Here is a 288358-nt window from a genome sequence, read left to right on the forward strand (position 1 = left end):
CCCTGCTTCCCTACTCTGTTTCCAATTTACAGTCAGAAGGTAAAAAGTGCACTAATTACATCCATATTAGGAACGGCGGGGGGGCGGGACGAGGCGAGGAGGAGAGGAGGGAGGCCCCGGGGCTGCCAGTTGCCAGGCAACAACCGCGCTCTGCTCAATCGGGGCGGGGCGCTGCAGGCCTCAGGGCTGGGGGCGGGACCAGCAGGCGGCGGCGGCGGGCGCAGGCGGCTTGGGGAGGTGCGGACAGGAACCCCAACAGAGGCCCAAGAAACGCTCTTTTCCACCGTGGGGAACTACGTAAGGCTCTTTTTGATACTGATCCTCGAGATCAACACCCCCAGCCTCCCCCTCCCCACTCCTCATTAGCCAACGACTTTCGAACAAAGGCCTAGTGGCAAAGGAAAGGGAGCCAACCTTCCCATAACTGGCGGGCCAGGATTTCTTTCCGACAGACACAAATGCTTAGCCCCAGTCTTCAGGTCCAACAGGGACACTGCTCAGGACAAGGCAACGTCCCTGTGGCTAGCCCAGAGGGCCTGGTAGCTGGGGAGGCGGCGGGTGGTAAAGCGTGGCTAGCAGCTTTCATCATGAGGAAAACAGTGCCCTCTGCTGGCAGTGTCCAGGAGGATGGAATTCACCGGACTTCTGGTACTGGCCCCCACCCCACCCCTAGTCTTAGTCTGTGCTGCCAATATAGAACACCTATGCTGAGCTCATTCTTGCCCTCTGAAGGAATAACGGGGTGTGGAAGGGAGATAAACTGGGGCAGGAAGGAGACGGAGGCAAAATGGAAGGACAGGCGCAGGAGTTGTGGCCCTACTTTTGTGGGCTCTCTCGATCTGGTAGAGACAAGCACAGAAGCCTCATATTTCCCCATGGCAAAAACCAGCAAAGAACCAAAGTGCAGTTTAACCAGACAATGGCAGACGCTGCTTCTCATGCCCATCCCGGGCTGGGAGTGTTTTGTCTGATATACACAATTTCCACTGGCCTAATGGACGACGTTAAGTGTGTTTCTAAGTATATCACAATGGGAGAATGCAATGGGGACTGTACAGGGCAAAAGCCAGAAATAAGTAGATTCCATCCAGAACGCGTCTCGAAGAGAGCTGCCCTGCTAGGCAGAGGATCTTAGAGCGGAGGCCCCGCCCACAGCGTTCAAAGGAGAAAAGCAAAACATAATGTTAGAATCAGCAAGAGCCCCATATGTTTTTTATAAAAAGGCACAATGTGAGCATTGTTCTGTGCTCAATAGCGCAACTGTTATAACTAATGCTTTTGGTATGAATACGACCATTTAAAATTCCCAACCAGTTGCACTTAGTGACAATATGCATCAGAAAACGAGCCCAGAAGCAGAGATTTCTCACTTTGAGGTCTGTTGGCTTTAGATACACATACACATGCCTATTAATGTGCCCAGCTTCCAAAAATACACTGCACATTTACATGAACAATGTTCTTGTCCCTGGCCTTAGCAGCTACAAATATTAAGGCAGATTTTCAATGTATATTTGAGAACTGAACATTGATTCTATGTACACAGGACTGACACACAGAGGGGAATGTGTGTCCTGTTTCATACCACTCTAGCCCTTAACTCCCAACCTTAGCCCATACCCAAACTGGCATCTCCAGAACATAAGAAAAGCTGCCTCTGCAGCTCCTCAGCACTACCCCCACAATAATAGGTCTCCAGGTCCCCCATGACTCACCTTCAGCTCCCATCCCCCCAACTGCCCTCCTTAAGCCTGGGTGACCTAGTGGGGACTCCAAAGGAAAGGCGGATAAATTCAGTTTATCCAATTATCCAACATAATTGGAAGAGGAAGAAAGTTCTTTCTGGGTCTTGGAATGAATGTCCCCAAATGTCCAAGTGTACTCGACATTCATCAGGGTTTTAAGGCAGCAAAGTATCTGAATCCATTTTCCATTTGGGGAAGTTCCCTATCCCTTGAGTCTTGAAGGGAGGCAGTCCCCCACTTCCACTATACTACTCATGTCGGGGGCTTGGGTAAAAACCAGCAAAAGAGACCTGGCCTCAGCCAATCAGGCCTAGGCCTCCGTGGTAATAATGCAGTCACCAGAATAGTTAGGGACTACTGGTGACAGCATCTGCTTGGCCCCTCCAGTTTTCAAGCCTGTTTCCTCAGTCTTTCTAGGGATCCCCAGGCCCGAGTGATGTCCTCCAACAAATCTCTTTTCTGCTCTAGTCTGGCAGGTGTCTGTAGTTTGCAAACAAGATCCCTCCTCCAAGCCAGGCTCCAGGTGATACGCACACTTCTCACATCAATTTTTTATTGAGGGAAAAAAATGGCCATTTTGCATCTTAAGTTGAAGTGCTCCTCTGACTTGTCTCCTCTCCCTCCAACCAACCCTGACCGAAAAGGGGGAATACTGCAGACTTTAAAATTCATAAGTTAATTACCAACTAATCCACAAGACTTGGGTAAGGCCACATGAGAACACTTGGAAAAAGTACCCCAGGAAGGCCGGGCCTGGGTCTTCCCCACCCCAAGGGAAAAGCACCGAATAAACCAGCGTCATCCCAATCACGTGGGTGAGAGGCAGGGGCAGTGCTCCTCACCCCCACACCCCTGTAACTAGATGAGGGGAGGGGGGAAGGGCGGTTTATCCGGAGGACGGGTGCCTGGGGGCCAGGCCGGCCTGGGAGTCGCAGGACGACGGCCAAGGTCGGCCCTGACTGTGTCCAGTTGGTCCTGAAGGAGGCGGACCCGCTCGTCCAGGCTGCGCTGCTGGGCCAGGACAGCGGCCTTGCCGACCAACAGGGAGCGATAGGCCCGCAGCTCGTCGGCGGGCAGTGCGCGCGCCAGCACCTCGCGCAGGGCCCGCTCGCGCCGTGCCACATGCTGCTTCAACTCCTTGGCGTCTTCCTGCTGCCGCTGCAGGAGCCCCAGTCGCTGCAGCAGAGAGGCCTGGAGACGCGGGGCGAGGGCGCCGTGAGCGGGGCGAGGGTGCCGCCGCTCCCGGGAGGCTTCCAGCCGGAGCCCGCAGGCCCCTCACCGCCCCGCCCTCCCCCAGCCCAAACCCGTTACCTGCTCGTCAGGGTCGCCGTCTGCGCCCGCCCGGGCCAGGGCGCGGTGCACGCGGTCCAGGCGACTGCCCAGCAGCACCAGGAGGCCAAGCACGCGCTCTAGGTCGGCCATGAACCGGCTGAACCGCTCGAGTTCGTGGGGTGCACAGGCCTGGCCGACAGAGGCCTCCAGGGCAGCCCCGCGCCTGGCCCAAGCCTGGGCCGCTCCCTGCAGCTGCTCCTGCTCGGCCTGAAGCTCCCTTAGCGTCTTTTGGAGGAGGTCCGCCAGCTCCACCTGCAGGGAGGGCGTGGGTACTTAAGTCTGGAGGCAGGGCCCTGACTTAGCCCAGCCTCTAATAGCCCCTCCACACTCACTTTCTTGGCTTGGATGCTGTTATTTGGCTCGGGGAGACCCGGGCCGCATGGCTTGTCAGGCACAGCGTGGGTGGTAAGGTTTTCAGGCCTTGTCTCCTCCTGAGAAGCTGGCAGGTGCTGGGTGGAGTTAAGTAGGTAAGAGCTGGGGACAAAACCAGAGTTCCTTGGGTCGTCCTGCCCCAGGCTGCAGGGGCTTAGAATCCCCTGAGTCCCTGGTACCCCTCACTCACCCTGACGCAGAAGTACCAGCTGCTTCCTCTCCAGCCTCTCCACAGGCTGGCCTCATTGCAGCCCAGACCTCGGCTAAAGGAATCAGCCCATCCAGCAGGCCCAGGGATGGCTCTGGGCTGGGATAGGAGGTGAGAGTGTCACTCAGAGAGGGATCCAATCTGGCCAGCTCCTGAACCAGCTCCTCGAGGCGTGGACTGGGCCATGTTGACCTTGAACCAGTCTGGCCAGTGCCCCAAGCCAGGGCAGTGTGGTCAGAAGGCCCCAGAGTATCACTGCCTGGGGGTCTCAGGGCATCACTTGGGAGAGGTTTGAGGGGGTCAGTCTCTGCAGCTGTGGGGGGATCAGTGGTCAGCAGTCCAGTGGGGTCAAAGGTTGCAATGTCACCATTTGCAGTCCCAGGGGGACTACAGCATGTAGGCCTGGAGACACTCACAGAACCGTTTACCCCCTGCCAACAGTCATCCGCCCTTGCAGTCTCTGGGTGCTCATGGAGGGGCTGCTCTGAGGGGATTATAGCCTGGTCAGCCCTCTGACCCAAGCCAGCTCCATATTGCTGGTCAGAGGCATGGACACTGGAAGTGGAAGAGACACTAAATCAGAAGAAGCTCTGGCCAAAGATAAATGGTGGCCTCCAACGGCCATCCACCTCCCCCACCTCACCCCCCTAGCTCCCAGCCACCAGCCAGGAGAGGGTTCCCTGCCCCTCCAGCATTTTGTAGATGTGTGTAGGAAGGGGGTATCTCACTCTGCTTGAAAGCCTGAGGGAATTCACCTGTTTGGGAGCCCCAGAGGAGCATGGGAGTCTGCAGGTGATCTCATTCTGACCAGCGGGGCTTCTTCCAGGAAAACTTCATCATCAGGAAGGGATGGGAGCCGGGCAGACACAATGCAGTTCTCTGAGGCCCTCTGCTCCCAGTCAGAGGGACTGCTCTGGTGGCCCTCTGCAGAACACACCACTGCAACTTCCTTCTGAGTCAGGAACCTGGAAGCAGGGACCCTACACTGACCACAGGGACCAGGCAGGAAGATTCTGGTTCTGCACCAGACAGACAGTAGGGTGTTGGGGGTGGGATTAGGGGATGTGGTTTGCAAAAGACAGAAGGCTCCAACTGAGGGTGAGTGGGAGGCCCTCTTCTTTCTTGAGCAAGAGCTATGAAAGCTGCCTTCCCCCAGCTTTCAGTCCCCAGAGTGGTCCATGTCTCTCACCTGGAAAGTTTGGTCTGAAACAGTGGTCTGGGGGTTTCTGCTCCTTGGGGAACAGCCTGGAAAGGCAAGCAGTTGGATGAAATGTTGCTCAAGTTTTCAATCTTCTGGATGCCCCCAAGCCAAGCTTGCAGCCCCTATCTTCCATACCTGGGCAATGGGCATGACCCCTCCTGGACTCCCCCAGGGGGACAAGACTTCCCCCGAAGCGCTCCGACTCCGACCGGCAGGCCTATAGGCATTGCTGAGCCTCAAGGACTGGGGTTTCGGGTCCTCTATGCTTCGGGGCTGGGTCGCAGGCAGCCATCTGATCTGGTGACCTTCGAACTCTGCCAGCGTCCGCTGCTGCCATTCCCGGGGCTCCGGCCTGGCGAGGCCAGAGCTGGAGCAGGCCTCCCCCGAGCATTCCCCCGCCAACCCACCGCCCCGACCCACGCGATCCAGCTTTCCCGGCTCTGAGAAGCACCACTTCCGCTGCTGGCTGGCGAGGCGTCCCCTGCCGGCGGTTCCCGGCGCGGGAGCCCCGGGGCGCGCCGGCTCCGCTTCCCCGCCGGGGTGGCTGAGCAAGGCAGAGCGAGGGTGCGCGGCGGAGGGCCGCGCGGGGGCCGCGGGCCGCAGGCGGGCGGGCAGGCTCATGCGGAGCTCCTTGCGCTGGAAGGACGTCTCCCGGAGCACTCGCCGCTGCGCGCCCTGAAGCCGCTGGCGGTAGGCGGCCCGCGACGCAGGCGGACTGGGCGGCTCGGCTGCCCGCGCCGCGGCCTCCGCCTCGGCCGCCAGCGCGTACAGCAGCGGGGTGGTCTGGCGGCTGAGCGGCCCCGGGGTCCCCCGGATCTCGGGGGGACGAGGCCCACTGCGTGCGGCGGCCGCGGGCCGGGGCTGCGGGGAGGCGCGAAGCCCGGCGGTGGGGGCCGGGCCGCCCCACACCACGCGCACGTAGTCCCAGTCCAGGTAGGGAAGTTGGTGGGTCCCCGGCGACGGTGTGCGCGGCTCAGGACCGCCGGAGGCGGCGGAGAAAGAGCTGTAGGCTGAGTCGGCGCGCGCGGACAGCCGCCGCAGGTCCAGGCTGCGAGTGGACGAGGCCGGCGAGGCGCAGTCGCCTCCAGGACCCAGAGCCTCCATGGCTGCGCGGACGCGGGCGGAGGCTGGCCAGCTCTGTGGGGCCTGGAAAAGCATAGACGGGGTGGTGGGTGAGGCGCTCCGGGTTAGGGTTAGGACAACCTTCTGGCACCTCCAACACGGACATGCTTACACATCCCCTCCCTAGTCTCACGACCCTTATTAGCGCTGGCCCCCCCCCCGCCACCTCCCTAGTCTGGAATGGCAAGGGCAGTAGGACCAGGGGATCAACTCTGGAGATTGAGGGCCTTAGCTCAGGGGAAGGAACTGGCGACTAGCGCATCCCCCGCTGGGGCTCTTCTGGCCCGCAGCCCCGGCTTCTACCCTGGCACCTCCTGGAGCTCTGAGAATGTACCCATGCTCCTGCCCTCCCCAGCCCTGTCCCACCCTGGCTGCTTCCTGGCTGCTTTGTTAGCTTCTCCATGTGATCTTTCCCTGATAAACAATGGTCAAGAACGGTCTGAGATCACAGGGGAGACAAGAAAGGAGGGGGAAAGACCCAGGTCAGGTGGCAGGGGCAGCTTCACAGCCTTCCTCCCTCCCTCTGGGCCAGTTATGTTCCAGGTGCTTTGAATAAATATTTGTCTTTAACACACTGCTTTAACGCACAACTGCACAACTGTGTCTTTAACGCACAACTGCTGTCTGCATTTTACAGATGAGGACACTGAAGTTCTGAAGGGGGAATGATTTGCCCAGAGGCACACAGCTGGTAAGAGGCAGAGAGCCCTGCCTGGAATCTGGGCCCGCCTCCAAGCTTACTGCAGCCAGAATCAATTTCCTAGAAGCAAACCCTGCTGAAAGCCAGTTCACCCCCAGCCGCCAGGGGCCTGAGCCTCCAACAAAGCCCAGCCTCCACTATGGGAAACAATCGCCCCCATCCCTTCAAAATACTGGCAGATTCCAGGATAATATGGCCCCTGCTTGGGAGACTCTCTGCCTTTTGTCTAGGAATCACAGGCTCACCCCCTCTTTGTCCTGCCACTCTTGCTCCTCCTACAGGGCTCAGCTTAGAGGTCTTCTGACCCTTTGGGATCCCTACAGTGTCCTGAGCTTCCTGCATCACCGCACTCATCGCCCTGCATTGTGATTGTTGGCTTGCTTTGATTCCCTCTCCCCATTCCCACCCCTGAGCTTCCTGAGGACAGGCCCTGCACTTACTCATCTCTGTACCCTCGGTGCCAGGCACGTAGTGGATGTTAAGTATTTGTTGAATGACAAGGAAAGGAGCAGCCTTTCAGGGAGTAGATGGGGGTGGCTTTGGTGGAGAAGGTTGAGGGCTTCTTTGCTTCCACCCACTTTTCTCTCCCTATTAGTCTTTTTGAGAAAGGGGACAGAATGGGTGAGGCAGCTGCCACCCATGGACACTGACCAGGTTACTCAGGTTATTAGGAACCAAAAGCGCAGGCAAGCACAGCTTGGAACAGGAATGGCCAGAAATCAATACTTCCCCAGTGGCAGGAGGGGGAGCAAGGGGAGGAGCTAGGTGTGTGCCTGGGTCAGGGGTGAAAGCAGCTTTCAGTCTTGGGAACTGAGGGCTCCCTATGAGCTATAGGGACTTTGGGGGTGGGGTGGGGGGTGGGCTTGCCTTTCCTGAGCTGCTTGGTTGGGACTGCAGAGGAGGGTGGCCCACAGTTGGGTGGAAACTGAAAAACAGACTTATGTGAGCCTCTAGACACTTTTTGGAGCTCAGGATCACCCTCTACCCCATTCCCTGAGACCCCAGATGCTACAGATTGCTGGATAGGGCAGGTAGGGAGGTTAGTGGTGGGAGGATATGATGTTTCCTAAAAGGGCGAAGCGGTACCTCCAACATTCCCAGGAGGGGATCTCAGCTGACCTGGTACCAGAACATCTTGACATCACCCACCTGGAGGCATCTTTGTGCCCACTAAGGCCAGCCCTGCAGGTTGGTCTTCACTCAGGCTTGGGGACCATTTTTGCAAAGTAGTTTATACTCCCTGAACTTCAGAAAGACAAGAAGCTACTCTGAGTAGCAGCCCCTGGGAGGACAGTCACCTCCTCTTGGTAACCACCCCCCCCCCCCGCAGCCACCCAGACAATAGCTCTCTCTCTTCCTATCCTTCTGAGCCCAGCTTGGGAGCACTGTTTACCCTGGCTCATGCCACCCATTCTTGACTTTCGCTGCATCTATAGGCATGGGTAACTGTTCTAATACAAAGATGTTTCCTCAAAAAAGGCCTTGACAATTCTATCTTATTTGTGAGTTACTGACTGATAAAGGATTCTGAGTTCACCAAATAAAAACAGCTCAAATGGATAACTAAAATGTGTGTACATTTTCTTATTGACCTTAACTTGTCTCGAGGATGCTTTTGCAGTTGTAATGCAAGCACCTGATACCCATGCAGGATGCTCACACTGTGCCCTTTGTAGAACCTGTTATGCCAGGAGGGTCCAGCTCCTTTAGTGTGTTTTGGGGCCTCAGCCCAAAGAGCAAAGAGTTTTCACACTTGTCTGGCTGCAGGGAGCCTCTTGCAGTTCAGCCAGTCCTTGTGGCTGGGGGTAGCCACACCCCAGGAGCCCTAGCATCAGCATTACTGTCAGCTGTGGGCTGGGCTGCAGAGCCAGTGCCTGCATTGAATGTAAGTCCAGAAGCTAGAACTCAAAGAACCTTTTGCCAAGCCCCGTCAGAGCAGGGGGAGCAGAGTGGAATCCCTGCTAGAAAACCACCAGATTGGGGTCATTTGCAATAAACTTATCACCTGAATCAAAGAGCAAGAGAGGAAAAGGTTCCGTGTTCAGAGCTAGGGGCTGGGGAGGTGGAGGTGCCGGTCCCAGGAATGAGGAAGCTGAGACGGGGACTAGCCAAGGGATCCAGTGCTCAGTCTGGGGCCTGTGGGCTTTGCAGTGTTTGTGGCAAGTCTGGCAAGCAGGTGGTAAGTTGAGATGTGTGTCTGGACCTCAGGAGAGAGGTTGGACCAGGCAAGAAAGCAGACCCAGGTTTTTAATTAGAGGTTCGTGGGGAAATCCACAAAGACAGCTTCCAGTGGGTAAAATCACACAAAGGCAACGGAAGCAGATCCAGGTAAGGTGACCAGAAAGGCAGACAACCTCAAATTATCAACAGTGATCAGGAATTAAATCATATCTTTCCCAAAGGCCACCTCACGTCTGACCTCTCTTATGGAGAGGTTGTCCAGGCCACCCCACCTGGATGGTCTGGCAGGGAGACTGCCGCCCTGCCTGCATGGCAGTCTCCCTGCCGGACTGAGTTTCTAGGTCCTGGGCCGTGTCTTGAATTCCACCACTCCAGACCAGGTCTAGAAGGGCAGGCATTTTGGTAAGTTCCGTGGCTCTCCCAGTTCCCTCCGGCACCCCATTCTCCCGGCCTGTCAGCACCACAGCTCACGTCGCGAAGCGTCTGCTCTCAGCTCGCTCCCGCGCACACGTAGAGTCTCCGTAGACTCTAGCTCTGTGCCACGGTCAGGAAACCCGGGATGCTGGCGGCACTTGGGGAGAGGAAGCCGCGGTCGAGATCGTACCACATACCTGGGGCTTCAAGCTGAGTCGAGGCGCTCCAGGGAGGAAAGAGGCGCAGGCCTGGCGGCCACAGGGGGCGACAAAGTCACGCGGTGCGGCTGGAGAGCGAGGCCTCGGGGACGCTGGGAGAGCGGATGGCCCCTGGCCGGCGCATTTCTCGGCCTTTCCTGTTGGTTGGGTTCACCGTCGGGGGAGGAGGGCTCAGAACGCGAGGAGGGGACCGCGCGATCGTGAACCGGAGAGGCCAGGATTCCCCAGTGGCTGCGCGGTCGAAAGGCGGGAGCCGGAGGTTGCAGGGTGAGACCCCACTGCGTGCTCGGGTTCCCCGGGCGCGCTCCCCAGCAGCTCCCGCTGTTGCCGGCTCTGCGCCCCCCACCCCTCTGCGAAGGGGCCAAGCGCGCAGGGCCTTGACTCGCGCAGACCAGACTCCGCGCGGAGCCCAACCCCTCCAGACCCAACGAGGCGCGGGCTGCTCCGCGGCGCCCCAGCCACCCCACCCGCTCCTAGCGGCGGGGCTCGCCCTGCCGCCCCCGGGAAGGGCGATTCCGCCGCCCACTCCCGGCCGTCCGGCCCCCCCGGCCTCACCGAGTACCTGAGCTCCAACCCGAGACGCGCTCCCGGGCGCCCGCGGCCGCGCGGTGACATCAGAGTCCCGGCCTCGGGCTCCCGACCCCACCTCCAGGCTCCCGCTGCCGCGGGGGAGGCGCCACGTCCGGCTCCCGGGGGCGGGAGCGCGGAACGGCGGCGCTGCCCCGGGAGCCGCCCGCCCCTTCGTAGTGTCCGCTTGCGGGCCTAGACCTGGGTCCAGGGGTTGGACGCTCGTTCCCCCGCCGGGCACAGACCTCTTGCTCCAGCTGAAGAAGCTGGAAAGTAGGGGAAGGGCCACCAAGGCGCTCGCCCGCCCGCCTCCGCCCAGCGCGTTCTTACCGCCGGTAGCGCGCGGGCCCGAGCACCGAGGGTCCAGGCCACCCCTTCTGTGGGAAAGCCCAGGCCGGGTGCCCACACGAGCACCCCATTCCTTTCAGAAAGTTTGGCCAAGTAAGCAGACCCGCCACTGTCCTTGTCCCTCTGAGTACAGTACAGTTCGGATGCTAATCCATCATCCCTTGACCAACTGTCCCTCCAGATACTCCATTTCCAGAACTCTTCCAGCTCTTTGATTCCCAGTGTGGGCTCTTCTTCTCCCATGTTTGCCCGTTTTCTTTTCATTTCTCCCACTAGCCCACATAGTCTGGGCCCTTCTGGCCAGCCACCTGAAAGGGGAGGGAGAGGAAGGGAAGGAGAGGGGAGGCTCTGCTGACGTCTGTATTCACTCCTGCTACCCTCAGTGGGTCCTTTAGGTGCTGGACTATGCGTATCCCCTGTGGCCTCGATAGGATTTACGCCAGCCATAGAGTCTGGCTCTTGAGATTTTCACCTTTGGGGATCTCCAGGCTCCAAAGAATGCTCTGAATTCATCTGCCACTGTGCATTCCTCACTGCTCTGTCCTCAGCCTTCCTTGCCCCTGCTTTCCAAACATTTATCCTGTGGATACTGGCTCTGCCAAGAAATGCTCCCTCCCTGGAAGGGGCTGGGGGCCTTTTGCTGGGCCTTCAGTGCTCGTCTGTCTTGAGCCCCAGCTATTGCTGTGGCTGCCCTCACTCTCCCACAGAATCAGCATGCCTGGGGGCAGGAACCATATCCCCCTATATTTGCATCCTCGGCTGACAAGGTTTGTTATGGTAAAAACCAGGACCCAGAAACCCAGACCAGAGGTCAAGGCTGCCACTTTCTGGGGGCACTAAGAGCCTGGGGAGCTCTGAATGCTTGGGTCTTCTAGGGGATGGAGGCCGCAGGCACCTGAGCCTGGCTTCTGATTGGCACCCTCCTGGCTCTGGTTCTTCTTCAAACACCATCCTGACCCAGGCATCAGCTTCAGCTTGAGCTGGAGCTCTGGACTCTTAAGACAATGGCTCAGAACTTCTTGGCTTTGAATACCTGCCCTTTTTAAGATCCTGATCCGCATGGTTGGTCTCAGAGCAGTATTACAATAGAGGGAATACAATCCAGCAACCAAAAGCCAATTCAAAATTGTTCAAGATTTTAATTTATATTTTTTAGAAGTTTTTTGTTTTTTGTTTTTTTTTTTTGGCGGTACGCGGGCCTCTCAGTGTTGTGGCCTCTCCTGTTTCAGAGCACAGGCTCCGGACGCGCAGGCTCAGCGGCCATGGCTCACAGGCCTAGCTGCTCCGCGGCATGCGGGATTTTTCTGGACCGGGGCATGAACCCGTGTCCCCTGCATCGGCAGGCGGACTCTCACCCACTGCGCCACCAGGGAAGTCCCTAAAAAGTATATTTCTTGACAACCATGAAGTGGACACAGTGTCCACAGCAATTCTTGTTAACCCGCTCCTCCTCCCGCCCCCTTATTTCTGTCGCACACGCTGCAGAAACTCTCTGCCTAACTCCTCCAAAACTGAAATCCCGCCCACCCACTTCTCTGCTTGCCTCTTCTTCTCGTCTGAGAAAGAGAAAGCAGTCCCTGACATCTGGATGTTGGCCTGGGACTATCAGTTAGACCTTGGTGTTGTAGAAGTTGATCTGACATTCACAGCCAAGGCCTTGGAGTTCTCCTGTTGCACATAAACTATTTCACAGGACATCAACATCGGACAAGGCCATCTGTAACCATGATGGGTCAAGACAAAAACAAGACCATTCTGTAATCATATCCAAACACAGACAAACCATGAACGTTGTCCAAGTCCCCAAAATGACCAAATGTCTTTCTATCCTGGATAATATGCGAGTGCTGTTTCCTTGCCAATTGCAGCTTTAACTTTGCTTTAGTTATTCCTTTTTCTAGATAAGATTTAAGGTACCTAATCATAGAATTACTCTTGCTTCCCGACAGCATCAAACACTGAGAAAAGTCCTGCTTCTTTAATTCTCTCCACAATCACTAATACAAGCCCAAATCCTGTAAGTCCTCTCTAATGCCCTCTTACCAAAATGCTCCATGGTTCCCCATCCTGTGTGTTCCCCTCACTGTAACAAGTAATACACTCCATTTTTTTCAACTATAGGTGTGTTCCTCAGGGTCTTTGACTGGAGGGCATTTCATTATTGCAAAAGCCCAAAGAATCTTAGAGGGGAGGAAGGGGACGAAACTGCTGCGAAGTTGGAGTCTCCTTTAGTGGTGGCAGTAGTTGGGGAGCAGGGGCCATGGAGAAGATGGACACGTGCACGTATTAATCATGTTTTTCTACTACATAAAAAGACATGCCTGTGCCCCTCAGTATCTCAGTACTTTCCCAGGCCTGGGAGAGTTCAGCTGACATTATACGGGTCAGAGAACCACCACCCAACCTAGCCCTTCCTCAATTTCACAAGTAAAATAATTGTAAATGGGAAAGCCACTAAGTTTTGGGGTTGTTTGTTAAACAGTAATAGATAACTGTAACAGGGTATGTAAATTTTCAAATTTGGTTAATCTCAAATTTCTTACAATGAGTGTGTACCAATTTGTATCCCATTAATATATATGAGAGTGCCCATTTTCCTACATCCTCACTAACACAGTACATTATCAGACTTTTGACCTCTGAAATATGAAAGGTGAAAATAATATGTTTTAATTTACATTTCTTTTTTATATATAAAATTGCATATCATTTTGTACATTTAAAGCCATTTGTATTAACTTCTGTGATCTGTTAACTTTCTTTGCCCATTTTTCTATCAAATTATTGGTCTTTTTTATTGACTTGTAAGATCTCTTTATATATTAAGGCAATTAACTTTTTTTTTTAATATGTGGCAAATATTTTCCCAAGTTTGTATCTTTTGACTTTGTTTGTGGTAGCAGTGAATTTATAACCTGTGGTTGAGGCAAAAGATGTTTCTTTCTTGTAGACAGTAACTACATAGCTGTCTTGATAATTCAGAGACTGTCATGTATAGGTTAAAATACACTAAAGGCCAGAAATCATTCAACAAATCATGTTGTCTATTTTTGGAAATCCAATAAAGCACGAAGCATTGTTTTTACACAAGTGTCTACTTAAATGGTAAGTGTTCCCTTAGAGCAAGTTTGTTTGCTTTTTAATTATGCACTGAATTCACCACACTTGTTCCTATAAATAGGAAGGCAGCCACAAGAAAAAGTACAGGGAGAATGGAGCACCCCCTCTTCTATGGGGGCATCTGGCAGGAAGGCCTCTGGGCGAGCCTGGGTAGGGACTGGATGTCCCAGCGATTGAACCGAAGTTCCCTTTGAGATCAGCAGTTCCCGGGAAGGAATGCTGGGCTGTCACATTCCTACTGAGTACACATATATCACCTTTTCCCTACAGACACTGGGTGACTCCTCAGCCTCTGTTTGATTTGGCCATAAGAATTCAGCTTTTCTTCTCTAGCCTGGCCCCAAGCTCCAGGCCTGGGACCATTCCATCCTCCTGGTCTTCCCTCATTCAGATGTTACCGACACGTCCCTGGCCAAGAGACATTCAAGGAGATAGCTGGATGCAGGCCTCTCTCCTCTTCTACCTACTCCAGTGGACTCAAGACACGTAAGTGGTAACCAAGTGAGCTTTTCCACTTTGCTTTGCTGGCCTCCCAGGACCCAGATGGAAAATGTCTCTTATGCTTCATTTTGGTCCCCAAGAATAGAAATAAACTCAAGACTATGAACAAGACCCCCAGTGGCATCCCCAGGGAGGGCAACAGCTGGCTCAAGCCTGGGAATGGCCAAACTGCCCCTTCTGTGTTCAGGCACTAACAAAGGGATGAGATGGTCTCCAAAGGCCCCTCTCCTAAAACTGCCTTCTGTTTGAGCTAAATCCACCAGGTCTCTGCTCACCAAGGAGTCATCTGATCAGCATTTGCAACGGGAGGCCACTCTAACTCTAGAGCTCTGGGCCTCGGGCTGCACACGGAAGCGTTAGTGCAGGATTGGGTCACAGCATGCCACATGTACGTGGGATGGATTTTGGTCATTGGCTATGGAAGCAGATAATGCATGTTCTTAACATTCACTGAGAAAATCTTGCTGATTTTAACTGATGTGTCTGGTCAGTTACTCACATGGAAGAGACTTTGTTCTAAAACCTGAGGGTGCGTATGTCTGTCATCCATCATGGTTCATGAGTTTTTGGGACCCTGCCAGGAGTGAATGTGACAACACACACACACATACACACACACACACAATCTAGTTGGCAGCTTTTTGTGCTTCAAGGGAAGCATTGAGAGAAGCTTAAGAAAGGAGGACAGGGAGCTGTTCTCCAGTTCACTGTATCCCAGGTATAAGAAAACCAGCAGTGAGAAAGCAAGCATGAGTCCACAGCCTGGCAGACCTAAGTATGAATGCCAGTATGACCCTGGAGATATCCCAACCTTCCTGAACCTTCATTTCCTCATCTGTAAAATGGATACTACTATATGTTTGGCAGGTAAAGATTAAATGAGATTTCATCAGATATACTCAGCAGTGGGCTCACAGGAGACCATCAATAAGTGGTGTTAGTTATAATTCCTCACTTCAGCTTCTCTTGTAGGGAAGACAATCTTGACTAAATTCCAGCCTCAGTTTTATCTCTAAGGATTGGTTTATACACCAGAGGTCTCCAATGAGTGTTGGTCCTCTCCTAAGCTTTGCTTACTGCTCCCCCAGACAAGGCCGTAGTGGGCATCTGAACTCTTCCTTCCTGGGGGAACCCACGTTGTGTAGGTCTTGGGGAGACAGAGCCCCTCCTCCCACTTGAAAGCCAGCTTGCCACAGTGCAAGCCTTCAGACCTGGCTTGACCAATGTGATGCTCCTGCCAGGGACTGGGACTCTCATGTGAGTGACATAGTGATGTAGGGACAGGTGAGAAACCATCAGTAGTTGGGGGTGTGTATGGTGGTGGTCCTAACCTGTCTCCTGATCTTGCTATACAGCCTCCTTTGGAGGTGGAGGAGGAGGACCATAGGCTGGTCCTCCTGCCTTTTAGTTAGTTCTGTGGGCCACCAGACCTCCTTCCAGTGCATCCCTTTTTTGAGTTGCAAGAGCTGGTTGCTGCTGCCTGAACCTAAGAAGTTTCTGATATAGAGCCAAGACACCTTTTAATACTGGGATGCCAATGTTAGACTGGAGGAAAATCTGGGCAGACTTGGGTGTTCAGAGGTACTCTTTCCTTGGAAGAAGCAACCGCTAGGCAAGAGGGCAAGAGAGATCTCCCATAGCTGCTCTGGGGCTAAGGGGATGCAGTCCCTGCCCTTTGATGTGTCTGGAGATCCTCTAACAAGGCTTACACAAGCTCAAAACTAGCAACTCAGGAAACAGGATAAAGCAGCACAGGAGAAATACAAGGCAGGCAAGTTCCTGCTTCAAAGTCATACATTTGCTATGAAAATGAAAACAAGATTTCCCTTGATAAACATAAAATCAAAGACAAGAAAATTTGGAGATCGGTTGGTTGCTTTTTCCTATTCCTACACTAAAGAGAGTTGACCTGGATTCTACCTGTTTTTTTTTGTTTTTTTTTTAAACACCAGCATGAACCAAAAGACTAAGCTGATGTCAGGCCAAGGTGGGCCTGGCTGGAGACCCTGAAGCATAGGCTCCCGTCCCATAGCCACCCCCCCATAGAGGGTTAGGCATATGCTGAAGCTTCTTCTTTTCTTCCCTTTCCTACTAGCAAACGCCCGTGGGAAGGACCCATCGTGACGCTGAGTTATACAACCCTTGAACCAAGTGCTGCCTCCTCGGTGAAACATCCTTGTTATCCCTAGGCAGAGTTCATTGTTCTCTCCTGCACCTAACATTATATTGTAGAATATATACTCATTTACTTGTGTGTCTGCCCCATAAAACAGATTGTGAACTCTTGAAGGAAATTACCATGCCTGGCAGTACCAGGCTCAGAACTACTATCAGTGATTGTTGAATGAATGCAAGTGGGAGACCTGACCCCACGTGAACATCTGAGTCACTCCTCTTTTCTGTGAATTCACAGCTGGTAGCAACATCCTAAGGATAGCCTTGGTCCCCAGGACTCAGTGATTAGAGTGTGTGTGCACGCTTTAAAGTTTACCTACAATTCTTGTTTCACTTTCTCCTGTTGGCGGTTTTAACTAAACGATGTCACTTACCATATTAGAAGGGGCTACTTTCTTTTCAGAGTAGACTGCTTCCTTCAGTCACTCACTTGAGCACAGCAAACAGAGGTCTGGGAGCTGCTGCCATGGATGGAAGCAAGGATTTCTAAGAGTTCATCTGGGTTTTCAAATCCTTTGCACTGGTTCTTAGAAGTAGATTAATAATCTTTACTAGTGATGGCAATAAGTCCTAGTTCACAGTCTGTGAACAGAGGTTCTTTTGGGAAATGTAGTAAGTGCCTGAAAAGAATTAAAAATGAAGCCAGGGCTTCCCTGGTGGTGCAGTGGTTGAGAGTCCACCTGCCGATGCAGGGGACACGGGTTCGTGCCCCGGTCCGGGAAGATCCCACATGCCGCGGAGTGTCTGGGCCCGTGAGCCATGGCCGCTGAGCCTGCGCGTCCAGAGCCTGTACTCCGCAACGGGAGAGGCCACAACAGTGAGAGGCCCGCGTACCACCAAAAAAAAAAAAAAAATGAAGCCAAACTGCCACCCTCTGGTCTTCCTGGAGCAGTGAGGGCTTTATCTAAACTAGATTCACCTTAGCATGCTAAACAGCTTACAATTCAACAATAAAAAGGCAATCCAGTTTTTTTAATGGGTAAAGGGTTTGAAAAGACATCTCCCCCAAGAAGATATACAAATGGCCAATAAGCACATGAAAATATACTCAACATCAAATACAAATCAAACCATGAGGCACCACTTCACATCCACTAGAATGGCTATAATCAAAAAGACAGACATTAAGTGTTGGCAAGGATGTAGAGAAATTGGAATCTTCATGCGCTGCTGCTGGGAATGTAAAATGGTGCAGCTGCTTTGGAAACATTTTGTCAGTTCATCAAACAATTAAACATAGTTACCATATGAGCCATCAAGTCCACTCTTAGGTATATAACCAAGAGAATTGAAAACATGTTTCATGCAAAAAACGTGTACATGAATGTTTATAGCTGCATTATTCATAATAGCCAGAAAGTGGTAACAACCCAAATGGCCATCAACAGATGAATGGATAAACAAAATGTTGCATATCCATACTATGGCATATTCTTTAGCCATAAAAAGAAATTAAGTACTGATACATGCTACAACAAGCATGGACCTTGAAAACATTATGCTAAGGGGAAGAAACCAGACAAAAAGACCATGTATTGGGATTTCCCTGGTGGTTCAGTGGCTAAGACTCCGTGCTCCCAATGCAGGGGGCCTGGGTTCTATCCCTGGTCAGGGAACTAGATCCCACATGCCACAACTAAGAGTTCACATGCAGCAACTAAAGATCTCACGTGCCACAACTAAGAGTTCACATGCAGCAACTAAAGATCTCACGTGCCACAACTAAGACCTGGGGCAACCAGATTAAAAAAAAAACAAAAAACCACAAAATGTCTAGAAGAGGCAAATCCATAGAGACAGAAAACAGATTGGTGGCTGCTAGAGGAGTGGGTGTGGGGAGTGTGTATTAATTGGTATGAAGTTCTGTTTGGGGACCATGAAAATATTCTGGAATTATTATAGATATTGGTGATAGTTGTGCCACCTTGTGAGTGTACTAAAAATCACTAAAGTGTACGCTTTGAAGTGATGAATTTTAGGATATGTGAATTTTTCTGTATGTGTATGTAGTACGGCTGCACAATGTACGCATAGAGTTAACAGTTGTTGCTGACATTGGCCTATTCTTGCTCAAGATCTTCATATATAAGCAAGAAATGGTCTTTACTAAGGGCTGTAACCTCTCTGACATTTTAAGTGTGTGTCCCTAAATGCAGAAAGAAAGCTCATGTATTCTTGCACTAATTTACCCACTAGCTCAGAGCACCATCTGCTCACAGACCTAAAACCATCTTGCATGCCAGGAGATCTCAAGTTTATCTGTGGGCCACAAGTCTCAATATTCACATGCATGGATGTCACATGACTTAAATTACTATTGAGGATGAATTAAAGTCTACTAGTTTTTTTTTTTAAAGAGTCTTTAGCAGCAATACAAAAGGAGTCTGATCAAAAGTATATAGCCTAGGGACTTCCCTGGTGGTCCAGTGGGTAAGACTCCATGCTCCCAATGCAGGGGGCCCAGGTTCAATCCCTGGTCGGGGAACTAGACCCCACATACCTCAACTAAGAGTTTGCGTGCTGCAGCTAAGAAGTCCACATGTCGAAGCTAAAGATCCTGCATGCTGCAACTAAGACCCGGGGCAACCTAAATAAATAAATAAATATATTTTTTAAAAGTATATAGCCTAGTGCTACCTGTTAACAAATTTTGATCTGACTTGAAAATATAATCAGAATACCTAAATTATTGTCAGGACCTATTAAGTGAAGGCATATTCCAATCCTGACACCATATGTGTATCTACATGGTAGTTCTCAGCTTCACACGTGTGGTTTCTTCAAAGAAAGAGAACATCAGCAGAACTAGGTCCAGAGTCTTTCTGGTGGACAGAGTTTATCAGTTCTTCTGACTTGGATGGGGCAGATAATCAGACAGACCCTGAGAACTATACTCCAAAGGTAGCTACAAAAAATTAATGCAAGCTTCTGTACATTTCAATCTGTGCCTCTCTCCTCAAGTTGTTGTCACTGTTCTCATCAGTGGGAGCTGTGACTCATCTTTTACCAACAGTGATTCTACCAGGATTGGGCAGTTCCATAGTAGGAAAGAAGTACATTCAAGTATCATTATTCGAAAGACAGCTAGGAGGAGTAACTGTATCAGATTAAGTGATAAATATATAGTCGTCCCTTGGTATCGAGGGGATTGGTTCCAGGACCCCCTGCGGATACCAAACTCCATGATGTTCAAGTCCCTTATATAAAGCAGTGTAGTACAGTCAGCCCTCCCTATCCACAGTTTGCTCGTCCCGAGGTGGGTTGAATCCAGGTGCAGAACGCCATCCATACTGAGGGTTGACTGAATAATGTGTGTACTTTATGAGTGTCAGGAACTCTACCTTGGGGTGGGGGCAATATCAGGGTGGAGTTTAGAGTGAAATCACATGAGGAAGAGGCTGTTGTGCAGTCCAAGAGACATAGAATGAGCCACAAATGTAGTCTTAAGTTATCTAATAGCCACATTAAAAAGTAAAAGAGAAACAGGTGAAATAAATGTTAATATATATTAAATATATATACATATTTAATATATCCAAATATATTCAACATGTAACTAATATAACAAAATTAGGTGTTTTACATTTTTTCATACTAAGTCTTTGAGATCTGGTGTGTATTTTACCTTCACAGCTCACCTCAGTTTTGATAAGCCACATTTTAAATGCTCAATAGCCACGCGTAGCAAGTGACTACTGTATTGGACAGCACAGCTTCGGAGCATCTTAGTTATGGTGGTATTAATAAAAGCAGCACTTAGTGAGAGTCTATTTGCATGACATTGTTCTAAGCTCTTTAGATGTATTAATTTAGTTAATCCACACGACAACCCTATGAAATAGGTACTCTTTTTTCCCCATTTTACAGATGAGGAAACTGGGTTCACAGAGGTTAACTCACTTGCCTGAAGTTACAGCCAGGGTGGTTCCAGAACTCATGCTCTGTTCCCTGGGGCGTGCCTACTGTCCTCTCTGGAATATGATCTGATGAGTAGTAATAAACCAAGTACTGCTCTCTTGGGGATTCTTTTTACCTCATCTGCCTATAGTTTTGATGGAGAAGGAGCTGGATAAGATGAAGCTATGAATTCCAGGAAGTGCTCAATGTGTGACATCAACTCAGAAAATCCCCGAGATTCCTTAATCTCCACAACCCTGCCTTAGCCCTTTACAAATATTTCACAAACTGGTAATGGTCAAGGGTATGAACACAATGAAAACTTATGATCCTGATTACTTTCTTCTCCAATCATGCAATGATTTGCAAGGTTTGAAGTACAAATTTTCCTAGCAAATGATGCAATGGAAGCTAGGCACATTCACCTTTATTTCGACTTTAATAAACTCTTAAGCTTGTTTTTCCCTTTTCTACAGGTACAGTTGAACTCAGTTTTCCTACATTTAGACAAAACTTCAGATTATTTATTGGCAGGTAGTTAATACTAGTCCTGCTAGTCAATAGTATCTAATGAAGTACTTTTTTATGTTAAATATGGTATGCATCCCAAATATTGGATGTTCTCCTGTTTTAGACATACTTCCACTTCCCTTAACCAAAACTGACTAGACCAGGATTAGATGGTGAAGTTTATGGAAGCCATCAAATAGAGACATGTGGAAAGTTCTTTTCAGGTCACAAAGGGATTACAGTTTGCAATAGACTTTTTCTTACCCACTTGCTCTGAGCAGAGGTTTGAACAAGGACTTTACATGCTGCTTAAAGATGTACCCATTTTTCATTTGGGGAGCTGAGCACATACACTGGTCTCTAGTCCCTCCCACTAACATTAGAAGTGATTATCAAATATACCCATAGGGCAAAGAACAGGTAAGGACAGCACAGCAGGTGTGTGAACAAAGTTTTGGAATGAAAACTGTCTGGAAGAGTGAGCAGAGCTAATTAAAAAAGAAACCTAGACCTGCAGGGGGTGGGGATGTCATTGAGAAGCTAGGTGAGTCACAGCAGAGAATGCTGGGAAGCTCAGGAAATGAAGATGCCATGTGCTATGGAAGGCAGCCGTGCCAGCTACAACTAAGTGGGTATTGACTGAGTCTGTAGATGGAACAGTTGGACCCACCCCCACCCCAAGCAGCTAGGGGATCACCCGCCACCCAGCAGGAGACTAGGGGTTGACTTTGTGGAAGAGTTGAATCAAAGATGCTCCATACAGAAGAGTTGAAGCAAAGAGGCATGGTGGAGGTTGGGGGAAGAGATGCAATATTGGGATAAAAAGGGATTAGGTAAAATCTTATAGCCCTTTGTACTGCTGGGCTCTAAGAACACCAGCAGCTAAGTGTACATCTTTGCCCCATCTTCCTCCCACAAGAAGACTGGATAATTCTTTTGTGGAAAAACTTAAAGAAACAGAGGAGCCTCAAACTAAAGAGCCATTAATTAACACATCCTACCCTCTCATACAGAGCTTCCAACAGCTTTCTAAAGCCTTACACTTATAAATGGACAACAAAAAACATTTGAGAAAAGCCTCCAACATGAAAGGCAAAGACTGAAACAGGGATTCCCTGGTGGCGCAGTGGTTGAGAGTCTGCCTGCCGATGCAGGGGACACGGGTTCGTGCCCCGGTCTGGGAAGATCCCACATGCCGCAGAGTGGCTGGGCCCGTGAGCCATGGCCGCTGAGCCTGCGCGTCCGGAGCCTGTGCTCCGCAACGGGAGAGGCCACAACAGTGAGAGGCCCACATCCAGCAAAAAAAAAAAAAAAAGAAAGAAAAAGACTGAAACAAACAGAAACAAAACAAAACTCAAGAAATAATGCAAGAACAAATGGAACAAAGAAAAACTATAATTAAGAGGCAGCTCATGTGGATGGGAATATGAAGCCAGGGAATGGGATAAGTTTTATCCTCTCATTTCACCATAAGAACCTAAGTGTCTTCTCTTAGTAGAAGGTTGCCATCCTACAACCTTAGAGAAATAGGCTAAGTAACAAACGGAGAAGCCACAAAAATAAATTCCAAGTTTTTTCACATCTCTGCATCCCCATCTCCACTGCCATACTCCAAGGCAGCATAATCTCTCCCCTGGACTATGACAATAGCCCCCTAAAACTCAGAAGTTCTCTCTGCTTCAGACTCATCTCTGCCAAAGAACACTACATAGAACACTGAGATGATATTTAAAGAAATGAATCTAACCATTTCAGGCCCCCAATTAAACACTCTTAAGAGCTTCCTATTGAACCTAGCATAAAAATCCAATCCCCTTGTGCTGGCCAACAAGGTCTTGTATCATCTGGTCTGTCTGCTTCTTCAGCCTCATCTCCTCCCACTCCACTTGCCCTTCCACCCATTCTTTCTCCTTTCCCACTTGCAATCACACGCAGTTCTTCCTGTTCTTTGAACACAAGTTTCTTCTCACATCCATTTGCTCTGCCTAGAAGTTCCTGTATGTGGCTACTTGTGTTAATTGTTTTCGTCTGTCTCTTCCCCACTGTAATAGATGCTCCATGAGATCAAGTGCCACGACTATATTGTTTACCACTCTCATATCAGCATCTAGAAGAGTCCCTTACATGTAGTATATGCCCAATAAATATTGAATAAAATTGTAGTTTAAAAGTCTCCAAGTTTCTAATGAATATAGATACAAAAATCTTCAACAAAGTATTAGCAAACCAAATCCAACTATATGTTAAAAGGATCATACATCATGATCAAGTGGGATCTACAGATCTAAAAATCAAAACTACAATGAGGTATCACCTCACACCAGTCAGAATGGCCATCATCAAAAAATCTACAAACAAAAAATGCTGGAGAGAGTGTGGAGAAAAGGGAACCCTCTTGCGCTGTTGGTGGAAATGTAAATTGATACAGCCACTATGGAGAACAGTATGGAGATTCCTTAAAAAAATAAAATTGAACTACCATACGACCCAGCAATCCTACTACTGGGCATGTACCCTGAGAAAACTATAATTCAAAAAGAGTCATGTACCACAATGTTCATTGCAGCTCTATTTACAATAGCCAGGATATGGAAGGAACCTAAGTCCATCTACAGATGAATGGATAAAGATGTGGCACATATATACAATGGAATATTACTCAGCCATAAAAAGAAACGAAATTGAGTTATTTGTAGTGAGGTGGATGGACCTAGAATCCGTCATACAGAGTGAAGTAAGTCAGAAAGAGAGAAACAAATACCATATGCTAACACATATATATGGAATCTAAAAAAAAAAAGGTTCTGAAGAACCTAGGAGCCAGACAGGAATAAAGATGCAGATGTAGACGAGGGACTTGAGGACACAGGGAGTGGGAAGGGTAAGCTGAGATGAAGTGAGAGAGTGGCATTGACATATATACGCTACCAAATGTAAAATAGATAGCTAGTAGGAAGCAGCTGCATAGCACAGGGAGATCAGCTTGGTGCTTTGTGACTACCTAGAAGGGTGGGATAGGGAGGATGGGAGGGAGATGCAAGAGGGAGGGGATATGGGGATATATGTATGCATATAGCTGATTCACTTTGTTATACAGCAGAAACTAACACAACAATGTAAAGCAATTATACCTCAATAAAGCTGTTAAAAAAACCCATATGATCATCTCATTAAATGCAGGAAAAGCTTTTGACAAAACTCAATATCCATTTATGATAAAAAAAAACTCTCTAGAAAGTAGGTATAGAGAAACATACCTCAAAATATAATAAAGGCCATATATGACAAACCCAAAGCTACCATCATTCTCAACAGCGAAAAGCTGAAAGCATTTCCACTAAGATCAGGAACAAGACAAGGATGTCCAATCTTGCCACTCTTATTGAACATAGTTTTGGAAGTCCTAGCCACAGCAATCAGAGAAGAAAAAGAAATAAAAAGAATCCAAATTGGGATGGAAGAAGTAAAACTGTCACTGTTTGCAGATAACATACATAGAAAATATACATACTATACATGGAAAGTAAACATACAATACACATAAAATCCTAAAGATGCCACCAGAAAACTACTAGAGCTCATCCAAGAATTCAGTAAAGTTGCAGGACACAAAATTAATGCACAGAAATCCCTTGCATTCCTATACACTAGCAATGAAAGATCAGAAAAGGAAATTAAGGGAACAATCCCATTTACCATTGCATCAAAAAAAGTAAAATATCTAGGAATAAACTTACCTAAGGAGGTAAAACACCTGCACTCAGAAAACCGTAAGACACAGATGAAAGAAACTGAAGACAACATAAACAGATGGAAATATGTATCATGTCCTTGGATTGGAAGAATTAATATTGTTAAGATGACCATACTACCCAAGGCAATCTACAGATTTACTGCAATCCCTATTAAACTACCAATGGCATTTTTCACAGAACTAGAACAAATAACTTTAAAATTTGTGTGGAAACACAAAAGACCATGAATAGCCAATACAACCTTGATAAAGAAGAACAGAGCTGGAGCAATCACACTTCTTGACTTCAAACTATACTACAAAGCTAGAGTAATCAAAGCTTTGGAACAGAACAGAGAGTCCATAAATGAACCCACACATGTGTAGTCAATTAACCTATGACAAAGGAGGTAAGCATATACAATGGAGAAAAAACAGTCTCCTCAAAAAGCGGTGCTGGGAAAACTGGACAGCTACATGTAAAAGAATGAAATTAGAACATTCTCTAACACCATATACAAAAATAAACTCAAAATGGATTAAAGACCTAAATGTAAGACCAGATACCATAAAATTCTGAGAGGCAAACATAGGCAGAAGACTCTTTGCCATAAATCTTTGCAATATCTTTTTGGATCTGTCTCCTAAAGCAAAGGAAATAAAAGCAAAAATAAACAAATGGGACCTAATTAAACTTAAAAGCTTCTGCAGAGCAAAGGAAATCATTGAGAAAATAAAAAGACAACCTATAGAATGGGAAAAAATAATTGCAAATGATACGGCCAATAAGGGGTTAATATCCAAAACATATAAACAGCTCATACAACTCAAAGAAACAAACTCAATTAAAAAATGGGCAGAAGACTTGACTAGACATTTTTCAAAAGAGGACATGCAGATGGCCAACTGGTACATGAAAAGATGCTCAACATCGCTAATCATCAGGGAAATGCAAATTAAAACCACAATGAGGTATCACCTCACACCTGTCAGAATGGCTATCATCAAAAAGAACACAAATAATAAATGTTGAGGATGTGGAGAAAAGAGAACCCTCATACACTGTTGGTGGGAATGCAAACTGGTGCAGCCACTGCGGAAAACAGTATGGAGGTTTTAAAAAAAACTAAACATAGAATTACCATATGACCCAATGATTCTGCTCCTGGGTATATATCCACAAGAAACAAAAACACTAATTTGAAAAGACAAATGCACCCCAGTGTTCATAGCAGCATTATTTACAATTGCCGAGAAAGTAAAGTAAGCGCGCATCAACAGATGAGTGGATAAAGAAAATGTGGCATATATATATATATATATATATATATATATACACACACGCATATATATATACACACACAATGGAATACTGCTCAGTCATAAAAAAGAATGAAATTTTGCCATTTGCCATAACATGGATGAACTTGGAGGGTATTATGCTAAGTGAAATAAGTCAGACAAAGACAAATACTGTATATCATTCACATGTGGAATCAAAAAATGCAACAAACTAGTGAATAAAAAAAAAAGAAACAGACTCACAGTTATAGAGAATAAACTAGTGGTTACCAGTGGGGAGAGGGAAGTGGGGAGGGGCAAGATAGGGGTAGGGGATTAAGAGGTACAAACAATTATGTATAAAATAAGCTACAAGGATGTACTGTACAACACAGAATATAGCCAATATTTTATAGTAACTGGAAATGGAGTATAACTTAAAAACTGTAACCTATATTGTACACCTGTAACTTACATAATACTGTACATCAACTATACTTCAATTTAAAAAACCTCAAATTTCAAAGGTAGAGATGAAATGGTGTAAGACAAAAAAATATTGAACCATTATTTCCACCCAGAGATATCAAAACTTTATTGATGATAGGGTCAACATTTCCCTTGACCCAAGTAGGTTTCAACGTGTGAAAAATTCTAACCTAGTGTATCAATGTCAAATCCTAGTTGTGACAGTATGCTATAGTTTTGTAAGATGTTATTGAGGGAACTGGATAAAGGATACATGTGATCTCTCTATTATTTCTTACAATAACATGTGAATCTATAATTATCTTTAAAAAGTTTAATTAAAAAATTCTAGGAGCTTCCCTGGTGGCGCAATGGTTGAGAGTCCGCCTGCTGATGCAGGGGACACGGGTTCGTGCCCCGGTCTGGGAAGATCCCACATGCCGCGGAGCGGCTGGGCCCGTGAGCCATGGCCGCTGAGCCTGCGCGTCACGCGCTCCGCAGCGGGAGAGGCCACAACAGTGAGAGGCCCGCGTACTGCAAAAAAAAAATTCTAGGGCTTCCCTAGTGGCGCAGTGGTTGAGAGTCTGCCTGCCCATGCAGGGGACATGGGTTCGTGTCCCGGTCCGGGAGGATCCCACATGCCATGGAGCGGCTGGGCCCGTGAGCCATGGCCGCGGGGCCTGCGCCTCTGGAGCCTGTGTTCTGCAATGGGAGAGGCCACAAAAGTGAGAGGCCCGCGTACCGTTAAAAAAAAAAAAAATTCTGGGGCTTCCCTGGTGGCGCAGTGGTTGAGAGTCCGCCTGCCGATGCAGGGGACACGGGTTCGTGCCCCGGTCTGGGAAGATCCCACATGCCGCAGGGCGGCTAGGCCCGTGAGCCATGGCTGCTGAGCCTGCGCATCCGGAGCCTGTGCTCTGCAAGGGGAGAGGCCACAACAGTGAGAGGCCCGCCTACCGCAAAAAAAAAAAAAAAAAAAAAAAATTCTAAAGGTAAGACAATTTAGTATTCATTCAGCCTGCTTATGTAGTACCACCCCAAAATGTATTCCTCCACAGAACGTTCTGTGGTGCTGAACGCTCACTGATGGAACTTAGGGTAGTAAAGGAAGTCTCCATTTCTGGTAGGTGATATATTTTTCCCTGAGCTGAGGACATCAGACTCTGTTCTTAAGCACACACAGCACCTGCCCATAGTCAGTGTTCAATAAATATTTATTCAATGAGCTAATTATTTCTGAGAATGCCAAAATGACATCCAGGCACAGGCTATGAACTCCCAACACTGCCTGTCACAGCACTTCAATGTGGAAAGACACCAGCACCACAGACAGGTCTGTAAATGACTCTGAACTGTTCACAAAGCACTTATTCTTAATAAGATGTCCAAAATGTACAGCTGACTCTTATCCACATTTATCTAGTTACTTAATTCTTCCATACAAGTTGTATTACGTAGTAAGGTAGAACGAAGAAATTACTGTCAGGCCATCTATAAAATCCTGTTCTTTAAATGGATATTGAAATAGTCCTAGTCTTACTGACAAATCAAGCCACTTTCCAAAAATTGACTAGTATAAATGGGGTTTGGGAAGGACATCCCCATCAGGAAGTAATTAAGCACATGAAGAGAACCTACTTGGCTTGTCAATTCTGGTAAAGGATGAAGTGTCTAAATCTCCAGGTTGTGTTTATTATTCCATCTATTTAGAGAACAGTTAATGTATAAAACAGCATACTTTTCTACTCTATCATAATCCATTCAGCCAATCTCTATACTTAAGGAATGTTTTGGGGACTTACCATCCTCTAAATATTCTAAAGAGTATTTTAAGTGTTTTAATTTCATTTCAATTATCATTTTATAAGTTACAATCTCTCCAAAGTTGCAAATTGAAATCAACTACTTAATTTTAATATAAACCAAGTTCTTCTGTCTGAGCATTTTTCTTTTATCACTTATATAGTCAGGAATACTTCCTCCTTTACCTCGTGAAAGAGCAACTTAATTTTTCCCACAGGCTGTCTAAATTGAGTTCTAAACCAACTCGAGCAGCTGCTGCTTCTGAAGCTGATTAGTAAAACAAAGTATTCAGCGTAACACAGGAGTTGATTTAAACCGATAAAGAGCAGGAAACTCAGAGCTGAAGGAGAACCCAGCTCCTGACATGGCCCATTGTTCCTTGGTACACTAAGGCACTCATCAAGTTAGGTGACCTCGTATCTCATCTGGACTAAATACCAAAGCTGAATGCACCTATTTAAGGCAGATGAAGCCTCATCCTTGAATTTCCAGATCTAAATCATTATGGTCCTTTCTCATTTATTTTCTAAATTGGCAGCTTTTATAAGAGTAACTGAAGAAACACAGGTTTCATACGGAGGAGGCAGTTGGGAGACTAGTGTATCCTCCTCGATTGTGTAGAAGAGAATCTTTGAAGTTTAAATTCAGCAGATATAGAAGCCCTGCATATTAACGCTGTCCTCTGAATGAAAGAGACTAGATTTACAAATAAAGCCTAAAGGGATGGGGGAAGTAAAGCTTACGGTTTTCAAGCTATCATTATTCAGCTATAGCATCAAAACACTGTGCAAAAGTGTTTTAAGTCAGTCAATTTTAGAACTTACCTATACGGATGAACTATATATTTAACTACTCCTAATTTTGGTATTGACCCTAATACTTAACTTCCACCAAAACTACCCCACCATTTTCTTCTTTTCAAAGCCTCTGATTGCAGACCATATTCCATACTCAGCCACAAAACTAGGCCATGAAAAAAAAAAACACCCCAAAACAACAGTAAAGCAAAACAAATTCCCCTGTTTAAGGGAAAAAAAAGTCAGTTTAGGGCATTTGGGGAACTATGAGGAATCCTTAAAGTTGATGTAGATTTCATGTGGTCCATTTGAAAACAGCCATATTTAAGGGAGATTTACCTTTAAATAAGCTCAGTTGTACCTTGTCACCATCACTCGTGCCCTGGCCATTCCAAATATTTTTTTACTCCTAAGAATGACAGAATGATACAAAACCCTGAAACACCATTTATCTCTTATACTTGCAGATTCATTTACCCAAGAGTAATGACTCCTTCAAGTTATACAACAAGATGGCAAAGTTATTTGGAAACTAGGCCACCTAAAACTTTTCAGTCCCGTTTTTTGGAAAAAACGTTTTTCTGGAGGGAAAAAAATCATGAGCAGATAAATAGAGCATTTAGGACAGTGTGTGCAGGTTTGTAAGGTGTATGCAAAAGAGCACCAGGAAACAATTCAAAAATAAAGCTAAGAAAACAATTTCATTGCCAACAGCATCAAAAGAGAATACTTAGAAATAAATTTAATAATGTAAAGTGCAAAACATACTTGAAAACTACAAAATATTCTCTAAAGAAATGAAAGATCTAAATAAATGGAAAAACTTCTCACACCTGTGGATTGGAAGACAACGTTAAGATGGCAGTACACCCCAAACTAATCTATAGATTCAACACAATCCCTATCAAAATCCCAGCTGACTTCTTTAGACACTAAGCACCAAGCAAAAATCATTTACAAGAATGAGAAGTACTTGCATCTTGGAGTTACTTTTGGTTTGTAGATGAGGGTTTTACAAACTCTGAAACAAAAAAAAATCACTGCATCGGCCAGGACTCTGCGCCTCCAGGGCTTTCTCAAGGTAGGTTTACTGAAAACCCACATAAAAGCCCTCATATCCAAACAAGGCCCACTCTGTAATATAACCTAGTCACTGCCAGCTTAATTTAGTGCTAACAGTGCTATATCCACCTGGAAAAAAAAACTTGTCGGGGTGGAGTGATAGGAGCTGAGGGAAAGCAGCAAAAACAAACCAAGCAGCCAAGAAAAATCGCTTCTTGACCTCCTTGCAACGGGTCAGAGTTTTAAAATATATAAAGGAGAAAATACGTTTTAAAAACCTTGAACTCTGCATTTTCTTGGGAAAATTTGCAAGGCTATTTCCTTTAAATAAATGGGACAAATGTTATTGTTTGACATGAGTCAAGCAATTTATACAAGCCATCTAAGGAGCAGAGTTAGTACCAATCACTAATACAACAGAAATGGGTTATATTGCATACTCTCTAGTCTAATGACTCTCACTTCGTCAGGAATATAGAGAAGTTAGTCTCTCTCACTCTGAAAAAGGGATAGTAAGTGGAGCTGAGACTATCTTTTAGACACATTTCCTCTCCCTCTCAAATGACCATTTAAAAGCAAATCTTTAATTAAAACCACATACACAGAAAATTTATGCCACTCACAGGAATTTATTGTTCCATTAAATAAGACTATAGCAATCTGAATTGTCTATTTAGAGCTGCAGTTCCATCCAAGATTTATGCTAATTCAGCCTTTTTTCTTACATCAAAAACAAGACTCCTACAAAAGAAAAAAAATAATCACTCAGGGGAAAAAATTTTAAAGCTTTCCAAAAGAAGTACATTTCATTTACATTTGGAAATGAGAAAGGCAGCTGTTATCCCTTTACAGTGATAGATGCCACAGAATGTGCTAATCTACACAGGCTCCTCCTTACACAACACACTGCATTACATTTAGAGATTTGATACATGAAACTTTCTCCCAAAGGCACAGACAGGCGCACGGCATTTACTTTGGCCGGGAGACTCACGGTTTTACTTGAGAGGAGCCTATGTTAACGACAGGTGCACTTAGTGGCTATCATATCTTCATATTCCTTATAAGCGATTGAGCCATCAGGCTCAATTGCCAAAACACTCAAAGGGCTGTACTTGGCAGGTACACAGGATGGTCTCGGCACTGCGGAATCGAGCTTCTCATGGATGATGTTCTGCACCATGGTGTGAACCGGAGAGCCATATCGATGTCCGACCGCCCTGGGACAGTCCCCTTTACAGTATCGAGGGTTGTATTTGTGTGGAGCCACAATCCAGTTGTCCCACTTCAGCTGACTAAAGCTGAGTCTAAAGTCATGGAGCTCACACTCATTTTGGGGAAAAAGAAACTGTTTGAAGTATTCACTCGGATTGAATGAAGCTGGAACCGGAGGCTTCTTCAATTCAGAGCCGACAGTTTCCTGATCTCTCCGGTGACGGGACGATCTTACACCCTCAGCAGCCTCTTCTCCCATGGGATAGGCAGACAGCTCTCTCTTCTGGTCAGGACCCTGTGAAGGCCTCTTTTTATAGTGGAGGGAATACCACCTGTGATAAGCCTGAGCACTTGTGTCATTCAGATATAAAAGCAGTGAGGGGGCTACCAGAAGAGTCAGGTTAAGTGGACTGTCCTGCGCTGAAGGATGCTGCAGCTGGTCTTTCACACACGTAACGTTTACAGACATGCGAATACTCCTCTTGTTGGAGGCCACTAGAGGCTGAAGGAGAGCCGTCACATCAATCTCAATCCATCTGTCTTTCTTTCTAAGTTCAAACTGTGAGTGAAAGGTAAATGAGTATGGAACTCTTGGGAGAGTCTTGCTAGAAAACTCTGGCTCTTTTATCACCAGGTTGCACACACATTTAACAGGAGAGGGAAAAGAAACGGAGTTGTTGAAAGTGTATAGCAAGACTGACTTGAGTAAATGTTCAACAGCGGTAACACGATCCAGGTTAAACAGCAGGTCCACTGATGATGGAAGGGTACCTGAGGAGAAAAACAAGCCACCAGTAATGCTCAATACAAATCGAAAGCAACGCAAAGTCAGATCAAGGGATTAGCACCTCAGAATGTGCTTCCACCTTTCTTTTCCCACTTTCTCAAGTCTCAAAAAAAAAGTTGGGGTGGGGTGGGGGTTATAAAAAAAAAAAAAAAGCAGGTAACCAGTACCATAACTAAGTCCCAGCACTTACAGCTGGATACTTAATCACCAGCAATTCAGAACAGCTCTGGTGAATTAAAACGGGGAATCATTACATTCTGAAGTTTCAGAATCTTAATAATTTGCTTCAAACATAGAGGAAGCTAAGAAAGCAGTATTTTTCTCTTGAAGAGTCTCTAAGGGGAAAAATATAATAAAGACACTTGCCAGGCTTGTTAAGAAAACATTCAAGTCCTTATGGACAGAATCAATAAAGAAAATATAATTGCCCAAGTTAATTTGGAACACCTGAGACCGATAACAAATGGAGGCTCTAAACCCACTATAACAAAACAGGACATCAAGGAAGGAGGAAAGGTTTTAAATAGCCACAAAGGACCTGCTGAGTTAGAAGGGTTTTCTGTAAGTTATGAGCTAGTGAATATAGATTCTGTTTTTTAATAGTGCTGCTCCCTTCTCTCACACACACAAGATTGTTGACTAATGCTTTGTTCTTATAAGGATCTACTGTTCCACATAGGTACTTAAGCTTTCCTCTCACAGAAAGCAACAAACATGGGGAAATATCCTGTTTCATAAAATACACCAACAGCTGAAAGAGATTCTTTAGGCACATATACAGGCCAGAATTGGTAGAATGAGAAGAATATGCAACTTGGAAGTCAAAATACCTCTTTTCCAGTCTTGATTTTGTGACCTTGGACAAGACGCTAACCCCCAGCAGCACTTTCCCAGCCTTTAGGGCCATTAAGTCTCTTCTATCATATTAGCCCAGCTTAACCCATGAGGGCATTAGGAAGAAACAATAAGATCAAGTACCAGATTTGTCTGGAATTTGATATTGAGTATCGTGCAAAGTAAAATGTGAGTCAAGGAGCAAGGGCCAGATCCTTTCTGTAACTGAAATGCAAAAGGTCTATCTTCTTCCCTCCACCCATTAACCAGTCTGCTCCTACACACCTGTCACCTGGTCCCCAGGAGCCTGCTTGTGCTGGGCACAGGGGGTGAAGAGCCGAACAGTGTTGTAGAGGTGACTTCTGTTGGACTTCGGGATCCCCTCCTTGGTAGCACATGCTTTATAGAGCCTCTTCATGTAGTGCAAAGCTCTGTCATCTGGCTGCAGCCTGGGGGCCTCCGTTTGCCCATCGTACAGAACCTTAAAGAGAGGGGAAAGGAGGCCAGGTCTGTGTCTCCCATCTAGAGGCTGCAGAGAGGACCGAGGCTCAGCCTCAGTTTCCAATGGAGCACTAGCTGCAGTCTGAGCTTCTCCCCTAGAAGCCTGAGAACCAAGGCTAAGAGGAAAACAGAGCCAGGCAAAGCAGCAAAAACAAAGGAAGAATTTGCTGGGAAGTGCCATGGCTTGGAAGAATTAGCAAGAAACACGTTTCCCCATACCAGTCTTCTTCCTAAAAGCCAGGAAGAGCCTCTGTTGGTCTCTTAAATAAATTTTAGGTGTGTGCGTGGGCTAGGTTCACTTCTGTAATCAGACATCAAGGATGCCTAGCTGAAGGTAATTTTATCAGCTGTATGTCAAACAGCTGATAACACTCTATTTATCCAATTTCTCCTAATTAGATACAGATTTACTTGGTTATGTAGCTTTCCTTTTCCCTTTCCCTGGCATTTATTTAAAAGCGCTTAAGTTAATGGACTAGTTATGTAGCTGAAGGGCTAAGAGGGATTGAGGAATGATCTTAAAACAAAACCACCCATTTTCTGAGAGAGATTAGTATTCTTAAAGTGTTCCTTAGGTGCTTGCTGAAACTTCCAAGGGACATGGAAAGGCTAACTAATTATTCATGATGATACACAGATCTGTTGGTATGCAACTTATGGTATTCGGTTTACTCTCCCTCTCTATTCTCATCACCTCTCCCACTTCCAGGTGCTTAGAATAATTTACTGCATGTTGATTTGGAGGGTGAGAGAAAGTCACAATTGGCAATGAAATTCCAGAGAGCACAGAACTATTAAGTTGCCTAGTTCTCTCAGGTAACTGAGTAAGGATATGTACTTGGAATACTGCAATATGCTTTTAAAAAGGAGGACATCGCCTTTAATCCTGACTCATTTTTAAATATAATTATCTTGATGCCTTTACTTTGGTCTGCACATTCATCTATACATACTTTAGTTGAAAGGTTTAGAGATGTTTTCAGGTGCTAGAAAATAAATGAAAGTTTTATTAATCACTCAAATGGTGGTAGAATTTGCTAGGATATTTTTGTTCTTAACTGTTATAAGTATTTATGTTCCTGCCTCTGAGCTAAAATCAGGTTAGAGATTATGTTTTAGAAAAAATGAGATGGGTGCACAATGAAGAGCTGAATATACTCATGGTATAAGATACAGACCAGTCTATGCAGTACCCAGGCTGATAAAACCGAGGTATATTCGTAAATATTTTTTAAATAAATTTATTTATTGTTTGTTTTGGGCTGCACTGGGTCTTCATCACTGCACGCGAGCTTTCTCTAGTTGCTACGAGCAGGGGCTGCTTTTCCTTGTGGTGCACTGGCTTCTCATTGCGGTGGCTTCTCTTGTTGCGGAGCACGGGCTCTAGGCGTGCCGGCTTCAGTAGTTGTGGCACGTGGGGTCAGTAGTTGTGGCTCGCTGGCTCTAGAGCTCAGGCTCAGTAGTTGTGGCGCATGGGCTTAGTTGCTCCACGGCATGTGGGATCTTCCTGGACCAGGGCTCGAACCCGTGTCCCCTGCATGGGCAGGTGGATTCTTAGCCACTGCGCCACCAGGGAAGTCCCTATTTGTAAATTTTAAGTCATTGCCGGCCAAGCCTCCCTGGCCTGTGGCTGGTAAGCAGGGTTATAAAACACAGCCAAACTGCTGAATGAGAACTTAGTCCTAGATTACACATGGCCAGCAATTCCATGAACATTTACAGACATGCTGCATCAAGTGGAAAAGTCAGTCAGCTGCACAGGACAGCGGCATCCTTAAGGAGACAGCACTTTTCCGAAAATGGAATCGCCTCCCTCCTGGGAAGTGGAGTGAACTGTGGGCAACGTGACATCCCGCCCGCGGCAGAACCCTGTCCGAGAGAAGCCGGCTGCTGTGGAGGTCGCCTCTTTCTTCCCTCCTACCACCACTAACAGCTGTTCAGCAGTTGCTGGACTATTACTTGAGGACTCCTGTGGCTAAATTTGAGGAAACATTTTTATTCTCTCTTGGGAAAGTCTACACCCTGCCAGTGGATTCTAACCCGGTGGGTGCCAAGAGAAGTCCCAGATCCGTGTCCCTGGGGTCGCTGAGAGCTTGAACATAACCGATTCCTGTTCCAGCTACTGGACAAGACCCTACAAAACCTCGCGTCGGCTGCGGGCGGCGGCCTCAGGGGCGTTCTCCACCGCGGGAGAACACCCGACCCTAAGCGCGCGGCCAGCGAGGCCCTCGAGGTCGGCGGGCCCCTGGCTCTTCAATTCTTAGTCCGTGCGGCTCCCGGGAAAGGCGGGAACCGAGGAGAAGCTTGAGAGGGTCGAGAGGGCGCCGCCGGGCCCCAGCGCCCACTCAGTCGCGCTGGCCCCACCCCCAAGCAGGCACCGCCCACCTCACGTCACTCGGCCGGGGCGCTTCTCTCCCACCCGGGGAGGATGGCGCCTTCCTCCGGAGACAGCCGGGAACTGGTCCTCCCGGAAGTGACCTCATTGCCTCCTAGAGCGGCGTCGATCCTACCGGAAGTGGCGGACGGAGGCTGGTGGATTTCGCTCTGAGGAGGGCGAGGTGACCTCGGTGCGGGTGTGGGGTCCGGTAGTGCGGTCTCGGTGGCCCTGGGGGGGAGTGGGGGCGCCGTCTAGGCTGGGAGGGATGAGGTGCGCTGGGGAGAGCCTCGGGTTGGGGGCGGCATGTCCGGGGCCTGAGCCCAGCGCCTTTCCACCCTCCGTCCTGCAGGCGCCGCCGCGACCATGGGCCGCGAGTTTGGGCATCTGATGCGGATGCGGCATGTGATCACCTACAGCTTGTCGCCCTTCGAACAGCGCGCCTTCCCGCACTACTTCAGCAAGGGCATCCCCAACATGCTGCGCCGCACTCGGGCGCGCATCCTTCGCGTCGCGCCGCGTGAGTGCTCTGGCCGGGCGGGGGGCTGGACTCCCATCCACAGTGGGCACTGCGGGTCCCTCACTGAGCACTCTACAGCTCGCCATACACACGTTTTCTCATTGAATAGTCCTGAATGACGTTGAACTGGTCATATCGTCCCCATCTTATAGATGAGGGAGGTGAGTCACAGAGAACTTAAATGACTGGCCCAAGGTCACTTGTGTGACTCCAGCGTCTCCCTCTGAGATCATCTTTACCCACTTCTTAGCGATGAACTGTTTTGTGTTAAAGGTGCAGCAGATAGTGATGATAGTTGCACAACATTGTGACTTTGCTAAAACCCACAGAAGTGTACGTTTCAAAATGGTTAAATGATGACGTTTATGTAAATTTGATCTCAGTTATCTCATTAAAATATTTTAAAATGTGCAACGGGAGCGATAGGGAAGAGTTGGTCACAGATTTTCCTGGGTAAACCCCTTTCTTTTACACACCTGTAAAAATGGGTTTGTAATGTAACCTTTCTTGATCGTCTCATTTAAGAGTAGTTTCTTAAAAACTAGAGACAGGAAGGCAGAATATGTTGTGAGTCAGAAAACGACTGAGATCCATGTGTCTTGTAAGTGCTCACTGCTTATTTTCATTTATTATTTTTATAGCATTCGTAGTGTTTTATCTTGTCTACACATGGGGAACACAGGAGTTTGAGAAATCCAAGAGGAAGAATCCAGCTGCCTATGAAAATGACAAATGAGCAACTCATCTGGATAATAGTTCCTTGTCTCTGAAAGACCCTTCTCTGGGAGACGAGTCTACATTGTAGTGTCTTGAAGACACAATAAACTTATTATAGGCTGCACTGTTGTGATTTTGCATTTTGTGTGAGCAGAGTCCTTGGATGTGATTGCTACTTTTCAAGTTCATGAATTCCCCTCCCCAGCATGAGTCCTGAACCGTTTTGGCTAGTCTGAGTTTGCTGAAGGATTGTAGCTCGCTCCTTGTTCTATAACCTACAAGAATGTAGCTGCAGCTACTCCTGTAGCTGAACAGTTGTGGATGGCATCGACTGTGGGTAATGTTGGCTCCCTGCCCACTATTTCCATGCTGACAATAAAATCTAGTAATTACAGTGTGTCAGGTACTCTTCTTAGCCCTTTACACAAATAAGTTCTTTTAAACCTCACAACTACCTTGGATTTTTCAGGGTTTTTTCCTTCAAAACTACCTTCGAAGTATCACTATTACACTCATTTTGCAGATGAGGACACAGGCACAGAGAGGTTAAGTAATTTGCCTCAAATTATACAGCTAGTGAATTATACAGCTAGAGCACTAAAGTTTGTGCTCTTAAGGCTGTGCTGTACCACATGATAGGAAGTCAGCTATGAAAGGAAAGGGTGAGGTGACCCCTTTGCCTCTAGAGCTGGGGTCAGCAAGCTGGCTGTGTTTGTACCAGGTTGCTAACAGTGCTTTTTAGCCGTGTATGGCCCACCCATAAAGCCTAAAATATTTACTCTCTGACCCTTTATAGAAAATGTTTACCCCTTAGAGCCTCTGAATTATCTTTCTAGTGGAAAAGACCCTTTTCCCTTCACCAGGACATGGTGCAGGTAGGTGTTGGCAGTTTTATGCTTCTGGTTCCCCTGCTCCATTTCTAGAAACTTCCTCTCTTCTAAGGAGATTTCCTGCTGGTCCAGAGCAGCAGCTTTCACAGGGCAGCCAGCATCTGGCCCAGGCTGTGTCTTTCCTTCTTCTAATGATTGTTCCTGCCTTTCAGGAACCAAAACTACCTCAAAACAAAACAAAAGTCAGTAAGATGGCACTGATTGTGAGGCAGCAGAAGGAGGTACAGCTGAGGCCGACAGACTTGGGCCCATATCCTTTAACTGTTGCTTCCTCAATGTGTGATAGAGGCAAGAAACCCGCATTCCTTAGCTGTGAGCTTCGCATCCATGAAATAGATGTATTAAGACAAAGCCATAGGTCTGAGGTAACAGTGAAATGAGTGGTATGTAAGAGTCTGGCAGGGTGGTACAGGCTTAACAAAGGACAGCAGTGTGATGAAAACTCTTGTCTCACCACACATAGTCTAATTTTCCTGTTTGGCTTTTTGTCCAAGTTTATTTCCAGGGCTTGCTGCCTGATCTGCAATGTATATGGGTTATAGACTCCTTTGAGAATCTGGTGAAAGCTGTGGACCTGAAGAAGGTGTAAATGCATCCTTAACCTGGCATAGTTTGAACAGGTTCACCGCCCAGGGGACGATCGATCACTGCCTTGACAGGCCATTGATCTCTTTTTTTTTTTCCCTCCAGTTTTAGCCCCAAGCTTCCTAGGGACTATGGCCACCCTTCCTTGTCCCATATCTTGGCTTCATTTTACCCTTAGACTTTTTTTTTTTTTTTTTTTTTTTTTTTTGTGGTACGCGGGCCTCTCACTGTTGTGGCCTCTCCCACTGCGGAGCACAGGCTCCGGACGCGCAGGCTCAGTGGCCATGGCTCACAGGCCCAGCCGCTCCGCGGCATGTGGGATCCTCCCGGACCGGGGCACGAACCCGTGTCCCCTGCATCGGCAGGCGGACTCTCAACCACTGCGCCACCAGGGAAGCCCCTACCCTTAGACTTTTATTCTGGTTCTTTTGAGTCCTTTGGCGATATCAGCCCGAAATCAAACTTACCCTTTCTTAACCCAGACCAGGCACTGAGCCTCTTGGTCTGAAACCTTTTATCCCAGGAGTGCTCTACTGAGAAGACTGTTCTATAAGCCCGTGCACGTGCTAAGCTTCTGCTTTTGGATAAAATTGCTAAAGGCTGCTTTAAGCCTGTCTCTCACCAAGGGGCTTCCCTCTCTACGCTTGGAGACCGAGAGCTCTGTGTAGCAGGGTCCTGCAGGGGGTGGTGTGGGGCTGGTGGATGGTGTGGAATGTGAGTTATAGCTCAGTGTTCCTATACATGATATGTATGGGATCTGGGATCATATTATGGTTTATTCTATCTGTAGAAATCCATAAAGAAAAATGGGTGAGGTCTCTTAAGAGGGATCACTGTTGTGGGCCTCTGTGCCTATAACCCACCCACCTGGAGCCTCCAGCCAGGGTGTGGCTCCTTCACCTGCTGCTGGGGCACAATCACGTGTTCATTTAGCCCTTCTTTTCCCCAGCAGTGCACCTGGTCCCACAAGGGCTTTTATCTCTGCAGAATGCGGCAAAGGGCTCTTCCGTCGGCCAACACAGTCCCAGAGATGCAGGCCCAGAAGTCCATGCCAGTTCTAGCCAGCAATTGAGCAAATACACTTTGACCCTTTGTTGAAGTTTTACCTGGAATAGTCTTTCCATTTCAGAGGCTTTCATTTTTCATTAGGCATCTCCTGCTCAGGGGCAGCAAAAAAGTTTCCAATTACTGTCAAGCCCTTCATGATCTCCCCTCTACCTGGAATGTGTTTCAAATAGCTGCTCATGTAGCTACACACTCTGTCTCCCGTTTCACCCTAGGCACTTAACCTCAGAAACAGAAAATCCCTCAGAGTTGTATTCAGAGTTTCCAAGCTGTAAGCTATCAAACATGCTTCAGTCTCACTTTGTTCTTCTAAATTAATCATTTGAACCCCCAAATGTCAGTGCCTGAGGGGCCTCAGAGATATGCTCCCATCTCATTGACAGAACAAGAAACTAAAGCCCAAAGAGGGGCAGGGCTGGCATCTGGTCAGCTACCCTACCTGGGCCCCTGGCTCCTGCCTCCCAGCCAAGCATTTCTCCTTATGGCCGCCTAGACCTTTCTACTGGAGGAAAGCACATGTACTTTGGGTTGATTCATTCAGCAAAGTACTTGTAGAGAGCCCCTAGACTTTTACAATTTTTATTTTTTAATGTCAGGAATAGGCCACAGCTACTCAAGGGATGTGGGATGGCTGTGGACAACTTCTGTCACTTCGGTTTAATGCTGTTTGGATGCTGCTTTGCTTTTAAAAGTTTGATTTTGCTCCATATTTAAATAAAACAACTACAGAGTTTGTAGACACATGAAATACTCTCCCTCACAGTGATTCCTTCCACAGGCAGTAACTAATGCATCTTTTCTTTTGGGAGGAGGGATGGCATACAAAATAGAGGCTTAGGGCTTCCCTGGTGGCGCAGTGGTTGAGAGTCCGCCTGCCGATGCAGGGGACACGGGTTCGTGCCCCGGTCCGGGAAGATCCCACATGCCACGGAGCGGCTGGGCCCGTGAGCCATGGCCGCTGAGCCTGCACATCTGGAGCCTGTGCTCTGCAACGGGAGAGGCCACAGCAGTGAGAGGACCGCGTACCACAAAAAAAAAAAAAAAAAAGATAGAGGCTTAAGGGACTTCCCGGGCGGTCCAGTCGTTGAGACTCTGCGCTTCCACCGCTTCCACCGCAGGGGGCGCGAGTTCCATCCCTGGTCGAGGAAATAAGATCCTGCATGCCTTGCGGTGAGGCCAAAAAAAAAAAAAGAGAGAGAGGCTTGAGCTACAAAGTCTTCTGCAGTGTCGTCACACCCATGACGATGAATAGTCCTTCTTCCCGTGCACAGAGGGGGCCCACAGCCTCAGGCCCTTATTCTTGGCTGTCGTATTGGCTTTATAAGTTAATACAAAAGGCTACTTTGATTTTCCTTGAAGTACAGGAAGGCAGAAATGGAGGATTAGGAGAAAGTATCCGTCTTTGGAATCAGCACTTTCCAAATCCCATTTGGCACATCAGTCTATGCTCGTTAACGGGAGGCTGGCACTCAGTCCACAGACCCAACTGGCTCTAGGATATCACGCTGTTCAGTCTTTCACTTACTTAATCAGATTTGTGTTCTTACCCAGTGTTCACTAGGTCACCACACAGCCTCTTCCCCACCCCACAAAAGTTCTAGTTAAGCCCCTACTTGGGGTCATTCTGTATCAAAGCTCAGGAGTAAAGGGAAGGAACAGCTAACTAGTCTCAAAATTGCAGGACTGCTTAGGTGAGTTTGGCATAGTTCTGCTTCTCAATGTTCCTTAAGTGCAAGCAGTGGTATCTCCCTCCAGGCCTTGCCTGGTCCTGAGAGGACTGGAACCAGGCAGACAGATCTGTGGAGTCACACCCCGCCCAATCCCAGCTCTGAGGCCCACCATACCACCCTCTTCTCCCTTGGCAAGAGGATTCGTGACTATCCTGTTCCACCTTCAGCTGTGCCACATCTCCTCCACTTTTCCTTGGGGAACAGGCAGGCCCTCACCACATATCCAACCTGTGAAGATGAGAAGGGCTTTGGGAAGAGGTAACAGCCAGGTGTTCAGGGAGACACAAGGCAGAAAAAAAATCTTGTTGCATTTGTCTTCTTGGCTTTTCCTTCCAGGTTATAGGAAAATCTGAAGTCCTATTTATCTCCTTACTCAGAATTCACATCTTTCCCTACAAATTTATTAAAATGTCTATGTCATTTAAGGAGTACCCATAACTACTCATGGTTTAGGTACATGCTTTTTCTTGGTCTAGAAACTTGTGTTGCTTCCTACTTAAGGTGACAATGCTTTGGGCTTTGGAGAGATCTCAGCCCTATGCCTGCTTCCCTGAGGCTGCTGGAAGGATGTGCTCTGTAAAAGGCCCAGTCAGCTACTGGCAAGAAAGCTAGTAATTCAAGGTTGACAATGTTTATCACCACCATCAAGCTCTCTCACTGATTTAGGGGCCCCTGCTATCTCCTCATTCACATTTTAAAAAAGGAAACAAAGTCAACCTATACTTCTTCATTCAATTCACCCATGATTGAAACACCACCAGTCAGTCCTGATTGCCCTTCCCCTGGGAGATGGCAGGTAGGCCAGACTTTGAACTTTCTGAAGCTGGGTTTCCATTCTTTACAGAGATGATGTGGAACAAATAATTAGGGTGATAGTCCATCTATACAAATGGGGATCCGGGGCACTTGTAGACCATGCTTGCTGAAGTATCCTCCCACAGAAGGGAGATAAGGGCCTTATCCAATTGCCTGTAACAAAATAGGTCAGTGCTTCTTTCCTAGACAAGGCTGAAAGGGGTCAACACTATTTCTGAAGACCTCATTATTATTCTGTTTTGACTGAAGTGATCTCACTAAGCTATTTTGGAATCAAAACGTGGCCAGGTGTCTGGTCTCCCTCAATGGCTTCACGTGGCTTTTCAAAGGGGAGGAGGTAGTGCTGACTTTTGGCAAAATGGGTGAAAAGGTCCATGCCAGCAACACGATCACTCAAAGTCCAGATGAGGGATCAGTAAATACTACATGCATGAAAGGCAGGCCTTGAGCACATTCCTCTCTGGTAGACATTAACTTATTAAATTGACCCTGATTGCAAACATAAACTTTGCCCCCATCTCACTTGGCAACCATACAAGAGGCAGAGCTATCTATAAAAGGAAGTGGGAACTGTCCCCAGCCTTCAGGATCCAATATCCCATCTATTGAGATGTGGCACCTCAAACCCTTTGCAGTACTCCTGGTCTGCCTGCTGCTGTTACGCCAGGTAAGAAGAGAAGGATACATACGTGGGTGGGTGGGGATGGTAGTGGTGGTGGAAGAACTGTAAGCAGACCTTGAGCGCCAGACTCAGTCCTGAGGAATGGACCCTCTGCTCTGAGTCTACAGCATCTGTGGGGGGGATCATTATTCCAAGTTGTACAGCAAGGCTTCAACTCTTCCATACCTGAGGTGAATCTGTCTTTGTCCTACAGGTATATGGCTCCCCAATACCAGAACTGAGTTCAGCAAAGAGAAGGCTGAGGAGAATGACCCCATTTTGGAGAGGGGTTTCCCTCAGGCCCATTGGAGCCTCCTGTTGGGATGATTCTGAATGTATCACAAGGCTATGCAGGTACTCCACAAACCTGGGCCCAAGAGGCCTGGGAAGCTGCGCAAAGGAGCAATCAGCACATACACAGACCCAAAAATAAAATTGGGGTGGAAAAGTGCCTGGGTTGAGGTGGGAGCTCCACGGGGGAGAATCCCTCAAGAGTTAAAAGCCAAGAATGGCTCCACACAGGTGCCATGAAAGAGTAGTTCCTTTCCTTTCTTCGCTCTACCCTGAGATTGGATATCAAGCAGAGGAAGGAAATGCAGTAGAGGTGGCTCTGGGCACTGCCAGACCTCTGTCTTAAAAATCACCTTTTCTTTTCCCTTAGAAAAAGACGCTGTTCCCTAAGTGTGGCCCAGGAATGATGTATATACACCAGGGGAAAAGAGGACAGCACTTACCTACAACAATGCTCCGTTCTATGGAATATTGATTAACTGTATTTGGTTGGAGGCACTTAAGTGAAGCAATGTTATGTTTTTAGATGTTTAAAGACAGGTGTATGCTTTAAATTGGTCTCCGTTTCTTCTTACAATGTTGATATGCAGATAAGCATAACTAAACTTGTCAACTTAAGAGTTTATTTTTCTATTTATACTATTAAATGTCTCAAACTGAAATTCTGGCAGCATGGAATTCATGCTTTTGAGGGGAAGAAGGATTTATTTTGTATATTATAGAAAACCCAGCATTGCCTAATAATGTGTTAACTTCTCAATCTGGAAAGTGCAGTGAGAGTTAACATTTCTTGAAGAAATAAAGAACACAATGGCAGGCTAAAGGCAAAAGTTTACTAATAGCTAGTGATTAACCTCGGCAAGTTCATAAACTATGGCCCTGGATCCTAACCCTTCACTCCATGTAAAGAACATTTCAGTGAGATGTCAAAAGACAGGCGATAATGGCACTCAGTACCTGACGATGTGCCCTAGTTTGTCTATGAACAGAGAACTGGAAGAAAATGAAACAATAAAAGCCACCAAGAATAACAAAAAGGATGTGTATGAGATTTCTGTTGGAGCAGGGTGAATTCTGATCTATGCAGAAGGACCCATGGCCAGCCAGTTCAGAATTTCTATAATCAGAAATTAAGACCTGGACTGATGGGACCAGACTTTTAAAGAAGAGTAGCACTGGACCCTAAAATACAAAACAGAAATTACACGAAAAGGGCAAAGTAGGAGTTGAAGAAGTGTAGAGAGCAGTGTTTATAAACTTTAATACAGAAAATCTATTTGATATTTATTAAACTTCGTTTCTCCAGCTATGGTTTGGCATTATACAAAGCATCTTAATGACACAGTAGAGTTAAAAAGATCTTTACAAATTGAAATGTGATACCCTTGTCTCCAAATATTTTAATTGCCATAAATTTGTTTAAAAATACACATTAAACGCATGTTTGACACTCTAAACTTTCTATAATCTCAATACCACAAAATACATATAATATACTATACAGATGTGGAAAAATCTAGTTAGTATATAATACTTTGCTCACCATTAACAGCTTTGTTATGTGAAATGCACATACTGACTTAGAAATCCTAGCTTTTGAGCCCCAAAGTACCTCTGAAATTTTAATGTATTACAACAAATAAAAATCACAGTATATAATTGGAATTTTGGTTGAAAATGTCAGATGCCTAAATATTTTGGATAAAAGAAATGTAAAACAAAGATCTGGATCATGTACAAAACAAAGGCATTCTATCAGACACTAACAGTACCTTTCTGCAGAATCAACAAGGCTTTTATCAGCGGCATTACCTCCCCTCCAAAACCCTCCCCAAATATCAAACCATTACTCACCAAATAATTTTAATTTCAAATAAAAGGATTTTCAATAAATATATAAGTATTTCCATCCTCCATATACAAAATTTCTTAAAACCATTCAAAACGGAGGCTAGATAGAAATTTTCATAACTGTGCTTACCAACCCTACATCTGGTCCTCAAGGGTGATGCCTTTTCAGGCTCTACCACCTGGGCCAGCTCTTTTGGTGAGCCCCGTCCCGCCCCGCCCCGACCCCAGTACTGCTGAATGCTCATGTCAATGACTTGCCAGGTGTGTGCATAAAGTTGTAAAATGGGGACACTTCTTGAACAGCAACAACAAACTCAACAGTATGGATAATCATGGCATTGATTTGAAAGGCAGCATTTCCAAATAGATATTTTCCAGAGAGGAACACAGCAGGTAGAAAATTCCAATGGATAAAAGCTGCTTCCTATGTGGAAGCAGTAAGAGGTCAAAACTGAATATTACTAGAATTTCTGGGTGGGAGCTTTTTTCCCCATGCTCATTTAGAGAGCTTTTTAGCTGTTTCTTTTTAAAAATGGGAATTTATGCTTAGCTGAGCAATGGTGGCAAGGAGAGGTCCAAGCTGACATTCCTGAAAGTCAACTTCATTATATGATGATTACTTAGGTCGCTATTTTAGGTTGCTTAAAGATTGTAAGACTTGGTTTAGACTTAACTCTAATGCCTTATTCTGTGACCAAATTCTATCAAACAGAAGAGACTGAGATATTCTTTCCATTCGCTTTTCTGGAGACTGTAAGTTCTTTTTAATTAACCATATGGTTCAAGTAAATAGAATCTGTATCTGCTTTACCAACTGTTAATAACTTACTTCCTATCACTTGTCGGCTTAGTTACAGGGTCTAGGGGTCTAAAATGAATTTCTCTATTAGTGAATATGTGAAAGATATGCTCACAAACATGAACAATTTGGCCTCTTGTCACTACATATTCTAAGTCATTCAATACTTATCTCTTCTATTTATTTTACTGAATAGCAACCTTAGATGTGCAATATTATTTATTATTGGAAAAAAGTCTGCCTCTCCAACACATAGGTAGATACATGAAATTGAAATGAAATCTGTGTTCCACGTAATTAGGGAATATGAGTTATAGGAATCTATATGGAATTGAAATGTTTTGCTTCCCATTTAGGAAAAATAAAAAATCATCACAATCTGCCTAAAGCATCATTCCCAGTAGATGTTCGTGGGACCCAGAGGCAAACTTCTATAATTCAAAATACATTATGAGGCCCTTTTGTTCAATTAGCAACTGGAAAATTAAAATCCTTCCCACCCTGTAAGAGCCCTATTATACTACGGAAGGACTCAAATATATTTTAAAAGTTAATTTACTACAAATCATAGTAATTAAGCTTTAACAATCTAAAAGGAATATACATTGCACCCTTGAACATTAATATTCAAGGTGTCAACAAGAAAGTGTCTTAGATCAATTTAATAAATAATGTGGAAATAGTTGCACTAAGCTAAAATACTAAACACACACATTTTTGACAAACTAACTTCATGTTTTCATACATACATACATACATATATATAAAGTGTGTATGTGTACATAATTTTAAAATCCAAAGTCGCATACCCTCACACTTAGAAGAGTGCACAGCGTACCTCTCCTCTACACAGCTAGGCATCACTGACTGGAGCGATCACGGGCTGTGCTGAAACTCCGCAGAGTGCTGCTGGCCTCCAGAGCCAGAAATTTCACTTAGAACAGGTGTGTTTTGTAAGCTCTTGCTTCACAATGCAAGCTTATTCAATAAGGTAATTTCTCGAAGTTACTGTCATTAAATATAAAAATGATGCTGTCTGATCTAGCTGATTAAAACTTTCTTTAATGAAAAGAAACAAACAACAATTAAAAAACAACAGCAGCAAACCTAATAAAGCCGTAAGTGTGTCGCTCAAAGTGCAACCCAGATGCCTGTGGATCCACCAGCGTGAGAGCCCCACAGAGCACAGGCATGTGTGGGCACGTGCACACGTTACTCTAGACAGCTTTTACGCTGGAGAGTTAAACTAGTGATGCTCAACCTTCTCTACTCTTCAGCAACTACAGCTGTAAATTTATCTGAAGTACTCGTTGCTTATAAAGTCAGTTCTTAACTACTTGCCCAGAAAAAGGTGGCACTGAGGCAAGAAATGGGCTGAATGCTCCCCAGCCAGACTGGACCTGGGCTGAACTCAGGAAGCTTGAATCACCTGGAGGGGAGTGCTCCCCACAGCCCAGCCTAGGCCGGGCAAGACTATACCATGTGACAACTTCATCCACCGTAATATGTTCGTTGGTTGCCTGTAAAGAGTCCAGTGGGGTAGGCTACTGTCTCCTGGCATACAAGTGTGGTCTTAGAGCAGTCAACAGAGTAATTTTTTAAATAGCTGCTATTTTTATAATTAACTATATTAAATACAAGTCTCAGACTAAGTAAGTTTTTAGCTATTTTTCAAAATCAGTTGTAAATAGAGAACACTGAAGACACCTACTGAGGAAGAAGGAATGGTCGCCTGTGAAGGAGTGCAAAGTATGTGCTGGAACAGATGAAGACAGACAGAACTTCTGAGGAGATGGACACAGAGGAGAGGGAGTGGTGTTTCCAGAGACTATTACACTGAAAATTCAATTATTTAGAAAAGGATTTTGATCCATTGCCCATTACCACCTGGTGGGAAAAACCCTCAACAATGAAAAGCTTGTAAAAATTCATTTTCCAAGAATTAACACAGTTTTAGAGAGAGAGTACTTTAGCACAGCACCAAAAAACATGCAGGAAATTCTGCTTTAACAAATTATCACTGTGATCTGGGAAATGCTCCTGCTACCTCTCAGGACCCACAAGAGACTAGAACACACTGGAACTCAGAAGTGCCCCACTGGCTGCTGTTGCTGGAAGTCTAAAAGCTCAGAGGATACTTTTTCCATTTCTAAGATATCACGGAAAATTAAGGAATCAGAGTCAGAGAAATCAGAAAAGAACACGACAAACATCTACTTGATTAACTGTGGCAAGTTTCTTACTGAATAACAATCACTGAGAAGCTGTCCTCTTAAGGAAAACTGTTCCTAAAACACACTAAGATTAAGTTAGCAAGGTATCAGAGGCAATTTCTCCAAGGGAAAATTGTTAAATTCTGCATAATTTGGAGATCTGAATCTTCAGTTATATGCAAAAACAACTTGAGGTACAAAACCATTAAGAAGCTCTCTATGAGGCCACAGGACAATGAAAGTTCACTAGCTTCATAAGTAAGTGTAGACTCAGACACAGAGGAGTCATTATACCACTGGGCTTGGAGATTTTCTATCCCTTCTTTCCCATTTCAAGCCTTAGCAATCATCTATAAATAGCAGGGCAATCCTTTTTTCTGATTGGATGGATTCATTTTTGAAATTGGGAGAAGGACAAACTATTTTTTGAAGCAGCATTACCCAATAGGTTAGACTAAGTCATGTACCAAAGCATTAGCTTTTCTGAAAGAATTGATCTTTATGTGACCCTAAAGGATGATTGAAAAGGAAAGAGAATTTAACATTATTACTACAGAATACCAACCATATGGGTGATCTGCAACTAGTGTAAAACTTCATCTGTAAACAACCCATAGACTCTTCATTTAAAGGTAAGATTTAAGGCACACCAGATATGATAGGGGCACTAAAAACAAAAGATAGAAGGTATATTTCTCACTTTTGACTCCTATATGCACCTTATAGGGAAAGGTACTTTGATATACAACTCTTACAGAGCTGGCTTCTCAAGCTCTACCCGTTTCCCTTCCCTTCCCAAGAGAATTCATACTGAACCAAGTTAGGTACTTTTCTAGTGTGAATTTTCTGATCCCATCAGAAACATACATCATTGATGAGGGCCTTCATAATACAAAGGTAGTAAACACAAGACAGGTTTAAAAGGAGAAACTGATCATCTCTACATCAGGCATTAGAGCTCTAAGTTGTATAGCAAAAGCACACACACCAAAGCTCCAGCCCATTCCTACACCAGTCACTGAATGCTCCTATCAGAGCATCACAACCTAGTGTGGGAAAAAAGTTTTAAGTTAGAATTCTGAAGAGAGATTTTACCCTACAAACATCATCAATGCAAGAGATATAGGCAGCAACGTTCAGGAGTTAGATCATCCTTTGTTCAACAGTAACTTATTCTGTTTCAGTTAAGTGTCAAATTATTAGTAACAAAAACCCCCAAAAAACAAAAAACATGGTTTTAATAAAATCCATAAGGTTCAAGATTGTCCTTTTATGAAACCCTTCACATGCTATGCTTCTCCTAGAAAGTTTGCCTGCCCTCTTTTGTAATGCATTAAATGCAAGTTATAGTCACCTTGTGATTGCTATAGTGTTATTAACACATGTTCACAGTTCTTGAAATAATGCATACCAAATCAGAAACATTTCATTTTACATCCACGTAGAACGCCATCTTCTCATATTTAAGTGATTTTTCATGTGTAGAAGAATATCCTTAATACTAAGTATAAATTCTGCAATAATAAAATTGTACTTAAGATCTGAAGTAATATCAGGTAGTAGGTGTAGAAAGAACATGTCCACATTCTAGATGAACCGACTCTTACTCTTAGAAGAGTTACCACAAAAAGACATTATTTTTAGGTAACAAAGCTCCCAAAGTATATAAATAAAAATGCCTACATTAAATTTACACAAAATATTCAACAGAGTAAATTTATAGGCAGAAATAACTAAGTTTTAAACTAGCCCCAATCTGGGCACTTAAAAAAATTAAAATAAATAGAATTTCAACTGGTTAGTTATGAATTGCAACCGAAATGTCAATCTTATTACAGATCATTGTAACCAGCTTATCAACGTGCTGCAGATTTAAAAGCATTTAAATAATTTTTCATATTGGGAATATTGAAGGGGTCAAACTACATGATGGCTTTGGGTTATGAAAAACAACACATGAACCAGGGAGGAGAAAACCATTCCTCATTCTTAGTGTCGACTAGGTGGTATGCTATGGCAGTTTTCCTTCGTGATGTGACACAGTGTTGTGGAGAAAATCAGAGGCAACAAGAATGTGTTCAGTTCAGGATATCAACTTGGCATCCTGGCGAAGCCAGTGCAGTCCCTGCCGGGTATAACGAACTAGGTCTGTCATGATGCTTGCGTTAAAGATGAGAGGACCCATTACTTTATCCAGTTCAGCAAAGAATTCTAGAAAACCAAAAACACTTATTAAATGATGCACACTCTTTTGAATCAGTGCTTTATAAAGTTTTTAGTCTAGACTGTAAAATACTATTCATATAAGGTAAAAAGCACTCCCTCCTGCACTAAAATAACTCTTCGTGTTTTAAAACAAATCATCCCATAGTCTCTCAAGTTATATTTTTTCCCTAAGTCACGAAACATTTTTAAAAGACTATATGGTCAGGAATTAAGAGTTATACATATAGACAAAATGTCACTGATGGAAATTGCTAGTATGCAGCAAACATTATTAAAATGGAGACCTAATTCTACAATGTACTATTACTCAAAACATTCTCTGTGTACTGTTTTTCTATAAGAAGCAAGTGGTACAAAAAAGGAGGATGTTATCTGCATTTTTCCCGATAAGAGCCACTGTGAGGTTAGACAACCTTTCTGCTATAATCATATGTCATGCAACTTTGATACATTAAATCTCATGTTTTAGACAGTAGTTTAAAAATGTAAGAGACAGAAATGAAAGGATTCTTCCTAAGTGAACAAATACAGACTGATGTGCATGTAAGGCAGGGTACAGAGAGGAGGAAGGAATGATAATATCCTGACATTTGATCCCAATGCAATTTTGGAAGAAGACGGATGTAGGTAGGACTCAGTAAGGAGAGTTTTTACATGTGCAGTGATGACAAAGACCTCAGTATACTTAAACAAGATAAGAAGTAATCAAACAGTTGAGGAGAAAAGAATCTTCTTTATAGAATTCCAGCTAATAAATTCCTGATGAATTTTCTGTTTCCTAATGGAATAGCACATGTAGGTGATGACCATCAATGGATGCTAAAAGCCTAAGTTAAAGTTTAACAGGGAATCTTAACATCAAACTGAGCCAGGCCGACACCATCTGAATGAATCAATGGTCAAATCTTACTGACACTAAAAAAGGGATAACCATTACATGCCTCATAATATGATGTAATAGGAAATATGGAATAACACCTATGAAAAGTTCTTACCTAAAATAATGAACTTGAATCTAATCAAGTCTCAAGATATAACTATCAGCATGAACGAAATGAGGGGGACAGAAGAGCAAGCTAAATGTACCATGAAGAAGTAATCAGCCACATCTAGACTATGACACATGCTATGCTGCAGCTTCTCCTTGACATCAATGGCATGCCCGCACCCCCACCCCCCCAAAAAAAGTGGAGGAGAGGGAGATACTTAAGAGACTGATGAATGAATGTTTGGATCCTGTTTGAAACAAACCCAACTGTTTAAAAAAAAAAAAGGCATATTTGAGAAAATAGGGAAATCTGATGGGAGACTATGTCTTAGATGACATAAAGGAGTTGTTAATTTCGGTGGCTGTGATAAAGGCATGGCGGTCATGTTTTTGAAAACTCCTTATCACCTAAGGATGCATACCAAAGTATGTTCAGGTGAAATGTCGTATCTGATACATGCTTTAAAATACACAGGGTAAAGAAAGGTAGGACGGGGGGCGGTGGGGGGCAGTCGGGGGTGGGAGATAAAACAAGATTAGCAAAATATGTTGTTGAAGCTGAACTTGAGTAAAAGGGACATGGGGTTCATTATACCATTCTCTTTCCTTTAGTCAGTGTTTGCAAACTGCCATACAATAGGTAGGTGGGTAGGTAGGTAGGCAGGCAGGCAGGCAGGCAAGTAAGTGTTACTGTAAGCAAGGAGCCGGGGAGAGAAGCAAGAAAGTGAGGGGGGAAGGGATGGAGGGAGGGAGGGAAAGGAAAGGAAGAATGATGCTAGAAAACTGGCATCAGGGAGAAGAATGTAAAGTAGGGATGACTTAAGAAGAATTTCAGCTTTGTAGCCTTTCCTGAGTAGCACTGATAATATTTAAAATTTTAGAAACAAATTAGGTTTTCAAAAACACAACTTTTTATTGCATGTTGTGGTTCCCCTTCTACCCTTCTCCCACCATTATCCCTCTTTAGGGATAGGAATTTTTCATTTTCATCTGATCACCTGTTCATGCTATAAGTATTTAAATATACTCTGTGACAAAAGGACACTTGATTGATTGGCTACTTCAAGTGTTTCTCTACAAAGGAACTGCCTGAATAGATGCTACACACACATATTTACTAAAAATATCTACTAAAATAAGATGGTGTTTATCTTGTACTTTTCCAAAGATCTTTAATACTCCCTAATTCTCAGTGTTCTTAGTTTTAGAGATAACAAACAGGGTGCAAGGCCTCAAATGACCTAATATTAAAGAATGCTGTAAGTCTATTCATTTTGTAGTCTCTTTTATCATATAAGTTTCTTCCAATATACCTAAAAATCCAATATGAACATGCTTTCTTATATATTAAACATCTCATATGTACAAGATGTCTGGATGTAATCCTATGCCCATAGCCAAATTTACTGTTAACCATCCCAGAGTAGAATCTACATTTTATTACTTTTACAGTATAAGCTGTAATTAAATTTGCCTGAACAAAGGCGTATTTGTCTTAGACCAAAAACTATTTTTTGTTTAGTTTGTGTCACCACTATAGTGCAAGGTATTTTTTGACTGAATTCAGTATATTCACGATTGATAAGCAATGGCAATCAGCAAACTGATTGTCATTAACTCTAGACTAGATAATAAACTAAATGCATACCAGAGACTTACTTAACTATATCATAAAAGCTCTTTTTAACAATTCCATCATTCAGATTCTCTCCAGAGACCTCCCTACCTTTCTGCTCTTTGGAAAGCTGTTCAGCTTGGTCCCAAATTTCGGTGGCATAGAGGAAGTTGGATGTAACCTGAACATAGCTGGCTGCCATGTGGTGGATCCTCTGTGGAATGGTCACTGAAGAACCACTTGCTGAAGCACTACTGGCCCCAGAAGAATAATTTCCCGAATTGCCTGGTGACAGCTTTGGAGAAACAGGGGAAGGCATCCCAGCAGCTTTGCTACACACAGAGAAATAGGAAGTTTATTCATATGAATATGGTGAATGTGAGGAAATCAGTGTACTACTGGCTCTTCCTACATGAAGACTTTTAAAATTTAAAGATTCTTTTAAACTAGAAGAGTTTCGAGAGAAGTACAATTTCTTTTAAATAAATACTTAGCTCACTGAAGACCACTGCAAATTATCATTTTATCTAGACTCTTTCCTCAACACACTTTGCACCTATTCGGGCAAATAATTAGGTACTTTCCAACTGTTTCATAGAAAGCTGGGTGGATTAACAATTAACACACACAAAAATGTGGTAGTAGATGGAAACATCTTACTTTGAACTCCATAATTTCTGGTACTTTCCTAGCTTAACCAACTTATTCAGAGATGACAAAGAAGAACAGCTTTCTCAATCAACTGCAATCATCTCAAGCTTCCTGTCAATTAAGCATTTCCTAGAAAACACATGTTGAAATCTGGCCGGTTCATTTCAGCAGTACTAAAATTTCTGAAAAGGCCCAAGACCATAAAAAAAGGAAAATCAAACAGTAGTTGAGGGGAGAAAAGCTATTTGTTAAGAATATTTTTATCTGCACATTTCGCACTTTAAATGTGGTTAAGAAAATACATTAAGGCAAAAGACAGACTGTCGATTAGCATAAACAAAATAATTGAACAAATAAACTTAGAAAAAAAAGATTTCATGGTGTTTTTCCTCCTTTTTGTGGGTGGGTGGGCAGGGAGTGATGTGGGAATGGAGGAGAAACTGTAATCATGCCACTGTTATTAAATTCGTGTCAAAACATGAGTAAAGATAAGCTCAAGGTGATGAAAACCAGGCTAGCCATAGAAATCAAACTGTGAGAAGGGTTGAGGTACTGTAAAAAACTTAGACTTCTGCAGGTGAAATGTCCCCTTTTTAATCTTTCTAAGATCATGTTCATGATATTTTCAACTTAAAAAAAAAAAAGAAAAAAATACTTTAAAAAATACATTATTAGACATGGCCTTAATTTTTTTTTAAAGTTGTCATCTTTCCATTTTTGGAAAGTGGCCAAACCCATTCCACTTTTACATAAAAATAAACTTGTCATATAATATTTTATAGAATAAAATTTACCCACCTTCCCAAGCCTGGTGATGGTGCTTGAGAATTATTATAAGAATTCTGTGGAGAAAAGAGAATGTACTTAATAAAAAACAAAAACAAAAACAAAAAAAACACTACTTATGAAGTATTAAATATATTCAAAAGCATTGGGCCAGTACTGATCTTAAGAAAGTTTACAAACTTAAGAAACCAAAATGTGTGTGTGTGTGTGTGTAAATGTGCAACAGAAGGAAGTTATTTAGATGGGAGCCGGGGTGTTCTGGAAGACTGAAAGGGAGAGACAAAGAATGAGTAACATTCAGATGGATAAAGAACAGGGGGGAAGGCAAAGAGAGGTAAGTCATACTATGTACAAAGGCTGCAGAAAAGAGAATGTATATGACCCATATAGTTTATCTACAGCAAAGGTTTAGAAAAGGAACGGGAGAATGACAGAGAGAGAGAGAGAGAGAGAAATCTTGAGGGCCTTGCAGGTCGGGGTAAGAATCTTTGACTTAACTTGACCCTGCAGGGAATGATAAGCTACGAAAGGGTTCCAAGTCATAATCAGGGCAGAATTTTAGGAAGACTTATGTAGTGCTATCATGAAAAAACGTATGAAGGTATTTTAGGAAACTAAGAGAATAGTTTAAGGAAGGATGGTAGTGAAAACAAAAGACCATTTAAAAAGTATAAATTAGGTTTTGTGATAAAAATAGGCTACATCTACTGAAATATTATTAAGAGCTACTGAATATGGCTACATAGGTTCTACAATCAGATACGTGTGCAGTTTAAACATCAAACTATTTGAAAGTTGCCAAATAGTAGCTTCTCCCCTGCTCTGGTAGGGAAAACATGAGGGCACTTCTGGGGTGGAGATAGGAGACTTTATAAATTTTGTCCCCTGGGAAACAGATACTCCTCTTTTGCACACTTACCTTCAGGTGCTCTGTTAGTGTCTTTGAATACTTCAGAGCAGTTTCTTTCTTCAGTTTGAATAGCCTCAGGTACAGCAAAGACTGGCATCGCAGGCTAGCCAATGGAAAAGGGCAGCTTATTTACCAGGACAACAGACTCTGGCCACATCTGTATAGACAACCTTTGCATAGTGCCAGACTACATGATTGGCTCATGTGAGCAGACCATGGCATAAGAACAACAACACTAACTCTTAGGCAAAGCCAAAAGATGTGATCTTCTTATGGTACATACCCTAGGGAGAAGAAGGAAGGGGAAGAGACCTAGGACTAGCCTCCTGTTTCTTGACATTCAAAAATCAAAACCTTACCCACAGGACACCAACATGTTATTATAACATATGGACTCAAAAAAATCCCTGCGGGAAAATTCCCTGGCAGCCCAGTGGTTAGGACTCAGTGCTTTCACAGCCACGGTCTGGGTTCAATCCCTGGTCAGGAAACTAAGATCACGCAGGCCACGTGGCACGGCAAAAAAAAAAATCACTTTGGGGCAGAATCTCTACATCAAATTACAATATAAATAATGTAAAATAGTAAAACTAGGAACTCAACTATGAATATCACAATTCTATACATCTTTATTGGAGTATAGTTGCTTCATAATGCTGTGTTAGCTTCTGTCGTACAAAAAGTGAATCAGCCATATGCATACATATATTCTCCATATCCCCTCCCTCTTGAGCCTCCCTCCTACCCTCCCTATCCCACCCCTCTAGGTCATCGCAAAGCATCGAGCTGATCTCCCTGTGCTATGCTGCTGCTTCCCACTAGCTAAATATTTTATTCGGTAGTATATATATGCCAATGTTACTCTCACTTTGCCTCAGCTTCCCCTCTCCCCCGCCCCATGTCCTCAAGTCCATTCTCTATGTCTGTCTCTTTAATTCCTGCCCTCCCACTAGGCTCATCAGTACCATTTTTTTTTTTAGATTCCATATATATGCATTAGCATACAGTATTTGTTTTTCTCTTTCTTACTTCACTCTGTATGACAGACTCTAGGTCCATCCACCTCACTACAAATAATTCAATTTCATTTATTTTTATGGTGGAGTAATATGCCATTGTATATATGTGCCACATCTTTTTTATCCATTCACTGTTGATGGACATTTAGGTTCCTTCCATGTCCTGGCTATTGTAAATAGTGCTGCAATGAACATTGGGATACATGTCTCTTTTTGAATTATGCTTTCCTCAGGGTACATGCCTAGTGGTTGGATTGCTGGGTCATATGGTAGTACTATTTTTAGTTTTTAAAGGAACCTCCATACTGTTCTCCATAGTGGCTGTATCAATTTACATTCCCACCACCAGTGCAGGGTTCCCTCTTCACCACACCCTCTCCAGCATTTACTGCTTCTAGATTTTTTGACAATGGCCATTCTGACTCGTGAGAGGTGATACATCATTGTAGTTTTGATTTGCATTTCTCTAATAATTAGTGATGTTGAGCATCTTCTTATGTGCCTCTTGGCCATCCATCTTCTTTGGTAAAATGTCTGTTTAGGTCTTCCGCCCATTTTTTAATTGTTGTTTGTTCTTTTGATATTGGGCTGCATGAGCTGTTTCTACATTTTGAAGATTAATCCTTTGTCCGTTGTTTCATTTGCAAACATTTTCTCCCATTCTGAGGGTTGTCTTTTCGTCTTGTTTATGGTTTCCTTTGCTGTGCAAAAGCTTTTAAGTTTAATTAGGTCCCATTTTTATTTTCATTACTATATGAGGTGGGTCAAAAAAGATCTTGCTGTGGTTTATGTCAAAGAGTGTTTTTTCCTATGTTTTCCTATAAGAGTTTTATAGTGTCTGGTCTTACATTTTGGTCTTTAATCCATCTGGAGTTTATTTTTGTGTATGGTGTTAGGGAGTGTTCTAGTTTCATCCTTTTACATGTAGCTGTCCAGTTTTCCCAGCACCACTTATTGAAGAGGCTGTCTTTTCTCCATTATATGTTCTTGCCTCCTTTGTTGTAAATTAGGTGACCATATGCGCGTGGGTTTATCTCTGGGCTTTCTATCCTGTACCATTAATCTATACTTCTGTTTTTGTGCCAGTATCATACTGTCTTGGTTACTGTAGCTTTATGGTATAGTTTAAAGTCGGGGAGCCTGATTCCTCCAACTCTGTTTTTCTTTCTCAAGATTGCTTTGGCTATTCAGGGTCTTTTGTGTTTCCATACGAATTGTAAGATTTTTTGTTTTAATTCTGTGAAGAATGCCATTGGTAGTTTGATAGGGATTGCACAGAATCTGTAGATTGCTTTGGGTAGTATAATCATTTTCATAATATTGATTCTTCCAATCCAAGAACATGGTATATTCCTGCATCTGTTTATGTCATCTTTGATTTCTTCCATCAGTGTTTTACAGTTTTCAGAGTACAAATCTTTTGCCTCCTTAGCCAGGTTTATTCCTAGTTATTTTATTCTTTTTGTTGCAATGGTAAATGGGAGTGTTTCCTTAATTTCTCTGAGTTTTCGTTGTTGGTGTATACGAATGCCAGAGATTTCTGTGCATTAATTTTGTATCCTGCACCCTTACCAAATTCATTGATTAGTTCTAGTAGTTTTCTGGTGGCATGGCATCTTTAGGATTTTCTATGTATAGTATCATGTATAGTATCTGCAAACAGAGACAGTTCTACTTCTTTTCCAATTTGTATTCCTTTTATTTTTCTTCTCTGATTGCTGTGGCTAGGACTTCCAAAACTATGTTGAGTAAGAGTGGCGAGAGTGGACATCCTTGTCTTCTTTCTGATCTTAGTGGAAATGCTTTCAGTTTTTCACCATTGAGTATGATGTTTGCTGTGCGTTTGTCGTATATAGCCTTTATTATGTTGAGGTAGGTTCCCTCTATGCCCACTTTCAGGGGAGTTTTTATCATAAATGGGTGTTGAATTTTGTTGAAAGCTTTTTCTGCATCTATTGAGATGATCATATGGTTTTTATTCTTCAGTTTGTTAATATGGTGTATCACATTGATTGAGAATATTGAAGAATCCTTGCATTCCTGGGATACATCCCACTTGATCGTGGTGTATGATCCTTTTAATATGTTGTTGGATTCTGTTTGCTAGTATTTTGTTCAGGGTTTTGTATCTATGTTCATCAGTGATATTGGTCTATAATTTTCTTTTCTTGTGATATCTTTTTCTGGTATTGTTATCAGGGTGATGGTGGCTTCACAGAACGAATTGGGGAGTGTTTCTCCCTCTGCAATTTTTTGGAAGAGTTTGAGAAGGATCGATGTTAGCTCTTCTCTAAATGTATGATAGAATTCACCTGTGAAGCCATCTGGTCCTGGACTTTTGTTTGTTGGAAGATTTTTAATTACAGTTTCAATTTCACTACTTGTGATAGGTCTGTTTATATTTTCGAATTCTTCCTAGTTCAGTCTTGGAAAATTGTACCTTTCCAAGAATTTGTCCATTTCTTTGTGGTTGTCCATTTTATTGGCATATTGTTTTCAGTAGTCTCTTATAATCCTTTGTATTTCTGCAGTGTCAGTTGTGACTTCTTTCTCATTTCTAATTTTTTTTTTTTTTTTTTTTTTTTTTTTTTGCTGTATGCGGGCCTCTCACTGTTGTGGCCTCTTCCGTTGCGGAGCACAGGCTCCGGACGCGCAGGCCCAACGGCCATGGCTCACGGGCCCAACCGCTCCGCGGCATGTGGGATCTTCCCAGACCGGGGCACGAACCCGTGTCCCCTGCATCGGCAGGCGGACTCTCAACCACTGCGCCACCAGGGAAGCCCTCATTTCTAATTTTATTGATTTGCATCCTCTCCCTTTTTTTCTTGATGAGTCTGGCTAAGGGTTTATCAATTTTGTTTATCTTCTCAAAGAACCAACTTTTAGTTTCTATTTGTTTGTTTGTTTATTTATGGGCTTCATTGGGTCTTTGTTGCTGTGTACAGGCTTTCTTTAGTTGTGGCGAGCGGGGGCTACTCTTTGTTGTGGTGTGTAGGCTTCTCATCATGGTGGCTTCTCCTGTTGCGGACCACGGGCTCTAGGTGCGCGGGCTCTGTAGTTGTAGCTCACAGGCTCTAGAGCATAGGCTCAGTGGCTCACAGGGCTTAGCTGCTCCGCGGCACGTGGGATCTTCCTGGACCAGGGATCGAACCCACGTCTCCTGCATTGGCAGGCAGATTCTCAACCACTGCGCCACCAGGGAAGTCCCAACTTTTAGTTTTATTGATCTTTGCTACTGTTTTCTTCGTTTCTATTTCATTTATTTCTGCTCTGATCTTGATTTCTTTCCTTCTACTGACTTGGGGTTTTCTTTGTTGTTCTTTCTCCAGTTGCTTTAGATATAGAGTTAGATTGTTTATTTGAAATTCTTCTTGTTACTTGAGGTGAGACAGAATTGCTATAAACTTCCCTCTTAGAACTGCTTTTGCTGAGTCCCATAGGTTTTGGGTTGTCACGTTTTCATTGTTATTTGTTCCCATGTATTGTTTTATTTCTTATTTGATTTCTTCAGTGATCTCTTGGTTACTGAGTAGCACACTGTTAACCCTCCAGCTATTAGTGTTTTTTACAGTTTTTTCCTGTAACTGATTTCCAATCTCATAGCGTTTGTGGTCAGAAAAATGCTTGATATGATTTCAATTTTCTTAAATTTTCCAAGATGTGACCCAAGATGTGATCTATCCTGGAGAATGTACCGTATCCACTTGAGAAGAAAGTGTATTCTGCCACTTTAGGGTGGGATGTTCTATAAACATCAACTAAACCTATCTGGGCTATTGTGTCATTTAAAGCTTGTGTTTCCTTATTTATTTTCTGTTTGGATGAGCTGTCCATTGGTGTTAAGTGAGGTGTTAAAGTCCCCTACAATTATTGTGTTCCTGTTGATTTCCCCTTTCATAGTTGTTAGCATTTGCCTTATGTATTGAGGTGCTCCTATGTTGGGTACATAAACATTTTTAATTGTTATATCTTCTTCTTGGATTGATCCCTTGATCTTCATGTAGTGTCCTTCCTTATCTCTTGTAACAATCTTTATTTTAAAGTCTATTTTATCTGATATGAGTATTGCTACTCCAGCTTTCTTTTGATTTCCATTTGCGTGGATTATCTTTTTCCATCCCTTCACTTTGCCTGTATGTGTCCCTAGGTCTGAAGTGGGTCTCTTGTAGACAGCATACATATGGGTCTTGTTTTTGTATCCATTCAGCCAGTCTGTGTCTTTTGGTTGGGGCATTTAATCCAATTACATTCAAGATTATTATTGATATGTATGTTCCTATTAACATTTTCTTAATTGTTTTGGGTTTGTTTTTGTGGGTTTTTTTCTTCTCTGTGTTTTCCATTTAGAGAAGTTCCTTTAGCATTTGTTGTAAAGCTGGTTTGGTGGTGCTGAATTCTCTTAGCTTTTGCTTGTCTGAAAAGCTTTTGATTTCTCTGTTAAATCTGAATGAGACCCTTGGTGGGTACAGTAATCTTGGTTGTAAGTTATTCTCTTTCATCACTTAAGTATATCCTGCCACTCCCTTCTCCTCTGCAAAGTTTCTGCTGAAAACTCAGCTGATAACCTTATGGGGATTCCTTTGTATGTTATTTTTTGCTTTTCCCTTGCTGCTTCTAATATTTTTTCTTTGAATTTAATTTTTGTTAGTTTGATTAATACATGTCTTGGTGTGTTTCTCCTAGGGTTTATCCTGTATGGGACTCTCTGCGCTCCCTGGACTTGGGTGACTATTTCCTTTCCCATGTTAGGGAAGTTTTCCACTATAATCTCTTCAAATATTTTCTCAGATCCTTTCTTTTTCTCTTCTGCTTCTGGGATCCCTATAATTCAAATGTTGGTGCATTTAGTGTTGTCCCAGAGGTCTCTGAGATTGTCTTCAATTCTTTTCGTTCTTTTTTCTTTATTCTGCTCCTTGGCAGTTACTTTCACCACTCTCTTCCAGCTCACTTATTTGTTCTTCTGCCTCAATTATTGTTACTGAATCGGTATTTTTCATTTCAGTTATTGTGTTGTTCATCTCTGTCTGTTTGTTCTTTAGGTCTTCTAGATCTTTGTTAAACATTTCTTGTATTTTCTCAATCTGTGCCTCCATTCTATTTCCGAGATTCTGGATCATCTTTACTATCATTACTCTGAATTCTTTTTCAGGTAGATTGCCTATTTCCTCTTCATTTATTTGGTCTTGTAGGTTTTTACCTTGCTCCTTCATCTATGACATATTTTTTTTGCTGTCTCTTTTTTTTTTCTTTTGATGGTTGGGACTGTTTTCCTGTCTACTGGTTGTTTGGCCTGAGGCTTCCAGCACTGGAGTTTGTAGGCTGTTGGGTAGAGCTGGGTCTTGGTGCCGAGATGAGGACCTTTGGGAGACCTCCCTCTGATGAATATTCCCTGGGGTCTGAGGTTCTCTGTTAGTCCAGTGGTTTGGACTCAGAGCTCCCACAGTAGGAGCTTTGGCCAAATCCCCAGCTCATGAACCAAGATCCCGCAAGCCATGCAGGGTGGCAAAAAAAAAAAAAAAAAAAAAGAAAAAGAAAAAAAGAGCAGAGCAATAACAAAGAGTGAAAAATAAAATTAGACCAGGAAACTAACAGATATGTTAGAAAGAATATAAAAATAAAAATACAGATGAGGGCTTCCCTGGTGGTGCAGTGGTTGAGAATCCGCCTGCTGATGCAGGGGACACGGGTTCGTGCCCCGGTCCAGGAAGATCCCACATGCCGCGGAGCGGCTAGGCCCGTGAGCCATGGCCGCTGAGCCTGCGCGTCCGGAGCCTGTGCTCCGCAACGGGAGAGGCCACAACAGTGAGAGGCCCACGTACCGCGAAGAAAAAAAAAATACAGATGAAACAACAATCGGAAGGTAAAACAGAACCACAATAGTAAAAAAGGGGGAAAAGAAAAAGAGAAAAGGCCTTGGCTGTGTGGGTGGGGCTTAGGCAGGGGTGGGGTTTTTAGGCTGTGGGCAGGGCCTATGTTTAGGACCCACAGGGCTGGAAAAGTGTGTGTGGGCAGGGGTCGGACCTAGGCTCAACAAAACAGAAGGGGTCCAGGCGTGCCTCTGGTTTGCCCCGAGTGGGCGGGGCAAATGCCCTCCTCACCTCTCCTGCTCCTCAGGTCCTGGAGGATCCCTCCCACTTGCCTCTCCTGTTCTCCCCCGCCTCCCTCCTATGCTCCCAGGACCCACAGGGCCCGGGAGGGGGCTTTGGAGAGTTGGGGACCCAGCCTGGGAGCCCAGCAGGTTTCCTACGCTGAGTGGGCAGGGCAAAGCCCTCTGCACCTCTCCTGCTCCTCTGGTCCTGGAGGGTCCCCCCAACTGCCTCTCCTGTTCTCCCCCACCCTCCCTCCTATGCCCCCAGGACCAACACAGCCCAGAGCAGGCCTCTTAGGGCACAGGATCTGGCCTGAGAGCTGGGCAGGCTTCCCAGGCCAACAGGGCAGGGGAAATGCTAGGTGCACTCCCCACTGATCCGAGCCCCCGAGGGTCCCTCCAGGCGTGGGAACCCCTCCCCCATCCCAGCCACCCCTCAGCGGTGTGGTCCTGTCCCGCCTCCACTTCTCCTCTCCCCTCAGTCCCCCCACGTCCTACCCGGTCGCTTGGGGGTTCCTCCCGTCTCCTTGGGCGTCAGTCTCCCGCCAGCGTCCGGCAGGCGCCCTAGTTGTGGGGAGACGCTAACTCTGCATCTTCCCATGCTGCCATCTTGACTCCTGGCTCTGAATATTACAATTCTGATGTAACATATATAAACCCAACGCGGCTCAAAGGCCCTGCATGATCATCACTGCCTACCTCTCCAGTTACTTTCACTTACTTCTCCCTGTCTTTTAGTTCCTTAACAGAAAGTTTCCAGTTTCTTTCCACTATCCAGCTGTGTACATGTTTTCTCTACCTAAGGATTAAGTATCCCTACATTTTACTGTTATAGTTACATAAACTTTTGCTTCAAAGTACTTAATTCATATACTTGTGTGGTTATTTGATTAATTTCTGTTTTTTCACACTAGACACTAGACTCCATGACAAATAGGACCAGTCAGTTTTTCCCAAGGCTGCACTCCCAGTTGTTAAACATGTGCCAGGTAAAGTATATACCCACAACAAATAAACTATCTCTCTGGGAACAAGCAAACAAACCATATTCTTTATCCTGAGCAAGCTAGATGTTTGCTCCCTAATGTAAGGTATATGAATATGTAAACGGAGAGAGAGGCTACCAAAAGAAGAGCCTGGATTTTTTATAGTGTCCACCTTTACTTCAATACACAACAGAAGTCTGAGAGTAATAAAAATAAACTATAGTTAAAAAAAAAAAAAAAAACCCAGAGCCTGAAAAAGTGACCACTTAAGACAACAGAAAGTTCTAACATCAGTCCCCCTCTACCATGGCTTTTCCCAAGAGGGCAATGGATCAGAGACTCACAGCAACTAAAATATTTCTGAAGGAATTCTGAGTTATTTTCTACTTTACCCATCAAGAACAGATTTATGACTGAGTTATGGAAGGAAGATTCAAGGATAACTTTCAGAAGAACATAGCACAATTCATTATGAAACTGCTTTGTCATCTAGCAGAGGCTAAAACACACGACACTTACCAAAGTACTGTGAGTCTTTTATCTGCAGCTGTAGCATCTGGTGCCAAGTAATTCTTTAGCTTCATGGTGTATCTGTGAGAAAATATAAGAAACAAATGACACAAAATATAATACTTCATCTGTCTTATGACCTCCTTAGTCCTCTAAACATTAGAATCAAACCTAAATAAAGGCAAAAATACCCACTAAAGCAGAGGTCCTCAACCCCTGGGCCACAGACCGGTACTGATCTGTGGCCTGTTAGGAACTGGGCAGCACAGCAGGAGGTGAGCAGTGGGCGAGCGAGCGAAGCTTCAACTGTATTTACAGCTGCTCCCCATAATTCGCATTACCTCTTGAGCTCCTCCTCCTGTCAGATCAGCAGCGGCATTAGATTCTCATAGGAGCATGAACCCTACTGTGAACTATGCATATGCGGGATCTAGGTTGCGTGCTCCTTATGAGAATCTAATGCCTGACGATCTGAGGTGGAGCTGAGGCGGTGATGCTAGCACTGGGGAGTGGCTGCAAATACAGATTATCATTAGCAGAGTGGTTTGACTGCACAGAGACCATAATAAATCAGTTGCTTGCAGACTCATATCAAAACCCTACCAGTGAGTGGCAAGTGACAATTAAGCTGCATCTTACAGAGTAGACGGGACATAAGCAACACACTTTGGGTGTCACTGTCTCCCATCACCCCCAGATGGGACCATCTAGTTGCAGGAAAACAAGCTCAGGGCTCCCACTGATTCTGCATTATGATGAGTTCCATAATTATATCATTAAATATTACAATGTAATAATAATAGAAATAAAGTGCACAATAATGTAATGCGCTTGAATCGTCCCCAAACCATCTCCCACCGCCAGTCCGTGGAAAAATTGTCTTCCACGAAACCAGTCCTTGGTGCCAAAAAGGTTGGAGACTGATGCACTGAAGTGTCTAGTTTTCCTTATCCAAGGACAATAAAGGACTAAGGATCCTCTTTAGCTTTACTGTATATAACTATATTAGTCTTTTCCTAGAAGGACCAGAGAAATATTATTGCCAGTGATGTGGCAAGTCTTCCCACTTACTTGATGAGCTCCACTGTCTCTGAATACATAAGGAATGGGGATTTAGATTCCTGAGCATTTTTCTCTAATGCATTCCCACATTCAATGAAAGATACCACAGCATCAAGATAGTATACAGCTTTCTCAAACCTGTCAGACTGAAGAAAGGAGAATAAAGGTAAATGAGAGCCACACTGATGTACTATGAGAACAAATGAAGATTTAAGTTAATCTGATTAAATATATAAATGTGAGGAGAATATTTACATACCAATGCATCTGCATTGTGTTTTAGCTTTTTTGCTTCTTGTAAATAATGGTCTGCTGAATAATTTCTGCAATGTAAATTTTTATTATAAGTAAAACGGTAAATATTTTCATGATACTAGTTCACTTTAGTCTCTAATATTCCTCAGTTTTCATGTCCTCAAGTAAAGAAAATGAACTATTACTAAACATTCAATTCAGTTTTTTCTGATGAACATTTAAATTGGGTTAAGAGCATAAATCATTTTGGCCAACTTGGCAAATTTTCTACTAGGAAAACAGAAATCAAACTCCCTAGTATTAACTGCTAACTTACCCAAGTTGTTTGAAAGATTGAGAGTAAATAAAATGTGGGTAGGAAAAATAACCTTTTATCAAAATGGAGGGAAAAAAAGCAACATTGCTCTTACTTATTAAAGAAAGCCCTTATTTTAAACAGTAAAGTCAGCAGCAGTAAGATTCTACTGGAAGGTACATTATTCACATTCCCCATGAGAATCATGGAGTTAATAAGTTAAAGGAGCAATACTTGGACTAGTAGGTGCCTTTCAAATTAAAATCTGAATATTCTGTGATCACAACACAATCAATTCTTCTGGTCACTGACAGAAATTAAAATGAGTTTTTTATATGCTGACTGGAATGATTTCTTTTATGCATAAAGAATCATATTTATCTCACCTGTCGTCAAAGGCAAGCTTCGTTCTCCGGGGCTTAGAAGCATCAGGAGTTGGTGTAGATGGAGGACAGTTAGAAGAGCTATTTGGAGCCTTTTCCTGACCAAAAAAATATATGTAATTTTGTTGAAAATTGTGAGATTAAAATTAAAAGTATTTGAGTCAGTGGTTAAAAAGCAAAGACAATTCCATTGCCTTTGGTAATTAATTTCCTTGTTATAAAATATTACAATTTCAGAAGGTAAATGTCCTTTTTATGGAATGAGCCCATTTTACATAACCAAAAATATTATTTATAATATCAGGGGTCTACTATGTGCCAGGCACTGACCCTGGCACTTGTAAAAACATAAGGAAGACACAAACCTATTATCAATATAGCAGTACTACTTAAGACAAAATTTACTGGTAATAAATGGTCGATGAAAACAACAATAATATCTAACATCTACTATGTGCCTACTACTTACTAGGCATTCAGTTAACCAAGTACTTAGCACAATGATTAATCCTTCAACAACCCTATGAAATAGGTACTGCTATTAGGATAGAATAAAAAGTAGTCTCAAGGAGGCTGAGTAACTTGTCCAAGTTCAAACAGCTTTTAAGCAGTATTCCTGGAAACTCGGCTTCCAGTTTCTCAGATTTCAACCAGATCTCTCAGATTTCAAAAGCCTGGACAGGGACTCCCCTGGTGGTCCAGTGGCTAAGACTCCATGCTCCCAATGCAGGGGGCCCGGGTTTAATACCTGGTCAGGGAACTAAGATCCCACATACTGCAACTACTGACCCCGAGTGTTGCAACGAAGACCCAGCGCAGCCAAAAAAGGAGCCTGGACACTTTCTTAAATTTTATTCTGCCTCCTATCAACATGTCCATCCTGTCTCCTATCAACACAGACCTCTATGCAATGGCTATGACCCTGTCCTCCCAACTGCTTCCCCATCCAGCCCTATGACACAATAATATATATTTTATTACTTCTGCTTAAAATCTATTTTTAAAAAAACATGTAACCATTTTTTTTTCTTTTCTTGTAAGAGTCCTTCAGTTCCACCCATTACAGCTTCCTTCAAGAATGAAAATAAAAGCCCTGAGATTTGAGAAAATGCAGTCTGCATGTTTATGAAATGGCTTCCTAAATACTGTTGCAATCTAACATTACTTGGACAGCTTTCCCTCTGTGTTTTATAAACAGATCTACAAATGCCTAAGTTTATTGATGGAAAACTGAAGTTTCTGAAAATAAAAAAAGAAATTACTATGTGTGGTAAGAGATGCTAACTAGACTTACTGTGGTGATTGTTTTGCAATATATACATATACGTAATCACTATGTTGTACACCTGAAACTAATATAATGTTATATATCAACTATATCTCAATTTAAAAAAAACTGGAAGAACTTCTCTCAGTGAACAATAGGACAAACTGACAAAATATCAGTCAGCGTATAGAAGGTGTGAAAACATGATTAATCTAATTGAATTATATAGCTCCCTGTCCCCAATTCATGTGGAAGACACAGTCTTTTCAAACAAATATAGAACATTACAAAAATCTACTGTATACTATGCTCTTTTATAAAGCAACTCTTAACAAATATCAAAAGACTGCTACACGCAGATCACTTTCCAGCCCCACTGCAACTAAGGTAGAAGTACTAACCAAAAGACAACAAGAAAATCTCTACATTTGGAAAGTGAGTAACACACGTTTAAAAACTCTTGGATCAAAGATGAAATCAGAAAGGAAATTAAAAAACATTTTAAACTGAGTTATAAAAATATTGTATACCAAATCTTGAAGATGCAGGTAAAGTAGTATTCAGAGGAAAATATATAGTCTAACTGCTTATATTAGAATGTTAGAGAAAAAGGACTGAAAATTAATTTTAAAAAACTTGAGCTAGGTATCCATCTTTAAAAGTTATTAAACAGAACAGCAAAACAAAAAGAAATTAAAAGGAAATTATAAAGCATGTAAGTTAATGAAACAGAAAAACAAAAATAAACTACAGAGAATACAGACAAAGAAAGGTTGTTTTTTTGAAAAGACAAGTAAAAGTGATAAGCCTCTCATGAGACTGATCAAGGAAAAGAGAAAGATGGCTCAGAAAACTAATACTAAAAGTAAAAGAGGATCATAAGTAGCAATATTATAGATATTAAAAACATAAGAGACTATAATTAACAAAATTTATGCCAGCATATTTCAAAAATTTGATATCATCAAATATCTAGAAAAACAAAATTAAAATTATATGTAATTTTGGTTTTTCACGTTATCTAATTTTTCTTTAGTTGATATGAGAAAGAGCATATTTTCTAAGTTAATTATAGAATTTTCTTTAATAAACTCATATATAATTGCCTAAACTGGAAACTGCCAAGACTAACATTAACAATTTTAACAACTGTTAAGTGCCATAAGATCTTGAAATCAAAGGGGTCAGGGCCAATACATTTTATATTTTGTTGATAACAGCAAAGAACCAAATAACTACATTTGATCCAAATGTTTCCTCATTATCCAGAAAGTTAAACACTGGATAAAACACAAAACAAGTAAGATACAAATCCCTGCTTTCAAGAACCTGACAAACCAATATGGAAGAGACACAGAGAGTGTTACCTATGAGCTAACAGAAGCCAAATGAGCAGGTGAGCTCACTTAATGAGTGCATTTAAAGTGAGAGGGAGAGAGAGACAGAAAGACAGAGAGAGACAGAGAGAGGGAGAAGAGATTTAAAGAAAGAAGCACACAGGCCTGAAATCCTACAGTTCCAGGATGGGAAATGGAGAAAGAGCCAGTCAGGAGGTAGACAGAGAACTGGGACAGTGAAAGAGGCCAAGAGGACAGGTTCCTCGAGGGCACTAGGACTAACTCTCTAAACTACTATGGAAGGGGGTCCAGCAGGAGAAAAAGTCTTCTGTATATCTTAACAGAGATGTTCACCATTTAAATTACCTCAAAATTTGAAAAATTTAATTACCACATTTAATAAGCACAACTAACTGCCTTTAACAGTCAATTTTTTTCAACCCCCTTAGTCTCTGTTTATTTAAGTCACAAATAATTCAGTAAATTATATACTTAAAAATCTAGGTATTTTCTTAATTTTGTCAGGTAGTTTGCTCCTGATCAGAACACTTTAGAAAGCAATACAAATAACCTGGTAAACAAATTCAGGGTGAGAGCCTCAAGTATAGCCTTGAAAAAGCTTCTTTGATCTAATTACATACCCACAAACATTAACAGTATTCCCCTACATTATGATCATGCTCTAGAAATAATTCCAGTGGTAGCTCAGCTAAAGAAATTTTTTCTTCATGAAACCAAATGGTTGCTTTATCACTTTATAAATAGTATAACTTGCTTGTAAAATCTAATTCTAAAAAATCCAAAGTCCATTTAAAACCATAGGTAAGAACTCAATCAGAACAACTGGAGCTATTTACAAATTTGATCATAATCAACTGTTTTTCCATAACCAACTTTTCCAATTATGGGTTTCTATGCTAACTAATATGCATATGGCCAGATGACTTCATTCCTTTCATGGTCTCAGATCACTGCACAAGTTTATTAACAAGATTATGACATTTTGAGTAAAAATGCACAGGTCTATAAAATAAAGACGTTTACAAAATTTTCAAAGCACAGTGTCACCTTGGAGAAGTCACATGGCAAGGAGATTTTTCTTCAAAAGGCTCAAGCCCCCAATGCCTTACCTTGACCTCCTTAGAGCTACTGGAAGTCTTCCCTTCAGTCCTCTTCTGCTTTGATGTGGAGGAACTGTTTTTGCTGCTGCTGCTGTTTTCCTTGTTGCTGTTATTACTTGACTTTAAGGAAGAAGACTGACTAATAGTCCTCTTCCGAGAGCCATGCTCTGTTTTTGGATCTTTTGAAGGAACAGGCCCAGCAGGAGAAGGCAACAAATCTTTTTCTTTAGCAGCACTCTGTTTAGATGACCTGCCAAACCAAACAAATGCCCTCATTTCTCCACACGGTCACACAGGAGTGATGGATTTTTTCCACTTGACTTTGCCTGCTTTCAAGACAAATTTGTTTTTCCCTATTTGATTACTAGAACACATGATTTCTGCAAAACAAAATAAAACTGTAAATTTCATGAGGGCAGACATCTTGTCTGGTGTTTCCCCCCATCATGGTTGTATACCCAGTGCCTAAACCTTGGCCTGCCACACAAGTATTCAATAAATAGTGGTTGAATAAATTAACAAAAAGATGAATGGTGAATGATGATATTAATGCTCGTAAGTCTCCTGCAAGTTATACCTAAGCTTGTCACTGAGCCTGAAAGTGGTAAAGCTTTACTTTAATTCTTATCCTATAAATACCTCCTATTCCACTAAAAAAAGGAGAGAGGAAGATGTGACCGAATCTTAATTGCTTTTCATCCCAATTAGCTAAAAGCAAAACCTCCCACTACTTGGTATATGACTGTGTATAGATGTGTATGGCATATATTTACTAAAAGGAACATTCTAAGAGCATGTTAGAAAGTACCCAATAGCAAATAACAGATTGACACACATGTAACATGTTTTGCAAACGTACTCTTTGTTGCTGGATGGCTTGTGGCCTGCCGAATTCTTGTCTTCCGTTTTGGGTTTCTTGCTCTCATTGGCTCTGTTATCATCTTCATTCTGCATGAAAAAAAAAGCAGCTAGGTTTGACTTCTATTCATCAAATTTCAGTTTCCAGTACTAGTTACCCTCAAACAGTTTACCTCTGATAAACTTCAGAAAGAAGATAAATGTGAAGTAAAAGAATTCATTTAAACGATGTTCAATAAATTAGGTTTTAAGTCTGAGAAAGAGCCTCCTATTTTAGATAAGAAGAGCTGAAATGCTGCAACAGTCTTTTAGTGGCACCTTTTCAGCCTAATGATTTGGGGAGGGCTGGGGATGAGATTATAATTCGGATATAATTCACATACCATAAAATTCCCTTTAAAAGTACACAATTCAATGGCTTTTAGCATATCCACAAAGTTGTACAACCATCACCACAATCAATTTTAGAATATTTTCATTATCTCAAAAAGCACCCTGTTCTCCACTGGCAGTCACTCCCCATTCCCTCCACCCTCAGATCCGGCAATCACTAATTTACACATTTTGTCTTTATGGATTTGCCTATTCTACACATTTCATAAAGTGTAATCATACAATATGTGTGGCCTTTGTGTCTGGCTCCCTTCACTTAGCATATTTTTAAGGTTCATCTATGTTGTAAGATTTGTCAATACTTTATTTCTTTTTATGGCTGAATATATGGTGGTATGGATATACCACATTTTATTTATCCATTCATCAACTGAGTTGTTTCTACTTTTCAAGTACAGGTTGTTTTTTTTTGTTTTTTTTGCGGTACGCGGGCCTCTTACTGTCGTGGCCTCTCCCGTTGCGGAGCACAGGCTCCGGATGCGCAGGCTCAGCGGCCATGGCGCACGGGCCCAGCTGCTCCACGGCATGTGGGATCTTCCCGGACCGGGGCACGAACCCGCGTCCCCTGCATCGGCAGGCGGACCCTCAACCACTGCGCCACCAGGGAAGCCCTCAAGTACAGGTTTTTGTATGGACATGTTTTCACTGTTCTTGGGTATATACCTATGAGTGCAATTGCTGGGTCATAAGGTAATACTACATATTTACTTTGTGAGGAACTGCTAAACTATGTTCCAAAGTGGCTACATCATTTTACATTCCCACCAGCACTGCAGTTCTCCATATCTTCACCAATACTTGTTACTGTCCATCTTTTTGCTTATAGACAAGCCTAAAGATTTTTGAAAAACTTTTTTGCTGGGGCTTCCCTGGTGGTGCAGTGGTTGAGAGTCCGCCTGCTGATGCAGGGGACACGGGTTCGTGCCCCGGTCCGGGAAGATCCCATATGCCGCAGAGTGGCTGGGCCCGTGAGCCATGGCCGCTGGGTCTGCGTGTCCGGAGCCTGTGCTCTGCAACGGGAGAGGCTGCAACAGTGAGAGGCCCGCATACCGCCAAAAAAAAAAAAATTTTTTTTTGCTGAAACAAAAGCTATGGGCATGTCTATAATCCCCAAGCTACTTGCTTGATGAATTTAAGATTTCCTATTGACTTAAATATCAGGGCACGAATATTGCAAACTTTCTGCCATAACAAAAGAATTTGTTCCCATACACAAATGATTAAAGTTGGACATGTGAAAACATGAGAAAAAGGAATCCACATTCTTCATTATCCTTGGCTGGGTCTCTTCTCAGTACTATCTGCTGTATCCTCAGGAACTGCCCCTGACACTTAATTTTACCAAAGCAGCAAATCTCAAAAAACATCACTGGGAATTCCCTGGTGGTCTAGTGATTAGGACTTGGCACTTTTACTGCGGGGGCCGGGTTTGATCCCTGGTCAGGGAACTAAGATCCCGCAAGATGCGGGATCATCACCCAGTTTCCTGGTGATATACATACATTTTATAAAATCAAAATTTGACTCATAGGTATTGATATAAAAAACCTGTGAGGGGGCTTCCCTGGTGGCACAGTGGTTGAGAGTCCACCTGCCAATGCAGGGGATGCGGGTTCATGCCCCGGTCAGGGAAGATCCCACATGCTGCGGAGCGGCTGGGCCCGTGAGCCATGGCTGCTGAGCCTGTGCATCCGGAGCCTGTGCTCCGCAACGGGAGAGGCCACAACAGTGAGAGGCCCGCATACCGCCAAAAAAAAAAAACAAAAAAACCTGTGAGGAATATATGCCAGTGAGATGTGGGGGAGGGAAGGAGATATGGGCCACTTTTTAGACGAAGGGGATTTTTTATTGTAAGTTATATATATTGTAAAATTTTAAACAAAAGAGTAAAAAAGACTCACTTTCTATATTATATTTTTAAATGTTTAAAAATTTTACAAAGGGCTTCCCTGGTGGCGCAGTGGTTGAGAGTCCGCCTGCCGATGCAGGGGACACGGGTTCGTGCCCCGGTCTGGGAAGATCCCACATGCCGCAGAGCGGCTAGGCCCGTGAGCCATGGCTGCTGAGCCTGCGCGTCCGGAGCCTGTGCTCTGCAAGGGGAGAGGCCACAACAGTGAGAGGCCCGCCTACCGCAAAAAAAAAAAAAAAAAAAAAAAAAAAAAAATTTTACAAAGAACATGTAATATCTTTTAAAGACAAAAGGACCATTTTTTTTATTCCATAAGAAACACCTTAGTTTTTTAAAGAGCAGAACCTATCATATACAAGCTCTTATTTCATGTAATTCTATTAATTAAATCCCATAACCAAGTCCAGCAATCTGAGGCTGCGGGCTCTAGAGTCTAGCAGCTCTAAACAGCTTACTAGTTGAATAAAGTATCCCTTTACTAAAACAATGGAAGCGCATTAGCTATAGCACTGAAAGTAGTAAGCTTCAGTTTTCTAGAAATTCAAATTTTAAAAAATCTTCAACTTCTAGGGCTTCCCTGGTGGCGCAGTGGTTGAGAGTCTGCCTGCCGATGCAGGGGACGTGGGTTCATGCCCCGGTCCGGGAGGATCCCACATGCCGCGGAGTGGCTGGGCCAGTGAGCCATGGCCACTGAGCCTGCACGTCTGGAGCCTGTGCTCCTCAACGGGAGAGGCCACAACAGTGACAGGCCCGCGTACCACAAAAAAGAAAAAAAAAAAAAAAAAAAAGTGTGACTTGGTCTGGGTGTAAGAGAGAAAAAAGTGTTAGGGACTGTGACAACCTGAAGAGTAAATAATCCCAACTAAAGACAATGAGAACCAAAATTTTAAGAATGTTGTGAAGGCCAGTTTGCAATCTCTGCTTCACTCTCACCTCTATACTGGCCAGCACACATCATGAACAGAAGCACTGGCTCATTTCTTATTTGATTAGAAACTATAATTCTTTGCTAAAGGAGATAGGCAGAGGCAGAGTGGTCTTCAAGAGACTCTTGTGTCTGTAGCTTCACTGGGGCTTTAGGCTCATCTCTATTTTCCCTCATAGCTGACTCAACTAGCTATTTTTTGGCTTACTGAGATTTCCATTGCATTTTAGATGCTGATGTTCAAAAAACAACAACAAAACCCTTTACAAACCTTATGTTTCCTTTTGCCTTTGTTGGAAACTTTTTCTGAGGCTTGTTTCTGAGCCTCTCTTGTGTGCTTTTCTGGAACATTTTTCTTTTCCCCCTTGGGTGTCTCTGTTTCTTTGTAAGGCTTTCCTGGTATTCTAGTCAAGAGATTCAGGTCAATCTTCACAATAAGTGGATACCTGTCATCAGGCTCACTGAGGGGTGAAAGAAGTTCCTTCTCTTCCATAGGAGAGAACATTCGTTGCCGAAAAAAGCTATCTTCTTCCTCCACTGAGGAGGGCTTAACAGGAGTCCTATTACTCTCAGGGTACTTAGGAGTTTGTGAGGAAGGAGGAAGGCTCTCGCTTTCATCCGAATCTGAGGATGAGGTATCTGTTTCTATGATTTCCCTTGATTTCTGGGAAGATTTACTTGTTGACTTGTATTTCTTTTTCTCTGCTGAAGGTCGAGGGGAAGATTTGGACTCCTTTTTTATATTGGGTTTCCTTGAGCCTTTGGTAGCTGCTTTGTGTCTGCTGGAGGGCATGCTGGTAGCCATGTCTACAGGGGTTTCACTCTCTATCTTCAGGCCTCCGCGGGGCTCTTCAGCAGCTGCCTTCTCAGTCTTTTTGGGTTGTTTTTTGCCTACAGTTCTCCTCTGTGCTGTGCTGTCACTCTGTGCAGGAGACTTCTGCCTCCCACGCCCACTCTCTGATCCCTTTTGGACAGTTTTGGAGTCTCGTCCAGGAGTAGCAGAACTTGTTTCTTTAGGACCACCTGGATCAGTATAGCTATTCCCTGTGCCCTGTTCTCGGCCTTCCTTTTTATAGCCTTGAGATGATGGGATATTACTGTCCACAGAAGAAGCTGGTGACACTTTATGTGGGTTCACTTTATTCAGCCAATTATCAAGTTGCCATTTGTTTGTGGGTGGTGGTTCAGGCTGAAAAACAGAGAAAGAAGTATGCTTTTTCAGTACTGAAACTTTCTCCTTCCTTTAAAATTTCGAGGAAGAGGGAAAAACATAATGCCTAATGCCACAAACGCATTTGTTTTTCATTGTTCTGAATGAACCAAAGCAAAAGGCTAAAAATACTAATTGCTTTAATCACTTGAATGAGAAGATAGGCTTAATGTTACATATAGCCTTTAATTACTGAATATCCCTGTCAGGAATCCAAATGACCATACAGTACATTTAATTCCAGAAAGTAAACAAATGATGTAAGTACCATAGGGATTTTTAACAACATTTTATCAACCTACAGTGCAATTATACTATTTAAGACTTTTTTCACCATAACTAAGTAACATTACCGGGTTGAAACAAAAATAAAACCCAAAGTAAATAAATCCAATATTTTAGTGACCTGAAATATGACTGCAAATAGTCCCTAATCTAGACCAAATATGTTCACATAACAAGGACACTGAAGTATTTAAATTTCCCCCAAGATACACGTTTCAGTTTCTTTTTGTCAGAATATGTAATCTTCTTTTCTTCATTTTTATATTTGAAACTAGTCTTAACTGGCCATCACCAGGGGCCTTCAGAGGGCCTATGGAAGGCACCCCCCTGCCCCCCTCTCACCTCAGGAGATGCACTCTGGGATGGCTCATTTGCCTCACTGTCACTGGAACTACTTTCGCTCTCTGAGTCAGATCCAGAGCTGCTTTCAGACCCACTGTGGCTGCTGGAATCATCCCTGGAGTTATCTGCCCCTTCACTATTATGGTGTGAAGGTTCAGAGTTACTAAAAGAGATAAAACATATAAATGACCCCAAAAATTTTTTTTAGAGGGACAACAGGTAAGCATTCAAATCTGACAATGAACTTTATTTAAAATGTTTACTATTTGTTAAGCTCTTATAATTCTATGAATCTAGAACTTCATTATGAATCTAGAACTTCATTATAAATGAAATAAATACTTCCTTAAAAAATATCTGAAATGCGGCTCAGCCATTAGTACTTACCTTTAAAAAAGTTTTGCTGTGGTATAAATTACACACCATAAAATTCACCCATTTGAAGTATACAATCCAATGATTTTTAGTTAATTTACAGAGTTGTAAAACTGCCATCACAATCGATAATATTTACTTCATAAGGTCAATTACTCTATCACTACACTGTTATCAGATTGACCATTCCACTCTAAATAAAACAAGAAATAAAAGGATGCCTACCTTCCAGGTGTACTCCTTGGCATTGTCTTATCACAATCCTAAAATTAAAACATGAGAGGAAATCTGTGAATGAATAAATAGTACTCTATCTGCTTGATGTGAACAATATCTGAAATCTTAATAGAAAAACTGGTTTCTCTAATGTATGCATCAATGGTCACTTAACACTTACAAAAATACTGTTTTTACCTGAAGAATAATTTCCAGGGTAAGATTAAAAGCTGTGTTAATAGTTCTTCTTGTAAACAATCTCATGCTTCACGAGTATATTCTGATATATGCTAAGTATTAAGAAAAAGCCAGTTTTTTTAAAATAAGAAAAAAATGGAGGTTTAAAGACAAAGTGGAAAACTGTAACATTTAGTGTCAGACAGCAGGAAGGAACTTATTTTAAATAAGTGAATCATATGTATTATTCAATTATAATTCTTTTAAAATACAATGAAAACACTGTATGAAACCGGCAAAATTATATAGTAGTAGACACACCTGTTCCCCATCACTGTCTTCACTGCTGCTTAGTTTTAAGTCATCTTTTAACATACTAAAAGGAAAAGGCAGAAAGGATTATTATTTTTGGAACTTCATCATGGCATACCAGAGTATTAAATATCTACCAATAATTCTAGGAATAATCACTGTGGTAGCCAAAGATTTACTTGAAAAATAAAGAAAACAAGTCTTACTCTATCTGGTTTGGTGTACATCTAGAGTAAAAAATTAAGAAAGGTGGAATTTAACAGTTTTGGAAGCTCACTTTTCCATATGTACAATATTCATCTTTCTTTTCTAATTAAACAAAAGCTACCTTCCACAAACTCTTATACTCACTTCTGTTATCTCTAGCTTTTCTCTAATTGCATACACACAAACTCTTCCATTATTAAAACAAATGACCATACGCATACCCAACAGTCCACTAGAGAAATATAACTCCTAAAAGGAAGGAAGATAAAATGAAAGCATCAGCAATTCTCTTTCACTGTCCCCAATGTTTCATGAAGAGATATGTACACTTGGGTGACTGTGAAAACCAGAACACACAGTCAAAATTCTAGTTCATAAATGCCTTGCTATGAAAGACGACCGATCCTTGCAGATGTAACAATTCTGGGTAAGAACCTTGGTTATACAAGAGAAATAACAATGTATAAATTAAAAATAAACTCCAGTCTCCAAATCTTCCTTGATCAAAAACACAAATAAATACTGTAAGTTGATAGTTTCTGGAATTAGTTTTTGAAAGTAAAATTACGGATTTAAATTTTCCTTAAGGCCATAAAATCAAAATTAAAAACTGAGTAATGAACCACAAAACACTCCTTGCCTTTTTACAAGAAAGGAAAAATTAATACAAAGCTTAGGGAGATAAAGCAAAAACGAAAACAAACAAACAAAAAAAGGGCTTCCCTGGTGGCGCAGTGGTTGGGAGTCCGCCTGCCGATGCAGGGGACGCGGGTTCGTGTCCCAGTCCACGAGGATCCCACGTGCTGTGGAGCGGCTGGGCCCGTGTGCCGTGGCCACTGGGCCTGTGCGTCCGGAGCCTGTGCTCCGCAACGGGAGAGGCCACAACAGTGAGAGGCCCGCGTATCGCAAAACCAAACCAAATCAAAACAAAAAAAAGCTTAGGGAGAACTACAACTAGAAAATGTTTAATTTCTCATTACCACTAGCTCCATTTACCTTTCTTCTTAAAATTTCACGACAGTCTCCAATCAGCAGAAAGGAAATATTTCACTCCAACAACTACTTACACTCTCCCCTCAAAGCTTAACCTGAGTTTCTAAATCTGATCCCAAATTCAGAGTATCACATAAAAGATCACCTTGAAACAAAGTAACCACATGATTACAGAATTATGAAAAGTGTTCTAAGGATGACCAATTAAGTGGAACAGAGAAAAAGAGTTTTAGGGCTTAGTGCATCTTTATGACTGATTTCGTGTAAAGAAATGTACTTAGTCTGAATTCTCTCAGTCCTTATGCTTTAATAATGGCAGCTCAATGAACCTGTTTACACATGTGAATATGTCAAAGCTTTTACCAGACCGCTCAAGGTCCTTCATGCTTTTGTTCTGTCAGCAACCAAAGTGATATGCACATACATGGTAAGCTCCCATCAGTTTTCTGCCCATGAATAAATATGATAAATAGGAATTTACATAATTTGAATTCTTCAGCAGTGAGGCTAAACTCCTTGCATTCATATACTTTCATTCTCAGCTCGCACTATGTTTAGCTGAAGAGGCTGAGGTTATCAGTATAGAGTGTGGTTATGGTATAAAGCTAGCACTGTGGTCAGTTTCTTTAGAATTTTGTTTTAATCACTGGGTTAACTTGTGGTCTCAGGAATTCAGTAGTTAGTTCATTCTTTTTTTTTTTTTTTGCGGTATGTGGGCCTCTCACTGTTGTGGCCTCTCCCGTTGCGGAGCACAGGCTCCGGACGCGCAGGCTCAGTGGCCATGGCTCACGGGCCTAGCCGCTCCGCGGCATGTGGGATCTTCCTGGACCGGGGCATGAACCCGCATCCCCTGCATCGGCAGGTGGACTCTCAACCACTGCACCACCAGGGAAGCCCTGTTAGTTCACTCTTTAAGCTCGGAATTTATTATCATCCAATATACAACCCTATCATATTTTGATTTATTGGGATGGCCAAAAAGTTCATTCAGGTTTTTTTCATAAGATGTTATGGAAAAACCCAAATGAACTTTTTGGCCAACCCAATATATTCCTGGGTCTACCTACAAAATAAAAGTAGGAAAACTCAGACAGTATGAACTATGTTGCTTTAATATTCTACACTTAGTGGTCAAATGGAGGGCTTACTAAGAAGAATCCTATATTTTTTCATGTGTTTTTTTTTATTAAAAACAAACTATCAACACACACAAACACACACACATTTCTGAAAGATGAGAAAAAAGTGTAATTGCAATCGCAGAGCAGGGGTAGGCAAACTATGGTCCACAAGCGAAATCTACACGTATTTTGTAAAGAAAGTTTTATTGGAACATACCCACACCCATAGTCTATGGCTGCTTTCAAGCTACAACTGCAGAACTGAGTAGCTGAGACAGGAACCATTTGGCCCCTATTTCACTATCTGGCCCTTTACATAAAAGTTTGCCTACCCCTGCCTTAAAAGATTAAGTACATATTTCTAAGTGTTGTTCTAAATATCGATACTACAGTTAGACTTTTAGCAAAAAAAGACAAACATTAAACTTACTAAGCCATAAACTTACGATTTAGACTGGTGTCCATTGGAAGTTTTAGAAGAAGGATTATATCTTTCTGGAACAAAAAGGAATGCAGAAATCAGCAACTATAGTATGGCTATTTATATTTTAAAGTATCTATCAATATAACCTTAAAGAAATATAAATCAAAAAATTGGGATAAAATTCTTCATCCATCAAGTTGGTAACACCTTAAAATGCGATAATATGAAACACTGGTGGAAATAGGCATGTTCATATGTTATTGGTAGGGCTATAAACTCATACAATCTTTCTGGAGAGCAATGTGATAATATTATCTTACCAATACTGTAAATACACATATCCACTGACCTAGCAATTATAAGGAAAGGAGTTTACCTTACAGGTATATCTAGAGGAATACATAAACGCACAGACACACAGACACACACATACAGTTTATTATAGTATGGTTTGCAACAGCAAAAACTGGAAACCAGTGTTCATCTACAGGGGACTAGATAAACAAATTACAATACTTTCAACAATATAACACAATTTTGTTTTTAAAAATAATGAACTAGAGCTTTATACTGATACAAAAACAGTTCTAAAATAAATTAAGTGAAAAATACAGGTAATAAAGAGTAGGTGCAGCTTATGAGCCCGGTTGCCAATAGGGAGCTTTGGGGAGAGAGAATGGGGGAAGGGGAGAAGTAAGGATGAGACATTCTTAAAAGATTTTAAGAGAAAATGTAAACTTTCTGGCCTACAGCTAGCTATTTACTGTATATCAACAACGTTGGGTCCTTTTTTTCCTGTAACTGCAGCTTTAAGGCAGAACGAAGAAACAGATACATAAAAAGTTTGTTAACCTTAAAATGGATATTCTTCTAGTTTTGTCCCTGCTTTAAGATCATTAAAGACAACTTTAAGGATTAAAATGCTCCACATATTAATCTCCCCAAATAGCTTATGACCAGAGTAAATCTATCTGAAAAGTTATTGCTCTTGGCAAAAGAACATTTGTTTTGTTAGAGAGCTATATGGTGAAGCCCAGACATTTGCAAGGTTCCTGACCTTACCACTACCAGTTCACACAGCCATCAACTCTTTGAATCACACTTGAATTCCCCAAGGCTATCTTCCCCTCAAGTTCTTTGAGAGGCCAAGAGAGTGGAGGTGGAGGGGGGTTGTGTAGCAGACAGCAAACTTTCTTCCCAGCCAAAAACACCCAGGAAGAACAGATAAATATAGATACAGGAAGAGAAGAGCCATGGTAAGCTAAAATGACCCCTTCTTGCCTGGAGTTTTACCATAATAGAACCCAGTATCTTCATGAAGGAGATGGAAAGACAGAAGTATGGCTCTTGGGGTTATGAGGTGCCCATCAAATTGAATTCATGAACTCTGAACTATTAGTTCAAATACTTAGTAAAAACAGTTAATTTTGATCTTCAATGATCTTTAATTCATCTTTCAAGCCAAGATTCAGTTCAACCCATTACTGATCATCAGGTCATAAATACTGGGATAAGGGACTTCCCTAGTGGTCCAGTGATTAAGACTCCACGCTCCCACTTCAGGGGATGCAGGTTCAATCCCTGGTCAGGGAGCTAAGATCCTACATGCCATGTGGTGTGGCCAAAAAAATTTTTAAAACTGGGATAAGACACACAAAAGAATTATTAAAGAAATACATGATGTGACCATGAGAAATGAATGTGCAACAAACAGCTTAATTTGAAAACCAAAAGGAAAAGAAATACTCACTTTGTTCTCCAGGGCCAAAATTGGACTGCTGAGACTCCTAAGAAAAAGGGACATAAAATTATATAGTGACATTAAGAGAAAAAGGTTCATTAGAGAAAAATGCTTCAAATTAAACTATTCAATTCCAGCTAATTCAATGAAAGATCCCGTTGAGTTCCTAAGAATGCATAAAAGAAAAAAACACCAAAAGAATTTAATGATTACATCTGATCAGCTTCAGCAATTTTGTGGTCAATAACAGAGTTTCCCAGAGCTTAATACAAAAAGCATCAAGCTATGTAAGTCTTTCTTTATCATTCATTTCTATTCAGCAGCATCCATGGTACTCATATCCCAATTTAATTCTTGGTCTTAAGAAAATGCTATTTTTTAAAAAGTAATACTAATAACCATATACTAGAGTGAAAATAGCTGTACAAACTATATAGACTCAAAATATACCACTTTTATGAACTAGCAACTCCTACTATGTTATTCCCATGTCATTTTACTTCCTCTCCCTGCTCCCAAGATCTTACAATTAGCAAACTGAGGAAGAGATTTTCCATACTCGTTTTATATACTTCTTTGTAAGCCCTATACTAGCACAGTGCCTGGCATTCAGGAAGCATCCGTAAAAAGAAAGCCAAAAAGAAAAGAAAAGAAAACCAAAATGTCAGTGTCCATGAAAGAAACATGACTTTCCAAAGTCAACTTTCAAGATCAGAACAGCTGTTTCACAAGTGCAAATTGTGCATTTTTCTAGGTTAAGTCTGTGGTACACAATGTAGTACTAAGATTACACAAACATCCCTAACATCTGTAACAGCTTACTTAAAAATAAGCACAATCTTCCTTTAATGACAGAATTATCTATGAAAGAGAAATCCAAACAGTATCTAAGCTAAAATATAGTTTTGGTGTTAAAAAAAACTGTAAACCTACATCAATTGTCAACTGATTTTCAACAAGGGTGTGAAGACCATCCAACAGGGAAAGAATTCTCTTTTCAACAAAACGTTCTGGGACAAGTGAACAGCCATATGCAAAAGAATGAAGTCAGATGCTTACCACAGACAATATTAAAAAATTAACCTGAAATGGATCAAAGACCTAAATGTAAGAGATAAGAGATAAAACTACAAAACTCTTAGAAGAAAATGTAGTGCCCAAATCTTAATGACCTTGGATTTGGCAAAGACTTCTTACATGACACTAAAAGCACAAGACACAAAAGAAACAAACAGGTAAATTGGATTTCATCAATATTAAGAACTTTTGTGCTTCAAAGGACACCATCAAGAAAGTGAAAAGACACTACCATAAAATAATAATGCCAATAAAAACAAAAATATTCTAAGAAAAAAAAGTGAAAAGACAACATACAAATTGGGAGAAAATATTTGCAGATCATATATCTGATAAGAGACTGGTATCTACAATATATAAAGAGCTCTTACAACTCAATGATAAAAGTCAAGTAAACCAATGAAAAAGTGGGCAAAGGATCTAACTATATATTTCTCCAAGAAAGATATACAAATGGCCAGAAAGCACATGAAAAGATGTTCAACATCATTTGTCACTGGGAGAAATACAAATCAAACCCACAATGAGATAACCACTTCACACTTACTAGGATGACTAGAATCAAAAAGACAGATAATCACAAGTGTTGACAAGAATGTGGAGGAATTGAAAGCCTAATGGGAAATACAAAATGGTGTGGCTAGCTGCTTTGGAAAACATTCTGGCCGTTCCTCATATGATTAAACACAGAGTTACCATATGACCCAGCAATTCTGCCCCCAGGTGTATAACCAAGTGAAACAAAAACGTATGTCCACACAAAAACTTGCATACAAAGGTTTACAGAAGTATTATTCATAGTAGCCAAAAGCTCAAAACAGAAAAAAAAAAAAAGCTCAAAACAACCCAAATGTCCATCAGCTGATGAATTCAGAAACAAAATGATATACACCTATACAATGGAATATTATTTGGCCATAAAAAAGAATGAAGGAACTGATACATGCTACAACTTGGAAGAACCTTGAACATTATGCCAAGTGAAAGAATCCAGTTGCAAAAGACCATATATGATATGATTCCATTTACATGAAATGTCCAGAAAAGGGAAATCTATAGAGAGAACAGATTAGTGGTTGGGTAGCACTGGAAGGGGAACAGAGGGGAAAAGGTTGATAGCTAAACAGTAGGGAGTTTCCTTTTGAGGTGATAATGTTCTAAAAAATTATTTATTTGTTTGTTTGTTTAGTTTTGGCTGTGCCATGTGGCTTGTGGGATCTTAGTTCCCCGACCAGGGATTGAACCCAGGCCCTCGGCAGTGAAAGCGCAGAGTCCTAACCACTGGACCACCATGGATTTTCCAAAATGTTCTAAAATTGACTGTTGTAATGGTTGCATATGTCTATAAATATACTCAAAACCATTTAATTGTATACTCTGAATGGATAATTTGCATGGTATGTGAATTATATCTCAGTAAAGCTACTCTAAAACACTCTTTAAATACAGCAGTGGCCAAGAGGTCACTCCTGTGAATCTTATTAAAAACGAAAAGAATTCTCCACCCCCCTTGAAAGGCTAATTGTCTTATACTCATTTACCTAGTAAATGGCCTAAACGTTTAATAGCCCGAGCTTTTAAGTAATCTCTGACTCCGTCCCCTCACCTCTGACAACAGTCAGTCAGCTAGTTACCAATGCGACTGGATTCTGTGTCTCCAGACCATCTACTACAAGCAACACCTTCTCCTCTCCATCTACACTGCGAAGACTTTAGGTCCTCACCTTTCTTCATCTACAATGGCCATCTAATGGATTTTCCTGGCTCTAGTCTCTCTCTCCTTCACTCAGCTATAGCCTCTAGTTGACCTTTCTAAAGCCCAAATCTTAGTATTTGTCATCATTACTCCTATTCTTCACAGAGCCTCCAATGGCTCTTTGTTTTTCCTAGGGATGAAACCCAAACTCCTTGATATAACATTCACTCACATATCTAAGTACTGGAAAAACAGAATTAAGCAAAAACTAACATGGGCCTTGTCCTCATGGAGCTTAATGTCAATGAATATCTTTGCAACTACTCATGCAAATCAAGGTAAAATAGCAATTGTGTTAGGTACAATGAAGGGCAAATGCTTACACAGCATTATAAAAGAGCTTACAATTGTGTGTGTGTGTGCACGCAAAACAGACACATACAGATACATACATACACGCACAAACACAAACACACACACACACACACCTGATCGGGAAAATGAACAAAGGCTTCCCTGAGTAGGTACTGTTCAGTATGAAATTTGACGGTTATGTAGGAAGTAAACTGGGAAACGAAGGGAAAGGTAAGTGTTTAGGGTAGAGAGAAAAGCACGTGTAAAGGCAAGAAAGAACAGGAGCACAGCTAGTATAAAGAACTTAAAGGCAGCCCATGGGAGGAAAAAGTACAGAAGGAAGAGGGTTAAGAAATTAGACTCAGGACCAGAGAGGCTAGATCACATCGTTTATAGACTTTATAGACCATATTAAAGATTTGTGTGTGTGTGCAATTTACTAAGCAGAAGAATTATACAAGCACATCTGCATATTGTGATGATTACCTTGGCTATTAAGTAGAGAACAGCTTTGAGAAATCTAGAATGGAAGTAAAGATATTTGTTAGGAGATAACCGCAGTGGTACAAATAGGAGATGACAACAGCTTAAACAAACTGGTCTCCACGCTTTTTTGATCATGTACCCCCCACCACTAAGAAATTTTTGCATTTGTATCTCCCAAATATGTATACTGTATGCATTGTTATTTAACTAGTATATCTTATGTAAAACCAAAATATTGACATTTTAAAGGGCTCAGATAATATTCTAGAGTAATTTAAAAATTATATTTATCAATGACAACAACACTTTTCTTACACACACAAAAAATATATAGTGCCTCAAAGGTCTGACACCAAAACTGGCTTGATATTTGGTTTCACTGGACATCACAAAGACACAGCTATACAAACGGAAGTGCTATACTTACTAAATCATGATACCAAAATTTCAATTTATACCTTAATTATGCAAAGGTTTCTGTTGAAATTGAGCTAATAGATTTCCAATGTTCAATGATACAAAACAGGTTTTCAGGAAAATAAATTAAAAGGTTGTGATTTAATATTTTTAGGAAATAGGTTCAAAACCCACTGAAGTTAGAAAATTCTAAGTCTTTAAAGGTTGCACATATGACAATCATCATAGTTTTTGTCAACAATAAAAAATACATAGTAATGACATTATTTTTAAAATCTTGTTTTCCTAGCTTAATGACATTATTTTTAAAATCTTGTTTTCCTAGCTTGAGGCAGTTACTTTTTCATTCATTAAGATATCACTTTTATTCTAAGAAGAGGGTTTAATTTATTATTATTATTTTAAATATGTTATGAAAAGATCTAATGTATTTGGGACTTGTGTGTGAAAGAGTGAGAGGGGAGAGGGAGAAAGGAGTGAGGGAGGGAGAAAGGAGAGAAGAGGGAGGGAGAGAAAGGAAGGGAAGGAGATGTCTAATTCATTTTTCTTAGCTTGAATTATGCATTTATATAATTCAAGATAGAGAGGTACAGATACTACATTTATTTTTGATGTGATTATTTTAAAATACTAACATTGTAGTGGTTTGGGGGACTAGGTCAGAGCCAGATATTCTTCAGAATCATTATGGATTAAGCACTGCCTTTTGATGAATTATTTTCTTTTTTTTTTTATAAGTGAGCTAACTTCTTATGTCACTAAACAAATAATCAGTGAACTTCTGCGTTAGTATAAAAGGTATCTGGGAGTGCCACACAGGTTCTCCATGAAGGAAGGAGGAAGAAAAATTATTTATACATTAGGATTTAACTTCTGTTATATCTTTCTTTGAGTGGTGGTACACACACAAAAAAATTGCTTTTCAAGTATTTTATAACTAAAAAAGAATCTAACAATATCTTAAACTGATACTACCAGAAGCACCTGCACTTTCATCAATCTATATATAGCTAACTTTGTACACTGCATGATTTATTCTAATATTTGTTCTTGAATCTTTAGCTTTGCTTTCTAAGCCTGTTTCAATAGTGTTTCCTGACAAAGGAATGCATTTTAGTATGTTTTCTCTGTGTTCTCCCTGTACTGGATTTCAGTCATTTTCATTGGAGTAAAAAGACTGAGTTTTTAAACAAAGGTTATAGAACACTGGGAGAAACATCAAAGAAGTTTTTAATAAAATTTTATTAGGCCTGATTTATGTTTAAGGACTGAACTGAATACCACATAATTCAAAATATCACTAAGTACAAATTATGATGCTTTCAGTTTCATCAGTTACTATCTCAAGGCACTTGCTATATACACTAAAAGCAAGGTTAATGATAAACATGCATGCTCAAACTACTGTTGATAATCTGGACTTTTTTGTTTCTTTTTTCTGCTTATGGGCATCTTTGTTTCTACTTTGTAGTGGCAGATGAAGGAGAAGGACAATCTCAACTCTGCCATTTTCTTGTTTGGTCAGAAATGCATTTTAGTGTTACTTTCATTCAGTAGTTTCACTGCAGGTATGTCTTTTAAGCCATTTGTGCATTAGTGAAGATTAGTTGAATTAAAACCAGTTAATACAATCTGTAAATCATCTTAACCAAGCGCACTTAAAACTGCAATATGACACAGCTAGGAAGAACAAATGAATGAAAACAACTCTGTCAATTTTCCATATTGAAAAGACCTAAACTTCTCTTGGGATACCTCACATACCAGACATAAAATGTGACCATCTGCCATTCGGATCAAGAGACAGCAGAATGTACGTATTTGATTTTTCTTTCAAAATTAAAAAGCAAATAAATTGGCATTTTTAGAACTAAAAAATAAGAATAAACTTTTCATCCCCCATCCCCCATTCTCCAATGCACACAACACTGGGGTATATGTTTTCCACTCTGGAGACCACTGACTTACCACAGCGGTAACAACAAAGATGGAGAAAAATGAATGAAATTGAAATGCATTAAAGGAATTAAAATCATTAGGACTTGGTGACAGTCTATGAGGTGTGATGAAGAGGAAAATGCCAAACATAACTCCTATAAGGTTTTCTAGCTTCACTAAGATATGGAACAGTAGAAGAGAACCATGCTTGTTCTTCTCTTTGCTTTTTGGTTGGGAGAATAATGACTTCTCCTCATGTTTAGCTGTGCATCCAATTAAACACTAACATGTAATTCTTTTTTCTTTCTTTTGTATTATTTCATTTCCACAACCAAATGTTTGACACACTGGCAGAACACATTTCTTCTTTCGTATTCTCTTATAGTACTCAACACAATGCCCAGAAAACTTACTTTTAATGGTAGAGGGAGAGACAGAAGAGAAAAATGAGCAACCGAAGAAACAAAGTAAATCTGGATGAGCAGTGTATAGTGGGAGACAAGGAAGAAATAGGTTAAACAACATTCAATGCTCATGAGAAGCTCAATGAAGATAAAAAAATGAAAAACATTAACTGGAGTTGCCAAAATGGGCCCCTGGTGATCTTAATGGTTTTGGTGAGACACTGAGAGTGAAAGCAAGATCAGCTTGGACTGAGGATTAAATGGAGGAAAGTATATAGACAGCAAATATGAACCACTCTTTAATAAGATTAACTCTAAAGTGGAGGAGTAGCTGGAGAACAACATGGAACAGACTGGATTTTTTTGTTGTTGTGTTGTTGTTTTTAAATGGGACAGATAAAGAATGGTTAAGCAAATGATAGTGATTCACTAATAAACTAGCTCTCCAAATATGTTCTTAAACTCAACTTCTCACCCATGACTATGAACTGCTCTTTCAGATCTGTTAATGGGTAGGAAATCCTCTCTGTTGTGCTCCTCATCTTCCCATGTGCTTCTGGCACTCCTATACTTCCTGTTCTAATCCCGGTTGTTGTCATCTTCTCTAGGATGCCATCTCCAAATTCCCTGAGTATCAAAACTTTGTCCCTTCTCTGTCTGCTCATTAGACTTAGTCCATATAGTTAGTGCACAAGGAGAATAAATACCTATTAAAGCTTCATATAAAGCTTTAAGCTATATTATACGTGAAGCTGTATTCACTGAAAATTCAGAGCATGAGACAAGCTATAAAAGAGCAAAACCCTGTAAAAGCAACCAAACCAAAGCAATAATCATTAAGCAGCTAACTGAGCTGTTTCATAAATATCAAAAATCTAAACATAATTACCTGAGTATATATACCCAAATTCACTCAATAAACATTTACTGAATATTATGTGCCAGGAACTATTCTACACATTGACACCATCTAAATGGTTCAGTGCTGTATGTATAGCACCTAGAACACTGCCAGGGATTGTTCAGAACATAGAGTGAATATGAGTAAAGGCAGTCAAAAGCTTTAGTTTGCTTGAAACTATCACTGGAAAATCTACCAACCTATCTCTAACTACACCCATTCACTCTGCTTTCCCTCCTGTGGAAAAGAATGACCTAATTGTGCTCTATTCTAAGGCCAGTCTTTTCTACTTGGGCATGAATGTCAATCCCTCTTGTGGAGATTTCCTAAGGTTACCTTCTCTCTTTCCCATATATCACTTGTTTTTCCTTTTTTACAAAATCATTTTCATCAGCATATAAATATGATAAAATGTCCTCATCTTATAAAAAATACCTCCCTGATAATATCACCATACCCTTTTGGCACCCCCACATTTCTCTGCTCCCTTTTACAGACAATGCCTCAAAAGAAAATCTCCATTTATATAATCATTGTCTCCAATACTTTTTGAGCCCACTGCAATCATTCTTTTGCCCTCACCTTTCTAACTAAAAGTGTCACCAATAAAGAATACATTGTCAGGGACTTGCTGGTGGTCCAGTGGTTAAAAATCTGCCTTCCACTGCAGGGGACGCAGGTTCGATTCCAGGTTGGGGAACTAAGATCCCACATGCCGCAGAGCAACTAAGCCTGCATGCCACAACTACTGAGCCCTTGTGCTCTAGGGCCCGTGCGCCACAACTAGAGAGAAGCCTGCGTGCCACAACGAAGAGCCCACACACCACAATCAAAGATTCCACATGCCGCTACGAAGATCCCATGTGCCACAGCTTAGACCCAATGGAGCCAAATAAATAAATAAATAAATTTTTAAAAAAGAATACACTGTCAAATACCGTATGATATCACTTGTATATGGAATCTAAAATATGACAAAAATTAACTTACCTATGAAACAGAAACAGACTCACAGACATAAAGAACAGCCTTGTTGTTGCCAAGGAGGAGGGGGTGGGAGAGGGACAGATTGGGAGTTTGGGATTAGCAGATGCAAACTATTATATACAGAATGGATAAACAGCAAGGTCCTACTGTACAGCACAGGGAACTATATTCAATATCCCATGATAAACCATAATGGAAAAGAATATGAAAAAGAATGTATATGTATGTATAACTGAATCACTGCTATAAAGCAGAAATTAACACAACATTGTAAATCAATTATACTTCAATAAAATTAAAAAAAATTTTTTTAAGCTGGAAAGAAAGAAAAAGCATTGCAATAAAAAGTACATTCTCAGGAACTCCCTGGTCATCCAAGTGGTTAGGACTCCACGCTCTCACTGCAGAGGGCTCAGGTTCAGTCCCTGGTCTGGGAAATAAGATCCCACTAGCCCTACGGCATGACCAAAAAGACTGTAAATAAATAAAATTTTAAAAAAATACATTGTCAAATTTAGTATCTGAAACATAGTAAGAACTTAGTATCTGTTTGATAAAACACATAAACATATCAGGTTTACAGAGATGAAAACTAAAATATCTGAGATTAAAAATATGTCAAATGGGATTAATAGCAAACTAGACAATGCAGAACAAAAGTTTACTGAACCTGAAGATACAGCAATAGAAACAACTCAAAATGAAACAACAAAAGATAAAAGATTGGGAAAAATGAAGAGCACATTACTACACTGTTGAACAACTTCAAGAGGCCCACTATACATGTAATTGGGGTCTCTAAAGAAGAGGAAAAAAGGAAAGAAGTGAGTACAGAAACATATTTTGAGGTAGTAATAGCAAAATTTTTCCAAATATGATGAAAACTATGAACCCAAAGTTCCAAGAAGCTAAAAACAAACAAACCCAAGCACAAGAAAGATGAAGAGAATCACACCAAGGCACATCATAAATGAACAACTTAAAATCAGTTGCAACCAGAATACTCTTAAAAGCAGCCAGGAAAAAAAAGACACATTATACACAGATGAAGAAAGAACAATAAATTACTTTTCAGAAACAATGCAAGCCAAAAGACAATGGATCAACATCTTCAACCTAGAAATCTATATTTAGTGAAAGTATCTTAAAAACAAAAAAGAAAAGGTGAAATAAAATTTTATTTCAGACATACACAAGCTAAAAGCATTTATCACCAGCAAATAAGCACTATAAAGAAAAGTTAAAGAAGTCCTCCAGGTAGGAGGAAAATGATACCAGAGAGGAATCTGGATTAACACAAAGGAAGAAAGAGCAAATGAAATGGTAACTATATGGGGAAATACAAAAGCCTTTTTTTCCTATTATTTAAATCTCTTTAAAAAATAATAGACTTTCAGGGCTTCCCTGGTGGCGCAGTGGTTGAGAATCTGCCTGCTAATGCAGGGGACACGGGTTCGAGCCCTGGTCTGGGAAGATCCCACGTGCCGCAGAGCAACTAGGCCCATGAGCCACAACTACTGAGCCTGTGCATCTGGAGCCTGTGCTCCACAACAAGAGAGGCCGCGATAGTGAGAGGCCCGTGCACCGCGATGAAGAGTGGCCCTTTCACAACTAGAGAAAGCCCTCGCACAGAAACGAAGACCCAACACAGCAAAAATAAATAAATAAATTAATAAACTCCTACCCCCAACATCTTCTTTAAAAAAAATAAAATAAAATAATAGACTTTTTAAATGATTAACAATTTTGTGGGGTTTATAACTTACATGAAAGTAAATGTATGCAACAACAGATGCGGAGAAGTGAAAAACGCAAGCATAATGTTGAGAAATTTTTATATGATAGAAAAGAATGGCTTAGTATTACTTGAGATAGATTTCAGCAAGTTAAAGATACATTCTACAAACCCTGAAGTAAACATTCAATAACACAAGAATTACAGCTAATAAGCCAAAAATGATATATAATAATAAAAACTACTCAATCCAAAAAGAAGGCAAAAAAGACCAGATGGGGCAGGTAGATATCAAAAAGCAAGATGGCAGAGATAAATCCACCCATATCAATAATCACATTAAATATAAATGGACTAAATACCCCCAAAAAAGAGGAGAGTGTCAGACTGAATACAAAAAAGCCCTAGACAAAATTATGTTACCTATAAGAAATGCATTTTAAATGTAAGAACACAGGTTAAAAGTAAAGGATGGAAAAAGGTATATAACTTAACATTAATCAAAAGAAAGCTAAGTGGTTATATTAATATCAGGCAAAGTAAATTTTATAGCAAAGAATAATATCAGGATTAAAGGGAGGTCCTTTCATAATGATAAGGGGCCAATTCATCTAGAGCTAATAACAATCCCAAATGTTTAAGCACCTAAAAGCAGAACTTGAAAAAGTAGGAATGAATAAGTAAGGACAAAGAGACAAACTCAAAGTAATAGTTGGAGATTAACTATAAGTTAATAATTGGCAGAACGAGAATTAAAAAGAATAAAAACACAGAAAACTTGAATAACACCATAACTAACTTGATCTAACCGACATTTACAGGACACTCCACTTGACAACGGTACACTCTTTTCAAACATTTCCCAGAAGAGACAATATTCTGGGCCATAAAATAGTCTTAACAAATGTAAAGGGATTCAAGTCACACGGAGTATGTTCTCTGACCACAACGGAATTAAACCACAAATCAATAACAGAAGATATATGAAAAAAATCTCCAAATATTTGGAAACTAAATGACACTTCAGAATAACCCACAGAACAAAGAAGAAATCAAAGAAATCAGAAGTTTATGTTGACAGAATTCCCTGGCAGTCCAGTGGTTAGGACTCCGTGCTTCCACTGCAGGGGGCACAAGTTGGATTCCTGGTCAGGGAACTAAGATCCTGCATGCCATGCATGATGTGGACAAAACAAAACAAAACAAACACAACAACAACAACAAAAAGTTATGTTGAACTGAATAAAAATGAAAACATAACATATCAAAATCTCTGGGATGTAAACAAAACATTACTTAGAAGGTAGTTTATAGCATTAAAATCTTATATTAGAAAGTGAGAAAGATCTCAAATCAACAACCGTAGCTTCCAATTTAAGAATTTTTTTTAAAGAGCAAAATAAAGCAAAACAAAGCAAAACAAAAAAGTAATAAAGATCAGTGTAGAAATCAATGCAACAAAATTGAAAAACAATGGAGAGAGGGAAAAAAAGCAGTTTTTTAAAAAATAAGATCAATAAAACTTACAAACCTCTAGACAGATGAAAAAGAGAAGAAACACATTACCAATAACAGGAATAAGAGAAGAGGCATCACAACAGATTTTTAAAAGTATAATAAAAGAAAATTATCAAAAACTTTACATCAATAAATTTGACAACATTTGACAATGAGTGGATAAAATGGACAAATCCCTTGAAAGACACAACTGCCAAAGCAGATGCAAGGAGAAATAGATAACATGATTATAAATTCAGTTTTTACAAAACTGTCCTACAAAGGAAACTCAATACTCACAGGGCTTCACTGGTTAATTCTAGCAAACATTTAGGAAGAAATAACACCAATTCTACACAAACTATTCCAGAAAATGGAGAAGAGAGAATTAGGTGCCAACTCATTCCATGAGGTCAGCATTACTCTGATACCAAAGCCAGACTAAGACAACAAGAAAAGAAAATTACAGACCAGTATCCCTCAGGAACATAGGTGCAAAAATTCTGAAAAAAAAATTTTTTTGAAAATCAAATTCAACACTACATAAAGCAGATAATACATAATCACTAAGTGGAGTTTTTACCAGGAAATGTAATGTTGATTTAAAAATTTAAAATTAACCAATGTAGTCACCATTTCACAGACAAAAAAAAGGAAAATCCTCTGACTATATCAATAAATTCAAAGAACACATTCAAAAAATCCAAAATTCATTCCTGATAAGAACTCTCAGGTAAATAAAAATAGAAGGGAACTTCCTCAACTTATTAAATGACAGCAGGCTTCCCTGGTGGCGCAGTGGTTAATGCAGGGGACATGGGTTCGATCCCTGGAATCTGCCTGCCAATGCAGGGGACACGGGTTCAATCCCTGGTCTGGGAAGATCCCACATGCTGCTGAGCAACAAAGCCCGTACGCCACAACTACCGAGCCTGCGCTCTAGAGCCCGCAAGCCACAACTACTGAGCTTGCAGGCCACAACGACCAGAGCCCACGTGTGTAGAGCCCATGCTCCGCAACAAGAGAAGCCACCGCAGTGAGAAGCCTGCACATCACAACGAAGAGCAGCCCCCGCTCGCCGCAACCAGAGAAAGCCTGTGCGCAGGAACGAAGACCCAATGTAGCCAAAAAACAAAAAACAAGAAGATCCAGTCACAAAAGATCACATGTTGCATGACTCTATTTATATGAAATGTCCAGAATAGGCAAATCTACAGAGATATAATGTAAGACTAGTGGTTGCCTAAAGGCTGGGGGGTGGGGAGTGGGGTTGGAGGAAACAGGAGGGTGACTCTAAAGTGTACAAGGTTTCTTTCTGGGGTGATGAAAATGTTCTAAAATAATTGTGGTGATGGTTACACAACTCTAAATATACTAAAACCCAGTGAATTGTACATTGTAAATGGATGAACTGTATGGTATGTATATTACATCTCAATGAAATAGTTACCGAAGAAAAGGAAAAGTAGCTATTAGCCAGAATTACAAACATATATCCAAAGTCTTCTGATAAACTCAAGCTTTAACTTACAATTACAAAAGAGGTATAGCTATTAAATAATATGAGACAGAATATTAAAAAATAATTATTTAACCCAAAAGGATCTCAAGAAAGGGAACAAAGAAAGAAAAAGCTGATGGGACAAATAGAAAACAAGTAGCAAATGGAATATTTAAAGCCTACAACACTAATGATTACATTAAAGGGAAATCTTTTGAATGTGCCAAGATTACACACTACATGGGCAGAGTAAATAAAAAATCAAGACCCAATTATATGCCACCTATAAGAAATTCACTTTAAATATAAAGGCACAAAAAGATTAAAAATAAAAGAATAGAAAATGTTAAACTATGTTAACCATAAATTCTTAAAAAGCTGGAGTGGCTTTTATATGAATATCAGACAAAGGAGAGTTGATTGTCAAACTAAATAGCACAGCAAAAGGAACCATAAACAAAATGAAAAGACAACCTACAGAATGGGAGAAAATATTGCAACCAATGCGACCAACAAGGGCTTAAGTTCCAAAATATACAAACAACTCATATAACTCAACAACAACAAAAAAAACAACCCAATCAAAACATGGACAGAAGACCTAAATAGGCATTTCTCCGAAGAAGACATACAGATGGCCAACAAGCACATGAAAAGATGCTCAACATTGCTAATTATTAGAGAAATGCAAATCAAAACTACAATGAAGTACCACCACACCCTGGTCAGAATGGCCATCGTTAAAAAGTCTACAAATAGGGACTTCCCTGGTGGCACAGTGGTTAAGAATCTGCCTGCCAATGCAGGGGACACGGGGCTGAGTCCTGGTGTTGGGAAGATCCCACATGACGCGGAGCAACTAAGCCCGTGTGCCACAACTACTGAGCCTGTGCTCTAGAGCCCGTGAGCCACATCTACTGAGCCCGCATGCCACAACTACTGCAGCCCGCGTGCCTAGAGCCTGTGCTCTGCAACAAAGAGAAGTCACCACAGTGAGAAGCCCGCACACCGCAACAAAGAGTAGCCTCGCTCGCCGCAACCAGAGAAAGCCCGCACACAGCAACGAAGATGCAACACAGCCACAAAAAAAAAAATTTAATTAATTAATTAATTAATTTTTTAGAAGTCTACAAATAACAAATGCTGGAGAGGGTGGGGAGAAAAGGGAACCCTCCTATACTGTTGGTGGGACTATAAGTTGGTACAGCCACTATGAAAAACTGTGTGGAGGTTACTCAGAAAACTAAAAATAGAATTATCATATGATCAAACAAAATAAACTTCAGAACAAGCATTAATACCAGATACATAGAGGGAAATCTTATAATGAAAAAAAGAGATCAATTCATCAGAAAGACACAGAAATCCTAAATGTATATGTACCTAAGGACAAAGCTCCAAAATACATGAGCCCAAAATGGACAAAATTGAAAGGAAACATACAAAACCACGAATACAGATGCAGATGTCAACACTCTCCTTTCAGTAACTGAGAGGACAAGTTGATAGAAAGTCAGTAAAAATATAGATGACTTAACCACTCTCAACCAACCATATCTAATTGACACATATAGAACATATTGTGTCTGTTGCTCATGGAAGAGTCACCAAGAGAGATCATTTACTAGGCCTTAAAACATTTGAATAAATTTAAAAGGACTGAAATTCTACAGCGTATATTCTCTGACAAGAATATAAATAAATTAGAAATCAGTAAAAGAATAATATCTGTAAAATCCTCAAATACTTGAAAATAGAACTACATACTTCTAAATAAAACAAAGAAGAAGCCACATAGGGAATTAGGAAATATTCTGCACTGAATGATAATAAAAACAGAATATATCACCATCTGTGAGGTACATTTAAAACAGGGTGTAGAGAGAAATTGATAGTTTTATATACTTAAAACAAGAAATATTTACAATCTGTGATCTAAGCTTTCAACTTAAGAAATCAGGAGAAAAGCAAATGAAACCCAAAATAAGTAGAAAGGGACTTCCCTGGTGGCACAGTGGTTAAGAATCTGCCTGCCAATGCAGGGGACACGGGTTTGATCCCTGATCCGGGAAGATCCCACATGCCGTGGAGCAACTAAGCCCGTGCGCCACAACTACTGAGCCTGCGGTCTAGAGCCCGCAAGCCACAACTACTGAGCCCGCGTGCCACAACTACTGGAGCCCATGCACGTAGAGCCTGTGCTCTGCAACAAGAGAAGCCACTGCAATGAGAAGCCCACGTACTACAACGAAGAGTAGCCCCTGCTCACTACAACTAGAGAAAGCCCACGTGCAGCAACGAAGACCCAATGCAGCCAAAAATAAATAAATAAATAAAAATTAAAAAATAAAAGAAACTTCAAAATAAGTAGAAAGAAGAAGATAATCACAGTAAAAGCAAAAATCAAAGAAACAGAAAACTGAAAAAAACTAAAAGATGGTTCTTGGAAATGACCAACAAAACTGAAAAAGGTGTAGCTAGACAAATCAAGGAAAACAGAAAGAAAGAGAAACTACACATCACCAATAGCAGGGAAAAAAGGACTTCACTATAGATCTTACAGACATTAAAGAGTAAGTATAGATTATAAATAACTGTGCCAATAAATTTGACTGAAATGAACAAAATTACCAAAACTGACATAAGAAGAAATCGAAAATCTGAATAGCTCTATATTTAATAAAGAAATTTAATTTGTAATTCAAAACCTTCCAATATAGAATACTAGGGGTACAGATTGCTTCACTGATGAATTATATTAAACATACAGGGAAGAATTAATACTAATTAAACTATTTCAGAAAATAGAGATGAAGGGAACATTTCTTTGCTCCTTTTAAGAAGCCAGCACTATCCTCATATCAAACCAAAGACATTATTAGAAAAAACAAAACAAAATTACAATCATCACCCACCCAACTCTGGCATCACCATGACCACCACCACCACACCCACACCCACACACACACCCACCCACCCACACACACACACACACACACACACACGGCAAAGGCCAAAGTTTGAACTGACATTTCAAAGAGAAGGCAAAGGCAAAAATTTGAACTGATATTTCAAAGAGAAGAATGGCCAATAAGCTCATAAAGAGGTTCAACATCATTAGTCATAAGGGAAATACAAATTAAAATCAATATGAGATACCTCTACATGCCCACTAAAATGGCTAAAACTACACAGAATGACAATAGAAAATGTAGGCAAGGATGTAGAACAAATGAAACTATCATACACTGCTGGGAAATGGGAGTGAGATAAAGTAGGAGTGTGATACAATCAATTTAACACACACTTAATACATGACCCAGCAATTCTACTTTCTTCCACATGACTCAGTATTTACCCATAAGAAAATATAAACACAGAAATGACTGTTAGTGAATGTTTATAAATACTTAATTCTTAATAGCCCAAATCTAGAAACAACCCAAATGTTCATCAACAGGTGAATGGATAAATAAATTTTGGTATTTTCATACAACAGAAATAAAAATGAACTATGAATAAAAAGGAAAAAATTACTGATATATTCAAGAACATGGAAGAATTCCAAAAGTATATACTAAGCAAAAGAATGCAAATATATATGCCAAAAAAGTATACACTGTATGGAGTACATTTATATGAAATTCTAGAAAAAGCAAAACTTACCTATAGTAACATAAAACAGGTCAGCCATTGTGTGTGGCCAGTGGTGGGGGTGAGGGGGACTGGAAAGGAACTTGAGGGAACTTTGTGGGGTGACAGAAATGTTCTAATTCTTGATTAACGTGGTGGTTACACAGGTGCATATGTCTATCAAAACTGGGGCTGTACATTAAATATATGTGCATTTTTTATGACTTAAAAAAGTAAAAGAGTGGTATGGCACACATATAGGCAGATGTGAGTGATATACCTCACATCACTTACAAAAATAAACTGGGCTAAATATAAACAAAGAAAATAAAACTGCAATCGCATTAAAGGAAAAATAAGAAGATATGTTTATGATCCTGGAGAAGGAAAAGCTTTCTTTAACAAGACATTAAAAAGCAAAAGCTTTGGGCTTCCCTGGTGGAGCAGTGGTTGAGAGTCCGCCTGCCGATGCAGGGGACACAGGTTCGTGCCCCAGTCCGGGAAGATACCACATGCTGCGGAGCGGCTAGACCCGTAAGCCATGGCTGCTGGGGCTGCGCGTCCGGAGCCTGTGCTCCACAACGGGAGGGGCCACAATAGTGAGAGGCCCGCGTACCACACACACACACACAAAAAAAAAGGTAGCATAGCAAGGGGGTTGGTCATGGTGATGAGACAGTTCTCCCTGGATTTAGGCAATAAAGAATAAAGGTGTGCATTTAAAAAAAAAAAAAAAAAAGCAAAAGCTTTATAGAAGAAAAAGAAATTTATTCATCAAAATTAAAATCTTCTAGACCATAAAACTTAAATGGGCTCTAACTGAGAGAAACATTTGCAGTATGTGGAACAAATTATTTGAATCCAGAATTCAAACAACACAAAACAAAAAAAGAAATTCTGCTGAAACTTACTCAGTGAAAGATGTAGCCCAAAAGGCAGAGGAAATAGGCCAATTCATCCACGTAGAAGTTAAATGGACTAAAGATGATGAACCTCACTAGCAATCTAGGAAATGGAATGCCATTTCCCACTCAAAAGACTGGTACTTAAAATAACAAATAGTGGTGTGCATGTAAGGAATAATAGAGAATACAAGTGGGAGTACTGACTAGTACCATCACTATGGAGGGGATTTGAGAGAATATATTAACTATATACTCTCAATATCCAACAATTATACTTCTTGCTCTTTACACAAAAGAAACTCATATGCACACAAGAAGGCATGAACGAAGTTATCCATTATAGCAATGTTTACAATTTAACTTGGCAACAAGTTAAATACCAATGGGAAATGGCTAAATAAAGTAAGATATACTTATAAAATGGATGCAGTTAAAAGAACTGAAATACCTCTATATGTAATATATTATCTATATATAATCTCTCTATATATATATATAAAATAACATGAAAAAGTCTCTAAGACCTATTGCTGACTGATGAAAAATACAGTAGAATGTATCTGTACAGAAATTAAATGAGAAAATGCATGTATGTAACAATTACATTACATGTGTATGTAAATGCATATGAAAAGACTTGTAAACGTATGTATGAAGTAGCTCTGGTGAGAGATGTAGGAGACAGAATATGGGGAAGACTATTATTAGGGGTCCTGCCCAAACTTTCACAAGGAGAATATATTTTTGCATTATTTGTATAAGTATAAATTAATGTAAAAAAACCAAATCTGCTGATTTTAGATGAGCTTGGAACTGTTGTCTGAAAACCTTTACCATATGACGTAAGTATGGTTGTTGTGTCCTCTGGAAAGGAGTTCCTCATACAAACAGTTTGGGAAGCCCTTATCATCTGTGGCCTAGAATATCATAATAGTTTGCAACAAACATTGATGACTTCTAAGTCTCTTTCCCATGTTGCCTCCAAAGATTTTCCAAGTATCTCTCAATCCAAGTTAATCTCGATTCTATGTTCTAGTTTTATTTTCTTCATAGTAATATCACTATACAAACTTACCTATTTATTCACTTATTATCTATCTCCCAGTAGAATGGGAATGGCAAGATAATTCTGAATTCACATGATTTTAGTCAAGCCATTTAGAGATTTCTTACAGTATAAAGACACACTTCATTTACTTACCTTAGTTGGAAAAGGAAATTTGGAAGGTTCGGTTTTGCATGGTGTATGAATAGCCGTTAGAGGGGGAGGCCATGAATGCGTCATCTCCTGAAATGTAATTATTACAGTTTGTTTTCAAGCAGGTCAAGGATAAAAATTACACAGCTAAAAACCAGATTTGTATTATAAATGCTGGTTTCATGATTGCTCCTCCAAAAGTATACATATTTAATCAATCAATATTAATTAAGCACAGTGTGTGCGAGGCACTATGGGGTAGGTAATAGGAAGATAAATAGTTTACACTCTCTGGCTTCAAGGAGCTTAGAGTTAAGACGGTAAGACCTGTGAACAGTTATAGAAATCAGCCTGTAATCAAACACAAGGCTAGTAAAATGCTACTGAGGAAGAGCTTTCTGTGGGAGTGGGAGGAAGAGAATAACAGTAAGAAAAGCAGCCAGCATTTACTGCGTACCTTTAATGGGCCAGATACTGTTATTTTACATGTTTGTAACTCAACTGGTCATCATAATGACATTATGAAGTAGATACTGTTATTATCCTGACTCTATGTAGGACAAAACTGAAGCACAGAGATTAAGTTATTTACTCCAGGTCACACACTTAGTAAGTAATGGACGCAGAATTTGATCCTAGGTAGTCTGGCTACAGAGCCCATTCGCTGAAAGGAAATTTTGGTCAGGTGGAGGAAATAAGAAGAGAGCTATCAAAAAAGCACACAAGGAGGAAGACAGACAAGAAAGGCCATACGTCTGATTTCATTCAATGCCTTCTGTCTAATCATATGCCAAGTATGTCCAAGTAGAGGTTTGGATACAATCACAATGTATATGTTAGAGAAGCAGGACAGAGAGAGGTATCAGATTTAGAATAAGGAGGGAGTGTTTTATCTCTGGCATTTAGTTCAAAGTAAGCCATCAAGTAGTCTGAGAAAATACAATAAATTAAAGGTGATATAACTTTTAGGAATTTACCCTATAGCTATACCCGCAGTTATGTAAAGATACATATTCAAGGGGTTCACACTTTTAAAAAACGAAAACAACCTAAGTATCCAACAACCAAAGATTAGATTACCAGACATTCATACAATGGAACACCAAGCAGACAGAAAAATGAGAAAGTTACCTACTGAAATAAAATGATATCCACAGTTACTGTTAAGTGGCAAATACAAATCATAGTGTATATCCTCGTAAATGCTTATCGATGAAAAAATCTCTGGAAGACAGTTAACAGTGGCTACCTCTGGACAACAGAATGACTGAAGGAGGAAGAGACAAGGGCACTTGATGCAGCTTCTACCACTTGAATCTCCTGAAACAGCCACCTGCACTAAACTTGCTCTTTATCCTCTTACAAGGCTTTATTTTTTAATAGCATTTCACTTTCTGAAGTAATTGTATATAATTGATTATTTCCTACATCCTGCTCGAGACTGTCAGCTCAAAGGATGCAACATTATCACTATTATCACCACTATGTCCCTAGTACTTGACACACAGTAGGTACTCAATTAGTAAGCTTTGAATTAATACATCATTTTTTACAATAAACATATATTACTTTTAGATTAGAAAAACTTTTTTTCCTTTAAGTTCGTGATGGGGTTCCCAGAAACAATATGACTACAAATATCAAGAAAACAAGAAGGGGGACTTCCCTGGTGGCACAGTGGTTAAGAATCTGCCTGCCAATGCAGGGGACACAGGTTTGATCCCTGGTCTGGGAAGATCCCACATGCCGTGGAGCAACTAAGCTGATGCGCCACAACTACTGAGCCTGCGCTCTAGAGCCCATGCACTCTAGGGCCTGCATGCTGCAACTACTGAAGCCTGAGCACCTAGAGCCTGTGCTCCGCAACAAGAGAAGCCACCACGATGAGAAGCCCGCACACCACAATGAAGAGTAGCCCCTGCTCGCTGCAACTAGAGAAAGCCTGCATACGGCAACAAAGACCCAACACAGCCAAAAAAAAGAAGAAGAAGAAAAATAAAGAAAACACGAAAGGAGTGTAAACCTGAACTTCCTTGCACACTGTACATAGGGAAGGGAAAAGAAACAGAAACTCATATGCCCCAGGTTTTCAATGTTGGCATTTTACACCTCAAATACCAAAATACTCTCAATAGAAAATCTATTTAACTCCCTACCATCAAATGACTGAGCACCTATTACACCCAAGGCCACGTGCCAAGTCCTGCATATACATAAAATGTGCAATAAATGGTCAGTAACATCAAAGATATAATTAAATTTAAGAAAATCTAAGATTTCTTCCAGGTATTAAAGTGCCATGCATTTTTCAGGATTTAGGAGTAAAGATATATGCTCCCTTAAACTTTTTATGTACATGGCAACTGAAAAATGAATGCAATATGAGTTATCACTGTGGTCTGACGGCCTGATACAGGGGGAATAAGGATTTCAGTGGGATTCTAAGAAAAAACAGAATCTATGTATAACTGAAGAGGAAGGAGACACACATTCCATGAAAGTTTACTTTACAAAGATGAAAGAGCAAGAAAGTGTATGGCTTAGGGACACCAGTTTGGCAAAGTGGTCAATCAATAGTGCGAGAGGGTGAAACTGGCCTGTGGACAGCCTAACATTTAAAATGTTAAATTTGCACATTATTCTTTCTAGGGGCCTTAGAGAGCCACTGAAAACTTCTAAGAAGGATATCACTTTATGAAGACAAAGGATTAAAGCAAAGAATCTGGCAGCAATACAGAAGACAGATGAGCAGGGAGACTCTGGAGACAGAAAGGCAGAGTGAGGACTGTATATTACAATTACTGAAGCTCAAAGTGGCAGAAATAGAAATGAAGGAATGAACATTTTCAAGGAATTTTCAAACTCTACATGAAGTTTTTGTGATTAAATAGAATATGAGAGAAAGAAGTGGAAAATAACTAGGATTCTACACTTGTAAGCAAGGGAGAATGGTGATACTACTAACAGAAGTTAACTCTGATAAATACAGCTTTAGACATGTTGAGTCTAAAAAGCAGGGAGAAATCCAAATGGAGACCCGGCTAAGAAGCAATTAAGAGACACAAACCAAAACCCAAAGGAGGCCAAAGCAGGAAAGATTGAATAGCTGTCTAACAGATAAATCCCAAAGGATGGAGGAAAATCACATCAAAGAGGAGAAAGAAAAGAGGAGAGGCTAGACAATGCACCCATATTTAAGAGATAAGAGAAGACACAAGTGTTCCCAAAGGGCAGAGAATGTGAGACAAGAAAGGTGTGCGGAAAATAAAAACAGTGAAGCATAACAACAGTCAAGGAAGAAAGAATGATGTTTTCTGAAGAAAAAAATAAAAATTCTTCAAAACAGCAGAAAGAACTCAAATGAAGCCTCTGATGACATGGAAGATAATGACCTTGGAGAAACAAGTTCAGGAGAATGGTAGAAGTAAAAGCGATTTTAGCAGGCTAAAGGAAGGAAGGAGAAAATAAAGTGGAAGCAGCCAATGCAAGTAGTCTTTCAAAAGTATCCATAGTGAAATACAAGTACAGACACAAAAATTCAAGAGTGTACACAAAAAATACAATTAATATGTGACTGATGGTTTTTGTCTATTGAGCCAAAAGCAGTCACTGTCACTCAGTTCACTGGACTTTCTCTTCTTCCAAAGGACAACGTTTTCTTTTCCCAACAGAAGAATGTACTCTTTGGTCATGTGTCAAGTTTAAACATATTCCATTAAACACTCAAAATGTGTAGTATTCAGAGAAGATCTTCCATCGTAGGATTTGACCAGTATATACAGATAAACTACAAAGCAAGCTATTTTCAACACAATGGTTTGACTGATAACTACTGAGATTTTTAGTACTTCAAATTATTAACCGATAAACCTGAGAAGGTACAGTTTATATTTGGTTTCTTCCTCTTTTCAAAGCAAGCTGTTAAGACTAGTTTGTTTTTACTTACAAAACAAAAAAACAAACCAAAAAACCCCAGCTTTTTGAGGGCAAATAGTAAACAAACCAAGTGATTTAGAACTTAAGTATGAATATAAGTAGAACAGAGTCAGTTACTTTTGATGGCCATAATCAGGTTATACATGTAAGCTATCTGCTGCAGTTTCAGATACTTTGTGAAATACAAGGGGAAGGAGGGTAAGAGGGTAGCAAAGCATCATAATTAAAGAGACTAAAACTATTTTTTTTAAAACTTACTTTAAGAATTTCATCCACACAGCTCACATCACCAGAAGCAGATGCCTAAAGAAAGAGGAAAAGAAACACACATTAGATCTGGAGTCATTTCTTATTAGATTTGCTTTAACATTATTAGAAATGAGATTAAAATTAAAGGCATATTTAGTATCCCACTACTTTAAGTCAGAACACTAATTAGAATCTTTGGACTAATTTCCTTAAATACAAATTTTCAAGCACTAAAAAAATTTTAATCACCAAGCTGTACATGACCGGAAGAGCTTTATATTAAAAAAATTTTTTTAATTAATTATCTTTGGCTGCATTGGGTGTTCGTTCCTGTGCACAGGCTTTCTCTAGTTGCGGCGAGTGGGGGCTGCTCTTCGTTGCAGTGCGCAGGCTTCTCATTGTCATGGCTTCTCTTGTTGCGGAGCACGGGCTTGAGGCATGCAGTCTTCAGTAGTTGTGGCAGGCGGGCTCAGTAGTTGTGGCACACGGGCTCTAGAGCGCAGGCTCAATAGTTGTGGTGCACGGGCTTAGTTGCTCCGCGTCATGCGGGATCTTCCCAAGACCAGGGCTCGACCCATGTCCCCTGCATTGGCAGGCGGACTCTTAACCACTGAGCCACCAGGAAAGTCCCAAGATAAGATTTCTTTAAAAAAAATGTTAAGGACTTCCCTGGTGGCGCAGTGGTTAAGAGTCCGCCTGCCAATGAAGGGGACATGGGTTCAAGCCCTGGTCCGGGAAGATCCCACATGCTGCGGAGCAACTAAGCCCGTGCGCCACAACTATTGAGCCTGCGCTCTAGAGCCCGTGTGCCACAACTACTGAGGCTACACGCCTAGAGCCCATGCTCCAAAACAAGAGAAGCCACCACAATGAGAAGCCCGTGCACCGCAACAAGAGTAGCCCCGGCTCGCAGCAACAAAGACCCAACGCAGCCAAAAAAAGAAAAAGAAATCTTATCTTTCTTACACTTGGATTAGAAATAATTTTTAAAATGTACTTTTTTCAGGTGAACAACTTGTCAAAAATTTACAAGCTGGTTTATATACAAAATATACCATGGTACTGAGATCATCATTTCACATAAATAACAAACAGAATAAAACCAATATTATTGAAAGATTAGTTGTCTGGAACATGCTGGACATTTTACATAGTATTTCTTAAATCTCAAAAGTTAATTTTATTCTGAAGTACAAACAGGAACTGGAGAGCTACAGTGAAGTCTAACTCTAAGGATCATGTTATACTGTTTGAAGAAAGAACAAGTTACCACTTTACTGTTCTCTTGAGAGGAGTAATTAGATGACAAATGCTACAAACAATGAGTTTCCCAAGGCCACAAGAAAGATTTTAAAATGTCCTTAAGACAGCATTTTACCTATTCCTGATCTCTTCCCCCACCGTTTTAAGATATGATTTTCAGCTACTGATATTACTTAAAATATTTTTTATTGCAAAAACTAGATTAAAAGATAAAATTTCAGCTATTCCACAACGAATGCTCACTTCTTTGGTTATTCTGAATAGCATGTTTTGGTATGTAGTTATAAATACTGTAAATTTCAAACCACCACTATGCCTGGAGCAGCTGCCTCAAACCTTTAAGTGTAACCAGAGAAAAGGATCATGGCATCCAAACCATAAAACATTACCATCTTCATGTACCCAAAAAAGTTCCAACATTCACCGCAACGAACCATGCCCACATCTCATTGATGAGTATCACAATGAGAACAGAAGTAATTTTTTTAAAACAAAAGAACACAAGATGTATTATTCCATAAAATCAAAATGAGGAAATCTAAGGTATTGATAGACCATGTTTTAATTCTATAACTGACTTGTCATTTTAATATTTGAGAACAATGAATGACATTTTCTCTACTGCTCAAGAGGGGTAGCTAAGAGCTCTACGGATTCACTTGGGAGTCAATCACAAGTCTTTCCTTAAACTTTTACATTCCTTACTATTAAGACAAAGAGACAGTTCAAGTTCAAACATAATTTCAGGGTGAATTGCTTCATATAGTTACAATGTTAAAAAGCTCTAAATGTGTGACTTACATCCAATGGTTGGGAAGGTATTTTCAGCTTGGTGAGATGAGCTTTGCTGCTGGGCTTTAGTTCAGTCATACTGTTGCCATGAGATTGGCTGCTGTAGTGTTCAGAGGGCAGTTTTGGTTCCATGGATTCCTGTCCATCCATAGGCCGCACATAGGCAGTGGGTTTCTGTAACATTGAACTGGACTTTGACATCAATGAAGGTGGGAAAGACTGATTTGAGTGCTGCCCACTTGAAAAAGGTACACGGGAAGGAGAATCCCAGTTAGCATCAGGGTCCCGAGGTGATTTGGAACGCTGATGTTCCTTGCTATGGTGATCATTCCCATGAGACCTGGAATGACTGGAGCTTAATGAAGAAACAGCCTGGGGTTTTCCAGGGCTGGAAGAGCGTGATTTGGAGTGTTCTGATCCATGCTGGCCTTTTTTCCGGCTACTGCTCCCACCACTGCTGTATGAGTCACGGTCATGCCTCTGGCCACTGCTATTAGTGCCACTGCTGGCACCTGCACTGGCCCGCTGGCTACTGTGTCCACTCTGTAAGCCTGAGGACCGTTTCTGAGACTGAGAAGTGCTGGGTGCAGGTCCTACTGGAGTCCATTTGCTACTCTGATGAGAGCTCCCATGTCTCTGTTCAAAGAAATTTGGGTTAGATTTTTCATCTGCTGTCGGCGGTACTGTAGTCTTGGGAATTGCAACAAGCTTTGGTATAGATCTGTCTCCTATGAAATCCTTCATTTCATCGTAGTTTCCAAGCATACTCTGAATACGACTTGAGAGCTTATCTTCTTTGCTAGTCTACAAAAAAAATTGTAAAATAAAATTATAAAATTAGCAAAACTAGAAATAAAAGATGCTTCTAAACTAACTTTACAAACTTCAAATGGAACGGGACTTTTCAAAAGAAGTCTCATCTCATATCTTAAGGTTAAAATCTCAAAACAAACTCCAAATACATATATTTTTTATGGTGAAAAAAATGAACTGAAGGTGAAAAACCTTCATGTTAAAACACAAATATCATAGAGGACACTGAGAAATATACACAATAGACTACAGTAGATGTTTCAAAAATCCAAATTTCACCAATAAATATATTGGAACAGTAGTAAAATCTTTTGAAGAGCAGGAAAATTATGCCTTTATGTAATTAAGTTCCAAGTCACAGATTAGCCAATACGCACATTTTAGCAGTCTAGGAAAACATCATATTCCTTATAATTCAATGTTATAATTAGAGGCAGAAATAAAAACTTAAACAAGTTATACGCAAATGACTTTTTATAATTCCTTCTTTTACTGTGACTCAACAAGTTAATAAAAATCAACAACAAATTAAGCATGGAAAATCCAGTAATAAAGTTTTAAATCTTGACTATTAATTCTGACCATCAAATGCTCCAACATTTGAAGTCAATAATACATACTTTAAGTTTCAAGAATTATTCTTGAATAATAAGGTCCAAGATGTCTACAAGCTTTAGGACTCTTTTGTAAGCATATACATGAAAGAAAAAAAGTTGACTGATTACATTAAAAGGGAAATCAAGACTTTGAAACAAACAGAAAAGCCTGAACCACCACTATTTATTTTGAGGTTGGCAGGAATCAGTAATGACTTTAGATTATTTGAAAATCAGACTGAGAGGTAAATCTACAGCAATTTATTGACAACATCAAGATCAGAAATCAAATCCAATTCATTACAATGTAATTACAAAATAAGTTGTAGTATGATTCAAAGATTCTGGACCAAACTCCTGCTTTTTTCAAAATGTCTTTTATCCCAAAGTTTTGTGTTACACTCATAAATGATGTCAGTATAACTGCCCTTCATTGGACAATCCTTATAAGCTCTGAATAAATGTTTTTTTATATAGCTCCCAAACGGTTTCTACAAACACCAAATGTTATAAGGGTAAACCCAGGATATGTCATTACATTTGTATTTCATCAGAAAAAAGTCTAACACACTCTCAATCTCATACTATAAAGCCAACAATGGTCACTAGTGCTGCAATACATAGTATTACAACTATTATACACAGTATAAGCCTTTAAATTATAATAATACTTCCAATGAAATCCAAAGCCAAATCAAACCTAAGAGAGACATGTGTGGCCACTACAGCTACAACAGAGTCATGAGATTCAGTGTTTTATGTAATCCCAAATCAAGTACCATGATAGTTTAAAAAAAAAAAAGCAATTAGTTCAATTTATTGAACACGTCTGATAACATGTTTTAATCTAAATTTGATATTGTTAATTAAGCATTAAACATATAGAAAATCAGAGAATTTAGTATATAACAGAAAAAGAATCAGATTGATGCTGAAGACACATTTATTCAAACTTACTAATAATCACTGAAACTTAGTAAACTAAGTAAGCAAATGGCAAGAAATAGGGAGAAACAAAAGAATCTATGAAATATTTGTCTTTGATGTTATACCCAAATAGCCAAGGAAACAGCAGACAATGCATAGTGATTCACAAACTTTTAATTTAATTCAAGGCTCAGAAAGGTGAAATGCCTGCTCAGGGTTAGTGGTAGAGCCAGGAATACAGATATGAATGTTTGAGCTACTCCAGACCATATTTCAAGAGTATAGGGTAGCAATGGGGGTGGGGGTGGGGGGTTGTGAGGATGACTTTAGGGTACTAGTGATGCTGTAGTTCTTGATTTGGGTACTAATTATGTGAGGTTGCTCATGTGGTGAAAATACTTTCATTTGTAACACTTACTTTGTGTACTTTTCCATAGTATGTTATACTGCAATGAAAAGTTTACACCAAAAAAGTATATTCTGAGAAAAGGAAAAACTGTTAAAAGGTGTAACATAACAACCCTTTCTAATATAAAAACTCAAGTTTAAAAATTTTAAAAATAAAAACTGTTATGTTACAGGGGAAAAAACATTCAACGGACAACTTACAACTTTGTATGGCTCAGCAAAGAGAGGAGAGCTAGGTGGGAAGGCGTCGTCCCCCTGCTGAATTTCTTGATTCCGCCTTTCCCGTTCTTTCATACGCAGCACATTCCGGTCTTCACGGTTCATGTTGCTATGAAGAGAAACACAATCTTTACATCACAAAAAGAAAAGGAAAAATTAAATGTTCTGTACTCATTTTGTCAGTTTAACACTTTAATCGGAGATTCCCTTTCAACTTTCAAGTAATAACAGGCATTAGTACTGAAGTTGGGTTTTGGCAACGGTTTTATCAACTAAACCGACAGTGTCTTCCACAACTATCCAGACAGGAAACACTAGCCCAGAATATTAGGATCCACCCCACTGAAATACTTAACCTTATGAATTTTTAAGTGTTCTGCTAGCTAAAAGTCAACTAAAACTTCTATATTCAGAGGGAAAGTAGTACTTAAACCCATAATTCTTAATATTTCCTATAAGCCTTCTATGGCTTCCTCTTCAGAAATCTAGCTATCCTTTGCCATTAGAGGCATACAACCCACTCCCACCTACCACCCTCTCCCCCCAGGGTCCAGTGCTTTTCTCTACTTTGCATCTACCTTATCTTGATTTCTTTTTGTCCCAAACACAGCTTCCTTGGTGTCCATCCTTATGGCAGTTTGACCTCAGCTTTGCTGTTGCTCTAGATTCCCTAAAAAACGACATTTCTGCTCTAAATACATTAATATTTCAATTAGCACCTCAATAAATGGCAAAACTGAGGCTTTCAGCAATAGAATCTAAAATTAACTTGGGTTAGTAACAGTAGTCGAAATTGTATGGAAAAAGAAAAAGTCTTTGGGGAGAAAGGGTAAATGAGGGTGTCATTTCTATAATCGTGACAGTATGTTGTCATACTGTTGTCACTAAGAACAAACCAAGGAAAATAGTTTCTTTATAGCAGCGGGAATTTTGGTTAGATAATGAAAAATGTTGTCAACACACTCTTCCCAGGAGATAGTTTTAATCAATTGTCCTGGTTATGTTTTGTTTTGTTTTGAAAGTCCTGTTGGAGGCCAAAGGGAAAAAACAGGTTATACTGTGGAGTATTTCCAGCCTTATGATTCATAAATCAAATCAAATCAGAAAATTAAAGTCAATCAAGACTGGGGGAAACTATAATCACAAAATGAGAATGGACAGCAAAACCAATATATTCTTGAGGACTTTTTTAAGTACAAATAAACATTCAAAGATAAAACATCCTGATTAGTTTAATATCATGCAAATAAAGCAATTTCGTGTTTAAAAAAATGTTCTAAGTGTCCAAATGTGTATTCAAGTTCTTTCTTATATGCACAATTATCTAATAAATTTATAAGAAAACATAAACTATTTTGAGGTTATGGAAATAGTGTGTGCTTGCTTTGGTCTCCCATCAGAACCACATAAAGTATTTGATTCTTTCTTTAATAAATACCATAAAACATCTACACTTTGGTACTCAAAAATAAAAACAAAGAACATTTATTATCCTCCAGCACACTTGAACCAACTAATAACTGTGTATCACCAACAATCAGGTTTCAAATAGACCTCTAGAGCTATGGTGCTGCAACATACAAACTTATCTGTATCTGTTAGGGTCTATGTTAATGACCAATTTCCTTATGTTTCCCTAAACTTAATTCTTGAAAGATCAGAAAACAACAGAAATGCCTTATTTAAACTATGATTTAATTTTATGTATTCAACAGCACTAAAATAATCATGCAAGAAACACGTGAACATTTACTTCAAAAACGGACGATTCCCACAATAAAACTCCTCCTATAATTCAATAAAACCTTTTCTTAAACAATAAGTCATCACACTGAATATTTCCTCTTTTAAACAAGGCTGCCAAGAAGCTCATAATGAAATTAAATGATTATAAGAACTATAAGAACTAATATTAAGTTCTATAAGCTTATAGAACTATAAGCTTATATAGAACTATATAAGCTTATAAGAACTAATATTCTAGTTGTAGCTCTTATTCTCTAATTTTTTTCTGATTTGACTTATTTTTACATCTAATATGTCAGTTCTATTTTTTTCTCCTATGTCTTTCAACATCAGTATCTCTGCCTAAAATAAAGTTTTCCCCAAAGCAGTAATTCCAGTAATTCCACTTGAGCTGCCCTAAAATTATTATGAAATTTAAGTATGACTCAATTTGAATTATATCTCTGTTTGTAAAGGCAAAACTATATTCCTCAGGACATCTGCAACTGTACTGAAACAGGATTCAGTAAAAAATAACAAATTGCTGTATGATAACAAAATCTGACTACTAGATAAAATAATTTTTAAAAGAAAATTAGCAAGTAGAAAGGAGGTTCTCCATCTAATATTTTTAATTACTTAAGGTAAATTGTTTAAGTACCCATCCGGTACTTATTTTAAGTTGATATATTAATAACCAACAAATTTTTCTTTCAGTTTTACTGAGGTATAATTAATATACAGCACTGTACAAGTTTAAGGTGTACAGTATAATGATTTGATATATATCATGAAGTGATCATAACAGCAAGTTTAGTGAACATCCATCATCTCATATAGATACAGAATTAAAGAAATAGAAAAAAATTATTTTTCTTGTGATAACTAATAATTTTCTCTCATAATTTACTCTCAACTTTCATATAAAATATACAGCACTGTTAATTTTATTAATCATGTTGTACAGTACCTCCCTAGTACTTATTTATAACTGGAAGTTTGTACCTTTTGACTGCCTTCATCCGATTCCCTGGACCCCGACCCCAAGCCCCCCAGTCTCTGGTAACCACAAGTCAGATCTCTTTTTCTGAGTTTGTTTTTGAAGTACAATTGACCTACAACACTATGTTAGTTCCTGTTACACAACATAGTGATTTGATATTTCTATACATTTGAAACTGATCACCACAATGAATCTAGCTAAGATATGTCACCATACAAAGATATTACATAGTTATGACCATATTCTCCACACTGTATATTTCAAACCCTTGACTCATTTACTTTGAAGCTGGAGTTTGTACCTCTTAATCTCCCTCACCTGTTTCTTTCCTCCCCCCCCCCCACCGCAATCCCTTCCCTCTGGCAACCACCTGTTTGTTCTCCGTATCTAAAACTCTGTTTCTGTTTTGTTGTGTTTGTTTGTTTTTTAAGATTCCACATATAAGTGAAATCATACAGTATTTGTCTTTCTCTAATTTATTTCACTTAGCATAATACCTTCTAGGTCCATCCATATTGTTGCAAATTGCACAATTTCACATTCTTTGTTATGGCTGAGTAATTTTCCATTACAAATATTTATAGATCACATCTTCTGTATCCATTCATCTACTGATGGGAACTTCAGTTGCTTCCATATCTTAGCTATTGTAAACAATGCTGCAACGAACATAAGGGTGCACATATCTCAAGTGTTTTTGTTTTCTTCAGGTAAATACCCAGGAGTGGAATTGCTGGATCATATGGCAGTTCTATTTTTAATTTTTTGAGGAATCTCCATATTGTTTTCCTTAGTGGCTACACCAATTTACATTGCCACCAACAGTGCAGAAGGGTTCTCTTTCCTCTACATCCTCCCCAACACTTTTTATTTGTTGTCTTTTGATAATGGCTATTGTGTGTGAGGTGACATCTCATTGTGGTTTTGATGTGCATTTCCCTGATGACTAACGATGCTGAGGATCTCTCCTGTGCCTCTTGGCCATCTATATGTTTTCCTTGGAAAAATGTCTACAGATCCTCTGGCCATTTTTCAGTTGGGCTGTTTGTGTTTTTTATGTTGAGCTGTATGAGTTCTTTTACATTTTGGATATTAACCACTCATCTGACAGAGCATTTGGAAGTATCTTCTCCCACTCAGTAGGCAGCTTTTCATTTTGATGATGTTTCCTTCACTGTGCAAAAGCTTTCTAGTTTCACACAGTCCCATTTGTTCATTTTTGCTTTTGTTTCCCTTGCCTGAGGGAATATATCAAAAAATATTACTAAGACCAATGTCGAAGAGCATACTATGTTTTCTTCTAGGAGTTTTATGGTTTCAGGTCTTACATTTAAGTCTTTAATTCATTTTGAATTTATTTTTGTACATGGTGTTAGAAAGTAGTCCTGTTTGACTCTTTTGCATATAGCTGTCCAGTTTTCCCAACACCATTTACTGAAGAGGGTGTATTTCCCTCATTGTATATTCTTGTCTCCTTTGTCATAGTTTAATTGCTCATGTACGTATTAGTTCATTTCTGAGCTCTCTGTTCTGTTCCACTGATCTATATGTCTTTTTGTGCCAGTACCATACTGTTTCGATAGCTGTAGATTTGTAGTATGGTTTGAAATCGGGGGACATGATACATACAGCTTTGTTCTTCTTTCTCAAGACTGTTTTGGCCATTCAAGGTCTTTTCTATTTCCATACAAATTTTAAAATTATTTGTTCTAGTTCTGTGAAAAGTGCCACTTGTATTTTGATAGAGATTGCATTGAATCTGTACATTGCCTTGGGTGGTATGGTCATTTTAATAACATTAATTCTCTTAATTCATGAACACGTTATCTCTTTCCATCTATCTGTACCATCTTCAATTTCTTTCATCAGTGTCTTATAGTTTTCCAAATACCGATCCTTAACCTTAGTTAGGTTTACTCCCAGGTATTTTATTCTTTTTGATGCAATTGTAAATAGGATTATTTTCATAGTTCATTGTTAGTGTATAGAAATGCAACAGATTTCTGTATCATAATTTTTTATCCTGCACCTTTACTGAATTCACTGATGAGCTCTAGTAGTTTTTCGGTGATGTCTTTAGAATTTTCTATTTATAGTATCATGTCACCTGCAAACAGTGACAGTTTTTACTTCTTTTCCAATTTGGATTCATTTCTTTTTCTTACCTGTTTGCTGTGGCTAGAACTTCCAATACTATGGTGAATAAAAATGGCAAAAGTAGATATCCTTATCTTGTTCCTGATCTTAGAGGAAATGCTTTCAGCTTTTCACCATTATGTTGTTAGCTGCAGGCTTATCATATACGGCCTTTATTATGTTGAGGTATGTTCCCTCTAAACCCACTTTGTGGAGAGCTTTTTATCATAAATGGACACTAAATTCTGTCTGAGGCTTTTTCTGCATCTATTGAAATGATCATACAATTTTTATTCTTCAGTTTGTTAATGTGTATAACACTGATTGATTTTCAGATGTGGAACCACCCCCTTGAACCTCTGACATAAATCCCACTTGATCATGGTGTATTATTCTTCTAATGTATTATTGAATTCAGTTTGCTAACATTTTGTTGAAGATTTTTGTATCTACATTCATCAGTGATACTGGTCTGTAATTTTCTTTTTTTGTGTTGTCTGTGCCTGTATCAAGGTAATGCTGGCCTCAAAGAATGAGTTTGGAAATACTCCTTCCTTTGCAATCTTTTGGAACAGTTTGAGAATGACAGGTGTTAACTCTTCTCTAAATGTTTGGTAGGATTCTCCTGTGAAGCCATCTGGTCCTATACTTTTGTTCATTGGGACTTTTTAAATTATTGATACAACTTCATTACTGGTAATTGGTCTGTTCATATTTTCTATTTCTTCCCAATTCAGTAAAATTCAAAACAGTTTTAAATGAAATCCTAGGGACAAAAAGAAATGCAAAGAAATATCTGCAACTTTAGTTGGTTGGTTGCTGGTAAAGATAATGGTGTAGCAATTTTACTGCTACAAGACTGAACAAATAAGTAAATGTAAACATCCTGAAACTTTTAGGGAACCAGGGACCTTACTATGGGAAAACAGACACAAATATAGAGTGGAATAAGAAGAAAAAGAACCTTTGGGGATTAGAAAGTAGTACTATGAACTCATGCTTATATTAAAAATAAATTATATCTAAGTATATATACACACATATACATATATATATACACACACACGTATGGTGTCTCTAGCTCCATCCACTGAAAGAGTCTAGAAGCAGTGACAATCTGGTAGAAAGAAGCACCCTCAGCAACCAAATTTTGTTTTCTTTCTTTTTTTTTTTTTTTGCGGTACGCGGGCCTCTCACTGTTGTGGCCTCTCCCGTTGCGGAGCACAGGCTCCGGACGCGCAGGCTCAGCAGCCATGGCTCATGGGGCCAGCCGCTCCACGGCATGTGGGATCCTCCCGGACCGGGGCACAAACCTGCATCCCCTGCATCGGCAGGTGGACCCTCAACCACTGCGCCACCAGGGAAGCCCCCAAATTTTGTTTTCTAATATCATTCCCTGCTAAAATGGAACAGGACTTCTTCGGGTAATAGATAATTCCAGAGCTATAGCAAGGAAGGTAAAAAGTGAGCCTAAAGTATCTTGTTGTAACAGTAAGAAACCGCTCAAAAACAGATGGAGACATATCAAAAGGACACAAGAACCAGCTTGAAGGGGCTCTCACTGGTCAAATTTTAAAACATGAGCATCACAATGAACAAGCAACGGAATATAACAAATTGAGTAAAAAAAGAAACCCTGAGAACTATACCCAATATCTTGTAAAAACCTATAATGGAATATAATCCTCAAAAAAGCCAGAATCACTATGCTGTACACCTGAAACTAACACAATATTGTAAATCAACTATACTTAAAAACAAAAGAAAAATCTCTGAATCCACAGAATAATAGCAAAGAATAAAATTAAAAGACAAATAAGTCAGGGAGCAAATGTACTTCTTCATAGAAGAATGCCAACTAATAAATGTAGGAGAAATGAAAGAATTAAAAAATCTCTTTTCTGCAGCCACTAAAGTAATAATTGAGGCAAAAAACATCAATGGATGCTAAAACCATTGGGTAAAAATTTGGGAGGCAATGGAATATTCAGTATCACCCCCACAGAATATCAAGTATAAAGAAAAAAATCTTTGAAGTAGAGAAGTAAACACTACCCATAATCAAGTGATCAGACTTAACATATCAATAATGGGGCAAACTGACATCATGTGCCTTCCAATGTGATGCACTAAAGACATATCACCACCTCAGTATTCTACCTGCTAAAAATATTTAATCTGAATCTAATCACAAGTAAGCAGACAAACCTAAACTGAGAAACATTCTACAAAACTGGCCTGGACTCTTCAAACAATGTCAGAGAACAAAAGGAGAGACAAACAGACAGGGGCAGGCACTGGAGATTATGTCTATATTCTACATTCAAGATGACACAACAGGACTTCCCTGGTGACACAGTGGTTAAGAATCCGCCTGCCAATGCAGGGACACGGGTTCAATTCCTGGTCCAGGAAGATCCCACATGCCGCGGAGCAACTAAGCCCATGAGCCACAACTACTAAGCCCACATGCCACAACTACTGAAGCCTGTGCACCTAGAGCCCATGCTCTGCAACAAGAGGAGCCACCGCAACGAGAAGCCTATGCACTGCAACAAAGAGTAGCCCCCACTCGCCACAACTAGAGAAAGCCCGCGTGCAGCAATGAAGACCCAGCGCAGCCATAAATAAATAAATAAATAAATAAATAAATAAATAAATAAATAAATAAATAAATAAATAAATAAATAAATAAATAAATAAATAAATAAATAAATAAGAAAGAAAGAAAGAAAGAAAGAAAGAAAGAAAGAGGACACAATTAAATGCAATGCATGATCCTTCATACCCCAGACCCTGGATCTGAGGAGGAAAAAATGGTTGTGAAGGTCATTAATGGAAAACTTGGGAAAATTTTAATATGAATGGTATTTCAGATAATCATAGCAATGTGATAACTGTATTTGTTTATGCAGGAGAAAATCTTTGATTCTTATTTAGGACATAAACAACACACAGGCGAAATGTCATCATGTTTGCCAACTCTCAAATGGTTCAATGACCACTGGAATATATATTTATTATGTATAGATAGCATGTATATAGATAGTATGTGTGTGGAGGGTGGGAGAGACAGACAGACAGAGAAGGATGGATAAAGGAAGGAGGGAAAGACAGAGGGTGAGGGAGGGAAAGAGTCAGGAAGAGAAGGAAGAGTAGCAGCAGCAGCAATTAAATGTTCGCAGGAAAAATGTTAATCTAGGTGAAGGGTATACATATGTATATTATACTTTTCTTATAGGTGTGAGATTTTTCAAAATAAAAGATGGAAGGATAAGAGTGATAAAATTTATATATTAGAGCACTATGGGTGCTTTCCAACATTTTTCAGCCTTGGGATTTACCATCAAACTGTCTCTTCTCTAGGGCTTAAAGTATTTCTCTCATGACTAAGGTGCACCCCTGTCTCCAAATTCACACCGATATCCAATTCTCCTCAACTCCTCCTCTGTGTCACAATTTATTACATTTCAGAAAGAAATTACATTTATTACACTGCTAGGAGAGGACAACATCCACATGCCAAGCTCAGCTCCCTAAAGTAAATGGGCATCCAGAATTTATCTAAAGCAAGATTTAATGTTTATTATTAAGTTTACTATTAACTTAATATGCAACAAGCATCTATTAAATACTTAGCATTGGGGAGAGAACAAGAAGAATTGGCCACACTAGATTAAAACTTACTATAAGCCATCACCATTATCAAAATAGTATGGTAGTGCACAGAAATGAACAAACTGATCAGTAAAACAGAGGGAAGAAATAAACCCAAAGATATATGGGATTTTAATAGTTAACAAAACCAATTCAATAATAAAATGTTTTGGGACTTCCCTGGTGGTCCAGTGGGTAAGACTCCTCGCTCCCAATGCAAGGGGGTCAGGGTTCAATCCCTGGTCAGAGAACTAGATCCCATATAAATGCCGCAACTAAGAGTCAGCATGCTGCAACTAAAAGATCCTGCATGCCACAACTAAGACCCGGACCAGCCTAAATAAATAAATAAATAAAATTTAAAATAAATAAATAAAAATTTTAAATAAATGTTTTATTTAATAACAGTTAAAAACCACATACTTTTCTAAGATGACGGTTATAAAATGGTGAAGACATTTCAAACTCAGCCAGAAAAAAGACAAATCCTTCAGCCCAGTAACCTCACTTGTGGGACTATATTCCACAGAATTAAAAGCACAGCCATAAGCTATGAAGATGTTTACTGCAGCACTGTTTTTAGTGGTAAAACAATTTAAAATAACTGAATGCCCAAGAAAAAAGAAATGCTTAAATAAACCATTGTTTTTTAAAACAAATGAGGTAGATCACTGCCAGTTACCTTGGAGGAATTTCCATAAATGCCGTTTTGTGAGGAAAAGTAGATGCAACACAATGTATGCCATATGACTGATGACCTCGTTATTTCTTTAGGGTAAACTCAGAAGTAGAATTGTTAGGTGTTGAGTATATAGAAAGAATGAGATACAACTAACTCAACTAACAGCAAAATATGCCAACTACTATTCTCATAAGCTAAACACAAGAAAACTGAAATCTGAATATCCAGTTTTCACACATAATATGAAGGATGTCTATTTAGGTAAATCTTCTTTCTTGACCCTAGTAAATATTTTGGCTGTTCTTGTAAATGTTAATAAGGAACAGTCTTCCACTTTTGTATTTTCCAACAGAGATAAACCTTTCTAAAAAAATTTTTATTGAAATATAGTTATTTACAACATTGTGTTAGTTTCAGGTATACAGCAAAGGGATTCAGTTATACACATATATATGTATATATTCAGATTCCTTTCCATTATGGGTTACTACAAGATACTGAGTATAGTTCCCTGTGCTATACAGTGGGTCCTTGCTGGTTACCTATTTTATATATAGTAGTGTGTATATTTTAAACTCAAACTCCTAATTTATCCCTCCCCACTTTCCCCTCTGGTAACCATAAGTTTGTTTCTATGTCTGTGAGTCTATTTCTGTTTTGTAAATAAGTTCATTTGTATCATTTTTTTTAGATTCCACATATAAGCAATATCATATGATATTTGTCTTTCTCTGATGACTTACTTTACTTAGTATGATAATCTCTAGGTCCATCCATGTTGCTGCAAATGGCATTATTTCATTCTTTCTGATGGCTGAGTAATATTTCATTGTGTATATATACCACATCATCTTTATTCATTCATCTGTTGATGGACACTTAGGTTGCTTTCATGTGCTGGCTACTGTAAATAGTTCTGCTATGAACACTGGGGTGTATGTATCTTTTTGAATTATAATTTTCTCCAGATATATGCCTAGGAGTGGGATCGCTGGATCATATAGTAACTCTGTTTTTCGTTTTTTTAAGGAACCTCCATACTGTTCTTCATAGTGGCTACACCAATTTACATTCCCACCAACAGTGTAGAGGGTTCCTTTTTCAAAAGAGATAAACCTTGATGGGTCTGTTTTTCCAACTACACAAGTAATACTCGCTCTTTGCTCAAAAACTCTAATATGATTAACATAAAGTAGAAAGCAGAAGTCACCAATAGTTTCAGGGAAGTGAAACTTCCCTTTAATATTGCAAAGAGTCACACATTAGTCGTGTAGAAAACTGTTACACATACAGTTCTTATTTCATTTAATAAGTAATGAACATAGTTCCATATCAATACATATGAATTTTCATTCTTTGATTGACTGCATAGTATTCATTTAACCAGAAAGCCCGATAGTTAGGTTGTATCCGGAATTTAGTATGATAAACATTATAATGATTGTGTGTGTGTGTGCACGTGTGCGCCAGCACACTATTTCAGTTTCAGATAAATTTCTCCACGTGAAATTGCTGAGTCAAAGGATATATGCTATACCACTTTAACGTATATCACTAAACTGCTTTTCAAAAAGATTGTGTTAATTGACAGCGCCCCAAAGGAGTATGAAACTGCCCTTTAACCATGCCATTTCCAATCCCAGGCATTATGAGTCTTTTTTAATCGTGCCACCAATCTAAGAAGTAAAAAAAAAAAATTATTCCAACGTTATTTGTTTATTTCATTCATTCAACAAATACATGAGCCTATTTACTATGTCTAGGTACTGTCTTAGGAGCCAGAGATAAAACGGAGAATGACTCACGGTCTTTGACCTTATAAAGCTCATAGTCAACTGCTTTCTAGTCAATTTCTCCGATAGTTAAACCACACATCTTTTTCATGTCCTACTTAGCCATTCATATTTCTTCTCTTGTGAACTGCCTATTTACATCTTTTGCCCATTTTTCTATTAGAGTGATAGTCTTTTGATTATGTAATAACTAGGCTTTCCCAACCTGCCCTATATCTTAGCTGAGGAATATAAGGTTAGGACTAAATTTTATGCTAAACTGCATACTAATTCTACTGACCACCTCCTTCAAGTCGTCTGCCTCCTCTTTCAGGGCCACTCCCAAACTACGGGAAGGCCATGCCTAAACTCTCCTCAATCTAAGATGCAAACTTCACACTGTGGTTTTCAAAGTTTGTCAATACTCTCTCCAAGTCTCTTGATTTGTTTCTGGCTGGCTCTTTTTTTTTTTTTTAATTTATTTGTTTGGCTACGCCTGGGTCTTAGTTGCGGCACGTGGGATGTTCAGTTGCGGTATGTGGGATCTAGGTCCCTGACCAGGGATCAAACTCGGGCCCCCTGCATTGAGAGCATGGAGTCTTAGCCACTGGACCACGAGGGAAGTCCCTCTGGCTGGCTTTTTGACTTTTAACTTTCACCTTGATCTGCAACTGTTTAGCCTCTCTGGAGTTTTCCATTCTTTATTTCTGTGGTCTAACTACAATCAATCTAAATAAATAACTTTAAATGTCTATACTACAGATAATGTGCTATCTGTATCTTTACTTCTCAGTTACCTAGTATCCGAAGAGACTAAAAGTGAATTATACTATGGACTACATGGGATTGAGGTACTAAAGGAAGGAAAGGGTTGCTTTGATAGGCAGCCTCTGCTACCCATTGCAGTTATTCTAAGTCTTATCCACCCACTACTAGCAGCTCTGTCCAAGTGAAACTGCATTTATAGCGGAACCGGACAAATTTGAAAGCGGTTATTTCTCAGTCATTTATATTTCTCTGAAGATCCTTAGGACCTCCTGGGGAGAAACCAGAAGGAAATGAGAGAGAGGTTAAGAATACCAATCTCAGGGAATTTCCTGGAAGTCCAGTGGTTAGCACTCGGCACTTTCACTGCCGGAGCCCAGGTTCAATCCCTGATCCAGAAAGACCCTGCAAGCCATGCAGCAAAGCCAAAAAAGCAAAGAAAAAAAGAGAATAGCAATCTCAGAAGAGCATCAAAAATAACTCAGAGCATATGGTACATGTGCAGTTACTATCTACTGGAAGAATATTTGGGGGAAAAAGGGATGTCCTCCCTTATTTCTCCATAATCAATATCAAAGAGGCTAAGGTATTAATTTGCAAAATGACCCTCTATTTCCTAATACACAGTTCTTCAAATTGAAGTGATTCAGGTGGTTTAATTATAAGCAAAGACTATTGGATAATCCTGATGTAGAGTGGTATCCTTGCTAATAAAAACTCTCAAACATAAAACATCTAGTAACCAAAAACCAATACAGGCAATTACCTCTTTATTAACTTCTTAAATACCTTAACAAAGTAACATAACTTCCAAACTTCAATTGAGCTGTAAACAGCTGAGGCACCATAATTTTATAAATGGGACAATTAGGGATACCTGATGTTTAGTTGTGATTATATAACATACTAGACATATGATTTAGGCAAACAATCTCCCTAAACCTCAGTTTTGCCTTTTATAAAATGTCCATACTAATCTGATGGTAAGGATTAGATGAGAGAACTATTTGAATGTACTTGAGTATTTAACACTATACAAGAATAAAGGGGGGACTTCCCTGGTGGCACAGTGGTTAAGAATCCACCTGCCAATGCAGGGGACACAGATTCGATCCCTGGTCCAGGAAGATCCCACGTGCCACAGAACAAATAAATGAAATGAAAAAAATAAAAATAAAATGAATAAAGGGGCAGTCCAGTGGTTAGGACTTGGCACTCTCACTGCTGGGGCCCCAGGTTCGATCCTTGGTCAGGGAACAAAGATCCCACAAGCCACATGGTGCACCCACCCCCGCCACCATAAAAAGAGTAAAGGGTAAAACAAAGAATGAAGAGTGACTGTAAATGGACACAACAGATCTTTTTAGGGTGCTGAAAATGTTCTACAATTACATTGTGGTGATAGTTGCACACTCATAAACTGATTAAGAATCACTGAATTGTACACTTAAAAACAAGTGAATTTTATGGAATGCAAATTATTCCTCAATAAAGCTGTTTTTGAAAAGAGAATAAAGAAACCTTACCTTTGTCAACTTTTCCTTTATCTTCATGAACTTATTAATGGGCTTCAGACCAGTGCATTCCTTTAAATAATTCATGCTCCCAACCTTCTGCTTAAACTGCCTGTTTCCCTATCAGAAACGACTGAGGTCTCATATCATTAAAACAACCTGATGTTATTCAAGAGATAAAGGATATGAGTAGAACAAATATTACAGTCTCTCAGGTTTTGATACACTAAATTGAGCAACACTGTAATAATTCAGCTAGATCTAACAGATATAGAACACTCAACAAAAGCAGAATACACATTCTTCTCAAGTGCTCATGGAACATTCTCCAGGATAGACTGTATGTAAGGCCATAAAACAAGTCTAAATAAACCTAAAAGGACTGAAATCACACCAAGTATGTTTTTGGATCACAATGGGATGAAATTAGAAATCAAGAGCAGAAGAAAATTGAGAAATTCACAAATATATAGAAGTTAAACAATATACTCCTAAATAACCAGTTGGTCAAAGAAGGAATCACAAGAGGAAGGAAACCCTTTAAGATAATAAAAACAAAACCCCATACCAAAACTTATGAGATGCAGCTAAAGCTGTGCTTAAAGGGAAATGTATAACTACAAACACTGTTATTAAGCAAGGAGAAAGATTTCAAATCAGTCATAAGAAACTAAAAAAATTAAAAGTCAACTAAACCAAATGCGAGCAGAAGGGAGGAAATAAATGAAGATTAGAGTGGAAATAAAAGAGAATAGAAAAATAATACAGAAAACTAGCAAAACCAAAAATTGGTTCTTTGAAAAGATTAAGAAAATTGAAAAACCTTTAGTTATAATGACCAAAAAAGAGAGAGAACTCAAATTACTAAAAGCAGAAATGAAGAGAGGACAATATTACCAACCTTACAGAAATAAAAAGGATTATAAGGGAATATGATGAAAAGCTGTATGCAAAGTAGATAACCTAGATGGAATGGACAAAATTCCTAAAAAGACACCAAATTCCATAATTCAAGAAGTTAACAGGGGGACTTCCCTGGTGACGCAGTGGTTAAGAATCCGCCTGCCAATGCAGGGGACACGGGTTCGAACCCTGGTCCAGGAAGATCCCACACGCTGTGGAGCAACTAAGCCCGTGTGCCACAACTACCGAAGCCTGTGCGCCTAGAGCCTATGCTTCGCAACAAGAGAAGCCACCACAATGAGAAGCCCACGCACTGCAACGAAGAGCAGCCCCTGCTCACTGCAACTAGACAGAGCCCACGCGCAGCAACAAAGACCCAATCCAGCCATAAATAAATAAATAAATAAATAAATTTAGGAGGAAAAAAAAAGTAACAGGAAGCCTGAATAGACCCATAACAAGTAAAGAGACTGAATTAGTAGTCCAAAAACTGCCTATAAATAAAAGCTCAGAACTGCATGGCTTCATTGCTGAATTCTAACGAACGTTTAAAGAATTAACACTAATCCTTCACAAACTCTTCCCAAACAATGGAAAGGAGGAAACTCCTTCCAATTCATTTTGTAAGGGCAATAGTACCCTGATATGAAAACCAGACAAAAACATTACAAGAAAAAAACCTATAGATCAATAAAAAGCTTATTATATATACATAAAAATCCTCAACAAAATATTAACAAACCAAATCCAGCAATATTACAAAGGATTATACACCATGACTAAGTGAGGAATGCAGGATTGGCTTAACATCCAAAAATCAATTAAAGTAATACACCATAACAATAGAATATAGGACAAAAACCAAATGACCATCTCAACAGACGGAGAAAATGCATCTGACAAGTTGCGACATCCCTTCTTGACAAAAACACTCAACAAACTATGAATAAAAGAGAAGGGGGCTTCCCTGGTGGCACAGTGGTTGAGAGTCCTCCTGCCAATGCAGGAGACACGGGTTCGAACCCTGGTCCAGGAAGACCCCACATGCCGTGGAGCGGCTAGGCCCGTGAGCCATGGTCGCTGAGCCTGCACGTCCGGAGCCTGTGCTCTGCAACGGGAGAGGCCACAACAGTGAGAGGCCCGCGTACCGCAAAAAAAAAAAAAAAGAGAAGGGAATTTCCTCAAGCTAATAAAGTGCATCTACAAGGAAAACACAGCTATCATATTTAATGGTGAGGTGCTGAATACTTTTCCCTTAAGATCAAGAACAAGACAAGGATGTCCTTTCACCATTTCTATTCAATACTGTATGGAGAGTCTAGTCAGTCAATTAGGCAAGAAATAGAAATAAAAGATATCTGAGCTGGAAAGGAAAAGTAAAATGATGTTGTACATAGAAAACCATGAAGAATCCACTGAAAATCTGTTAGAGCTAATAAACAAGTTCAACGAGGTTGCAGGATACAAGATTGATACACACACAAAACAGGATTGTATTTCTGTACAGTAGCAATAAACAAACCAAAAATGAAATTAAGAAAATAATTCCATTTACAATATCATCAAAAGGAATAAAATACTTAGAAAAAAATTTAACAGAAGAACAGCAACATTTACACTCTGAAAACTATAAAACATTACTGAAAGTAATTAAAAGACCTAAATAAATGGAAACAATCCTATTCATGGAATGGAAAATTTATTAAGATGAAAATACTCCCTTAATTGATCTACAGTTTCTACAGAATCCCTATCAATTCCCAGCTGACTTCTTCACAGAAATTGACAAGTTGATACTAAAATTCACATGGAAATTCAAAGGATCCAGAACAGTCAAAACAACCTTGCAAAAGAACAAAGCTGGAAGACACACACTTCCCAATTTCAAAACTTACTACAAACCTATAGATCAAGAAAAGAGAACTGGGAGTCCAGAAATCTACCTCACTTTTTTTTTTTTTTTCCTGGCCGCATCACGCCTCATGCGGCATTGTAGTTCCTTGACCAGGGGTCGAACCCACACCCCCTGCAGTGGAAGCAGAGTCTTAACCACTGGACCACCAGGGAAGTCCCTATACCTCACATTTGTAACAGATTTTCCACAAGAATGCCAAGACAAACAACTCAGTCAAAAAATGGGAAAAGGGGGCTTCCCTGGTGGCGCAGTGGTTGAGAGTCCGCCTGCCGATGCAGGGGACGTGGGTTCGTGCCCCGGTCTGGGAGGATCCCACATGCCGCGGAGCGGCTGGGCCTGTGAGCCATGGCCGCTGAGCCTGCGCGTCCGGAGCCTGTGCTCCGCAACGGGAGAGGCCACAGCAGTGAGGGGTCCGTGTACCGCAAAAAAAAAAAAAAAAAAAGGGAAAACGATTTGAATAAGTTTTTCTCCAAGGAAAATATACAAATGGCCGATAAACACATGAAAAGATGCTCAACCACATTAGTCATTAGGGAAATGCAAATCAAAACTAAGAGATACAACATCACACCCATCAGGATGGCTATTATCAACAAATTAAAATTTAAAAAAACAAGTGTTGGCAAGAATATGGAGAAATTAGAATCCTTGTGCAGTGCTGGTAAAAATGTAAAATGGTGCAGCTGCTGTGGAAAACAGTTTGATGGTCACTCTAAGAGTATAACATAGAATTACCATATGACCCAGCTATTATACTCTTATGTATATATGGCCAATGAAAGCAGGAACTCCAACAGGTAGTTGTCCACACCATGTTCATAGCACCATTATCCACAACAGTCAAGAGGTGGAAGCAACCCAAGTGTTCACCAACAGATGAATGGACAAACAAAATGTATGTGGTATACACATAAAAGAAATATAATTCAGCCTTAAAAAGGAATGAAATTCTGACACATGGTACCATGGATGAAGCAGTCACTTACATGAGGTATGCAGAAAAGGCAAACTGACACAGATAGAAAGTAGAGGAAAAAGAAAAAAAAAAAAAAAAGAAAGTAGAATGGTGGTTGCAAGGGGCTGGGCATAAGAGGGAATAGGGAATTATCGTTTAATGGGTATGGAACTTCTGTTTGGGATGATGAAAAAGTTCTGGAAATGGACAATGGTGATGGTTGCACAACACTGTGAATGTAAATAATGGCACTGAGTTGTACGTTTAAAATGACTGAAATGATAAATTTTGTTATGCATATATTACAATAAAAAAATTACAGTACTCACAGTTCAAAAAAAAGTGTGCATTCCCAATGAACCAGAAATTCATCTCCTATAATCCTTTTAATAAAAACATGTATTAGTTTTATAGCCTTTTAAAATTTAAAATTTCAAAAATAGTTTAAAGAGTAAAATGTGACCTTTAACTTGCCCCTTTCAAGTGTTCAGAACCTGTTACAATGTTTTTTTTTCAATTAGTATCTTAGAACTATCCTACTGAAAAATGAAGCCATTCAGCTACCAGAGTATTAAATGATTTACACTCCAAAAGTCAAAATGAGACTTAAGCTAAGATTTCAATTATTTTAGAATCCAGTTTATTACAACTGCTATTAAACTATAACTTTAAAATACACTATCTTAAAGCAAAAAGCCTTATAGGTAGAGAAATCCCTCTTGGCCTCATTTGGCAGGATTTCTCTACCCATGAGAGTCTGAAGAGGTCAGTTCCTACAAGGCAGGCAAACAGAGGTTGTACACCTGGAGATCAAAGCCAACAATAACAAAACATCAGGTCCCAAAATGGTATTTTGCATAAAAGGACCTTTCACCCGAAGTTAGTCATGAGATTTCCATAGCCTTCAGGTTTAAAATAAGATAGTAAAGGGACTTCCCTGGCAGTCCAGTGGTTAGGGCTCTGTGCTTCCAGTGGGGTTGGGGGGTGGGGAGGTTGTTTGATCCCAGTTGGGGAACTAAGATCCCACGTGCTGTGCTGTGTGACCAAGAAAAAAAAAAAGGTAGTAAAAAACATGAAAGCAAAGATAATTCCATACCGTTTTTGCTTTCTTCATCATATCTTTATACATTATCTAATTTCTCATAATCATGTTTCATGAATCACTTTCAACTAGGCCCTCAAAGTTTCCCGGAAATTTACTATCCTTCTCTGACAAATGCTCTTTCCTATTCCTCACAAGTATTTTCATGGAGTTCTATGACTCTTCCTCCTAGCTTCCATTCCACAAATGACCTTATCTTACTGGACAAAGATTACAAAGATTAAAGACCAGAGAGAAATCAACTATCAACTTTCAAACTATTAACACTGCATCCATTCTCTTTCCTCTGTCTAAAAAAGAAAAAGCATCTCTCTATCAAAGAACAATTATGCCCATTTTGCTATCTTCTCCTAGACCTTTATCAGTTACTGCCTTCTCTCCAGCAACTTCAACTTTTCTCTCTTTAATGAATCCCTTCCATCATCATTCAAACATATTCTTCTTAAAAAAAAAAAAAAAAGTCTTCCCTGATCCCATAGATCTCTCCAGCTCTCACTCTATCTCTCCTCTATTCTCCTTCACAGGCAAAAGGACTCTTGGTGATTCCCCACTCTCTCTGCAACCATTTGTTTGATAAAAAGGACCCAAAAAGGTGTAAGGAGCAATATAGTAAACACTTGTGTTACCCATGAACCGCCTTGGGAAATACAGCATTGCCAATATAGTGGAAGGCTACTGTGTACCCCTCCTGGATCACATCTCCTGTGCTCCCTTCCCCTACAAGAGATAGCCACTATTCTGATTTTGGTGTTAATCATTCTCATAGATTTCTTTATACTTTTACTATATATGTATGTATCCCTAAATAAGACATTGAATTGTTCTGCATATTTTTCAACCTTTAAAAAGGGTACACTTTAAAGACTCTGAGCCTTTTAAATTCTCAGCATTATGTTGAGGTTAATCCATCATGATACATGTTGCTGTAGTTCATTTGTTTTCACTGCTGTGTATCCACACAATTTACTTATCCACTCTCCAGATGATGGATATTTAGGTAGTTTCCCCTTTCTCTGCCATTACAAACGATGCTGTAATGATTTTTTTAATATTAATTTACTTTATTTATTTACTTATTTAATTTATTTATGGCTGCGTTGGGTCTTTGTTGCTGTGCACGGGCTTTCTCTAGTTGCGGAGAGCAGGGGCTACTCTTCGTTGTGGTACACGGGCTTCTCATTATGGTGGCTTCTCTTGTTGCAGAGCATAGGCTCTAGGCATGTGGGCTTCAGTAGTTGTGGCACATGGGCTCAGTAGTTGTGGCTTGTGGGCTCTAGAGCGCAGACTCAGTAGTTGTGGTGCACGGGCTTAGTCACTCCGCGGCATGTGGGATCTTCCCAGACCAGGGCTCGAACCCTTGTCCCCTGCAGTGGCAGGCGGATTCTTAACCACTATGCCACCAGGGAAGTCCCTGTAATGATCATTTTTATACACTTCTCTTTGTACCAATGAGTGAGAGTTTTCCTGGAAGAGACACCTACAAGTGGAATTGCTAGGTTGCAGGGAATGAGCATCTTCAATTTTAATTGATATACACAAACTGCTTTCCAAAATACATCCAATCACTATTCCACATTGTTTCCAACCTTCCAACATTGTTTCCAACCTTCCAACATTGTTTCCAACTTCCCACACTCCACTCCTTTGCCAAGATCACACTGATTTGCAAGTTGCTAAATTCAACAGACACTATCATTTTAGTTGACCTACTGTTCAACATACTCAGCCACTAATGGCTCCTTAATATACTTTTGGCTTCTATAACCCCAGCCCTCCCAGTTTTCCTAGCACCTCTGGCTTCTCCCATTCTATCTACCAGACTTAAAAATTGGTGCTCCTCTGCACTCAGCCGTGGGCCTTATTCAGACTCCGATTAAGTCTTTATTCAGACTCTGATTAAATCTACATTCTTTCCCTGCATTCTCATGGCTTAAAATACCATCTATATGTCTATACTACAAATACCAAAATATACTCCACATCAAGCCCGTCTGATCATGTCCTTTGACTAAGGAATATCAATCTTAATACATCCAAAATGGATTTCTTGATCTCTTTTCCCTACCGCCAACAACTTCTGCTCCAGTGATCCTCATCCTACCAACCACCTGCTCTTGCTGAACCCTCCCTTCAACCTCCCTCCACATCCACTCCATAACCATGGCCTCCAAAATATATTTTGAATTTATCAGTTCACTTCCTTCTCCACTGTCACTGTTCAAAACAAGCCATCATTTTACCTCAGACTTGGACAAATGCTACAGCCTTCTAATTGGGACTCCTAGTTCCCCTCATCTCTAATCCATATTTCATACAGCAGCTAAAGTGATCTTTTTTTAAAAAATTAATTTTATTTATTTATTTATTTTTGGCTGCGTTGCGTCTTTGTTGCTGCGCGAGGGCTTTCTCTAGTTGTGGCGAGTGGGGGCTACTCTTTGTTGTGGTGCGCGGGCTTCTCACTGCGGTGGCTTCTCTTATTGCAGAGCATGGGCTCTAGGCGCACGGGCTTCAGCAGTTGTGGCTCGCGGGCTCTAGAGAGCAGGTTCAGTAGTTGTGGCGCATGGGCTTAGTTGCTCCGCAGCATGTGGGATCTTCCCGGATCAGGGCTCGAACCCGTGTCCCCTGCATTGGCAGGCGGATTCTTAACCACTACACCACCAGGGAAGCCCTAAAGTGATTTTTTTTTTTAAGTGATCTTTTTAAAACACAAACCAGATCATTTCACTCAACCCCTGCTTTAAAAATTTTAGTAACCTTTCCACTTGCCTTAGGATAAACTTTAAGGTACTTAACATGGCCTACAAAGCCAGGATTTGACTTTCTACTGACGTGACTCCTGCCTATCTCATCAGATTTATTTTATATCTCATTGCCCTCCCCTCCCAGCTCCCACCAAGGGCCTTTTTTAGGCTTCTTGAACTGTGGCGCTCTTTCCAGCTTAAAAAAATTCATGTAGACAATTCCTGTTTCCTTCAGAGTACCTGATCACAATTAAGTATATACTTATTTTTATGTTCATTTATATTTCCTCTCCCACTAGACAATAATCAGGGAATGTGCTTGTTTTTCAGCATTGCATACCTAGAACATAACCTAGTAGACAATCACTTAAATGAGTAAACTTCATTAGTTGGTTAGAAAGTAGAGGTTCTCTCATTTACTAGGGGTTATCTCATTTACTACCTCATTTCCTGCATTCAATATATTATCAACCCAATAAAGCATTAATAATAATACTAAATGAATTTGGTTGTTTTTAAAACAATTTCTCTAAAAGAGTTTATCTAAAGGAAAAAAAGCAACATACGTACAAGAAAAAAAACACTTGTACAGAAATGATCAATTTCTATTTTTACTTAAAACCTACACTCTCAAATGTTCACCAAATACAAGTGCTAGACTGTAAAATCTCATAATCATACTTGGCAAACTGAGATGGTATAAAAACTGAGTGTTTCAGTAACAACACCCAGAAAGAAATGATCTGTTCAAAAGAGTACTGCAAGACTGCTTTCATTTATAGTACCTGAGGAAGCCAAGAGAAAATAACACATGTCAAAAAGGCAAAATAAGGGCAATTTTATTACTTAAAAATGTATATAGCAAATTAAACAAAAGTTAAAAAGCATTACACAGCGAAGATTCTTTAGTTTACGCTAAAAAGGAATTATTTCTGATTAATTTCATCTTCATCTGCATATATGGAAGACAAGTGATAATAAAGTATCTGGGTTTCCTAAAATATATTTAGTGTCTTAGAATATTACAAAAAAGGTTAGAGAGAAAACGCTAACGTACTGAATGAAGAAGGCAGATACTCAAGGCTTGTGAACTTAAATCAGCCCCTATCCTAATTACCTTAACTTCTTGTTAATAAGGTTCTATTAAAATGTAAATAAGAATATTGCTTTAAAAGGTAGTTAAGGTCATTTAAGGCTATTGCTCTTTAATCACAGAATACAAATTTATATATTAAATGAGTTATTATGACAGAGAGAATATTTACTTTGAAAAATCAATTTATAAAGTGATAAGAGTAAACTTATTGTCAAAATATTTTCTAATTCAGACTTGTAACATATTTAAACAGAACTCAAAAGATTCTGAAGGCTTTAAAACTCTGATTTTAAAATCTGTCTCTTCAGTATAGACCAATATTATATATACGGTACAACGTTAATACTGTAGTTAACCAGGGCATATGTTGTGTCACACACTGCACTAAGGCTAAGGATATAAAAATAAAAATTACCCATCATCTCCAAGATTTGGTTGCAGCTAGACCAACTACAGAAAGGTGGCAGGAGGACAGGAGGAGGGAAGGGAAGGAAGAAGAGGAAGGGAGGGAAGTTAGTTCTGAGCAGAAAGAAGACCATGTGGAACAGCCCTGAAGAGAGAACATAGCATACACCCAGGGAATAGAGATAGATCAAGAGTAGTTGAAAAATAGGGTTGGGGGAGTACAAAATGAAAGGTGAGACTGGAGAAATACATGGGATCAGACTAGACCTGTGGGTTTGTTTCTGAAATCTGAAAGACATAAGGATACCTTTTCAGAGAAAATTAATATCTCCCAGATCTTGAGTGATGACCTTTTTAAAATTATAATGTTAAGAATCTGGTATGGATATAAAATTAGGTATGAACTCATTATGTTATATAGCTCTTATGTAACCGTAACACTAAAACAACTTTAAAAATTAAATACAAAACAAAAATTTAAATAACACTAATGTGGGACTTCCCTGGTGGTCCAGTGGCTGGGACTCCATGCTTCCACTGCAGGGGACACGGGTTCCACCCCTGGTCAGGGAACTAGGATCCTGCATGCCACGCAGTGCAGCCAAAATAAATAAATAAAATGCTAATGTAACAGATTATGTTGTTTTACATAAACTAGACCAATGATGTATTCAATCCTGGAAATATGTAGTCTCAGGTCTAGTTTTATACACACACACACACACACACACACACACTTTTTTTTTCTTTCCCAGCTGTGCCGCATGGCTTGTGGGATCTTAGTTCACCGACAAGGAATTGAACCTGGACCCTTGTCAGTGAGAGTACAGAGTCCTAACCACTGGACCACCAGGGAATTCTCATAGTTCTATATTTTTAAACCACTTCTGTAATTTGACTTCAATAACAGTAGTGCATAAAATGCTTATAAATATGTAAAACTAAACAGATTTAATAACTGCAAGTGTTTATTTGCTAATTTAGGGAAATACAACCTTATATATACTACCATACCAGCTAGTGGTCCTTAAATGTCGGTTTTAAAGAGGCCTACTTGTTAACTCTGGCAATCTTTCTTGTTCATTTGTGGTTCAGTACCTTAATGAAAACTACATTAAATGTGTATCTAATATAATCACTGCTGAAGTTTGGAATAAAACACTCACACTGCAAACAAACTGTTTCACATTGATTAATTACAAGATGGGATCTACCAGATACATCTCACAGTGAAAATATGATACTAAATACTAAGCCGGGGTTTGACCTGCCTGTACTAACATATACCATGACATGATCTAATTTAACTCACCATCTTTCCCTGTCTGAGCATCATCAGTACAATGCTTTATAAGTTGGCACAAACACAATAATAAACAAAATCTAAACACAGCAACAAACTCCCAAGGGATTACTTGGCTATAAAGCAGTCCTTTAGAAGTTATATAAAACTCATTAATGTACAAGAATACCCAGTTAGAAAAATACTACAGAAAACACAATGTTACTAAGGAGTTCTAAGAGAAGTGAATTTGCAGTTTAGAGGGAAAAAAAATCACTTTGGTACAGGATGAAGTAGATTATAAGGAAACAAATGAGAAGACTGTTGCAGTAACCCAGGTAAGAAATGAAAGCCTGGATTAAGGCAGTAATAGTAGGAGTGTTGATAATGTAGATAAAGCGTTTGGATTCAAAGATGTTAAGGAGGTAGAATCTTGGGGCCAGACAGATGTGAGATGTAAAATGGATCTTGGGGCCAGACAGATGTGAGATGTAAAATGGAGGAATCAAGGACAACTTGCAGGTTTCTAGAAAAAACAATGAGAGTGGTACATCCTCCAAGGCAAGGAAAATAGCAGAATTTAGGGATGAAGGGATTGAGAAGTAGTAGAATAGTTAATTTGAACATGATCAACACTTACAGAGACTATTTGATCATCTTCTAGTCTCACCTCACTCACCCCCAGCTTTTCTCAAAATTCTCTCCCCCATTCACATAGCTGTACTAAGAGCAACCATGTTACAATGTAACCTATAGTGTGATCCTACCTTCAGGGTACAGTTGACAGATAAAGTCTGAATCCTTAACTAAAGCTAGGCCAATATGCAGACCCCACCTGGTTTATTTATATCTCTATATGTATATGTAAATGGGTATGTATACACACACATATGTATACCCACATTTATACATACATACACAGATATATACATATACATACACACACACACACACACACACACACACACAAAAATCCCCTAACAACCACCACAGTAAATAGGACCTTGTAACTAACAGCTCCACCCTAAGGCAATCCTCAGACTCAAATATCCACTAAGGGTCATTTGATCTGCTAAGACAAAAGATGACAAACTGTTTTAAAGCCACACAGTAAATATTTTAGGCTTCACAGGCCATAAAGTTAGGACTACTCAACTCTGCCACTGTATCAGCAAAAGCACCTACATACAATACATAAACAAATGGGTGTGTTGTCTGTGCTCCAATAAAACTTTATTCATGGACACTGAATTCTGAGTTTCCTATAATTCTCACATACCACAAAATATTCTTCTTTTGACTTTTTCCCACCATTTTAAAAAAATGTAAAAACCATTCTTAGCTCTCAGGCCATATAAAAGCAAGCAGCATTGGGCCTACTAACCTTAGTGTGTCAACCCTTGTGCTAAGGTAACACAGAACTGCCCTCTCCTATTCTTTCAAATGTCCTCTAAGTGTCAGAAAAGGAAAATCTTTCTAGTGGACAGAATTGAAAATCTTCATTTGGTTGCCAAAGAACTCACTCCATTTGCAAGGAAGTAAGTCAACAAATGAAGGCCCATGCAATTTGCTGGTTCTATCATTTACCTTCTACTGTACCTGTCCAGCAAGATACGGTGTTAAGTTTCGGAACAATGATACCTTCCTCTCCCCTCCCCTCATAAGAGTTTTAGCTATTTTTTTTTCCTACTACTGTGTATCAGTTATGTTGGGGATGGTTAAATTCAGTATTTAGTCCACAATTTTCAAACATGTGACAAAGCATATCTAGGCCTGATTAACAAAGAGTATCACCTTTAGAATCTGGACTCAGAGAACAATGACCTCTGGATATGCTAAGTAGATATGAATTTGGGTTGTTTCCATAGAAGAGATGAGAGTGTTTGCTGGTATATAGAGATAGTGAGATTATGTTAAAGAAAATATTTAATATATATAAGAAAAGTAGGACTCTGTGTGTGTATGCTAAATAGCCATGGAATGAATGAACTGGACAACTATGATTTAGAGTGTCCTTTACTCCTCTTCTCTCTGGGATGTAGCCCGGTAGCCACAGCTGTGGTCCAGAGCTGGACATACAACATAACGAGTCCCTTTCCTGAGATTTGAGACTGAGGATCAGGTCAGTCTCTCTGATGGCAGAAGCTATAAGATTTAAAACTCAAAAGATATTAGTAAGTGTTAAAAACTGACCTGCAGCAAGAAAGAACTAACTGAACAAAGAGTATCTTGTGTGAAAAAAAAAAAAAGAGTATCTTGTGAGACATAAAGAGATACTCCTGACCACATATGGAGTCCCTGGATCTAGCTGTTCCTGAGTTCTAGCTGTCCTCCTATGGCTTGATTGCCTTTCTGAGAATTCACGGGATACCCGTATGTTTCAAAAAAATTCTTCTTTTTGCTTCAGTTAGGTATGTGTCGCTCTCCTAACTAAAACAAAGTACCTACTGGACAATCTAAATAGGGATATTCAGTTGGATCAAAGAGTTCTGGTGGGGCTTCCCTGGTGGCGCAGTGGTTGAGAGTCCGCCTGCCGATGCAGGGGACACGGGTTCATGCCCCGGTCCAGGAAGATCCCACATGTTGCGGAGCGGCTGGGCCCGTGAGCCATGGCCGCTGGGCCTGCGCGTCCGGAGCCTGTGCTCCACAAGGGGAGAGGCCACAGCAGTGAGAGGCCCGCGTACCGCAAAAAAAAAAAAAAAAAAAAAAAGAGTTCTGGTGAGTTTAAAACACTTAAAGATGGTAGCTACAGCAACAAAAATGGAAGAAATCACCAGGAAGAGTGAAAAGAGATGGTCAAGGTGGAAATTCATAAATATCAATATGATTAGCAGAGAATTAAGAGTCTGCAAAGAAGCAGCTAGTAGTAAGAAAGGCAGGAAAGGGACAGTCATGAAAGTCAAGGAAAAAAAAACAGTATCAAGGAGACAGTGGTTAACAATGTCAAGTATAGAAAGAGGTAAAGGAGTAAGCAATGATTATACAATTTGTCAATGTAGAAGTCACAGGTGGCCCTGATAAGAGCAATTTCACTGGCATGCTAGGATGAGAAGCCAGATTGAGGGTTTAAGAATACATAGGAAGGGCTTCCCTGGTGGCGCAGTGGTTGAGAGTCTGCCTACCGATGCAAGGGACACGGGTTCGTGCCCCGGTCTGGGAGGATCCCACATGCTGCAGAGCAGCTGGGCCCATGAGCCATGGCCGCTGAGCCTGCGCGTCCGGAGCCTGTGCTCTGCAACGGGAGAGGCCACAGCAGCGAGAGGCCCGCGTACCAAAAAATAAAAAAAAAAAAGAATACATAGGAAGGGCTTCCCTGGTGGCACAGTGGTTGAGAGTCCGTCTGCCGATGCAGGGGACATGGGTTCGTGCCCCGGTCCAGGAAGATCCCACATGCTGCGGAGCGGCTGGGCCCGTGAGCCATGGCTGCCGAGCCTGTGCGTCCGGAGCCCGTGCTCTGCAACGGGAGAGGCCCGTGTACCGCAAAAAAAAAAAAGAATACATAGGAAGTACATAACTCTACCTATGAAGTATTCTTCCCATTGAAAAAAAAAAAATTCAAGCCTGAATCGGAGCAAGCTTCTAGATGTAATTACCAATTTACAGGAAAAACTGTGGACAGAAGAACATACTACATGAAACCACAGGGATGCAATCAGCAAAATCCAGACTGTGAGAAATCTCATAGGGCAAAGGCTTGGTTTCTTTAACAAACCAATTGTATAGGAACAAGAACAAAAAGACAAAGAAGGTTGAGACACACATCAACACAATATAATGTATGAACCTTATTTGGATACTAATTCAGACAAACTGTTAAAACAAAACAAAAACTGTAATCAGGGAAATTTGAACACCGACTAGAATATGTGATGATATTAAGGAATTAGTGTTAATTTTTTTAGTAAAATCTTAAATTGGATTATTGTTTTTTTTTTTTTTTTTTTGCGGTATGCGGGCCTCTCACTGCTGTGGCCTCTCCCGCTGCAGAGCACAGGCTCCGGATGCGCAGGCTCAGCGGCCATGGCTCACGGGCCCAGCCGCTCCACGGCATGTGGGATCTTCCCAGACCGGGGCACGAACCCGTGTCCCCTGCATTGGCAGGCTGACTCTCAACCACTGCGCCACCAGGGAAGCCCTGGATTATTGTTTTAATTCTTAGAGATATACAGTAAAATAGTATAACACAGTCTTTATTCTACTAGTGAGTCTTCACTGATTGTGCTCAAAGTCATCCAGCCTGCTACAGTCCCATAGTTAGCTGCATAACAAATATTAAGAGAGATACAAAGCGATACAGGGATTCAAAGGAGATAAGTCACTATTGGGGTAGGGAATCAAGCAAAACTTAAGGCAATGGTATTTGCACTGTGCCTTAAAAGATGATGAAATATTAAGAGACAGGGAACAAGACAGGAAAAGTGATATTCCAGATGGAAGAAATGATAAAAATTGGAAAGAGGTGGGAAGGCCTATCTACGAAGAGTACTGACTCTACTCACCTTTCCATAAAACTGTCCCTACCCTAGTGATGACAAGAAAAGGAGAAGTCAAAGTGAAATGTCATAACCCACTACACAGCTCCAAGTTGACAAAATCATGGGAGACCCATTCAGGCCCAAAACAGACCGAGGAAGCCCAGTCCCAGGACAGATCACGACAGTATCTGGGTAGCCAAACCATACTGGCTTTCCAGAGCAATCTATTCATGTCAATCTCTGGGTGTGGGGAGTTACTGCAAGTAGGGGTGCTCTCCCTAAACCAAAGGGAAAAGTAGCAAGGTAACAGGTCAGGTTAGCTTTAAGCAATTTTTAGTCACTGACTACACCTTATTTCACAATTAACTGAGACTGGCAAACACCCTCCCAGAAATCAATATAATCGTTCCAACTTTTCAGAGAAAATAAAAAAGGAAATGGGAAAACCATAATGAAGACTGGGGGTTCAAAAGCTGGAAATCCTTTACATTATACAGGAAAGTTTTTATAGTAAGTTATCTGTAGAATAGAGCTGAAATAAAAAATAAAATCTACCATATGATCCAGCAATTCCACTCTTGGGCATATATCCAGACAAAACTATAATTCAAAAAGATTCATGCACCCCTATGTTCACAGCAGCACTATTCACAATAGCCAAGACATGGAAACAACCTAAATGTCCATTGACAGATGAATGGATAAAGAAGATGTGGTACATATATACAATGGAATACTACTCAGCCATAAAAAAGAACAAAATAATGCCATTTGCAGCAACATGGATGCAACTAGAGATTATCATTCTAAGTAAGTCAGAAGGAGAAAGACAAATACTGTATGATATCACTTATATATGGAATCTAAAATATGGCACAAATGAACCTATCTACAAAACAGAAACAGACTCAAAAGACATAGAGAACAGACGTGGGGGCAGGGGATGGACTGGGAGTTTGGGATTAGTAGATGCAAACTATTATATACAGAATGGATAAACAACAAGGTCCCACTGCATAGCACAGGGTACTATATTCAATATCCTGGGATAAACCATAATGGAAAAGAATATAAAAAAGAATGCATATATGTATATAACTGAGTCACTCCGTTATACAGCAGAAATTAACACAACACTGTAAATCAACTATCCTTCAATAAAAAATAAAAAATAGTAAAATCAAATCAAATCTAAGTTATCCATTTTTATAATACACACTGCACTTCTGGGTCACTGTCCAGGTGTGCCTTCGATATTTAAGACTACCTCTTTGGAGACTTCCCTGGTGGCGCAGTGGTTAAGAATCTGCCTGCCAATGCAGAGGACATGGGTTCGAGCCCTGGCCCAGGAAGATCCCATATGCCGAGGAGCAACTAAGCCTGTGCGCCACAACTACTGAGCCTGTACTCTAGTGCCCGCGAGCCACAGCTACTGAGCCCGTGTGCCACAACTACTGAAACCTGCACGCCTAGAGCTATAAGAGAAGCCACGGCAATGAGAAGCCTGGTACCGCAACAAAGGGTAGCCACTGCTTGCAGCAACTAGAGAAAGCCCGCGCACAGCAACAAAGACCCAACACAGACATAAATAAATAAGTAAATAAATTTATATTAAAAAAAAGACTACCTCTTTGATTTTTATGAAAAATACTATGAAGAGAAGGCCTCATACATTTTGGACTCCATTCTAAACCAGTAGATGGCCACAAAAGAAGAAATACCTGTTTTCTTTGTTCCTCTCAGGTACACATAAAACCATGACATTTACCATAACTCTTAAAAAAATGTACATAATTTTAGAAGGCTTCACCTTCTGTCATCTTCTGTAGCTGACAGCTACTTTTTCCCCTACAAATAAATACTGATCACTTGCTCATACAGCTTTTTTTTTTTAAAGAGTACCCTTTTGTGAAATCTTGGGTTGGGTATCACATTCAAATTCAACCTAGTAACTGTATAAAATACTGGGGAGGACACAAAGAGGTATAAATATAGTTCTTGCTCTAAAGACATGACAGATCTATTAAAAAATTACAACACAAAGCAGAATGCATCAACTGTCACAAAGGGGGTACAGTATCTCAAGAGCACAGAGAAGGGAATGTACATCATCTGACAAACAGAAACTTATTCTGAATGAAAATATGCTATCTTTAAGAATTACGCAGCTTCAAAGCACTGTAGAATCACCTTTACACCTCAAAACTGTAGACCATTTTCCAATAATCACAGCTAAGCTCTTTTTTTTTAAATCAAACAGTAAAAGTTTGGTCACTCACAAACATCCCATCTTGCCTCCACTTGACACAGAATTTTATTTAAAGCAAAATCTGCCTACTGTTCCAGTAGAGCTAACAAAAACCAAAGCCGTCAGCCTGCAAGCCACCGCAAACTGAATGAAAATGCTGGTGTTAAAAAAAAAAAAAAATTTTTTTATTGCCTCAGGTAAGTTAACGCTATAAGATAATTTAAAATAACTTCTTAAGATTTTTTTTTAATGTTTGGAGACTGAAGGAGGCATTGATGAATAAGTAAAATAAACCTGAGCAATTTAAAGAAGCCAGCTTTGTTAAAAACCAGATGGCCACTTGCCAACACTTCTTCATGCACGTAAAACCAAAGATGATTCTAGGCAAGACTCACAGGCCACAGAGGCTCTTTATTAAATGTCAAATTAAGAAAGTTCTCATATTTCAATTTTGATAAGTTAAAGGACAGTTAAATAAAAGGAGCACTTTACAAAGCTTTGCAGAATCAATATGGAAACAAAGCTTTGCGCTTTTAACACCTGAACCCTCAAAAACAAGACATTTTAAACGTCACATTTACAAACATCCTATACACAAGGAACTATCGCCTAGATTCTGTAAGGAAAAACAGTGGTAACTGGAAAAGGGACTGGCCTTAGTTTAAAATCTCCAACAGGCCAGCAGAAAAGAAATCGCACAATTCTTCTTTGCAAGTGACTATGAGAACCCTAAATCGAACTCTTCGTCTTAGTTTGAACTCCTTACAAAAGCATTTCAGATTTGTATCTTTGTACAAATTTGCACCTTTGTATCATTCCTACAAATGATACCATTTGTGAAAGAAAAGGTAATAAGGATACTCCTCAAACTCCTATATCCCATAATCCATCCTCAAAGAGTGGAAGGAACAGCAAAGTGGAAGGAACAAAGCACTGACGTCAATTACGAGATTAACCCCGGGCACAGGCAGCTGGAGGAAAGGCCTACACCATCAATATCCAAATGCAAGCTATCGGGGTAACTAGCTAACCGATTCAGAAGTTATGGGGGGTATTCAAGTATTAAACCCCCACATTCCCATTTTTAGTCAACCCCCTTCGCCAGTCGAAGGCGGAAATTTTTTTTCCTTTTTTTTTTTTTTGCGGGGGGGGCGGGGAGGAGGAGGAGGAGGAGGAGGTGGTGGTGGTGGAGGAGGACGTACGCAGGATCGCGAGAAGGAAAGCGAGAACTAGTTGGGTAATGATAGCCAGAACCTAGGCCTATTTTCTCTTTAACTAGAAATAACTTGAAATTGAGAAGGGTATTAAAAAGTAACAGATCAGTCGATGGAATTTCTGAGCGAAGGAATGGATTAATGGACTAAAGAGGAAAGGAGAAACAGTGAAAAGACTGATTTCTGGGAATTTTTGTTAGGACTGGGTTAGCCTTTTTAATTAATTTGTATTTTTGAGGGTCGGGGGTGGAACGCGAAGACGAGGGAAGCCGGATCGAGCAGCCCTAGCCCGAAGGGTCTCTCCGAGCCCCCAAACGGACCCTGTCCTCCCCTCCCCCCAGCCCCTCCCCGCGGCCGGGCCCGGCCCTCAGTCTGTCTGTCTGCTCTTCTCACCTCCAGTCCCGGCTCCGCTAGGCCCGAACCATTTCCCGGTTGCGGCAGAGGCGGCGCCGGGCCTGCACCTTCACCGGACGCGCATTCGAACCCGTTCGGGGGGCGGCGACAGACTGCCAAGGGCGAGGAGCTCCGAGCGGCGGCGGGGATTCGGCAGGTCTCGAAAAGCGCAGGCGGCGGCGGTGGCGACGCACCTCACACAGCACAGGCGGAGGTTCCGCCCCGCTCCATGACTGTCGAGCCCAGACCGGGACGGCTGGCTGAGGAGGCAGGGGCGGGCTGACGAGGACCTGGCACCGGGATCCCCCGCCCCGTCCGCTGGCGGCGGCAGCGACGGCGCTCAACTCCCGCAGCCAGGACAGCGACTGACGCAGCGGCCGCGCCACCCACGTGACCAGGGCCGGGCGGGGACGAGGCATCACGTGGCGACGCCGCGCCCCCTCCCCGCCAGAAAAGCGGAGGGCTGCGGATCCTACATCGCTGGGAGGTGACGCTGGAGGTGGTGACGTGCGCGGCGGTTGGGTCCGACGACGCCGGGCTGGCTGGGTACTGGCCCAGGTGGCCTAGGTCCGAGCCCCTGAGCCCGGCGGCCGCGTCTAACAGGGCGGGACAGGCAGGATCGGGCCTCCACACTTCGCGCGCGCACACTTCGGCGCGCACACCCTCCAGCGCGTAACCGCTAGCGAGTTTCAGAAGGGCGGGGCCGGGTGGAGCCGGATCTTCTGGTTCTGGGGCTCAGGAGGTCAGGTAGTTCGCCCCTCCTGAGGGTGTGGCCGAAGCCCCCAGGCCCGTGGTGCGGTGCTGCCGTCGAAGCCCGGAGTCAGTGCGGCGGCCCTCGACAGGTCCGGCCGGAAAAGGAAGTCCGTTGGGAATTTCTCTGCAGGAGGCCGCCTAGAACCTCGCTTGAACTTCTCAGACGAAGCCAAGCCAGCCCTTTTTCTTGGTCATCTAAACATCTTCTACTGTTAATACTTTCTTTCAAGATATCATTCCGAACACTTTTCTTCAGTTCTTAACATCCTGCCAGTCAGGACAAGCTATAATTTAATTGAGAGTAAAGCCATAGTTATAGATTAGACAGGATTTTCAAAGGGTCTCATAGAACCCAGTACGGTAACTGTCCAGAGAAACTACTTTGGGTTCATTATTTTGGAAAACACTTTATAATTTCCTGCTTCTTATCTGTTTTCTTTCCATGAAGGAGCCTCATGAAGGTGTTTTTTTCACTCTCTACTAATTTTGAAGCAAGCATTTTAAAGATTTTTAAAAATAAAATGCAAGGATTTTGAGGAGCTTTATGATAAACTATAAAGAGTGTGCATATGAAAATGTTTTTATTAGCCCTAAAAGCTGGTAATTCAGCAGCAGCAATAGTAGTATAATATTTTTCTTTTTAAAATTCTGAAGTGACCCCATATTCTTTTAAGCTAAACTCTTTATATAGATTTTTATCTATCTATATAAATTAGGAAATGATTTCATGCAAAACTCAAAATGAACTGTGACAAAATATAGTGAAAAATAATTGGCAGTCCCATCCCTGCCCTTCAACTACTCCAGTTCCGGAGGCAATCACTTAGCATTTTCTAATGTAGCCTTCCCAAGATATGTTGTAAATATATATTAAAATACACTTATATGTACCTCTTTTTATGCAAAAGATAACGTACTATATACACTGTTAAGTTCCTTTTTTCACTTAAAATATCCTGGATATCTTTCCATTATCACTGTGTAAAGAACTGTCTCATTCTTCCTAGGGGCAGTATAGTATTCCATTGTACGCAAATATCAATTTATTTTAACCAATCTCCTACAGGTGGACATTTAGGTTGTTGCCAAGCCGTTACTAAATTACAAACTAGGCCACAACTAATAGTCTCATAAAATGGATAAGTATACCAATAACTCATTAGACGGCAATCTTTAAATCAAAAGGTATTTTCAGTTTGGATAGAGATTGCCAAATTGTCCTCCATAGATGTAGTGCCAATTTCACGTGTTTTCTTTTGTATTCTGCCTTGGAAGATTTACAAGCCTGTATAAGAAGGGAGGGAAGATGGAGACTGACAACAAGAAAGATTATCATTTTACACAATTAAAGAAGTACTAAAACATTGAAGATATGTCGTAAACTTTACAAGAAGATTCCTTTACTTACTTTGGTGTAAATGTTACTTGGCTAACCAAAAGATAATATGCTTTTTGTTCCATAAATTATCACGATAATTTTTCAATATAAATGAGACCCTACTTAAAAACCAAAAGAGGGGACTTCCCTGCTAGCACAGTGGTTAAAAATCCGCCTGCCAGTGCAGGGGACACGGGTTCAATCCCTGGTCTGGGAAAATCCCACATGCAGAGCAAATAAGCCTGTGCGCCACAACTCCTGAGCCTGCGCTCTAGAGCCCACGAGCCACAACTACTAAAGCCCGTGTGCCTAGAGCCTGTGCTCCACAACTAGAGAAGCCACCGCATTGAGAAGCCCACGCACCGCAACTACTGAGTGCCTGTGCGCAGCAACGAAGACCCAACGCAGCCAAAAAAAAACAAAAGGGGGGCTGGGTTGGAAAAAATAGAATTTCCTTTGGAATTATTCTGCAAATAGGAATTTCTTTCCCTTTTAGCAATGAGAGAAAAAATTCCTAATTATATATTTCTCAACTCGTAACATATTAATACGCTGTCATTTAATCAGATGCATCCATTTTAACAAAGTGAATTTTCTGTCTCTAACTTCATGTTCTAGAACAATGTAAGTAAACTGCACAGTTTGGTGTAATATCAGAAAATACAAACCATAGAACTTTAAGAGAAAAAAATCTCAAAGAAAAATATGACTTTTATTAACAGGCAATATTTGAACAAAGTATTCAGTATATATTGTTACAGCAGCAATTCTCAGTAGAGTTCTGGGGTGTTTCTAAGTCAGATTTTTGTGAAGGTATAATTTACATACAGAGAATATATATATATATATATATGTATATATATATAACTGAGTCACTTTGCTGTACACCAGAAACTAACACAACATTGTAAATCCACTATAGTTCAATAAAAAATTAAAAAGTAATAAAATTTACATACAGTAAAATTTATCCTTTTCAATGTATGGTTCTATGAGTTCTGACAAATGCATACAGCTATGTGACCACCACCCCAATCAAGATATAGAACATTTCCTTTACCCCCAAACATTCCCTCTTGCTCCTTTGTAATGAATTCCTCACCTCAACCCCAGTTCCTGGCAACCACTGATGTGCTTTCTGTCCCTATACTTTTACCTTTTCCAGAATATCACATGAATAGACTCACAGTATGTAGCCTTTTAAGTCTGCCTTTATTCATTTAGCATAATGTCTTTGAGATCTATCTATCGTTGTTGCATGTCTCAGTAATTTATCCCTTCTTATTGCTGAGTAGTATTCTATTACTATAACATAGCCTGTTTAGGCATTCATCAGTTGAAGGACATTTGGGTTGCTTCCAGTTTTTAATGATTATGAATAAAACATATAAACATCCACATACAAGGTTTCACTCAGGCTTTAAAATGATTTTCTGAAAGTGACTTCTAGACATAGGAATTACTAAGTCATAAATATATCTACATAAATATTAGTCCGTGTTATTTTAGAAACTCAGATAATTTATTCATTATGTATCAAATGTTTATTAAACATCTACTACATAGCAGGTACTGTTCTAGGCATATGGATAAAACGATGGTCAAATGCTGGCACCAAAAAAAATAGCACCAAAATGGTGTGTTGATAAGGCAAAGCTGAGTTTATTACTTACTGATAAAAGAGACGGGTGCCTTGATGTTTTCAGTAGCATTTCCAAGGGGAAATTGGAACACTTATAAGGTTTTGGGGTCTGGTCTAAGGGGGTTTTTCAGTTTAGGGGGCTTGATTAGGATTGGATAAGAATTATGGTATAATAGCTTAGGATTAGCACACACAGCAAGGTAAAGGTTTTAAAGAGTCTTGAGAGTGTGTTAGTTTTTATTGCCACTTTAACAAATTACCACAAACTTAGAGGCCTAAAATAACACAAATTTATCATCTTACAATTTTATAAATCAGAAGTCTGACAGAGGTCTTCCTGTGTTAAGATCAGAGTGTTGGCAAGACTGCTCCTTTCCAGAGGCTCTTTTCCAGAGGCTCTTTTCCGTCTTCTAGAGGCTGCCCACATTCCTTGTCTTGTGACGCCTTCATCCATCTTCACAGTCAGCAAGGGCTGGTTGACTCCTTCTTAAATCACATCCTCTGACCTTCTGTTCTGCCTCCCTCTTCTGCTTTTGAGAGCCTTTGTGATTACTGTGGACCAACTCAAATAATTTAGGATAATCTCTCTATATTAAGGTCAGCTGAATTAGTAACCTTAATTCCATCTGCCACCTTAATTCCATTTTGCATGTAACATAGCATATTCAAGGGTTCCAGGGATTAGTACGTAAACACCTTTGAGGGGCCATTATTCTGCCCACCACACAGTGTAAACTGTCATTTAAAGTCATCTGTTGAATGGGGAAGGGATGGGTTGGGAGTCTGGGGTTAGCAGATGCAAACTGTTATCTATAGAATGGATAAACAACAAGGTCCTACTATATACCACAGGGAGCTATATTCAATGTCGCACAATAAACCATAATGGAAAAGAATATGAAAAAGAATATGTATATGTATATATATATAACTGAATCACTTTGCTGTGCAGGAGACACTACACAACAATGTAAATCAACTACACCTCAATAAAAATAAATAAATAGGGAATTCCCTGGCAGTCCAGTGGTTAGGACTCTGGTCTCCCACTGTGGGAGGCCCGGGGTACGATCCCTGGTTAGTTAGGGAACTAAGATCTTGCAAGCCGCGTGGTGCAGCCAAATAAATAAGTAAAATTAAGTCATCTATTGAAAAGTTGACTAGGTTTTTGTTCATTTAAATGAGACTTTGAGAAGTTTCTGAAATGAAAAGTTGCAATTTTTCTGTTCCTGGTCAAATGTTCCTGGAATAGTAGTAATGCTGAAGATGACAATGAAATAATAAAATTATGTTAATGTTGACAGTAATCCATGTAGATATTTAACGTTGATAGTAATCCATGTGGATACAGACTGGTTCAATTCTCAGTGTCTGACTTTGCAGCCATTTTTCAGCCTGAGTTGAAGAACATTAATATCTAGAGCCATGATCAGTCCAAATCTTCACTGTTACCTGAGGTGTCATGATTACGAATCAAATTTCTGGGGGATGGTTGTTTCAAATTGCACAAGTACCAGGTTTTCCCATTCGTAATCCTTCTGGGGAACACTGGAGAACACATATCTCAGTTACCACATCTGAGGGGCAAGGAAGCTGGAGTATTTTTTAATTCTTATTCATTTATTTATTCATTTATTTGTCCGCTCTGGGTCTTAGCTGCAGCACATGGGATCTTCCTTGCCGTGTGCAGCATCTTCGTTGAGGCACGCGGGATCTTTTAGTTGCTGCATGCGGGCTCTTAGTTGTGGCATGCGGGGTCTAGTTCCCTGACCAGGGATTGAACCCGGGCCCCCTGCACTGGGACCCGAGTCTTAACCACTGTGCCACCAGGGAAGTCCCTGGAGTATTTATATAACTACTCCTGTTGATCACTGTTGAGGGCTTTCTAGCAACTTCGGCCTGTTGCATGTAAGTAGAGCAAACTACAGCAGCCAGAGACGTTTTTCAGGCAAATAAAATCAGGAACATCTGCATAATTCAAAGTTATACTGATATTCCTGAAATGGTAGAGGTGAGGGACATGGGCGGGCAACATCCATGTCTGCTTCAATGATAGTTACTGTACATACTATGATGTGCTGGGCACAAAGCTAAACATTTTCAGATGCATTATTTAATTTTTTTAACCTTTTCCTCTCTATCTTTTCCGCTACCAGCATGCCACTGAAACTACTCACCAAGATCACCATCAGTTCCCACACTGTCAAATCCAAAAGTTGAATCTTTGTCTTTACCTTACTAGTGTTTAACACAGTTAACCATTTTCTCTTGTTTGAGACACTTTCTTCTCCTGGTTTTTGAGATGCCACACTCTCCAAGTTTCCCTCCTGGCTGCTGCTTTTCAGTCTCATTTGCAGGAGATCCTTTACCTTTCCCTGACTTCTGAATAGAGGTGTCTCAAGACTTGATCTTTAGCTCTTTTCTCTCTCTTTCTTTCTGGGATTGGCACTTTTTCTGTAAAGGCCAGATAGTAAATATTTTAGGCTTTACAGGCCAAGTGGCAAAAATCAAGGATTTCGTGTAGGTACATAATAGATTAAAACTTTTTCCCGTCAATTTTTCATGAAATTCAAAATGTAGTAATTAAGCTTTGTAATTCAAGTCTACTAATGAGAATAATAATTTTTCTTTTTTGGCAGGGAACGGGGATAACATTTCACTTACATGGGATTCAAAGTTAATATTTCCTATCATCAAATGTGATTTCAGATATTCTTCTGTTAATGCTTATCTGTTGTAAAGTTTTAAGTATTTCATTTTGAAAACATCTTTTCACACAGATAGGTACTGCCAAATACTGACATCAATCCACTGGCATGTGATATTAGTTAAGAATATTCATTGCTGGGAATTCCCTGGTGGTCCAGTGGTTAGGACTCCATGCTTTCACTGCCACAAAGTCCAGAAACCTCCATAGGCACTGTAGTTCAAGCTTAGAAAAAATATATGCTGCAAATCTGTATGGTAATAGACATTTTACTTATAACTTTGGACAGCACAGGAAGTATACAAAACAACTTGATATTGTGATTCAAAAAAAAGTTGTTGCTGAAATGACTTGTCTGCAGTAAAATTTCACATATAAACAGTTTGCCTTGTAACTTAGGTTGAACTTGTTAATAAGCATTATTGAGTCTTCAGTAAAAGCTAATTTCCAAGCCATTTAGTGTTCAACAGTCGTTGAGGGCACTTATTCACAAAAACTTCCATCTGACAACATTATTCCCAATAGCCAAAAGGTGGAAGCAACCCAAGTGTCCATTGATGGATGAATGGATAAGCAAAATGTGGTATATTCATTAACAAAATATTATTCAACCTTAAAAAGGAAGAGAAATTTGCACATGCTACAACATGAATCAACCTTGAGGATATTATGCTAGGTGAAATAAGCCAGTCACAAAAAGACAAACACTGTATGATTCCACTTATAAGAGATACCAAGAGTAGTTAAATTCATAGAGACAGATAGGAGAATGCAGTTGTCAGGGGCTGGGGTGGAGGAAATGCGGAATTATTGTTTAATGGGTACAGAGTTTCAGTTTTGCAAGATGAAACAAGTTTTGGAGATGGATAGTGGTGATGGTTGCACAATAATGTGCATGTACTTAATACCACTGAACTGTACATTAAAAATTGGTTAAGGGCTTCCCTGGTGGCGCAGGGTTGAGATGCAGGGGGACACGGGTTCGTGCCCCAGTCCGGGAAGATCCCACATGCTGCGGAGCGGCTGGGCCCGTGAGCCACGGCCGCTGAGCCTGCGCGTCCAGAGCCTGTGCTCCGCAACGGGAGAGGCCACAACAGTGAGAGGCCCGTGTACCGCAAAAAAAAAAAAAATGGTTAAGATGTTAAATTTTATGTTATATGTATTCTACCTCAATTTTAAAAATTTCTATCTCAGTCCAGAGCTCAAATAATCACAATAATACTTTACCATTACTAAGCCATCAAGCTGCTGTGTGGTATAGCAAGTCAGAATATTCAGGTTTATTTCTAAAACAATTCCTGGAACACATGGTGGTTAAGTCCAGAAGAGCAAATGAAATTCAATGTTGATACTGTTGGTCTGATGACACAGGATAAATTCAAATATTTGCAACAGGCTTTAAACACCTTACATTTTCAAAAGCTTTGTAAATCTGTCCAACTAAGCTTTTTCTCCTCCACACATATTGGTACCACCATCAATTATAACACATCTTATTCAGCTCAATGGCAGGTTATACTGAATTAGGGTTTCCTCAACTTCTTTGAAAATATTCTCATGTGTGGTTGTCCCACAGACTACTCTTAGTGGTAATTCTTCAAACTCGACATTGATTCCTTGAATAAACAACTGACTGGTATCAGTAACTCCTGTGTACTCATCAAGAGTCAAGTACATATATATGAATGGAATAGGATTGAAAGTCTAGACTAAGTCCTCATATTTATGGTCAGTTGATTTTCAACAAGGATTCTTAGACAATTCAATGGGCAAACAACAGTCTTTTCAACAAATCGTGCTGGGACAACTGTATACCCATATGCAAAAGAATGACATTGGACTCCTACTTCACAACATACAAAAATCAGCTCAAAATGAATCCAAGCCCTAATTGTAAAAGCTAAAACTATAAAACTCTTAAAAGAAAACATAGGAGGCTTCCCTGGTGGCGCAGTGGTTGGGAGTCCACCTGCCGATGCGGGGGACGCGGGTTCGTGCCCTGGTCCGGGGGGATCCTGCATGCCGCGGAGTGGCTGGGCCCGTGAGCCATGGCCACTGGGCCTGTGCGTGCTGAGCCTGTGCTCCGTGGCGAGAGAGGCCACGACAGTGAGAGGCCCACGTAACGCAAAAAAAAAAAAAAAAAAAAAAAAAGGCATAAATCTTCAATGGTTTATTAGGTTAGATAGGACACCAAAAGTACAAGCAACAAAAGGAAAACGTAAACTGGACTTCAACAAAATTAAAAAGTTTTGTGCTTCAAAGGACAACATCAATAAAGTGAAAAGACAAAAGACAAATACCCGGTTTTTGAAAAATGCACAGAGGTTTTGTTTTGTTTTGGCTTTCCTCAAAAGGTTAAGCATAAAGTTACCATATAACCCAGAGTTTTTTGGGGTTTTTTTTTTGCGTTACACGGACCTCTCACTGTTGTGGCCTCTCCCGTTGCGGAGCACAGGCTCCAGATGCGCAGGCTGCATGTGGGATCTTCCTGGACTGGGGCACGAACCCACGTCCCCTGCATCGGTAGGCGGACGCTCAACCACTGCGCCACCAGGGAAGCCTTAACCCAGAGTTTTAAGAATACAGCCAAGAGAATTTTTAAAAGTCCTCAAAAAACTTGCACAAGAATGTCCATGGCAATATTATTCATAATAGCCAAAAGATGGAAAACAACATCAGTGTCCAACTAATGAATGGACAATGTGGCATGTCCATACAATAGAATATTATTTGGCAATAAAAAGAAATGAAATACTGATATATGCTACACTATAGACGAACCTTGTAAACTTTATGCTGACTGAAAGAAGTCAGCACAAAGGACAATACACAGTATGCTTCCATTTATACGAAATGTTCATAATAGGCAAATCTACAGAGACCGAAAGAGATTAGTGGTTACCTACAGCTGGGTGCTTGGGGGCGAAATGGGTAACGACTGCTAATGGGTACAAGGTCTCTTTTGAGGGTGATAAAAATGTTCAAAAATTGATTCTGGTGTTGGCCGTACAACTCTGAATTATATACTTTCAATGGGTGAATTGTATGGCATGTTCATTATATCTCAAGAAGCTATTACAAAAAAATTAAAGAGTCAAGGAAAACCAGTCGACATGACTTAGCTTGTGTCTTAATTGACTATTGATGTTGCTCTCAATGTCTTCAGCTCTGAGTAACTGTTCTCACAGAAAGGCTAATAATCTTAAACAAGTTTATTTTCTGTGGATATATTTCTTTGGCTGCTACAATCAAACATGATGTAATGAATCTGCCATCAGTAAATGACTTTCCTTGCTTGCATAATAAGTCACTCAGAAACTTTGGTTAAAGTCTCTTTTTCATTTTTTAAATTGTTTGAAGAAATTCAGTTGTAATGAGATATTCCATTTAAAATTTCCAATGTCTTTTATGATCAGAAGTCCCATTCATTTCTGCAATATTCTATTGGTTGCACAAGTCAGCCCCATCCAGTGTGAGAGGGGACTGTACAAGGACATGAATACCAGGACTCAGAAGTCATTGGGAGCCATTTTAGAGGCTGCCTATCACAATGCCTTGTTAAGAAAAGGGAATCAACAAAAAATGTTGCTGTAAAAATGATCCTAATGCAAACATTAAGAAAAGTAGTTAGTACAAATTCACACATAGGTCATAGTCTGTATACATATCTGCATCCGCAAAATAAAATCCAAGTATACTATTAAGGCAAATGAGAATATTAATGATTTTGTTATTATTAATTTATTCATTCTTTCAACAATTATTGGTAGAGTGCCTATGATACACCAAGTAGCATTCTAAGCACTCTTGGTCTTAGGAGCAGTAGTGAACAAATAGTCCTTGTTCTCATGGGGCTTCCATTTTAGTGGAGAAGAAACACACACACACAACTCTAAATTTCTGGGTATAAATGTAAAGAAGAAAAAGCAGAGCAAAGGGATAGAATGAGTTCAGGGGTTATTTCAGCTAGGTTGTCTAGGAAAAACTTCTCAAAGGAGATGAGCAGAAGCTTGAATGTGGTCTTTGAATAAATGTTTACTTTAAAATATATGAGCATTAGGTTTTTAAAATTATTGCATAACAAATTGCTCAAAACTTAGTGGCTTAACACAAAAATAACCATTTATTATCTCTCACAATTTCTGTGAGTCAGGAATTCAGGTGTGGCTTTGCTAAACAGTTCTGGCTTGGGTCTCTTAAGAGGCTGTAGTTATATGAAGACTGAACTCCGGATGGAGGACCTCCTTCCCAGGTGGCTCCTGGATGTGACTGGCAGGTTGCTGCTGGTTGTTGCTTGGAGGACTTAGTTCCTCTCCACAAGGGTTTTTCTACAAGGTTGCTTGAGTATCTTCATACCACAGAGGCTGGTTCATCCTAGAGTGAATGTTTCAAGAGACAAGGCAGAAACTGTAATGCCTTTTATGACCTAGCCTCTGAAGTCACACACTGTCACTTTTGTACTGTTGTACTGGTCACAGAGGTTAGCCCTTATTCTTTTTTTTGGTTAGCCTTTATTCAGTGTGGGAAGGGACTATACAAGGCCATAAAGAACAGGAAATAGGATCTTTGGGAACCATCTAGAAGGGTAGTTATACCAATCCAAACCATAGTTTTCCTTCATATGATTTCAAGCAATTTACACAGGAAAAAAAACTCACTAATGAACAGTAAATTCTACATTTTTTTTATATTGGTTCAATTTCATTTCCAGTCCTTATCCACATGCATAACCTGTGTACATTAACACTTATAGAAGACTCCACCCAACAATAGCAGAATATACATTCTTTTCATAGTGCACTCAGAACATTTAGTAAAGTGTATTTACTAAGGTAGTCCATATTCCAGATCGTAAAACAAGTCTCAATAAAGATAAAAGGATTCAAGTCATACAAGATATTTCCAGGTATTATATCTGACCACAGTGGAATTAAACTAGAAATCAATAACAGAAACATCTCTGGAAAATCCCCCAATATATGGAAACTGAATAATACACTCTATATAACCCATGGGTCAAAGAAGAATTCCAAAGGAAAAATTAGACAATATTTTCTATTTCATTTATAAACTTAAATGTTTATAAAAGTACAAAATCACAGTTTTGAAAATGTGAGTTCTCTTTGTGAGAAGATTTTTAACTAAAAATTCAATTCCTTTATAAATATACAAGTATTTAGGTCATCTGTTTATTCTTGAGTGAAACTTGTTAGTTCGGGTTTCAAGGAATTTTTCCATTTTACCTAATTTATTAAATGAGTAAAGTTGTCTTATTATTCCCTTAGTGTCTTTTTAATATATGTGGAATCTGTAGTGATAGCATATCTCTCATTTCTGATATTGGTAATTTGCCTCTTCTCTCTTTTTGTTCTGAGCTGTCTGGCTAGAGATTTATTGACTTTATTAATCTTCTCTTAGAACTACCTTTTATGTTATTTTATTTTATCTCATTTTATTTATTTACTGGCCACACCGAGGGGCTTGTGGGATCTTATTTCCCTGACTAGGGATCGAACCCAGGCCCTCGGCAGTGAGAGCGAGGAGTCCTAACCACTGGACTGTCAGGGAATTCCCATAGAACTACCTTTTAGATTCACTGACTTTCTCTATAGTTTGTTTTCTATTTCATTGATCTCTGCTCTTGATCTTTATTATTTCCTTTCTTCTGTTTGTTTCAGGATTTATTTGCTTTTCTTTTTCTAGTTTCTTAAGGTGCAAGCTGAAGTCATTGTTTTGAGAACTTTCTTTTTCTCTAATATTTAGTGCTATTAATTTTCTCTAAGTATGCATCAGAAGCATCCCACAAATGTTCTGCTTTCATCTTTGGTTAGTTAAAAGTATTTTTTGGGAAAAAAAAAGTATTTGGGGGACTTCCCTGGTGGTCCAGTGGTTAAGACTCTGTGCTTCTACTGCTGAGGTCCCAAGTTTGATCTCTGGTCGGGGAACTAGTATCCCACAAGCTGTGCAGTATGCCAATATATATATATATATATATATATATATATATATATATATATATATATATAGTAATATTCCTTTTGAGTTCATGAGTTCATTTTTTTAAATTAATTAATTTATTATTTATTTTTGGTTGCATTGGGTCTTCGTTGCTGCACATGGGCTTTCTCTAGTTGCGGCAAGCAAGGGCTGCTCTTCATTGCGGTGCATGGGCTTAATTGCGGTGCGCGGACTTCTCTTTGTGGTACACAGCCTTCTCATTGTGGTGGCTTCTCTTGTGGCGGAGCACAGGCTCTAGGCACTTGGGCTTCAGTAGTTGCGGCACGAGGGCTCAGTAGTCCTGGCTTGTGGGCTCTAGAGTGCAGGCTTAGTAGCTGTGGCGCACAGGCTTAGCTGCTCAGCAGCATGTGGGATCTTCCCGGACCAGGGATCAAACCCATGTCCCCTGCATAGGCAGGCAGATTCTTAACCACTGTGCCACCAGGGAAGTACCAATGAGTTCATTTTTGATCTGTGAGTTATACAGAAGTGTTGTTATTCAGTTTCCATATATTGGGGACTTATCCAGAGATGTTTCTGATATTGATTTCTAGTTTAATTCCACTGTGGTCAGATATACCTTGTCTGTGCTATAAACAAAGAAAAACAAAAGAGCATTTTTGCTCACCACCCAATTCTACAGGGATTAACCTGCTGCAGACACTCACAGACAGTGCAGTCCATGCTTCAGACAGAGGAAATGACAATATCAGGATGCTCTGCGCTTTTGACAAGGAGGACCCTTAGATGTATATCTCAGGAAGAATTTTAATGAACTCAGATTCTTGCATCTTCCCACACATAGGAAAGCACTAAAATCATATAGATATCATGAGATATCTATTCTTTGTGACTAGCAGTAATCTTTTACCAAGATGTATACTTGAGTGCCAAAAATATCACATATAAACTGGCTTCTCTCCCACCTCTTCGGAGCAGTATACTCAGAGCTACTGAGTAGCTGTCTGCTGGGCTATAGTCCTCAGTAAGACCCTGAATAAAACTCACAACTCTGACTCACTTTGCTGTACAGCAGAAACTAACACAACATTGTAAATCAACTATACCCCAATAAAAGTTAATTTTAAAAAATTTCTTTCAGGGACCTCCCTGGTGGTCCAGGGGTTAAGAATCCCCCTTCCAATGCAGGGAACGTGGGTTCGATCTCTGGTCAGGGAACTAGGATCCCACATGCCGTGGGGCAACTAAGCTCAAGAGCTCTAGAGAGCAGCAACTGGAGAGCCCTCATGAAGCAACGAAAGATCCTGCATGCCACAGCAAAGATGCCGTGTGCTGCAACTAAGACCCGACACAGCCAAATAAATAAATATTCAAAAAAATTCTTTCAGTTGACTTGAATCCTTTTAGCTTTATTGAGTCTTGTTTTACAATCTGGAATATGGGCTACCTTGGTAAATATACCTTAGTAAATATTCTGGATGCACTTTCAAAAGAATGTGTACTCTGCTATTGTTGGATGGAGTGTTCTATAAATGCTAATTATGTCAAATTGGCTGGTTGAATTGTTCAAGTCTTCTATACCTTTAGTGATTTTCTGTCTACTTGTTCTGCCAGTTACTGAGTATCGGTATTGAAATCTTTGACTATACTTGTGGATTTGTCTATTTCTCATTTTATTATTTCCATCAGTTTTACTTCTCATATTTTAAAAATCTGTTATTATTTATAAATGTTTAGGATCATTATGTCCTCCTGAAGAATTGACCACATTGTCATACAGAGTGACTTTCTTTGGCCCTGGTAATATTCTTTCTTCTGAAATCTACTGGTCTGATATTAATATAGTCTCTCTAGTTTTCCTTTTATTAGTGTTAGTGTACCTATGTGTGTGTTTATATTTAAGGTGCATTTCTGGTTGGCAGCGTGTCTTGCTCTTTTATCCAATCCAATAATCCCTAACTTTTCATTGGAGTGCTTAGATCATTTATATATAATGCGATTACAGACATGATTAGGTTTAAATCTGTCATGTTGATATTTATTGTCTGTTTGTCCCATTTGAGTTTGTTTCCTTTTCCTCTTTTACTTTTTTTTTTTTTTGAATTCCATTTATTTCCTTTGTTGGATTATTAGCTATAGTGCTTCCTTTTGTTATTTTATTGGTTTATAGGGTTCATAGTATATTTAATCATTCCCTGTTAGGACTTTCCCCAAGAGAAATGAAAGCATATATCCACACAAAGACTTATACATGAATGTTCATAGCAGCTTTATTTGTAATAGCCAAAACCTGGAAACAGTCTAAATGGCCATCAACACATGAATGGATAAACAAATTTGGTATATCCATACAGTGGAATACTACTATCAATAAAAAGGAATGAACTGTTGACAGCCACAAGAACAAGAATGATTCCCAAAATAATTATGCTGAGAGAAAGAAGGCAGACCAAAAAAGTACATACTATATAATTCTATTTATATAAATTTAAAAAATGCAAACTATTCCATAGTTAAATAAACTATATTTGTAGTTGTCTGGGGATTGGTGGGGGATAGGGTGAGAAAAGAGGAATGGGTGGGAAGGATTCCAAAAGGGCACATGGACGCTTTGTGGGGCAAGGTTTAATTATCTCGCTTGTGGTGATGATTTCATGAGTGTATACATACGTCAAAATCCATCAGATTATACACTTTAAATATGTGCAGATTATTGTAGGTCAAGTGCATCTCATAAAGTTTTAAAAAGAAAATTGAAGGGAATTTCCTGGCGGTCCAGTGGTTAGGACTAGGCACTTTCACTGCCATGGCCAGGGTTCAATCCCTCTTTGAGGATCTGCAAGCCACAAGGCAAGAAAGAAAAAAAGAGAGGGAGAGAAGGAAAGAAAGAAAGAAAGAAAGAAAGAAAGAAAGAAAGAGAAAGGAAGGAAGGAAGGAAGAAGGAAAGGAAGAAAGAAGGAAAGGAAGAAGGAAGGAAGGAAAGAAAGAAAGAAAAGAAAATTGGAAAGTAAGGAAATAAAAAGTATAATTTATAATCTTACCACCCAAATATGGTAACTATTAGCAACTTGGTCACTATCAGACTCTATAGACACATTTTCAGATACCCAAGTGGTATCTGAAAATTTTCACAAACTGTAGTATTCCATTATGTTAAAAATAGTTTGACATTTCTCCCATTGCTAGCGTCAGTTTATATTTGCCAAGGTAGTAGTTGCTATTATTGTTATAATTATACTGAAATGAATACTTTTATTACCCAGTCATCCAAACAACAGATCTTGAAACCTTCCTAGGTATACCTCTCTTACCACCAAAATCAAGCGATCACTAAATTCTGTCATTTCTACCTTCTCAGTATCTCTCATATCTGTCACCTCCTTTCCACTCTCATCTTTAATGTGTTAAGTTAGTATAATTGTGTTAGGCTTGCATAAATTACAAACAAGAACACAAAAATCATACAACAGGGACTCTACTGTAAGGGGATGTGTTCCCTCTGGCCTTGCAGAGAGTGATGGGGATGAGTAGCTGTATCAAGGCTCTGAGGATCAAGGTCCCCAGGAGTGACCCTCATTTTTCTTCTGAAAAATTGAAATAATATCTCTCATTCTTTTATCTTAATGTTAAAGATATTAAACCAGTAAATCTAGTAAAATGTGAAAAAAATTTTCTTGGACATTTAAATGTTGATTACAAGCTGATCAATTAATTAAATAACTATATTTTATATATCTGAGTATTAATCACACACACATATATATTTGCATGGGCTCAACAACTCTTTCTCAGCCAAATACACCTCCCTTGAAAGGCTTTACCAAACTCTCCCTGCAATTGTCTACTCTAAGCTCTCTAGTGACTTAAGCTTGCACCACTTAAGACACGTCTATAAGTATTTATTAATTAATAGCCTATGAATCCTCAGAGGACAAGGACAGGTACTTAATACTAGCTGTTAAATTTTATGTGAATGAGTGTTTTCTCCTTTGTCCACATACTCACTGATTCCCCTCAAGGCAGCTAATTAGTTAGGGATGATTTTCTTTGTGCAAGTATCTAGTTGTATTGGCTTATATGTTTAGTGATACTATGGATTTGCCTAGTACAGAACCAATCTTTTTAGAGGACCCTCAGGACTTCTTAAGGAAGGGAATTGTTTTATCAAGTGTATACCACAATGTCCATGTAAAAATGTTACCCAATAGTTCCATGGTTTTTCATTCTTGATTTTGTCCAGAATTTTGGGGAGAGTAAGATCCAGTGCTGGGGATTTATCAACGGGGTTTAATAGCATTTATTATCTGTAACTCAAGTGGCTTGTAGCATATGGCAACTTGTACTATGTCTTATTTAATTTTAAATTAACATAGTATTCGTTAATCATAGCAGGTTGAACCCAGGTGTATACTACTGCAAACTCACAATATGTCACATTCAAGTAATAAAAAAAAAAATAATAAAAATAAACCCACTGAAACAGCACAAACAGGAGAGGAGTACACAGGGGCGCAGTTTCTTACATAAACTTAGCACCACTCTGTCTTCGAGCCCTCCCTGCACCTTGGCTGACAAGTGTATGGTACCATCAAGTTTGGAGCCTTTGCAAAGTTCTGTGGCATAAATTGGTTTGCTTCCTGTTGACTTTCCATCACTGTAGACCAACAATTTGGCCTTGTTTTGTTGTTTAAGTTGGCATTCAGGATTCTATCAACTTTCCAGCTTCCAAAAGAGTTGCAATTTCTCATGTTTCATCTCCTCTCTTTTTCTCTTTGCCTTATGGGTTTATGATCTTTGTTTCTTTTCTACCATTTTAGTTAGGTGTCGGGAGGAATGGTAATAAACATGGGTTCGATTTGCTATGTTTCAATGAAAGTCTTCTTTCCATTGTTCTCAATGTTTTTGTGTGTGTCTCCCCAACAGATAGTGAACTCCAAGGAAATCACTGTTGAAGTGTTATTTATACATTGTGGTACAGTACCTTCCAAACAAAAGTTATACTACTGTTTGTGTTTATTACTGATTACCTTGAATAGCACGCACAAGTGTCTTTGGGGGTACACAAAAGACTTTTCAAGGACATTGGCAATTTCCAGGTCCTCAACTTCCATCTGTAACCTCTCCTAAAATTCATCTGAGAATGTCTGCAACCCAGGTATTGTACTGGCTTTCCTTTCTCTCTTCCTCTCTCACACTGCCTTTCTCCCTCTTTCACACACACCACCACCACCACCACCACCACCCCTACATCTTTTTATTTATTTATTTATGGCTGCCTTGGGTTTTCGCTGCTGTGCGCAGGCTTTTTCCACTTGCGGAGAGCAGGGGCTACTCTTCGTTGTGGTGTGAGGGCTTCTCATTGAAGTGGTTTCTCTTGTTGCGGAGCACAGGCTCTAGATGCGTGGGCTTCAGTAGTTGTGGTACGTGGGCTCAGTAGCTGTGGCATGTGGGCTCAGTAGTTGTGGCTCGCAGGCTCTAGAGTGTGGGCTCAGAAGTTGTGGTGCACGGGCTTAGTTGCTCCACGGCACGTGGGAATCTTCCCAGACCAGGGATCAAACCAGTGTCCCCTGCACTGGTATGCGGATTCTTAACCACTGCGCCACCAGGCAAGTCCCCACACCTAAATCTTTTTATGGAACAATTTTCCTAGGATGTATAAACCCACAGGACAGTATATAAAAATACAATTTGAAATATTACTTTGGGCCAATTTCTTTCAATTAAGGCACCATAACCCAAGGTCTGAATATGGATATATATTTGGCCTATGTCTCAATTTAGATATACTGTAGAGTGGGGAATGGGAGGAAGTAATGACAAAATTTTTTTTTTTTGACTGCACAATGCAGCATGTGGGATTTTAGTTCCCCAACCAGGGATCGAAACCTCGTCCTCTGTCCTCTGCATTGGAACCACGGAGTCTTAACCACTGGACCACCAGGGAAGTCTCTAATGGCAATTTTTAATTAAAGACTTAGTCTCTTCCACCTGTTGTCAAAGAACTTTGCTGCTGAGGAAGAGTCCTGTGAAAGTAAAAAAAGCTAAGCTGAGAAATGTTGAATTAACTAATTTTTTCCTGCTAATGGCAGGTCTCCATGTCTTAACTACCTACCTTAGAACACTATTATACAAAATGTATAAGAAACCTACTAAGCACCCAGATCATGGATTCTAAACACCATTCTCCAATTAAAAATCAGGGCAGGCCTCTTGGAGAAGTGGTTGCTTCCAAATATGGGGCAAGGAGTCCACAAGATGAACCCGGAACGTCTTGTGGTCCCACAAAGTAAGGAAGTCCTAACAAAAAGATAAGGATTTGTTGAAAGAATGAAGGAGCCTACCTGAAGGAACTCTTCTAATAGCCAAAGGTGGAAGAATTTGAGCAATAAAGCAACACTATTATTGAATTTTAACCCACAGAACAAAATAAACATCCAGGAGTCCACAGTACCATTGATTAAATGAATGGGGGAGAAGAGGCAACTCTTCCTTAAGAGTATAATTCCAATTAGTGTAGAAGAGGGAAATGGAAAATCACCATTTGCAAAACATCACAGTAATAATTGTTCTAGACAAGACCCACTAAAAGTAGTGGCTGACTGTAAGGACAAACAATTTGCAAAGTCTCAAAGTATCTCCTCCAAGATATATATCAACTAAAAGGGGAAAGACAGTAACTTTGCAATGGAGAAACCTGATGAAACCACCTTCACTAAGTAATCAAGGTCAACATCACCAATAATAAATGACTTATCGATATTGGGAATTCTTCATTTCTGTGATATTCTTCCAAAAAGCATAACATCAGTTCAATCATGAGAAAACACTAGGCAAACCCAAATTGAGGGACATTAGACAAAATAACTGATCAATACTCTTCAAAAGTGACAAGGGCATGAAAGACAAGGAAAGACTAAGGAACTTAGCCTCAGACTTAGAAGTAACTAAATGTACTTTCTGGGTAATATAATGGAACAGAAATAGAACATTACTGGGAAAGCTGATGAAATATGAGTAAGGCTTTTGATTTAATTAACAGTAGTTTATCAAATATTAATTTCTTGGTTCTGATTATTGTACTATGGTTATATAAGATACTAACATTAGGGGAAGCTAGGTGAGGTGTACAGGGAAATTGTAATATTTTTACAAATTTTCTGTAAATCTACAGTCAGTTCAAAATAGCAAGTTAGGGCTTCCCTGGTGGCGCAGTGGTTGAGGGTCGGCCTGCCAATGCAGGGGACACGGGTTCGTGCCCGGGTCTGGGAGGATCCCACATGCCGCAGAGCGGCTAGGCCTGTGAGCCATGGCCGCTGAGCCTGTGCGTCCGGAGCCTGTGCTCCGCAACGGGAGAGGCCACAACAGTGAGAGGCCCGCGTACCGCAAAAAAAAAAAAAAAAAAAAAGCAAGTTAAAAAAGTAAATAAAACCATGACTATAAAGTACACCTTCTCTGTACTTTTTTCCATTTCCAGTGCTAACTTGGCCTAATGCCATATTTTGATCCCAAGACAAATTTACTATATTATATAGTCATACTAACAAATGTTTGTGGAGTGAAAACCTATGATCTAATTATGTCTCCTTTTGATATGTTTGTGGTTGTGGTTGAGAAATAATACATTTATTACATTTGCCAGGGATTCAACATCCAGAGTTCTGCTTTTAGGCAGGATGGGGAGAAACTCTTTGGAAGTTACTCTCCACTTTGCCATTGATTCTTCTTTTTTGAGTAAACTGTGTGACTAGAATAAAGCTCCTGTCCTCTGTACTTTCCCAGGTATACATTTTAACATCTGTAATAGTAAAAATAATTAGAATTTAAATGCTCTTACCATGTAAATGGATAAGAAGTGGCATTAAGTAAAACAGCAAAGAGAGAAAAGCAGCTTATTAAGCTCGTCAGCACAAACTGAGCTTTATTTAACTGCAAGTGATGTAACCTATGTACACATTTGTTTCCCTTCCAAGTTTAACTGCTAAAATTGTCCTCACAGAGATTACATTGTAAATTGTATTTCATTAGTAATTTATTAAATTTGCCTGTCAATTGACACATTCTGTATGGAGCCTTAAAATGATGTTTTGAGAGTTTATTTACAATCATTGAAAGCAACGGTTCTGTAAAACAGGTAATTACAGCTCTTTAAGCTCACAACATACATATATTTAAACATTTAAATAGATTTTCTTCAAAAGTAATTTTCTACTGCTTTTTCATAAAAATATAAAAAGACAACATCTGTAGTTTTAAAAATCTATATTTAACCCAAATCAAGATTTTTCTACAAATGATACCTCTTTCCAAAAAGTTTAAAAGACATCACAAAATAATGTGATGTTAAACCAAATAATTTCACCATGGCCTGGTACTTTACTTTTAAGAAATACTGTGCAATATTTCTTCTTAAACTTTCATGCTAGATTTCAACTGTGTATATGCTATGTCAACATACCAGATTAATCCAAGTCATTCATATTTATGCAGTAGACTGTCATATACGACCAGTTACCAGATGAACTGTCATACCACAATTGCAAAATGGTAAAAGGCAATCTTTATGAAAACTTAATATTTTAGTAAAAGGCAACCAACATTACTCTAATTTTCTGTAAAAATTACCTCTCTTCCTCCTACCATTTTTTTCCCCTTTGAATGGTACCTTTTATAGCATATCAATACAAAGGTGTTTATATCACTTTTACTTAAGTTAGCTTTTTAAATGACTGTTTTCTTTTCTGATACACTGAATTTATCAAAAGGCACCAAGATTAGAGTCCTATGTAGTTTCAGAATTTTGTTCCTTTTTAAGTTCCTCTAGAATAATTTTTGTCATAAAAGGGTAACTCTAAGAACCAGAAGAAAATGAATGATACAACACAGTAACTTGAAACTTGTACCATCCAAAAGGTATACATTTATTAATAGATTCCTTGAACTTTTCACTTAGGACAAGAAGTCAGAACAACTTTCTGAACATAAACATAAAAATAGAGCACATTTATTAACAGTAGGAAAACTCTAAGCTTATAGAGGTATTAAATCTTACATAATAACATACAGCCAAAAGCATTAGAAATTCACTGCCTGACAGATATTCTGATGCATTATCCTGAAAACATGTCTGATACATAGCACTAACATATAACAAAGTATGGCATTTATTTCACAGGGAGAAAAGATAGGTTTCATCACAAAAAGATTTACTAGGTTTCAGCTTTGATTAATTTTAGAGATATATTTTAAAGATAAAAAAAAACAAGATTCACCCCTAAAATAAAAAAGTCTTTATATATATAATCCATTATTAATACTCTTTATGCTCTTACAATGTAAAACATTTAGAAACTTTTGAACTCTAAAAATTTTGATCAGTTAACCTATTTGGTCTTAACACATTCTAAATTCCCTTCTGAGAATCGCATTAATGTTTTTAGTCCATCAGTCCAACATGGATGGAACAGTTCTATTTCTTTTTCTTCTTCTTTGGTGGTTCATCCTCAGAGCTAGAGCTGCTGCTGCTGCTACTGGAAGAGCTGGAATCTGAGTCTGAATCGGAGGACGAGGAAGAGCTTGTGGAAGAGGCTGAAGATGATGAACTGGAGGAGCTTTCATCAGAGTCACTGTCCTCTGAGGAGGATGAGGTAGAGGTCTCTTCACTCTCTGATGAAGAATCACTGGCTGAACTGTCACTGCTATTGCTACTGGAACTGGTTACACTCTTAGACCTATTAGACAATTATATGCATGAGAAGCTGACATTTAATAGAATATTTAAAAGCAATTTCACTTGAGTATTATGTATATATATATACTGAAGCTTTGCTAGCATGTTATCTCTAGATTTGATGTTTTGAGGATTGCCTAACTGTAATAACCCCACCATGCCCACCCTCTCCCCCCAACCACAAGGTCTTTTTTTTTTTTTTTTTTTTTTTTATGGTACGCGGGCCTCTCACTGTTGTGGCCTCTTCCTTTGCGGAGCACAGGCTCCAGACGCGCAGGCTCAGCAGCCATGGCTCATGGGCCCAGCAACTCCACGGCATGTGGGATCTTCCAGGACCAGGGTACGAACCCGTGTCCCCTGCATCAGCAGGTGGACTCTCAACCACTGCACCACCAGGGAAGCCCCACAAGGTCTTTTACTACAGCAATTTAACTCTCTTGGATGGAGTCTGAGATAAGTGTACCTACTATACTATGCTCCAGAGTGAATGATGTTAGAATAAAGTTGCAGTTTAACAACTGGGTTTATTTAAACCTCACGTACAGTGGTAAATGCTTCATAACCTTAACTACTTTATACCAGATACAGCTGGTCAATAATTTCTTACCACTCTAATAACATTTCCTAATCCAAGACAAGAGAAATTACTTACTATTTCCATGTATAAGGACTCTAGAAAGTTGGAGAAAAAGGATAAATGAAGGAAGAAACTCCAGATAGGTAAACAGAGGAACATATCAGAAAACAGGATGATATTTAATCATGGATTGCAAACAAGAGACTTCAGATCCAAATCTTTTAACTATTATTTTAAAATCACACACCCCATCCCTCCAACTAGTATTATATATTATCTATATAATACTAAAGCCACACATACCTTTTTTTCTTGGTCTTTCTTTCTACATTAGTTTCTCCAATGCTGATAAATGTGAAGGGGGGAAAAGCTCCTGTTAATACAGTGATTATAAACAGCTCAGACAAACGCTTCTGCTATCCCCAAAACTTTTTTCATTGGAGAAACACTTTGTCTTTTATAACATGTACTGAGAGTCCAGTGTTTATTGCTATAATCAAGAGGAAAGTTTCCTGTTGCAGGTGTATATGGTACATGCAGTCAACTTAACCAGCACTTAAGCAAGACAAATGTTATCAACTGTACTTTAGAAGCCAGGTTAAGTTAGTAGTTAAGATGACCAAACGCACCAATTTGATTGTTTTTTAGTTTTTTCCCAACTCATCTATTTTATTTATTCATTCTTGGCTGCACTGGGTCTCCATTGCTGTGCACAGGCCCTCTCCAGTTGCAGCGAGAAGGGGCCACTCTTCTTTGCGGTGTGCAGGCCCCTCACCATGGTGGTCTCTCCTGTTGCGGAGCATGGGCTCTAGGTGTGTGGGCCCCAGCAGCCATAGCACACAGGCCCAGTAGCTGTGGCTCATGGGCTCCAGAGTGCAGGCTCAGCAGCTGTGGCGCACAGGCCCAGCTGCTCCGCGGCATGTGGGATCCTCCCAGACCAGGGCTCAAACTCGTGCCCCCTGCATTGGCAGGCGGACTTCTAACTACTGTGGCACCAGGGAAGCCCCTCTTTTTTAGTTTTGAACTTAGATTGACATGGCTAAATTGACTATTTAGCGAACAACAGAACAAAGCAAGTAATAGCACAACAGCTGTAATTTATAATTTGGGTTTCTAGAATGGTATTATAAATGGCCATTTCATATCAAAAAAGCAACCTTTAATTTAAAAAAAATTTTCTTAATTGATTCACTTTGCTGTACACCTGAAACGAACACAACATTGTAAATCAACTATACTCCAATAAAAATAAAAAGTAAAAATAAAACAAACAAAAAAAATTAAAAACTGTTTCTTGTGACTTCCTTGGCAGTCTAGGAGTTAAGACTCTGTGCTTCCACTGCAGGGAGCCCGGGTTCGATCCCTGGTCTGGGAACTAAGATCCTGCATGCCGTGAGGAATGGTCAAAAAAATTTAAAAAACAAAAACAAACAAAATATTTCTTTTTCTGCATGTCCCCCAAACGTTCAGTTATTTACTGCTTAAGAACCAGAGACTTAATACTTCAAGACTGTGTTCCCTCACATTATTTATAAAGAACAAAGTCTGGAGATTGCTGAGTGAAATACACAAATGGCTTGCTGCTATACTGCTGCCAAACAACATGCATACTAAATCAGGCTTTCAAATTACAGATTTACTTCTATTACTATATACTGTCCTGTAAATTTAACATTTTTATATTCTGAACTTCTCTATATTTCCTAGATAACATTATATCCTTATTTCCTGGGTCCTCAAATATAAATATGTATTTATGTAAAGCTGTTTTACACGATGGAATTACTTACTGGAGAATTGTAATTTTTGCAGTAAAATAAGTGGTAGAAGTACATTTGTTAAGTCATACCACAAGAATGGAAGATCACTGAAATTCACACACTTCCATAATTTTATCATTGAACCAAAAAATCAGCACTCTTTACGTAACAGAGCCAAAACTAAAATTCATGTAGTTCTATGTATTTTTAAGACCAAGATACTTGTGTAATACAACTAGAAAAACAAAAGTAAATGTTGAAATGAAATTATTCATAACTCATATTTTATTCTTTAGGACAGAGGTCTTCAAACATTTTTTGCTTACATTCCTAAGAAAAGAAGTTTGAAAAATTATGTTTTTCCCCTCAAAGGGTATAAAGTCTGGTATATTATATATTAAATATTGATATTTTAAAAAGAAAATCGTTACATCATTTTGGTAATTGTAAATACCACAAAATTTGATATGTACCATAATTAATTAAAAAAAAATAAATGAACAAGCTTATCTTTAACAATTGGTACTTTTACACTGTCCCTTTTCCTCTTTGAACTTGAATTTTTATTCTCCTTTCCCCAAAGAATGTATCCTAATATATTTTCATGCCTGAAAATTTTAGTGATCACTTACATTTCTCTGCAATAAAAATATAGACATAACTTGATATTGTATCTTTTAATTACTTGTGATAATAAGGTTTTAAAAGTGTTTTAAAATTCTGAGTTGAATTACCATTATCATTACTACTATATAAATTGATTAAAACAATGTAAAATATATTATAAATTTTAGTAACTATTATACATAAAAAAATTTCACTGGAACTGTACCTCTTAATGACATGGATTTTTTTTTTCTAGCTTATGTATCCATGGATCTTATTGCTTGACTATGACAGGGTTCAGTATCAATTTAATTCCTATATTTAACTTTTACAGATTTAACCCTGAGAAAGCTTGTTAACCTGAACAGGTAGATGGGAACAGAAAGAGTTTTGCTGTAGCAATGTCACTCAGTTCTCTGAATTCCTCCCATGTTAGATTCCACAAGTCACATAACGATGTATCATTAAAATATACTTTTAAATTGACAACTCAATTAGATCCTCCTTCAATTTTGCTGGGGAAAAAAATTACAAAAGAACTTGCTCCCAATAATTTGGGCCTTTTACTTTCTTACAAACACCAGTATTTTGAAAAGTCTCTAGGATTTTATACATGAGCACAATATACCAAGGTAAGATTAGAGATAGGCGAGAGGTATGCCTTTCTTTTGTGAAATTAGAGAAGGGTAGGAAAGGTCTCATACAGATTTATTTTTGGAAGAAACATATATGAATATTTATAATCTAGAAACTGATTACCTGTCTATTCCTGTATAACCCTTGAAGAGCCTTCCTGTCCACAAACTGGAAGACTGCTGCCTGGAAAATCCAGATGTTTAAGACACTATTATATTGCTAACGATTCTCATGAAGGTGCTACTTCTAATATGCAGCACTAAGTAGACCTGACACCTTCCTGTTTCAGTTTCTCTGAAACACATAAGCTTACTTATTTCATGGGAATTTAAAAAGCTTTATTCAAAGGGCATAAAAGGATAAATAACAATTTTTCCTTCCTACCCAGTTCTCCTAGAAAACAACCACTATTATCAACCATTTATATCCCCCCCCCCAAAAAGCTCCATTCTTCCTTTTTTCTTCCTTTTTAACATAAATGATAGTATATTATATATACTGTTCTCTACCTTGTTTATATACTTAGTATAAGTATCTTGGGTACTTACTTTGGATATCTTTCCATATCAGTTCATATAATCTACCTCATAGTATTCTGCTGTCATTTCATTGGCAGTTGAGGCAAAAAAGCAAAGTGATTAAGAGCATGGACTCTGGAGACTGGCTAGTTGGTTTAACACTTAACTTTTCCACTTACTTGCTGTGTGACACTGAGCAAGTTACTGAATCTCTCCATGCCTCAGCTTCTTTTTTTTTTTTTTTTGCGGTACGCGGGCCTCTCACTGTTCGGGCCCCTCCCGTTGCGGAGCACAGGCTCTGAACACGCAGGCTCAGCGGCCATGGCTCACGGGCCCAGCCACTCCGCGGCATGTGGGATCTTCCGGACCGGGGCACGAACCCGTGTCCCCTGCATCGGCAGGCGGACTCTCAACCATTGTGCCACCAGGGAAGCCCCATGCCTCAGCTTCTTCATATGTAAAATGGGAATTATAATAGTACTTACCTTAACGGTATAGATGTGATGCTGAAATAAGCTAATAATTGTAAAGACCTTAGTACGGTGCCTGGCACACAGTAACACTCATTAAACATTAGCTAATATTACAATATAATCTAAATCTGGATAACCACCATAAGATATTTAGTCCCTTAATAAATTTTATAAATACAAATAAATATTCCTTTGGATACCATATGTAACCTTACCTTTGCTGTAATAATAATCTGTTTTCTTTTTCTTTTAAAGCTTTCTTTAGTTCTGCTGTTCTTGAAGGCCTATGTAGGTACTTTCTTTTTCCTGTGCATTCATAAGTCCAATGCCCAAATTCCAAGCATTTCTGACATCTTACATGTTGTTTATTTGCTTCACTGCAGAGTAAAAAATAGAATACAGGCCTTAAATTTTTGACCTGACATTTTCTGTCGTGAGAAGCATAAATAATATAAGCATAAAATGATGCTTATGTAAAGGTACAATTCAAAAATAAGCATCATTTTACACTTTAAATTATTTGTTAGATTTAATCACAAAGCAATATAGTAAGTGGTTAAGAGCATGGCCCTGGGAGTTAGACAGAACTGAGTACAAATCTTCTTTCCTCAATTCCATTCCAGTAACGGCAGACTAGGTAACTCAGACCGACTCTTCAGCTCAGAACTAGAAAAGACAGTCAAAACATTTTTAACAATATGCTCGAGGTATCAGAGAACTAACAAGAGATTAAAGAATAACCAAGCCAAGATATGGAAGAAGCTGGAAACCTAGAGTGGTCAGCCCTACGTTTAAGTCAACTCTTGTGCTGGGTTTTTTTTCCCAAGTCAGGAGGGTAAGCAAGCATCACTTATAAGGAGCAAGGGAGACAAATTATGCATTCAGAGTTGGGATTCTGAAGGGCTTTACTCTGAGAATAAAGCAACTACTTATCAAGTGCAGCCCAGCTTCTAGTCACCTAGACTAAGAAAAATCTCAGTCCTTGAAATTGAATTAAGGTGTGGCAAGTGAAGAAAAATAGATAAAGGAATTAGAAAGGAATAAATAAAATTGTCATTCCTTACTGAAGATGTATCATGTAAATGGCAAATCCAACGGACTCTACAGATAAAAAGAATTTTTTTTGGCCCTGCCATGCGGCATGTGGGATCTTACTTCCCCAACCAGGAATCGAACCCTTGCGCCCTGCATTAGGAGCGTGGAGTCCTAAATGCTGGATCGCCAGGGGAGTCCCAAAACATTTTTCAATAATTAGAATTCATAAGTGAGTTTAGGAAGGCTTTATATTGGGGTCAGTAAACTTTGTCTATAAAGTGTCAGAGAGTCAATATTTTAGGCTTTGCAGACCAAGAGGCAAAATTTAAGATATTACAAAAGTATTTATATCACAAGAGAGAAAACAAATTTCTACAAATATTTTATTAATGAAAATATTTCAAATAAAAGAGGTTTATTAATGAGAAGAATGGAATTCTTTTCTATAAAATAACATTTCACTCAATTGAGGTTCAAAATTAGTGTTCTCTATCATCAAATTGATCATATATATACAAACATATGTAAAAAGCATTCTTAGTTTGCAAGCCTAGAACAGGCAGCAGGCAGGATTCAGTGGACTATCGTTTGCCAAACTTTCTATTAGATATTAGGTCAACACATAAAAATCAATTGAGTTTCTACTTAACAAAAACAGTTAAAAATAAAAATTTAAAAGGTGGTATTTATAACATCCTGAAAAATAACAAGCACTTATAAATAAGTGAAAGAAAATATGTGCAAGAATTCTATGCAGAAAACAAACATTACTGAGAGAAATTAAACATCTAAATAAGTAGCTAAATAAAAGGATTACCATGTTCATAGACTGAAAGACTCAATATTGTAAAAACAGTCCATTCTCCCCAAACTGATCTATAGATTCGAAGCAATGCCAATCAGAATCTTAACAGGTGTTTGTTTGGTATGGAACTTAAACTTATTCCCTAAAATGTATATGGACATTCAAAAGGCCAAGAACAGCCAAAATACCCTTATAAAGGAACAAGTAGGGAAGACTTGGATTAAAAGAAATTGACTTGTGGTGATCATTTTGTAATATACGGAAATATTGAATCTCTTTGTTGTACACCCGGAACTAACATAGTGCTGTAGGTAAATGATATTTCAAAAATAAACAAAAAAATCACAAAAAAAAGAGTTCAGATTTGTGGTTAACAGAGGTGGGGGATGGGGGAGCAGCAACCGGATGAAGGCAGTCAAAGGTACAAATTTCTAGTTATAAGATAAATAAGTACTAGGGATGTAATGTACAATATGATTAATGAAATTAACAGCTGTATGTTATACGTGAAAATTGTTAAGAGAGTAAATCTTAAGAGTTCTCATCACAAGAAAAAAACGTTTTTTTTCTGTTTCTTTAATTTTGTATCTATATGAGAAGATGGATGTTCACTAAACTTATTGTTAACAGTGACTTCATGACGTATGTAAATCAATCATTAAGCTTAAACTTATACAGTGTTGTACGTCAACTGTATCTCAATAAGACTGAAAGAAAAAATAAAAGACAGTGACTTATGATACAGCTATAATAACTAAGAATGTGAGATTGGAGCAAATATATACAAATATGCCAGTAGAACAGAACAGAATGTCCAGAAATAGACTAATGTATACATGAACAATTTATGACAACCATGGCATTAAAGAGCAGTGGGGGGAAAGGTTAGATTATAAATGATGTAGGAGGGCTTCCCTGGTGGCGCAGTGGTTGGGGGCCCGCCTGCCGATGCGGGGGGCGGGGGGCGCGGGTTCGTGCCCCGGTCCAGGGGGATCCCACGTGCCGCAGAGCGGCTGGGCCGGTGGGCCGTGGCCGCTGTGCCTGTGCGTACGGAGTCTGCGCTCCGCGACGGGAGGGGCCACGGCAGTGGGAGGCCCACGTACCGAAAAGTAAATAAATAAATATAAATAAATGATGTAGGGACAACTGGTTATGCATATGGTAAAAATAAGACTTAACCATAAGCCAACAATGATTACAGACTTGGCCAAACAATAAGGTTTAAAAAACAGTATAAAAAAAGTGACATATTTGAATTCTTAAGAAACAAAAACAAAGCACTAAGACTTCCCTGGTGGCGCAGTGGTTAAGAATTCGCCTGCCAATGCAGGGGACATGGGTTCGAGCTCTGGTCCGGGAAGATCCCACATGCTGAGAAGCAACTAAGCCCGTGCGCCACAACTACTGAGCCTGCACTCTAGAGCCCGCAAGCCACAACTACTGAGCCCATGTTCCACAACTACTGAAGCCCGCGTGCCTAGAGCCCGTGCTCCGCAACAAGAGAAGCCACCGCAATGAGAAGCCCGCATACCGCAACGGAGAGTAGCCCCCACTCACCTCAACTAGAGAAAGCCCGCGTGTAGCAACAAAGACCCAACGCAGTCAAAAATAATAAATAACTACATTAATTTTAAAAAATCACTAATCATAAAAGATTGATAAATTAGAATTACTAAAATTAAGAATTTTCAAAAATTAAGAATTTCTGTTCATCAAAATATACTATAAAGAGAGTAAAAAGAGAAGCCAAAGAGTGGGAGAAGATATTTGTAACACATTTTGCCAACAGCTTCATCTTAAGTATACAAAGAACTCTTATGAATCATTAAGGAACTGATGTATAATAGAAAAATAAGATAAAGTGGAAGATGGAAAGGCAGTACAAAAATGGGATTGGGAAACAAATTAATAAACACATGAAAAGGTGCTCGATACTAACCTAAGAAAAAGCAAAAACCACTATAGTTGAAGAAATGCATACTCTACAGTCCAGCAATTCCACTTTCAGGTACTTACACAATAGAAATCTACACAAAACTATACCAGATAACATGTATAAGAATATTGGAATATTGCTTTCCTTTATGTAGCTTTTAAAAGTTTTGAAATAGTCACAACCTTATAGAAAAGCTGTTAAGTACAGTTCAAAGAACTATTTTTCCTAAATCATTTGTGAACTGTTTTTGCTGAGCCATTTGTAAGTTGCCAACCTGATGCCTCATCAAACCAGAACACTTTACTGCATGTTCTCTATAAACTAGGACATTCTCATATACACAATGTAACCATCAAAATCAAGAAGTTAATGTTGATACCTTCAAGATCCCATTTAAGTTTAATCTTCAGACCCCATTTAAGTTTCATCAAGTGTCTCCAAAACGTTCTCTATAGCAAAATCCAGTTCTGCATCAATGCTGCACAGGTTGTCATGTCTCTTTAGTCTCCTTCTGTCTGGAAGAGTTCCTCAGTCCTGTGTCTTGCTTTACATGACCTTGACACTTTTTGATGATTACAGCCAGTTATTTTGTAGAATGTGCTTCAATTTGAGTTGGAGGATTTGCTTCCAGGTTCACTCATGTGGCTAATGGGAGGCTTCAGTTCCTTGCCTGCTGGCCTCTCCATAGGGCTGCTTGCAACATGGCTTTACTCAGGGAGAGTGACCAAGATAACTCAAGAAAGAAGTCAGTCTTTTATCACCCAATCTTGGAAATGACATACCATTACTTTTGCTATATTCTACTGGTCATACAGACCAACTCTGGTACTCTCTGGAGGAGAGTACACATGAAGCAGGGATCACTGCAGGTCATCTTGGAGGCTGGCTACAACATCTGATATCTCTATATGATTAGATTCAAGCCACGTATTTTTGGCAGGAATATAACAGACATGTGCCGTGTTCTTCTCGCTGTATTCCTGTCAGGTGACACAAGACTTCAATTTGTCTTGTTACTGATGATGTTCGTTTTGATCCCTTCATTATGGAGGGTCGACCAGATTTTGCAATATAAAGTTATTTTTTGTCCTTTTGTAATTGAGGTGGTTTTAAATTATGTCCACAAATTCTATGATATCCTTACTTCAAGGGTTGGCGCCTAACTACCCTCCCCTTAAGTGTGGCTAAGACTTAGTGACTTGCTTCTAACTAACAGAATAAAGCAGGGTGATGGAGCGTGACTTTAAAGATTAGCTCATGTAGCTGCCATGTCATGAAAACACTCAAGCAGCCTCTAGGGAGGCCCATGTGGTGAGGAACTGAGGCTTCCTGCCAACAGCCCTGTGAATAGCTATCTTGGAAGCAGATCCTCCAGTTGTGGTCAAGTCTTCAGATGACTGCAGCCCCTGGCAAGATCCTGACCACAAACATATAGGGAGAACCTGAGTCAGAACCACTCAGCTGGGACTTCCCTGGTGGTCCAGTGGTAAAGAAGCTGTTTTACAATGCAGGGTACGCGGGTTTGATCCCTGGTTGGGGAACTAAGATCCCACATGCCGCAGGGCAACTAAGCCCGTGCGCCACAACTACTGAGCTCCCGCGCCTCAACTAGAGTCCACGAGCCGCAAACTACATAGCCCATGTGCTCTGGAACCCACATGCCACACTACAGACCCCATGTGCCCTGGAGCCTGCGTGCCAGAACTAGAGAAGAGAAAACCCACATGCCACTAGAGAGAAGCTCACACGCCACAACGAAAGATCACGCATGCCTCAATGAAGATCCCACATGCCACAACTAACACCTGAGGCAGCCAAAAAAAAACCGAAGAAAGAAAAAAGAACTACTCAGCTAAGTCACTCCTGAATTCCTGACCACAGAACTGAGATGTTTATTGTTAGAAGTCACTAAATTTTGGGGTAATTTGTTATACAACTATAATTAATAACTAATAAAGCAATTAATAAATATTTTGTGGGTTGGTATTTGAAAGTACATAAATATCCTGCTCATTAAATTTTTAGTTCATTTATTCATCTATCAGTATGAACTCTATTTTTCTATTTTATTGAATGAGTTACTATCCGTTACCATGATTTATTTTGATGCTCAGATTGCCCTAGATTTGGTCAGTGGGAATCCTTCCAAGTTGGATTCTGTGTTCTTTTGACATGGTTCCTTCATTCTTTGAGCACTTCCTTGCTTTCTGGTACAAGAAAAAATTCCAGGCTCATCTTATACTTTCTCTGTCCTGAAATCAGGCCTTTCCAGGCCTGAAATCAGCCTGATAGAACCCTGATGACATTCAGAGTCAAGATCAGGGCACACATGTGCTCACTGTAACTGGAATGTTGCTGCTCTCAGGTACCCCTTCAGTGGACAGAGCTAGGGAACAACACACACATTACTATCCATGTATCAAATACACACATTTACAGCTATATTTAACTATATATTTTGAAAACCATGAAATCATACCGATACCTTTAATTCCAATCCAACTTCACAGAATTTACTCTATTTTCTCCTTCCCCATACCTCCTCCTCCTTCAGTGAGAAATCTGGCTCCCATTATCCTTAACAGATTTACTTATTTGGTCAATTTGTCTTATGAAACCAATTGCCCATTGTTGCCCCCTCCCCCTTACAGATGCCCTCTTTACTCCACTTGGGCTCTGCTACTCTGCCCTTTGCTGTCCTCCCACACTCCCCATGTGAACATGCTCCTCACCCTGCCTGGGCTCTGACTTCCACTGCCAGGCCAGTCCACCTCACATGAACTCATTTCTCTTTCTATTTAGACTGTGCCACACCATACCAAATTATACCTCCCCTCCCCCATGGAGACACTCTCCCCACTAGGGTGACAACTTGTGTTAAATGGCTCTCCCTGTGTGGAAACCCTCCTCACTCTGCTTGGGATCTGGTACCCTGCATTGGACCTTCCCTCAACTGGATGCCCTATGCACCCTGCTGGCACTGCAAGCCAGTTCACGTCCCTATGTGGATGCCTTAGTTACTCCCCTTCAGCTCTAATACTCTAGTGCCAAGTCAGTCCTCTGCATGGATCCATACCACCTTATGGCTTTAGGGACTGACTTGTTAAAGTAGGGCAGAGGAAGAGGAAGAACTATAATAATATTCTTAACAACAAGATTTGTAAAATCCTCAAAATTGGAAATAATATCAAAGAAGAATGTATGATCTGTGGTATAGAACACTGAATAAAAATGAACAAATTCCAGCTTAATTTAACTCAGATGGAGCTTAGATATAAGAAGCTAAACTCAAAAGAATCTAAATTGTCTGATTCTATGTAAAGGTTAAAGACAGGTAAAATTAAACTCTAGTGAATAGTTAGATGGTAAAAGCACAGAACAGAGGCAAGTAAGTACCATAAATGTTAGGATAGTGGTTACTTTAGGAAGGAGGGAGGAGGTTGTGATTGGGAAAGCTTGGTGGCATCCAGTATATTGGCAATTTTTTATTAAATACTTGATCTGGGTAGTGGTTACATGGGATATTCTCTTTATAATTACCTATTAATGACATATTTATGTTGTCTGAACTTTTTTGTAGATGTGTTATAGTTCACAACCATAAAAATTTTTTTAAATCTTGGCTCTTTCACTAAATAGCATTAGGCTCATTAGCAAGCCAGTTTTTGAACTTCAGTTTCTATTCTAAAAAATGGGATAACATCTACTTCACTAGGTTATTGTGAGAATTAGATAAGACCATAACCGTGGTTTATACTTACTGTGTGCCAGGAATTTAGCTAAGTACTATTTATACATAAATACATCTAATCCCCATGACAACCCAATGATTTTGAGAACAATATCCCCATTCTACAGACTGGGATGTTTGTATAGAAAGCAGTAAGGAATCTGGCATAAAGTAATACACAAATAAATGGGAGTTGTGAATATCAACCCACACATTAGGCTAATCAATTATCTGGACTAACGATACATGGCAATTTAAATTTTCTCAAAACATGGTTGCATGATGGGATGCTGGATTCTTAATTTCGACCTAGAGCAGTCACCTTTTTACCCTTGGAGAACACATAATTGGTATTCAGTAAATGTTTGTAAAATGAATGACTGTTTAAATAGGCAAGGGTTTAAGAGGACATATATTGTTTATAGTATGCTTTTTTTTTTTTTTTTTTTTGCGGTATATGGGCCTCTCACTGTTGTGGCCTCTCCCGTTGCGGAGCACAGGCTCCAGACGCACGGGCCCAGCGGCCATGGCTCACAGGCCCAGCCGCTCCGCGGCATGTGGGATCCTCCCAGACCGGGGCACGAACCCGTTTCCCCTGCATCGGCAGGCGGACTCTCAACCACTGCGCCACCAGGGAAGCCCTATAGTATGTTTTTCATAATGAATTCCCACATTGTCAGCCAGGTTCTGTAATTTTTTTTTTTTTTTTTGCGGTATGCGGGCCTCTCACTGTTGCGGCCTCTTCCATTGCGGAGCACAGGCTCCGGACACGCAGGCTCAGCGGCCATGGCTCACGGGCCCAGCCACTCCGCAGCATGTGGGATCCTCCCGGACCGGGGCACGAACCCGTGTCCCCTGCATCAGCAGGTGGACTCCCAACCACTGTGCCACCAGGGAAGCCCAGCTTCTGTAATTCTGACAGTAATTTATTTTTAGCATTTTTTCAAAAATTAAGCCAATCCTAATGTGAAGAACTAATGTTTCAAGCAAGGCAACACTACGCAGTAGTAGTTTTTTTTATTTTTTAATAAATTTATTTATTTTTGACTGCGTTGGGTCTTCGTTGCTGAGCAGGGACTACTCTTTGTTGTGGTGCACAGGAGGTGGCTTCTCCTGTTGCGAGCACAAGCTCTAGGTGCACAGGCTTCAATAGCTGTGGCACGTGAGCTCAAGTAGTTGTGGCTCACTGGCTCTAGAGCGCAGGCTCAGTAGTTGTGGCTCACGGGCTTAGTTGCTCCACAGCATGTGGGATCTTCCCGGACCAGGGCTCGAACCCGTGTCCCCTGCATTGGCAGGCAGATTCTTAACCACTGCGCCACCAGGGAAGTCCTGAGTGGTAGTATTGAAAGATAATAAAGAAGAGTCAGCTTTTTGCCTAGTAATAGTTCATAAATTTCAGTAAGCAACTGCCAGAACCATGACCATAACTTCAGAGCTTATCTGAATGTGTAATGTAGCAAATTGTTAAGGCTATCAATAATAAAACACTCTATGGACTTAATATTAAGTTGCCCACTTTTCAAGCAAAAAGAACCACTAACACATTTAATATACACACAATTGTGATATGCATTCCAGAAATAATAAATTCAAAAACATTAAAGGACAGTTAGTAAAAAAAGTAAAATCATGACTCATATAAATATAAAATGAACACGTCAAAGGTTTTATTTAATCATTAATTAATAAGGGAACCAGTAAGATGTTGCAGTTGGTTCAAAACAGAATCCAAACAACACACATATATGGGCAATCAGGAAGGCAGGAAATGAATTTACAGATAGTTAAAAACTGGTCAATAGACACAGGGCAAGAATCAGTTGTACTGTCTTTTCATGGGTAAGAATCTTTTCTACCAGCTTTTTACAATTTACAGAGTTATTTAAAAATAGCTCAAAGAGGGCTTCCCTGGTGGTGCAGCAGTTAAGAATCTGCAAGGAACATGGATTCGAGCCCTGGTCTGCGAAGATGCCACATGCCGCGGAGCAACCAAGCCCGTGCGTCTGGGAAGATCCCACATGCCGCGGAGCAACTAAGCCCGTGGGCCACAATTACTGAGCCTGCGCTCTAGAGCCCGTGAGCCTCAACTACTGAAGCCTGCGTGCTTAGAGCCTGTGCTCCACAACAAGAGAAGCCACCGCAATGAGAAGTCCGCGCACCGCAACGAAGAGTAGCCTCCGCTCGCCGCAACTAGAGAAAGCCTGTGCGCAGCAACAAAGACCCAACTCAGCTAAAAATAAATCAAAAAACAAAACGAAACAAAACAAAAAACAAAACATATATATATATACATATATATATATATATCTCAAAGACAGTGAGGCACAGGCCCTCACAGAGTCACTAGCCAGGATAGGGAATTAGACAAATCAGCCAGTAATCTTTTTTTTTTTAAATCCATTTCAAAGCCTTTCACAATATTTCCTAACAATGAAAATATGGAGGAGGGTGGAAGCCTCTCAGAATCAAGGAAATAAAGTCTTCTCCAACTCAGTTTGTTTTCCCAATATTAAGAAACTTATAACCTGGGATCCCAGCCATTAAAAATATTATCTACCAGCACTGTGGAGTTTGCTTTTTGTTGTTATAAATAAAACATTCACCAATATCTAAAGCCCACCTATGATGTTCTAAACATTAACACCCCTAAAAATACTTAAAACTTCCAGATAGAATACTGAATGAGACACACCTATAATTTCAAAATAAATACAAGATCAGCATTTATTTCTTTTCAAATGAATACCTTATTTAATAATATTCCATTTCTATATTCTAAGCTAAGGCTTAAGGAAGTGTTTTAATGGTACAGCCTTTTTGGGTGAAACCACCTTCTTTGATACCATTTCTGTCAGATTGGCAAAGCTGTTTTTTAAGCCTATTGTTGGCAAAGATGGAGAATGGGCACTCTAAATATAGTAAGATACATATTCTTAATTGCTGGTAAGATTGTAAGTTGCAGATACTTTCTGAAGGGCTATTTGGTAATATGCAACAAAAATCTTTAAAATGTACATACCAAATAAACAAAAACTATAATATAAATGATGATTATCTATCTAGAAAATCCCTAAGAACCCAAAATGGAGCTAGTAGGACTACTAAATGAGTTTAATAAGGTCACAGGATACAAGGTCAATATACAAAAGTCAATATACTAGCAACAAACAGTTGGAAATTGAAATTAAAAAAAATACTATTACAATACTTACTTTTACCCTTGTTAAATTTCTTCTTGTTAGACTCAACATAGAGTTCCAGCCTGTCAAGACCTTTCTGGATTGGGATTTTGTTATCCATTGTATTAGTTATCCCTCCCAGCTTTGTGTTAACTGCAGGTTTGATAAACATGCACATGTGTCCTCATCTAAGTCATTTATAAAAATGTTGACAAGACCAAACTGAGGACCAAACTCTGCAGGCCACCATGGGATACCTCTGTATATTTACTTAAACCCATTAAACAATACTCTTTGTCCATGATGTTCAACTGATGTACCTAATTGTTCTGTTTTCACAAGGATATTGTGAGAGACTTTTCAAGATGCCTTTTTGAAATCCAAATACCTAAAAGGCAAAAAGGGTATCAATCTGTAACGACTTGATACCTGATGATCTTGGCTTTTCTTTCTGAACATATTTAATAAATCCAGCCAGAATTTTGGGTGGAATGGATATCAAGTTCACTGGTCTGGTTTGTGAAATCTACCCTTCTCACTTTGAAAATCAAAACAGCATTTGCCTACTTCCAGTCCTTCAGCACCACTCCTGTTTGCCAGGGGTTCTCAGATTACCAGCAGCAGTACAGCCATCTCACCTGGAAAATCTCTGTTATGTTGGGGAGCAATCATGTGGGTCAAGTGCCTTAAACACATTCAGAGTGGATTAGGGCTCTATAACTCACTCCTCAAGTACCTTGGGCTTCAGTTCCAGTCTTCTCATTCTGCATATAATTATATGTGAGTGAAATCTGATTCAAAGTTAAGTCCCTGAAAGATCTGCTGAATGAAAAGTTCAAATTTCCCCCCTTTCCTCCTTTAGTCCAAAGACTTTTAAAAACAATGTCAATAGTACTTTCTCACTTCTCATAACTTGTAGTTTAAGACTTGTTCTTATGGAAGTGTATATGCTCTTTATAAATAAAATTAAATCTTTTTGATGAATATAAAATGAAAAGTAAAGGCTCCTCTTCTGCTTTCCCCCCCCAAAATATTCCCCAAATTCTCCTGGACTCCCCTTGCCTCTAAAGGCCCTCCCTCTCCAACTCCCTGGGAATTGTCCCGACAGTCTGCAAACCATGACAGGTTTCATTATACACCATGTTTTCTTTTCAGTAAGACTAGAAGCTCCTAAAGCTAAGATTGTCTTTTACGTCTGTGTAGCTCATGTACCAAATACAAGCATACTGCAGAAATGGAACATTTGTTTAACTGTGTGATACTCCAAAACTTATGTTAAAAGCACTAGAAGTCTTACTTTCACTTCATATTTAAGTGGACATTGGTTGGTTTTGTCAATCTAGCAATCATTAATTACCTCCTCTGACCTACCCCCCCATTTGTTTATTTTTATTTTATTTTTTTCCCCACCCATTGGTTTATAAGGATCCATTCAATTATGCTGGGAGGAGAATGAGATCCAAGTCAATCAAAGCTTCATAATTCCATAGACATGGTTCAGGGTAGGGTATGTAACCCAATCTAGACAATGAGATGCTGTCAACTTGAAGCTGAGAGGATATAAAGGACCCTAGATACTGCAGCCATCTTAGGACCAAAGGAGTGACCTAACCAAGTATGGAACCAACACCCAAAAGGGCAAACCTGAGAGAGATTAGACCCTGGTGACATCATTTACTGCACAACTGTTAAGTATTACTGTTACTCCATTCTTGATCTCAGAACCATATGACTTCAAAGCCTTCTTCCTCCTACTTCATTCTGATTCCTTAAGTCTTTATCCTTATGTTCAAGGAACCTCATCAGGCATGAGAGGTACTCTGATGAAAGGGAGAAGAGAAGGATCAGGGCTCTTAGAATAAAAAATACAAATATAAAAAGAAATACAGGGCTTCCCTGGTGGCGCAGTGGTTGAGAATCTGCCTGCTAATGCAGGGGACACGGGTTCGAGCCCTGGTCTGGGAAGATCCCACATGCCGCAGAGCAACTAGGCCCGAGAGCCACAACTACTGAGCCTGCGCGTCTGGAGCCTGTGCTCCGCAACAAGAGAGGCCGCAATAGTGAGAGGTCCGCGCACGGCGATGAAGAGTGGCCCCCGCTTGCCACAACTAGAGAAAGCCCTCGCACAGAAACGAAGACCCAACACAGCCAAAAATAAATACATACATACATACATACATACATACATACATACATACATACATACATACATACATACAGGGGCTTCCCTGGTGGAGCAGTGGTTAAGAATCCGCCTGCCAATGCAGGGGACACGGGTTTGAGCCCTGGGTCTGGTAAGATCCCTCATGCCATGGAGCAACTAAGCCCGTGCGCCAACAACTACTGAGCCTGTGCTCTAGAGCCCGTGAGCCACAACTACTGGGCCCGCGTGCCACAACTACTGAAGCCCTCGCACCTATAGCCTGTGCTCTCCAACAAGGCATGCCACTGCAATGAGAAGCCTGCGCACCGCAAGGAAGAGAAGCCCTCACTCGCCGCAACTAGAGAAAGCCCACACGCAGCAACGAAGACCCAATGCAGCCAAAAATAAATAAATAAATTTATTTATTTATTAAAAAAGAAATATAAATATACACATTAGAGCAGACTGTGAGCGATATATTAACGAGCAAATGGTGATGCCGTTTAACGGGCAAATGGTGATGCCGTGAAAAGCTGACAGAGTGAAAAAGTGTCGGACGTTGTTTGGGTATGCAGACTGGTAGAAGAAAAAAAGGTTTCACAAGAAAGGGGCATCTGGCACAAACTCCTGCATTATCTGTTCACAGAAAACCTCTTGTGCTATTCTCTCTCGCTCATTATCCACAATGGCCATCTTTCGTTCCTTTTTTTTTTTTTTTCTTTGCAGTATGCGGGCCTCTCACTGTTGTGGCCTCTCCCGTTGCGGAGCACAGGCTCCAGACGCGCAGGCTCAGCGGCCACGGCTCACGGGCCCAGCCGCTCAGCACCATGTGGGATCTTCCCAGACCGGGGCACGAACCCGTGTCCCCTGCATCAGCAGGCGGACTCTCAACCACTGCGCCACCACGGAAACCCCATCTTTCGTTTCTTAAAAACTAAGTTCTTTTCTGTCTCAAAACAATTATGCTAGTCTGGGTGCTCTTTCCCCAAATCCTCTCATGACTGGTTTCTTTCTCACATTTCCGATCTCTGTTCAAACGCCACCTCTTCAGAGATGCCTTTCCAGTCCAATCAACCTAACCTGGACCTTTTTCTCTTTCCATCACCTCTTATTTCCTTCAAGGCTCTTATCATCAACTGTATTTGCTTAAAATGTTTAGTTTATCGACTCTTTCCACCAATAGAATGTAAGCTTCCTGAAAGCAGGGATTCTGTCTTGAACACCTCTTTTTACTTACACCCAAATACCGGCATAGAGCGATAGGTAATGCATAAATTAATATTTCTTGGAGAATGAATGGCAGAAAGTGAGAAGAGAGCTTGGCAGAAAAGTAAGGTTGTTCCTAGGGAAGGCGATAGGAATGGGGCAGGAAAAGCCAGCTGGGCTGGAGGTTGCACAGGAAGCTGAAGGTTTACGTCGGCGAGAGTAGGCGGTGTTGGACAAGAGCTACAGGCTTCGCCCGGTCACGCGTGGGGTGGGCGGCCGGGTTGGCAAAGGGGCATAAAACTCTTAGCGACCAACTCCTGGGCGTTCCCTTCGCGGGAACCAAACACGAGACTCTCTTCGGGCACCCCTAGGTCCCGCCCAGCGGTCTTACGCAGCCGTCTTCCACGAAATCGCTAATCCACAGACATCAAACTTACCGCCCCGGCCCGAGCTCCTCGCGGGCAGGCGACGTGTGAGAAAAAAGGCCAACCTACGCCGGGCCACGCTGAGGATCCCACACCGACCCCGCATACCGGCGCCCGCTCACTAGCCGGCTGACGCGCTTCTCCCCGCCCCCAGCCCGCCCCGCGGCCGGACTCCGGCCCTAACTTACGCTTGTCTCCGGGCTATGAGGCGATGCATGGGAGTCGCCATCTTAGCGCGGCTGAGGCCTGCCGCGCTGGGTTTTGGGAAACTCCTCGGAGGGGGCGGGGACTTAGAACCCCGGAGGCCGTAGGCGTGGGCGGGACCAGTCGGGCCTGGAGAGCTAACGGGGCAGCTTTTGGGGCAAGTAGTGGTTAGGGCCTAGTCTGTTGTGTTTCCTGTGTGCGTCTGTAGTTTGAGGGAGAGGAATGAGGCAGGTTGATCGGTCTGAATGAGGGATTTTAAGGATGGGTCCACGTATATTGCGTGGAGAGGCAGGGAAGAACATTCTCGAATGGGGGATCCATCTATCCATCTTTATATACAAATAAATATATATATATAAATGAATAAAACTGCATTGTTCAGGACACTAGAAGTAGTTTGGATAGCAAAATAAAAAGGAATGAGTTCAACAAGATTGGGACCATCAATCGAAAAAGAATGACTTTAGCAAACTATAAAATGCAAATATATGTTGTTTATATTTTTGTTTTTCATAATGATGTTATAAGGCTATATAGGTAAAGCTGCTTTTTCAGCTGGAAAAAGATTATACAAATATTAATTCTTTAAGGATATTTTAGTATTTAGTGGCAGTCGTGGAAATTTATTCTCTTAAATCCAGTCTTTGAAATATAGGTAACTTTTTTTTTTTTTTTTTTCTTTTTGCGGTATGCGGGCCTCTCACTGTTGTGGCCTCTCCCGTTGCGGAGCACAGGCTCCGGACGCGCAGGCCCAGAGGCCATGGCTCACGGGCCCAGCCGCTCCGCGGCATATGGGATCCTCCCAGACCGGGGCACGAACCCGTATCCCCTGCATCGGCAGGCGGACCCTCAACCACTGCGCCACCAGGGAGGTCCGGTAACTTTTTTTTTTAACATCTTTATTGGAGTATAATTGCTTTACAATGGTGTGTCCGTTTCTGCTTTAAAACAAAGTGAATCAGCTTTACATATACATATATCCCCATATCCCCTCCCTCTTGCGTCTCCCTCCCTCCCACCCTCCCTATCCCACCCCTCTAGGTGGTCACAAAGCACTGAGCTGATCTCCCTGTGCCATGCGGCTGCTTCCCACTAGCTATGGGTTTTACATTTGGTGGTGTATATATGGCCATGCCACTCTCTCACTTTGTCCCATCTTTCCCTTCCCCCTCCCCGTGTCCTCAAGTCCATTCTCTGTAGGTCTGCATATAGATAACTTTTTGAAATATATATATGTATGTATGTTTCTGTCTCCACTTTTTTTTAATTTATGTTTTTCAATTAAAATGTTTGAGGAACTGAAGGCAGAGCATTGAACAAATAAATTCATTGTACACATGGAGCTTTCTACAGACAATAAACAAACGCAATGTCCAACGTGCGTGAATAGTCTAAAGAAAAATAATTTAGCATAAGGGGTAAAGAGTGATTCAGCAATGGGAGTTAGAGAAGGTGATGTCATGCAACCTTGTGCACATCTTGTTCCTTAAAAAGTGGAATCTTACTCTCTGTTCTGTTCCTCAGCTTGCTTTGTTCATTCCTCACTGTGTTTATGGACATCTTTTCCCATATCAGCACATGCAGATCCAATTCATTCTTTTCATGTATTATGTTATATGGATTACATGGATATTCCACAATTTATCCAACCAGTATCCTGTTGTTGAACAATTAGATCATTTAACACAAAGATGGAATGAATAGATTTTTAAGCACTCACCCATGTTTCTGTAACATGACTTCCTAGAAGTAAAAGTGCTGGGTCAAAGTATACGTGTATTTTTAATTTTGATAAGTTATACATTTTGCTCTTTTTAAAAAAATATTTATTTATTTAGGCTGCCCCGGTCTTAGTTGCTGCATGCGGGATATTTTAGATGCAGCATGTGGACGCTTAGTTGCAACACGCGGACTTCCTAGTTGCGGCATGCATGAGGGATCTAGTTCCCTAACCAGGGATCGAACCCAGGCCCCCTGCATTGGGAGCGCAGAATCTTAGCCACTGGACCACCAGGGAAGCCCTATCACTTCTTTATTGACTTGAAATGCCACTCCCTCATAACTATAAATATGTACAAATTTAATTTGTTTGGACATTCTGTTTTCTTCCAAAGATCTGTTTGTGCCAGGATTTGTATTGCTTTAATTTCCATAATTTTATAGAATATTTTGATACCTGGTAGGGCAAGTCCCTCCTAAATATTCTTCTTTTCCTCAGTTTTCTTTATTGCTCCTAGGTATTTATTTTTCTAGATGAACTTTATTCACAAACTTTCAAGTTTTCCACAAAATATTAAGATGTATTTGTCAGGTAACTTTAAAAAAAAATTTTTTTTTTTTTGGTCACACTGTGCGGCTTGCAGGATCTTAATTCCCTGACCTGGGATCAAACCCTGGCCATGGACCGCCAGGGAATTCCCATTTGTCAGCTAATTTTAAAAGAAATTGCACTGCAGGGACTTCCCTGGTGGTCCAGTGGTTAAGACTCCCCACTCCCAATGCAGGGGGCCCGGGTTCAACCCCTGGTCAGGGAACTAAGATCCCACATACCGCAACTAAGCACGCATGCCGCAACTACTGAGCCCTTGCTCTCTACAGCCCATGCTCCACAACTAGAGAAGCCTGTGGGCTGCAATGAAGAGCCCTCGTGCCACAATGAAGACCCAGAGCAGCTAAAATAAATAAATAAATAAATATTATAAGAAGGAAACAAATGGCTCAGGAAGAGCTTTAACAAAAAATAAAAAAGGAAGAAAGAAATTGCACTACAGCAAATGTAAAATGGCAAGAGACAGAATAAGATATAACAAATAGAAAGGAGGAAGCAAATGATATTTTTTGTGATGATTTGGTTTGCACACCTGGAAAACCTACAAGAGTTAACTGAAAGCATCTAGATACAGGGGCCAGATACACACACACACACACACACACACAATACAATAATATTTTGGTTTTTCAGGACTTCTCTGGTGGTCCAGTGGTTAAGAATCCACCTTCCAATGCAGGGGATGAGGGTTCAATCCCTGGTTGGGGAACTAAGATCCCACATTCAGGGCAACTAAGCCCGCACGCTGCAACTAAGACCCGACACAGCCAAAAAAAAAAAAAAAAAAAAAACAACTTTTTTTCAACAGCAAGACCAAGCCAATGTAGCTCTTTCCCATTGAGGCCCATGGACTTGAGGGACTCTCAACTTTGTCCAGAAGGCTCAGGCTAAAAGTCAGACACTAAGTACTGTAAACCTTAATGGGTAGAAGCTGAAAAAAACTTAAAACTCTTGTGAAAGCTGAAAGTAATTTCTAGCTGGCAAAAATGAACACTTTAGGAGGGAAGGGGGGAAGGGCAAGATAGAGGTAGGGGATTAAGAGGCACAAACTATTAGGTTTGCTACAAGGATATATTGTACGGGACTTCCCTAGTGGTCCCAGTGGTTAAGAATCCACCTGCCAATGCAGGGGACATGGGTTCGATCCCTGGGCTGGAAAGATCCCACATGCCTTGGAGCAACTAAGCCCGTGAGCCACAACTACTGAGGCTGCGTGCTGCAACTACTGAAGCCCGTGCTAGAGCCCGTGCTCCACAACAACAGAAGCCACCGCAATGAGAAGCCTGCACACTACAACGAAGAGTAGCCCCCACTCGCCACAACTAGAGATAGCCCGCGTGCAGCAACGAAGACACAACGCAGCGCCCCCCCCAAAAAAAGATATACTGTACAACAGGAGGAATATAGCAAATACTTTATAATAAGTATAAATGGAATATAACCTTTAAAATTTGTGAATCACTATACTGTACACCTGTAACATATAATATTGTATATCAACTATACATCAATCAAAAAAAAGGAAAAAAATGAACACTTTACTAAGACTTAAGCAGACTATTCTTTTATCCTAGGAAAGCTTCCACCAAGTGTCTTATAGTTATGTAAGATGTGGGGGAAAGGGGTGGTGGTGGGATGAATTGGGAGATTGGGATTGACACATATACACTAATATGTATAAAACAGATAACTAATAAGAACCTGCTGTACAGCACAGGGAACTCTACTTCACATCGCTGAACAGCAGAAACTAACACAACATTGTAAAACAACTATACCCCAATAAAAAAAAAATTAAAAAACAAAAAAAGAAAAAGAAACTGAAATTGAAAGACTGGTTTTGAGAATTAAACCTTACCTCAGCTAATGATTTTAATTGACACTATGTTGCTGTGAAACAAAGTTGGATTTCATAACTCAATGTTAGAAAACAGTAGGAGATGTAGACAAAAGGTACATTTTATTATGTGGTATTTATTTTCCATGATATATTCATTTTGGGACAATACACTTTTTTAAAGCTTTATTGAGGTTTGGTATACAATAACTTGCATATATTTATAGTGTATGAAGATGAGATTTGATATGTATAAAATATTTTATATAAGCTTTTTATAAGGCTGAAATCATCACCACAATCATGATCATGAACATATCTATCACCACCAAAAGTTTTTTTTTTTTTTTTTTTTCCGTACGCGGGCCTCTCACTGTTGTGGCCTCTCCCGTTGCGGAGCACAGGCTCTGCGGCCATGGCTCATGGGCCCAGCTGCTCCGCGGCATGTGGGATCCTCCCGGACCGGGGCACGAACCCGTGTCCCCTGCGTCAGCAGGCGGACTCTCAACCACTGCGTCACCAGGGAAGCCCACCACCAAAAGTTTCTTAATGAAACACTGTAATTCCTGATTACCACCCCTCTGTCACCATCCTTCAGAAACCACTGATTGGCTTTTTGTCACTGTAGATACTTTGCAATGGGTTAAAATTTATATGAATGGAATAATACAGTGTTCTTTTTAACAATGCTTTTTTCACTCAATCATATTGAGATCCACCCAATTTATTACAATTATAGATAGTTTAATGCTAACTTGTACTCAACTTTATTGTTATTCGACAACTTGCTTATCCATTAACTTGTTGATGTGCCATAGAGCATGCCCAGTTGTTGGTTGTTATAAATGAAGCTATGAACTTTTGACTAAAAAAAAAAAAGATATGGGGGAAAGGTGGATGTAAAAGGATGGATGTGCTGGAGGGAGATTTGCATCTTTCTGAACTGGGTTGCTTTTGGTCAAGATGGTTGTTTCCTGCCCTGACCCTGACCGGTTCATGAGCATCTGTGGTTAGAGAGCTGCACAGAACATAGCTTGCCACCTCATGAGCAGGGAAACGATACACTCCACAGGGACCTGTGCTTAGAAAAGTCCCACACTTGGCTTAATGCTTTGCTATTGCTGTCTTGAAATTCTTAATAACTTTTGAACAGGGAGTCTCACATTTTAATTTTGTACTGGGCCCTATATATATTATGTAGCTGATCCTGTTACTGAGTCCAAGCTCACTCTGCTGGCCACACGGCATGCCAATAAATCGGGAGATGAGGTGTTGAGGCAAGGAACAGCGACTGTATTCGAAAAGGCAGCAGACCAAGAAGACTGCAGACTAGGGTCCCCCAAAAACCAGCTTATTGGGGTCTGGATGCCAGTTTCTTTTATAGAACAGAGAGGAGGAGGAGGTGAGGAAGTAAATTTAGTAAAAAGGCCATTAGTTTTATCTGGCTTGGCCAGCATTGGGAAGGGGATGTGTTAAATTCTTCTTTTCTGCAGCCATTCACAGGTGGGCAGGGTCAGATTGTCTCCCTGTGACCTGAACAAAAGCACTTTAACATTCAGGCAGAGGGGCAGGGTTCCCTGTGGCAGGTCATTATGTATGATTATAATAACAAAAGCAACAGAGAGCAAAGGTTAAAGTCAAAGAAACAGATCCAACATGGAGTCTGATTTAATTCTTCCCTGTTACAATCCTGCACCAGAAGTTGGTGAATGTGTTTTCATAAGACTGTGAGACTAACCACAATGGAAACTAGCTCCACCAGGATCAGAAGAGGGGAGAGAACGGATCCACCAACTTTTAAGGTTTTTGCCCTTTCATTATGTTTTACAACTAGTTGTTGCAACTATTCAGGAAAAAGTGCTGTAAAATTGGACCCTGGTGCAAAATCAAATGTGGGTTCTTCCTTCATATGCCTTTGCGTACCACAAAAAGAGCTCTTCTCCTTCCAGTAGGATAAGAGAATTTGACTAACTTGGCTAAGTAAGGGAGAGGTTCAGAGCAGGGAGACCATTTGTTTTGTAAAGGGGAGTGGCCATGCAAGGGGACTGGTGGAAAGCCATTTGGGCCTCTGTGGATATGAGGCTCTGGTTCTCCAAATGAAAAAAAGGATGGCCCTTCCATCCACCTCCGGGCTTGTGGGTGAGAGTGGTGCCTAAAGCTCCCTGGACTGGGCTAAGAGCTGCCTTCCTCAATTAGTTCCACTTTCCAAGGGGGCTTGAAACTTAAATACTCAAAAATTGTATCGTATTCTCTCATCTTCAGACACAGCTGCTTGGGTCCTTGGGCCTTGATGACATGTCTTGCTGTGATATAAAGCGGTGTGCTTTTGAGTCCAGGATTTGCTGGTTTAGGAGAAACGGAAGTTGACATGCTGAGAGAAGTAGAGAAGAGAGACAGAAAAAGACCTACCTAGACTTGATTGCCTTTTCCTTTGATTCTTTGGGTTATCACAGCCTTCCTTCAGTAAATCTCTTTTGTGACCAAGATGGTTCAAGTCAAGTTTCTGTGCCTTGCCCCCAGAGGATCCCCGTTTTACAAATTAAGGGACTGGACTCAGACCTCTTTGTTAAGTGATTTATCCAAGGCCCACTGCCCTGAGCTTTTCCCATTACACAACTCTCCTTCCCCTCTAGCCAGTATTGTTTATAGTCAGCCCTCCTTATCTGCAGGTTGGGTATCTATGGATTCAATCAACCATAGAACGAAAATATTTGGGGAAAAAATTCCAGAAAGTTCCAAAAAGCAAAACTTGAATTTGCACTGGCAACTGTTTACATAGTATTTACATGTATTTACAATGCTATATTTATATATCATTTACATTTATATAAATGTATACATTTATACATTTATAATGTATAAATGTATACATTTATATAAATGTATATAAATGTATATATTTATATAGCATTTACATTGTATTAGGTATTACAAGTAATCTAGAAATGATTTAAAGTACACAGGAGGATGTGTGTAGGTTTTATGCAAATACTGCACTGGTTTGTATAAGGAACTTGAGCATCCATGGATTTTTCAGGGGCATTGGGAAGTGTCCTGGAACCAATTCCCTGAGGATACTGAGGGATGACTGTATTTTGAGATAATATAGAACGAATTCCCTTATATCTTTTAGTATTCAATTGCAAGAAACACAAACAAAACTTTGGCTAAATAAACAAAGAATTTATTGGTAGTTTATTGGCTGGCTCATAATTTAGAAAAAGGACGTACAGCCTTGAGAAGGCCTTGAACCAGAAAAGTCCAGATCTTAGTCACAGGAGCTTGTGTGCTACCTCTTTAGGCAATTGCCAGCAGATGATCAGGTCCAACCCCCTGTGGTACCTGTGTGCCTCATCTCAACAGTGAAGTTCCCTTGTAGGAGTTTGCTTGACTTCTTAGTGAGATGTGCCCATCCCTCTGGTGGGGGGTGGGACCCCACAGTTAGCAAGCCACCAGAATGAAGATCAGAGGAATGCTTTAAGGAATGAATGCTGAGCAGAAAAAACAAAAGCTGTATATTATATCCTATAACAGGACCTCTTCATAAGATCTTTCCATGTAAAATTTTTCACAAGTAGACAACAGTGGGAGAGGTAACGTGTTTTACAAAGGCCTACAGGTGGCCAAACATTTAGAAATGTCATATAGGCACTTCTCTGGTGGTCCAGTGGGTAAGACTCCGTGCTCCCAATGCAGGTGTCCCGGGTTCGACCCCTGGTCGGGGAACTAGATCCTGCATGCATGCCACGACTAAGAGTTCACATGTCACAATTAAAAGATCCTGTGTGGGGAGATCAGCTCAGTGCTTTGTGACCACATAGAGGGGTGGGATAGGGAGGGTGGGAGGGAGGGAGACGCAAGAGGGAAGAGATATGGGAACATATGTATATGTATAACTGATTCACTTTGTTATAAAGCAGAGACTAAAACACCATTGTAAAGCAATTATACTCTAATAAAGATGTTAAAAAAAAGAACCTGTGTGCTACAACTAAGACCCAGCACAGCAAAAATAAATAAATAAATATTTAAATATTAAAAAAAATAGAAATGTCATATAGCAAAAACAAAGGAAACTAGCTGAAATGAAGATACCCATCTCAGCTCTCTTTCCCTCTCCCTTTTCTGGTGAGGATGATAAACTTCTGTGCTCTAAATGCAAACATTTTAATTGCAAGGTCAGATATATGATGGTTGATTTATTAAAGTTCATGTGAAATTCGGAATGATGATCTAATATTTCTTCCAAACTTACCCTCATTCATCGAATGTCTCTGGCTGCCCACCCCCTCTAGTGTACCTTTTCTGCGATGTGGGTCCTGATGCAAAAATGACTTTATCCCGGTTTGAGTTCGAATCTTGAAACCACACCCCTCCTGCCTTTATTAAAACACAAATGATCCATTTTCATTGTGGAAAAACTTAAAATAGAGATTGAGAAAACAATGCATATTACTTTCCACTACCTACAGATAGAGATGTTTGAGGTTTTATTTTAAAAAAATAAATTTATTTATTTATTCTTGGCTATGTTGAGTCTTCGTTGCTGTGCGCAGGCTTTCTCTAGTTGCAGCGAGCAGGGGCTACTCTTCGTTGCGGTGCGTGGGCCGGTGGGCTTCAGTAATTGCGGCTCGTGAGCTCTAGAGCACAGGCTCAGTAGTTTTGGCACATGGGCTTAGCTGCTCCGCGGCATGTGGGATCTTCCTGGACCAAGGCTCGAACCCGTGTCCCCTGCATTGGCAGGCAGATTCTTAACCACTGCACCACCAGGGAAGTCCCACAACTGAAACTTAACTAATTCTAATACATTTTAAAATATCATGGACAATGTTTCTGGAGAATTTCATTTATTTATTTATTTATTTATTTATTTATTTGCGGTATGCGGGCCTCTCACTGTTGTGGCCTCTCCCATTGCAGAGCACAGGCTACGGACGCACAGGCTCAGTGGCCATGGCTCATGGGCCCAGCCACTCCGCGGCATGTGGGATCTTCGCGGACCGGGGCATGAACCCGTGTCCCCTGCATCGGCAGGCGGACTCTCAACCACTGCGCCACCAGGAAAGCCTGAATTTTATTTATTTATTTATTTATTTATTTATTTATTTAGCTGTGTCGGGTCTTAGCTGCAGCATGTGGGATTTAGTTGATGTGGCACGCAAACTCTTAGTTGTGGCACAATTATTTCTAGACACAATTATTTCTTAAGTTTTTGACTTTTAAAGAAAAGTTTTACTTCTGGTAAATGTAAAAAATATGGAAAAACACAGAATTTACTTTTAGGTCATTATGTGTATATAGATTAAACATTTGTAAAAATTTAGTATTGTCTATGAATGTATATCTTAAGGTTTAAAAAATATGAAGTGAGTAATATTTTACCATACCCAACACTCCTTTCTGTGATAGATAAAACAACTGATAAAAGCTTTTAAAATTTTTTTCCAGGTTACTAGTGCTACTGGTGAAAAAACCCAAACTGGCCAAAATACTTAAAAATAAATACCTCTACATCATTTTTCATTAGAATGCTAATCAGAAAAATACTAAATCAAGATTCAGTTTATGTGGTGTCTAAAGCAAAAAAGAAAATAGTAATTGCACTTTTTTTTATGAGTAAGAGTGGCAAGATAGCCTCTTTCTAAAAAAGCAGGTACATCCTAAGAGCACTTACATTTTTTGTGAGAAGCACTTTGTATAGCACCAGTTCAAGTTCAAGACGGCTCTGGAGTTGTCAACAGATCCTTTTCTTGTACTTGCCATGGGTAAATTTGCTATAAAGTTTTTCTTTTTGCACCATCTGGTTTTTAGCAATCTTTTGAGAATTTGGAAAATTTGAATCAACTCTAGACATTGTTAAGAGTTGCTTCAAATTTCCAAGTATTACCAGCATTTGTAAATCTTCTCCATTTTAGGTATTATACCTTTCCATTCATTACATGTTGAACCAGGATTATTTTTGTGACAAAACATTTATGCCCTGTCTCTGCATTTTAAAAATACTAACTGTTGGAAGTTCCCTGTGGTCTAGTGGTTAGGATTCAGCGCTTTCACTGCCATGGCCTGGGTTCAATCCCTGGCTGGGGAACTGAGATCCTGCAAGGTACCTGTCGTGGTCAAACAAACAAACAAACAAAAAAACTAACTATTCTGTCTCTTTTCCATTTTCTTCAGTGAAGTTTCATGAATCCATTTAAAAATAGATGTCATGAAGGGCTTTTTTTGGGAGGTATAATTGACACATATTACTTTCAGGTGTACAACATAATGATTTGTATTTTTATATAGTGCTAATGATCACCCCAGTAAGTCTGGTTAGCATCCATACGAAGGGCTTTTTATCATTGATAAATCCTCAAAGTGATTTTTTTTTTTTTCCTTTTTGGCTGTGCTGCGCAGCTTGCGGGATCTCAGTTCCCCGACCAGGGATTGAACCCGGGCCACAGCAATGAAAGCCTGAAATCCTAACCACTAGGCCTCTGGGGAACTCCCTCAAAGTGAATTTTAATCCCAAGAATTTTTACATGAAGATACTTATTGCATTTAGAAAGTGGGGTTGTTTTTAAATTATATCTCTGATTTTCTTCTTTTTAACAAAAATTATTTTATTTTTGGCTGCGTTGGGTCTTCGTTGCTGCGCGAGGGCATCCTCTAGTTGCAGAGAGTGGGGGCTGCTCTTTGTTGCGGTGTGTGGGCTTCTCATTGCGGTGGCTTCTCTTGTTGCGGAGCACGGGCTCTAGGCACGCAGGCTTCAGTAGTTGTGGCTCGCGGGCTTCAGTAATTGTGGCGTTTGGGGTTAGTTGCTCCGTGGCATATGGGATCATTCCTGCACCAGGGATCGAACCCATGTCCTCTGCATTGGCAGGCAGATTCTTAACCACTGCGCCACCAGGGAAGTCCCTTCATTCTGTTTTCGACAACTTTTTTCAAAGTACTTGCCATTTCTCCCATTCTCCCTCAAAGCCAAATTTGCCTTAATGTGGGCTAGAGGTCACAGAAATCCCTGCTCCCACCATCTAAGAGCTTGAAGGTATATGCATCAGTATGGTAAGAAAATAGCCCATTGAAATAAAGTTCCAGGGAAATTTGATTCCAAAGAAGCAAATATAGACTAGAAGTCTTAGAGTCTAAAGGACATCTAAGAGTTTTGAAATTCCTCACTGCTCCATTTCACCAGGCCAACTGCAGATAAAGCACAGAAGCCCCATCCTGTGAAGGATCAGGATTATAACTTGTATTGATAGTTCGTTAGATTTAATTTAATAACAGGTTATTTAATCAGGCTGCTATTGGTGAAATCTTTTGTGGTTTCCTTCTTTTTCCCTGCCATTAAAATCGTAACCCAGTTGTCACCTAGAGGCTTCAGTGCACTTAGAGAATTGGGTAAACCTGGCTTTGATATCCAGGGTCTGGGGTAATTCAAAGACTACTCTACTCTTTTAGTGGTTTAATTCCTCTTAGTTTCCTGCCCCAGGCCACACCTGGATATGAAGTTGCATTCCCCTTTCATGTGCCCACCAGAAATCCCATCACACCAAGCGGCTCATGATTTTACTGAAGATTTATGGGCTGCTGTAAAGGGTGGTCACATTGTAGATGACATGACCAATCTCTCTCTCTGTGGCAATCAATGACCTCTCTCATTTCCTCTCAGATCCAGTTCCCTCTGCCCTCCCGAACTCCCACATTCCCTACACATTACCTTGTGAAGCTCTCTGGAAAGTGAAGTATAGTAAATGCCCTCCCCTATATATATAATGTTTATTTCAAAGCCCACCCAGGACTATCTGAATTCCTCAGTGCTCTAGGATTCTGGGAGAACATCTTCTTCCACTGCATCAACACTGTGAGACATCTTGTGGGGTGCCTTTCCAGCTCATGATGACAGTCTTCTGAGACTGGGATTAGTGACCCTGTATTCCCAGGTATACATGACTGAACCAGCTTGACTGATCCAAGCTGGGCCAATTAGGGTCTCTTACCTGGGAATTTTATAATAGAACTGAAGGTCTTCAGTTTTCATCTCTGCATAGGGCTGGACTTGAAACATGTACATTCGGAGCTGACAGGCAGCCAGTACATGAAGAGAGAGAAATTGGGTCTACAGAGAAAGAAGTATATTAAGATACCTTTAGCTTCAAATAATAGAAATCTGGAATCAAAAGGTTTTATACTTGCTTGAGTGTGTCTGTAAGGTTCTCTGTTGACTGTCCCTGTTTCTCTAGTCTATGCTGATGGGTCTCTGTGCTAATACCCACTGTGTGGCACATGTCCAGGATAGATGTCCTTGGAGGGGCCCTCTGGGCCTCCTACTCCATAGTTCCCCGATGAGGGGATCCCAGCTCCAGCTTGACAATTCCTTCGCAATTGCTGCCTCCTGTTGCACGGGTCTCTCCCAGCCAGCAGCTTCTTGGGTAGGATCTGGTGAAACAGTCCAAGTTCAGCCACCTCTTCTAATGTGCAGTAGATCCAGGGGGAATACTTATTTCCTTGTCACACCATATTACTTTCCTCTCTTGGTCCCTTCACATAGCTTGCTGTCTTCAGTTTTCTTTTCTTTTGTTCATATTTGCCCCTCCTTTGTTCAAAGCGGGAAACTGGCTAGCATGCTGCCTCAGCAAATGGCCAACTAAGGCATGGAATGGAGGTCTCCCTTCCCTATGTACCTCTCTCCAGTCTTTACAAGAGCCTCCCTTCTCAATTGTTTTCCCTGGAGAGATAGCACCTTCTGCCCCTCTCCTACTGGGAAGAGAAAATCCCTTCTCATCATGAAGTAATTCTGCACTCCCCACAAAGCAAATCACCAAGTGCCTTTCACCACTCCTCACTTCTACAGAGACCTGGAAGGGTGGGGTGGCTGGAGTAGGGAGGAGGCTGGTAATGTCTAGTCTGTTTCTGCCTAGTCTCTTGGGGAGTTGCCTGGCTCCAATTACTGGCAATTTTCTTAAGGGTGTAGATTAGTTTTCACTTCTTTGTTCTCACCTGTGGGCCCTAATCACCAATTCTGGAACAACTGGGAAAAATCTCACACAATATCCTATTAGAGCAACAACAGTAAGGACCACCTCTAATATTTCTTGAGCATTTGCTCTGTGTCAGGTAATGTACATTTTAAAATAACTGTCTTATTTATGTGTCACATCAATCCTATGAGGTAGGTCCTAATATTTCCCCCATTTTGTAGGTGAAGAAACTGAGGCTTGTAGACTATAAGCCACTTGGAACTGGTATTCAAGCCCAGGCTGTAGGGTTAAGTAGTCTACTGTATTCCCTCTCTTGTATACACAGGGGAAGCATGCTTGCCCATCATTTTGTAAGGATATATTCCTTGAAGTAGAACTCTTGTCACAGAGTATGCACACTTTTCCCCAAATGCTCTCTAGAACTACAGAACCAGATCATATTTTCCCTGATACCTTTGCCAGTAAGGTGTATGTATTGCAGTTTGTTTTATATCATATAATATTGTTTTTCCAATATGCTATAAAGAATAGAATTTCACCGTTGTTTTAATTAACATTTTAAAAAATCCCAGGTGAAGTTGAACATTTTATGTTTATTTGTCATTTGTACTTATTCTTTCTTTTAAACCATTTTATTATTTTATTTTATTTTTTTGGCTGCACCATGTGGCTTGTGGGACCTTACTTCTTATTATTTAGTGAACTTTGTCTTCTAATCTTTGGTCCATTTTTTATGATTGACTTATGACAAGTATGTATATATAAAGAATATTTGATGTCACATACCTTTTTTAAAAAATATATTTATTTTGACTGCACTGAATCTTAGTTGCGGCACACGGGATCTTTCAGTTGTGGCATGCAGGCTCATAGTTGCAGCATGCGGGATTCTTAGTTGCAGCATGCATGTGGGATCTAGTTCCCCAACCAGGGATTGAACCTGGGCCCCCTGCATTGGGAGCGCAGAGTCTTACCCACTGGACCGCCAGGGAAGTCCCTGATGTCACATATCTTAAGGATATTTCTTCCCAAGTTGTTGTCAAAGAATAAATTTTTTATTGTGGGAAAGTATACAAAACATAAAATTCATCATTTTAACCATTTTTAAGTGTACAATTGAATGGCATTAAGTATATTCACAATGTCAGGCAATCATTACCACTATCCATTTCCAGAACATTTTTTATCATCCCTAATAGAAACTGTGTACCTGGGAATTTCCTGGCAGTCCAGTGGTTAGGACTCGGTGCTTTCACTGCCGAGGGCGCAGTTTCAATCCCTGATCAGGGAATTAAGATCCAGCAAGCTGGGACTTCCCTGGTGGCACAGTGCTTAAGAATCCACCTGCCAATGTGGGGGACATGGGTCCGAGCCCTGGTCTGGGAAAATCCCACATGCTGTGGAGCAACTAAGCCTGTGCTCTAGTGTCTGTGGTCTAGAGCCCATGAGCCACAACTGCTGAGCCCACATGCTACAACTACTGAAGCCCACGTGCCTAGAGCCCGTGCTTGCAACAAGAGAAGCCACCGCAATGAGAAGCCTGTGCACCACAAGGAAGAGTAGCCCCTGCTCACCACAACTAGAGAAAGCCCCCGCGCAGCAATGAAGACCCAACACAGCCAAAAATAAATAAATAAATAAATAATTCATTAAAAAAAAAAAGATCAAGCAAGCCTCACCGGCGTGGCCGAAAACAAACAAACAAAAACAACAGAAAAACCCTACCCCCCCAAAAAAAAACCCCAAACTGTGTACCCATTAAAAAATAACTCTGATTCACCCTTTCCCACAGCCTATGGTAACCTCCATTCTATGTTCTATGAATTTGCTTATTCTAGGTACTTCATATATGAGGAATCATACATTTGTCCTTTTGTGCCTGGCTTATTTCAATTAGGATAATGCTCTCAAGGTTTATTCATATTGTACCATATATCAGAATTTCATCCTTTTTTAATGGCTGAATAATATTCCATTGCATGTGTATACCACATTTTGTTTATCCATTCATCTGTTAGTGCACACTTAGCTTGTTTCCACACTTTGGCTATTGTGAATAATGCTGCTGTAAACATTGGTGTATGTGTATCTATTTGAGTCTTTGTTTACAATTCTTTTAGGTTTATACCTAAGAATGGAATTGCTGGATCATATGGTAATTCTATGTTTAACTTTTTCAGGACAAAGTATATAATTTTTAAAAAGTTAAAACATACAAATATATATAGTGAGGCTATGTCAGTGATTTACTTACCTCAGTGAGGAGACCAGCAGGAGAGTAAAGCTGATTCAATGGAGAACTCAAGATCCTGAAGTGAAAGAATGAATGCTGAAATTAGATTGCTAAGTTAAATACAAAACCTGTTATTGTTCTACAGGGCAATAAAAGCATAATCTTTGGGAATATCTTTTCTACCAGATAGAAATCATTTGCATCTCTCCCAAACAAATACCATTTGTGATATCAATCTTCTACAAGTTAACAGCTAATTTTACAGAGTCTGGCGGTAATCTTTTTGAACTTTGTATTTATTGCTTTTCATTTTGTTTATGGTCTTTTCTGCATTCATTTTTCTATCTTTGCTTTTACTGTTTTTGTCTTTTGTTGTTGTCCTTACAAAAGATCATTATGTGTGTGTGTGCTTGCATAAATATATATAATGTATATATTCACCTTTATTTTCTGGTAATTATATATTTTTATTTTTGAAACTTAATTTGTAAACCTTTAAGTATCTGACTTATCAGGAATATATTCTTGCATACGGTTTGAGGTAGGGATCTAAAATTTTTTTCCCAAATGGTTAGCTAATGTCCCAATACCACCTCTCCCTCACTAGTGTGAAATGCCAAGTATCATATACTGGATTCTCATACTTGGATATGTTTCTGGAATTTTATTTCTGTTTGTCCTTGTCTTTTCTGGTACCAGTATCACAGCTGTAATTATTACTGCTTCATTACACTGTGTTTCCTCTTATAGAGGGAACAGAATGTCCCTGCTACCAGCAACCACGCCTTTAGTCAAAGAGAGCTACTTCTCACAGAGGCAGGGCAAGTGCCCAGCCTCGCTTCACAAGCAACAGCAACTCTCAAGTATTTCAGTGCTTTAGGAAATTCCTCTGAAAATTCTAGAGAAAGGCACCCACTTAAGGGATCTGAAAGTAAAGGCTGAGTGCTATGTGTGTGTGATTGAGAGGTGGGGGGCAGGGGGTGGGGTGAGGAGCTCATTCATGAACTTCCTCTCAATCACATAGTTTTACTTTCTGTTCGTTTACATGGAGATGCCAGATTGTCACTGTGTCCTCTCTGCTTTAGAAGGGGATTTTACTTTTAGAGAAGAAGCCCTAAGAAAGAACATAAGAGAGAAGCCCTAATGGAGGCATTTTCGTCACTCTACTGACATTCTAAATGACTGGAAGAGATCTTTTAGTGTGATGGGGCCTTCTTGGGGCCCTGGATCTCATCTCATTTAGGGGTAAGATGACATGCCAAAGACAAATATACTATGCTTTCCTGACTTCTCATAACAAGTGCTACTACTACTGGAATAAAAAAAGATATCCCAAGCTCTGTTCACTGGCACAAACTACTGAATCAAGTAAGGATATTCAGCTGGGATCTTTTTATTGCTCTTTTCAAAAATAACTTTTGCCTTCAGTGGAAATGGCAGAAAATATAGCCATATTTAATAGACTAAATAGTATTCTTAAAGGGCCACTCATCCATTTCTGAAGAATGACTTATTAACCTCATTTCTACTCTTTGCTGAGTACCTATTCTTTCAAAGCATTTCAAGAATACATAAAGTCCTTATCATGCCTTTTGTTTCACAGTATCTCCATAGTGGAAGTTTCTTCCGGCTACCTTTTTCAGGCTTGTCTTTGTCTTGTCTGGAAGAGAAACTCTGACGCTTCCAGTGAGCTCAAGTCATCCCCTCTGTTGTTTCAGCCTGCTGTAGCTGTTGCTGCTGCCTTTGGCCATGGGGATGGATTCCTGTGCCACTGCCAGGAAAACATGTTAGTCACTCTCCTCTGAGTTAGAGCTTGCACTGCTGGCGTTCAAGTGTCAAACTGTAATCGTCTGTGATATATTTAGATTTTGAACTCACTTTGCATTTGAACATTAACTACATGTCCACAAGAAAATAAATGGTCCTCCTGTGGTTGTGAAGCCATGCCTGGGCAGAATGCCACATGAAATTTTTCATAGTAACACTGTTCATAGTAACACTGATTCTTTATCAAATTACACATATTCATACTCCAGATTCCTCTTTAATCAGGAAACCTGAAAAGTGAATTATTATCGGAGGCCACAGGGCCTTTTAAAATCATTGTCCTTGAGTCTTAGAGCAAGAAGCAAAGAGCATTCTGTCCTGAGACAAAGAAGCTCTATTTAGCTGAAGGGAAACCAGCACAGGATACACTGAGTCCTGATGAATTTGACACTTTAAACAAAAGATGGTAAAAGAGTTTTGTAATTTGCAGACATGAGATGGCAGGATAGCTCCCTGGTTGGGGTGGGGGGTCCCTCTGTACTCAGGAACAGGACAAGCCAGAGCAAAACCCGGCTGAGCGGGTGAGAGTCTGAGCAGGTGAGAGTCACGTTTCTGGTCTCAGCAGACCAGATCAAGAGGCTGGACTTTGGGGGTGGAGTTGGAATGTCAGCTGCTATAGAGGTGGAAGAAGGCTGAGTCTGGGGCTGGTCTGAGCTTATAGGTAAGGAGGCTATGAATCAGGTCAGGAAAATTATCAGTGATCAAAAGACCTAGATGAAGGGGTTAAAATTTCCTGATGGTATCAGTCTGTGTGGCCTGGAGAAATCTTTGCAAAGTTCATCCAGCATTTTAAGATTATAAAGAGGGAAAGGTTTGGGATACTGATGATACTGCAGGACGTATGTATAAGTGTAATCAGCCCTAATAAAGGCAAAAGAGTGAGGCTTTGGGAAAGGACCTCAGAATGAGATCATAGTGCTACTATGTAAGCAGACGGTATAATAGTGTGAGGAAGGACACTAGGATTTCAGCGAATTTGGAGTTAGGAGTGAACTGTAATGGTAGTTTCTATATCAGAAGAGTGTTAAGATTAGAAAAATGCTTGAGGGAAAAAACCAGGAGACTAAATTGTGCCTTACAACTCCTTATATTTATGCTTGTTATACTTGTACTTATAATTAAACAACGTTTAAACAGGTTTTCTTTAGACTTCTCAGAGTCTTTTTTTTTTTTTTTTTTTTTTTTTTTGCGGTAGGTGGGCCTCTCACTGTTGTGGCCTCTCCCCTTGCAGAGCACAGGCTCCGGATGCGCAGGCTCAGCAGCCATGGCTCACGGGCCTAGCCGCTCTGCGGCATGTGGGATCTTCCCAGACCGGGGCACGAACCCGTGTCCCCTGCATCGGCAGGCGGACTCTCAACCACTGCGCCACCAGGGAAGCCCTCTCAGAGTCTTTAAAATGACATTATTAACCTATTCATATCTCATAGAACACAGTTTGGGAAAGGCTGGTTTAACCTAATAAAAAAGGCACAACCAAATTCAACCATTATATATACATAACAAAAACACTGAAAGTAGGGAAATTATTCCAAAAGGTCTACAGTGAATGACTAGTTGAATTAATTTCTCTTATTCTTTTGTTTCCCATATTTACTCTACGGAGCCTTTACAAGGAACATGAGCTTAAAGAAAGCAGTGGTGTAGTTGTAGGAGGCCACTTTGAAATCGGAGTTTTAAAAGTTATATAACCTTGGACAAGCTCTTTAACCTCATCAGGTTTGTTTTTTCATCTTCAAAATTGGAAAATAACACCCACTTAACGGGTTTGCTGTGAGGATTAAATGGATTATGATATCCAAATCACTCAGCACAATGTCTGGCACATACTGTAGGAGCTAGAGATGAAGTAATTACCATTATTATTGAGTTGTTAGAGTTTTAGAGTTTAAGAAAGGAGCGCTGGTTCAGCTAAGGGCATTGGTCCACTCACTGTGATATCAGGGAAGCCAGAACACACCATTATCTGAGTTTGTAGCTTACTTGTGAAGCAAATGATTCCAGAACCTGCTCCAGAGTATAGAAAAGGACTCCACTGGACACCTGGCAGGGGAGATTATGAATTCCCAACTGACTGAGAAACTTTTGTCTCGTGGTAGGCAGGCTATGAACACTGTATACTGAAAACCAACAAACAAAAACTTTGCTAATTGCTTAGAACTAAATTTAATCATTGTATCAGAGAAAGGCATTTAACAACTTCCTTCTAAAATACACAAGATGCTCTGCTAAATGAAAAGAACTTGTGCTACACCCATGGTGCCTTTAACATTAAATATTCTGGCAACTTTACTGCTTCACAATCGATTCTTGGAAACTTGTTCCTTTAGATTCTTTGGAATTCTTAAATAACCTTTTCTGACTTCATTTATTTAAATATCCCAGAATAGCCTCTTGAGCTATAAGTTTGATGATCAAGGACACTATTTTTAGCTGGAAGAGTGCTCTCTGTGACTGATGTTATACTTCATTTTGAGAAGGACAAATTGTTCAAAAGATTGATAGAACCAATGGTATTTTAAACTGAAAGCAGTACCAAGGCAAATAAGGCAGGTAGGTATGAAGTTGGAACACAAAAAGATAGGGATGTTTTTTGCCAGTTTAGCTAAAGGCTGGGGAGGCCTCCCACAAGATGGAAGGTAGAGACAGAGTCCACAACCCAGACATAGTGATCTTTTAGGTAGTTTAGGCACTTCAGCCTAGGTCAGGTTTGTTACCCAAAAGCTGGGTTCCCCTCTTGTTGGGTGTTGAGCCAAAAGACACAACCAAGCTAAAGATCGGGAAAAGGAAGGATTTATTACTTGCAGTTAGAAAGGAGAACACCGGGGATCTTTCCCAAAGCAGTGTCTCCCTGAACAGCAAAACTGGGGAAGTTTTAAGCCAAGAGTTACGTGCATATCCATGAAAGGCCTTGTGTGGTAAATGCATATTCATGAAGGAGCTTGAGCTGAGGAGATTTTTAACATTGAACTGGGACAAAGCTTTAGGTGATTAAAGCCTCAAGGGTCAGAAAAGATCAACATCATTCTATCCTCCACCTGGGTGGGGGCCTTAGCTCCTGTAGAACTTGAAGATGTGTAACATATTATGTACATCCCTTGGAGGAACTAGGACTCTGTTTTATTGCTGAACTACTGTTTCTTGACTGCTTTTCCTTTGTTCCTGCATTCCCTCACTTCCCTTACGATCATTAATTACTGAGACCTGTTCAACGGCAAGCATTGTGGCCAGGCTTAGATCAAAAAATGGCTTCGGCCAAATATGGCTTTTCTTACATCAAGAAAGCCATGCCTGGTTCTCTTTCTCTGTGGACCCCCTACCCTATCTGTTTACAGACTGGCTTGTTTGCCCAGTGCTTAATAACCCAGAGTAGACAGATGGAGACAGGACTCTGCCATAGGTAAAGCCAGTAACATCTTTGGTGTTATTGATATCCTCCTAGGTGGGAGAAAAATAGGAGACAGAGGAAGGAAGGTCAAGTACAATTTTTCTTATTTTTCTTTACTTTTAAAATTGTGGTAAAATATACAAAAGGAAACTTACCATTTTAACCATTTTAAAGTGTACAAATCAGTGGCATTATGTACATTCACACTGTTGTGCAACCAGCACCACTAACCAACTCTAGAACTTTTTCATCATCTCAGACTGAAACTCTGTACCCATTAAACAGTAACTCTCCAATCCCTCCTACCAGCCAGCCCCTAGTGACCACTATTCTATTTTCTGTTTCTATGAATTTGCCTATTCTAGGCGCCCTGTGTAAATGGAATTAGTCAATATTTGTTTTTTTTGTGTCTAGTTTCTTTGACTTAGCATGATGTTTTCAAGGTTCATCCATGTTGCATCGTGTTAGAATTTTGTTCCTTTTTAGGCTGCATAATATCCCATCATAGGTATATACCACATCTTAAAAACACATTCATGCATCAGCGGACATTTGGGCTGTTTCCACCTTTTGGCTATTGTGAATAATGCTGTGAATATGGGTGTACAAGCATCTGTTTGTCCTTGTTCTCTTTTTCAAAGGCTTTTACTTCCTGGCTTCACACCTCCTATTACAGCCTCAGGGAGCACTCAGTGCTTGTTTTTGAAGACAAAAACAGGTTTGATTTAGCCAAAATGTGAGAACTGTGTGGTGATTAGCAAGTTTAAAGGCATCCAACGTGGGCTTCGGGCATTGCTCCTGGAGACTGAGGTTCCTTCTTAGGCAGCAGGTGTGAAATAAAATTCATATTTTATGGCAAGACTAGAAAAATTTAAACAAAAAATTTTCTCTGCCCTTTCCCCCTCCGCTCCCCCATTATGTGTGGACCAAACTTGCCACCAGGTACTGGGACCCTATTTACCTGTCTAGCTACTCTTGTACTGGATTCAGGTTTTGTGGGGTTGAAGCTTATACAATGCTTAAGTATTTACAAAGTAAATACTTAGAATAAGACATCACATCAAATTACTGGAGACATGGAGATTCAGATTCCTTGTCTTCTGAGATATCTTTAAGCGATTTATTAGAAATGCTCATTACAAAGAGTTGCTTCCCGATTGACAGCTGGCTTCCCCTCCACAACTGGAAGCCACCGTAACTCTCAGCAACTCCTTGCTCTCCCAGGTGCCCATGCAAGTGAGGGGTCCTGATGATTCGCTAGCTTCATTTCATCCTGTCACTTACCGGCTGGTCTGAACGTACCTAGGAGCATGTCATCTACCTCAGTGTCTCTTGCATCCAGCTCAAGATATGCGCTTAGAATGGGTTGGGGATTGAAAGGCTTAAGTGCCGTAGGCTCCTCAGTCTGACCTAAGGACAGGAGTGGTTTAGAAAACGGTGCGACGAGGCTGAACGAAAAAAACAAGGCGGTGGGCTTGAGGGTGGAGTCCTCCCCTCCGCCGCAGAGGGCGCTGTCTTTGACTTCGACAGAGTCTTACCTAAGACTGCCGAAGGCCGCGTTCCAACGGCGGCCTTCTCTACCCACCAACCTACCCCAAGGAGAGCAGATGAGAGACGCCTCTGGACTTTGAAGATTAGTTTGTGCTCCCATTTCCCAACACAAGGTGTGGCGTAGGAGGTGCCACAACCAGAACTTCCTTTGAGATAAAGAAAAAAGCGGAAGTAGGACAAAAGCGCTTCCTCAGTATTTTGCCTCAAACCGGCTGTCCTACTTTCTTCTGGAAGGGGAGGTGCTCCACTGCTCTTTGCCCCCGCACTTAGCGTGGCGGCGAGGTCAGTGTACAGGATCAACGGCCAACTCCGCCTCCCAGCTGTCTTTCGGCGGCCCTGACCCTTCCCAGGTTTTTGGGCCTGGGAGTGACGTACACCTTTACGTAACTGGGGGGCGGGGCCTCAGGAAGAAAAGCGAATGAGCCGGAGTCTCGCGAGAACATTCCCTCTCAGTTCTCGCGCTGCTTCTTTACTCTCGTAGCGACGAGACCTTTCGAGATCTTCTCCGCCCCCGCTACCGGCGCCCAGGCTGCGGCCGCTGAGCCGGAGCCGGCCTGGGTAGTGTTCTCTGCTGCGGCCCTCCTTCCAAGAACCTAGGCGCTTGCGTGGCCCTCCGCACGTCTCCCACTAGCCCCAGTTCCCTGTCCCACGCGGCCCGCTTTACGCGCGCCAGCCCCGCCGGGGTCCGTGTCTTGTCTTGCTGGCCGGACCCGGGCTCGAGCCTGAGCTGTAGCCGGCGCCATGTCGGTGGTGGGCATAGATCTGGGGTTCCAGAGCTGCTACGTCGCTGTAGCCCGCGCCGGCGGCATCGAAACGATCGCTAATGAATACAGCGACCGCTGCACGCCGTGAGTGTGGGCCAGGGTAGCCGCGTGCACTGGAGGTGGGGGTGGGGTGGGGAGGTAGCCCTTGCTCCGGTTTGTGACCCTCGCGGCTTGGGGAACGCGGGCTGGGTAGTCACCTCCGTTCCGAGCCGAGGCTCCGGTGGGTAGTGGACCCCCACTGCGTTTTAGGTCACTAGGGGCCGCGACCTCCCGTGTGGGTCTGCGCCAGGGGCGAGGCCTTTTTTCTGTGGCCCGCCGGCCGAGCGAGGTCTCCGAGTGGGTACTTGGACCAGCGGAGGCTGTGGGTAGGAGCTGGAGGGAAGGCAGGCCCGGGATGTGGGATGGACCGAGATTCTCTTTTAGAGGGCACATAATAGGCCCAGGGCGTACTGACGTCTCTTCAGCCCAGCTCAGAGTTGGGAGCTTTGCACACAGCAGGAGCTTAATAAAAGTTTAATTGAACAGGTCTGGCGTCTGCCGGCAGGCGGTAAGACAGTGCCGAGGCCGGAGTCCCACGTGAGTGGGGGGTGGGGTGGCGCCCGGAAGAGAGGGAGTCGGAGCACCGGAGATCTCCAGATAGGATTGGCACGGAAAGATATCAGAAAAGGATTTAATAAAATCGATACCTTTGCATTCGCTTTGGTTTTTTACGTCGCTTCAGTATATTGGACTGAATGTTGGGTCATTCTCTGCTGTCATTTGCGCATTTGCGCACCTATCCCTAACAGCGTTCCGCTTTCACGGTAATACATTCCAACCAGGGTGTTGGCTGCAATTGTTAATGAATGACTCAGGGGCTCACTTTGACTTTTAGAACCTATGGTAAGTTATGGAGCCAGTATAGACACAGCGCTAAGAAATCATGACTCACCCAGGTCTTTCCTTGGATAGGGTAAGAGTCTTTGTACATAGAGACACCTTTCAATCCATTGTCCTCCTCTGGGACAGAATCTTTTAAGAAGTTTCTGTTATTTGCTAGGTTCTCATTGTGTCTCATTAAGGGCCTCTGTTTTAAGGCTCGTTTTTCACCCTACCTTTTGTTACACTTCTTCAGCAATTTCTGGCCAACTCGATTGCTCCCTAACAGACTGATCTTTGCTACCCAGAAGGCTGACAACATTCCCCTTAAACTTATCAAATTTCTATCCCTTATTTTAGACGTAACCCATGTGCTTCCCCCAAAACGCATCCCAGATCCAAAACCACAGTTTGATATCCTTTCTCAATTTTATTTATAGTTTTTAACTAATGAGATATAATTCACATACCATACAGTTAACCCTTTTAAAGTGTACAGTTTGTTTTTAGTGTAGACACAAAACTGTGCAACCATCAACACAATTTTAAAACATTTTCATCATCTCACAAGAGAAACCCTGTACTCATTAGCAGTCACAGCCCAATCCCCAACCCTCCCATCTTCATAGTTTTTAACAGTGGGTCTAATTTGTATTTCCAGGGAAGTGTATTGTACAATGAAGTTTTTAAGTATTTAAGCATTAATTTCCTATTTGTTATTTTCCTCTCTGGATCCTAGTTTGCTTCACCTGTAGAGATAGTTTTCCTCAAGAAATTAAGAGGGCTAGAGCACTGAGTCAGGCATGTAACTTTTTGGTCTTTTCCCAGCTAGAATTAAACATACTTTAGTTCCAAAGTTAAGAGAATTCCAAATATTGGAATGAAGTGTTCCTGTCCTTTCTTTTAGGCTCTTATGCCCCCTTTTCTCCTTTAGACAAATAGTAACTACAACAGTTTTACCATGAATCCCATTATTTGGAACTGAAAGAGTTGTTTCAGAAAAGAATGTAATCTTCCCAGATCACAGTTAAGTTTGTCCCAAAGACTATTTGATGGGTGACCAGATACACCATGTAACTGTGATAAGAATATCTGTTTACTTAAAAGTAATTTTCCTTACATGTTCCTGTATTTCCCGGGAACTTAGAGGGATGCCATACATTCAAGTAGTTTTTGAACTATGATCTCGATTAGCTTAGGTTTCTGTGTGGAGTCTTTGGCTAAGTAGAACATGTTGGGCAGAAAGGTTGATTTTTTTTTTTTAAGTAGTGATTATGGAAGAATGGATTTATATCTCAGAGGTACACAGGGAGTGTGACATAGGTTTGTTTTAGTATGAGAGTGGAATGAGATGCAGGTTCTGGAGGGTTGGGTATGGTGAAAGTAACTCATTTAAAATTGTGGGTGCAACAGGATTTGAATTCCATTTTTTTTTGTTTATTTTGAAAGATCTTTTTTATTTGGGGAAAGTAGTATTTTTTTTTATTAGTTTCTGCTTTATAACAAAGTGAATCAGTCATGCATATACATCTGTTCCCACATCCCTTCCCTCATGCTGAATTCCATTTTTGAGGAGCCAGTTGAGTCTTAACTAGAAGAGACCCTTGCTTTCCCACCAAATTCAGGCTTCCTTTCATTTTAGCAGATAATGAGTGCTTCTAATATGCCAGCTGTTGTGCTAAGCACTGAAGGTACTCTGATAAGTAAGATCCTGCCATCATGGACATGGCTAGTGGAGAAAACCAGATGCTAAACAAATATGTAATTACTGACTGTGGTAAAGGCCCAGATGGGAAAGTACGGAAAACAATGACGGGGACCTAATTTAAATTGGATATGGGGTGGTGATGGAAGGTGCCTCTTAAAGAAGTGTCATTTAAGATGAAACGCAGAGGATGAGTAGGGTTTTACCATGGAGGTTCGTGGTGGGAGCGAGGAAGAGTTGTTCCAGGCAGGAGGAATAGCAAGTGAGGAAGAACTGAGGCACACTTGACAGACTGAGAGGATTATAGCCACTTGAAAAAATGCTGTGAATTGAACCTGCAGAGAAGTTAGGCAAGACAGGTTAGATTATGGCAGGGCTTTGTAAATCATGTTAAAGATTTTAATCTAGGTGCTGTGGGAGGTGATCCAATTGATATTTTAAAGATGTGATTGGCTTTTTTGTGGAGAACGGATTTATTTGAGAAGGGCAAGAGAAGAAGCCGGATGATGCTTAGGAGGATATTGCAATCATTTGGTCCACGTGGGAGTTTATGTTGCTCTTCACTGGTGTGGAAGCATGGGAGAAAAGTGTGGGCAGCTTAGAGATAAACTTTGGAGTTTTAAATTATGCGTGTCGTGTTGATATTTCATGACCATAGGCTTTGGAATAAGATGGAAAGCCTATTTTTATATTTAGTTGGATTATTACAGTAGAAAGAGTACAACCTTAAAGCTTTGGAATAAAAATGTTAACGGACTGCCAAACATTACAGGAGTTAGTTGGGCTGTACTGTACAAAATTGATAGGGTAGAGATGAGTTACCTAAGAAGATAATTCTGTGTATGAATAGTTTATTTTATCATTTTCATGGACTTAGTTCCTCATAAAACAGTATATTAGGAATTTGAAGAGATGAAATAGTCTGTTAATAACTGCCCTTGAGAGCAAAAGCTGAAAGTAAGGTGGGTTCTGGCTAACTGGCAGATTAATATCTGATAGCTTATTTGTGCAAGAAAAGTGTTTCTCTATGGAGTGAATATCTTTACACGTTGTAGATCTAAGTAGAGCGTCAGGATGACTGGATCTTTTGGGTTCAGTGAATAGGAAAGTTGATTGGTTAACTAAAGCTTCAGATTGCTAATACTTCACCTGTCTAATTGAGGTTATCAAAGTAGTTTCTTAGACTCATTTAAGAACTAAAATACAACTTTGTGTATAGAATTGGTAGGTGTAATCTACAGGAACTTTATGTCATCAGGTTCTAAATTGGGTTTCCTAAATTAAAACTTTTTCTGACTTAATAAAATACTTGTTTGCTTTAACAACAAGAACAAAAATAAAATTGTTTCCTCTCTAATTATTTGCTGTTTGCTGTCTATCCTTGCATAACTTTTTCTAGACTTCTACAAATATACGTGGGGGCGTGTGTGCCCATATAAACAAATAGGATCATACTATATTTTGTAACTATTTTCTTTCACTTATATTTTAGACATCTTTCAGAGTCAGTAAATATGCATTTACCTCCTTAAGTACATAGTAGTCCATATTATGGCTTTAACATGCTTTCCTCAGATGTTCAGGTTGTTTCTAAATTTTTGCAATTAGAAATAGTCTTCAACAAGTCTTTTATATTTATGTTTACATGTTAATACTTTTATTTTTGTTGGATAGATTTCAAGATGTGAAATTGGTGAAAGGATATATATGCTTAAAATTTCAGTACCTATTGCCAGAATACTTTACAAAAATTTAAGGGATTAATTTACACCAGGAACGTAAGTGATTTCTCTGTTTCACTGGGGTTTGTGAGGATTATGAGTTAAAATTATATAAAATATTTAGCATAATGCCTGTTACATAGTAAATACTGCCCAATTATTTGCTCATATTGCTATTATTACCTTTTTGTATTTTTTATTCTCTTTATTAATGGACCATATACTGGGACAGTAAAATGAAATCTATGGAAGTTTGCCTTCAGGGGTTATCAAATATGTAGCTTTTAATGTGTAAATCTTATTGACTCGAGTTTGTGGTTCTTAAGGAATTGCATATCTTGCTAGTATGAGTTGTTTGATCTGTTCGATATCACCTGTTTTGGGTATTTTCTCGTTCTGGGCTAAGGCAGTGACCATGGGGTACTCTGATTAACCTAATAACCATTTCCATGCCAGTTTTGCCTGCTTCTCTTATTTGATAGTCTAAATACTATTGTAGGTTCTCTGAAAAACTCCTATTCTTATATTGTTTAAGAAATTGAATTAGAGTAAGAGCTGTCTGAATATCCTGAGAGTGGTCCTGCACACACTTATAAACATGAAACTGTACCTTTTCAGGATCTGTGCTGGTTGCAGCTGTTCGTAACATCCTATCAGAATATGCATAAATGTTTGGTCAGTGGTATCTTTTACCCAGGAAAGAGAACAACGGCTATTCTCTGGTTTAAAAAGATGATTATTTCTAGGACTTAAAGATTAGAACAGAGAAGTCTTGAACTTGATTTAAATTAACTTTGTGTAATGTCAGCCTGTAATTTGGAATGGAGGAAAGGTAGTATCAGTCAAGTAGCAAGTGTCTTGAGTACTGCTGTTTTTAGCAGCATTAACTTGGCCTTGTGTACAGTATAGAGGAAGTGTAAGATAGAGTCCTGCTGTGGAGATATAATCATTCTAGTTGGAAATATGAATGACGTAAAGCAACAGTAAATAGAATAAGAATAGAGAGTACAATTATGGGCAAGGTTATTAAATATAGACCTTAATTGTACAAGTTCAGAGGACAAGTCACATCTGTGGGGGATGGAGTGATAAGGAAAGGCAGGAGTGGGACTTGAGCAAACAGGATTAGAATACATGAAGAAAGGATTGGGACAGTCTGCGTGAAGGTATAGAAGTAGGAATAAATCTAGAGGGTTTGGTAGGCAGTACAAAAGTATGTATGGGGACTTCCCTGGTGGTCCAGTGGTAAAGAGTCTGCCTTCCAGTGCAGGGGTTGCGGGTTCGATCCCTGGTCATGGAACTAAGATCCCACGTGCAGTGGGGCAACTAAGCCCACGTGCCACAACTACTGAGCTTGGGCGCCTCAACGACAGAGCCTGCGTGCTGCAAACTACAGAGCTCACGTGCTCTGGAGCCTGCGTGCTGCAACTAGAGAGAAGCCTGCGTGCTGCAAGGAGGATGCAGCCAAAAAAAAAAAAAAAAAGTTTAAAAAAAAAAGTATGTATGTGTGGGACTTGGAGTTTGATAGTCCTGATTTTGAATCCTGAACTCTAGTACTAGTTATGTTTCTGGGCACATTAACTTGCCTTTATTCAGTTCTTCATTTACAAAATTGGGTCAGTAATAGTTCTTGTCTCAGAGTATTTGGGAGAATCAAGTGTAGAATGCTTAGCACACTGCCTGGCATATGAAGGCTCAAAAATGAAAGCCGTGGGACAAGGGCGCTTGACCTGCTTGGATGAAAGAGAGGCTTCCTGCCATAGATAGGGATTGCATGCAGGCTATGTGAAATTTTGGAATTTCCTGGTGAGTGGAAAATAGTATCAATACGTATTTCCTTTAAATATCTTGTTCCCTGTCCAAATCCTGACAGAATCATTCAGACACTGAAGATTTTTTAGAGTGTTTGTTGAGGAGAAACAAACTTAATGGGGGTATTTAGCTTCCCTTTTTAAAAGAATTACTTAATTTATTAGGATTGCATAGCAGTATTTACCTAAATAGTAATGGCCATCTCTGGTGGGAGGGTGTTGGTTGTGGAGTTACTGATAATCCCTATTTTCTTTTTTATACTTTTCTAATTTTCTACGATGAGCTTGCACTGGAAAGCACTGAATAGGTTCTAGCGTTGGCCCTAAAATTTGATGTAATCTTTTTGGGCCTTTTTCACATTTAAATATTAGATTTCTTTATGTAAGCTTTTACTTTAAAAACCCCTTCAATTTCTGCTGTTTAACATATCTACCTTCTTTCAGTTGTCCTTTTTTTTTTTTTTTTTTTTGCGGTACGCGGGCCTCTCACTGCTGCGGCCTCTCCCGTTGCGGAGCACAGGCTCCGGACGCGCAGGCTCAGCGGCCATGGCTCACAGGCCCAGCCGCTCCGTGGCATGCGGGATCTTCCCGGACCCGGGCACGAACCCGTGTCCCCTTCATCGGCAGGCGGACTCTCAACCACTGTGCCACCAGGGAAGCCCTCAGTTGTCCTTTTGAAAAGGAAATGGTAGGACTTTTTATTCCTCACGATTTTAAAGATGGCTGAGTGGGTTTTAGTGGATAGTTTGAGAAGGTGCAGCACAATTTTCATAGCAAACTAGTTGGTATATTTTTGGTTTGTTCTTGTTTTTTTTTTTTTTTTTGTCTGTGCCATGTCTTGCAGGATCTCAGTTCCCCAACCAGGGATTAGACCCAGGCTATGGCAGTGAAAGCCCAGAATCCTAACCACTAGGCCACCAGGGAACTCCCTAGTTGGTATATTTTTTTGTATGAAACTCAGACCAGGGTTTCATTGGAGGTTTAGTAATATATAATGTTATTTATGATATGCCAGTCTCTGATAAATGTCCTTTAAAAGTGGATCAACAAATTTAATCCTTATAGCAACCATATTAGGTAGGTGTGGTAATTTCCCCCATTTTAGAGATGAGCAAATTGAATTTCAGAGCAGTTAATTAACAGGTCACACAGCTAGAAAGGTAGAGAAGGTATTCAGACAGACCCATACTGTCTAATTCTAGAGCCTGAGCTCTTTTTACTGTACATGCATTCAACTCAGTCAAATTGACCATAAAGTGGAAAAGCTAAGGATTCCTTTCTTTAATGTACTAGTTGGCTTGTTATAGAACTTTTTTTAGAATGTAAGAATTATGTAATAATATATTAATGGTTTTCTATAACATGATAAGAAAAGTGTGAATTCTGCCCGTACTTTGCAAGAGTTATGCCTTGTTTGAGGTGTACTTGCTATATTATGTGGTAGAGATTGATGTTCTATTAGTGACATTTGATTGCTTTGTAAGAAGTTGGGAACTGTTTGTAGTGTGTGCATATATAGACGAATAAAAGATGAATAATTTGAACTGAGACAAACTTTTAGTTAGCTTTTCAAGATATACGAACCATTTCCTATCACTTCTAAGGCAGATGTAGATTTTAAGAGTAAGTAAAAATGTTAACTGACTTCAAAGAGAATATTACCTAGAGCAGCTCTGTACGGTAGAACATTGTGTGATGATGTAAATGTTGTGCATTCACATTGCCCAAAGTCCAGTAAGTTTTAAGCCAAGTCTAATAAGTTTTAAGAGGTAGAAACAATTTTTACTTGAGAGGGATTGGGAAGGCATCACGAGTGCGTGATATCTCTGGAGAATGAGTGAGATTTAGAAGGACCAGGGCATTTCAGGTGGCAAAAGTGGTAGAGCAAAGCAGGAGGATTGGAAGACTGTTTGACTTGTGTTGGGGCACTGTGTGCTTGAGATTGCACCTGGAAAATGGGGGTGGGGTTGGGATTGTGAGAGGCCTTAGGTTCTGCATTAAGGAATCTGGACCCTATTTGCTGATAATGTTTTTGTTTGGAAGGTAATTAGAAGCAAGATAGATTCAGAGTTACCAAGGTAGAATAGGAAATTAACCCTTCAATGGACATACAATAAAGTTGGGAACATTAATTTTTTCATTCTTAGAGCTAGTATTGTTTTGAGGAGATGAAGGCTTGAAAACAGGGCTGCAGGAAATAATGGAAGATAAATAATGTTGGCTTTTAGTTATGTTGGGATTGAGGTATTGGTGGGATGCATCTTAGAAATTCAGATCTGGTGGCTTTTAGAAAAATGTAGGTTTGCATGCATAGGCTAGAAGGAGTGGACAGGGTGAATGGAGTAGGTAAGATTACGGTGGGCAATTTCCTAAAGGGCTGTATGGGCTGTAATAGGGGAGACATTTAAGTGGTACTCAGGAATTTTTTTTTTTTAGGTGATAGGTGGTATATTTGCAGAAAGGCTGAGCTTGATACCTGTGCTCTAGAGGGGCTACCCCCCAGCATGTTCTAGGCCCATAGAGCTTAGGGTTCATAGGAAATCTGATGAAATCCCAGGCTGTGTCATATTGATTCAGGGCATAGTTGCTTGTAACTGCTCTGGGAGATTGGCTCACAGGGATTCTTGCACCATTGGTTGTAAAGGGCCACTGAGGCAGAGAGGCTGAGCATTCTGCCAGTTTGTACAGGGCTGGTAAGGTTATCTAAGTAAAACAGTTCTACTTAATTAATAGGTCATCTAATGTGGTCAGATTTGGACCAAGGCAGTATGGCTGCAGAGCTCTTATTCTTACTCATTCCACTAAATTCGAAGAATTAGGGGTCCAGGGAGGATAGAGAGAGGGTCAAAGCTAGCTAGAGTGTAAAGTGTGGAGAAACGATCTATAGTCCTGACTCCCATTGCTTTCAGATTGTATGACTCTGGACAAATTTACTTATTAATACCTTTTTGGACTCAGTTTCCTCTCCTATAAAGTGGGAATAAGATAGGGTGCTTATGAGGATTAAATGAGATGGTGCATATAGGCAATTTATGCAGTCATTATTATTAAGTAGGAGGAAGAGAAGGCTTTACTAACCTGAGGGAGAAATGGACTCTGGGAAGAGCTTTGTCTTTTGGATTTTTTGGGGGTGGCATAGGTGAATTTGATCTTATTTTAGCTTGAGAGAAATCAGCTACTGGAAAGGGAGGTGACAAATATATGCAAGGTTCCAGAGTGAAAAACGGGGAAGCATAGAGGCCATGATAGCAAAAACATCAACTCCAAAATAACTGACTTTTTAAGCTTAAACACAGTGTTTTAAAGTGTTTATACCTTTAAGCGAGTTTCAATTTTGCTTTCTAAAATAAGCAACATATACATCAAACCAGCAGGCAGTGTATGAATTGATTTGGAAGAATGTGTTCTGAAGTGGGAATGAAGTTACTTGTCAGAAATTGAGTCTTTAAAAAAAAAAGAAAAGAAATTGAGTCCTTGGAAACTAGTTCTAGAAAAATAACTTTTTACGTATTCAATATTTACAATAGGACAAGAGTTGTTTTCAGGGTTTATAGACTATTCTCTTGGTGAAGTTACGAGCTGTTCTAAACACAAAGAACATTTTATTGATGTATTGATATGAAGGTATACTATTTTATATTGGAATTTTGAACACCAGACTTGAAGAATTAGAGGATAGTGGAGACTGGTTAGTCCACCTCTCTCCAGTATTTCAGACAGATGGTCATACCAAACTTGTACTTCAACATCTAAGTGATGAACTCCCATTATTCTAAGAAGCAGCGCATTCCATGGACAGTTTACTCAGTTGAAAGGTCAAAATCATAGACTTACTGTGTGCAGTTAAAAAAAATAGGACTTTTCGGCTAAGCAGATTTTTTTTGCTGTGCTGCGAGGCTTGTGGGATCTTAGTTCCCTAAACAGGGATTGAACCTTCCCCCCCTTGTAGTGGGAGCGCGGAGTCTTAACCACTGGACCGCCAGGGAAGTCCTTGCCTGCTTTGGTTTTGGATGTAATAATTACAGTAAGGTTTGATGCTTAAATGTTTGTTTGTCTTCTAGGGCTTGCATTTCTTTTGGTCCTAAGAATCGTTCAATTGGAGCAGCAGCTAAAAGCCAGGTAGAATTTTGTTTTTCCCTAAAGTGACTTTTTTCTGTGGTTTGTCCATCCTTCCCATTCAGCAAGTATTTCAGTGCCCATTATGTGCCCAACACTGGGAGCCCCTGGGTGTACAATTGAGAGAGATGAACCTGATCCTTCTTATGTACTTGAGTGAGAAGCAAATAGCTTTTTTTTTTTTTTTTTTTGCATTATGCGGGCCTCTCACTGTTGTGGCCTCTCCCGTTGCGGAGCACAGGCTCCAGACGCCCAGGCTCAGCGGCCATGGCTCACGGGCCCAGCTGCTCCGCAGCATGTGGGATCCTCCCGGACCAGGGCACGAACCCGTGTCCCCTGCATCGGCAGGCGGACTCTCAACCACTGCGCCACCAGGGAAGCCCGCAAATAGCTTTTTAAAATAGCATGAACATATATAATCTGTTTAATGCAAAGTGCTAGGATGTTTGCTTGTTCCTGGGTATTTTATTTTTAAAATTTTTTCCTGGGTATTTTATTTTATTTAATTGATTAATTTATTTTTTTGCGGTACGTGGGCCTCTCACTGTTGTGGCCTCTCCCATTGTGGAGCACAGGCTCCAGACGCGCAGGCTCAGCGGCCATGGCCCACTGGCCCAGCTGCTCCGCGGTATGTGGGATCCTCCCGGACCAGGGCACGAACCCGTGTCCCCTGCATCGGCAGGCGGACCCTCAACCACTGCGCCACCAGGGAAGCCTTTTCCTGGGTATTTTAAATGCTCGTTAAAGTGCCTTGTTCTGTCTTCATCTTACTCATATTTAAGGTCAGTGTTGATCAAGGTTCTCAAGGAAGGAAAACATACTTGTAGAAGCACACTTATCATTAGTTTACTTTTAAACCAGGAACCTGACATATTTGCTGGTTCCTCTGTAACCAGAGCAGCAGAACCTGAAGAGTTCTATTTTCCTGAGTGGATGAGGTTGCTATAAAATTAAGGAGCTGCATGTTAGATTTTTTTTTTTTTTTTGCGGTACGCGGGCCTCTCACTGTTGTGGCCTCTCCCGTTGCGGAGCCCAGGCTCTGGACGCGCAGGCTCAGCGTCCATGGCTCATGGGCCCAGCCGCTCCGCATCATGTGGGATCTTCCCGGACCGGGTCACGAACCCTTGTCCCCTTCATCGGCAGGCGGACTCTCAACCACTGCGCCACCAGGGAAGCCCTATTAGATGTTTTAATAGTTCAATCTGGAGCAATGTATAGAATGAATAACTGTCTCTTTTTCTGGACCAGGCAGCGCCTAAGATTTATAAGCCCAAGAAAATGGTGCTTGGCCAATTTAATTAAATAGGGTGTTTTATAATCTCATTTTCAGAAAGTTCAAGATGTTTTAGGAGACAGTAGATAGCAAGTACAGAGCTGTTTTGAAACGTCTTTCCTTCTGAAAGTCCAGTGAATTCTTCCTGTTTTTAAACTCGCTTTCATTATTGAGAATAGTTATTGTACTAAACTGGCTGCCTAGTTCTAGGTTGACATAGTTATTGTGATACTGAGTTTCTACTTGGCAGCTTACTGAAACAGGGCCTGACTTTGGAGCCCTCATATTGTTTTACAAAAGAACTTCTGTTTGCGCCTTTTGACATTCCTGATGCAGAGGAGCTCTGCTGTTTTTCCTTGGGACTTGTACTTACTTCTGCATTGGGAAGAGGAGCCTATAAGTCTTAAGCAGAAGTTCATTCTTAAATATTTTGAATGTCCTTTGCCAACATTTTTTCCCATAAATTATAATACTTTATTCTAGAGAAATTAGAAAATATAGATGTAAGTGTAAGGAATTTGGAAGTTAGCATACTACCATTATCCAAAAATCACTATTAATATCTTAATGTGTAACTTTTGTACTCTTTCTAAGCATATAAATGTTTTTCTCCCCACCCCAAGAAAGTGACATCATATCATATAGATACTTGTCTCCAGACTTCTAAAATAATCTTAACCATTGTATGGATATGCCATAATTTATTAACCCATTCCCCTGTCATTTACCCTCTAGGCTCTTTGCAGTTTTCTGCTGTGATAAATAATGCTCTATCAGTTTGTTTGCATTATCTTTGTGTCATCTTTTTTTCCTTTATGGTAAGTTTTCTTCACTAGAATAACTGAATTGATACATACTGCCAGATTGGCCCCTGGAAAGTTCGAATCACAAACTACGGGTAATTTTTAAAAGATAAAAATTATTTTATGTAAATGTTTGTTATAAGTTTAAGAACAGAGAATACTTTTATAAGGGTAATGACCTGTCTTCATGAGGAAGTAAGGCAATCTGGGCTCTGGTCCTAGCCCTGCATGTGACCTGTACAGGTCCCTCACTCCTCACTTCACAAGCTAGCATGCATCATTCAGAAAGGTTTAGTTCTGAAGAAAACTAACTCAGAAGGAAAATGATTCTAATTTAATCCTGAGATTGTTGAATTTTTTTCCCCATAATTTAATTGCCATCAGTCTTTCCACTCTTTGACTCTGATACACTTTTTCTTAGGTAATTTCCAATGCAAAGAACACAGTCCAAGGATTTAAAAGATTCCATGGCCGAGCATTCTCTGATCCGTTTGTGGAGGCAGAAAAATCTAAACTTGCATATGATATTGTGCAGTTGCCCACTGGGTTAACAGGTATAAAGGTAAGGTTTTCAAGATAATACCTTAATGATTGAAATACAGTATTTTATGTTATCAGGTCATTGTATATTATACCATTCTGCTTTCAAGTTGTAATGATAATGGTGACAAATGCTTTGGAAAGTCTTTTGGTAGTAAAGACCATTGACATCTTTTGAATAATCTGGATTTTATTTGGGAGCCATAGGTGGCACTGTTAATAGGGGTTGGACAGATAGGTGGTAATGATGTGAAGTTAACTGCCATTGCTACTTGTCTTGCTGACTAATGCAGCAGTCTTGCTGGTGTGACTTTAGTGAATGACTTCCGGAAGAGCAGGCAAATAAATCAACACTTTAAAGTCACTGCCAGATATGTGGTCATACTCTTGACAGTAGGATTGGAGAGGTGTTGTTCTTTTGGGGAAAAGGGAGTTTAGTCTTTGCTATCTCTGCAACATCTAGGAGAGTCTCTTTGTGAAGCATGCAGTGAACTGATCATACAAAAAAGATTAGAGGCTGAGGGATGGCTACGGTGAACACATCTGTCTCTCTTGCACTCAGGTGGTAAGAGGAATCCAGAAGGGTTTTTGAGCTTTTCAGGCAACTGAGTTTAGAGAGAGGAAATGTGGTGTTTGAGACACCCCATCTGGAGAAATAAGGATCATGGGAACAGATTCACAATCCAAGAGATGATGAGATTGTGGAGAAAAGGTAGTTAATTGTGCCATTGTAGCTGAGAATTCAGTTGAATTTGGAAGTGAAGAATTTTGATAACTGAAAAATGATCACTGGATTTACTTATGATATTTTCAGCAATAATTTTAGAACAGTTTGAATGGGCCTACTAATGGATAAATATGGAGTGCAGAGGAGGAAAAAAGGAAAGGGAGCTGAGGAAATGGGGGATACTTATAGTCAAGAAAGAAATAGGATGCATATTGGCAGATTTAGTCAGAAGCGTTACAAGTGCCAAAGGAGAAAGAGACTAGGGAGAAGACCTGGGAACAAGTGGATCCAAGTATGAGCTTGGAGGAATTGACGAAGACTTAATTGAGAGAAGAAGAGGTAGCTTTGAAAGAGGCTCACTGGTAGTGTTATTTTCCCACCTTTATCATGCAATAAAGTGACACACTGTTAAATTCTAAACCAGAATAAATTATGGTTGGACTGGGGAGTGAGAAGTAGGTGTTCAAGTTGAGTTGGAGCAGGAACTAAAAGAAGAAAGTGACATTTTCTGGTCTGGGTTGTACTTGGGGAGTATGGGCATGTGGAATAGGACTTTATCTTACTTAGGCAGTCTTCAACATTTAAAGTTTGTAACTGTTGTCAAAGTTGCATACCTTTATCTAGGTGTAGGATATTTTGAAGCTTTGTTTGCCGTTTATTCTTTAATTCAACAAGTATTTATTGTGTCAAGTTTGTCCTCCGTGCTGGGGCTATGACAGTGAACAAATCTGACAAAAACCATTGCGTTAGATTGGATCCTAATTAGGACGATGTTCATAAAGTCAAAACAGTAAACAAAGTAAAAAACACACAGTACATCAGATGGTAAAAAAGTTTCCACCACCAGATCCCTTTATGGAGGGACAGTGTGGGTCATAGTGAGCTATACCAATTTGCTTCTGCCCAGGTAATTGTCTTTAAGTTTTGTTGGTGATCACAATGTGCCATTTACATAGTGGTCCTCATCTCCAGATATCACGCTTGACAAGCATGTTAAAAAGCTAAAAGTGACCTTCAGGTTATTTTCGCTTCTAAAACTAGCTTTCTTAATTCTTTCCTGAGTTAATAATGTTCCATTGATGATTTAGAGATTATTCATTTTAGGTTTTTAGGACATGAAGAAATATTAAGTTTACATCCTTTTGTTTTTTTATTGCAGGTGAAATACATGGAGGAAGAGCGAAATTTTACCACGGAGCAAGTGACTGCCATGCTTTTGTCCAAACTGAAGGAGACAGCAGAAAGTGTTCTTAAGAAGCCTGTCGTGGACTGTGTTGTTTCGGTGAGTTTGATCCCTACACATTATTGGGGTCTTGCGTGAAGAAGCAGAAAGAAGAAAGCTGTTAATTGAAAATAAAATTGCTTTTTGTCTTAGGTGGTAATGGTTATTTTAAGAATTTATCAAACTAGTTCTCATATTCTTGAATATTTTTTTCTGCCCCCTAGTTTTTTTTTTTTTTTTTTGCGGTACGCGGGCCTCTCACTGTTGTGGCGTCTCCCGTTGCGGAGCACAGGCTCCAGACACGCAGGCTCAGCGGCCATGGCTCACGGGCCCAGCTGCTCCGCGGCATGTGGGATCTTCCCGGACCGGGGCACGAACCCGTGTCCCCTGCATCGGCAGGCGGACTCTCAACCACTGCGCCACCAGGGAAGCCCTGCCCCCTAGTTTTTGCTCATGATTCTGTTATTCTGTCTGTTTAAAGGCTTATCTCTGAGGCCACTTCTTCCTGGATTCCTTCTAGCACCTAGCATAGTGCCTGGCACATGGTAGCCACTTGTTTGTTGAATTAGTTGAATACTCTCAATTAGAAATGCTGTTTTTTCCTTCATTTCTATCTCTGTATCTTCACTGTTTTTGTATCCAGCGCTAAAGGCAAGGCAGCAGTAGACTTCATCTTGTCTTTTCCATTTCCCTATTTAGATGGAAGCCTGGCTGTTTGTAGCTTTGTGCTTGTAGTATGGTGAAGTCCATAGGGACTGTTGAAATTTGGGTGGTTGTATTGGCCTTGCCAATGAATCTCCTCATTCTGCCATTGTTACCTGATATTTTAGCTCTTTGGCCTCCTTTGCCTTTTTAATTAATTAATTAATTATTTATTTATTTATTTTATTATTATTATTTTTTAAATTTCTTTTTTTTTTTTTTTGGATGTGGGCGATTTTTTTAAAGTCTTTATTGAGTTTGTTTACAATATTGCTTCTGTCTTATGTTTTGTGTTTTTGGCCACGAGGCATGCGGGATCTTAGCTCCCTGACCAGGGATTGAACCCACACCTCCTGCATTGGAAGGTGAAGTCTTAGCCACTGGACCACCAGGGAAGTCCCTAATTTTTTATTTATTTTTTAAAAATTTTATTGAAGTATAGTTGATTTACAATGTTGTGTTAATTTTTTCTCTACAGCAAAGTGATTCAGTTACACATATATATGTTCTTTGCCATTATGGTTTGACACAGGATACTGGATATAGTTCCCTGTGCTGTACAGTAGGACCTTGTTGTTTATTGGCATCTTTTGTCTTAATTTTGGTGCATTGGTTGGCAAAGCAAGGACTGTTAGGTGGCTTATTTCACCTCACAGTTTTTTTTTTTTTTTTTTGCGGTACGCGGGCCTCTCACTGTTGTGGACTCTCCCGTTGCGGAGCACAGGCTCCGGACGCGCAGGCTCAGCAGCCATGGCTCACGGGCCTAACCGCTCCGCGGCACGTGGGATCTTCCCAGACCGGGGCACGAACCCGTGTCCCCTGCATCGGCAGGCGGACTCTCAACCACTGCGCCACCAGGGAAGCCCAACCTCACAGTTTTTTTTTTTTTTTTTTTTTTTTTTTTTTTTCTGTATGCGGGCCTCTCACTGTTGTGGCCTCTCCCGTTGCGGAGCACAGGCTCCGGACGCGCAGGCCCAACGGCCATGGCTCACGGGCCCAGCCGCTCCGCGGCATGTGGGATCTTCCCGGACCGGGGCACGAACCCGTGTCCCCTGCATCGGCAGGCGGACTCTCAACCACTCCTCACAGTTTTTTGACTGATGGATTCCTTGGTTCTTGGCTATCTAGTAAAGTAGTACTGACATTTGTCAGGAAGAATTGGCTTATGGCTCATAACCCACATTTTGGGGATGCAAAGAATAAGAATGCTACTTCCCTTAAAGAGCTCAGATTCAATACAGGCACTGTATTTCTTAGATGGTTTCTGCCTTCCCCCAGATCTCTGTTGGACTTTGAGATTTGTCCCCATTTCCTCCCATCTACTGCCCTAACTTTGATTCTGAATTTTGCTCCATGTAGAAGTAAAATTTATGTAAAATGGCAAGACTGCCTGAGTGGCTTTTCCAGCTTTTGGGATCAAGTTAAAAGGTGATGAATTAAGTTATGTGTTGGGGGTCCTCAAGAGTTTTGGTGATTTGATAGGAGAATTTACAGGACTCAGAATAAAGCCATATTCACAGCTAAGATTTATTATAGTGAAAGGATGCAAAGCAAAATCAGTAAAGGGGAAAAGTACATGGACAATGTCTGGAGGAAACCAGGTACAAGCTTCCAAGAGTCACCTTCCATTGGAGTCAGACCAGAAGTGCTTAGTTCCTCCAGCAGCAAGTTGTGACAGCACATATGAAATGTCATACACCAGCGAAGTTCTGCCTGAGCCTTGGAGTCCAGGATGTCTATTGGAGGTCATTCACATAGGCATGTTCTGCCTTGCATGTACCAAAATTCCAGACTTCCAGAAGCAAATTAAGTGTAAAGCATAAACTACATTGTACAAACAGTTTAGGCACAGTGAGCCACTCTTATAATTTAGCGAAAATTTTCTGTTGATTTAGGGAACTACTTATTCAAATTCCTAGATGCAGAAAAGGGGCAACCTTGCCATCGGGCCTAAGGATAGTGGTCTCTGGCCTCTGTGTGAACTATTTTCTGCACAGTCTTCTCTGCACAGTCACTGCTCTAGATTTTGGTACTATGGTATATCTGATTGCTATGTAAATAAGGCTTGGGTGGGTTTTGCTTTATTTATAAATTGATTATTTGTTAAAATATAAGCTTTATTTTTGGGGGAAGGTAATAGTAGCCCTCGTGTTCAAATCAAGTCAAATGTGTAAAAGGGTATATGGGAAGCTTTAGCACATCTGTTACCTAGTAAGTAGATTTTCCTTCCTAGAGGTTACCAGTTTTACCACTTCGTTACAGATCTTTCCAGAGGTTTTTATGTACCCAGGCAAATATGTATAGGTCCTTTTTTACTTTCATTTTTCTTTTAGTATATTTTGGACAATTTACCTTATATATGTTCCATAGCAGTAAAGAGGTGCTTCATTCCTTTTAGTGGAGCAGAGTGTCGCAGTTTATGTGGACCATAATCTGTTTAACTAGTCTCTTTTTGTTGGACATCCAGGTTGCTTCCAGATTTTTTTTTTTTAATTGCAAGAATACTACAATGAGTAAACTTGAACAAGTATCATTTTGCTCTTATGTGATAAGTTTGTAGGTTATAGGCTAAATTTCCAGAAGTGCAATTGCTGGGACAAAGGATATGTGTATTTTAAACCTTAACAGCTGTTGTTTAATTGCCCTTTAGAGAATTTGTGCTGATTTACACTTATATCAGCAATGCATGAGAGGGCTTGTTTGACCACAGCCCCACCAGCACAGCTTATTGGTGTATTAAATAATTCTGATAAATAATGGTAGCAAAGTGTGTGTGATTTTAATGCTGATATTTTACTCTTTAGGTAAACTAGAACATTTTAAAATTTATGAACCATTTTGTATTTCACTTTTTGTGAAATGTTCCCATCCTTTCCTGATTTTATTTTGAGTGTATGGTCTTTATTTTGATTTGTAGTTCTTTGAATATTAGATTAACTGTTTGCTGTTTTATGATGTGAGTTGCAAATATTTTTCCCCATTTGGTTATTAGAATTTTTTAATGAGTCAAATGTATCAACCCCCACCCCCGCCTTTTTCTTTTCTTTTCTTTTCTTCCCCAGCAAAACAGTCTCTTATTTTTATCTCAGCAGATGTTCTCATTTGGCACCTGACATCAAACCAAAAACCTTAGTTCGGTGGGCTGAGGCCATTTGTAAACTTAGTATTTGTAGGTCTCAATGCCTATGAGCATCAGAGCACCTGCCCTCCCTCTGATCCCTTAGGGATGCCTAAATCTGTCTCAGGTGTGCTAACAGTGCTGGCCACAGGGTGGTAGAAAAGTCGTGGCACTGCCATCTGCTGGGATAGGAACCCAAGCTGCGCCTTGAAAGCAAGTTCTTTTCAGGTCTCCAGATAGGGTCCCAATTATGCTTATTCAACATACTCTTGTCTTCCTGGGCTGGAATGAAGAAAGGACCATTTTCCCCAGTGGCACAGGGGAGGATTCACAAGCTGGTTTACACTTTTTAGAGCTCAAGCATCTAAGGAAGTCTTGTCTTAGGGGCTGGAGCAGTGCGCTCCCAGGTCGGTGCTGCTACCCAGGGGAAACCCCAAGTCCAGCTTGGCAGCCTTTGCACAATGGGTACTTTCCCAGGATCCATGAAAATATTCAGAGCTCATCAGAACGTTTTACTTATATGTAGTTTACAACTGTCAGAGGAGTTCAGGACTGTCGGGCCTGGGACTCTTTATCAGGATCTCATTTTAGGATTAGTTATTCAAAGCATGAAATAAGGGGGAATACTTTTTTTTTTGCCATACCATGTGGCGTGTGGGACTTCCCCGACCAGGGATCGAATCTGTGCCCCCTGCAGTGGAAATGCGGAGTCTTAACCACTGGACCACCAGGGAAGTCCAAGAGGGAATACATTTTAAGGATCGAGGCTGCTCTTTGTAGCCCTGCTGAGGCAACTATTTCAGACGTGATCAGTACAGAGAAAAGTGGGTACTCAGCAGGGCACAACTGGCTTTCAGACCCAGACTTCTTCAGTGGTGTGGTTGAAGAGGGACTTCAGCTTGGGCATTCTATCAGTATCTTATCCTCAGCAAGGCTGGTTGACCCAGCAGGTGCAGATCAAGAGCAACTTCAGGAGAATGAAGACCAGAGACTTGATCAGGTCAAAGGAGAGCTCCCGAGTCTGCTCCACCAGCTTCTGGCATAACAACATCTTGAAAATGAACTTGAGGCTAAGAACTCTAAGGGCCCAGAAAAGGCTGAGCATGGCCAGCTGCTTCTCTCTGTCCTGGAAGAGATGCACGGAGATGATAGTGGGGAAGTAGGTGCTGAGCCTGTTAGCGGCGAAGAAGGGCACAGACACGTTTCACCAGAAGAGGCTGGGAGCCAGGCTGTCCACACGCAGGGTCAGTAGCACAGAGAACACCAACAGGGCCAGCCAGGTGCACGAAGATCTTGAAGGTAGTGAAGGCCAGCCACTGTTGGCGAGAAAAGCATCACGCAGGTTGAGCGAGCCAGGGACAGCCGTATGTCCCACCCACCGGGCTGTGCCTCCAGTCCCCACAGGCCTCACTGATGTCTGCTGTTGTTGCTGCCAGGCGAGCGAGAGGCAGCGAGCAGCCCTGCCTGCTGCAGCCTTTGGCCCAGGTGTGCCACTGATCTCCAGGCCCTGGCTTGGGACCCAGCACTGGCCACCGGCGGGCTCCCACCTTGACCTGCCGGTTCTTTTGGGTTTTGTGTTATATTTAGAAAATCCCATCTTTTCTTTGATGATAAAGATTCCCTTTTATTATGGTACTCATGATTTTTAAAAAACATTAAATTTTTGATTTGAAATATATGTTGGTATTAGGTATGTAGTAAGGATACAACTTTATTATTTTTTCTGTATGGCTGTCCATTTGTCTCAAGACTACTGAATAGTCCAACTTTCTCCTACTGGTTTGAAATACTTCCTTGATCATATACAGAATAAATTGCTGTAAGTATTTGAGGGCGTTTCTAGATTTTACTGTTGTTTGACAGGTATATTTTAAATGAGGGATCTCCATAATACAGTAAACTTTCAAATTTTTTTTATAGGTTCCTTGTTTCTATACTGATGCAGAAAGACGGTCAGTGATGGATGCAACACAGATTGCTGGTCTCAATTGCCTTCGATTAATGAATGAAACTACTGCAGGTAAGAGACTATTAACTGAAATTTTTGACTTGCTCCATCTTGAAGGTTGTGAAATCTTAAAACCCTAGGGTTTCTTGTTCCCTGTTTTGCTTGGAGCACTTACCACCTGTGTGTCATAGTATTTTTGGATACTCTGTCACATTCTATGAAGAGTTCACCTGAGAAGTGCTTTTTCTGTATCCTCATAGCACTTACTTTGGTATTTAATTGCATGCTTGTTTGGAAAGGAACACATTTATTGTGTGTTTGGAGCATTGCTTTGGTTTAAATATTGGGTTTTTGTCCAACTTGTGGATTGGTGGAGTTACAGGGGTGGGGTATAAAGCAACATCTCAGCGGGTAGAATATATGGGAATGTTGAGATGGCACAAGGATAGCAGAAACATGGGAAGAAATGTTTGGAGAAGTGGAGGAAGTGGTTTTGGGGAAAATTGCCAAAGTTGTTGGAATTGGAAATTGGAAATGTAAGGAAGCTTAAGTGAATGTCGGCATTTAACTCTTTGAAGTTAGTGTTCTTCATGAATAAATCATGCAGAGCTCATAAAGATTTTGAGTCTTTCATGGATCTGTATACATTACATGGATCTGTATTCATTTCCTACTTAAATGAATTTTAAGTTTAGTACTTAAATGGTAACATTATGTTGAATTTTTTTCTTATTGTGTAGTTGCTCTTGCATATGGAATCTATAAACAAGATCTTCCTGCCTTAGAAGAGAAACCAAGAAATGTAGTTTTTGTAGACATGGGGCATTCTTCTTATCAAGTTTCTGTATGTGCGTTTAATAGAGGAAAACTTAAAGTAAGTATATTTTTTCCAGAAGACTGTATTACAAGTGTATGGTAATTAGGAATTTATGAGAGACAACTTAAAATAATTGGTTAAAAAATTTTGTTTCACTAGTGGAAACTTGGTATGAGCCATCTGAACTAGAAATTAGGTAGGTAGGGGTTGGGTGGAAGTTGTAAGCCCAAAATAATTTATCAAGAGTTGACATGGTATGAAGCAAAGAGCATAGACCTTGAGGAAGAAACTCTTAAGAGTCCTGAGCCTATTTTTCTTATCTATAATGTGGGGAAAATAATGCTTGCCTTGCAAGCTTACTAGGAGGAATCTTTAACATGTAGTCCCTTCATATATCTTACACTGAGGATTGAGGAGGTGATATATGTATTCTCTTAAGATTTTGAGTGGTCTGGGAACAGCATGGAGTGAGTAGAACTTGGGTGGCTGAAAGAAACCAGACTAGGAGTTATATTCTAGATGTCTGGAGATGTTAGAGCTCTGGAGAAAGCAGTTTTGTACACAGAGAAGTGTAGCAGTGTTAATGGCAGAGAGGGACCAGAGGGTGATCATGGTCACAGTTGCAAAAAATTTTTTAAATATGTATACACATTTCCTGTATTAGTCTCTTATTAAGGTCAAATTTATATAGAGTGAAAGGTATAGATTTTAGGTGTTCAGTGAGGGTTTTTTTTTTTTTTTTTTAGCGGTACGCAGGCCTCTCACTGCTGTGGCCTCTCCCGTTGTGGAGCACAGGCTCCGGGCGTGCAGGCTCAGCGGCCATGGCTCACGGGCCCAGCCGCTCGGCAGCATGTGGGATCTTCCCAGACCAGGGCATGAACCCGTGTCCCCTGCATCAGCAGGCGGACTCAACCACTGCGCCACCAGGGAAGCCCCAGTGAGGCTTTTTTTTTTTTTAATTTATTTTTTTTTAATTGAAGTATAGTTGATTTACAGTGTGTTAGTTTCAGGTATGTAGCACAGTGATTCAGTTATACATATATATACTTTTTCAGATTCTTTTTCCCTTATAGGTTTTTACAAGATATTGAGTATAGTTCCCTGTGCTATGCAGTAGGTCCTTGTTGGTTATCTATTTTATTTATAGTAGTGTTAATCCCATCCTCCTAATTTATCCCCCCACTTTCCCTTTGGTAGCCATAAGTTTGTTTTCTATGTCTGTGAGTCACAGTCGAATTTGATGGTATATGCTAGTTCCTCAGTGGGATATAAAATCAGTTCTCTAGCTTGGTGATTTTATCTAGAATTTGCTTAAGAACCAAGGATATTTTGAGTATTTAACTATTTGGGTTCTGTATCAAGGTTCTTAGTGCCAGGTCTAAACTGGTTTTCTGCCTCCAGTTTAGGGGTTGGTCGAGTGGACTACCTATCCCAAAATAAGTACTTGTTAGGTTTGGAGGGCATTTTGAGTTTCTCTTTGTTACAATCCTGTTTCTTTGAAAACTCGACTTGCCTCTGCTTTATATTCTGATTTGTTTCTATGGTTTATGTTTTTGTTTTGTTTGTTTAATACAAACAAATCTTTGGGATGGTTGGGAAATAAGAGGTTCACGATTTTTACAGATGTGAATGATGGACCAAGTGTTATTCTCACTGTTTAAGCTTTACTTTTATCCATAATAGGATTATTTCTAAATTCCATTTTGTACTCTCACTTTTTAACTTTAATTTAATTATTTACTTTTAATTTTATTTATTTATTTTTGGCTGTATTGGGTCTTCGTTGCTGTGCACGGGCTTTTCTCTGGTTGCGGTGAGCGGGGGCTACTCGTCGTTGCAGTGCACGGGCTTCTCATTGTGGTGGCTTCTCTTGTTACGGAGCCAGGGCTCTAGGTGCTTGGGCTTCAGTAGTTGGGCGGCATGTGGGCTTAGTTGCTCTGCAGTGTGTGGGAGCAACATTGGCATTGTTGCTCCCCGGCATTGGCAGGTGGATTCTTAACCACTGCGCCACCAGGGAAGCCCTCTCACCTTTTTAGACAGAAGATACTGGCCATAATTTAGCCTTGTCTTTGAGTCAAAGTGATGTGTATTAGTTTCTGCTTCATTATCAGCTGTTAATTTTCAGTTTTCCAATTTTAATTAAAACTTAATTATCAAAATACTTACTATAAAGTCAAATTTTGGAACATTTATGTATAAAGAAAGGACATTCATGATCTTACTACAGTTTGATGTATTTCATTCTAGTCTTTTATAAAAACAAAATTGGAATTACACAGAACTGTGTCTGTCTTTTGTTTTGTTTTGTTTTCCTCTCCTATGAGTTCACTTATTAAGAAAAACTTCCTGAGGACATTTAACATTCTTTGAAGAGATTGTTTTAAGGGTGTGGGTCATCACTTATTTAGCCTGTCTTCTATTATTGGATCTGATTAGATCTAGTTTGCTTCTAATCTGCCAGAGATTTGGAAAAGGATAACCTAACCTAATTAGTCTTCTATGTTGATTAGAAACAGATAGCAGTGAGTTCGGGCTTTAGCGTATTTTCTGGTAGTAAATTGCATAGAACTAAATAAACCTTTGGTATTATTCACGGTTTTGTGGTAGCAATAAGACTAGAACTGTACATGACATGTTAGTGTATTGGGCCTTGAATTATAATTGTTGCTTGGAGTCAGATTGGTGTAGTGGAGAAGGCATAGGTTTTGGAATTGAGGTTGGGTTTTGAATTCTACTTCTACCACTTAATATCTTTGTGACCTGCATATTATGTGATCTATCTAGGTCTTTGTATCATCTGTAAATTGGGGATTACAATGTCTCTTTCCATAGTGGTTGTAACCATGATTAAATGACACATGCGCATTGCCTTGTTTCAACCTTAATGTCCCTTCTTGCCTTTTTATTACAGCTTACCACTTAAATATATATCATGATAAAATTTTAAATTGGTTAGTTTTTGAATTAATTATCATCTTTTTTCAAAGGTTCTGGCCACTGCATTTGACACAACACTGGGAGGCAGAAAATTTGATGAGGTGCTAGTAAATCACTTCTGTGAGGAATTTGGGAAGAAATACAAGCTAGACATAAAGTCCAAAATCCGTCCATTATTACGACTGTCTCAGGAGTGTGAGAAACTCAAGAAATTGATGAGTGCAAATGCTTCAGACCTTCCTTTGAGCATCGAATGTTTTATGAATGATGTTGATGTATCTGGAACTATGAATAGGTAATCATGTTAATATTTTGATGGTAAACTGAACTGTGATGTTTCTCTACTTATATTAGCCTTAATTAGCTAATTGTTGAAATTATATGGATGTTATATGATAACTTCAGTTCTGTAGGTAAAAATTAGAGGCCATTCAGGATCTTGCCTTTATTTTATTTTTAAAAAATTTATTTATTTTTATGTTTGGCTGTGCCACATGGCACATGGGATCTTAGTTCCCTGACCTGGGTTCGAACCCGCACCCCCTGCATTGGAAGCGCAGAGTCTTAACCACTGGACCACCAGGGAAGTCCAGATAGTGCCTTTGATGTGAAGGCTGGGTTTGGTTAGTCTAATAATGTAGACTATTAGGTTTGTTCTGGTTATTTGAATATTCCAGGAAATTGGCAGTTCCTTTACATGTGCATGTATTACACGTGAGTTACCAGTTTTCATAAATTCAGGGCAAAGTGCTTTAATGCAGGATTAAACTGAATTTGCTTTAGTCATTGATTCAGAAATTGGTGTTTTTGAGTAGTTCATTATCACTTGAGGACAACAGGTCTTTTTGTATAATACTACAAGAATTCTGGGTAACTGACATTTCAGGGCTATCCTCAGAAATACCCAGATTGCTTCTGTTATCTGGTTAGGTTGCTTGGATGTTCTTCAGTATGTGAACTCTACTGGTAGAATTCAGGCAAGACTGATGGCTTGTTTGGAGAAGGGTGGCCTGAGCCATCTTCAGAAAATTGAGATGGAGTCAGAATTGCTTTTAATCTGCCAGAATTAGATTACTGTGCCTAGTAACCAGATTTGTAGTCACCTTTCTCTTCTACTTGAAAGTGATGTTTTTCATTTTTATTAAACAGTAACTTTTTGTGTATCTATGATGTGTTAGGGGGAATCATACAGTATGTGTTTGGCTTCTTTTGTGTCTGGCTTCTTTAACTTAATGTTTCCTAGGTTCATGTATTAGTACCTCATTGCTTTTTATGGCAAATAATACTACATTTGTGTGGGTATATCACATTTTATTTTTCCATTCATCAGTTGATGGACATTTGGGTTTCCACCTTTTAGCTATTGTGACGAGTGTTTCTATGAACATTCATGAACAAGTTATTTGAGTATCTTGTTTTCAGTTCTTTTGGGTATATAGCTAGGGGGGGAATTGCTGGGTCATGTGGTAATCATATGTTTAGCTTTTTGAGGAATCACCAAGCTATTTTCAACATATCCAGTGCATCTCTAGTGGCAGTGCACACTCCTCTTCTAAAAGCTCAGAACGGACTTCCCTGGTGATGCAGTGGTTAAGAATCCGCCGGCCAATGCAGGGGACGGGGGTTCGAGCCCTGGTCCGGGAAGATCTCACATGCCGTGGCGCAACTAAGCCCATGCACCACAACTACTGAGCCTGCGCCCTAGAGCCTGTGAGCCACAACTGAGCCCTCATGCCACAGCTACTGAAGGCTGTGCGCCTAGAGCCCGTGCTCCACATCAAGAGAAGCCACTGCAGTGAGAAGCCCACGCACCGCAATGAAAGGGTAGCCCCCGCTCCCTGCAACTAGAGAAAGCCTGTGTGCAACAACAAAGACCCAATGCAGCCAAAAATAAAAAATAAATAAATAAATTCATTAAAAAAAAGCTCAAATACTTATTTCACATAAAAGTGAGTAAAATATAGTTACCATATGATTCAGCAGTTCCACTCCATACCCAAGAGAAATGAAAGCACATTTACACAAAAATTTATATATGAATGTTCATAGCAGCACTACTTATAATACCCCCAAAATGGAAACAACCCAAATGCCCATCAACTGACAAAATAAACAAAACGTGATATATCCATACAATGGAGTATTATTTGGCAATTAAAAAAAATGTTGTACAGATGCGTACTGTAGCATGGATGAACCTTGAAAAGTTTATGCTAGATGAAAGAAATAAGTTAAAATGGACTACATTTTGTCTAATTCTGTTTGTATGAAATGTCCAGAATGAGTGGTTGCCTAGGGCTGGAGGGTTGGTGGGGGAGTTGGGAGAATAATGTTAATGGTGATGAAAATACTCTTTTATAGGGTGATGAAAATGTTTTAAAATAGATAGTGGTGATGTTTGCACAATTCTGAATATACTAAAAGCCATTGAATTGTACACTTTAAATGTGTCAGTTCTATGGTATGTGAATTAAATTTCAATAAAACTTTTAAAAAAGGAAAAACCTCTACTGCTGCTGCTGCCATCTTTCTAGAATGCTCTCTGTACCTTTGCTTTTCATGTTTTTATTTTGGACATTTTCAAATATGCAGCAAAACTGAAAGAATTTTATAGTGAACCTCCTTATCCTGCCACTTAGGGTCTACTGATAATATTAACTGTACTTGTTTTTTCCACATACCTATTGATCTGTTCATCTATCCATCCTCTGTCTACCCATCAATTTATTTATTTATTTAGACAAAGCTAAGAGTTAAAAAAAAAATCATTCATTCATTTATTCATTCATTCATGCATTCTTCGCCAGGTCTTAGTTGCGGTATGTGGGATCTAGTTTCCCCACCAGGGATTGAACCCGGGCCCCGTGCATTAGGAGCATGGAGTCAACCACTGGACCACCAAACCATCATTTTAAACTGTTTTGGTTGCTACACATCCTCACCAAATATTGGTATTAGTGATCTTGAATTTTTGCCATTCTGGTGGGTGCATTCTATACCTCCACTATTTTTCTTTTTTTTTTTGAGATGTAATTCATTAAAGTCACGCATTTAAAGTATATAATTCACTGGGTTTTAATATATTCATGGAATTGTGCAGCCATTACCACAACCCAATTTAAGAATATTTTCATCACCTCATAAAGAAACTCTAAATGAACTATCATTCTGTGAAGAGACATGGAGGAACCTTAAATGTATATTTCTAAGCAAAAGAAGTCAATCTGAAGAGGCTGTATGATTCCAACTATATGACATTCTAGAACTATGTGACATTCTATATGACAACTATATGACCTTCTAGAAAAGGCAAAACTATGGAGACAGTAAAAAGATCAGTGGTTAGCCAGGGTTCAGTGGAAGGGAGGGATGAATAGGTAGAGTACAGAGGATTTTTAGGGGAGTGAAACTATTCAGTATGATGCTGTAATGGTGAATACTTACACCATTTGTCAAATCATATAGAACCCTAATTTATACTATCATGTATCAATATTGGCTCATCAGTTGTTAGAAATGTATCTTACTAATGCAAGGTATTAACAGGGGAACTGGGTGTGGGGGTAAGAGGTGTATGGGAATTCTCTGTACATTTTGTTTATTTCTCTGTAAACCTAAAACCAGTCTTAAAAAATAAAGTGTATTAATTAAAGAGAAAAAAATATCTGTACCCATTAGCTGTTTTTGTCCATCTGTTCTTCCTCCCCCAAGCCCTAGGCAGTGGTTAATCTACTTTCTGTCTCTTTGGAGTTGGCAGTTCTGAACATTGCATATAAATGGGGTCAGTCATATATAACGTGTTCTTTGTGATCGGCTTATTTCACCTAGCATAATGTTTTCAAAGTTCATCCATGTTCCAGCATGTATGTCACTTTTATTGTTTTTGTTCCTTTTTCCTGAATACACCTGATGGATAATAGGGTTTTTCACACTATTTTGCCTATGAATAATGCTTATGTGAACATTCATGTGCAGATTTTGTGTGGTCATGTGTTTTCAATTGTCTTGGATAGATACCTAGAGTGGAATTGCTGGGTCATATGGGAGCACTATGTATAACATGCTGAGCAATTGCCAAACTCTTGCAAAGTGACTGCACCATTTTACATTCCCACCAGGAATGTATGTGAGATCCAGTTTCTCTCCATCCTTGCCAGTACTTGTTATCTGTCTTTTTGATCATAGAGATTTATTTTACATAAAAGTGGAATGTGATTTAACCTATTATTGTTCTTTTCCATAGAGGCAAATTTCTGGAGATGTGTGATGATCTCTTAGCTAGAGTGGAGCCACCACTCCGTAGTATTTTGGAACAGGCCAGTAAGTATTATTGTGACTGTTCATCTTGGGCTCTTTGGAAAATGTTAATTACTTTCTTTTTTTCCAGTTTTACAAATTTTCATTGTATGAACTACTTCAGTGCAATATGAAACTTTTTTTTATCAATATCGTCCCCCTGGAGTACCTCCAGTAGTGTCTAGGGAAATCTGATAGTTTTCCCAGGAAATGTAATTCAGATTCAAAGATGGATTTAAAGTCTCAGGTATTTCATGGTGGTAAAAATTGTCTTTAGCAGTGTTGCTGTGGTAGTCTTGTAGGGTTTTCTTGTCAGTGAATCTTTTGTTGAAAAATAAGTAAAGGGAGGATATGATAATCACATACTTAACAGGATGCTTTAATTTTATCTTGGGCTAAAAGGTGGAAGTTTGATTTAGGAATGCATTACTAATGCTCCGCAAACCTTTGACAAACCTTTTCTTAGAGTTCACTCTTGTGTTGGTTGCTATTTCATGGTGTTGAGATGTACTCTAATCTTGACACAGGCTCAGCTCTTAAATCAGATTGATTATCACAGATGGGCATGTTCTTTCCATACTGGGTCAGCCCATTTCTTTAAATAGCCCTTCTCAACAAATTGTCAGTGTTTGTTGCACAAAATGTGACCAGGAAACCAGGTGGGTTTTGTTTTTTTTTAATTTTTATTTTTGGCTGCGTTGGGTCTTTGTTGCTGCGTGTGGGCTTTTTCTAGTTGTGGTGAGTGGGGGCTACTCTTTAGTTGCAGTGAGTGGGCTTCTCATTGTGGTGGCTTCTCTTGTTGCAGAGTACGGGCTCTAGGTGCGCAGGCTTTAGTAGTTGTGGTGCACGGGCTTAGTTGCGGCATGTGGGATCTTCCCGGACCAGGGATTGAACCCGTGTCCCCTACATTGGCAGGTGGATTCTTAACCACTGCACCACCAGGGAAGTCCCAACCAAGTGGTATTAAGAGGTGTTTTATGAGTGACAGCAGAGCCTTGGTGTGTACCTTCTCTCCTGATACGAGGAGATTGTACCTGTGTTATAATCTGGCCTATGTTTATACTCTGGCTGGAGTGCTGGAGTGGCTAGATGTGCATCTGCATACTCTTTTTTTTTCATGCCATGTCAGGGATAGTCCAATATTTTGAGGCTCTTTTATTTTCCTTATGGCCAACTTAATTATTGATTTTGTTTGTTTGTTTGTTTTTGTTTTGCGGTATGCGGGCCTCTCACTGTTGTGGCCTCTCCCGTTGTGGAGCACAGGCTCCGGACGCGCAGGCTCAGCGGCCATGGCTCACGGGCCCAGCTGCTCCGCGGCATGTGGGATCTCCCCGGATCGGGGCACGAACCCGCGTCCCCTGCATCGGCAGGTGGACTCTCAACCACTGCGCCACCAGGGAAGCCCCCAATTACTGATGTTTTAACATTTATTTGTGTGAGGCTGTTTCCAAGATTGTAGGACTTGTACACTGTAGGACATTAGGTATTCCTGACTCTCACCTCTTAAGTCCCAGTATTGTGCCACTCTGCCCTCATTATTTTTAGCACATACCTGTGTGTGTGTGTGTGCGCCCTCACGTGTTATTGTGGAGGGGATTAGGAGTGGTGGGGTTTTGTTATGCATTTGTGAATTATTTTGTTGTGATAAAATGTTATATTGCTCTTTTTATTTCACTGTAAAATACTAGTTAAAAGATTCTTTTAATATAAATGTCTATTCTAATTGTTTTTAAATAGAGTTAAAGAAAGAAGATATTTATGCAGTGGAGATAGTTGGTGGGGCAACACGAATCCCTGCAGTGAAAGAGAAGATCAGCAAATATTTTGGTAAAGAACTTAGTACAACACTAAATGCCGATGAAGCTGTTACTAGAGGCTGTGCATTGCAGGTGAGCTTGCTTTCTTTCACAGGTAGCCATTTGTAGGTCATTGTAAATACAGCAGTGGTTTTATGTATCCAGCTAGTCTGAGGTTAGCTCAGTGATCTTAAGGTCTAAGATTCTAAAACTTCTGTTTTAAAATTGGTATCAGAAGTGGTGTTCATAAATGGAATTGTTTGTACTATATAACATGTAATAAGATGAAATGTTACTAGAAACATACGTAAGCCTGAAATACCACTAGAATTTGGCATATTTGTTGCATGAAGTAGTGTTATACATCAGCTAAATAAAGGTTGAGGTTAATAGAAAAGTAATAAGGAATAGCTAGATTATATGGGTGGTTTTGACAAATGATAGACATTTATAAAACCACTTATTTAGGTACTATTAAGTTATCAATGTAAATAGATGTCTTCTGAAGTCATTCTTTATAGGTATTGTAATAATTAGTTCATATGACTACTTGCCAAATGGAATTTTTAAAAATTATTATTCTAGTGTGCAATCTTATCGCCTGCTTTCAAAGTCAGAGAATTTTCTATCACTGATGTAGTACCATATCCAATATCTCTGAGATGGAATTCTCCAGCTGAAGAAGGGTCAAGGTAATAATGTTTTTTAATCATTTTTGTACTTAAGTGTTAAGTCTTAGAAAATACTCTCCATTTCAAGTTATACACATCTGTAATATTTTGCCATAGTGCATGAAGCAAAGTGATTATTTAGTCATTCATCAGAATAAGTTTGTGTCCTTACTAGCTTCTTTTATTTTCTCCTGCTGAAATAATTGGTGCCTTTTATATGCTGATTGAAGTATATATATATGTTTAAAACTGACACTAGACACACACACACACATATTTTTTTTCTTGGGAACTCTTATAATCTGCAAACAGCGCCAGTTGAGAAGAGTAACTAGAGCTATACAGTAATTACAAACCTAGAATACATGGGTAAAAAGTGTTAGCAATGTCCTAAATTTGTGTTTTTGTCTTTTTCCTCTGTTCAGCGACTGTGAAGTCTTTTCAAAAAATCATGCTGCTCCTTTCTCTAAAGTACTCACATTTTATAGAAAGGAACCTTTCACTCTTGAGGCCTATTATAGCGCTCCTCAGGATTTGCCCTATCCAGATCCTGCTATAGGTAAGTAAAGAACTGGGAATTAAAAAAAAAAGAAAAAAAAATTATGTGTGCTTGGGAGAACTGGAATAGCAAAGCAAGTAGAGTATGCTGAAATTTAGGTATTTTAGATCACACGCACAAAAAAACCACTTTCAGTCGTATTACCAGGTTTAGAACCAGCAGGATGGTCATTATTTAATTGGATCTCCTATTGTGGGCTGTAGTTCTTTTCTTTTTTTTTTAATTAAAAATTTTTTAGTTTTTATTTTTATTGATTGATTGATTGATTGATTGATTGATGCTGTGTGTGACTTGAGGGAAGTTAGTTCCCCGACCAGGGATCGAACCCACGCCCTCGGCATTGAAAGCGCAGAGTCCTAACCACTGGACTGCCAGGGAATTCCCTGGGCTGTAGTTCTTGGTTAATGCACATTATTGTTATACCTTGTGCATAATGTGGTGCTAGTTACTGAAAGGAGTTGAAGAGATTCAATTCTGACCCTAACATAGAGTTAGGTGTACACAGAAAATCATTAGGAAATTGTGATAATCAGTATCACAGGTTATGGAACCATGTTGGCTTGAGTCTTCATTGACTCTGAGAAACTTAGAATCTGGATATAATACCAGTCGAGGAGAGAGAAACTAGAGTTAATATGATAATTACAGAACTAGAATACATGGGTAAAGTATTAGGAATATCTTGAATGGCACTTAGAAGCTTGGAAAGTTAACCTACTCTGTTTTCCTCATTTGTAAAACAGGACTAGGTGTGATAATTCATACTTTACAGAGTTTTATGAATTAAAAAACATAAGCAAAACCCTGGTATAGTAACTGAATCTAGAAATGGCAGTTTCTTGATAAGTGACAAGCAGTGTGGAATCACTGGGGTTTTCAGTAGAGGAAAGTGGGACAAATCTAGGAATTTATCTGGCAGTAGCCTATAAAGATGAATTGGAATAAGGCACTGGAGGGAAGGACATGTTTGAAGAGTTAGGAGGTACTTGAGTCCTTAATTGAGACAAGATAAATAAGAGTTTGACTGTATGTGAGAGAGGAAGGAGAAATCTGATGATTTAGTAAGATTCTGAGAGTGCCCACTTGGATTATTTGAAGTATCATGTTACTGACCTTTCACTGAGAAATGGACATAACCTGGCAGTATGGGCATGTATTTGTGTTTGAATTCATCCTCTTAGGTTATGTGTTCTCTTTTGTCCTTCTTATGTCCTTAGCTCAGTTTTCAGTTCAGAAAGTCACCCCTCAGTCTGATGGCTCCAGTTCAAAAGTGAAAGTCAAGGTTCGAGTAAATGTCCATGGCATTTTTAGTGTGTCCAGTGCATCTCTAGTGGAAGTGCACAAGTTTGAAGAAAATGAGGAACCGATGGAAACAGATCAGAATGCAAAGGAGGAAGAGGTAATCTAGACAATCTTATACAATTTTAGGCCATTCATAATGGCTCAGAGGTGACACTTGTCTAGAAATTCTAGCAAATAGACTGGGTGACAGAGCTGCTGAGAGTAGGTTTGCATGTGTACCCCATCATATGTGAACTAGCATGCAGTCTTTATACAGAATTTGTATAGAAGTGGGACATAGTTGGCTTCCTCCTTGAGACCATGCACCTCTCAATTTGACTTATTCTCGGTTCTTTCCGATTACTGGGGAATGCTGAGTCTCAGTTGATTATTTCCACAGGTAGCATAGAATTCACACTCATTTGTTGGAATCATGCACTGGGTCTTGTACTTATTGTGTATAAAAATCAAGGCTTTATAAAACTAAACGTTTGGGGTCTCATCCCCACAGATTTTGTTTGACTTGGTCTGGGCTAGAGCCCAGGTGTCAGTTTTAAAAGCCTCCGAGGTCATTATAATGTGCTGCAGGCATTGAAAGCCAGTGTGATTCAAGGTCTCTACAAACTTCTCCCTTCTTTGTCATTTCTGTCAGCCTTTGTTCTTTTAACACCTTTAACAGAATTTTCAGGGTGTCCACCTCCCCTAATGTACACAGTGGTTGTACTTTTGAGGATGGAAAGGCTGCTTTAAAAACTGCTAGAAAAAGTTAAGACTTTTGAGAGAAATGTATTCATGAGGAAGCTAGGAGAAACTCATGCTTTCTTCAGATTTTATTGTGTTAAATATTGCCACGCTGTGTGCTTATAAGTACTGCTATGGTTTTACAGTGTAGTTCTATAGCCACTCTTATTTATATAAGGACGAGGCAAGAGTTATTTCCATTGTACAGATGTAGTAACCGAGATCCAGAGAGGAAAACTTTCATGTTCTAAGTGTAACATATGTGTTATAGCTGGAATTTGAGTCTGGGTTGTCTGATTGTTGGTAATTAGCAGGAATTCCACATCATGTGATTTTGCCAATGTGTCATGAAGGTTGCTTAGTCTTTCACTAGTATTTCCTAGTTTCAGGATTTGATGTGACCTGTTTTTCAGAAGATGCAAGTGGATCAGGAGGAACCACATGTTGAAGAGCAACAGCAGCAGACACCAGCAGAAAATAAGGCAGAGTCTGAAGAAATGGAGGTATGAATTGTGTTTTAGAGTATGATTTGTCGTCTTTTTACATAATGGTTTTGGCTGACCTATTATGTCTTGGAAGGGAATTATATTAGAAATCTTCATTTATCTGAATAGTCTTTAAAGCAAGATTTTGTAGTATGGTTGGAAAGTATCTTTGGCAAAATGGTCTTTGAACTTTAGTCTGGATGGTTTGTGGGAAGAAAGCACTCAGAAGCCTTAGTTTTACTAGGCTAGTGATTGGTTCATGCTGGTTTCTGAATGGCTGTTACTAATAGTCATCCTACCCATAATTTATTCTTTACTAATAAACAATGAAAGATGTTTCTTTCAAATTTTGTCAGCTCTCTGAAACTTGTCTTTTTGTTGAAATACACTGTTTTAAATAATAATGTTTTGAAATATATTTTGTAAGTAATGTTAATATTTATCCCAAGTATTTAAATGGATATGTAGCATTTTTGGATCCTTTACAACCTGTTCTTTAACTTTAGAGTTTTCATGTTTAAATTTTGTCATCAGCATTGAAAACAGCTTTTCTTCCAAATTATTTGACATTGCAGTGTATAATTTCACCTTCTAAGGTATTTCTGATTGTGGCATTTAAAAGGGTTTGGCAGAGCCTTTAGGAGGCTTAAGTCTGGTACCCATTTTCATGTCAGTTAACAAATTTTATTCCTTTAGCTGTGCAAATAATTGTAAAAAAAAAAAAAAATGGCAGAGGAAATCATCCTCATAGATGCTTTAGTGTACTGTAGGCCTTTTCCAAGGTGGAAGACCTGTTATTGCCTGGGTTGGGGACAGCAGTGGGTAAGAGAAGTACGTATTTTTCTGTGTTTGGGAAGGTCGGGGAGGAGAAAGGAGAGAGGTGGACCCACCTGCCTTCCCCTCCCTGCCCCCCAATGCCGTGGAGCTGTGGCAAGTTTCATGGGGTTTCTTATTTATGTTCCTTCCCTGAGGTGGCTCGGGAACTGACGCCTTTCATAGTATTGTTTCTAAGGGAAATAAAATACAAATGAGGCATAAATCAGCCCTGACTTAAGATTTGGACAGGAGATGGGGAAATGACTTTGTATTCTAGATTATTTGAAAGTTACAAATAAAAAACAACTGGAATGGATATTTTTCTAATTTGTGGATCAGCAAGAGCTTTCAAAGCGTAAAAGCAATGAAAGTAATCAGAAAGGAAAAGGTGGATAGATTCAACAATAAAAGCTTGCATAGACAAGTAATAGAAGATTAGAAAAAAACTAGAAGAGTCAATCACTTGGGGGGAAAAATCACAAAGATCCCAAGAGAACGCTGGATGAAATATGACTAGGCAATTTGAAGAAATAAGTATGCCTTATAACTGTGTGAAAAAAGGTTATTGACCCAACGAAAATAATAGATCATGGTAAATGAATTCCTTTTTTTGGCCAGGGTACAGTGGAATGGATTCTGTTACTCCTTGTGAGAATGTAAATATGTGCAGATACTCTGGAAGTCATATTACTACTGGATTTCTGATCCTGAAAAATTTCATACCCTCTCCCCACTAATTTCCTATGCATGTTCATAAGTTTAGATAAGAGTGGAAGAAAATTAGAGAATATTTAATAGTGATTATATGTTGATAGTGGGATTATGGGAGGTTGTTTTTGTGTGTATATATGTAAATAAGTGTATGTGTGTGTACAGATCAGTAGTGTTAAGTATAATCACATTGTGCTACAGTCTTTTTCATTTCGCCAGACTAAAACTACCTATTAAGCAACAATTCCCCATTCCTCTATCCCTCCTCCCCCTGTCCCCTGGCAACCACCATTACTTTCTATCTCTATGGATTTGACTATTTATAGTCAAAAATATTTATATTTTTAACTTTCCAGATATTGTAAGAACACAAACTAAGTTAATAAAAGAGCAAAACCAGCCTTTGAAACATGACTCATTTGGAAGTTTAAGAGTCTGTATAAGTGTTTTTAATGATTTCTGTTATTTTAGACTTCTCAAGCTGGATCAAAAGACAAAAAGATGGACCAGCCCCCTCAAGCCAAGAAGGCAAAAGTGAAGACCAGTACTGTGGACCTGCCAATTGAGAATCAGCTGTTATGGCAGATAGACAGAGAGATGCTCAACTTGTACATTGAAAATGAGGTGGTTATTTTAAGTCTTTTAGAGCAATAAGCTAAAAAGTTAACGTGATCGTAGTGTTCAAACTCTGTCTAGTGACCTTCATGTATTTTAGGTTGTATGGGGTTTGAGAACAATTTTAGATTTTGGGGTATTGGAGGACAAGTTTAATAGATCCCAAGACATAACATCAAAATTCTTTTATGGTGATATTATGTCTTTATTGCTAAAAACCCTGTTTTGAGATCTTTGACATTTAGGGGAGGTATCATTCATGTTTGGGTGTGTGAGTTTGATTGTTCACTAGCGATTGGGATGTTTGAGGCCAGGGTCACAGAAGTTGATCAGCAGGAGAAATCACATTAGCCTTAATATTTTGTTTATTAGTTCCTTTCCCTGTTGCCAGTCAATATGTAACTCTAGTTATGGTGAGCGATGCAAGGTTTGGGACCCTGGAGCACAGTTAATTAATTACTGTCTGTGAGGTTTCTCATCATATATACATTGGATCTTAGAATAGTTTTGTTTCATAGACCCTTTAACATCTATACTATATGAATAGTTTGATATTCCTGGGTATGTAATACAAGCAGAGTATACTCACCTTGTGACATTGAGCTAATAGTTTCTTAAAGTTCTCTTGTCTTAAATTCTTTTCCTTATTTTTGCTTTTGAGTTTCAGCATCTTGGTATTTCTTCTATTGCTCTTTTTTTCTAAGCACACCCACAGAACTCTCACTTGATCTTCATAATTTACTAAGGACTGATGCTTCCAGCTCTCTTTCTGCAGATGATTCGCAGAACTAAAAGGATTTGAGGAAGAAGGCTTCTCTACTTTTATATTACTTAATAGTTAAGGGGAAATTGTCTCAGTTTTCTGAATGTCTAACTGTACTGTTCACAGGGTAAGATGATCATGCAGGATAAACTAGAGAAGGAGAGGAATGATGCTAAGAATGCAGTAGAAGAATACGTGTACGAAATGAGAGACAAGCTTAGTGGTGAATATGAGAAGTTTGTGAGTGAAGATGTAAGTATGTGCCTCAGTGTGCCTGCTTAGTGTGCTTCCTCCGGCAGGATCCTTAAATGTAGTTAACAAGGGAAGTTTGTATCTAGGTATACAGAAAAATGATTAAAAATGCACTTTTTTTGGGAAAAGTTTTATATCGTTTTATTTTCTATTGATGGAGTGTTTCCCAAAGGTTAGATGTTGTGCATCACTCTTTTTTTGGTGTGTCACTTTTTTTTTTTTTTTTTTGCCGTGCATGGGCCTCTCACTGTTGTGGCCTCTCCCATTGCGGAGCACAAGCTCTGGACATGCAGGCTCAACGGCTATGGCTCACGGGCCCAGCCGCTCCGCGGCACGTGGGATCTTCCCAGACCAGGGCACGAACCTGTGTCCCCTGCATCGGCAGGCAGACTCTCAACCACTGCGCCACCAGGGAAGCCCTGGTGTGTCACTTTTTGATACATTTTTGCATGCTATTATTTACCTAGTATTTTTCTTGAAATCAGCTCACTTTTCCCTGATGTTTATTTTAACTCACTTCTTAAAAAAAATTCAGTATAATTGACATATAACTTTATATTAGTTTCAGGTGTACAGCATAATGATTCGATGTTCGTATACATTGTGAAATAATTACCACAATAAGTCTAGTTAAACATCCATCACTACACGTACTTAAAAAATTTTTTTTCTTGTGACGAGAACTTTTAAGATTTATTCTCTTAGTAACTTTCATATATGCACTAAAGTATTATTAACTATGTAACTCACTTAGTTTTAAATGTAGTTTTTAATTCTGAAATTTTCAAACATATCCATATGTCCCCTACAGCGGAGAAAATGGTGTAATAAACCCCCTTGTACCTATAAAGCAAAATAACATTTTTTCAATCTTGTTTTCCATATCCCCATCTCTCCACTCCCCTGTATTTTAAAGAAAATCCATATATATCATAGTTCGTGCCTGTTTCTTCATTTGTGAATCAACTGATTTTTGACTGACTAAATTGCAACATTTCCTTCATCTTTAGGACCGTAACAATTTTACCTTAAAACTAGAAGATACTGAAAATTGGTTGTATGAGGATGGAGAAGACCAGCCAAAGCAAGTTTATGTTGATAAATTGGCTGAATTAAAAGTGAGTGACTCTTGAAAGCAGAAATGCTGTAGTTTCCATGGAGAGTATCTCAAAATTGAGAGTAATTCTCATGTTAAGTAATTGAAGGCAGGTTGAAAGTGACTGAAGAGCTATACTTTTTATCACTTAGGTTCACTATCTTTCTTTCAGAACTTTGTAATAGCAAAAGAATTTTTCTGAAAATTGAGTTTAGACCTAAACTGTTTCACTGAATTGGAGCTTGAGTATGTTCTTGGTGTCAAGAGATTGAAAGACAAGCAAGATGCATCCCTGTCCTAAAGGTACTTGAAATGCAGTTGGAGCAGGGCTGCGTGTATACAGCCTTGATTCTCAATAGAGCAGAAGCGTCTGGTTTTGTATTTAAAGAAGCTGATAGTTACACCTTAGAGTTAAAAGTACAAAGAATTATTTAAAGTTGAGGCCTTTTTTATTTTTGGCGGTACATGGGCCTCTCACTGTTGCGGCCTCTCCCGCTGCGGAGCACGGGCTCCGGACGCGCAGGCTCAGCGGCCATGGCTCACGGGCTCAGCCGCTCCGTGGCACGCGGGACCCTCCTGGACCGGGGCACGAACCTGCGCCCCCTGCATCGGCAGGCGGACCCCCAACCACTGCACCACCAGGGAAGCCAGAGGCCTTTTGTTCGGAAAAAGATGCAAATACACAAGAACTTTTTGCATTTCTCTGGATTACTTAGTTTCTTGTCAAACTGGGCCATTGTGACTAACCTCTGGAATGGAATTGCTGAAGGACAGTGCCTGCAGTTTCCTGTCATTCTGGCAAGAATATTAAGAGTCTCCAGTGAGATCTTTCCCATTGAGGTTTTTGATTTACTTTTTATTATGGGAGATGTCTAACACATGAAAGTAGACAGAATAATAGCTTCAACTGTTGTCAACTTATGTCTGGTTTTGTTTTATTTCTGCTCCTTTCCACTCCCAGTTATTTTAAGCAAGTCTCTCAGGTTATATTTAATCCAAAAAAAGTTCAATGTGTATTTAAAAGAAAATGTAGCCTTAAGCTGTACCATTATCACACGCATAAAAATTCCTTAATATCACCATTAATATCACCATATATTCAGTCTGTTTTCAGGTTCCAGTTGCTTCATAAATTATTTTTTAGTTTGTTTGACTCAGGATCCAAACAGGGTCCATACATTCTGTTGATTATGTCTCTTAAATCTGTGTCTGTAGTTCTCCTTCCATCATTTCTCCTCCCTTACTTAGTTGATGAAAAAACTTGATCATTCGTGCTGGAGGATTTATTCCTGGTCTGGATTTTGCTCCTTTTCAACTCTGGTGTTTAATCTTATCTGGTAAATTGATGGTTGCAGCTGGAGGCTTTGTCAGATACAGGTTTAAAAGAAAATTTATTTTTTATTTTTTCAAGTGTACTTCATATATGGTGAAGTACACCATATCACTGTCTGGAGGCACCTAATTTTGTGTTGTCTCCCTAATGTATTTTGAGAACTAGGGTTCAAGTGACAAGTTGAAGTGGCTCCACTTGGAACAGTATTGAGGTATATTCTCATGTAGACTGAGGATATATTTCAACTGGCTGGGGAAAAATACTCAACTTTTTATATATAGAACATGGAGATTAAATGTATTTTAATTCATAATCAATCTTAGTAGAAAGATACTACTCTTACAGTTTAAACTCCCCTGTGAAGAATTTGTATATTCTCTCTTCTGTTAAGGATCTAGGTCAGCCTATTAAGATGCGATTCCAGGAATCTGAAGAAAGACCAAAATTATTTGACGAACTAGGGAAACAAATCCAACAGTATATGAAAGTAATCAGCTCTTTCAAAAACAAGGTATCTTTTTTCTTTTTTTCTTTTTTTTTTCTTCTCCTCTTCCCTATTATTGTTTCGGTAGAGTTAAGTTTTGAGACATTTACGTAGCAGTTTTTGTTAACTGTTGTTTAATGATAGTATTTTCTTTTTGGATGTTAATGTAATGTATAATATTTTATATAATCTTACTAAGAACCCTGGGATTTGCTGCTTTTCTTTAATAAGGGAACTATGGAATTGAGCAGTATGATTCAGCTTCCTTTTCTTGTTATGAAATGTTTGATCATTGACTTAACTTGCTCTATTTTGATGTTAGAACACATTAGGCAAATAATTTGGTTTGTTATGCAGATGTAGGACTGTCTCAACAATAAACTACTTTCATTTTTTTGAGCACTATATGATATATACTCCTTAAATATATTATCTGATTAAATTCGCACAGTACCCTTATGAAGTAGGTGGTAGTATCAACATTTGTAGATAATTTCTAACTTCTTTAATCCTCACCCAAGGTTACTATTGGGGGAGCTGGGATTTGGCCTGGGGTCTGATTCCAAAGTTTGGGTGGCTCCCAAACTTTGCTAAATAGTTTGGTTAACTCCACTATTATACTCCAGGTTCTTGATGTATTGTCAGTGTAAGAAACTTTAAGACAGATAAATTGAGCTTTCTAAAAAAATTACTTTTAATTAAAAAATTTTGCTTCTGAAAGGCCTCTTTTTTTTTTTTTTTTTTGCGGTACGCGGGCCTCTCACTGCTGTGGCCTCTCTTGTTGCGGAGCACACAGGCTCCGGACGTGCAGGCCCAGCAGCCATGGCTCACTCGCCCAGCCGCTCCGCGGCACGTGGGATCCTCCCAGACCGGGGCACAAACCTGTGTCCCCTGCATCAGCAGGTGGACTCTCAACCACTGCGCCACCAGGGAAGCCCTGAAAGGCCTCTTTTAAAAAACTGTACTCATTATTATTTTGGTTCCTAACAAGGATGCCTAAATCTCAGGTCTCATACCTAATGACATGTAATTTTTTTTTTTTTGCATTGTGAAATTATAAGATTTTGTGTAAAGCATGTGCTATTTATAGTGCTGAAACATTTTATTTACCACCTTGTGTAATTTTGGCCTTTAAATATATTTCCTCTGTGTTTTAAAAATTGGGGTTACTTTTCTGAATTCTTCGGGAATTGAGTGTCTATGTAGTTTGTGAGGCTAGGTGGGCTTCATTTTGGGAAAGATTGTAACTTTTTGAAAGATGGTGAAGAACTAGGCAATGTTTGAGTAGGGACGGTATCATCCTTTGACACTTGTCTGGTTGGCTACTGGTTGCAGGAGGACCAGTATGACCATTTGGATGCTGCTGAGCTGGTGAGGGTAGAAAAAAGCACGAATGAGGCCGTGGAGTGGATGAATAACAAGCTGAATCTGCAGAACAAGCAGAGTCTGACCATGGATCCAGTTGTCAAGGCAAAAGAGATTGAAGCTAAAATTAAAGTAATGTATGATTTTTAAGATTTAATAGTCTTTTCTAGTCAGTCTCATTATTTATTATTAATAGGAGAGAATTTCATTATTGCATCTTTGCTTCTGGCTTGGGGACAGGGTAGGAGAGGGTGGACTTGGATTTTAGTATGCCATGTAAAATTTGTTACAAGGAACCACAGTTTTCTCTCCTGTTGTTCTAGGAGCTGACGAGTATCTGTAGCCCTATAATTTCAAAGCCGAAACCCAAAGTGGAACCTCCAAAAGAGGAGCAAAAAAATGCAGAGCAGAACGGACCAGTGGATGGACAAGGAGACAGCCCAGGCCCTCAGGCTGCTGAGCAGGGTACAGACACAGCTCTGCCTTCGGATTCAGACAAGAAGCTTCCTGAAATGGACATTGATTGATTCCAACAATTGTTTATATTAAAACAGACTATTATAAAGCTTTAAGTTGTCAACTTTGTTCTAAATATCAACTAGAACAATTAAATACTGGAGATTTCTTAGTTTTTAGGGGATTTGGGTGGCGGGGGATATAGGTAATGTATGGAGCATTTTGACTTCGAAATAGTTAGATACAGAAATGAAGTGCATTGTATCTTTTTCATAATGGTACTATTTAGAAGCCCAGTTAGTCTTACTGAGCTTATGCTTCACTCCTTTTATGTTTAATCATGCTTATACAAAGAGAAGTTTGTTTTAGAAAGTTGAGCTATAGCACAAGCTATACCTAGCTATCAAGCAGACTTTTTATTATGACATACATGGCAGGAACTCTAATTGTGCTTCACAGATCTGCTGTGGAGATTGCAACAAAGGCTCCCCGCTTGGTGGGGTGGAGGAGGGGTCTCCTTCTGTTTCTGAGGACTAGAGCGCATGGCATGGATTAACAGAGAACAACAGAGGTATGCTCTGAGCTTCATCACGTGTCAGTCAGCTCCGCTGGGACTCCCACCCCGTCTTCCTATCTTCCCATCTTCCCCCAGTTAAAGGAGCTACTATTACAAATGCAATGTGTTGCTCCTGGGAAAATAGATCCTTTCACCTGGAGCAAGTTGTTAACTGAGGATTTTAGACCTGCAGGCTCTTCCTAAGAATGTGTGTTCCTGAAAGTATGTATGTCCACTAATATCCCAAGTATCAAAGTCTAAATAATTTTCTCTTTGGAAGGTTAGAATTGGGTAGATGTACTGTTGGATATAGGCCTGGTAAATTTAACTGAGGGATTGATTCTTGTTAATTATGGTGTGAAGATTTGTATCCTGGCCTGCTTATTCAGGTGAGATGTTCTGTGTAAAAATTGAGGTATAGCTTGAAGTCTTATGACAAGAGTTAAAAGTTCTTTTTTCTCATTCACAATCACTTATGTGTTGTGTTAATATCTGTCATGAATCTTCCAATTTGTATGTGTTAAAACAGCAGACAGATCATACAGAAAACTAAGATGCACTGGATTGTACTGGATGAGTCTGAAATAAGTGTTAAAGAAGTGTGGTGCTGACTTTAGCAACACCTCATTCTTACTGTGCAGCCAGTGTCAGGAGCACCAAAGCATTCCCTGTGACTGCCCTTTGGGCAGTGCTGATAGGAGTGAGGCATTTTGGAAACTAAGGGAAACCTGTAGTATTAGAGGCCAGAGCTGGTACCTGCCCTAGAAACTGTTACAATCTTTGTTGGTTACTTTTTGGACCTTTGTAATTGTTAATCTGTATAACAGAGAGCTGCTCTGTTAATTCTGGCCTATGTTGTTAGAAATAAGATTATACCTTGCATATCTAGAATACGTTTCTGTCCATCTCTGCACTAAAAAATTTAGAGTGTTACAAGCTCTAAAGTGCTATAGAGAAACATCACTTAGAGGAGGAAGGTGGAAGTGTATTTATGTTGGAGTGTAAGCATGTGTGGGAAGCCTCGCAGCACCAGGACTTGGCCCTGTTCTTAGAGCCTCCTCTATCCATTCTCTACCTGTTCTGCTTCAAGAGTTCCAGCTGGCCTGCTGTGAGGCCAAGAGCTACTTAGGAGTGCTGGCTGCAGGATTAAGCCAATTCTTAGGCAACTGACTCAGTTCCTAATGGCCATTTCTTCTAAAAATTTTCTTTTGTGTGTGGGGGAGGGTGTGGGTCTTGGGATGGGGGTGAGTTTGAGGTTTAAAGTTTAAACTAGAAATAAGATGATGTGGTCTGCTTGCTCTCTGTTTAGATAGGCTTTAAGACCAATTGGATTTACATGGAGGCCAGGCCAGAGAATGGTAATCGATGACTTGTGTGCAGACAAGCATTTATCCAGGTTGCATTGTCCCAATTGGTTTGTTAAAGCTCCAGGTTACGTTCTTACACAAAGAAAAACATTCAGTAAACATGCGACAAGTTTTAGGAAAACTTAATAAAAAGAAACCTGTCTTACACTCAAAGGAATGGTTTTCTTAATTTCATAATGAAGGGTGTGTATGTGTGTATGTTTGTGTTTTTGTGTTTTAAATAAAAACTCTTCTCTAGAGTTAAGAGTCCTCTAAGCAAAATTCCAAGTAGTTAACATTTGTCAGAGACCTCCATTCTGAAGAACATTTGAGGCTTAGCACACTGGGTGGTAAGAAGTAGCTCTTTCCATACTTATTCTCCCATGTTGAATGTTGGCCCAGTTCTCTGACTTAGAAATCCTTACCTTGCTCCTGTGACTGGGCGTTTGAGGGTTTTGATATTAGCAGGAAGTGGGTTACAGCCCTATAAAGGCCAGTGCCAGGACTGATGACTGCCCCTTCAAAGAACAGGACATGGCCCAGAATGTGCTAGTAACAGTTATTACCAGTGACAGTTCCAACAGTGTGCATGCATGTGTGTCTTGGTGTGTATGTGGGGTGGTGGTGAGTGTTGAAAGGGGGTGAAGCCACCAGAAGAGACGCTAACTATACAAAGCATAGGGCCTAGATGGGGAAGGGTCTGGGGCCTTCCTCCCTGTAGTCCTGCTACTTAACAGTCCCGGTGCCAGGCCTACCAACAGGGCCTGTGCCCGCCACCTTCAAGAAGTGTCTGGAGTAAAGTCTTTTTTTTTTTTTTCTGGGCCTCTGTCTTAGAAGAGTGGACACCTGGTAGTATGAGTGGGAAGCCAGCTAGCTGATGATTATCCAGAGTGTAGCCATTTTATAGGGCTGTTGGAATCAACCTGGAAAGAGTAGCATACCTGTTTACCCAGGAGAGATACCAGCATCCCCGGTGTCACTGGGGAAGAGGGTGTTGGAGGCAAGCCAGGGCTGGTGGGACGGTTTTGCAGTGGGGCAGCTTCAGCTTAATGTGAAGAACTTCTATGGCTCCCATCAGGTTGATGAGAATTCACACAGAGGCTTTAGACCAGTGGCCTTTGAGATGCCTATCAAACATCTTGAGGGATTTTTGTTGGGGCGCTGTCAGAGGTGATAGGGCTGAGAGACTGGAGTCCTGGTGTGGAGCACTGGGATTTTTAGCCTGACCTGAGAGTGACAATGTTTTAGGGATGCTCATGTGAAATGTGCAGAGTGAGTGGGGCCTGGGGGAAGTTGGAGGTAGTGGAACTTTTTATAATCACGTTTTAGGGGGATGAGCCAAGTGAAGGGGGAAATGGTAGGTCTTGGTACAGGAGGAAGGGGGAAGATGGAAAAGTGACTTTAAAACAAAACCATGCTGTTAGAAGCAGAGGAAGTAGTTAACCTTTATGGGGTAATGACAAGGCAACTCAGGCTAGGCTTCAGGGGCCTCCCGACATTTTATATTGATCTGGCTTTTGGTAGTAACACTTTGTATACTTGATTGATTTCAATCATTTTTCTTTAAGTAGCTTTAACAGATCATTTCTTAATGTAAAATTATAATACACGTAAAACAATATGCACAGCTTCCCATGTTTGGAAAGAACATGGAATGTGTTTGCATAAATATCAAAACTGGATAGGTGTTTCAAAATGAAATGGTTTTCTCCCAGTGTGGGATTGTGAGTGATTTCTGTTTGTAAGTTTTTGCTTTTTTGTATTTTCTAAGATTTATGTACTAAGCATTTTGGAATTTTATAATATTAAACAAATTAAAAATATATTTCAAAAAGAATGGCTCCAAGGTTTCAAACCTGGAATAAAAGACAATAGACATGTGGAGCTTCCGGTCTGCAGGAGTCAGTGCAGATGTTTGTGAGAGTCTGGATAAGATTAGGAAATTGTACAGACATGGAATCAAGAGATCCTGAAGCTACAGTTGGATGTGGAAGGAAGCTTTGGGGCTCAGGGTGTGTTCTTCCTGCTTTAGAGAGTAAAGGATGGTGTTTGGCTGTGTCAGGAAGAGGAAGTGGAAGCTTTGAAGGAAACAAGCAGCTGCCAGAGGAGAATGATCATCCATGAGGCATGTTAGTGCGGAGGGAGATTTGAGAAGTGAGAGGTGGCAGTGGCCAGTGGGGTTAGATGCTGAGAGGATGCTTTAGAAGGGGGGTATCTGGGCTTTGTGGGCGTGCAGTGAGGCCTCGGGTGGAGGAGAGTATCTGGTCAGGAAGCTTGGCTTAGTTGAAATGAGGGATCTGCTTGGGGAGGAAGGAGGTGGGCAGCATCCGAGGCCCGCTGTCTTGTGTGCAAAAGAGGATAGTTTCCTCCAGTTACCCAGAGACCATGGCATTCCTTTCCTGGGTGGTGCTCCCTTGCCTCTGGCTGGAGCAGCCCGGGGATATGACTCTCAATGCCCTGGTCCTCTGAGCTGGATTACTGCAATTTGGAGCAGGTGCCGTAACTGTAGAAATGAAGGAGGTGACCTCTTAAGCAGCAGGGTAGGAGGCAAAATGGAAAAACGGTCATGTTGTTGGGATAGGAGCAACATTTCCAGGATGGTAATGGAGGGAATACATTTCTGGGGGATCAGGGAAGGGAAGATCCCAGAGGATGTGAAAATACAGACTGGTTTCTAGATCGGTCCAATAACCATGAGCAAGTGCCACGCTAATCCTGACCTTGTCACTCCAGTTTTGACACATGCTGTAAGGGCAGGGAGGGAGAAAACGGGAAATACTTCTAACCTGGGATTTGCCAGGTTCAAGGTCAACAAGCAGAAGAAAAAATGGAGCTATGTTTGAGGCCATTTCCATTAGTTGTGTCCATATGTACATCCTTCAAAGTCCAGGTAGACTGGTAAGATTTGGAGTCCTGGATCAATGGAGGGAGAGAGAGCACTTAAAATTCTTATCACAAGTAAGCAGGCCCTTACCCACCGCATACATTGTTGTTTCTACCTGCACATTATCTATCTACTTTAATTAATTAAGTTTTGGCTGTGTTGGGTCTTCGTTGCTGTGCGCGAGCTTTCTCTAGTTGCGGCGAGCGGGGCCTACTCTTCGTTGTGGCGCACGGGCTTCTTGTGGTGGCTTCTCGTTGCAGAGCACGGGCGCCTGGGCTCTAGGCACACGGGCTTCAGTAGCTGTGGCTCGAGGGCTCTAAGCGTAGGCTCAGTAGTTGTGGCTCACGGGTTTAGTCGCTCCATGGCATGTGGGATCTTCCCGGCCCAGGAATCAAACCTGTGTTCCCTGCATTAGCAGACGGATTCTTAACCACTGCACCACCAGGGAAGCTCCCTCTACATGCACTTTAAAATTTAAAATAGACTGGTCTACTATTTGGTCAAGACTTGGCTAAATGCTTGGGGGAGAGAAAGCTGGAAACACTTGGAAAACCGCCTCAATGCCTCAGCTTCCAAGATGTAAATCCCAGCAGAGCATTGCTGAGGATGAGCTGGATCAGTAGATGTTTCAGAAAAGGATGACCCAAATGATAGGGTACCTTTCAGCAATGCCGGTAGGCAGTCTTCTAGAACTCACGTGAGACTGCCATGAAGACCAGGAGGGTTGTGTGTAATAGAACTCAGAAAATTGAGAGGGCTCATGCAGTCATAAACAAAGCCCCAGGCTGGGTGAGGGGCCTTTCCTCTGTGACAGGTCCTGTCTGTGTTTATTCTATATCCTTCAACTGAAGGATGGACTCTGCCTAGTTCACAACTGCCCCCTGCAGCCAGCATGAAGCACGAGATACTTGAATACACACGTGCAGTATTTTCATGAATAAAAAACTCAGAACATGAGAACTATTCTTGAAAACATATTCAACTCTCCACTTTGTGGATGAGGAAAAGGCCAAAGCAGGCGAAGCTGACAGAGCAGGTGGATGGCAGAGCCAGAAATCCCTATTCCAGCTATTTTGAAAAACGTTTATCTTCTGGAAAGGTGTGTGCCTAGAATATGGGGCTTTTTTCCCCCAAAACAATTGCTCTGCATATTACATCATCTGGCTCCCTGAAAATCCTACGGCCCTCCTCCAGTCCTGATTTGGGGTTGTGTGAGCTGCAGTGTTGAAGCTGCCACTTGAGGGCGGCATCGCTCTTCCTTTGCCTGGGGTCAGGCCCCAGTAAAGGCTTTACTCCTTGAGGAGTCCCAGAAGACACTAACACACCATTGTAAAGCAATTATACTCCAATAAAGATGTTAAAAAAAAAAAAAAAAATGCAGACCTCCATCTCCTCTCCTTCAGGGTAGCTAAGAGCAAAACAAGTGTGGTTTAACAGAGGCCTCAGGTGAGAAATCAGAGAACTTTTATGGACTTTTGCTAGTAAAAGGTCCTTATTACTCAAAGTGTGGCATCACTTGTTGTAAAAGAATATTGGGGACTTCCCTGGTGGTGCAGTGGTTGAGTCCGCCTGCCAATGCAGGGGACACGGGTTCAAGCCCTGGTCCAGGAAGATCCCACATGCTGCAGAGCAACTGAGCCCGTGTGTCACAACTACTGAGCCTGCGCTCTAGAGCCCGCAAGCCACAACTACTAAGCCCACCTGCCACAACTACTGAAGCCCGCAGGCCCTAGAGCCCATGCTCTGCAACAAGAAAAGCCACTGCAATGAGAAACCCGCGCACTGCAACGAAGAGTAGCCCCGGCTCGCTGCAACTAGAGAAAGACTGTGCACAGCAATGAAGACCCAACACAGCCTAAATAAATAAATTTATATATAAAAAAAAAGAATATTGGACTGACCCCAGATCTTAAGTAACCCAGCCCAGTGCTTCTCAAATTCAGGTGGGGCTCTTGCTAAAAGGCAGATTCTGATTAGGTAGGGGCTTGGGAGACTACAGTTTTAACAAGCTCCCAGGTGATGCTGATCATGGACCATATTTTGACTTGGAAAAAAACCTCTAGGAGCCTTAGTTTCTTCATCTGTGTAATTGTGATCACACCAGTTCTGCCCATCACATGAAATGATGGATGTGGAAGACATTCTAGACAAACAGGGATAAAGGTATTGTGAGCACCAGGCATGTAATTTGCCTTTTTAAGCCCTATGAGCAGTGCAAGGAGCAGCTGACCCAGGTATAAGCAGTCCCAGGGCTGTGGAGAAAACTTCTTTCTTGCCCTTGTCCTGCCAGTAGCCCAGATTCCTAAGGAACGTTGTTGATGGGCAGCCTAGGGAGCTGAGAGGCACTGACCTCCTTCTGGGGGGCATGGTCACTAGCCCCTGGGTTGGAGAGGGAGTGTTCCTTCCTGCCCCTGAGCTGCACATGAATCCATCCTACCTAGTGCCAGAGGACACTACTTGTGACTTGAGCCTATCCTGTTGACTCGGTGTGATCCCACTGGTAGCCCCAGAAGGGGGCTGCTCCTGACCTCTGTAGAGGTTAGGGTCTCCAGGTGTGCATAGAGATTCCCAGGAATCAGCTGTATGACTCTCTGAATCCTGGGCTCTGCTGCAGAGGATTAAGACCAGCTTCAGAAGAACTGGGGTGAATTTGAGCCTCCAGACACCTAGTTTAGTGTCCCCTCCTTGCCTCGTGGTAGATATCCCCGTTTGAGTGATATGAAAGACACAAGGCTCCCTGGTGTATGAGGGTCCTCAGGCCTTCTCCTCCACCCCCTTCCATTTAAAGAGGATTATCTCCTGCCATTGCCCGCCCTCTGTGAGTTCTGTCTTGGCTACTTGTTTTCCAGATTTCTTTAATACCAAATCAGAACAGGTTCAAGAGATTGAACTGAAGCAGCAGGAGGGAGAGAGTGGTGGGGAGGATCCTCCCTGTGGATCAGCTCCTAGACTCTCCTCTGAGGTAAAGCAGTGGCTCAACTGTGCCTCTGAAAGCCTTGGGGAGCCTGTTAAAACTCAGGTTACTGGGCCCTACACTCAAGAGTTTGAGTCAGAAGGACTGCTGTGGGGTCCGAAGATCTGCATTTCTAACAAGTTCCTGCTGATGCTGATGCTTTTGTTCTGGGAATAGAGAACCTGGGTAATGGGTGAAGGGGAAGTGAATGAGGCTGTTGATTGACAGGATCCACAGCTGAGGGTGAAGGTGGTTGTGGGTTGGAGGTATAAAGGGAGAGACTGGAGGAGAGCCGTGGGGAGTAGGAGGCGAGGAAGGTGCAGCGTTCCTCTGGAAATGCCAAGTCAAGTTTGGAATTTCTTTGAGACTACTTGTGATGGCAGAGCGTTGCGTCTCTTTGGACACAACATCTAGTTTACACTTGTCCTGGCGTGACTGGGGCACTAGTGTGTGGGGCTTCGCTTCTCCAGGACCAGTGGCCTTCGGCCTATCTCCACGGTGCATCTTATTTCCCTGGCCCTCACAGGATAGGTAAGTCTTGTGATTTCTTACTCTGTGTGTGTCTTTCTCCTGGCTGTGCTAAGAGCTTCTCCAGGGTGGAGAAGCATTTGCTGGGTTGAGTTCCCTTCTCGAATTGGGCCCACAGGCTCCAGAGCCCAGCTTCATGTATGCACACCCCTGTCCACCCCCTCCTCAAACTGGAGGAGATATCTGTAGCTTGGAGGGGTCCTCACAGTTCAAGGGAAAATCCTCGGCGTTTCGATGTTCTCAGCTGAGACATAATATCACGCGATTTCCATTAAATCAGACTCAGCTCTTCAGCCTGCTCCACACAGCTTTTAAGTACACTTTAAAAATAAGCCCTGAATTGGAATGAACTCATCAAGCAGCACTATCTGTTAATGAAATTGCCTCCTGTTAATTTGAGTTTACAAAATAAATGGTTCCCGACAATCTGGCATTGCTGTGGTGGCACCCATCTCTCAGAGTAGGCTGCCGGCAGTGGCCACCAGAGGACAGCACCTGGGAGCCATGGCAACCGCGTCAGGAAACCTGGAGGTTGCAACAAATGGGGAGCCTGGACTTCATTTGCTGGCTCATTGCTCCTTTCCACAAACATTCTCTGAGTAGCCCTGGGGCTCTGCCCTGTCCCAGGGATGTAAATACAACAGGGCCCAGAGCTGTCTTGCTGTAGCCCTTCCTTTTCTGGGGCCTACAAATAAAGAGATAATTGACAATCAATCCCAGGGTGGGATTGGAGCTGAGAGGTAAAGGGTGAGTGGGCGGCAGCTACATAAGCAAGTAAAGAGAGAGGGGTTGGTGCAGGAGCCCTAGACAGAGGAGAGAGAGTGACCAAAGGTGTGCGGGGATAGACAAACAGCTCTGGGTGGAAAGTGAGGGAAGGGCAGGGAGTGGTCAAAGATGAGGGGCAGGGGGCCAGTGGGTGGAATCATATAAAACACCCCTCCCCACAACCCCTTTTTGCAGCCATTATTTTATATGGGGATTCGGGGCCTTTTGAAATTGAAGATGATATACACCACCAGAGATGGGGGTGGTGGTGAGCAAGGTCAGATTCTAGGAAAGGCCACAGGGACCCATGAGAGGGTCTATAAAGCAACCAGGAATCTGGCCTGGTGATAGAGGAGGGAGGAGAAGCACAGCCTCACCCTGCCCGCTGCAGCTTGAGGACACCTGGGTGTGTGCGTGGAGACAGCTGGCCCCCAAGCCTAGTGCCTCGGCCCCAGGCACCTTTGCCTGAGTGTGGCTCTCTTGAACAGGAAGGACAAAGGGGTAGGTGGTTTAGTAGGTGTCTCACGTCTGGGGACTGTCTGTGGCTACAAGCACAGCCTCTGGGCCTGTGCTGATGCCTGGCACCCCTCGTAGGATGTGGCAGGTAAGTCACTCATGCAAGCAGCATCCTGGGAAGTCCTGAGTACTTGGGGAGGGAATTCCTGGGGCTTGGATCCTTGTATATTTCATAAGAGACAAAAACGGCCTTGATTTTCTCCTGAGGGTGTTGATGAGCCTTGGTAAGTTTCTAAGCAAGGACACAGTTCGTGGGATTTGCATTGTAGAGAGGTCCTGCTGTTTGGGGGTAGGGGGGAGGAGGGGACGGACTGGCAGCAGGGAGGCTGGTGAGGAGCTGTGTGAGGCCAAGTGGTTGGCTGTGGGGTCATGGCAGAGGGCCTGTATCTCTGGGAGATAGTGATCCTACGGCTGGGTGGTTCACTGTGGGGGAGGGTGGCCAGAGATCTGGCCAGGTTTCTGTGATTAGGCGGGGGCTCACTTGTGCTATGAGCAGAATCAGAGGGAATCAATCTGCTTTTTAGGAAACACACAGTTTCCATACGTTAAGAAAGGCACGACACTTATTCAGAGTGGGGATCCGGTGAGCACAAGCAGGACAATCCGTTTGGGGTGTGTCTTCTTTCCAGCCACCACTTCCTCCAGCTCCTGGCCCTTCGGAAGGGGGAGCTGAGGGTGAAGGCTGGGGGGCTCTGCAGGAGGAGAGGCCTTGGTGAGGATTCAGGTGGCTTGGTGAAGATGGGCAGGCGGGGCTCAGGCCCCATGGGTCTCTGGAAGTGCTCACTCAAGGGCACGCTGGCTGTTTGCTGTCCTTGTTCAACCCGGCTCCTGAATTTCCAACGTTTAAAATGGGCTTGGCTGAGGTTTCTCCCCCCACTCATAATTGCAGTGATCAAGGTCATTTCCCAGCTCCCTGACAGCTGGGTGACCTCATCTTTTCTTGCAAGGGAGGAGGAAAGAGGAACACCTGCCCTGGATCTCAAAGAAAACGGCCCAGCGTGTGGGTGTCGGGCATCACAATTGCCGTTCCTAGTTGGAGGACACGTGTAAGTCATCTTTCGGGACAGTCATTTGTGTCTTTTTTTTTTTTTTTTTTTTGCGGTACGCGGGCCTCTCACTGTTGCGGCCTCTCCCGTTGCGGAGCACAGGCTCCGGACACGCAGGTTCAGTGGCCATGGCTCACGGGCCCAGCCGTTCTGCGGCATGTGAGATCCTCCCGGACCGGGGCACGAACCCGTGTCCCCTGCATCGGCAGGGGGACTCTCAGTCACTGTGCCGCCAGGGAAGCCCCCATTCGTGTCTTCTCTGTTTGGCCCTCTCTCTCACATAGTGGCCTACATGACTGACTATCAGTGGCAGTTTTCGTCTCCTGGAGAAAAGGTAGATGGATGTTCCTGACTTCTTTTCACACTGGGCTCTTGGGGAACAAGCTGGGAAGTATTTGAGGGAGCTTCTGTGGAGGTTCTGGTGATGTCTCCTTCATGCCATTTTTGAGCCTTTTTCTTCTTATTTCATAGGCCCACTGGTGTTGATGAAAATTCCTTTCTTTTCAGCCCTATCTGTGTTAAAATGGCCCAGTTAACAACTTCACCAAAAACATGGGACCACGTGAACACCTTAGTAGGGCCTTTCATGGGGCCTGGAGGAGGCTCATGTTAGGGGGGCCTGCCTCCGCCCTGTCAGCATCCCAGTGACAGTGGGGTGTTTGTTTGCTGGGGCTGCTGTAACAAAGTCCCTCATGCCAGAGACTTACACAACTGAATGATTCTCTCACAGTTCTGGGGGCCAGAAGTCTGAAATCAAGGTGTGGCCAGGGTTGATTCCTTCTGAGGCTGTGATGGAGAATCTGCCCTAGACTCTCTCCTGGCTTCTGATGGCTTCTGGCATTCCTTACCTGTGGATGGCATTCTTCCTGTGTCTTCTCATCGTCTTCCCTCTGTGTGGGTCTGTTTCTGTGTCTAAATTTCTTCTTTTCATAAGAACACCAGTCACATTGAATTAGGGTTTACCCTAATGAGCTCATTTCACCTTGATTAACACTGTGAAGACCCTATTTCCAAATAAGGTCCCATTCTGAGGTACTGGGGTTTAGGACTTCACCCTATCTTATTGTGGGGGACACAATCAACCCATAACTGGCCCCTTTATTTGTGGGTTTCTCAAAGACTTCAGGGCACATGTGCTCAGAGACGAGGGTGGGTTGGCTGAGTTGCTGGGATTGCCCTGTGAGCAGGTCCAGGGGCTGGTCTGTCAGGAAGGGCCTCCAGGTTTGAGCAAAATGTCAAGAAACTTTGCTATTGAGAATTCTGGGCAGGGAGTTCCACTTTCGCAGACTCCTTTTTCTGTGTCCATCCTGTATCCACCCCTCCCACTTCCTCTGTGGGCAGTTGTGTGAGGAGGCACGTGATGTAAGCAGTGCTGGTTGTAGCGCTGGCTTCCTGGAGTCCTTGCTGTGGGTGGCCCAGGGATATCACAGAGGGCCAGGTATAACCTTAAATGCTAATCACATGCAAATGTGCAAGAACTCACCTTCCTAGTTGGCCCATATAAATTTGTCGAGAATCAGGCTGATTTGGGTTCTGGAAGGGTGGTCTGCTGGACCAGGTTTGGGGCACCTAAAGTATAAACTCCAGAGGGCAGGGGCTGATGACCCCTTTGACCTGTACTCTGGGGTCATCAGAGGTGAGCCCTGGGGGCCTGTCCTCTGCTGCACTTTGTGCCAGTTTGTTTCTGTATGTTGTTCCTGGGGTTTCAGAGTAATTACCAGGACACCAACTCCAAATGTAGCCTTGGCTTCAGAAACATGGGACAAAATGGCAACAACTGAATTTCAGATGTAGATCTTGCCGCATTTAACATTTATGTGTGGCAATAAAAGGGAAGGTTGGAATTGTATCTGCAGTTCTCAACCACAAGCCATAATTTTACACACTCCAACATCTGTTTTAAGATCATAGCAGAGAGTGTCGGGTAATTGGTTCCCTTTTGCCCTGGACCCATCAGTCAAGCCCCATCAACTTCGTTATACATTCTCAGGGATTTATTAGTAAAACAACATTTAGGGAGCCCGATGCTGCCATGCTGCAGCCGGGGAGTTTGAAGCATCTGAGCATGGGGCTGCCAGTCAGTGCTTTCCTGGGTAGCCCAAGAGCTTCTAACCTGGGGAAAGCCAGGACAGGAGGTGGGGAGAGAAGTTAGAAAGTACAGCTCCCTAGGAAAGAGGCCGTGCAAGCATGGGCAGGGGTGGTGGTTGTTCCCACCACCTGATGCACTCTGGGGTCTGGTGCATTGGAGATTTGGGTGCAGAGAGATCTGATAGGGCTGGAGGCTGAGGGAAAAGGTGGAAGGCTTTGGAACTGGACAGGCTTGGCTTCAGTCCCAGCTCTACCATGCACCAGCTGGGTGACCCTGGCAAGGCATTTAAGTTTCCTCATCTATAAAATGGAGATGATGCTATAGTCCTGCCTGCGAGGATGATGATGAGGAGTAGCAAGACTGCATGTGAGGGCTCAGCACCATTCTGGGCACACAGAGAGATCCCACAAAGTGGGATATTAGTACCGGGCAGTGAAGGGAGAGGGCTAAACCCAAGAGCTGGGAGGGGTGGGCAGCTGGCTGTCCACAGGAGCAGTTGAGGGCACTGGCTTTGGTGGGTTCTGTACGGCTGCCTTCCTTATGGCAGGTGTGGGCCTGTGCAGGAGAGGGAGAAGGTGCTGACTGCATACTACCACCTGGCCTGGGAGAGTGGGCAGCATCTCTGTATTGCAAGGTCTTTCCTGGCTCATCTGGGCCTCCATCCTAGACGTCACGGTGCTCTCCTAGTCTTTTGGCCAGACCCTTCATCCACCTATGGGTCCACCCACCCTGCCTCAGCTCCTGTGGGAGCAGAGGTGCTGAGCAAGGCCCAGTAGGAGCTGTGGTTGGGTGTAGGGGACCTGAGGTGTGGTGGTCCTCAATGTCCTTTGTCTGGGGGTGGGTTCTGGCTTAGCTTCCTCTCTGTGTCCACGTGGTAGGGCATTCCCAGGACACAGGGATGATGGGGACCTAACAGTTCTGCAGACTTGCACTCCAGGGTTTGAGGTGTTGTAGGGCAGAGGGACGGGCTGGCTGGCTTGGAGCTTCTCTTTTGACCCAATGGCCTTGACACAGCTCGTCTGGCTGACCTGCCCGGAAGAGCTGGAGCTGGGGCAATTTCTCTTCTCTATGTCCTGGGAGGACATAGCCCAGGATAGCTGCTCCCAGTCTGGCCGCAGATAGGCTCATCTTCCCTCATCATGACTGCAAACTCCAGTCTGGCCTCCTTTGCCGCGGGCGGGGGGGGTGGCAGTGGTGATGGTGACAAATCCCTGACTCCAGAGCACTCCGGGGTGACGGGTTCCCAGCAATGAACCCATGATTGGTCATGTAGCTCACACAGCCCTGAACCCGAAGCCATGCCCCTGCCACCCAGCCCTGGAGCCTGCAGTTCGCCTCCTGACTTGTGAAATGGGGTAAGGACAGAATCTGTCTGCGGGGATTAAACAAGATACTGTGTGTCAGTGCTTAGCACCGCACCTGGCACCTAGTAAGTCCTAAATAAACGCTAACTCATCTTATTCCTCAGGGTACACGAATCATATAGGCATTCAGTGTGAGATAAGCCCACCTGGGTCTTGGTTGTGAAAGTAATCCTCTTGATGAGGCATAAACAATACAGACTGGAGTCGGGCAGGGCCCAGTTCAAATCCTGTCTCTGTCACTTGTGTGACCTTGGGAACGTTGCTATCCTCTCTGAGGCTCCACTTCCTCATCTACAAAATGGGCATAAGAACATTGCCTACATCATTGACTTGTTGTGAAGATTAGATGAAACATGCTCAGTAAATGTCTGGCTCAGTGAATGTTGGTTTCATTGTTATGAACATGTTTATTCACATTAAGGGAACAGTTTTTTTTCTGAGCCCTGCTCTTCCTCCTCACATCACCCTGGTTCAGGGCTCTGATGTACATGGAGGTGGTGACAGAGGGGAGAAACCCTGTCAGCATGTGGCACAGACGGTGAGGATGGGCTGAGGCCAAAAAATTCACCCCGCTTTTCTCCATGTTCAGCATATATCCATATTTTTCTCACCCGAACTCTAAACTATCAAAGAAAACCTTGGATCTCGTGGCACAGGACTGTGGTTGTAATTAGTTGTCAGGTACTTGCAGATCTGGGAGGGGATAAAAGACTGTTTTTGCCCCAGATGGGAAATGAGTGGCAGGAGAGGCCAGCTTGGCAGGGAACTCATGCCACATTGTCTGCCAGCTGGATTCTGAGGTGCCCTCATGGGCAGCTGGGGCTCTGGCCTCACCCAGGAAAGGATCCTGCCCTTCCCATCCCTCACCCTGGGGCGGCTCCATGCTACCCTCCGGAAGTTTGGCTCCCCAGGGGAGTGCATGAGATCTCTGCTTTCTACCAACAATAAAGCTTTATCTTATGTGATCTCCCCAAAGGCCCCAGAACGTTCAGGGCCCCCTGGCAGATGAGGAAATGGAACTCAGTGTCAGGGCCCTGCCTCGCCCCCCCACCCCTGCCATCCAGTGGGAATCAGAGCCCTCACTCCACTGGTTCAGCGTGTGCTCACCATGGACTGGCTTTTCGTGTGCTTTGAATCAAAGCCTCCCTCTTTGCCAAGGAGATCTGGGTCTGGTCTCCTCTGTAGCCCCATCGGCACCCACTGCCCTCCTCCTGCTCTGCATCCAGCCTCATCAGCCCTCCTTTCATTCCCTGATCACGCCCACACTTGGTTTTGCATCTGGAGTTTTTGCTGCAGTTTCTGCTGCCTGGCAGGCTGCTCCCCAGGTGCCCCCACCGTTCCTTGCTTCCTCAGGTCTCCATCCCTCCTCAGAGAGGCCGTCCTGGGTTCCTGTAAGTAAAAATGTCTCCTCCCAGTTGCTCTTTCCCGTTACCCTCTTTGTCTCCTTTATGGTCTTATCACAAGAGACGCAGAGTGAGGGGGTTGAGAGAGAGGGCTTAGAACCAGACACATCTGTGTTTGTTGTTCGTGACCCTCCATTTCTGGGCCTGTGTGACCCTGGATGAGTTATTTAATCCCTTGGTGCCTCCTGTGTAAAATGGAGATAATAATAGAACTTTCCTCATAGGATTAGATGAGTTAATACATGTAAAATACTGAAAATAGTGCCTGCCAGTAGAGTCAGGCTTAGGGAGTGTAAGCTTTTATGATTATTATCACAGTCTGTACTTGTCCTGTTTGCTGGTATCATAGCCACTAGACTGTAAGCTCAGTGGAGGAACCACTGAGCCATAGTCTTCAGACTAAGGCAGGAACCACGTCTCACCTGTTCATTGCTGTATTCCAGTGCCTATGACACACCCAGGATGTCACGGGTGATCCATAAATGCTCATTGAATAAACCAACAGTACCACGGCCATCTCAGTGGATGGCAGAGTTCAGGCCCTGGAACGGGCCTCAGGTGAGAGAGGGCCTGAACTTTGTTCCCTTTGTTTACCCTACCCTGACATTCCTAGGTAAAAATATTCTAAATTATTTAAACTCAACTCTTTTGGTTCAGTTTTATGCCTTCCCTCAGGAAAGTAATTTGTAAAGGAAAATAAAAGGGTGTCCTTCATTGCCGGCTGGAACTGTGCTGTAGCAGGAGAATGGCTCCGTCACAGTGGTGTGGGTGAGATGGGAGCAGGGGGCAGGCTTGTCCTCCCCTCCCCTCCCCTCCCCTTCATCACAACGGTCATCTGTCCCAACAAAAGACCCACAGCGATGCTGGGGTGGGGAGAGTGGGGTGTTGTCTGCCTTGTCCTCGCCCCACTGGTGCTAGGATTCCCATGGGGGTCTGTAAAAGGCCTGGCCTTTTTCTGGTGTCCACTCCAGCCCAGCCTGGCGCTTGAGTCTGGGAAGAGCAGTGGGGAAGGGGAAGAACAGTGGGGAGAAGGCACTTGGGCAAGGATGGAGGGGACTTTGGGGAGTGGTCCCATGTCCGGTTGCCCTCAGGGTGTGCTTGGTCCATGTAGAGGGACATTAGGGGAGATGTTGGCATCTGCCACCTAGGCAGGAGGAGAGACAGGCGGCTGAGCTGACCCAGCTGCCTCATCTTGGATTATTCATGTGACTTCCAGGAGCCTTAGTGTGTAAAGTGGATATAGGAATTCTGTCTTCTTCTTCCCCTCCCCTAGGCCACACTTCTAGGGCTGTAGTGCCACCAGGACTTGTGATTCCACAGTTCAGGAAACATCTAGGGAGATGAGCTGGAATCTCCCTCCTCTCTCAAAGTTTCCACACAGACTTGGGGGCCGAGCATCCTCTCTGCTCCTCCTCTGGGAGGGGACCCTCCACAGTTTCTGGGCAGGAGGGGTGACAGGGTGTATAAGGACCTGCTTGGCCATGTCTTAGTAAGTGGGCAGAGCTGTTCTCTTTGAAATGTGTGGGCCTTTCTTCATGGTGTCCTGAGCTTTGTGGCTCAATCCAAACTCCAAACCGGGAAAATCCCATCGACATAATGTTCTCCTCTTCCCCAGAAGATCGGCCTGCTCCAGGAACGACTCTTTCTGGGGCTTGATCCTCCCTCTCTCTGGGCCTGGCTGGGCACCTTCACCATAGTTGGCAGCTATGAGAACTGCCTATTGCATCAGACCTTACTCTTTACTCAGCACCCACTAGGAACCAGATTGTTTCTGCCTCCTGAGCCTGAAGTCCAAGGGCAAAGGATTGAGGCGGGTCTGGTTGGGGTGAGGAGAGTGAAGCTCAGCCCTTGACCCTTCCCTGTCCCCCACCTGCTCTGAACCAGTGTCCCTGAGATTTAGGTGCTGCTGGCCCGTGTCCATGTCTCATTACAGACAGGGCTGCAGGCTTATTTGTCTGATTTATGTCTAATAGTCTCCTGGTTCTCATCAGTTTAATAATGATCCATAAACCTGTCTCCCTGGACTTAGATTTGGAAGGTCTGGGTCTCCGGGGACCATTTTGATTTTACACATTTTGTAAAGTAACTGGGGGATTTAAACTCTCTCCTGGCTGGCCCATCTTCACACACATTTCTTTGACTCTCAGCTCATTGGGAACTGCTTCCCATCATGGTCTCCCCATGTATTTTGTGATTGCTCTTTATGTCCTTGAACAGGTTGAGTCTGGGTTCGTGGTGGTGTGCCTGGGTTGTGTTCTCCTTATTTGCTCCAGGTCCATCAGCTGGTCTCTGGTAGGTCCCTTGGGCCCTCCTGACTCTGGCTAGGTCCTCCTGGTTCTGAAGGTGCTGCTATCTCTCCCTGGAGCCTGTTTCTTGGGTATTTCAGGTTCATGCATATAGCCTGAGCTTATGCAGAAGTGAAGAGAAGGTACATCTTTCTCTTTCATGTTTCTTCAGCTGGAGGGAGTGTAGTGCAGCCAGACTGCTGACGTTCTGCAGCACTGCAGTGTTTGTATAGCCCTCTTCTCTCTTACACAGGTTGAATCATCAGGGACAGAGCTGGTCACATCATCAGGCTTGATCTCTGGGTTAAGTTCGTCAGACTTGGTCAGTTTTCTCTCAGGACAAGTCCTCTCCTGGGAGATGCTTCAATGTCTTAGCAGATGGACACCCAGGAAGTTCATTTTACTCTGTTGTCAAGCTTGCTGGTCATGAACCCAGCCCGGCTTAGCCTGAAGTGTCTCCCCATACACATGGTTTTTCCTGGGGATTGTTTAGGGATGATGTTTTTCTCTGAAGGATGTTGAGAGGCCTACAAGATGAGGGCTGCATGTGGAGTGGGGACAGACAAGGGCAGATGGAACTATCCATGAGGGAGTAGGTGGTTCCAGTTTAGTGAACCCCAAATTTCTGAGAGAGAAGCCTATTGCTTCTTCTTTTTTAATTTAAATTTTAATTAATTAATTAATTTTGGGAAGGGCTGATGCTTTTTATTTTATTTACTTTATTTTTTTTATTGAGGTATAGTTGATTTACAGTGTTGTGTTAATCACTGCTGTACAGTAAGATGATTCGGTTATACATATATATATATATACACATCTATATCTGTGTGTGTATGTATATATATATATACACACACATTCCTTTCTAAAAATATTCTTTTCCATATGGATAATCACAGGATATTGAATATAGTAGGACCTTGTTGTTATCCATTCCATATATAAAAGCTTATATCTGCTAACCCCAACCTCCCACTCCATCCCTCCCCCAACACCCCCCACCCACAACACCTTGGCAACCACCGGTCTGTTCTCTATGTCTGTGATTCTGTTTCATAGATAGGTACATTTGTGTCATATTTTAGATTCCACATGTAAGTGATATCATATGGTATTTGTCTTTCTCTTTTTGACTTACTTCACTTAGTATGATAATCTCTAGTTGCATCCATGTTGCTGCAAATGCCACTATTTTGTTCTTTTTTATAGCTAAGTAGTATTCCATTATATATATGTACCACATGATTATCCACCCATTGATGGACATTTAGGTTGTTTCCATGTCTTGGCTATTGTGAATAGTGCTGTTATGAACATAGGGGTGCATGTATCTTTTTGAGTTATAGTTTTGTCCAGATATATGCCCAGGAGTGGTATTGCTAGATCACATGGTGCTCTGACTAGTGTGAGGTGGTAACTCATCATAGTTTTGATTTGCATTTCTCTGATAATTTGCGATGCTGAGCATCTTTCATGTGCCTGTGGCCATCTTGTATGTCTTATTTGGAGAAATGTCTATTTTGGTCTTCTACCCATTTTTGGATAAGGTTGTTTGTTTGTTTTTGTTGTTGTTGAGTTGTATGAGCTTAATATTTTGTAAATTAAGCCCTTGTCTGTTGCATCATTTGCAAATATTTTCTCCCATTCTTTTTTTTAATACATCTTTATTGGACTATAATTGTTTCACAATACCATGTTAGTTTCTGTTGCACAACAAAGTGAATAAGCCATATGTATACACATGTTCCCATATACCCTCCGCCTTGAGCCTCCCTCCCACCTTCCCTATCCCACCCCTCTAGGTCATCGCAAAGCACTGAGCTGATCTCCCTGTGCTGTGCTGCTGCTTCCCACCAGCCAACTATTTGTATATACATCGATGCCACTCTCACTTCGCCCCAGCTTTGCCCTCCCATCCATGTCCTCAAGTCCATTCTCTATGTCTACCTCTTTATTCCTGCCCTGCAACTAGGTTCATCAGTATCATTTTTTTTTTTAGATTCCACATATATGCGTTAGCATACGGTATTTGTTTTTCTTTCTTTTCTTTTTTTTTGCTATCTCTTTTTTTAGCATAATGACTTCCTCATTTTTATTTTATTTTTTATTTTGTTTTTTTTACATCTTTATTGGAGTATAATTGCTTTACAATGGTGTGTTAGTTTCTGCTTTATAACAAAGTGAATCAGTTATACATACACATATGTTCCCATATCTCTTCCCTCTTGCATCTCCCTCTCTCCCACCCTCCCTATCCCACCCTTCTAGGTGGTCACAAAGCACCGAGCTGATCTCCCTGTGCCATGTGGCTGCCTCCCACTAGCTATCTACCTTACGTTTGGTAGTGTATATATGTCCATGCCACTCTCTCACTTTGTCACAGCTTACCCTTCCCCCTCCCCATATCCTCAAGTCCATTCTCTAGTAGGTCTGTGTCTTTATTCCCATCTTACCCCTAGGTTCTTCATGACCTTTTTTTTTTCTTAGATTCCATATATATGTGTTAGCATACGGTATTTGTTTTTCTCTCTCTGACTTACTTCACTCTGTATGACAGACTCTAGGTGTAGATATATTTTTGATGCATTTGTGGGAGAAAGTGAGCTTCACGTCCTACTACTCTGCCATCTTGATCATTCTCTGCCTATTGCTTCTTTTCCCATTGTGTCACTGGTGCCTACAGGGTGTGCCTGGGAGAGCACTGGGGTGTATGTCTTCAAGTATGTGGACAAGTGGCCCTGAGCCATCCACACACTCTCACTCAAGGGAGGAATAGATGAGGGGCTGGCTCCAGAGTCAGTTTGCTGTTGGGGCCAAGGGTCAATCTAAGGCCACTGGGGGCTGACATTTGGGCTGAGTCATGTGGAGAGTATATTCTTCCTTTGAGAAAAGGCACTTGGGCCATGACAGAACCCTGATTTTTGTCCTTATTAATTATTCATCTACATAATAGTTACTCACTGGAGGCATGGTGATAAGCAAAATCTATGGTCCCTGCCCTCATGGAGCTTATATTCTAGCGGTGCCAGGTATTTAATAATCATATGTATGAAAGCATTATTGTAAACTGTGATGAATGCTGTAAGGAAAATGTGTACATGGTAAGGAAGACTTCCTATCATGGGATGGCATGTTTAAGCTGAGACCTGAAGGATAACCTGAGATAATTAAGCAAGAAAGGTGGGGTATGAATGGAGGGTAAGGGCCCTGTGATGGGATGGTCAAGGTGAGTTCAAGAGACCAAATGATAGCTAGAGTGCAGAGAGCAAGTGTGTGTAGTGGGAGGTGGAATGGGAGAGACAGGCTGGAGCCAGACCACACAGAGCCATGAAGGCTGGAGAGGAAATGTGGTCTTTACGTAAGAGCAGTGGGATAGTACTGAAGGTTTTAAGCAGAGGGTAAGTGACCCTGGCTCCTGATTGAGAATGGATTGTCCAGGAGCCAGAATGCAAGTAAGGAAGCCAGTTAGGGGATGAGTGCAGGTGTCCAGGTGAGAGACAGTGGTGGCTTGGACCAGGTAGTGGAGGTGGAGATGCAGAAAGGTACACTTATTCAAGAGGCAATAAAGAAGTGGAATCACTGGGACTTGGGAGGGTCGGGCATGTGGTGTGAGCAGAGGGGATGTGCTGAGGGTGGCTTCCAGGTGTCTGGCTTGCCCTGTGGGATGGCTGGCTGGAGGAAGGCGCCAATCCCTTAAGTAGGGAAAGTCAGGTTTGGTGGAGAAAATCACTAGCCCAGATTTGGATGGTTGAGTTTTAAATGTCCATGACTTTGTAATGATGTTGAAATGTCTGAGAGGAAATGTCAAGATGACAGTTGGCTATTTTAGTCTGGCATGTGGAGTAGAGAGATGGCTGGAGATAGATATCTGAGAGTCACGTGGGAATAGAGTCCACAGGGGTGAAGGGGATGGCCTAAGGGGAGTGTCTAAGTGAGGAAGGGTCACCCAGCTGAGCAGGGTGCCCAGTACCCCGCTTCCTTCTTGTCTTTCCATCCCAGGCTTTGTGGAGCTGCTCTCTTTGAGATTTGGGAACCCAAAAGTGCAGGAGCTAAGTTCCTTCAATGCGGGGCTGTGGCTGAAGAAGGCCAGTGGTCCTGCCTCCCTCTCTCAGTGTCCGTCGCCAGCCTCTGTGTGGGTTGATGTCTAGATACTCCCAGAGTCCATCTGTACCTGGGAGCTGGGTCTCCACCCCCTCCAGGAGCCCTTACCATAAATACCCCTGGACTTTAAGGCCGAAGATGCTGACCCCCAGAGTCCAAGGCTCTCTGGGAGTCTGCACGAGGAACACTGCCGTGCTGACTCATCTGGGCTGCTCCAGTGAGGGCCGTCCAGCGTTCAGTCCCAGCAAGAGGACTTGGTGGCTTTCTCAGGGGAGGAGGGAGGATGAAGCTGTTTGCACACACAGTGTGATCCTCGTCATTCCAACTCATCATTTTAGGTGGGCTGTGGCTACTCTGGAAATGACACCCAGTGCTTTTGCCTGGAGAAAATGGGGAAAAGTTTTAGTGTTCAGAAAAATAAATTTCTTGGTTGGGTTGAAGATATTCTTTTTCCTATTCTTTATTCATTGTTATGAATTGCAATCAAAGACAGTTTAATGGTGAAATTGCTATAAAACGGTGGAGAAAATATTTCTTTTGGTATTAGTTTTGTTTCAGTAAATTACAAAGTAGTGATTTAACTTGCCACTTTCAGGATTATTTCTGCCTCTCAGTGGGGTAATATAATCAGCGAGATCTACTATAGCCTTCATTTTCTAGAGAACACAGATAAATAATCTCCCGATACGCTCTTGAGCAAACTAAATTACCTGCGACTTTTGATATCTCCCATCTAGATCCAAGAGGATGTCGCTTTCAGTGGGTGGGTAGGGAAGGGGAGAGGCTACAGATCCCTGGGAATTTTGCTGCCAAGGGGACAGACAGTTAAAGATGGAAGCTGGGACCCTAGGAGAGTCACTCCAGGAGGGGCTCTGCATGTGAACATGTGTGCAGGGTTTTCCCAGTGGCCCTGCTGCACCAAGGCTGGGGTGTCCACAGGCACATGGGCTTCTGGAGAAATGGGAGGAGGCTGAGATTAAGAGTGGGGACCCAGAATAAATCAGGAGGTTGGGATGAACATACACATACTACTGTATGTAAGATAGATAACCAACAAGGACCTACTGTGTAGCACAGGGAACTCTATTCAATATTCTGTGATAACCTACGTGAGAAAAGAATCTAAAAAAGAATGAATATATGTGTATGTATAACTGAATCACTTTGCTGTACACCTGAAACTAACACAACATTGTAAATCAACTATACTCCAATAAAATTAAAATAAAAAATGAATGGGGACCCAGACAGTCCATTGGTGACACAGGTTATTAATGCACCATAAGCTTCCCACCTGATTATTTATAAACATTTTCTGAGTCCTTACTGTGTGCCAGTCCCCTGTTTGTTGGGCACTGTTTTGGTTACAGGATCCATATCTGCTCTTTGTGCGGGTCAGAGTACGGAGGGGCACCTGAACCAGCCAATGTATTGTTCACAGGGAAAAATGCAGGTGGAGCAGTTATTATTCTTGGGGCTGTCACGGAAGGCTTAACTGAGCTGAGCTCTGGTCAAGCCTCGAAGGCTGTAAGGACTTTTTTGAGCAGGAAAGGGAAAGGAGAACATTACAGGCAGAAGGAGCAGCATGGGCGGAGGCATGGAGGTGTGAAGTCCCTGAGCTTGTTGAAGGCACCTGCAGGTCTCGCTCTCCAAGGCGTGCTGTCTCTGGGAGACAGGATGGGAGGAAGGTGGGACTGGTTGGTGAGGGCTCCTCTTCATGGGCCTGCCTTGGCGGTGGAATGGCTCTGCGATCTTGGAGGAGACCCTCTCCTCTGCCTGTTCTCTCTGTCTAGAGGAGCTGCCTGTGGGGAAGGGTGGGAGGGAAGAGGGCAGCGAAGTAGACAGTGGGCAGCCTGCGGTCCAATCTGCTGCATCACTTTTATTGATACCCTGTGTAACTCTGGGTAAGGCACTCAGCCTCTCTGAGCCTCAGTTTCTTCATCTTTAGAATGAGACAGGCTTCCGTACGCCATAAGCTGCTGGGGGGTCTCAGAGAAACTATGAGATCTCCAAGTATGTAAGAACTGGGTAGTCTCTGTCCTGGGGACCAATATTTCTATATTTCTCCAGCCTCATCGGCTGGTCCTGGAGAAGAGAGAATTCACTTGAACAGAGAAAACTGAATCTGAGCAGGGAGAAAGCTGGTTGAGAGGTGGGCTGGCTGAATAACATCCTGGAACCCCATCTCTCAGGGGAGCTAAGAGAACCCTGAACGTGGACAGAGCTGTGATGACAGGTCTCACTGCCTATGGTTGGGAAGAATTCCCTTAGGGTCTTCTAAGAAGTGGGGACAGTCTTCCGGGGAGCACGGTTAAGTAACTCAAGGTGGTTATCCTGTGTTTGGAGGAGGCCAGTCTGGCTCTGCAGAGCCTGAGTTTTGCAGAGAGGGTGTGCCGTCTGGGGCTGGACCTTAATTGCTCAGGACAGTGGAGGAGGGGCTGTGAGTATCATCGGCAGTGCCCTTTGTTTTCCTGTCCTTCCTGTCACATTGCTTAGCTAGTCCTCTGATTAACTGCTTAGCAAACACTTAGCAAATATCAATTTGAAAAGGCCCCACATTATTAGGGTGGCCTCATATCTGGGTCTGGCCTTAAAATATGGTAGCTGCGAGCTGCGTGTGGCTGTTGAGCGCTTGAAATGTGGTTCAACTGAACTGAGATGTGCCGTAAGTATAAAATACACACTGGATTTTGAAAACTTAGTACCAAAATACGTGAACTATCTCAATAATTTTTATACTGAATACATGTGGAACTGATAATATTTTAGATATATTGTGTTAAGTAAAATATATTAAAATTAATTTCACCTTTTTAAAGACATTTTAAAATGTGGCCCCTAGAAAATGTAATATTCAATACGTGACTTGCATTTTATTTATTTATTAATTAACATCTTTATTGGAGTATAATTGCTTTACAATGGTGTGTTAGTTTCTGCTGTATAACAAAGTGAATGAGCTATACATATACGAATACCCCAATATCTCCTCCCTCTTGCGTCTCCCTCCCTCCCACCTTCCCTATCCCACCCCTCTAGGTGGTCACAAAGCACCGAGCTGGTCTCCCTGTGCTATGTGGCTGCTTCCCACTAGCTATCTATTTTACATTTGGCAGTGTATATATGTCCATGCCACTCTCTCACTTCGTCCCAGCTTACCCTTCCCCCTTCATACCTTGAAAAGAGATCCCCTCCACCCGGTCAGGGACTTGAGCGACACTGCTCTGGGTGGCTGGGAGCTCACTTCTTGGCAGCTCCACATGGGATGTTGCTCCTCTCTTTTGCCTTCTGGGTCTGCTAGGAAAACGTCCCTGGGCCAGGCTGTGATGGAGCTGACAGGGTGGGAAACCAGAATATGCTGCTGGAGGATCCCAGACAGAGAACACGTTCGGGTCTCCAGAGGAGCTAACTGCATGGGCTTTATTCATAAAGGACCCTCTTCACTGGACTGAGAGGTCTTTATGGGTGGGGAGCAGCTGGTACTTATTTCTGTAGCCATAGACCCTGGCATAGATCCTGCATGCAGTAGGCTGGTTGGATAGATGGGTGAGTGGATGTGTGGCAGGATGGTTTTTTGAGGACATAAATGAACCGAGAGATTGAAAACATTGCAGTTGGATGAATGGTTGGCTGGATGGAGCTCAGAGAGATGGACAGATGGGTGGTTGGGTGGAAAGATAGATGAATAAAAAGGTGGATGAAAAAGAGGGTGGTGAATCTGTGGATGGATAGCTGAAAGGAGGATGGGTAGATGGGTGGATGGATGGATGGATGTGTAAATAGATGGAGTGGGTAAAAGGAAGATGGATGACTAGGTGGACGGATAACAGGGTGGTGGTTGATGGAGGATGGAGAGGATGAATGAGGGGCTCATTCCAACACAAGCATTGGTCAGGGCCTGTTGAGGACATCACATCTTATGGTCGGCACATTTCTTGGCACACTCCTCTCCCCTCACTGTTTTGCACAGACATGTCTCGAGATCCTCCAGGCTTTTGTGGCGTTCTCCGTGGAGTTCTCATTGCTCTGGCTATGCTCGTGAAGTCCCTCTGCCCAATTAGAACTGTCAGCTCCCTGCTGGGCCATGCTGTCCGTTGTCGGGGTCAGGCTGGGACATGAGGTGCATGGGGTGCAGAGGATGATGTGTTTGCTAGACTGTGTGGGGAATTCTTTACGACAGGTCAATCATCTTTCTATACAAACCTCATAGATCTTTCCAAATAATCAAGGAATCAAGAGTGTGACAGGAGAAGAAGGAGGAGAAAGGATTCTGAGTTCATGGGATGGGGGAGACAAGATGGAAATAAATTTCTTTTCAGGACATTATTCCTGACCCATGTGGGACTGTCCTCACATATGCAGACATGGACCTTCCAGAAAGTGCTTTCTCTGATAGCCCAATCTCCTTTCTCAGCAGTCCCAGGAGGCCACAGGGAAAGCCTGTCTCCTTTGGGGAAAATGAGCATCAGAGAGAAGAAAGGATTGCCTCCTATCTGTGGGTTTGACTTGTTTCTCTGGAGGTGGCAGGAATGGGTGCTGGAATGGGAAGCTCTTTGTCTCCCTAGTGATAGGGGCCCTGCGGGTGTGGAGGGGAGACCAGACTTCTCCATCCTGGTTGGACTGCATCACTGCCCAGGGAAATCGGGGGAGACATGCCAGCTCTGGTCCTTTCGAAGTTCCGGATTTTCTGCATCAGCAGAGGCTTTGATCATCCTGATCAGCAGTCAACTCATCACCATTAATTGAATTACATTTCAAGCAGGGTTCCTGGAGAGGTTCTGTTGCAAACGGTACAGAAGGACAATGGGGCTTTTCTGCACACCACAGCTCATCCTGCACTCTGGGAAGTTGGGGGAATGTGCGCTTGCCAGCGGCACTTTCCTCAGAAAATGCACAAACCTTCCTGTGCTCCCTTTCCTCTTATATTTAGGATCACAACCACCAAATCTCATCCTCCATACTCCATCCAAGTAGTGCATGGATCGTTTTCTCCCCCCTGTGAAATCAGAAAAAAACAAAACAAAACTGGACCTCTTTTCATTAAGACAGTCTCAGTACAGTTAAGCATCTAGAAGAAATGCACGAGTCTCTCAAAGCCTCGATGGGGATGATGAACAGATTTACTGAGGTTTTCTTAATGGGATCACCAAGGAGGATTTATTGGCAAACTTCCTAAATGTTCTCTTTTGTCCGTCTATGTCCTTGAAGACTGGATCTTCTAGCAACTGCTCAGATCTCTGCTTTCTTTTCAAAATGCCCATTCTCCAGAGTGTATTTCTTCCTTCACTATTCCTTCTGGCTCTGGCCAAGGCCTTTTAAGCAACTCCCATCTCCAACATTTTTATTTTCCTTCCAGTAAAGACAAGTCCGTTTTTTCTTTTTTTTTTTTTTTAGACGTTGCAGGGTAGGAGTTTATTAATTAATTAATTAATTTTTGCTGTGTTGGGTCATTGTCTCTGTGCGAGGGCTTTCTCTAGTTGTGGCAAGCGGGGACCACTCCTCATCGCGGTGCGCGGGCCTCTCACTATCACGGCCTCTCTTGTTGCGGAGCACAGGCTCCAGACGCGCAGGCTCAGTAGTTGTGGCTCACGGGCCTAGTTGCTCCGTGGCATATGGGATCCTCCCAGACCAGGGCTAGAACCCGTGTCCCCTGGATTAGCAGGCAGATTCTCAACCACTGCGCCACCAGGGAAGCCCCAAGTCTATTTTTTTTTTTTTTTTTTTTTTTTGCGGTATGCGGGCCTCTCACTGTTGTGGCCTCTCCCGCTGCGGAGCACAGGCTCCGGACGCGCAGGCCCAGCGGCCATGGCTCACGGGCCCAGCCGCTCCGCGGCATATGGGATCCTCCCAGACCGGGGCACGAACCCGTATCCCCTGCATCGGCAGGCGGACTCTCAACCACTGCGCCACCAGGGAGGCCCAAGTCTATTTTTTAAAAATTAAATTTTTATTGGACTATAGTTGCTTTACAAGTTGTGTTAGTTTCTGTTGTACAGCAAAATGAATCAGCTATACGTTTATATATATCCCCTCTTTTTTGGATTACCTTCCCACTTAGGTCACCACAGATCACTGAGAAGAGTTCCCTGTGCTGTACAGTAGGGTCTCATTAGTTATCTAATAGTAGTGTCTATAGGTCCATCCCAATCTCCCAATTCATCCCACCCCCCTTCCCCCCCTGGTATCCATATGTCCTTTCTCTACTTCTGTGTCTCTATGTCTGCTTTGAAAATAAGTTCATCTGTATCATTTTTCTAGATTCCACATATAAGTGATATTATATGATATATTTTTTTTCTTTCTAACTTACTTCACTCTGTATGACAGTCTCTAGATCCATCCCTGTCTCTGCAGATTGCACAGTTTTGTTCCTTTTTATGGCTGAATAGTATTCCATAAGACAAATCCATTCTTATGTAGTTACCTTCTGGCTCCCCTCATTCTCATCCTTCTCTGGTTCCCCACTCTGACCAGTCCAATGAAGGGAGCTTGGTGTCCAAGCTGGTTTGGCCAAATTTGCCTGGAGTGACTTTGGCCGGGCTGCACAGGCTGAGGTTCAAGTTTCAGCCTCTGGGAAGGTGAAGGTGGACAGAAAAGAAGTCAGGGATGCTGAGGGTGAGGTGCCCTCAGATTGTGTATGGCATCCTAAGTCTTCATCGTTAGAAATGTGCTAGTAAAACCATCTTTGGTTCTGAGGAACAGAAGACCACTCAAACTAGTTAGTGTCAAAAAATTATTACAAGGACATAGGAATTTCTTTCACAACCCAAAGAGAAGGAGGAAGCTGGGACTCAGGAATGGGCTGAGACTAGAATCTAGAAAGTGACCCACTCTCTCCCTGTCCCTCTCTCCCCTCCCTCAGTCTCCCCTCATCCCCCTCTCCCCATCTCTCTCACTTGGCACTCAGTTCCAGTCACATGTGGAAATTAACACTAACATTTTGAGTTCAAATACCTGGAGAAGATACTCACTGACTCAGCTTGGCTCAAGTGGTTTCCCCAGGTCTGGTCAACTGTGGTCAGGGAGCAGGGATCATGAGGCACAAACATGGCTGCCAGGACCCACACTTGTGGTGTGGGAAGGCAAATTCTCAGGTAAATGGGACGACTCATGGGCTGTGCAGATACCCCTAAGGTGTTTACCATAGGAGGTACTTGTTGGATAAATAAAAGTGGGATAAATGCTTATGAGACTCATTGCTATTAACATGGCTGTGATCAAACTATATATCATTTTGTTCTATTGCATTCTTGTTTTAGTAGTTTTCCATATTATTATATACATTTTAGAGACTTCAACTGGATTAATTATAAATTACTTAATAATTTTCTCATTGTGGGACATTTGTTTAAAAGTTTTTTCAACCATTATAAATAATACAGCAATAGTCATCTCTATGTGTAAGGTGCTTTCTAGGTTTTGTATTATTTTCCTTGGAATAGATTGCTAGGGGTAGAATTAAAGTTTCAGGCTCTTGTTTGTAAATGAGAGAATCTACTGGGGATATTTAAGCAGAAAGGAATCTTTACACAAGATAATAGGTATCTCTGGGCGGGGGTGGGGTGGTGATGCAGAGAACTAGGCTTGGATATAACCAGGAACAGTGCAGCTAGAATCTGCTCCATCCCATTGTGGGACTTTCTAGTGAAACACTCTTGCTGCCATTTCCTGATGCTTTGCTCTAATGACTCCTGCGTTTTGGGCTCCAGAAACTCTGCCACATATTCTCTAGGAGGACCAGTTGCCTCCAACAGCACACTACTAGAAAACTGAGCTCTTTGCACATGGCTGTCATTTCACCTCTCCCTTCTGAATCCAGGTCTCATGTGGGTGAGTTATACTGGCAGAACTTGGGACCCATGTCCTCAGTCTAGTAATAAGGAAGTCTGATAAGTAGATCTTTGGATTCCTAGTACAGGGAGGTAAGACTCATGTGAAACTACCAAAATATCATGGGGTTATTTTGTTGTTGTTTTTGTTTTGTGTGTGTGTGTGGTACATGGGCCTCTCACTGTTGTGGCCTCTCCTGTTGCAGAGCACAGGCTCCGCACGTGCAGGCTCAGTGTCCGTGGCTCACGGGCCCAGCTGCTTCGCGGCATGTGGGATCTTCCCGGACCGGGGTACGAACCCGTGTCCCCTGCATCGGCAGGCGGACTCTCAACCACTGCGCCACCAGGGAAGCCCATCATGGGGTTATTAAAAGGATGTCAGACAGCCATGAATGATGGATGCCTAGTATGTGTTCAGATGCAAATTTAGAGGAAAGACTGTACAGGCTGGAGGAGTGGCTCAGTGATATCATCAAGAGCACAGGTGCTTTCTGTTTTTCAGTGTATTGGTAATGTATGTCCTCAGGTCTAAAATAGCTGCCATAGCTCCAAGCATCACATCATTATTTGATAGAATCCCAAGGAGGAAGGAAGAAGGTAGGAGCAAAAGGGATTTCTTCTTAAGAGCTTTCTATTTGCAGAGATTAAAGTCTTGAGCAGACTTTCCTTTATGTGGTCTAAGTCAAATGTGTACTCCTACACCCATCACTGGCAAAAGGTAACAGAACTACCATGATTGCCTTAGATCTGGGCTGAGTACATTGCTCCCCAAAGTTTAGATTCTGTTAGTAGGAAAGAAGCAGGAATAGATTTTGGGAAAGCAAGAGTATCTGTCATAAGGGGAATTAACATTTATTTATTTATTTATTTGATTTATTTTTAAAATTTATTTATTTGCTTGTGCTGGGTCTTAGTTGCAGCATGCATGTTCCTTAGTTGTGGCTGGCGGCTCCTTAGTTGTGGCATGTGAACTCTTAGTTGAGGCATGCATGTGAGATCTAGTTTCCTGACCAGGGATTGAAACTGGGCTCCTGCATTGGGAGCAAGGAGTCTTAACCACTGTGCCACCAGGGAAGTCCCGTCATTTATTTATTTTTATATGAATATTTTAAGATTCCTAATACCTATTGCCAAATTGTTTCCAAAAAGGTTGTACCAACTTAAATTCTTATGAACAACATATGAGTATATCAGTTTTACCACACCCTTGCCCACTCAGGAGTTTTGCATATTTATTAGTAACATGGTACTGAGCTCTCTTATTATTTCTGATACTTTTTTAGATTAAATTGTCTTGAATTTTACAAGAATACAATCTTAGCATGAATGAACGAATGAAAATGATAGTATAGTCTCATTTTTAATAGTTATAGATTTAAATGCTGTTTTTTATTGTACTGATCAGGCCTTTCTGAACAGTCTTAGTTAATAATGGTGATAACAAGCCTCCTGTCTTGTTCCTGATTTTAACATCAAAACTTGAGTGTTATGTTGGTAGCTGTGAAGTGAATTGTTCATTTTAGATATGTCTGATTTCCTCAGATTTAAGCTATTTGTTCTGAGATGCACCAAGTTAATGATAACTTGATGGGAAGGGGAGGGGAAGGAATTACTTAATATTAACCTTACACATTGATCGAAAGGTATTATTTCAATAAGGTGAAAGAAATAGAATAAACAAGGAGAGTATATATTTTCTTCCCATTGATAGTGTTATATAATTAAATACACAATTATTTGAATATAACAAGGATCCTCATGGAAGATAAATTCTTTGTATAATATATACTTTATTATGTTTATCAAGTATCATTCTATTCCCAGATTTTAGAATTTTCATGAGGTAAACATGTTGAATTTAACAAGAGTCTAAGCATAAGGTTGTCACTAAAAAATTGATGCCCTGATCTGGGAGATTATATGACTAATTTCCTAACACTAAATCATTTTTTCAATCCTGGAATGGATCCTACTTTATTGTTAAGCATTATTTTTTTACTATTCTATTGAATTCTATTTTCTGGTATTTTATTTAGGATTATTACACTTTTAAAAAAATTTATTTTATTGAAGTACAGTTGATTTACAATGTTGTGTTAATTTCTGCTATACAGCAAAGTGATTCAGTTATACATATTTATACATCCTTGTTCACATTCTTTTCCATTATGGTTTATCACAGGATGTTGAATATAGTTCTCTGTGCAATACAGTAGGACTTTGTTGTTTATCCATTCTATATGTAATAGTTTATATATGCTAATCCCTACACTTATTTCTTTTCTTTTTTAGAAATTTTATTTATTTTTGGATGTGTTGGTCTTCGTTGCTGTGCGCAGGCTTTCTCTAGTTGCGGTGAGCAGGGGCTGCTCTTCTTTGCGGTGTGCGGGCTTCTCATCACCGTGGCTTCTCTTGTTGCGGAGCACGGGCTCTAGGTGCGCGGGCTTCAGTAGTTGCAGCACACGGGCTCAGTAGTTGTGGCTCGTGGGCTCTAGAGCGCAGGCTCAGTAGTTGTGGAGCACAGGCTTAGCTGCTCCTCGGCATGTGGGATCTTCCCAGACCAGGGATCAAACCCTTGTCCCCTGCATTGGCAGGCGGATTCTTATCCACAGCGCCACCGGGGAAGTCCCTCTACACTTATTCTTTAAGTGAGAAGAATCCATGTTGTTTACTGTTTCTCTCAAATTTTGGTGTCAGAGTTAGGATAGATTCATAAAACAAATTAGATTGATGTTCAACTTTTTTTCAGGTAGTAAAATTGTTCACATGACAAGAATTAGTGGTTTCTTAAAAGTTAAATTTGACATGTGGATATGTAGCCTTTTATGGAAGTAAATATTTGGTAACTTTTTCCTTGATTATTAATCTTAAAGAATTCTTAAAGGATTGATTTTTATAATTTCTATTTTCCCCAAACAATCATCCATATTGTTGAGATCTTCAACTTCATTAGTAAAAAATATTAATAGCTAAGTGCCTTGCAGTATTTTTTTGGGGGGAGGGTGAAAGTTTTTTTTAAAAATTAAAAAAAAATTTATTGAAGTATGGTTGATTTAGAATGTTGCTTTCTGCTGTACAGCAAAGTGACTCAGTTATATATATAACTTTCATATTCTTTTCCATTATGGTTTCTCACAGGATATTTGATACAGTTCCCTGTGCTATAAAATAGGACCTTGTTGTTTATCCATTCTATATATAACAGAATAGTTTGCCTCTGCTAATCCCAAACTCCCGGTCCTTCCCTCTCCTCCTCCCTGCCCTTGGCAACCACAAGTCTGTTCTCTATATCTCTGAGTCAGTTTTTGTTTTGTAGATGTGTTGATTTGTGTTGTATTTTAGATTCCACATATAAGTGATATCATATGGTGTTTATCTTTCTTTTAAAAGATATATTTATTTATTTATTTTTGCCTGCATTGGGTCTTTGTTGCTGCATGTGGGCTTTCTCTAGTTGTGGTGAGCAGGGGCTACTCTCCGTTGTGGTGCGCAGGCTTCTTATTGCAGTGGCTTCTTTAGTTGCGAAGCATGGTCTCTAGGCGTGTGGGCTTCAGTAGTTGTGGAACGTGGGTTCAGTAGTTGTGGCTTGCAGACTCTAGAGCTTAGTTGCTCTGCGGAATGTGGGATCTTCCTGGACCAGGGGTCGAACCTGTGTCCCCTGCACTGGCAGGCGGATTCTTAACCACTGTGCCACCAGGGAAGTCCTCAGTCTTTCTCTTTCTGACTTACTTTGCTTAGTATGATGATCTCTAGGTCTACCCATGTTGCTGCAAATGGCATTATTTCATTCTTTTTGATGGCTGAGTAATATTCCACTGTATATATATACACCACATCTTTTTTATCCACTCATCTGTCAATGGACATTTAGGTTGTTTCCATGTCTTGGCTATTGTGAATAGTGCTTCTATGAACATTGGGGTGTATGTATCTTTTAGAATTATAGTTTTGTCTGGGTATATGCCCAGGAATGGGATTGCTGGATCATATGGCAACTCTACTTTTAGTTTTTTGAGGAACCTCCATACTTGTGGAAACATGCATACATGTTTCCACAGTGGCTGCACCAATCTACATTCCTACCAACAGTGTAGGAGGGTTCCCTTTTCTCCACACCCTCTCCAGCATTTGTTATTTGTAGACTTTTTGATGATGGCCATTCTGACTGGTGTGAGGTGGTACCTCATTGTAGGTTTGATTTGCATTTCTCTATTAGTTGGCGATGTTGAGCAGCTTTTCTTGTGCCTCTTGGCCATCTGTATGTCTTCTTTGGAGATGTCTATTTAGGTCTCCTGCCCATTTTTTGATTGGGTTGTTTTTGTTGTTGTTGAATTGTATGAGCTGTTGGTATATTTTGGAAATTAAACCCTTGTCACTTGCATCATTTGCAAATATTTTCTCCTAGTCTGTAGGTTGTCTTTTCATTTTGTTTATGGTTTCATTTGCTGTGCAAAAGCTTGTAAGTTTGATTAGGTCCCGTTTGTTTATTTTTGTTTTTATTTCTATTGCCTTGGGAGACTGACCTAAGAAAACATTGGTATGATTTATGGCAGAGAATGTTTTGCCTATGTTCTCTTCTAGGCGTTTTACAGTGTCCTGTCTTATATTTAGATCTTTAAGCCACTTTGAGTTTATTTTTGTGTATGGTGTGGTGTGAGGGTGTGTTCTAACTTTATTGATTTACATGTGGCTGTTCAGCTTTCCCAACACTACTTGCTGAAGAGACTGTCTTTTTCCTGTTGTATGTTCTTGCCTCCTTTGTTGAAGATTAATTGTCCATAGGTATGAGTGCCTTACACTTTTTAATTTTTTCCCTATATCTGCTTCATTTTTTATCATTTAGCATTTTATCTTTTTTGTTATTTGCCAGAGATTTGACTATTTTAACTCTGGTTTTGCCCCAAGGGACAGTCTTAAATGTATTTATTAATGTTATTGTTTTCTTATGTTTGAGTTTTCTCTGTTTTTCTTTAAATAATCTAATGTTTTCAGTCCAAGTCAGTGTTACCTGTTTTTCACACAGCTGATGAAAGTTTGACTTCCAGTTTGATCCATGCCTGTTTTGTTGCTGAGTTTTGGCATTTCTGGATTGCTGTGTGAATCAGAGCTACAAGGCAGGGATCTCTGTTCTTTTTCTCTGTGATGTAAGCATCTAGAACATCTAGAACAAGCATCTAGAACAGTTCCTGGCCCATAGTCGGGTGTAATATGTATTTATTGGCCAAATGAAAGAATGAATCTAGGGAACTGGTTGGAAGCTGCCGGAAGCCTCCTCTCCTGGGAAGACCTCTTGGGGGACAGGGAGGAGGGGGAGACAGGTCACAGGCCTGATTGCACAGTGAGCTTTTGCCCCTGCTTCTCCTCCCTCCCCCACCCACAGCCCGCTCTCCACACATTACAAAGGAAACTCTTGGAACCTGTGGTAGCCAGTGTTAGGGGCCAGGCCCTTTTGAGCTCCATCCTCCTAGGCCTGTGGCTTCTGGTGGTGAAGTCTCTTGTGACCACAGCTAGAGATGCTGGCAAGAGCGTGAAGGTGTGGAGAAGGCTCTCTCCTGGAAGGTGAAGGTGAACTCTAGGTAAGAGATGAGTCAGCTGGATGGAGGAGCTGGACAGGGGCAGGGGCTGAGGCAAGAGCACACAGTTATTCTGATGAAAAAGACCTCCAGGTAAGGTTTCATTTGTGGCCCTGCAGAGTTTTGAGCCTGAGCCCAGGATACCTGATGTGTTGAGGATAGGAATGACCATGCAGCAGCTTGTGCCTTAGGAACAAGAGAGACCGCCTGGGCTGGCTGGGGAGGTGCCCATCTGGTGGACACCTGCATCTATCTCATCTCCATCCAGAGATGCAGGCTAAAATGCAGAATGCCCAGTTAAATGAGAATTTCAGATGAATGACAATTATTTTTAAAACACAAGCCCTACAGATTTGAGGCCTCTTAATTTACCCAGATCTGAGGCACGAGGCTTCCTAGAATCTGGAACGGACTACTCATTGGGTGGGCAGTAAGGCACGCACCCCCTCCAACCCAAACACATCCTAAGATAGTCCCAGCAAAAAGTGAAGCCTTTGTCAGAAGTCTTTATTAGACTCATCCCACTCAGTCTTGCTCCTCAAATGCAAGTGTGAACTAAGCAAGCTGTCTACACCTTCTTCCTCTTGGTGATGGCCTTTTGGGAGATGCAAGTTCTGTCTCACGGGCTCTGCTGGATACAGGGATGAGTGAGGTGAGCGCTTGCCTTCCAGCAGGTCCCAGTCAGTCAGAGAAGGTGGGGCAAGGGGCCAGGAAATAGTATTTTGGGTGGGCTGGGGGTTATATAAACTGAGTGCTGGGGCTTGGCCTGAAGGACAGACTGGAGGGGTGAGGTGGGCAAGGGGGCCATGCAGGAGATGACGAGAGGCTGAGGGGGAGCAGCCTTCTGGCTACAGAGCGGAGGTGTGAATCCTGTAAGATCACGGGGACCCTCCCTCCCAGGCACTTCCTCAGTGCCATTTGCTTCCAGGGGCTCTGAAAAAGCTGAAGGATGACCTCTAAGTTTCTGGGCTACAAAACAAACTTCGGGAAGTACTCTAGGTATTGTCACAAAGTTTGTGTTACCCTTTGACCAACCTCATTTATTTTAAGCAGAAGGTTAAAAACTATACAAATAATTTTAATGGACATAATTATGTTCTCATCACAAAATAATGCGACACAGTTTCATAATTACTCAAAAATGATCATTGTCTGAATAGCTATTAATTAGTGAATAGCTTTGGAAAAAAATTTCAATAGATTTGGGAAGCATTGTTAATAACCCATTACGTTATGTCTGGGGGGTCAAATCACCGTGTCATGTCAAAGCATAGATTTATGGCTCTATTTTTAATCATTTCAAAATAATTAAGAATGTGCTGTGCATCTGACTGGGCAGATTTGAGACATGAAAACCATATATCTGCATTAGGAAGGGAACGGATAATTTCCAGCCACAATGGAGATCAAAGCTCTTTTGACATCCATTTGTCAAGAGCAATGCACATTTTATAGCTTCTCAAAAAGTATTAATGATTTTAGATAAATAGCATTAAGCTTTTCTTTTCCTCTCCCCATGGCCTTCTCTCAAGACAAGAGAGGAAAATCACACATTGTCAGGAACTTCTGACCTTGACTTGGAACTCCGGGGAGTCCAGCCACACGTTGTTGCTAGTAGAGTGGGGGTATTTCTACATTACTCTTTGCCTTTCTCCAGAGAGGGTCAGCGGGAAGCAGCCTTGCCCTTCTCTCTGAGGGAGATGCTCATGCTTTTGGGGGATGGGTGCTGGAATCCCTTTTAGGCCAGCACCCTTCCTGTCTCACTGGAGCCTGCAATATTAGGGTGTTTTGAGCCTTTGGGGGCAGCCCCACCTCCTGGACTTTCCTGGAACGCTTGTTGGGGAGGGGAGGGGAGTTGATGCTTACCGAGAGTCTCTGTGTGCCAGGTGCTGTACTGGACACTTTTTAATTTTTTAAAATTAATTAATTTATTTTTGGTTGTGTTGGGTCTTCGTTGCTGTATGTGGGCTTTCTCTACTTGTGGCGAGCGGGGGCTACTTTTCATTGGGGTGTGCGGGCTTCTCATTGCAGTGGCTTCTCTTGTTGTGGAGCACGGTCTCTAGGCTTGTGGGCTTCAGTAGTTGTGGCACACAGGCTTCAGTAGTTGTGGCTTGCAGGCTCTAGAGCGCAGGCTCAGTAGTTGTGGTACATGGACTTAGTTGCTCCACGGCATGGGATCTTCCCGGACCAGGGCTCGAATCTGTGTCCCCTGCATCGGCAGGCAGATTGTTAACCACTGTGCCACCAGGGAAGTCCTGGACACTTTATGTACATTATCTCAAGCCTCCACTGGAGCAGGTACTGTCATCCCTGTCTTACCAGTGAGGGAACTGATGCTCAGAGAAGTGAGGGGATCCTACAAGATTGTTTATCTTGAGAAGGAAGCCTAAGGCTTGGAGAGAATCTTCAGGTCCAATATGCTATCTGATGTTTGACTCCTTTGGTGACTTACCCATGTCACCAGAGGGCTGACCATTTGGTCCTCCAGTCCAGGGCCACCACCTCTTGTGGAGGGGTGCTTACTACCAAATGACCTGTCCCATTCAGCATGAGTAATGAGTGTATGTACTCATTGTTTAAACCAAAAATGCATATAAAGTAGATGATAGCTCTCCCATGTCCCTTCTAAATCTATTCATCAGAGGAAATCGCTGTTAGCACTTGAGTGTCATTCCAAATACCTTCCTATGCATGTATAAATATGTCATTTTTTTAGTGTAAGTAGGATCATACATACGGCTCTGATATGCTTCTCACTCAACCATAGACTGGGGCTGTGCTTTCAGATACGTATACGCACCTACTTGATTCTATTGATGTATCATCTACCAGCTCTCCAGCTATCATCCATCTATCAGTTATCAATCTTTCTAACCATCTATCTTTATCTGTCTAGTTGGTTCTACCTTCAAAGTACAATCTTCAAGGTAGATCTGACCATTTCTTACTTCTATCTTCCTGTATCTTAATTGGATTTTGATCATAGCCTCCTACCTGGAACCCCTGCTTCCACTCTAGCTCTGCCCTAGAGGCAATTCTGAACCCAGAAGTCAGCGCGTGCCTTTCAAAATGCAACTTGGGGCGCATCACTTCTCTGCTCAGAACCCTCCCATCAGAGTAAAAGCCGCAGCCTTGGCTTATAGAAGCCGTGGCCTTGGAGTCTCTCAGTGGGCTGCCTCCTGCTGCCATCCTGATCCATTTCTTTGATTACCCCGCCCACCACTCTCCCCCTTGTTTACTCTGCTCCTGCTGTGCTGGCATCCTTGTTGTTCTTTGAACCTGCCTAGCATGCTACTGCCTCCAGGCCTTTGGATTTACTGTTTGTGCTGCTTGGAATGTTCTTCCCAGAAAACCTTGTGGTTCCTTCTCTTCCTTCCTTTCAGATTTGTGCTCAAATGCAGTAAAGACCTTTCCTGACCACCCCTCTATAGATTGATATAATTTCTTAGGGTGATTTTAAAAAATCATGTGCACATACACCCCAAGTCTAAGCCATCGTTATAATTACTGATGAAATATAAAGGCGTTCAAATTTATACGAGGAGAAAGACAAACCTGTTGAATTGGTCTCTCTATTCATGTGCCTGCACTGCACTGCTGGTTTGGGCAGACAAAGAAGGGATGGCAGACTGGAGGTCCTGGACTGGTCACAGAATGTCCAGAGAAGTAGTAGGCTACCAAACAACTTGGGAAGAGGAAGGTGTGGTCAGAGTGTGATGTCTGAATTAATGATGGTAGCAGGGGAGTACTGTTGGTAGATGACAAGGTCCAAGGTGTGACTCTTGGTGGCCGAGATGGAGTGGAGGAGGAGGGCACCGGAACGAGGTGGTCTAGGAAGCGGAGGTCAGGGTGCAGGATGGGTTATCCATGTGGATGTTGGTCACCCAGGAGGAGGGAAGGAGTGGGGGTGAAGGGGAAGATGGGTGCCAGGTGCACAAGGCTTAGAGGAATGAGTTGCCAATCAATGGGTGACACGATAAGGAGGCGACTGAAGGTGGGGAAGTATTGATGTGACAGCAGAGAGGGAAGGGACTCCACTTCTCATCCCTGAGGCCTGGGGAGCGGCATCTTCCATGGAAAGTCAGGTTGCAGAGGAGGCAGGCTTTTGAATAGAGGCTGATGATATGGGAGAATTTTTTCTTTTTTTAGATTTGAGAGAATGCTTTACTAACTGCAAAACAAACACTATCCAAGTTGCAGTCACAGTTATTTCCTGTCCTTTTCGATATGGGAGAATTTTAAAATTATGGAGCTGTAGTTCTAGAAGGCCTAGTGGAAGGCCGAGGTATTAGAGGAGCTCTGTCCTAGAGAATTACAGATATTAAAATTCCTAATTGAAAAGTTTAGACAGTCTTAATAATGTAGTATATTTCTAGCATTTTATACTTACTTCCCTTCACAGTTTACCAATTGACCTATAATTAACATTTGGTTGAGGCTAAAGAAATGGCTACTTTCTTTCTGCGCACTTGATGATTCCTCCCATGTCTCAACTGATGTGTCACCTCCCAAGTCTGAATGAAAAACACCTTCGGCTGTAACTGTGTCCCCTCTTTCCATAGCCTCTTGAGTCTGTGAGCCCAGTGGGACAGCTTCTGGCTGGATTCCCCCTGCCCCACCATCCTCTGAACAGCAGACAGAGCCTTGACACAAACATCAGTAATGCCACAGAGACACTAAGGCAGGGTGAGGCCACCTTGCATGGTTTCTTGGCTGTGGACATCAATGAGACTCCTGGCGGGGGCTGTCTGAGTGCATGAGATCCAGTCTTTACTCCAGGTTCTGGGCAAATTCAGCTTACTTTAGGATTACATGAGAAAGAGCCTAGAAAAATGTCCAGCAGGTTTCCTGGTGCACAGTAGGTTGTTTTTTTGTTAGCCAAAAGGTATGTTGGTGGCAGCAGGGTGTCCAAGCGGTTTGTTCAGCCTCTGCGTTGCAGTAATGCTTCTGGCTACAGTCCCATCCATCAGGACAGTGGCTGTCGTGGAGGAAGTTGCTGATGCACAGCCATGAATCACAGTGTGTGAACTGCTCATAATTGCCTAATGTGTGTTTTCACTTCTCAAATTTAAAACCGTTTACTGCTGGGAACAGATGTTAAATTCAGGACACTTGTCAATTGTTGGCGCTATACACAAAAAAGATGCTTAAAATTAGAAGCCTGATTGAATTGTAAGTACAGTGATCACAGTGGTTGGAACTAAAATAATTGAAATGGTAAACAGCTTATTGTGGGAGATGGGAGGAAGCAATGGAAGGAGAAACCGAACTTAAATTTGAAAACCCATGATGCAGAGTTATAATGGGAATTCTACAATGGTTGTTAAGTTAATTAATACTTAATTGTAATAGAAACTCTCTAGCAGGGCTTAAAGAACATTCATTCTTTTTTTTTTTTTTTTTTTTTTTTTTTGAGATACGTGGGCCTCTCACTGTTGTGGCCTCTCCCCCTGCGGAGCACAGGCTCCGGACATGCAGGCTCAGCAGCCATGGCTTACAGGCCCAGCCGCTCCGTGGCATGTGGGATCTTCCCGGACCGGGGCACGAACCTGTGTCCCCTGCATTGGCAGGCGGACTCTCAACCACTGCGCCACCAGGGAAGCCCAAGAACATTCATTCTTAACTTACATGATTGCAAGAGAAGCCATATAGATTCAGTAATAATAGTGAGAATGATAACCATCATGTATTGGGCATCTGCTATGTGTCAAATATGGGATGCACAGCCAGACAGGCTGGCCTGAGACAAGTCTGGACCCCCTGGAGCATCACAAGGAGGGTGTGCTCAGAGGAGGCTGGGTCTTGGCCGCTGAGCTCTGGTGGACCTGCTCCTCATCCTTTTGGTGCTCGGGGTGAGCTCATGCCATATGTCAGCTGCAGCAGCAGCAGCTTTTAGTTCTTTGGCCATATTGGTCCTTCTTTTAGGGACACCTCCCCCTGCTACACCCCCTCCCCACCGTCTTCTCTGCTTTGCCAAGGTGACTTCTAATCCTTCAAGCCTCAGCTTAGAGATTTCTCCAGGAAGCTTTCCCTGATTCTGCCATGACTCTCACCCTCTGCTGGGTCTAGTGACTGCCTGTCCTCCCAGAGTACCCTGCACATCCTGTATCACAGTTCTGATCACACTGGGCTGTCAGCGGCTGTTCACTGGCTTAGCTGCCCCGCTAGCTCATTGGTTGTGTGAGGGCAGGTCCAGCTCTCGCTGGGCTGCAGCCTCAACATCGGCACCATGCCCAGTGTGTAGTAGGTATTTGGCAAGTGTGGGATGAAGCCCCTTCACAGCTTCCAGTCCTTGGGAAGAAGCACAGTGTG

General features: G+C 41.2%; 7 protein-coding genes and 1 long non-coding RNA gene across 15 annotated transcripts; 4 read left to right on the forward strand and 4 right to left on the reverse strand.

The window, feature by feature from the left end:
* Positions 1-453: 453 nt before the first annotated feature.
* SHROOM1 (shroom family member 1) lies at positions 454-9639 on the reverse strand. 2 transcript variants are annotated; one of them, XM_081230595.1, is made up of 8 exons: positions 9473-9639; positions 4994-6004; positions 4847-4902; positions 4413-4622; positions 3640-4212; positions 3410-3551; positions 3057-3329; positions 454-2936 (listed from the first exon to the last, which is right to left on the reverse strand). In XM_081230595.1, exons 2-8 carry the CDS (start codon positions 5960-5962, stop codon positions 2604-2606), a joined length of 2556 nt encoding a protein of 851 aa, XP_081086721.1. In that variant the 5' UTR covers positions 5963-6004; positions 9473-9639; the 3' UTR covers positions 454-2603. The 2 variants fall into 2 exon arrangements, with proteins under 2 accessions (XP_081086721.1, XP_081086720.1); XM_081230594.1 differs by having other exon boundaries at positions 4413-4676.
* On the forward strand, positions 9553-16587 carry LOC308615303. The gene is made up of 3 exons (XR_014015501.1): positions 9553-9760; positions 13920-14014; positions 16125-16587. It is a non-coding gene; the product is annotated as an uncharacterized lncRNA (long non-coding RNA).
* Positions 16588-30770: 14183 nt separating this feature from the next.
* GDF9 (growth differentiation factor 9) lies at positions 30771-33270 on the reverse strand (the record flags this gene model as incomplete). Its single annotated transcript, XM_081230602.1, has 2 exons — positions 30771-31738; positions 32874-33270. The coding sequence occupies 2 exons, from the start codon at positions 33268-33270 to the stop codon at positions 30771-30773; spliced, it is 1365 nt and encodes a 454-aa protein (XP_081086728.1).
* Positions 33271-35547: 2277 nt separating this feature from the next.
* On the forward strand, positions 35548-36822 carry UQCRQ (ubiquinol-cytochrome c reductase complex III subunit VII). Of its 4 annotated transcripts, none has more exons than XM_081230607.1 (3): positions 35548-35647; positions 35816-35983; positions 36625-36822. In XM_081230607.1, exons 2-3 carry the CDS (start codon positions 35830-35832, stop codon positions 36717-36719), a joined length of 249 nt encoding a protein of 82 aa, XP_081086733.1. In that variant the 5' UTR covers positions 35548-35647; positions 35816-35829; the 3' UTR covers positions 36720-36822. The 4 variants fall into 4 exon arrangements, with proteins under 4 accessions (XP_081086733.1, XP_081086734.1, XP_081086736.1 ...); XM_081230608.1 differs by having other exon boundaries at positions 35622-35674; XM_081230610.1 differs by having other exon boundaries at positions 35638-35662.
* A 5574-nt stretch (positions 36823-42396) lies between these two features.
* On the forward strand, positions 42397-43401 carry LEAP2 (liver enriched antimicrobial peptide 2; the record flags this gene model as incomplete). Its single annotated transcript, XM_081230611.1, has 3 exons — positions 42397-42453; positions 42662-42801; positions 43109-43401. The coding sequence occupies 3 exons, from the start codon at positions 42397-42399 to the stop codon at positions 43143-43145; spliced, it is 234 nt and encodes a 77-aa protein (XP_081086737.1). The 3' UTR covers positions 43146-43401.
* A 586-nt stretch (positions 43402-43987) lies between these two features.
* On the reverse strand, positions 43988-141712 carry AFF4 (ALF transcription elongation factor 4). Its single transcript, XM_081230592.1, has 21 exons — positions 140504-141712; positions 108503-108629; positions 105567-106361; positions 103512-103556; positions 99321-99407; positions 80598-80634; positions 78870-78918; positions 76112-76166; positions 75623-75660; positions 75023-75185; positions 73457-74374; positions 69960-70048; positions 69110-69350; positions 65379-65473; positions 64702-64765; positions 64452-64588; positions 63390-63461; positions 54787-54880; positions 53880-53923; positions 52542-52762; positions 43988-49812 (listed from the first exon to the last, which is right to left on the reverse strand). Exons 2-21 carry the CDS (start codon positions 108623-108625, stop codon positions 49685-49687), a joined length of 3495 nt encoding a protein of 1164 aa, XP_081086718.1. The 5' UTR covers positions 108626-108629; positions 140504-141712; the 3' UTR covers positions 43988-49684.
* Positions 141713-150915: 9203 nt separating this feature from the next.
* On the reverse strand, positions 150916-181978 carry ZCCHC10 (zinc finger CCHC-type containing 10). Of its 4 annotated transcripts, none has more exons than XM_081230606.1 (4): positions 181886-181978; positions 167454-167615; positions 163549-163618; positions 150916-151357 (listed from the first exon to the last, which is right to left on the reverse strand). In XM_081230606.1, the coding sequence occupies exons 1-3, from the start codon at positions 181924-181926 to the stop codon at positions 163576-163578; spliced, it is 246 nt and encodes an 81-aa protein (XP_081086732.1). In that variant the 5' UTR covers positions 181927-181978; the 3' UTR covers positions 150916-151357; positions 163549-163575. The 4 variants fall into 4 exon arrangements, with proteins under 4 accessions (XP_081086732.1, XP_081086729.1, XP_081086730.1 ...); XM_081230603.1 differs by lacking the exon at positions 150916-151357 and adding an exon at positions 161019-162669 and having other exon boundaries at positions 163549-163590; XM_081230605.1 differs by lacking the exon at positions 150916-151357 and adding an exon at positions 162545-162669.
* Positions 181979-204499: 22521 nt separating this feature from the next.
* HSPA4 (heat shock protein family A (Hsp70) member 4) lies at positions 204500-248884 on the forward strand. Its single transcript, XM_081230593.1, has 19 exons — positions 204500-204874; positions 214947-215004; positions 217499-217639; positions 219504-219626; positions 225307-225406; positions 226075-226208; positions 229139-229383; positions 233332-233408; positions 235122-235273; positions 235766-235872; positions 236277-236410; positions 237628-237809; positions 238846-238935; positions 240916-241068; positions 241949-242074; positions 243085-243192; positions 244895-245014; positions 246323-246484; positions 246676-248884. Exons 1-19 carry the CDS (start codon positions 204768-204770, stop codon positions 246877-246879), a joined length of 2523 nt encoding a protein of 840 aa, XP_081086719.1. The 5' UTR covers positions 204500-204767; the 3' UTR covers positions 246880-248884.
* The last annotated feature ends 39474 nt before the right edge of the window (positions 248885-288358 follow it).

The sequence above is a fragment of the Mesoplodon bidens genome, assembly GCF_964165515.1.
Source record: "Mesoplodon bidens genome assembly, chromosome: 4".
Taxonomy (NCBI): domain Eukaryota; kingdom Metazoa; phylum Chordata; class Mammalia; order Artiodactyla; family Ziphiidae; genus Mesoplodon; species Mesoplodon bidens.

What these genes read in the sequence shown, in the direction of transcription:
- SHROOM1 (XM_081230594.1), bottom strand. Translation starts at nt 5,962, where the DNA reads ATGGAGGCTCTGGGTCCTGGAGGCGACTGCGCCTCGCCGGCCTCGTCC. An exon ending in CCTCTGGGGCTCCCAAACAG is followed by an intron (nt 4,213 to 4,412) that starts GTGAATTCCCTC and finishes TTCCACTTCCAG; the next exon opens with TGTCCATGCCTCTGACCAGC. An exon ending in ACGGCGACCCTGACGAGCAG is followed by an intron (nt 2,937 to 3,056) that starts GTAACGGGTTTG and finishes CCGCGTCTCCAG; the next exon opens with GCCTCTCTGCTGCAGCGACT.
- UQCRQ (XM_081230607.1), top strand. Translation starts at nt 35,830, where the DNA reads ATGGGCCGCGAGTTTGGGCATCTGATGCGGATGCGGCATGTGATCACC. An exon ending in CATCCTTCGCGTCGCGCCGC is followed by an intron (nt 35,984 to 36,624) that starts GTGAGTGCTCTG and finishes TTATTTTTATAG; the next exon opens with CATTCGTAGTGTTTTATCTT.
- AFF4 (XM_081230592.1), bottom strand. Translation starts at nt 108,625, where the DNA reads ATGAACCGTGAAGACCGGAATGTGCTGCGTATGAAAGAACGGGAAAGG. An exon ending in AAGCCATCCAGCAACAAAGA is followed by an intron (nt 69,351 to 69,959) that starts GTACGTTTGCAA and finishes TTGGTTTGGCAG; the next exon opens with GTCATCTAAACAGAGTGCTG. An exon ending in AAAAGACTCACAGTACTTTG is followed by an intron (nt 54,881 to 63,389) that starts GTAAGTGTCGTG and finishes TCCATTGGCTAG; the next exon opens with CCTGCGATGCCAGTCTTTGC.
- ZCCHC10 (XM_081230603.1), bottom strand. Translation starts at nt 181,926, where the DNA reads ATGGCGACTCCCATGCATCGCCTCATAGCCCGGAGACAAGC. An exon ending in CTCATAGCCCGGAGACAAGC is followed by an intron (nt 167,616 to 181,885) that starts GTAAGTTAGGGC and finishes TTTACTCTGCAG; the next exon opens with TGAAGCAAATAAACAACATG. An exon ending in AGATTATTATTACAGCAAAG is followed by an intron (nt 163,591 to 167,453) that starts GTAAGGTTACAT and finishes CACATTTATCAG; the next exon opens with CATTGGAGAAACTAATGTAG.
- HSPA4 (XM_081230593.1), top strand. Translation starts at nt 204,768, where the DNA reads ATGTCGGTGGTGGGCATAGATCTGGGGTTCCAGAGCTGCTACGTCGCT. An exon ending in CCAGCTGAAGAAGGGTCAAG is followed by an intron (nt 235,873 to 236,276) that starts GTAATAATGTTT and finishes TCCTCTGTTCAG; the next exon opens with CGACTGTGAAGTCTTTTCAA. An exon ending in ACTTGTACATTGAAAATGAG is followed by an intron (nt 241,069 to 241,948) that starts GTGGTTATTTTA and finishes TACTGTTCACAG; the next exon opens with GGTAAGATGATCATGCAGGA.